At 45.0% G+C, this 288,358-nt stretch overlaps 1 protein-coding gene and 1 long non-coding RNA gene across 6 annotated transcripts; one reads left to right on the forward strand and one right to left on the reverse strand.

Moving 5' to 3' along the window:
- Positions 1 to 13,220: 13,220 nt before the first annotated feature.
- Vstm2b (V-set and transmembrane domain containing 2B) lies at positions 13,221 to 40,648 on the reverse strand. Of its 2 annotated transcripts, XM_046448170.2 has the most exons (6): positions 40,431 to 40,646; positions 39,396 to 40,010; positions 38,645 to 38,829; positions 37,602 to 37,631; positions 35,764 to 36,235; positions 13,223 to 13,889 (listed from the first exon to the last, which is right to left on the reverse strand). In XM_046448170.2, the coding sequence occupies exons 2-6, from the start codon at positions 39,475 to 39,477 to the stop codon at positions 13,801 to 13,803; spliced, it is 858 nt and encodes a 285-aa protein (XP_046304126.1). In that variant the 5' UTR covers positions 39,478 to 40,010; positions 40,431 to 40,646; the 3' UTR covers positions 13,223 to 13,800. The 2 variants fall into 2 exon arrangements, with proteins under 2 accessions (XP_058436431.1, XP_046304126.1); XM_058580448.1 differs by lacking the exon at positions 37,602 to 37,631 and having other exon boundaries at positions 13,221 to 13,889; positions 40,431 to 40,648.
- LOC124095069 (uncharacterized) lies at positions 38,892 to 193,193 on the forward strand. 4 transcript variants are annotated; one of them, XR_009227069.1, is made up of 4 exons: positions 43,415 to 44,065; positions 137,023 to 137,121; positions 191,541 to 191,686; positions 191,856 to 193,193. It is a non-coding gene; the product is annotated as an uncharacterized LOC124095069 (long non-coding RNA). The 4 variants fall into 4 exon arrangements; XR_009227070.1 differs by lacking the exons at positions 43,415 to 44,065; positions 137,023 to 137,121 and adding an exon at positions 38,892 to 39,441; XR_009227071.1 differs by lacking the exon at positions 137,023 to 137,121 and having other exon boundaries at positions 43,430 to 44,065.
- Positions 193,194 to 288,358: the final 95,165 nt, after the last annotated feature.

Below are 288,358 nucleotides of genomic sequence, written 5' to 3' on the forward strand. Positions count from 1 at the left end.
AAAATTCAGTCTTTCCTTCTCAGGGTGGCTTAGAGACCATGTTATTTATAAAATGTTTTGAAATTCTTGGTGAGAATAGTATCAAAGAGGAATAAAGTATCACTCTCCTAGCAGAGATTTCTAACTTTTAAAACCAAATGACTTTACTCAACAGTCTAACTACCAAAAATCTCTACTAATCATATTTTTGTCAAGGGCTTGATACAGTGGAAAATTATATACACCTAGGGAATTACAAGATTTTCAGATCACCTTAGAACCTTCATGACAATGTAGTTTAGTGTATTCGGTTTTTTGGAAATCGGTGTAGCAGATGTTGGCTCCCTGTTCATCTTCTCTCACCCTCCCCACTTTGATGAATATCTGTCCTATTTCCAATGGCCAACACCTGCATATCTTTGCCCAAGTGCTCTTTTGTTACTGGGCACAGCAAACCAGAAGTGCCTGGGAATCAGCAGCCCCAGAAAACAGCTTTCAACAATGGTAAGAGTTGGTGTGTAAATATCCCAGCTCCCTCATCCTTTTCCTACCGGAAAGCTCTGAGGTGGGTTTTGCGATCTCCCATGGGACTGGAGTTCCCCAGAAGATTTTCCAGTGGGAATACTTCCAATCTCCCCAGTGTTCCTCAATGGGATTAGTTCTGTGTTTGGGTTAGTTCCAGTCTTCCTCGATAGGAACTAGTCTGATAACACACCCTTGATTGGGTGCCTTCCCTTCCCTGTATCACTTTCTCTCTACCCTAGATATTTTTTTTAAATATTTTTTTAGGTGTGGAAGAGCCCAATATCTTTATTTATTTATTTTTATGTGGTACTGAGGATCAAACCCAGTGCCTCATGCGTGGGAGACAAGGGCTCTGCCACTGAGCTACAACCCCAGCGCCTACCCTACAGATACTTTATGACTTTCCAAACAAATTGGGTTTTGCTCAAATCCTTATCTCAGAATTTACAAGGGTTTCTCTTGTAAATTCCATTCCTGAAACAATGCAATGTGACCCTCTGTCCCTACTGTCCCCTGCATTTCTGTTTTGGAGGCTCTGAGGGAAGTTCAGTCAAGTTCATCCCTGCCATCTGGCAGCCTCACAGACAATTAGTGGAGTCTCCAATGAGACTGCATTGCTATCCTAAATGGGTACTTCCCCACACCCTGTGGGTGACTTGGACAGAGCCCTTGGCCGTCTGCTGACTGGTTAGTAAAAAGACAATGTCTGCAAAGGGCAAGACTGGCCACAGACAGGAAGAGCAGCTCAAGGAAAAGAGTCTGATACTGGTGGCAGTTGAGGCCATGGAGAGGACAGGATAGGATAGGGCAAAAGCAGAGGGAGAAGAGGGTGTGGGTGGGAAAGGCACAAGGGTGGTTCTCTGCAGACCAGAACCCGTGACAGGTGAAGACAAGAGATACCTGGGCTGTTCAGGGAGGAGGTTTACAGGAAGCTAGGGGCCCAGGATGGATAGCTGTAGGAACTCTGGGGACCGAACAAGGGGAACAGATGAAGCAGCCCACGTAGACTTGGCCAGTTGATGCAACTGAGCCGAAAGTGCTCTGTCAAGATGTAGAAACACTGATTTTAATTAATCAGTGGTGTCCCCATCACAGTCCCTGGCAGATGATGAAGTGAGGCTCAGGGCTGGGATCTGATTAGATCTGATTTGATCATTACTTGGTGAAAGTAATTACTTGGCTGAAAGTTTAATGGTTTGGTTTGTAGGCTATGTTAAATGTCCCTGTGTTAAAAGAAAAAAGAAAGCTCCATCAAAATGTCATTGACAACTCACTCCTTATCATATCTCAGCTAGAAAGAAGCTTCCTTTTAATCTTTTTGCTAAGGAAATAGGCTTTTCTTGTTGGGTGTGGGAGGGGATGGGCTTACTTAATGAGACTGAAGAGGGCATGAGTATGTCCCCCTTAGCTGATCCTGCAATGGCCTCCCATTCAGAGCATGGACCCTGCGCAGCCTCATCAGCACCTCCTGAGAGCTTGTTGGAAATGCAGGCTCTCGAGTCTTACCCCAGACCCAGTGGAGAAATATCTCCAGTTTATAAGATCCTCCCATGATCTGTATGCAAAGAGATGTTTGAGAAGCCCTGCTATAAGGGACATCATTATAGTATCTACCAGGTCATATTGGCACTCAGTTCTATCAGTAGCCACAGCGGGTAGGGCTGGAAGCCATATTAGATACACGACTCTCTTGCACATATATAAGAGAAAGGAAGAAAAAGAAGGGAGGAAGAGAGGCAGGTGGGGAGGGAGAGAGAGGAATATGTACACACTCTTTCTTTAGGCAGCTGGATGTATATAATATATATATATACTCAGGAGTGGGTCACTTTTTAAACAGCTGCAAGACCCTGAGCACAGGAAGCCAGTTGGTAGAGAAAGAAGATTGAAGCAGATGTATTGTGATGGTTTCTTGATCCACTTGAGCTGTTGCAACAAGATATCATAGACTGGGTGGCTTATGAACCACAGAAATTTATGTCTCACAATTCTGGAGGTTGGGAATTCCAAGAACAAGGTACCAGTAGATGTGGTATTTGATGAGGGCCCTCTTTCTAGCTCACTGATAGTGCCTTCCCATATTCTCCACATGTGGAACAAGTGGTGAGGATCTGAAGGGCACTAGTCCCAGGAGAACCCTCATGACTTAGTCTCCTCCAGAGACCCCCCCCTCCTCTTAATGCCATCACTTTGAGGGCTAGAATTTCAACACATGGATCTTGTGGGCATAAAACATTCAGATTGTAGCAGATGGCTTTTACGTTCTGGTTCTAGCCCTATCCTGAGGAACAAGCTGAAATTTTGTCCTTCAATTCCATGAATCTTGCCCGCATCCTGATAAAGATCCCAGGTAATTCTGTCCACTGGAATTCGTGGTGGCATGAAAAGAATCTGACTCTTATCTGCAGTTGGGGAGAACCTCTTGGTGAGGGTTCCATGGGAGGTAGAAGGCATTAAGGGAGCTAAGTGAACCAGGTCAAAGAGGCCACAGCCAGGACCACACAGGAAGGACAGCTGCTCATCACAAGCTACTGCCACCGGGGAATGGTTGCAAGGTGTTCTTCTCACCCCTATATCACTCCCTTCAGGAAGCCCCAGGGCCTTGAACCTTTGTCAGTGTTTGTCCCGGGGACTTCTCTGAGGGTGAGGAAGGGAGGGATCATTGATCACCTTGGCACCCACATGGATCTACCTCCCACAAAAGTGCACACACCCAAAGCCTGGTAATTCCCAGGCAAATGCCCAATTTAATGTCATGAGGAAGGAAGAATGGACAGCTAAAATGGCAGCTAAAAACAGCAAAGATCTGTGTCCTGGATCAAGGACTTCGGTGGCAGTGATTTATATGGGGGTGGTTCCAGAAAGCAGAAAGGAGGGAGGGAGCACAGAGAGTGCGCCTGGACAAAGAAAAAGAAAGAGCCAATAAAGGATGTGTGAAATAGGTGGCTGCTGTGAGAATTAGGAACCCAGCTGCACGTGGTGATGTAGGGATGATCCTCCTGAAGGTGGGGAGGCAGGACAGCCACCTTCCAGGATTCTTGGGCCGCTGCTCAGCCCTAACATGCTTCTGCTGTGCCCCTTCTTGTGCTGAACAGGCTTTGTGGCTTACAGGAAGCCCTGAGTGGAAAAGCAGAGAGACACAGGGCACACCCTTGAGAAATCTCTCTTCTACAGGTGCCTCAGTCATTAGTCTGGTAACTTCCACTCCAGAGTGGCTGAAGTCAGAGAGGGCTGAGGGAATGTCATACATGGCATAAAAAGTCACAGCATTCCTAAAGGTCACATCTCTGTATCCTCAGTGCCAAAGTAACCCAGACTGTGGGAACATAGTAGATGCCCCAAATTGGAATGCCTGAGTCATCATCTCAGAGTTATTTGCATATGGTCTCCCAGTAAAGTTCCCCTTTTCATTTTTAACAACAGAATGAATTGGGCATGAGAGAACTTTATTCATTGTAACAAGCAAGGACAAAATCTCTTAACTTTCTCTGTGGCTTCATACATTTTTTTCCCCCTGTGTTTTGTATTTTGTCAAAGAGTGTACACTGCAGCGTGGCAAACACCATACATCTCTTCAATAAAAACCAATTGTTAAAATATTTCCTGCTTGATAGATCCTTTTCTTAGTCCCTGTCTCATAAAAGTTGATGGTGGGGCAGGGGAATGGCACAATTCTCATTTATATGACTGCTTTTACTTTTCTACATGGTCAAGGAATGCATCCTGTGGACTTGGAGCTTCCTATTAATTTGCAAAACCTCCGCACAGCAGCCCTGATTCTGTTTTCTTGGGTGAGTCTCTGGACACAGAACAGCCTGACTCTGGTGAAGGTAAGAGACGACATTTCTTTAGTTTTCTTTGACTGGAGTTTTCCTTGTTATTTTTTTGATTTGTGGCATGCCTGCCTCACCCCCCACATCTGTCTCCCTCATGACAGGTGCCCTCTGATTCACGCAGTGCAGCGCCTTCTCTCCCAGCACTTGCTCAGCCCTCCACTCTCTGTGGCTGACTCAACGTTCAGCATATGCTGCATGTCACGGCCCTTGTCCAGAGGTTTATCTGTGTTCATGAGGGGTTCACAGGCTGCCTTTGGCTCAGGGAACCCAAGGCTCACTGGCTTTTGTTTCCATATCTCAGTACATCTCTGAAAGAGATCCAATAAGGCTGCCACTTCTGGTGACAGCTGCTTGTGAAAAAACACTGTTTTTTTTTTTTTTTCCCCAAGAGACAGTAGCTCTGTTCTTGGGGGAAATCCAGCTGTGTCCGTGTCTAATAGGATTCTCCAAGCATCAGGAAGAGGAGGGTGGCCTCTTAAGGCCCAGCTCAAATGCCTCTTCAGCTCAATTCCACCAATGTTTGATGAGCCCCTGCTATCTCCCCGACTCCCCAGGGACCCCATCACAATTAATTATGTCTCCTCCTAGGTACCTTTCTTTAACTCATGACTGTTTACCACAGCCCGGCTTGAATTCCAGTTAACTATGGATGTGTTCATTCCTCTTGATAGAGCTCCAGCTCCTTTATGGGGAGGGGAGGAGAGTCCATTGTCATCATTCATTTTTCCTCTTCGTATTTGCCTGTTTACAGAGTCATTATCAGTGCATATTTGTCAGATGAATACAGGAGATTTATGTCCAGGCTTTGCGAAATCTTGTGGATCCATGGTCCCTGTGATACTTCACATTTTTTCCCCTGTTCTTCATTTCCACCCCTCTAGTTCTTGGGCCATCTTTTGGGGGTGGAGGGACGTGGCAGGAGATCACCTGCCCCAGATGTGCCTCAAACTCCTCACCTAAGACATCTGCTCAGTGCCTCTCCCTCTCCCCTCCCCCAGGGAGCTGAGACTGAAGCCCACCATGTTCCTGGATAGTCTCTTTTCATAGAACATAGAACAGTTGGAAAGTTCCATTTTCACAAACTGAACCTTACATTTTTTTTCTTGGTAAAATAGTATTTTTTAAAGTAACGATTTGATTTTTAAAAGTCAAATTTTATTACAGAAGTAATAAATGCTCATTACAGAAAATAGGAGCTCATTCAGGTATTAAAGTCTATACAGTCCCCCCCTGCATGGAGATATAAATCTTTTTTAAATTTTAATAGATTTTGTACTCATACCTCATTCCTTAGTATGGACAAATAATATCTTCCATTGCAGAGATATACTATAATTTGTTTATCCCATTCATAAGATGGTGTACATTTGGGTTGTTTCTACTTTGTCTTTGGTTTGTGCTACTATAACATAGAACATGAGCCTGAGTAATTTATAAAGAAGAGAGATTTAGTCCTTACGAAAACTAGAAGTTCAAGATCAAGACACCAATATGTTTGGTGAGACTTAAACTTTTAACATAAGGCTGTTGGTATACAGCCTTCCAAATCTTTATTCATGTGTGTATGCTTCTCTTTCTTTGTATAATAAAATCAGCATTCAAATCCTATTTTAAACATGCTACGGAACTTGCTATTTAAAGGAATTCTAAAGTGAATCCTTTTGAGAGATGGATAAGTCCCTGGGGATTTATTTGTGCTATTGGCTCAGGTAAAATCCAGAAGTCATAAACTGTTTATGGTGTGTGTGTGTGTGTGTGTGTGTGTGTGTGTGGGTGTTTGACATTCTGAAATTTTCTATTTTTGTCTCTGACTCTATCCCCATCCATCCATCCATCCATCCATCCATCCTCTATTAGCCTATCATATATTTCCTAATTGAGTGTTGAGAGATTGACATAAAAAGACAGGCAGGAAAGCCAGACCTGGGTTGATTGAGTGCCCTCCACAGGGAGCCTCACGCACACGGTGCCACATATTTATGGCGCTCCCCAAGGACTGGATTACACGGCAAAAGATTAACATCCCTGCTGCACAAATTAAAAATGCTCTATTATTTGCAGCATGGAGGGGACTAGCTGAAGATCAGCATCTTCTCTTTGAACAACATAATTGAATGTCTCTCAGCCTGAACCCCTCACTGTATTGATTTGAATTAATTATTTGTGCATTTGTAATCTCCTGGCTTCCCCAGCGCAGGAGTGCTCCACATTGCAACACTGCATGGCTGTCTCCTCCCAAACCATCACCCTTAGTCTGGAAGCCTTTGACAGTTCTAAGGACAATAAATCAGTCAGATGGAATCAGTTTTCACTGATAAAAGAGAGGCTTGCCTGTAAAACTGACATCCCATTTTATGGGAATTAACGTTCTGAAAAGCGACTGTGGTCTACCTTAGTTAAAAGCACCAATTCATTAGTTTCTAGTTTGGAGAAGCTATTGTGGGGTAGTAGTGGGAAAGAGCAAAGTTTTACTGTTGCGGTTTTTAGGGCTGGGTCAGTGAAGGGGAGCTTGACCAATACAGACCAAGTCTTTTGATACTGAGGGAGCAGGAACATGTTTAGCTGCAAGTAGGAAATTAATTGGTTATGTAGATAAGAGTCTGTTAGCAGATTGTGTTGTAGAAACATTGCAGACTTTCTTCCAAAGAAGAAAATTTGTATACTGTAATTTACAATGACAACAAAAAAGCGTGCACGCGCGTGCGCACACACACACACACACACACACAATCAACGTTTTCAAGGAAAAGAAAACTCAGGTCATCTGCAATCCAATTTAACTTTGTCACTGCGTTCTTTAATCGAAAACTGGATTCATGTTATTTGAAAACATCAATGACCTGTTTCAGGAATGGGATTGTGATTAACCCTAAAACTTCTTTTGCTCCAGGCTTCTTTGAGGACTATTCTGAATGACTGCAAGGTCTTTTGGTGCTGTTAGGGTGACCACAGCTGGCAGAAGCTGCTGAGGACAAAGGCAGGAGACTGGCCACAAACCTTCTGAGTGCAAACTCTCCTGCCTGCAGGTGCTCAGAGTTTGTGTGCCAGAACGCAGCCATCCGGTGGGCAATGGAGAGCTCGGTATTCTGTCTCAGGGAGCAGTTATTGCTCAGTCCCCAGTGATTGTCAACAATAGGAATGTGGGCCCTGTATGGCCACATAGTCCATTTTTTTTTCAAGAAAAGTCAGAATGTGGGCCTGATATGCTTTGTCAACTGCCACTTGGCAACCTTCCACATGGGAGAAGGAGTTAGATGTAAATTTGTCTTGGAGGGGATGGTCAGAGAAAGTTGTTACTTTGTTTTCATTTTAATAATCCCTGATAGGAGTCTATCTTGTTTTTCTTCCTTTGTTTTTAGATCACCTGCACAGAATTCATTAATCACTGTTCTCGTCGATGATATTTGGTCATTGTTGTTCTGCAACGACATCATTCATTCACACATTTTTTTTTTTTTTTGTACTAGGAATTGAACTCAGGGCCTTGGGCATGCTAAGCAAGGGCTCTACTATGGAGCTACATCCACAGCCCATTCATGTATTCATTTTGGATAATATAGTAAGTACCCTTATCTACCACTTAGTTTGAAAACTAAGATCTTGATAATCATGGTCATTCATCTTGCATTCCACATTCACCCCATCCCTGTGCCTTCCCACACCATGTAACCAGGGTCCTAGATCTATTTTTATACTCACTTCTTTGCTTCCCTTTTTATAGCATTTTATCTCATTCATTTCTCATCTATGTATCTATCCATCCTTCTGTCCGTCCATCTTTATCCTTTCTTCTATCCATCCTCTATATATCTATTGGTTTTGGTTCAATTTTAATTTTTTATTAAAAAGGTATTATGCTTTATGTAGGTTTTTTAGTACAAAGGTATTAATTTTTTTGGGGGGGGTACTGGGGATGGAACTCAGGGGCACCCTGCCACTGAGCCACATCCCCAGCCCTATTTCATATTTTATTTGGAGATAGGGTTTCACTGAATTGCTTAGTGCCTCATTTTGCTGAGGCTGGCTTTCAGCTCATGATCCTCCTGCTTCAGCCTCCTGAGCTTCTGGGATTATAGGCATGTGCCACTGTGCCCAGTTTTATTTAGTCTTTTGAGATTTTCTTTTTTATACTGATAAACTCTCGATTTGATTACTTGTTGCTTATATTTACTCACTTTGGCTTTTGTGTAATATTCCACCATGAGAATGTTTTACAATGTATTTATTCACTTTCCTGTTCATGGGGACTTGTGTGTTTCTGGGCTATGCAAAGGAACGGCTGTGAGGTCTTCTTTACATGCTCTCTGGTGTGTGTAAGCAAGAGATTTTGCCACTGAGGAGTGGATTCTTTGGGCCACAGTGTTTATGAATGTCCAATTTTAAGAATTAGTGCCAAAGTGTTTTCTGATGAGATTGTACCAATTAACATTCCCACAATCAATACATGGAAGCAATCTTGTGGATCCATATCCTCTCCAACATTTGGCATTGTCAGATATTTAGATTTTTGGTAATTAAATAGGCATAATCATTGTGGTTTAGATTTGCATTTCATTATCTCTTGAGGCTTTTTATAAATTAACTGGTCATATTTTCTCTTCCATGACATGGTGGTCCATTACTTTTGTCTATTTCCCCCTTCTTTTGTTTGTGCTTTTCTTACTAATTCTTTGTGCATCCTTTTATTTATTTTTTGGTACTAGGGATTGAACCCAAGAGTGCTTAACCACTGTGCCACATCCCCAGCTCCCCCCACCAACCCACCTTTTTTTTTTTTTTTTAAACAGGGTCTTGCTGAGTTGCTTAGGGCTTTGCTAAGTTGTTGAGGCTGGCTTTGAACTTGTGATCCTCATACCTCAGCCTCCCAAGCTACTGGGATTAGAGGCATGTGCCACTGAGCCCAGCTCTTTATGCATCCTTGATACCAGTTCTTTGTTGGTTATATTTTGTGAATCTCTTTTCACTTTCTTTATGGTGGCTTTTGTCAACCAAATGCTCTTAGTTGTAATGCAGTCAGAGTTATTCATCTTTATAGTTAACACTTTGGGGGCTTCATTTAAGTAATTCTTTCTAATTTCAAATCTAACATATCATCTCTATTTTCTACTAAGACTCTACCTATCATTTTCTCTTTTGAAACAATCAAGCACAGGGAGCAAATCTGAACTTCTTTGGGTTTTTGCTAGTTGGTGGCAGATTAGACTTGGGGTGAAGTCATGTTTTCTATGACTTGAAATATATTTTTGGTGCTCCCTGGGTCTTTTTCATTTAAAAAGGGTCACCTCTGGTGGTGTATCTAGACTTTACCTCATGTTGTGTCTGCAGTCACAAAATGGGGTGGGTCCTTCATAAAGGTCATGGGTTTTCCTTGCATTTCCAGGGCTCCTGGGATGAGGTAAAGGGTATTATTTTTATGCCTATTGGGTTGTGCTGGTTCCTCTGGGCTGATGACAGCAGGGAGCCCTGAGGGGCAGCAGCTGTGCAAAGCATGGGTGTCCAGGTTGGCCGAAGTCTCCCCATATGCTGGGACATTCCTGCAGCTGTGTATCTCACTGGAAGCAAAGCAAAGCATTGTATTGTAAAGCAGCAGACTGCTGAGCATGTTAAAGTGCATGCACAGAGGAGAAGATACACCCAACCTGTTACTACATGTATCCAGGTAAAGCAGAGCTTGCACCCTCTGAAACACTGGTAAAGAGATGCCCCTGGTTGCTTAAGGTGGGGAGGGTTCCACAGAGAAGTGATATAAAAATAAGCAAGAGCTTTCTACCCATCAGCCTCAGAAGACCCTTAGCTGCAAGCTCAGCATCTTGCAAGTAGCTCAGTGTTGTATTCCCGTCAAGGGCAGTCTTGGATCAGTTAGATAGAGTTGCCCTGGCTTCTTTTTTTCTGGGTCTGAGCTGTAACTAGGAATGTGGGGTTGAGATAGAACTGAAGTTCACAATGCTACTGCCTGTGGTCATGTCACCTCCTATCAAACTAAGAATTACTCTCCTCCCCCCAAAGGCTATGCTTTTAAATGTTGGTGGCTGCCTGAAAGACACAAGTGGATTGGCCACAAGGGTGCTACAAACCAGGGGGCCTCCTCACTAGGACTGCAGAATGCAGGGGTACCCCCATGGGATATGGGGCATGGCTTGCTCCCTCCAGCATGCCTTCCACCTTTCCTGTTGCCCTCTGCCTTGTGGTTCAGCCTGTGGTTCCCCTCCCAACTCCTGGCCCTTATTTTGGTGTTTGTTGTGATGCCGACCCACAGCTCCACAGACTCTTCAAGTAGATCAGGTGGTCCTCACAGGCTGGGACCAGAGCTCCTCATCACCCACCGTGTATTCTTTCCAAATAGAAGAACCCATCTCATGTCTGTTCCAGGCTGAAACCAAAATTTGAAGGAAAATGCACTTTGGTTAGTGAGTCCAATGTCACATTTTCCATTTTTGGCAAGCCTTCACCTCTTCTGGTTTGTATGCACCTCATAAAATCCATTGCAGCCTGCCAATTCTTTGTCTTCATTTTTGCAGTGCTGGATGAGGGACCCCAGAGAGCCCACTATCTGCATTGTGAATTTGTAGGTGCTCACTTCACTTTGTCTTCCTGTGTCGAGGGCCTTGAACCAGCAGGGGTGCTGACAAGTGCCCCACAGGGGCCCAGGGCCAGGAAGATTTGCTTTGGCTTTCTCCATGGCCTCGCTCTCCATTTGAGTTCCATTTGCTTCTATTATTGGGGTCCAGGTGGGGAATGAAGCTCCCACTTTCAGGAACTTGCCCAGCCCCACCCACAGCTTCTTTCCTGGAAGTGCTCAGTCCCCAGGAAGCCAACTTGAGCACTCATTCCTTAGTGTTTGTCCCATTACTTTGAGCGGAACAAGGGGCGATCCAGGAGAGCAGTTTCTCCAGAGTCTCCCTTCTCTGAAGCCATCGTGCCAGGTCAGGAGATTCTGGTCAGGACCCTGACTGACTACACTTGAGCAGAGGGAACGGCTTTTGGCGATGGGAAGCAACTCTCCAGCTTTTGGCTCCTGGAGTGATCTGGCACAACATCCTCCTGTTTCTGACACATCCTCTGCATTCAACCTGGCATCTGGGAAGTGCCTTTTTCTTTTCAAGCACAGAGGGCCAGTATTTAACATGACATTAGCCTGCTGCAGTATTGAGTTAACCATAAAAAGAGATGATCTTTCTGGACAGAATCGCTATCCACCAGACAAAATGATTAAATTTACAGCTCAATTGGTGCTGATCAATATAAATGAAATGTGAAACAACTTAATGTTTCCTCCAGAAGCATCAGTCCTGAGGTTTTCTTCACACAGGCATCCCAAGACATCAGCTCCACACTAGGGAGTCTCTGTACTTGTGGGGTTATCTAAGTGCACCATTTCTCTTTCCTTTCAAACTGAATATTGAGTCAGGATCAACTGGGTTATGCAGCAATAACAAACAACCCCCAAGTTCAGTGGCTTGAATTGGCAAAAGTTGATTCCTCAATGTGCTGCCAACAGGAAGGCTCCCATCAGAGACACTCAGGAACTGAGCTGGCTGAACACTCACTATTTTGAATGTTGCTGGTCTTCATAATAGAGGAAAAGAGTACTTTGAAGGGCCTTGTGCTGGCAATCAAGTCTTGGACTAGCTGGTCATGGTAGTGTATGCTTGTAATCCCAGTGATTTGGTAGACTGAGGCAGGAGGATTGTAAGTTTGACGCTATCCTCAGAAACTTAGGGAGGACCTAAGCAATTTAGTGAGACCCTGCCTCAAAATAAAAAATGAAAAGGACTGGGGGTATAGTTCAGTGGCAGTTTGATCCCCAGTACCAAATAAATAAATAGATAGATAGATAGATAGATAGATAATCTCAGACTAGAAGTGGTGCATGTCCTTTGTGTTTACAACTCATGGGCCAAAGCTATGACTCCAACTGTCATAGGATGCCAGAAAGTACAGTCTTATCATGTGCCTGGTCAGTGGAGAATAGAGGTATTTGGTGAACAGTATCACTGGCAACCACATTTGTTTGAACTTCAGGTATAAAAATATGGCTAGATCTTAAACAAATCCATGGGATCTGGCTATTTAATGGCATCCTGTCATAGAATGAAGAATAATAGCTGAGTGTGCATTAACCCAACTCTGGAGGCTGGGGCAGGAGAAGCACAAGTTTGAACCCTGACAATTAAGCAAGATCCTGTCTCAAAATAAAAAATAAAAAAATAAAAAGGTCCGGGGATGTAGCTTGGTGGTAGAGTGCCCCTGGCTTCAATTCCCAGTAATGCAAAAACAAAAACAAACAAAAACCCCATAAAAAACCCCCAAACAACAATAACAACAACAACAACAAAAAAACCCCAGAAAACTCTCAGGGTATGTCAGTTTCTTTAAGATGTGTAACTTACCCCCAAACCCATAGATTTCTAAGACTCTAAGGAATCTCTAGATACATGAAGAAAGAGGGTAGAGGGCCCCAGCTTCTCTCAAAATTCTCTCTTCAAACTAGCTGCTGCAAAGCCAGTAATAGTAAGTGCACCTTGATGTATAATCTCCAAGTAGACAAATGCATTGTGCAATTAATTTAAAGCAAGAGGGAGAGCATAGTTCTTGTTTATACAACGACCACCTCTCTATCAGGATCCAGGCATCGGGCTCCTTTTACTCTTGCCACTGTGAAGTCCTTTGTCTGTAGGGGAGGCTGCGCAAGTGGTTTTCTCTGTTCACTGTGGACTCAGCCAGGTGCCCTGGGCTATCCTCCATGCTGGGAGACATCCAGTCAAGTGTACAGCTGGTGTCAGGGAGCAGGAGCCTTGGCATCCAGGCTGCAGTGGGCACCGAGGCTGAACACTCATACATGGCTGTAGAAAGGTTATTTCAAAGGTGTTTTTTATTCAACTGTTATTTAGCAATATACAATACAGTTTATAAACAAGTGTCTGGCCTTGTTTCCAATCTTTATTTAAAAATAAATATTATTGACAGTGAATTTTAATTATGATGTCTTTTTTTTAATCAAAATGTCTCAAAAGAAATAATTTAATAAAAAAGAAAAGCCCCCAAAGAAAAAGTAAATAAAAAAAAAATCCTAAACACAATAATCTACTAAAAATATTTTGCTTTGTCAGAAAGGCTTTAACCCAACATTTTTACATATTATCCTAAAGATAACTGCTCAACAGTTCGTGCAAAATGAAGACTTGGAGGGAAGGTGTAGAAAAGAAAAATATGTTGAAGTAGAGAAATCATTGATCCCATGCTCACTGCATGGTCCAAACTCCATCTTATTTGGAAACTAGATGCATTATTTTGGGTATTCTACATTTGTGTGACTTTCCCAAAAATACGATTTATTTATTTTCTGCGTGGACTTCTTCATGCTTTTCTCAGTCTCTCTGTGTCCATCTGTCGACGTGGTCCTCCCTAGGGGTGCAGGCAGGTGGTGTGTGCCTGCTGAGGTGTTCAGGTGCCACGTCTGTCAGTGCCCCAGGAGCAAGTGCAGGCACCTATGCAGAGCTAACAGGAGCAGGGACAGGAGCGGGTCTGTGGCGTAGCTGGGGCCGGTTCCTGCAGGGGATGAGAAAACAGGCTTGGTTAACCCTGGATTCACAGGAATCTGGCAACTCATAAGCAGACCAGGAGAGAGTGAGACTTCCAAGGCTTCTTGATCTTAGCTCCTGGCCGGAGGCTGCACATGTGGCTGCTTCAATTTCATGATAAAGCATTTTGTTGCTGCCACTGCTTGTTATTTATAGACCACACATTTCAGGAGCCTACTGTGGTCAGACACAAGGTGCCCCTGGCCTAAGGGGGATGTGCTAGATTATAGCTCTAAAGTCCAAGTCATTATCTTATTTTAATAGTTTGCTTTCTCTGCACTGAGTACTATCTATGCTGCAAAATGTCCTCAATAATGAAAACCTAGCTTCCCCTCCTCTTCCAGGAAGATGCCATGATTGCACACAATTCTACCCTTGCTGTGACTCCACTCTAGTTCCCTGCCTAAACTACACAGCTCAGTATTCCCAGAGGCCCTGCCATAGGCAACCTGAGTTTTCTGTGTGAATCTTCTTTCCACAACCACATTGTCAGTCCATCCCTCGAGCTGCAATGGGGAACTCAGAAATCACTGGATGGTGAAGGTGAGTGAGCTACCGTCCTTGAAAAACGACCCTAGCACTCTTAGCACTTCTACCTACTTCTCCAATGCAACCATTAACCTGGGTCCCTGGCCTGCCTCTGAGGCCTTAACACCACACCTTCATCCTGCCTCACCAGGGCCACTTGTCCAGCTCCCTATTAGTCCTCAGCGTCTCCAGCTGTTGCAAGGCCTCCTGTGAACCAGGGAAAGCCCACCCATGAACCTCAGGCTTCTCACCTAGGAAGTGGGATGCTCCCTCCAGGGTTGAGAGTAGCAAGAGTACAAAGCACCATACACACTGCTCTTTGGTGCTATCTAAACTGTAGGGAGCCTCACCAATAACTGACTCAGTGTCCAGCCCAATTAAGGGAAGCAGTTTCCTGCTCCGCCCTTCTCACCTGCGCCACCTGGAGGCCTTTCTCTTTCCTTCACCCGCTCAGCCAGAGGGGCTGGAGCTCTGTACTTAGGAGGGGGTGCAGAAGGCCCTTTTTTGTATAAACACCGTATGGTGCAGAGGGTGTCACCACCTTCACTCAGCTGCATGTGGAAGCTGCTACCAGGGTGGCCTGTCCCTCCAGTCTCACGCAGTGTGAATTTGTGGCTTCCCTAAAAAACCTGGCCCTGAATGTATGACTTTCTGTCTTCTGCAGGTAAAAGCACTACTGGTCTTTTCTATCCAACATGTTTCCTCTACTCTCTAATCGTTCTTGCTCTGCCCATGGCTGGCTGTGTCATGGAGTTCATGCCCTGGGCCTCTTGTCTCCCCTTTGTAAAAGGAGAGGGTTGGACAAATGTTCTAGCTTGAAATTCCAGGATTCTCTCTGTCCATTTTGGGAAGTAGGGGCTGTTTTCAAACCTCTGAATGAAAAGGGGGTAGGGGCTATCCACTTTGCACATGTCTCATCCAGAGCTAATTGCTTCTGTGCACAGCTCTGAGCTCCTGCTGAGAAGTGCAAGGACAGGACAGATCCAAATGTGCTAACCTTCCTCTTCAGATCTTAATTTTCCAGACAGTTGTCACTCCTGGCCCTCCTACAGCTTGGCTCAGGATGCCACTCTGCCTCTGGCCATCCGTCAGCAGAAAGAATCGCAGTGCGGTGGTCACTCCAAAGACTCTGATTCTGCTTTGCTGCTCCTCACTGTCACGCATCACTGGGGAAGGACGAGGTGATGGGCGAGTTGATGGATGGCCAGGTGCCTGGGTGGAATTCACCGAGGCTCAGGTGTACAGAAAACAGGGATCTGGCCAAAAAAGCAGAGCACTGCCTCCTGGGCACATAAGGCCTGTGAGATCAGACCAAGCCCAAGGGCCTCCCTGATCTTCTTCCTGGCTCAGATCTTTATGCCCCTGCAAAACCCTGACACTTGAGCAGGTGCAGGTGAGACAGAAAAAACTCATGTGAGGTATTTAAAGGTGGATGCTTATGCATAGCACTCTAGACTCTCAAGCAGCGGCAGGAAAATGGTGAGCCAGACAAGGTAAAGCTGGCTCGGTGGCCTGGTTGGAGTGATGGGCATAAGAAAGGCAATGAGACTTTCAAATTTGCCTCCAAGTACCACTGACTAGTCACTGCCACTATTACAGTCTCACCTATGCAAGTTTAAAAGTTTGAAAATTGTGCAAGACTTTCCAAAGACCTTAAACAACCAGCCTGCCACTCTGCTCTGAAATAAGAAGGAAGCAGCAGGGCCAGAAGCCCTGCAGTGGTGGCTCCAGAACCCCTGGGAAGGGACACTGGGATCTATGGGGTCTTTGCCATGTCTGCCACAGGATGGCCACAGTTTGGCTCCTGGATCGAACCTCATTCACTTCCTGGCCTAGTGTTGCCATGGGGGTTGGCAAGGGAGGTGGTATGGGGCAGTAGGCTTGTCCTGGGGAGAGGGACTTCTAAGCCTAGCCTTGTTGCCAGCTTGCTGTGTAATCCCAGGAAATTCTCTTCACCTCTCTGGTTCTAGTGTCACATCCATAAAATGAGGATGTGTATGGGCCAAGTGTCAGAATAAGCAATATTTTAGCAGTAAATTGCAAAATGACCACAAGAACCCCTCTGATAGTGCCCTCCTGTGCTCACTCTGGGTTTGACTATAGGATCTGCTTTAGCCAAAAAACTATGATCAAGTATGAAGCAAGCAAAAACTTGAAAAGTGCTTGTGCATTGGGACTCCCCTCTCACTTATAGCTCTTGAAACCCACTGCCATGAGATGAAGCCTGGATCAGCTGATAAAGGATAAGAGGCATCAAATGTCCTAGCTGAGGTCCCTCTAGACCAACCATCCCCCAGTTGACTCGATACCAATTGCATGGATGAACTCAATAAAGACCAGGGAACTCAGCCCAAATCACTGAACTTCAGCACTATGAGCTAAATAAATAGTTACAGTGTTGTGCTCAAGCCACTGAATTTTGGGGTTCTTTGTTACACAGCAAAAGCATGGAAGCAAAAGAGCCTCAAATAGAATAAAGAGCCACACCAATCAATGTTGCAGAAAAGGATGATATAGTTACTTCTCTGTAAAGGGTTGAAGAAAAACTAATTTTGGTGATGGCCATCTCTCAAGAGGAAACTTTATTCTAAGATAGAACAGGTAGGCAGACTATCTCCCCAATCACTAATTTTGAGACATCCCTGGTTCTCTGGTGAAAGACAGACCCTGGATGTGGAACCTTCTCCTACCTCATTCACCAGGCAAACAGACACTGTCTTTAAGTTTCCCCAAAGAACCAGGGAAAACAAGGAAAACTGGCTTTGGGGCCTCACTGAAGGAAGTGGGGTGTTGCTTCTTTCTTTGAGGGAGATTGACTGTTGTCTAGCACTTGGCTATGGGAGTCTCCTATGCATTTGGATCCTGATTCCAGGAATAGTGAATTTCCTGAAGGCAGCAATACTTGGGCTGAGGTCCCAGCTGAGGTCCCTCTGGGGCCAGCTGAGGTTTGGCTCAGCTGAAGTGGGGTCTCCTTTTTACCCCGTGGCCTCTTTTCCAATATGGCATGGAGACATCTGTGCTCCAGGGCATGAGGCTGAGCAGACTGGCTGCTGGTGGAGGCTGCTGTGTTGATTGGATGCTAACTTTCTCCTTATCTATTTCCTCCTTTCCCAAGGAGTGCCAGGAATAGCCAGGAATAGCGCTGGAGCAGGCAGAAGTTGGTCATGGTTAAGCTGGAAAATGAGGCTGCTTGGGAGGTGAGGGAAGTCCTCTGACAGAAAGAGTCGCTGATTCATTCTGTACATGAAACCAGTATCTCCGCTTTGCTAATCATTCTTACAGAAATCAAAGCCTCTTTGGCTTAAGATTAAGACATCAATCAAGATATTAATTTTTATCATTTAGATAGCGAGGATAAGAGACACACTGGAGCCATTTAAAAGAGAACCTGAAAGAACACAATGGGGGTATTTATTCCCCTCTTTTCCCTCCCTCTCAGTCCAAGAAGCTTCTGCCTGGGAAATTCTTTATTTCCATTTATCCAGTAATTTCAGAATTCCAAAGCCCTACAGAAAAGAATATGGAAGTTTTGAGGCTCTTTAATGCATTGAGATAAAAGTAAATGAGGAGACTCTGTTCAGGCCACACTGTCCAGGGGTCAACCATGAGTTAGGTTCCTGACTGGTGGTAGTAGGGTCTAGTCACCCACACTCTGGTCTGTCCTTTCTTGCACATGGGGCATCTGCTTTATTCTGTGGAAAAGAGTGTTGGGGGACCACCCACTGGGGTGGACTGAGGAGCCTCTGGGCCCAGCTGGCTCTACTTGGGAGCTTGGGTCAGCGATTTGCAGATAAACACCACTGAGAGTCCAGGGGTTTTTATAGAGTTGCTCACAGGCTACATTTTTTTTTTTTTTCAGGTTTGAAAAGAGTAAGTAGAATGAAGATATTTTAAGGTCAGCAGGCTGGTTTTGGCTCCTGCAGCCTGGCTAAGTTGGAAGCTCATTTCGTAGGCTGACACAGGAATGCTTTGCCTGTCTGTGACTTGCTCCCTCCAGAGTTGTGCAGAATATTCCCAAGCTGCAGCCCGAGAAGAACTAGTCCAAGGATAGATACTGAGGGGGCAAAGCCATTCTAACCATGAGCTCGGGTGTCTAAGCATCCATCCACGGAGGACTACCACGGGGGTCTTGAGGACAGGCCCCTCCTGTCTTGAGCAGATCAAGGCCACTCACATCTGCTCTGCATTTTGTGATGTCATAACACATCTTTGAACACGGGCTCTTTGGCTAGAAGACCTAGGGAACCAAGCCGAGTGGCGGGGATGGGGGCCTTTTGAGCACTGATGGTCAATTCTGTATCTTTTTTTTCTCTTTGCAGCCTTTTGAGAATGAGACAAGAGGGCTGCTCCTGAGAGGCACTGATGGCCTTAATGAACTGGACTTGAGCATTCATTCAGGGCTGGACAGCGGTCTGTCTTTCTGGGGCAGCTGAGAACAGGCTGGCTCTTACCCATTGCTCCCATCACCATCCCACCTCAGCAGCACTCTGAGCCCCACTCTGTGAGTGCAGCAGACGAACATCCCTCGATTATGAAGGAGAAGGTTCCCTTTCTGAGCTTCCAGGAGCCAGGGTGCAATGAGTTTCCCTGGGCTTACAGGGGCTTGTAGAATGAGAACAAAGAGAGGGCACTTATGAGTCATCCTGCCCACAGGCCAATAGCATCCCTTCCTCTGCATAAGTTCAAAAGCCCAGGCCAGTGCCAAGGATGGTATCAGAAGCATCATTGACCTACTCCTGGAGACTGGCCCCTCACTCTCCTTGACTATTTTCCTACCTTCCCAACTTCCTGCCTCAGAGGTTACAAAATGCCATCTTCTACAGAGACCAGGGCACAAACTGCCTGCCTAAGGGTTGAGCCTGGTTTGCACAAGGCTCTACTTGGGTGCCCTCAGAGTTTAAAAATAATAAATTCTAATCTGAATATAAAAATTGGGAGACAGCCACATGAAGGCATAGATTCTGGAAAGGCCCAAGAACCACTAACACTGCTCCTGCTTTTCCTGCTGGGGTGGACCCCTGGCTGGCTGGCTGCTCTTCTCGGCAGGAATCTCCCTTTCCCCACTCCCTTCTGACTCCCAACCCAGGCCCAGGGTGAGCTGCCAGTCCCTGCCCCCGACCTGTGCAGTTGGGACTCTGCACAGGTGTGTTACTCACCCATCACCCACACACTCCCCTTTGTTGGTGCCTGAGTTTTCAGCCTCTGAGTCATCCCTGGTGAAGATCTGGGAGGCTTGGCTTGCATCCCACCTGTCCCCATGCAGTATGTGCCAAGGAAACCCCTTTCCTGACATGCAGGACTGGTCCTGCCAGCGAGCCCAGCCCTCTGCTCTCCCTGGATGCTGATGGTCCAGCTTGCTACTGAGAGAAGATACCACCTGGCAGGGCTATTTCCCTTGTTGACATTTTAATTAAAGCCTCTTCCTAGATATTCATTCAAAGGGAGTTAGTGAGGAATAATTGAGCACTAACAGAATTTGTTTGGGTAGAATTAATTTCTTCCATAAAATTAACGTGTGCTGGTAACTGGGACAAAACTAGGAGTGACTAACATTGTCGGTGTTTAAAGGAAATGGCGATATTTTAAAGAAAAGTCCAGAGCAAAGGCCTGGGGAGCCATGGACAGTGGGTGAGATGTGGGACCATCTGTCTGTTCTCATTGTGCTCTGCTGATCTGTCCTACCCAGGCTTACAGTGCCTCCTGCTTCAGCCCAGTTTTTCTTGCTCCCTAACCCTGAGGAACTAGCTCCTGGTTTTGATATCAAATTGACCGATAGACATCACGTCTGCTGGGGATGATGTTCAGATGGCAGCTCAGTGTCCAGACAGTGGGAGGAGCCTGAGTGCTCTTGGGGTGGATGGAGGCAGAGGTGGTGTCAATGCCTATCCTAGCTATTCCTGGTCTCTCTCTGCCACAGCTCATTGAAAACAGTGGCCTATTAAAGCATTTTCCTGCCTTCATGACCACTGTGCCCTTCCTCCTCCTGCAGATGCAGAACTCCCTCCTGGAGAACTCTCCCTGATGGGTCCCTTCTGCTCACAAGAGAAAGAAACTGTCTCAGTGCCACTGTTGGGGATTATCCATGATCCTCTCCAGTCACCCCACTCTCACTGCTCCTTTGGCACCAGCTGTGTGCTTTGGTCCACTGCTACCTGCAAGCAACTGCAGGCTGACCCTGCGGAATGACTAGCCACCCTCTCCTTAGGTCTAGGGCCCACCTGCCCCCTTAAGTGTTGCACATGTGCTTTCTCCCCCAGGGAGCACGCCCTGTGCACTTGGGGACAGAATGCTTGACACAAACACCTGCTGCTCATGTGGCCTCTGTTCATGTGGCCCTTTCTGTTGGAAGTAGATGCCTTTGCACTAGAGGGTTGCAAGCAGCTCTCCCCACAGCCAGAACACCAGTCTTCTGACATTAGAGATGACTGACAACAGGAGTGAATGGCAGGCAGCAGGCATAGTGGAGCCCAGACGGACAGGGCTGAGCCCTTTCACTGTAACAGTGACAAAGGTGACTTGCACTTAGTAGACAGGGGTTGTGGCAAGTGTGTTACCCATGTTAAATCCAACCTTCCTAATGGAGGAGGTAATCATTTACTCCTGTTTTACAGATGAGGAAAATGAGATCCAGGGAGGTGAAGTGATTTGCCTAAGGCCTATTCAGACAGATAAAATACAACAGGATACCCAGTAAAATTTGTGTTTCAGGTCAATAATGGGTAGTGTTTAGTGCAAATATATCCCAAACACTGCAGGGATCATACTTATATTGAGGTGTCATTGTTTTTATTTTTCAATTTGAAATCCAAATTGCTAAATTGAGCAGTCCTGCGAAGTCCACTCTAGGATAAAAAGCAGGCCTGGGACTTGAACCAAGGCAGTCTGGTTTCTGTTCACATAGTGAACCCCCAAAGAACAAGGGCTGTCCTTCCCCACGTGCCTCAGCTGGACCCTGCGGAGAGGGATAGGGGAGGGAATTTTTTTCTTTGAATTTCAACTTTCAGAATTGCTTTTTAATGTGGCCAACTTTGTTGCTAGCTCCTTTCCAGCTTTCTATTTCTTTACAAGTGGGTTCTTGCACCAAAATATCCTTCCATAGTGTCACTTAAAGAAAATGGTAATCAGGCCCTGTCTCTGTGGTCAGGTGGCTGCTCTCAGTGGGGCCATGGGCAACGCTGACCACAGTGGGCATCAGGGTGCTCACCAGGTGGGGAGGGTGGGGCTGCCTCCCTCACTGTGGGGGCCCAGTCCTTACCTGGTAGCCCCTCACCCCCTGACCTATCTGGATTTGATAACCTTAGGGGCTGTAGGGTGCTAATAGACACCCTAAAGATTCTCAGTGCCAGGAGCTGTACTCAGCCTTTTGTCAGAATTCTATCCCTTAATATCCTCTCAGCTGCCTTAGGATACAGAAGCTATTTTCCCATTTCATAGGTAAGGTCCAGAGAGATTAAGTGACTTGCCTGAGGTTGCACAGCTGGTAGGTAGTAGAGGGTAATGTCAAGTGACTTCCTAGTACTTATGAAAGAAACCAGGCTCCCTAGCCAGGGGACACACAATTCTCTACCTGCCTCCACATACCTTTGAGTGCCTGAAGCTCTAGGCAAATTGGACTCCTGCATGGAGACTGTGTGCACTCAACTCTCCTGCCTCCAGGCCTTTCTTGGCACATGCTGTTCCCTTCACCAGAACATCCTTCCCTCTCTGTGTTAGCCCCTCCTTCCCACCCAAGTTCCTTCAGATGGAAGACCTCACATTTCTCACCCTGCCGCCCTACTTCACCTGACTAGCCCACCTTGCACCCCCACCCCTCCCTCTCAGCTTTATCTTCCAACTCCACTGCTGGTCTCTATGCCCTTCTGGCCACCCATCTGCGTCCTTCCACCCATGAGTCTCCTTCAGACACCAGGTCCACTGGCTTCCTTTGCCCCATGGACTCCAGAGCAAGTTCCCTTTCTTCTGGGCTGTATTTGGGCAACTTGGGTGTGTTTACCTTCTGACACCTGTCTCCTCTGCCAGAGGGTGGTTCAGGAGAGCAGAAACCACCGTGGTCTCAGCTGTGTATTTTCCCATCACCTGGTAAAGCCTGCACTGTGGGATTCTCACAAAATGTTTGTTGAATGAATAAATCAAGGTCTTTCTTAGACACTCCACCTGGTCCACGACATGCCAGCTATTTAGGTCAGATTCTTCATATGCAGCATTGCGTTTTTATCCTTCAAATACCAGCTGGGGTTGGGAAGTCTGTCTCGAGGATCCTCAGGGGAGCACGGGGCTATCACAGTGATCTGACCTTTCAATTGGCTGAGACTCAGCACACATCCTTTGGACTAACTTGATTTTTTTCTTTTCCTTTATATTTTTTCAGTGCCTCCTGCTTGCTAAGCAAACGTGTCTATCCCTAAGCTACAACCCAGCCCTTGACTAACATTTCCTTTAACTAATTTTATCATTTTACATTCATTTTCCTTTTATTCCAGTTTCTTTATAAATTTTTATTCTATTATGCTGCACACTGTTTTAAAAGCCACTTCAAATATCTCTTTTCGGTATTGCAAATACGTAACGTATTTGTAGATTTCGTATGTTTCATATAAATTATAAATTTGTGTGTGTGATTTGAACCATATAAATTATTTTAAAATATTTTAAAGCAGTAGAATCTCTTTATCAAGCTAATTGCTGCATGATCCCACATTGAATAAAGCCATTAGAGTCAGAACACTGGCCCAAACTGGGGGTGGGATGCTCAGGATTCCAAAGAACACAGTTTGAGAACCACTGATCCTGCCTCCAGGCCTTTCTTGGCACATGCTGTTGCCTTCACCAGAACACCCTTCCCTCTCTGTGTTAGCCCTTCCTTCCCACCCAAGTTCTTTCAGATGGAAGATCTCAGTCTTCTCACCCTGTGACTGGCCCTGCCCCACCTTGCTAGTCCACATTCAAATCTAAAACTCTCAGACTTGTGGGTTCTGGAGTGCTGGTATCCCCATTACACAGATTGGGGAATGGGGGAACACTGGGCTTTGAATAAGGGGACCCTGCTCCTCCTTGAAGTCATCTGTCCCAGTCTATTTAAATCCCAGTTGTCTGGGATCTTTGCCTTCCCTCTACAGTCTTCCTGCCCCAATTAGTCAGAGTGTGCCTCATACACACAGTGGGCTCTCAATGCCTGTTCAGTGAAGGCTGCTCAGCATGGGGTGCAGGTCATTGTCTCTTCTTCCAACTCATTGGAGTAGCCAAGCAAAATCAGGAATCAGGAACATGGTCCTTGGGTGGGGGAGGAGAGTGGAAGGTCCCTGAGGCCTGCGCATTTCAGACTCAACAGCAGTTCTTTCCTTTTACAACCTTCCTCTAGGTTCTGCCTCCGTGATGCTTGGATATTTCTTCCTGTTGCTCACTAAGGACTTTTCCTTAGAAGTACAATTTAACTGAAAAGGTTAACACATTTTGATTGCCCAGGGATAGTGCTCTGAAAATTCTATAACATGTGCTCATTAAATAAAATTAGCACAGAGGAGCTGCCCAGGATATGTCACGCATTAAAATATGACTCTGTAGAATAGAAAAAGCGTTATGAATTATTGCCTTGTGTATTTTTTTTGTTATATTAGTGTTTAATGTGAATACAGTTATTCATCTGCCCATCTGGAGATTTGATTTTTCTAAATGCCTGAAAAAAACATATCTCCATTAACTTTTACATGGGCAATAATCGGTAAATCTGGACCAGCTTGTATCTATCAGAGTGCCAAGAGTTCAGCAGGTGGAGGGGTCCCCTGCTCCTGTCCCAGTGGGGGAGCTGGAAGTTAGCTGGGGACTGGCTGTGTCTACTTGCTCTACTCATACCTTCAGTCTGTGTACAGTGGCTCAGGGATTACAGGCAGAACATGGGCTAGCATGAAATTCTGGGCCATCCCACTACCTGGGACCTTTTCTCTCTATGGCCTCCATGTCTAGAAGACATGGCCTGAATGTGCTGTGTTGGTGCCAGGGATTCCAAATGTAGGCATGTCCACAGATCTGACTGCACTCATCCTTCAAGGCTCAACCTGTGTCCCATATGCACTCTTGTTTTCATCCATGTATCCACTCAGCCTTCTTTCTATCCACCATCCGCCCCTCTATCCATCCTTCCACCCATCTATCAACTATTTTCCCATTTATTCCCATACTTCATCCTTCCATCCGTCCCGATCCATATCCACTTATCTTTCCTTCCACCCATCATTTATCTTCCCCTCCACCTAGTCACACATCCTTCCTTCTACCCATTCACCAACTACTTGCCCTCCCATTCCAATCCACCTATGCTCTCACCTATCCATTCAGCCTTCCTTCCTTCCTTCCATCCATCTATCCATCCATCCATCCACTCATCTTTCCTTCTACCTACCCATTCCATTCTTCCATCCATCTACCTGTCCACCCATCCTTCCTTTCACCCATGCCCCATCCTCTGTTCATTCATTCATACAGCCTTACCTCCACCCACCTACCAGCTACTTGTTTTTCCACTCATCCATCCCATCACTCATTCAGACACCCACGTACCCATCCATCTAATTAGTCCAAACCCATTATCTTTCGGCCTGGATCACTGCCTCTGAAGTGATGTTTCCTCATCTGCTCTATCCCTGCCTCTCTAATCTCCACATGGCAGCCAGTGTGGTCATTTCCAAAAGCATCACGCCCTGCCCCATCTTGGTTGCTCCTCACCCAACCAATCTTAGGATAAAGCCCAATGTTCCCCTATTCCCCAATCTGTTTAATGGGGATACCAGCACTCCAGAACCCACAAGAGATTTCAAAGTGGGCAAGCAAAGCCAAAGCTCCCTATCACCCTCACAAGGTCTTACAGTTTGATCCTGTTTGACCAGTGAATTCGTCTTGACTTAATTTGCTCCTTACTTCTCCTTCTTGCTTTCTCTGCCCCAGCCACAGTGACCTTTTGTCAGGCCTTTCAGTTTCTCCTGCTTCCATCCTACCATTTACATGTTATTCCCTCTTCTTGGAAGTTTCTCCCCTCTCTCTTTACATAGTCAACTCAGCTCTCTTCCAGAGGATTATGGCTCAAACATGACTTACTTGGGGTCCCCCTATTCTTAGATCCCTTAGCCTAGGGGTCTCCCCTTTGACACACCAGTTATGGCTGCAAATTTCACTTGTTATGTGTTGATGTGACTGATGTCTGTTTCTCCCTGTCAGATTCTCAGGGCCTTACTGCTCTTATTCATGTGGTGCCTTCCGTATCTAGAACAGTTCCTACTTATAAAATATGCCTGTTGGAGACTTCCTGAATAAATGAATGAACTAGTCCCAGGCGTAATGAATGTGGGGTACTGGAGATACAGAAATGAGACTGAACAAGGCTTGTCCTTCAGGGCCATCATCCTCAGTGGGGTATTAAACTAGGTACTGATTCCAGAACAGGGAAGGAAAAGCTGCAGACCCTCCAAAGCACAGCAAGGGACTTCGGGAAGCTCAGATTGGATGAGACCTCTTTGGTTTCAAGGTCATGGAAGCTGTTCTTCCAAATACCAGCCTACCTTAGCCCTGCCTTTCCCGAGCCCCTCTGTATTACAGCCACAGTTTATGTTCGTTCTCAGAGCACTTCCTGTCTGGTCTGGCCACCCATGGTTCAACCGTAAGCTCCTCCCTGAGGTTGCAGCTAAGCCCACGTGATGCTCTGAACAGTCCCCTGCTCCTTGGCCTTGGCCAGACTAGATGTAGTTAGCCAGAAACCCCATTCCCAGCTCAGATGGAGCCCTAGAGGACTTCAGTTCACCCTCCCTTAAGTCCCTCTGGACTAAGCAGCATTTGTATGAGAATCAATTGTCATAAAAGTTGTTATAAGAGGACTGACGTGACAGCTGGGCTGCCCTGGCTTAAAGAACGCCAAGGCTTCCTTCTTCTCCAGGAGAGCTGATGGGAGGGGCCAGGGATCAGCAGAGGGAAGGGCTCTCTTGTATTTGGAGCTATCCAGTTTTAGGTAGGGGACTGACCTTGGGGAGTCTGTAGTGGGCTCTCTGCTAGGTGGTGGTGGTGGGGTAGGTCCATATGGGACATGGAGCAGTAAGGCTGGGCAGGAGGCGTCCTGGCCTCCTAGACCTGCGTATAGCTTAGTGCCTCCCAGTGCCTCCTGGGGTGGTTTCTTTTTTTGTTGGTTGTGGTGTTTTGTTTTGTCTTTTGTGGTACAGGGGATTGAACCCAAGGGGGCTCTACCACTAAGCTATATCCCCAGTCCTTTTAATTTTTTAATTTTAGACAGAGTCTCACTAAGTGGCTGAGGCTGACTTTGAATTTGTGATCCTCCTACCTCAGCCTCCTGAATAGCTGGGATTACAGGTGTGTGCAACTGCACTCAATTTGGAGGTGGTGTATTTGTCTTGCATCCCTCTCACCAGTTACTAGGTGCCAAGTAGCAACCTTTAGTGGCAATCACCAGTTACAGCAGACACAGTAAAGAAAGGTGGGCAAGAAAAATGCAGGAACACAAAGGGAAGAGCTAGCACATGTCCGGAGCCTGTAGAGGTGGCTCCAAGCTCCGTCATCTCATATGCCCATCCCTGAGGGGCATGGTGTTTCCCAGCATAAGTGGCTTTCTTTTCTCTCTCTTGTGGTGAAAGTCCCATGCAAGGGAACTCTAGACACTCCTTGCCAGCCCAGGTCTTCCCTAGAGGCTCCTCAGCTACCTGACAACAGGAGGGAGCTTTCTTCTGTCTGCTCCCATCTCCCATGCAGTGCTGCAAAAATCTGCTCCTTTGCTGCTTGGGCTCCACCTCCTTGCATCACAGTGGACCCCCACTGATGGCAGCCTGCACGACAAAGCAGGACCAGGCACAGCACAGGCGTGGCTCTCCCAAGGAACCCAGTTGGCACAGCCAGGCCTACGGGGCACATGTGCAAACATGCTGATTTAATTTGTTGGTGGAACATCAGAAACTGTAATGAAGCTGTCCTTGCTCACCAAGGAGCTCCTGACTCATGGAAAATAGTCCCTGCTAGACGAAGATGAGGACATAGCACCAACCCCATTTCTTACCCCAGCCCCCAAAACGGCATGGAATGTACAAAAATAGCAAGTCACTGAGCCATTTGCAATCTCACAGCACTTTCTGTTCTGAAGCTCCATCGGCTTCCTGCTATCATCTTTAGCTCCACTGGTGACTGACGTCTCCAATCAGGGCACTCTATCCAGTTTATTTACTGATCCTGGACACTTAATGCCATTCCCATGAATAACACTGATGACAAGAGCCAACATCCGTTAAACATTTGCTAGGTGTCAGGCTCTGTGTTAAGCTAAGATACGATAAGGATCATCTCTGATCCTGTCAACCATGCTGTGGCATGAGAACTGGTATCAGTGAGATGACAAACAGAGGAGGGAACTTGCACATGGGAAGTGAAGGAGTCAGGATTCAAATCCAAGGGGTTGGACACATCTGGAAAATGGGCAGCCTGGTACTTATGAAGGACGAGGGCAAGAAAGATATGGTACATACTGAGATTTCTGGGTGGCTGGAGCGCTAAGGCCCAGAAATGAGAAGAATTTGTTGGCATTCAGACCCTGACTTACCTATAAGCATACCTGGCTAAACAGTGAGGAGTGTTTAAAATGTCAGGAGAGAAAGGGAAATGGCTGGAAATGGTGGCCACTGTAACTTCTTCTAAACTGTCCTGAGTGTCTTTTGGGTTTATGTTTTAGTGTGTCAACCAGAATGGGCCACTCTCCAAAAGAGTGACTTTTCTGGGTCATTTCCCCTGACTTCACTCCCTAATGTGGGTGTTCAGCTTTGTGTTCTTTGAAAGTGTCCAATCCACCTTCAAAGACTGTTGATGGTCTCCCTCATGGCATCTCTCTGGGCATTTTAGAATGAGCTACACAGATCAGGACCCATGAGCACGGAAGAGTAGGAGGGAAGAGGGGTAGGGAACAACTTCAAAAATGTCCACTTTTGATTTATATTTTGAGTCAATAGTAGTCCTCCAATAAACTCTGCTTAGAGAATCATAAAACCAGAGCCAACTCTATCCAATCCAAAGTATCTTTGAGATTTCAGTCTATAGAGCGGTGATGACGGTACTGAACAACTAATAATAGTTGGAAACAGTTTCCACCTAGGATTGGCAGCAGGGCCAGGCTTCACAAGGCTTGACTCTCAGGGGCCATCTCACAGAGGACATAGGCAGAAGAAGCTGCCCAACCATAGCCTGGGCTTCAGACTCCAGCATCCACTGAGGGCACCCCGTTGCCAGTCTAGCATCTCCTACCATTTCCTCCATCGCTTAGTGCTCAACAGCAGCTAAACCCTAGGCGGGAGGAGGCCAAATAGGGTAATCCATCTTAGTATTTATAGCACATCTTGCCTGAAAGCAACAAAGCCATGACAAGCAGGCTAATTTCCCCAGAAGCACCACCCCAGGGAAGGAGGCTTGCCATCCTTCATAACGAATAGGTAGGAACCAGGAGTTCCAGGGGCTGGGTCTTCAACTTTCCTGCAGCCCTTACATAAGACAAAGTGAAACTTCTCAACGGCTTGTTTCCAAGAGATGCCTGGTAAGAGTCAGCAAAGCATGGGGGAGTAGAAATACTTTTTAAAATTCCTCTGTGCTGCAGGAAAATGTCTTAAAACCATGCTGGCATCTCCCATAATGCTGAGGGGTTTAGACCACAGCCAAGCCCTTGCCACTGTCCACACGGAGCAGAACTAATCAATATCATATTACAAAAGCACTTGACCTCATTTATCCCCACCGATGCTTGGGGAATCCTTAATATGCACAGCTTTAAAAATGTGCGCCTGGCGTATTTAATGAGAAGCTCCGGGGTGGGTTTGGCTCCAGGTGGCATTTAGAAAGGCTGGCTTTCAGATCTTCTCTTGGGGGCTGCCACTCCAGCTGAAGAAAGGGTCTGGGCTCTGGCTACAAGCAGGGGAGGGGCTGTGTCTTCTGGGAATGCAGTCAGGCAGGCAGAATTAGGGAGAGCTGCAGAAAGGGGGAACCCTGCAAGAGGCGAGCGCAGCACATGATGCATGCTCACTAAAAGGCAAGTGTGATTATATATCATTATTATAATCCAAGAGCAGCTGTTTTATCCCTAGTTTGGGGCCTCTCTGATGCTGAGAGAGTAATTGTGTAGTGAGCTGATTGACCACTCAGTGATGGCTGTGATGGACAGAGGTCATTCCATTTGGTGTGACCTCCGTCCATGGGGCACTGGGAGTGGAGTGGAAGGGAGGCAACCAGGAGCTTTCCCAGAATTGACGGAAGCTGGGAGGATATCAGCCCTAGGTGATTCTTTCAAGCCTAAAACCCCACCCTGCCTACAGAGAGCCTCCTCAGGTTGTCTCAGCTGGATCAGGGCTATCCCCACTGGGGATGGCCTAGATATCTCTGTCCTGAAATTACCTGGGTGCCCTGACTTCCTTAATCATGAGTTCACCATTGCCACCTCCACTTCCCCTCAGCACCAGCATGAGGCTGAGCCAATAGGACCCCAGTGAGTGGCATTTAATGGAGAGGACGCCCTGTTGCTGATAATCACAGGCCTTTGCTGCCGTCAGGGATGAGGCAGTTATCTCTTGCCAGCTGCGAGGCTCAGCCATTTCCTTTATGAAATCCTTTAATTTTCTCCTTCAGGATGCTCAAAGAGCCTCACCCTCTTTTTTCTGGGATATCTTTTGCCACATTTATTTTCTACTTGATTATGAACCTCATGTCACATCAGAACTTGAAGTAAGACTGAATTGTTTATTTAAGGCAGCCATTTTTGGGGTCCTCCTGGGTCCAGGGTCCTTGGCCTTGCTGGTGTGTTTGGAGACTCTCTGTTGCGTTGTGATTCACCAAGGTCACACTGGTACCATTTCTCACAGTTTTGACATCTAGATGGGGCATGGGTTGAGACATAGTGAGTGTCTTCACCTTGTCCATAGCCCCCTTTGGTCATGGTTTATGGTTCCCACGGCAACATCCAAAGACACACCCCTTGATGACTCCCAACAGTAACTGCCTCTCAAAACCATGGCCATTGCTGCTTTCTCTTCATTATTAATTGAAATATTGACAGCCAGTTCTTTGTGTGGGCACCAGGCAGTAGTTTGCCACATCCAGTTGGCTCTCTGTGGGGGTCATGGTGCCTCTCCTTGTAGCCGAAACCCTGAGGTTAATTAGAGGTTCACACAATGTGATCTGATCCCAAGGTCCCTACAGAAGTGAAACTCTTGCCAACATGCAAGCCAATCAGTTGCAGACTCTTATCATTGGAGCCCTACTCTGCAGTGCCTTTTCAGGTGGGAAGTGTTTTGTCTGTAAGGTACTTTGTTTTGTTTCTTTCTGTCTCTGTCTCTTTCTCTCTCAATGGCAACCAGCAATGAAGTTTTCATGACAAATGGGCCAGTGTTCAGATTAATTAGGAGCCAGATTTATGAACATGGCTAAGAAGGGGCCCAGCCTTCTGTGCCTGTTCTGCTTTTCTAATTCAGTCCATGTTTATTTTTAAGCACAAATACCAAAATGTCTCCTGACAAATGAGATGTGAAATGAATGAGTTTTGCACATAAATTTTTAGTGCAAATATGTATTGGCTGTGCTAGGCATACATGGGCACGGGGAGGGTTTTCTTGCCTGACTGTGCAGTAGCTAAAGGATGAAGATTTGAGTGAGTCCCTTCTTCCTTTTTCCTGGCATTACCAAAGTAGCTCACTTAACAAAATAGAGACCTCTTTCTGTGTCCTTCTGGAAGTAACTGCTTAATGGAGACTGACTACAGAAGTGGGCTGGGAATACTCCTAAAGTCACCAATGGGAACCAGCCAGTGTCCATTCAACCAGGGCCTGGGATGGACCTTTTTGGTCTCCTGAATCCTCCTCTCATCCTTATGCATTCTGGGGCCGACCTCTATAGACTGTTTCACCCTACTGCCCTTGTCCTTGGCTTCTAGGAGGGTTTGGTCAATTGGAGGCCCTCAGAGGAAAATGGAGGCCAGAAGGAGAGTGAAGTCCTTGCTGGGTCACTGTGGGTTGGCTGCATCCCTTCCCTGATGCCAGACTCCTGTCAGGCAGCCCTGTCCATCTAGCTATCCTCCCTGACTTCTGCTATGTGCTCCTTTCCCCTGCTCTTTCAGCCTAGGGATGCTAATGACCCCCACTGCTGTTAGCCTTAAGGACCTGCAGACATCCCCTGTTGGGGGTCCTGAATCCCATTCACAACTTTGTAAACACTCCTTATCAACTCCCCTTGGTGACTTTGTGAATGTGCCATCTGCTACTGCCAGCATTTGTCTGATAAACACTCTGCAAACACTCTTGCCTGCTAACCAGGAGCTAACAGTCCTTTCTGGACCCTTCCCCACAAAGCTGCTGAGAACTTGAGCTGGATAGGCCAGGCCTGGGGACACCCTCCTTGAGCTCCTTCTCTGGCTCATGTTGCTGAGCCATCATCTGGCTGGCCACCTCCCAGGGAGGCTCAGCAGGACCTGGCACCAGCGGTCAAGCTCAGGGCACTGCTCAATGAGGCAGTTCTTTGGGAAGGTTTATTAATACCTGCGTAAGGTAGAATAGCAGTTCTCATGATTGGAAGTAGGAAAGAGAATGGTGAGTTATTGTTAAATGGGTATGAAGATTCAGTTGGGGAAGATGAAGAGGGTTCTGGAGATGGACTATGGTGATGGCTGCTGCACACCATGAATGGACACACCGCCAATGAACTGAACATCTACAAAGGTCTAAAGTGGTAAACTTCATGTTTGTGTATCTTACTGCAATAAAAAGTCAATCATAAAAATAGAAAGAATTAGTCTGCAGCTTTTACTCTCATTCACATGGAGGCCCATGGCCTAGGTGGCTTTGGGTGGCAGGGGAAAGATGGGACACAAACTGGCATGAGGGCTGAGGTTGTAGCTCAGTGGTAGAGTGCTTGCCTAGCATGTGCGAAACACTGGTTCGGATCTTCAGCACCACACAAACAAACAACAACAACGTCAACAACAATAAAAACAAAACTGGCACAGTTCTTTCCTTGGGATCAAGGCTGATCAGGTGTGTTTGTGGATTACAGGTCATATGACTCACTTTTCCATGCTCAGGTGATACACAGAGGTGTCTATAGCAAAACAACATCCTTAGAACTTCACAAGGAGTAAGGGATACAACTGTTTTGACCTTGAAGATGAAGATACACCTTCTAGAAGAGCTGAGGAGGAACTCAGGGTTCTTTCTGAGATATGTCTACCTGACTCCTCAAAGGGTTATTGATTAGGTGACAGAGATCTCAGGGGCCACCATAACTTATCCCAGTGGTAATGTCCTGCTGGGAGCCCAGCTGGCTGTACTTTCTGGATGGCAGTGAACCCTGCACCCGACCTCAGGAAACAGATAGAAGCCCTCAGCCTGGGCTGCTGCCCTGACCTACATAAGCATTACTGTATTGTTCTGTGGCTGGCAGATCCCCAAGGCCCCAACCCCTGGGCACTGAACCATCAGAACTGAGCTGATGCAATGACCCCATATCTTCTAGGAAGAAGGGAGCTCTCCATCCCACCTTCCACGGATGTGTTTTCTGTTGTGGGATGAAAGACCCTGGAACATTCCCACTCCCTTATTCAGGCCCTGTGGCCAGGACAGATTAGAGATCTGAATGGCTATGACAGGCTGTCAGATGGGTCTTGGGCTCAAGCATCAGACTCTGGCCAGGAGAAAATGGAGATTCTAATAGAAATGAGCTCATGACCTTCACCTCTTCCCCATCTTATGGGTGTTACTGAGTTCACCCTCATAGATCTCTTTCATTTGGCACTTCCTTGACCCAAACCTTCAACCAACCCTGTTGATTCCACTTGGCTTTTAAAGCCCTTTTTAGCTTGGCCTCCAACTACCAAGTACTTAGTTTATTTCTTCTATCCTCTCCTCTCTTACAGAGCAACTAATGACCATAGTGATAATAATGAACATATCTTTGCAGCAATGTCCATACCAAACTTCTTCTGTGGTCAGGGATTACCCTCTCCATTTTTATAGATGACTCAGAGGTGTTAAACCACTTGCTTAAAGTCATACAGTCAAGAAGTGGTAGAAGCACAACTCAAATCTAGGCTTTTGCCTTTCAAATCCTTTGCTTTGCTACTGTATTAATGGTCTGGGGAACAACCCAGAGGTTACCGAGGTTTCAGCCTGTGACACAAATGTTTACTTGCTGGGCCTGAGATGATAGGGCAGAAGAGTCTTTTTACCAATCAGTATCAGTTAAAGCACTGTATAAGTCAATAAACACTTTTCCAACATGTAATGTGCACAACATAAAGATGGTTAATTTCCCTAGATTCATGTTTCCCTTCCCCTGTGAAGAGATGAGGTTGAAAAGCAGTTGCCAAGCCATCAACTACATTTTCCAACATCTACACTGGACCATGTGATAGTCATTGGATAAGGAAGAAGTATTATTTACCACATCTAAGCCTGGTCCTTAAACACCCACCTTGCTATTTTCTACATCAGCTTTTCTCTGAGAGAATTAAGCACTACAAAATGGTTTGAGTGGCTGTTTTCTTGATTTCTCAAGAGTGATACATCCTTTGGGCAATTCTAAAAGCTTAGGAAAGAAGTTGATTCACTACATACAGTGTGACTTAAAGCCTAGAGCTCCGTTACCTTCAAACTGGTTTGAGATGGGCTGCTTCCATTTCTCTCCCCTCATCTGTTAGCCACATGTCAATCCTGAGTGACTTGGGGAACCACTTGCTGAAGATGGTAAAGTCTATGTCAGTATGGGTCCCTGAGTAACTGCATGGAATAGAACTATCATACTCCTCATTCCAGGGGGCAGGACTTGATGTGAACAAGAAATAATATATTTGAAATTTATCAAGCCCCTTTCACTTTGTGGTTTATATCAGCACCAAATGTTATCTTAAATTAATACAGGGGTAGAAAGTTCCAAGCCAGGTAGGAGAACTTGGAGTCTTTTGGGAGAAGTTCCAGCTGACTCACCTTCCCCATGGCCTGGGGAAAGTCTTGTGGGTCTCTTTGTGGAACTAAGAGGGATGGGCCTCCAGATTCAGGCAACAGCGTGAGACACAGTGGAAGCTCCCATGTGGGAATAGCTAAGCAAGAAACAGAATTTATTTGTAAGATGGACCAGCAGCTCCTAACTGTTCAAGGGTTTAACAATCAATCAAGGAGGTAGAATAATATGGTGATATGAGGCCTGTCACCTTGGATTCAGCAGCATGGTCCAGGAACCTTCATCCTTAGCTGGCAGTAGTGGAACTCACTTTGAGAACTGCCATGGTAGGGACATATGCTCCATTACACCTGGAAGTGTTTTACATGGAGCACACCTGGAAGGTTTTTTACACGTGACTGTCCCAGCCTCCCAATGCTTTAATTCTAGTAGAGAAGCTCTCAGCATCATACAAGACTGAAGGGTAGAATTCAGACAGGGAGTGACTTATTTAAAATCAGAGTTAAGCCCATCTCTGAGGCCCACCTTTGAGTAGGGGGAGGGAGTGGGGAGTGCCTTGGGGAAGGAGCACACTGGGCACTTGGCCTTTCTGCCCACTCTACTGCTAATCAGCCCTTCCTGGACTTGCCTGTCATGACCTTCAGTTCATTTTCCTGTCCTGTTCTCCAACACCCACTTCTCCGAATCCTGTCCTTTTCAGTCTCTCAGCTCTAGGAAAGCAGTCCTTAACTTCTGGGCCTCTTCCTAATAATGAGGAAGAGCTTGATCCTTAACACACTCTCCCCCACACCAAGGACCCAACGGGAACAAGAGGCAAAATTTCTAGCAGGGTGCAGATGCCTACACCCATCTTGCCCTTAGCCAAAGAGAATGGAGGTTACACAGGCCGGTCCACACTAAGACAATGTGTGTTTGTCCAATCAATCCAACCTGCATAAAAAGGAACAGGTCCTAAATTTTAACTGACTCCTCCCACTCTGCAACAGGGTATTAATATCCCACCTGAGAAATGCTCCTCCCTATGCTTAGTGCTCACTGAGTAAACTGACCCCCGCACCTCTCCAGGAGTGTAACTCTCTGGGCCCAGTCCTCCAAATTCGAGATGGCTCCCCACACTCCAGACTTGGTCCTGGTGGGGCAGCCCCCGATTCATAAATACACATTGTGAAAGCTCCAAAAGCCCAACAATAGAGATAGAGAACAGCGGAGAGAGTTGAGCTCAGGGCAACTTAGCTTGGCACAGTACGCACATGCAAATGATCCTGGTGCGGTGGCCACTCCAACTGAGCCCGCTGGGGCGTTCACGCCCCACCCCTCCAGTGTGCGCGTCCCCTCGCCACGCGATTTCTTACCGGAGCCATGCCTCTGGCGCAGAAGGACAGCCTGGCCCAGTGGTGGCGACGCTGACGAAGAAGCGGCAGCAGATGCGACGGTAGTGGTGGCTGTGTGGGCTGCGGAGGCGGCAGCGGATTCTGGAACTCCGGGTCCAGGAACTGCAGGGGGACTCCCGGGTGGCGAGCTCTTGTCGCCTCGGCCAGGTTCAGAAGTGGTGCGGCCCGTGGCGCCCGCGCTGTTGGTGTTGGCGGCGCTGGGGGATCCGTGGCGGCGTGGGCCGCTGCTCTGGATATGGGACACGGCCTCAGCAGCCTGCATGTTGGGCGGTGCGAAGCGCGAGAGCACGCGCAGCAGCGCCTGGGCCTTGTGCTCCTGCGTGTCGTCGTCGCTGTAGTCTGACACGCGGCACTCGTATACGCCCTCATCCTGCAGTCGCACGGCCGAGAGCCGAAGCCGGTGAGAGATGTCATTACCCTGGACACGCACGGTCTGCAAAAGAGTGGGGTTAGAGGCCTGTCTGGGGAAGTCCCAAACCTGCTCTTCTTACTGGTGCTGCCTTCGCGTCTCCTTGCCAGAGCACCCCAATATTTCCAATACTTCCTTGACCCTGGAATGCCCACCATCAGAGTCTGGCTTTCCTTTCAATCCATATCTCCCCAGTGGCATGGGGCTCCCAACTCCGTTTAGGGGGCCTTGTTGCTATGTCCATTGAGTCATCAGGCTCCCAGGTCCCCAACTCCTCTTCTTGAACCCCCTGCTCCGTCCCCACACACCTTGTCTTCCCCCTAGCTTTTGCTTCAGAATACCAATCATTCTCTCCTTCCTTCCTCCTGCACCTTCAAGAAAGAAGGCTGGGTCTCCTGATCGCTAACCGTCCACGTCTTTACTGCTGCAAGTGCTCCAACCAACCGCATCAGCTCTGAGGCATCGCCTTAAGTCTAGCCCACTACTCAGACCCGCATTCACGCTCCCTTTTATCTGGAGTTGGGAGGGCCTGGGTAGAGTCTTAGGGAAAGCCTCCGTGCCTACTGTGATCCCCGCCCGTCGCAGCTAACCCTGGCTCTCCCAAGGAGGTAGGAGACACTGAGGCTACTGCCTGACTCTCTGGACTCCAGGTACGAACCCGCCTTTCCGCGAGGACGCCTGAAGCTGGCGACAAAGCGCTCCTCCCTGCGGCCTGGTGGAGTCGTCGGGAAGGAACCGCTCAGAGGCACTCACCAAACACCCGGGGAACCCTCACCTCTGAACCGAGCCCACGGGGAGGCTCTCGCTGTCTTCAGGCCCAGCTACTTCCACGCTCCGACTGCGGAAGCTCGGGCGCTTCTCCCAGCTTTACGAACCCCAGGACCCCGACCCCGCGCAGCTTGGCAAGAATACCGCTCACCCCGCCCCCAACAATACTGCGCTCAGGCGGAGGGCAGGGCTGCAGCGTAGGGCGCTGCCGGGCTGCCGGGCCTGTGTGCTGGGCGGAGCAGAGAGGGGTGGGAAAAGGAGCACTGGTCCCGGCGAGGGCAGGCAGCCGCGGGGTCGCGGTGTTGGGAGAAATGACAGCAGAAGAAAAGCCAGCAGAGGCCCAAGAGGCCTAAGCGCGCGGTCCGGAGGAAGGAGAGTTTTACAGGTGAGAGCCTAGCCGACTTGGGAGACTCAGGCCTTGGACCCTTGATTTGCACAAAAGAGAACCGATCCTGCTACCAGCGACAGATGGCGCCCAGACACGCCAAGCGGCCGACAATGCAAAGCTGCGAGTGCGGTTGTACACCGCGCGGCTGCCTAGACTTTCTAAAGGGGAGGGAGCTGCGGGGCGCGAAGCGGCCAGAAGGGGTCTCCCGCGGCCCACGCTGGGCTCCACACTTACGCTGATTTTAGTTGCATCCTTATTTGTTACCTAAAATGCAAAGGGAGAGACACATTAGGCTGTTGGCATGCAGGCTCGGGAAACTCAGATCTGCCTTTGGCCGAGGGACCTTCCACGCTCAGGCTGCGACCGCAACTGCCTGGGGTATGGCGGGGGTTGAGGGCATGGAGGACGTCGGAATTTCCGGCAGTTTGACTGGAAGAAAGCTGGGTTTAGAGCTAACATGGTGCCTGTCAAGGAGTGGCTGTCCTAGCATACACCTGCCGGCTGAAGAGGGGAGAATGCATTGCTAGGAAGGCCTATGTCCCTCCTCCGGAGCATCCTCATTCCCTTCTCTCTTAATTTGGAACCGTGAAAAATTCAATGGAGGGGTTGGCCGGGCTGTCTGGACAGGACCCAGTGAGAGACATGAATAACTTTGGGAGGGAACCTGGGGAGAATGTAGGTATGTGTGTAAGGTGTGTGTGTATGTGTGTAAAGTGTGTGTGTGTGTGTGTGTGTGTTGAAGCGCTTTTAAGAGAGAGTGGGTTATGAGGCAGCCTGAGTCGGTTTGCAGCCACAGGAAGGCAATCCCTCTGATCCTGTGGAGGCTCTAGAGGTGACCTGCTGGCTTCCCCAAATACGGTTTTCTGTTGGCCTCTGGAACGCAGCCCGGAAGAGCTTAACTCATTGGCTCTGTGCCCTGGGGACCTCGGAGTGGCAGAGGGCAGGGAGAGCTTGGTGGAACCATAGTGGTCTTCCCTCACCAGCCAGCACCTATCAAATGCTCGACCCTCATCAAGAAGAGCAGGCCAACTGGACCAGGCGGGAGTGAATAGAATTCCAGGAGGTTGCAGGAAAAGGGAAATTATCAAAAGAATTGATAGGGTTTTGAGTTTACTGTTGACTTCGAAGATGCAGTGGGATGCCGAGGGTGGGAGATGGGTTGCGTGACAGGGCGGCACACTGAGTACATGAACCCTGTTGCCTTCTTCCAGGGGTTAACTCTCGCTGCCCTAGCCCTGAGACCCAGGAGCTCCATTGACGCGTGGGCGGCGGGGTACCTTGCTCCGGGAGCCTGGCACGCTCAGCGCTAGCTCGTGTAGCAGCTCCCGGGGAGGCTCTTTGAGATACCACCACTGAATTTCCAGCGAATACGATGTGGCTCCGCTGGCCCGGAACGCGCAGGGCATTTCGATGTCGTCTCCCTCCCGTACTGTCACATCTTTGGGGACTTCGGTGAATGTAGCTGGGGGCGGGGGAGAGAGAGGCGTGACCAGCTGTAGGGCGGGGGCTTGGGGTAACCCGAGGCGAGGCGGTAGGTTCCCCCGCTCGCTCACTGGCCTTGGGCTCCCCACCCCCCCAGTTACTTCGTGGCCCACGGCCGGAGGCGCTAGCAAAGTTCAGTCCAGCAGCTGCAGGGCGGCAGCAGGGACTGGCCGCCGGCCGCAGGCTGCTTCGCTCCAGATCCGGTGGGACAGCAGGGGCGATTCACGCTTCTCGCCAGCTCTGGGCCGCACCATCAGAGCCAGGCTGGGTGCGTTAACTCTCGCTCCCCGCAGGCCTCCTCTCAGTAGCCGGATCCCGGCCGGACTCGGAACGACTCCCGCGCGGACGCCGCGGCTGCCGCGACCCTTCGCTGCTTTCCTCCCCCTACCCCTCCGGGCCCGGACTGCACACAGGGATTACTGGAGACCGTGAATGCTTCCCCTTTTCTTCCTCTTTCTCCTTCATGGCAGCCGGGGAAGGCTGGCTCCGGTGGACCCAGCAAAGAATTCCCCGAGCCCACCGCGGCAGCGAAGTTCCCGCGCTCACCGTTGGCCACGAAGAGCAGCAGGGCGTGCAGCAGCAAAGGCGGCAGGTATCCGAGGGCACCGAGCCGGTTCCGCTGTTCCATCTCCCGCAGGGGGCGCGGCGGCGGCGGGGGCCCGGGCGCGGAGAGGCAGCGGTAGCAGCAGCGTGAGCTCGGCTCCGGCTTGGGCTAGGACGCCTCGGAGCCTGCCATGGCCCCGCACGGCGCTCCCTCCCCTGGCCGCCGGCGGCCGCCAATCAGCCCCTCTCCCTTGCCGGCTTGCCCAGCGCTGCTGCGGCTGGGGGCGCTGCGCGGGGTGGGCAGGAGGTGAGGTCCCGCCGCCGGAAGGCTACTGGCGATCTGTCAGTGTTTCTCTCTGTCGGAGGTCCACAGGATGATGGGGATGTGCGATTCAGTCTCTGCCCGGCTGGCCGGGCAGGGGCCGGGCTGCGCCAGTACCCATCCCTGGCCAAGGGAGTGCGCGCCTCAGAGCAGAGAGCTTCTGCCTCCGGGTCTCCTGGTTCAGCTCCGACTGCCACCTCCTCCAGCCCTCGCCCACTTCTCCCGCCGCCGCCCCCGCTGGTTTCTCCGCGACTCTTTCCGCAAGGCGAGTGGGCGCTCAGCCGTGGCGCGCAGACCTGGCGTCCGACCCAGCGCCGCGCGAGGAGAGCGGGTCCGGCGTGGCGGACCCGGAGCCGGAGAGAGGCGGGGAGAGGGGGGAGGGGAGGACAGGGAGGGGGCGGTCAGTGGCTGGGCGCCGAGCCGGAGCCGCCTCCACCGCTGCATCACCCCGCCCTCCCCTCCTCTGCCACAGCTCACACTGCCCCCCACCCCCCCCGCCCTGGAGCGCACCCTCTCCCTCATCGGGGGTCGCTCAGAGGGACCACCATCTCTCAGGTTGGAGCGCAGCCCCGCCCCACACCCGCTTTGCTTGGGGGTCCTCCCACCCAAACTCTCCCAGGTTTCTTCCCAGTCTCCATCCCTCGAGACGGTCGCTCATCCCTGTTTCCTATGTGTCCCTCGGCCCTTTCTGCAGCCCCCAGGCCTCAACTCCTTACCCCAGTTTGGGCAATGAGCTGCACCACTCTTTGGCCCAGGCCCGGGACATGGCGGGTGGGTGGGCGCCGGGGGCCTGGGAGAAGGGCGGAGCGCTGTGCCGGACAGGGGATGAGGCCGGGTGACGGCGGCGACGCCGAGAGTCTGCAGTGTGTGAGCGAGAGTGAGCGCACAGCGCCGGGCGAGCAGGTGCCTGTGGCGCGGAGAGCGCACCAGCGAGCCAGCAAGCAGCGGCCGTGAGTGACGGCAGAGGCGGCGGGGGTGGGGTGGGGTAGGGAGCGCCGGGCACGACTCAGGGCTCGGGAGGTTTCTGGGCGGGGGCGGGGTTCTTGTCCCTCGATAGCCTGTCCCTGCGTACCCGCACGTTCCTAGCCAGCGGTTACCCCCTCTTTACTCAGTGCAAAGGGAGATCCGGGCGACGGGAGGCAGAGGTCGAGTCCACAGCCGCTATCCGGGGGCCCATCCCCCGCTCTTGCAGCCCCTGCATCCCGGTCTCCCCCAGACTTCATCCGAGCCTGCCATCTCCTCAGACATCTGAGGGAGTGCGGTCTGGTCCCCGAAAGGAAATATAGGGCTGACATATGGTTGGGACCGGGTACATAGTCCCGGGTCTATGGGTCTATTCTCCTTCCTCTTGGGAGTCCCTAGCCAGTGGATTTCAGTTTCTGTGTCAATGCCCCAGCCCTGTCCTGCAGCCCTGACCCGAGGTTGGGGTGCAGCAACCTAGTGGATTCTGTATCTGCTTTTCCTACTCACTAGCCTCCGGGAGGCACCGCCAGAGGGTTCCCAGAGAGCCAAGGAGAAGGAAACCAGAGGGAAAATACTTCCAGCAGCCACCCTGGTCCTGGCTGTCAGGGGCACAGCCTCCAAGAGGAAGAAGCTGCAAGCTCTTTCTAAGCCTTGTCCTTGCCAGAGGGGTGCCCCTGGGCACCGCCCTGCCTCCTTCCTGGGCCTGGGTTTCAGTTTCCTCATCTATGGCCAAGGAGTCATTTCTATACCCCGGGTCACTGTTGCTCATCTATTAAGGCCTTGGTTACCAAAGTCCCTCCTAGGGTCTCCAAAGATGCAGTTGCTAGCTCCTTCTGTCACTGTGCCACTTACCAGCTTTCCCTTGGAAATTCCATTTGCCCCTAGAAACCACTATGGATTGATGAATGTTAGACCCTGCAGGGCCCATTGCTGTCCTCAGCTTCTGAAGGGAGGGGGCAGACTTGCACTGTGCCACACAGATTCAGGACCATAGTGGAATTCTAGGAAAGCAGATTTCATTTGGGGACTAATTACAAACAGGATTCCCATGGCAAGAGCTAGCCCACAGTGCGGTGGCTTGCCTGAAGGAGCAGCAGTCTCCTCTCCAGATCCAAGCAGGACCCCTCCAGGCAAGGACTGATGACCAGTGATCAGGGATGTGCAAGGGGAGAATTCCTGCAGCTAGAGGGAGTCACGTCTTGATTACCTTTAGGGTTTGTGGATCTTCTATGTCTGTATCACCTTGTGGGGTAAGTTGTTTCTTGCCCATGGCATGACGGGGTTATTTTTATTAGTAAGAGTAAGAGCCATATATTATCACATGGTTTTCATGTAGCAGACAACTGGCTACTCACTTTCCACGCTTCGGTTCTCAACAGGACAACTGATATCCTTCTCAAACAGAAATCACATTACTTTCCCATGCTCAAAACCCTTCAGTGGTTCCTATTTCACTTGGCATAAATACCAGTGGCTTGACAAGGTCAAGTGATTCACCTTTCCGATCCCTGCTTTCTCCTCTGCCTTCACCTCTTTGTGTTTTCTATCCTCTCTCTGGTTCACACTTCTCTCACCACATTGTCTTCCTTTCTGTAATGCAATATACTGGGTATGCTCCCACCCCAGGGTCTTTGCACCAGCTATACCATCTGGCTTGGATGCCCCTCCTCCAACCACCTGCTTGGCTAACCCCATTATGTTCTGTTTTTTTTTTTTTTTTCAGAAAGTCACCTTCTCAATGAGGCCCCACCTGGGCTACATATTTAATATTGCAATCTGTAGCTCCCTGCCCAGCAGTCCCAACTTCTCACCCACATCTCCCTCTTCACCTTCCAAAGTATTGTACATTCATTGTGTTTCTTGTTCAAGGTTTATAAAACTCTTTGCTTTGTTCCCTGATGCATCTCCAAGCCCCTACAACAGGGCCTGGCACAGAATAGATGCTCAGTAAATACTTGTGGAGTGCATGAATGGGGTTGTCATTTTATCCCAGTAACAACTCTATAGGGGAGACATTGTGATTTCACCTAATTTTATGGGTGATGCGGCTGAAGCTCAGAGAGCTTATGAAAATTCCCTGAGTTCACACAACTAGTAAGGGCCAAGTGAGACTTCCACCCAGGTCTGTTTTACTCTGAGCTCCTTGTTCTTAACCAAAAACACCCAGCTCTTCCCTACTGCAGGTAGGGCTCTGGTCCTCATACCTGGAGTTGGTGAAGAGAGCAGGCTTCCTGCCTTGGACTGAGGGCAGTCAGGGGCATCCTGATAGAGCCTTGCAGTCTCTTCCCTGACCATTCAGCTGTATGGAAAGGGGCTGTTTGCTCTTTTGTCCCCTCTTGTAACCTGTGCAGGCAGCTGTTGGATCTTCTTCTCTGTGTTCTTAACTCCTATCTGAGTCTGATCCATCTTTAGACCCAGTAAATGTTTAAACTAGGAGTACTGTTAGGGGTGTTGGGGAAGGGGCACTTTATCCCCTTTTGCTAGGGTTTCCTGTGGGCAGGGCAGGGATTTTGACTCAGTCCTTTCACCAGTTGGAGGATCAGGAAACTGAAACCAGGCCGTGGTTCCCATTGGACCTTGCCGGTGCCTGGCCACCCACTCCCTGGGAGGAGCTGGCTCCCTCTTCACACATCCTGGTGGTCTCTCAGCTGGAGGTTCTAGAAGGTGTCTGTGGTGGAGTGTTGCTTCTCCCAAAGGGATGCTTCTCTCTGGGGACAGAGCTATTCAGCCCTACCAACTGCAAATGTCCTTTGGACTCCCACAGAGATACCCTGTTTAGAGTGAATCTTGCTTTCCAGAAGTGAAGCGGGTTTTCTGCTGATAGACTTGTGAGCACAGTTCACAACTATCCTGTTTCCAGACCTGATTGCTCATCAGTGGGTGGTGACAAGCATTTATCCTCCTTCTCTCCCTCCAAGCACAGCTCTGAAATGCCTGTGGGATCACTGTGTAAAGGGACCTGGTAGTGAATACTCCTGTAATGTGACCAGTGGGGTATTTGTTTATCTGGCCCAGGTTTGGGCTTGCTCCTGTCATGCCCTGGTTTCCATGTGCCCAGTCTCAGTGCCCTGTCACTTTCCTGCCATCACCCACTGCTCTTGTTGGGCTTGGAGTTGGGATGCGTGGCGCTTGTCAATATCATTTTGTGGACGGTTTCGCAGGGCTCTCAGAGGTACCTCAAATAGCACTATTTAGAAAAAGCCTGCCCAGTCACTTGTGAAAGCGCCCTTAAATTACAGCCCTAAGTGAAGATGTCGTTCCTTGGAACTCACTTTCAAAATTTATTTATTTTAATGCTCAGGTCCTCTTGGAGTTGGGGTTTCGATATTCTTGTCTCGGCTGACCTTTCCCGTCCTCCCTGTACCACGTACAGCAACATTGATTTTGGGTAATGTATTTTGATTTTAAGATGCAGCCCATCCATAAACTTTTCTATCAATAATCCCAGCGCACTCTGTGTACCCGACAGCTTAAAGCAAAATATCAGATTTATAGGACTTTTATTTTTGGCCAATTTAGTCACTCACTTGCCATCAGTGTCAGGGGATAAAGGCCTGGAGTCTGGCAGCAGGAAGACTGCCCTCCAAGGGCACATGTCAGGTCAGTGAGGGATTGGGTGGGAGGGCAGGCCTTCTCGGTGCCCTGTAAAAACTGCTGGGGATTGATAAGGAAGAGATGGCAGAGTGCTCCTGAGTCGGGGGAGGGCAAGTGACAGGGCTCATATTGGGTTCCTTTTGCCTTCTTTGGTCCCACCTGTCACCAGCTTGGAGTGCCAAGCTGGGTTCTAGCCCCTGTATAGCAGAGACAGGAGAGGGCTCCTCTGTTCTCATCAGGGTTTAGGGCCTGGCCGTGTTTGTGTGCCCTCGGCAACGCGGGCCTGGCTCTCATCTCAGTCAGCCTGGGCTCAGCTGGCTCAGGGAGGAGACCCACAGCTGCCAGGCCCCAGGATCTGGCCTGTCGTCATTTTCATTGCCTTGTCAGTGTCCCCTCCCTGAGTCCCCAGAGCCTGGGGCTGTGTTTGCTTGTCAGAATCAGGATTGATTGGGCTTGGGAATTGTCTAGAGAAGGGAAATGAAGAGGGAGAAGCTCCAGGCAGAGCCTGTTTCACTTCAGACATTCATTCAAGCCAACGCGTCCTGAGCGCCTGATTCCTCATTGGCCAGCACATACCTATGGCCACCTACTCTATGGTGTACCCAGTGCTGGGGCTTTTGTAGTGAGCCAGGGAAATTTTCTGCTTGCCGAGAACCTGCATTAAGCCAGAGAAGGGGAAGAGAAAGACCCTCAAAGAGGAAACCAAAACAGCCTGATCATTTCATCCAGTGATGGGTAACATCACCCAGCCCCCCTCCCTCTGCACTTAGTGATCAGGGGGAGATCTGAGGGGGGTCAGCCAGGCAGAGACATGGGAGAAGAAGAGGGCTTAGCATCAGGTGCAGCAAGTGCCAAGGTTAGGGTAGAGAGTAAATGTGGTAGAACATACTGAGTTTCAGAGGCATGGTGAGGTGAGGCAGGGACAGTACATTGGGGCTGGGTGGCTAACATAAGGATTTCTGTGCCAAGAAGAGAGAGGCTCAGATTGAACAAGATATGGCCCTGGTCATGGTGCATGGAGCCTAGTGGGTGAGCAAATCCAGCACTCAATGATCCAGCCCCTAGCGAGAGACCTTCAGGGAGGAAAGAGGTAGATCCTATCCAGGAAGGTTGCCTGACTTCAAGCTGAGTCCTGAACACACAGGAGAAGGTGATTGGCTTAGCTGGGGTGGGGTCAGTGTGTGTCAGCATCTCAAATAAGCAGCTGATTGTACAATCCTGTGGAAGTAGGAGATCTGGGGTTGTGGCAGGGACAGAAAGAAAAGTCTAGGATGACAGGATCATCAGTGGAGTTGAGGGACAGGATAGGCTAAGACTTTGAACTCATTGCTGAGGAGGTCTTGATGATCTGCAGGGTGGGGTGAGTTTGGAAGCAAGGAAACTGGCCATCCCATCCAAGGTGCAAGACTGAGGCTAGGAGCCCAGAGCAGAGGCAAGGTGGTTGCCACAGACACCTCCTTATGTGGACCCTGCTCTGAGAAATGTCCTCACCTGTCACCTTTTTCCGTTCTCTGTTCTCTTTGACCTTGAGAGCTGGCACTCACAAATAGCAGCACACCCAGCACAATTTAAGTGTGAAGGTTTGGGGGTGAGCCCCATGGTGCCCAAGTTTGGCGGTGCTCAAGTCTTTGCCTTATCCTTCCTGGTTCCTCAAAATTCTGGATTTAGTTGGGAAAACATCAACAATGATTCTGATGAGTGTCATCTGAGCAAGGTCTTGTTTCCATGGCCTGGGTTGTCTGTGGCTCATGGGACAATTAAGTAAAAAGTAAAGTGAAACAAAGCAGAACAAGGTGGTGTCCAGAGCTCTAGAGTCGGATGGACCTGGTTTCAGATCCTGGCCTTGTCTTGGCCTTTCAGAGCCTCAGCTTTCACATCTGTAGGAAGGGTGTGCTAACATTGTTGAGTGCAAAGGGTGGACAGGAGGATCGACTTTGAGAGCAGCTTGATTAGCAGCTGGGGTGTAGTACTAGCAGCAGCAGCACACATTTTAAAGCACATGTGTTTGCTGCCTTTGGTGTTGTGAGGATGGAGGATGGGCATTTGGGGGCCCTTTCTGCCTGCCTTTGCACCTGGGTGCTGGGGAGGGAAGGTGCTATAGAGAGGAGAAGGGGAGTCAGAACTTGGAGGTGATCAATGGAGCTGTGCATCCCCTAATGGATTTTATTACTGTGTGTGTGTGTGTGTGTTATTTAATCATTTGCCAGAATAAATCTTACAGACCCATGGAGAGTTTATTTTATTTTTATTTTTAATATTCTCAATACACTCGGGGTTTTATTTCCCACTAGATCTATTAGTTTAATTTAGTAGAGGACAGTCTGTATACTTAACCAAAAATTGCTTTGACATTATGGAGAATTAAGAGGCTGGGGCCAGATGGATCTGAGCAGATCGATCTGTTTGAGATAAACTCTGTTATTTCCCCATGTGCTTTCTTCACCTTAATGGCAAGGACGGTGATTGGAAAACACAAAGCTGGCTATTAATGACTAGGGGTCAGCCAGAGGGTCAGGGCTCTTGCTCTCATGCTTTCTCCAGACCTCCTTCAGGACACTGTCTGATGATTCCGGTGGAGATGCTTTTGGGGGGGATAGAGGCATCTATGGTTCCCCTCGATCCTCGTGTTTACTCCTGCTGATCTTGGTCTCTCTGGGACTGACTGGCTTCCTGAAAATTCAGCCTCAATCCATCAAGGGACCAGTGTGAGCACAAGGTCTGGGGCATGGTGCTATGGAGGTAGCAGTGTGTGTGTGTGTGTGGGTGGGTGGTGGTGGGGGAAGTCCAAGCTTAGGGATGGGTGCTGCTATTGAGGGATCTTCACTGAGTCTCCACTATGCTGAACTCAGCTCCTCCTGTTGGAGGGCACCAGGACCTTACCTCCCAGGGCTGGTATGGGGTCAATGAGCTGATGTCCCGAAAGTGACTTTGTAAATCAACATGAGGTAGACTTATGTCAATGATTATGGTCTGGTGTCCCTTGCATTTCTGGATTCTAGAAGTGGCTCAGGAAATGCCAATCACATTGAGGATTCAGGACCTCAAGACTCTGGCATCCCTCTGTAACTTTGTGGGCCACCATGGTAGGTTTCTGACCAGAGCACCCTAACAGGATGACAGGCACTGTGGGACACAAGAGGCTCTGGGGCACTCGATAACTCATCTCCGTGCCCCAGTGGTGGCTCCAGAGGTGAAAGCAAAGTAGATAGATCCTTGGTCCCATCAGTACTGTCCTGGGCTGAGGAGCTCCTGCAGTTCCAGCAGAAGACTCATCTCTGGCTCCACCTAGGAGTTTCAAGGTTGGGTTCTGGAGTCTGTCTCTAGTCCCAGATGGTCCATCCTGTCAGGCCAGCCCTGGACAGATGGCCTGTTCACCCAGCACTGTGACTAACTCTGCCCAGCTGGAGTCTATTTTTCCTCTAGGAAATCTTCCACATGATCTCTTTCTCCCTCCACATTTGTCTGCCTTTTGTTGTTGTTATTGTTGGTGTTGTTCCCATACTCAGGGTGGCCCTCAGGTATGACTTTAAGCTCTTGTCCCAGGAGAGCTCAGTCTTACTTTCATTTCACAGTTCAACTTCCAGGAAGAGGTGGTGACTATGGGGACTCTGTGTTGGGTTCTCTGAGACCACATCAGGTGATTAGTGATGTCTGCCGTTGGCATGGGGCAGGGGTGAAGAGGAAAGTGGCAGGATTTGCCACCTCCACAGTGGCTTCCTGGGCCTCCTTGGGAACTGGACAGGGCTTCCACCTTCTAGGCTTCTCGTGCTTTCCTCTCAAGGCCAGCATAGGGCTAGCTCCGTATGCACAGGTAGATCTGTGCCTGGAGTTGGCAGACTTGAGGAGACTCTCACTGTTCACCTTCAGTGTAGAGGCGGGTGTTTGGGAGGGAGGACTGGCTCCTGGCAGTGCCTTATTTCAGCCCAACTCCCTGCTTCTGCCCAGGAGGGTTCACCTGGGGAAAAATGTGCACAGTCTGAATCTTTCCAGGACAGGAGCTATGCCCATGTTATCCTTGTACCTACCTGGACACCTTGTCTGGCATGTGGCAAATGCTCAATGGGTGCTGGGTGGCAGGAAGCCAAGGCAATTATACGACTTTCAGTGAATTCCCAGGTCCCAGCCATTCTCTAAAAGTAACCTTGGTCTTTCCTGGTCCTGTCCTGGGTGCTGGCTGTGGAGCTATAGTATGGGGTCAGAAGGTAGGGACGAGCTCCTGATTTAAGATCATCTTTAGCTTCAGAACCCCGTTAGGTCTGGGCCACCCTGAAGGTCAGTTCATTACCCCTGCTTCAATATAAATGTGCAAATGTGTAGACAGGGTACAAAATGGACAGGGTGTTCCTATGGGGACTCCCATCCCGGTCTGAGTAGGCTGAATTCTGCCATCTAAACTCTTGCTCCCCTTGGCTCTGATGCTGAGGTCTGGGAGTGGCTCTCTGGCACTACCATGACCTTCACGCCTGACTTGCCCCTTTAGAGTTCCTCCTGCCGATAGACTGGCAGCTGCCAGCGCTGCTAGGTTTGTGAAATGTCAGTGGTTTAATATCAATTCTGGAGGTTTTATTGCCTTCCCCCCCCGGTTTTCCGATGGGATTTTGATCCAATCAAGGCCAATCCAGAGTGATGGTAGATTTGTGTTCCTGTCCGAAGTTGACAAAAGGTCACCCTGCCTGAGGAACGGCCGGCTGCCACGGCCATGCACACATGGGATTTCTCTGCTGCCCCAGCTCTCTGGAGGCAGGCCCACTTTCTCCCAGGAGTGCAATGTCAGGTGGACACAGTGCTGCGCCCCGTGGGGCCTGTTGGCTGGGCCTAGGTGCCTGGAGGTTTAAACTCTGTAGTTGCTAGCCACAGAAGGACCTGGTTTTATTTGCAAAATGTCTTTGATGCTTCAGATCTAACTTATTTTTTTTTCACAATAATGTTTCAAAATATCATTTTTCCCCTCCTAGGGGAAAAAAAAAAGACCTATCAAATGAGATTCTCTGGGAAAGGCTTTGGTGCCAGACCATGCTGGCCTGTGCCCCTGTCCTTTCCCTGGCTTAGCCCCCTCTTCTGATCCTGGTGTACAACACACTGTCCTACTCCTTCCAGGACCAGGTGGTCAGCAATAGGGGAGAATAGGTATAAAAATTTTTGTCAAGTTTTGAGGTAGCCCCAGTGTAGTGAGCCTTTAGGGAGCACCTGCTGTATGAGTGGCCTGGGGTAGCTCAGGGCCCAGTTGTCCCAGTTATTGACAAAGGACCAGGTCCTGGTGGGCTCAGGACTCACTCTTGCTGGGGAAGGGTTGTCCCATGAGATTGCAGCAACAATATTGGCCTGCACTGTGGCAGTAGGGGTCAGGCATGCAGTGTGGCTTTCAGAGCCTCTCAGCTAGGGGTGGGCAGAGGGAGATCAGGGTGGCCTGATGGGCAGGGATGAGCCACAAACTGATGTGCATTTTGGGGTAAGGGAGAGTAGCAGAAGTGCCTCTGGAGTACACCTGCAGGCTTGTTAAGGGGTTGTAGCTTCTGCCCACACCTACCTAGGCAAGTTGGGGCTGAGAGTTCGACTGCCCTGGATTCCAGCTTCAAACGTCACCAACCTCCATTCTTTGCATATTCTCTCACCTGCATATTCTCCTCTCAAAGACAATCTGGTGCAGGCATGTTCTCCAGATGGGCTCCAGCCTTCCACCAACCTTCCTAGGGACCGGGGTCTGAGGGATGTACCCTCAGGACGTAGGTGGTGGGCATGCACTCAGACAGTGGGTATGCAGAGGAGGTATATGTGTGCACATGCACATGTGTGCAGTCACTATAACTGTGTGGATGACTTGCCCAGAGTGTGGGTGTAGTATGTTCAGATTGGTTACCTTCTGTGTGCCGCAGTCTGGCTGGGCACAAAATCACGAGCTACCACACACCTTGTAGATTCAAACAGCAACTCTTTATTCCCGAACTCACACCGGCACTCTACACACGTTCTGGGGAAATTCACGTTCTCTGCAAAATCCCAAATACTCTCTCAATCCCACGAGAACTCAACGGGAACTCAAGGAGCAGGCGCGCCTGAGGCAGCAGGATACGCCCTATTCCCAGCAGGGTACACCTTAAACCTGGAACCGCCCTAAACCCGGATTGTCCTAAACCAGGACACCCTAAACCCAATCCGCCCTAAACCCGGATCCGCCCTGGTCCTTGAGCAAGGTCACCTTACATGCAATGTCACTGCAAATGACCTGGGTCATGCCATGCGTCATTCTTACTTAGCAATGGCCCTCAGCATCTGTGTATCTATGTGTGTGCACAGGTAGCATTTGCTCACACAGACAGAGTGACAGCCGTGTGAACAGACAACACAGGTGCACACAATGCTGTGAGAATACCCAGACAGTGTGTGTGTGCAGGCCATGTGTGTGTGTGTGTGTGCGCGCACAGGTTGTGTGTGTACACACACATCACAGTGAGGCAGTTTTCAGCCTCGTGGCTTGCTCTCCCAAGAGTGTCCTCTGTGGGGTGTGGGGGTGCTGAAGGGGAAAAGGAAACTGGAGACAGCTCTAGGAAAAGGCCCTTTTCTCCCTGTCTTCCTCCATTTATATTTCTTCTTCCTCCTCCTCCTCCTCCCCTCTTCCTTCCTTCTCTGTTCCCTCTCCTGCCTTTCCTGTCCTCTCTTCCCATCTCTTTCTAATAGCTCACTTTTCTTCCTGGGACCACAAATTTAAGCCTGACTTCCCTCCCTGCCTCCTCCTCCAGGGCTGTCCTCCTTCCCCTGCTGACCTGCTCTTGGGGAAGAATGGTTGGTTTCTCTTCCCTTCCCCTCTGGACAGGCTCAGGTGACCTGAGGACCTGTACCCTAGCACAGTAGAGGGATCAATTTGTTTATGCAGCACATAACCCTTCCCCCTCCTGCTGTCTGGAAGGGTGTATCTGAGATCTCTGGAGCTCTGTGGAGCCCACCACTGGACTCCAGGCTCTTGCGGGCCAGGCAGACATATAAAGGGGGAAGGGAGAGATGCTGATGAGTGGCAGAGAAATCAGAGATGTTTGTCTGCATGTGCAGCCTGAGCCCTGGGGGAAAGCCCCCGAAGGACCCACCCTTCAGCACAAGAAGCATTTCTCCGAGAACTATTTATGGGGCTTCTTTTATATGGGAGGCCAGGGGCCATGATGTGGGGGACCGCTAGAAGGTGATGGAGGCCTCATTCCTGACCTGCAGCCCTATGCCCCACCTGGGGTGGGCACTGCTCAGTTTTGGGGCTTTTGCTGTCGTGTTGCATGCATATGGCAGCCACTTCAGGGAAGTGGTGGTGCTGGCCCCAGGGAATCATGTGCACATTGCTCTTGAGGGCTGGGTTGTGCAGTGGCTGCTGGCCAGGCTCCGTGCTCTCATTCCACCCTCAACAGCACCCTATGTCCAGAATTACTCCCCCCCCCTACCCCCACAGACAAGGAAACTGAGCTCAACAGAAGGAGAAACAAGCCTAGGTTGGCCTGCTCTGCTCTCAGGTTTCTGCCCTGGCCTACTTTGCTCCTGGCTCCTGGGCTTGAGGCTGGGGAGAACACAGCTGGTCTCATTCCAGGATCTTCCTACAGAGGCTGATAGAGGCGCCCACTTCTCTCCCTCTTCTCTTTCACAGCAAGGATGTCTTCTCTATGTCTGCTTTCACCTGCCCTTTAGTTTCTTAGCCTGGCTTCCACCTATTTCTTTACTGAAGTGACTCCTGGTAAGATACCTCAGTACTTCATTGTTCTCGAAGATTTAAAGAAAGAAATTTTTAAAAAATCTAATGAGCACAGAATTGTACATATTTATGGAGTGCGGCATGACATGTCAATGCATGTATACAATATATCCTGATCAGATCAGGGTAAGTCTCACATGTCCTGAGCTTGGCCTTCTAGAACATTCAGCACCATCGAGCATATTCTGCTCCCTGAAACGCTGGCTTCCCTTGACTTGTGACAGTCACTTTACTGACTCTAGCTGCTCTGGCTGCACACCCTGGTCCCCCTGTTATAATCACCATGTCTGCCAAACCACTGAGTGCCGGGGTTCCTTGCTGCTCAGCATAAGCCTTTTCTCTAGCTCTGTCTTTGTGGGCCTCAGCGCGTGTGTCTCAAGGGAACCTCGCAATGTCCACACCGGGCTCATGGTTTGTCTTCATGATCACAGCGCCCTGTGAAACCTGGCCCACTACCAACCTTCTCAGTCTTAGTGCTTTTCCTGACAGCCAGGAAGACCAGTGGGAGGAATCCTGACCCTTTCTCTCTCTCACCCTGAGGCCCATTGCCGTGACCTTTCTCTCAGTTGTGTCCTTTTCTCTTCACTGCCTCAGTCACCAACTCATCACTTCCTGGATGATGTCAAGGTCTCCCGGAGCCCTGGCACCTGGCTGTGGAGGAATGTTCCTTGTGCTGAAGGGCGGGTCCTCTGGTGCTTTCCCTCAGAATTTGGACTGTGTCTGGAGCCAGACCTCTCTGTCTCAGTGGCTGCTGTTGCCATTCAGTCCCAAGGTGCATTGTCACACAGGGCAAGGAGGCACTTACTGACCTCATCTCTTAGAATATCTGTGTGCTTTTACCTTCTCCTCCTCCTAAACTCCCTGTCATTTATTGAGCACCTATAGTATGCCTGACAGTGTAGGACTGTAATAAATATTTCATAAGTTAATCAACAATGAAGACATAAATGTATTAACTTACTCTACAAGAGACTTACTTTTATCATTCTCATCTTGTAGATAAAAAAAAAAAAAACTAAGTTCTGAAGACATTTAGTAATGAATCCAAGGGCACCAGTAATGGTACACAGTTGAATTGAAGCTAGCCCTGGTGGGGGCTACCAGTCAGAGCTGTCCAGATGCCACTCAGTGTGCATGGGGTCTCCTCTGTCCTCTTTCCCTATTGGAGCATTTCCTTAGCGTCTCAAGTTGGGGGCTGTATAGACGCAGCCACTGGGTTAGTCAGTGCAGACTCTGGTGAGCAACTGGGTAATTATTTCCAAAAATATTGACTTGTAATGTGAAGAAAGCTCTTCTCCATGCCACCCGTCAGCAGAAAATTGCCTTTGGTATTAACATTTCATCAACCGCATAATGTGAATTGATGTAAATGCATAATTAGAAATAATAGCCTGGGAAAATTCACTCTTATTTATAAAATTGGGCTTGTTAAATTAAAAAGGGAGCTAACGACTTCCATCTCACTGTTAAAACATGTCCGAGGCTTTGCCTGCTCGGCTTTGCAGAGGCCCTGCGTCACATCAGTGGGTGCCTGGGTTGCATCCACAGCTCTGTGGGGTGATCTTGGAGAGGGAACAAACTCTGAGGAGGCATGGACACCACCTGTCCTAAAGGTGGCTCCCTAGTAACACGAATGGGCCTCTCAGAAACATCTCAATCATAATGCAACAAATGGCAGTCCTTGAGGAAAGATGGGCGAGTTACAGTTTCCTTGTCCTTCATTCTTCTGTAGAATGGGGAAAACTCACCTGAATCCCAGGTATATGGTGGGACTTTCAACATGGAGATGATAAACCCTTCCTCCAACTGGTTTTTATTGGACAGTTGTGCCTAGTCCCATTCCCCAGCTTCAGAGGACTGGGAAATGTGACCCAGTCCTTGCTGATAAGGACACTCCTGTGCCTGAGCCCAGTAAAAGAGGTCCAGGGTGAGTGGAGTCTCATTGGACCTAACACATCATAACAAAGAGTCTGGTCTGGTTACCAGGAAAGTAGTGCTCCAGCAAGGCAGGCATTGAGAATGATGGCTAGAGCCATCTTTCACCATGTAGGGGAGGAGTCAGGACAGAGTCACAGAGAAAAGACTTCTATAATGTTTGGATATTGGTTGCCATCACACTTGGAGGAAATCTGAGGCCTCTGGCCCCCACCCCCTTTTTTCTTTAAACTCCAGTTGGAGTTACTACTAGAGAGGATCTGGCAGGATCTGTCCAGGTCTCTACCACCCCTGATTAAAAATTAAATAGCATGTCATTAATAGCAGACATTGATATTTTAAATAAGGCTGAGGTTAAATGAGTCTCTCCACACCTACTAGCCCTTACTGATCCACAGTGCCTTTATTATTGTCCAGCCCTGTCGGCATGCTGTCTGACCCTCTTTGAAGCCAAGACTTGGCCCTCCTGGGAAGGGAGTCCCAGGTGTTCTGCTCAGGGAGGTCCTGCCTTTATCTAGTTCTGGAGACTGAAGTGGAGTCAGTGGGGAGAGGTCCTGTTCCTGGGGGATGTGTATGTGAAGACTGGTGCAGAAATGGATTTCTTATTTCCAAAGAATAAGGTTATGATTGATGATAAAGTCCAGGGAACAGGACATATAAAAAAGAGACACTCCTTAGCTAGTTTTTAGTCCTGTACTCTTTCAGAGGAGGGTTTGAAGGAACTTCCCATAGTGACGATAGATTTAGGCTCCACTGGGCAGACTATCCTAACCCAGCCCCAGTACCTCCTCTTTGGGGCCTCGGAGAACAAACGTGGGAGACTGCCTGGAAGGGCACACTGGGGTCTGCCTTCCAAGCACACAGGGGGTCTGATGGCCCTGTCTGGGTCCTCATCCCTATCATGTCCAGGGTCATACTTCCTTTTTCTCCAGGGGTCCCTGACCTTTCTAGGAAATGGCCCCTCCTTCCTTGAAGCTGTTCCTCTGTAAGAACCACAGGGAAAATTCTCCAATGTCCACTTTTTCAGGGGAGAAGACTGAAACCACACGGGGGAAGGGGCTGGCCCAGGGTCCCACAAGGGTTTTCCGCAGAGGCCAGGCCTCGGATTCTGCCAGGGCTGAACTCTAAGTGGGCATCCAGAGGAGGCTGGGCAGTGTGCTCAGGAGTCAGAACTGCATCACCTTCCTGGCCCCACAGGCCCACTCCAGGGGACGGGGGCCCTTGAGGAGGGATATATATATATATATATATATATATATATATAACTGTTCCTGGGCCTTCTCTGGCCCTTCCCTCCTCCTCTTCTCCCTCTTCCAGGGGACACAGGTTCCCTTTTCATGTGGGAAGAAAGCTGTGCACTTGTCTCCAGGAACAGCTGGGCCTTGTCCCTTCAGCTGTGGCTCGTCGCCTGCCACAGGCCAGACAATTCCGGCTGTGTCCTGGGGACCCAGGGGCTGAAGGAAGCGGGTTGGCTGGAAACCAGGAGCTGCAGGGGGCGTGGAGCTTATGAAGCTGAGGCTGGGGCCCAGGAGGCTGAGGCTGAGGCCTGCAAGGAGCCCGTTTTCCTGGGGCCTCCGGCTTGCCGTCACGCTCCAAGGGCGTGAGTTCTGTTGGCAGGGAGGGCTGCTGCAGGCCCAGCCTGAAACCTTGGGCCTGGTTCCTTTCTCACTGGGCTCTCAGAGGATGTGAGCTGCAGATGAAAACCTCTGCCCACCTGCTGCCCCTCGAGCTGCCCTCCCCTGAGCTGTGTCCCCCAGTGGGCTGGAGGCTCTTCTGTGGGTACAAAAAGAGGAGAATGCTGGGAAACAACCCAGCCAGGAACAGCTTCCCTGTCTTGGCCTCCATGAGCTTGCTGGGCCCTGGGAAGCTCCAACCACTGTGCACTCACCAGGGCAGGAGCCTTGACATAACATTCAAGGCCACCCCTCCCCTGCCACCCAGCCTCCTCTCCCTCTATGGCCAGCCCTGGGCTCTGATCCCAGTTTCCCCCACTCAAAACTGTAGCTCATAGACAGAGCATTTGTTCTGAACCCACTAATATTCCACAGAGTGTGCAGGTATTACCTCACCCCGGCCATAAGCTATATGCTCTGACTGCACTCATTTTGCAAGTTGTTCAAGCCAAGAAGACTCAGGATGGTTAAGAAACTTGCCCAAGGCCACACAGCTGGCCAGCCTGCACCTGTTTCACTCCAAGTCTCGTGCTCAGATCCAGAAGTTTCCATAGCTTCTCTGTGCATCTTTACCCCAGCTGCTGTGTCTTTGGCTTGGGAAGCTTTCATCTTTTCTTTCTTTCTTCCTTTCTTTCTTTCTTTTTTTTTGTACTAGGGATTGAACCTAGAGATGCTTTACCACTGAGCCCTTTTGTATCCTAGCCATTTTGTGCTTAGAGACAGGGTCTTGCTAAGTTGCTGAGGTCTCTTTAAGTTGCCAAGGCTGTCCTTGAACTTGTGATCCTCCTGCCTCAGCCTCCTGAGTCACTGGGATTACAGGTGTGTGCCACCCTACCTGGCCTGGGAAACTATTTTCTTTATTCAGATGACAACCATTTATGGGATTCCTATCCTGTGGTTATTCATGCTTTTACATTCCAGAGGGTGACACAGCTCATACACATGTGAATAAAAAGGAAGAAAAAAAATTGCACAGTGCTAACTTCTCTGTTGAAAGGTTGTTCTGGAGTATGGCTAGGGGTGTGCTTTAGTAGTGAGGTCAGAGTAGGGCACCCTAAGGTCCTGGATGACAAGATAGGAATCAGCTTTGCAGAACTCAGGGTAGAGGCTACCAGGCAGAGGAAGGCTGAGCAAAGGTTCTGGGGTGAGCACAGAGACTAGAGGAATTATTGCCTATGTGGAACAGCAAGAAATGAGGGCAGGGGTGGTGGTGGAGGGGGACACACAAACACTTAGGCCACGCTGCTGCCAGGAATGTGTCTCCATGTGACTTTATGTCACTGGACTCAATTCTTTGTCTGAGCATTGGGTCCACAACAGCCCTGTTTCTCAGGTGCCAAAGCTGAGAAGGACCTGTGGGACAGAGAGACATCTCTTCCCACGCAGCTGAAGGTTTGTCATGAGAAAAAAAAAGGGTCACCCTGCTGCATATAGGCCCAGAGAGCAGAGTGAAACCTGTTGTCGGGAGGATTTAATTTTTTTTTTTTTGATACTGGGGATTGAACCCCTAGCTTCGTACATGCTAAACAAGTTCTCTATCACTGAGCCACATCCCCAGCCCTTGGCAGGCACACTCAGGAGAATTAAACAGTCACAGATATTCAGAGATGGGAAGAGTTACCGAGAGAATAGTGGATTCCGAGGGAGCTATGCATGGCGGCAGAATCTGGTAAAACAGCTGGCCCCTGGGGGCAGAGTAGAGGAGGCTGGGGTGCTGAGGGGTGTGCCAGCCTGACACTGGGCTCTCTCTCAGTGGTCTCTGTGCTGTCTGTGTGTGGAAGGACGTCAGCATTGGAGAAAGGGCATGTGCTCCCTGGGTCTCTGGGTGCCTGGGTGAGATTGCAGATTTGGCTTCAAAATTCTGGGCTGGGAATGTGCCTGGTGCTTGATAAATTTTGTCGCTTGATTGATTTCATCCTGGCCCTGGAGGAAAGTGAAAGGAAGATTTCTTGATTTGAGAAGACCAAATTAGGAACAGATGTCTTTTCTAGCTATTAATAGGCAGTTGGGGAACGAACAATGGGGCTTATTTTTAAAGGCGCCCATAGCTCGTCGGTTGCCGCTGACCATGGCGATGTTTTGTGAAGGGAGTGCTTCATTTTCTTGCTGGTGGAGAGTCATTTTCAGGAGATGGCCAGGTCTTCCTGATGCTCCACTCAGGTGGTGATTCAGCGGGTCACATTGAACCTCTTCCTCCAAATCGTTCCCGTTTCCCAGTAAGGGCTGCAGAAACACCCCATGATTCTGATAAATGGGTACATCACAGAAGGCTCTTCTGGATAAGAGGATGTGGAACACACATGATGTGTACTAATTGGCCCAAGTCATCTTTTTATTCTTCAATATAGAAGTCTGGAGTTGAGCATTTGGGGGAAATGAATATAAACCACCGTGGAAGCTATTAGTAGCATTAGCAGCATTATTCACAATCACAATTGTTGAAAATTATAATTGTCCATTACTCTGTGTGTGCGTATCTTCTCTCTCAATTGCAATTTAAAAGCTAACGCCACTTAGCTCATCAAAAATAATATGAGTGAGGAAAATGGCTTTTCTTTTTTTAAAATATCCCCAACATTTTGCCTTAATATCTCCCTTTGAAGAAAGTCAAGTTAATTATGATGCAGACAAGAGAGTTACTGACTTAATTTAACATGGTAGGTTGCACCAGTGGCCCCCTCCCTGTTGTCTGCACACACTTCGAGGAGAAGCCTACTCTGGGGCAAATGTTACCTCTGAGCAGCCTGCTAGGACATGCAGCTTTAGACACTCAGAGCAGGCAGGCAGGAGCCAGCAGGAGGCACCCAGCTTCCCTGGGTGACTTGTGACTTGGAATGAGGCTTGCTCTTCTCTATGAGATTAAAACCCTCTCTCCCTGTCACCTGGGGCTTGTCTCAGTCCCATAAAGGAGCCGCTTGGAACTGCAGCAAATGCCATGGGTGTGCCATTCCCCTCCCCCATTACTCACAGTTGCCCTGCACACAGTTGCTCTTTATCCTGGGTATGTGGCGCTCTCCTTGCAGACTCAGTAGCATGCAGCAGGGGCCTAGAGTTAGGGGGAGTCCATTTCCCCAGAAGCAGCCTTCAGCTGGTGATGAATGGGAGCTGATGGATTATTTAAATACCTGCTTCCTCCCTTCTTAGGTGGGACAGCTCCCAGGCCTTTTCTGCACCATGATCTAGTGGTGCCCCAGGAGGCTTGAGCTTACAGCAGTAACTTGCTCATGACCACATCCTGTATGTTTCCTTCCATCTCACTTTCCACTATGTTAATGGGCTATATCAGGATCTGCTCCTGTGGTTGGGGATGGGGTGATCACAATGGCAGAGAGGGAAGAGGGTGTCTTGTAGCATGGGAACAGGGGACTTGATGGCAGGTACCCTGGGTTGGCAGTGCCTGGGGACTTGAAGGATACTAAAAGGGCACATTACCTGCAGGCCGCTCTTTGGGCCCCACTTCTCATGGGTTCCTGGCATGCTCAGCCAGGTGACCACGTGCTGCTCCGAGGCTAAGGCTTGGAGGGCCTTGTTGCAGGGCACATCTGTGTAGAGTGGTACTCTGCCCACCATCCCCTCTACAGTGCTTTGCAGTTTAGGGTGAAGTCAAGAAGCCCCCACTCAGATATTAAAGCACCTGCAATCCCACACAAGGTGAGCCCTTTGCTGTAGAAGAGTCTGAAAGAAATGGCAGCTAAATGCACTTTGCAGAGGTCATGGCCCAGTCATGGGTGTCCTTCCCTTTGTTCCGTGCTGTCTGTCTCCTCTGCATCAGCAGCGTGCTTCTACTTTGGGAGAACTTCTTCCCTCACTCACCCTGCACTTCCTGGGGGGTGGTGGTCAGGCTGTGGCCAATGGGATCATGTGACTCAAATTCGAGGCAGAAAATCAGCAGGAATTTTTAATTTGGAATCAAGAGAAGACCCTCCCCCTTTGCTGTCTCTAAACCCTATGTCAGTTTGGGACTTGTAAACCTGGGGTTGTGGCTGCCACTGAACAGTTTCAGAGACAGCCTTGGGAAAAATGGTGAGGAGAGATGGAGACACCCCCGACATCCCCAGCCACCCATAGAGAATGCCTGTCTTTTCTGGGGTTGGAAACCACAAATCCTCCCTTTATGCCTGATCTGACTTGGTTTGTGTTTCTGTCACTTGTCACCAAGGGTCCTGACTGTCATACCCTCATTAAGATGTATTTGTTCAGACGCCGAGGCCCCTGGCTCATTGTAATCCTAATGACTGGCATAGAAGCCTGTCCTTTGGCATATCTGCTCCAATTCAAGCATTCACTGAATGTCACTTTCGCTAGAGCATCTAAAGGAGTATGCGATCAAATCAAGAGATGGAGATCAACGCGGTCCTCAGGGAAACCAGGTTGAGGAGGGAAGGAAAGGGATGAGAGCCGTGGCCCGTCAGCTGCAGTGGACACACACTGGTTAGAGGAAATGGTGCCAGAGTGAGCTGTCAGCACCCTCTCAGTGCCGTGGTGCCCATTCAGCATGTCTGGGAAGAGAGATGGTGGGTGGGGATGCCCCATGTACGTTGGCTCAGCTAACTTCACTGATGCCCAGGAAAGCTAAAGAGCACAGGGCTAGTTGCCTCTGGTGTGATGGGGGTGGTCCACAGCAGGGAGAAGAACCAGCCACGGGCCTGAGTTCTCCCAATTTCAATTCTGTCCTTTGTACTTCATTCACAGACATGTTCTTATCAGACCTTGGGTCCTGGGTTTGGGAAAGAGGGTGCCCATCTTGGTGCCAGGTAGCTTGAAGAGATGCTCACCCTTCATGGGGCTCAGAAGTATTTGGGGACTCCCTAATTGGAATGGCTCTGAGCTCCTGCCTGGGCTCTGCTGTGCGCTTCTGAGGGCTGATTTGGCGGTCACATGCACCATACTAAGGCCTGGATTTCTGAAGCTGCCTTGGCCAATTTCCCAAGCTCAGCTGGTTTTCTGCCTGGTGAGTCTGTGGGACATTGGTGTCCTTCCTCACAATCCTGAGTCCCCAGCTCCAGCTCCTGATGGTGAACCTGATGATCAACCTTCCAAGAATCTTTAGCCTCCGAGTACCTTTGGAGGCTATCTTATCCAGGCCTCTGCTTCTGGACAAGTGAATAGTTCTGAGGGACATTCACACAGACCAGCCTTACTGGTCGGCCTCTTCCAGAGCTCCAAACCTCTTATCAAGGAAGTCCCCCATGCTATCTGACCATATGCTACCTTGCTGCCAAGCCTGGATGATTGTATTCTAAATTTGTGTTTGGACTAAGGGTTTAAAAGAAGGAAGAATCAATCAGAAATGGCCCAATCTTACCAATTTTGTTTTTTTAAAAACAATCATAAAGAGATTTCTTTTGACTAGAAATGGATCTTTTCGCTTCCCATCTCTGTCTGCCTCTGTGGGGTCTATTGCTCCCAAATCTGCTTGCGTCAGGGCTCTCTGATGTCTGGAATCTCGAGTAGTTTCCTGGAGACAGATGGCATTGATTTTGCATTTGTTCCACTCTGCCTGTCTCTCACAAAATATTAACATCAGCTATTGACATGGAGCTTCTGAAGAATCAGAAACCATTTGATCTGCAGCTTTTAAAAAAATATTTGGTAACATATTAGGCATTGAGGGAATTTTAGAGAATGGATTGTTTTTCAAGCATTTGGAGAATTTTTGGTGAATCGCCCAATGGTTGCTCCTGTTTTGAATGTGATCTTATTTCTTACTTCTGACGTTTTTGACACTTTGGTTGGATGTCAGTAACCTCAGGATGAGGAGAACAGGTTTGCCAGCTTCTGTGTCCCATCGTAGAGGGGAAGAGTCATGGACCAGGAATCTGCAGAGGTGGCTCTGTGTCTTTGGGCAAGTCATTTCTCCTCTTTGCGCCTCAGTTTCTCAACTGGTAAAGTAGGGAGCGTGTTCTCTTTCCTCCATGCATCTCAGGATTGAGGGGGAGTGCCTGTGGCCTGGATGAATGACTTAATTGCTTTTTCTCTTTTTTGGTGGTGGGGATTGAACCTAGTGCCTCCTGCAGACTAAGCGTGTGCTCTACCATTGAGCTACACCTTCAGTTTTGCTTAACTGCTTTAAAAAAATTTTATTGGTGCATTCTAATTATACATCATGGTGAAATTCATTATGCCACATTGTACATGCACATGATTTGTTCCATCTTTTTCCCCAGTACCTACTTTATTCTGCCTTCCTTGTTCCTCTGATCTGCTTGCTATGTTCTAGTGATCTCACTACTACTACTACTACTACTACTACTACTACTACTACTACTACCACTACTACTTTAATTGACGTATTATTATTATATATACATAAGCAGGACTCACTGGGTATATTTGTACAGCATAATTTGGTAGATTTCATTCCCTAGAACCTTTTCCCTCTCTCCCTCTCAGTCCCCTTCTTCTCTATTGGTTTCCCTCCTATACTTAATTGCTTTCAGTGGGAGAGTCAGCCAGCACAGAATGTCACTTGGATTTATTTAACCTTGAGTACCTGAGTGTTCAAGGTACAAATAGACAAATGAGGGGGATCCCATTACCCTGCACAAGGAGTCCTTCAAGACCTCTGACCTCACAGAGCCCCAGGGATGGTGTCTGGGCAGGAGGGAACTTATTTTCATAAGACGCCCAGCCCTCAGGCCCTTGAGCTATGTATGCACCCAGGTCTGCATAACAAGGGGTTCTAGATTCCAACTGGTTGGTGATGTGACGACTGTGGGAAAATCACTGCAGAAGGGGGCAGCTGGGAAGGAGGCTGATGTCAGTCACTGTATCAATGGAAGAGAGGAGAGGGGTACCTCCTCTGTGGGGCTTCCCATCACTCAAGACTTCACCATGCTTCTCTGTGACAGTTCTGTTTGGGGAAATCTGAAAATGCTCTGCCTGGTGCAGACTCCTGAAGAAATCAGCCTGGATGGGAGATATTCAGTGCTAGTTAAAAGATCAGGCAGCTCTAACTGTCAAGGAGTGCTCGAGGCAGTCTGATGTTGCCGAATGGCCGGCTCTGCCAAGATGGCCTCTGCTTTCCCTGGTTAGAGGTACTGTTCAGAGGCACATGTGCTGAAGGAACATGCAGGCCACCGGAGCAAACATAGTGCCGGGGCATGGAAGCCGCTTCATTCATTCACTCGTGCATTTGTTCCTTCAGTTCTGAACCCTGGGCTGGGCTGGAGTTCAGAGGTGGGCTACCAGCTCCTGGCGGGTAGGAGACTGGGAGGCCAGGAGAAGCTGGAAGCTACAGGATGCCCAGTGTGAATGCCCAGGCTCACCAGTGCCTCTCACCCTTACCTTCACCTTGTTTCCTGGGGCCCTTAGGTACCTCAGGCTCCTTCTAACCCCTGTCCTCACCAACAGCAGCACTTGAGTCTGAGCATCCACAGCTTCTCCATGAGACCATCTCTTTGAGGAAGTCAGCAGGGTCCTCTATCAAGGTCCCCTGTAAACTGATGTTTAGCTCAGCCCCTTCTTATTTCCACCCAAGAATTTTCCTTCCAGGATATTAGGGGAGAGCCAAAGCCTTCCCTTCCAGACTTCTAAAGCAGAAGTAGGCCAGGGATGATAAGGGCAGCCTCTATCCCAAAGCCAGAGGTGACTTCTACAAAGGAAGAGGCTGGTGAATGGGTATGCAGGTATTTTGGTCCTGTGGGAAGTGGCCACATGCAACATTTGGTTTCCCCTAGATGTCAGCTCAGGAGGCCTCTGCTGTTTGCTAACTGCTTTACTTGATAATTCCCAAGACTCAATTCCCAACTAAAAGGATCTTTAGGGGCTGCTTCATTGGACTTCATGTAATGGCAGATGACAGAAAATCATCAGATACTTCATAAAACCAAGAGGGCAACTCACTCAGTAACCAAAAAGCTTAAGCTTTAGGCATGGCTGGACCCAGCGGTTCAATCTCTCTCTTTCTTTTTAAATATATCTTTTTGCTTTCCTTTTTGAGCTTAATCATCTTGCAGTCCCCGCCATGTGGATGCCCTCTGTCTACAGGCTATCTACAGGTTCCTTCCTTAGGGATTCTTGCAAAAGTCTTAGAAGTGAGTATCATCAATCAATTTGAGTCATGTTTCTTCACCTGAACCTCTGCCAGTGTCCAGAGATCTGGGTCCCATCAACTGGCCAGGTTTAGGCCATGCTTCTCTCAGAACCACTAGAACTTGAGGGTGAGGAAGTGTGCTGACCCAAAGAAACGTCACAGTGTTGTTTTGAGAAGTGAGATGCCTGAAAGAACTGGTATGCTCTGCAGGGGAAATGAACCTACCCTCCCCGATGGCAGGAATCCCTTCCATAGCCCCTTGACATTTGAGTGATGGGGCACCTCTCTGGGCCCTCCTCATTGTGTGCATGTCCTACGTGGTGCTGCCCTGACTTGGTTCCTTTCATTTGCCACTGTCCTGGCTGGACCTCAGGATCTTTACTTTCTAGGCCCTTCCTCATTGAAAGACTCTGGAGTGGAAAATGGAGACTTTCCTGACCTGCCTCCTCTCCAGCCTGCCAAGGCGGTCCCCTCTGTACTGTCATGGTCCCTGTCTTGGCCCTCTAAGTGTGTTCCAGCCTGTCCATATCCTTCCTTCAATCTCATCATCCTTTCCCTTTCTTACCCTGGACATATTGCCTCCTCCAAGTTCTTCCTGGGCAGCAGCAAGCTGCTTGGCTCTAGAGAGGGACTGGTCTTTCACCCTGTCCAAGGGCATAGACCTTGATGTGAAAAAGTCCAACCCTTGTGCTATTGCTCAAACTCAGCTCAGGGCCAGTGATATTGCAGGGAAGGATGACTGGGGAGTGATTGAGAGCAAGGCTTCAGGGTGCTGTGGCAAATGCCTGTAGTTGCAGCTACTTGGGAGACTGAAGCAGGAGGGTCCCTTAAGCCCCGGCGTTTGAAGTCAATCTGAGCAACACAGTGAGATCCGGTCTCAAAAATAAACAAACCTGTAATCCCAGGGGCCCAGGAGGCTGAGATAGGAGGATCACAAGTTCAAAGCCAGCCTCAGCAACTTAGCAAGATCCTGTCTGAAAATAAAAAGGGTTGTGAATGTGGCTCAGTGGTTAAGTGCCCATGGGATCAATCCCTGGTACCAAAACCAACCAACCAACCAACCAACCAACCAACCAACCACAAACACAAATGCCAGAGAGCCAGGCTTCAGAGCAAGGCAGAATAGGGCTTAAATTCTGGTTCTTACTCATTATTAGCTGGGTGCCCTTGGACTAATTACTGCAGCCATGTGAGCTTTTTCACAAATGTGAACATCAGAGATGGGAATATGACATGGGATTGTACCTGGAGATATCAGCCATGGGTCGCAATCCCAAACACCTAGCCTGGTACCTTCTGCCTGCTTTTATTCTGCCCTTGTTATTGAGAGTTCACTGTTCCCTAAAACCTCAGAGTGGGCAGATCTCTTGGAGAACCTCTCCTTACCCAGGGGGAAAAATGAGCCCCCAAGACTAGGACAGGCTTATCCAAGATCATATAGTGAGATTATGGAAGGCCTGGTCTTCTGCTCCCAGCCCAGGGTTCTGAGCACTGTGACCTCAGGAAGGGTCATTGGCATGTGCAAATTTTGCATTTGTTTCTGAAGGGAATGGAGAGCAATGGAAAAGAAACTGGGAGAGGAAATCTCAACCCTCTTGAGGGTAAAGTCAAAGCTCAATAGAGTCAGTTCTGCCAAATGTCCTTCTACCTCTGGAGGAGTGTTCATCAGTCAGAACAGCACGTGGCTGGGGCTGTCACCACACTGCTGCTTGGGAAGGTGGCCAGTGCTAGGGTAGGACACACTGATTTCCTTTGAGGGCGGTGGATGGGACCATAGGGTCTAATGGCTTTGAGGATTTTTCTTTTTTCCTTCCATGAGGGTGGAAAGGTGTGGTACTTTTTCTTACCCACCATAATGGGTCATGGCCCCCACTACCATAACAAAAGCTAGGTTAATAAGAGAAAATCTTAAATTCATTAAATCAAAGTTTTTGTGATATAAGAGCCTTTGGGAAAAAAAAAAAAAGACTCAAAGACCCAGGGAAAACTCTATTTTTATGCTTTTATTCCATGAAGAATAAATGTCCATGTAGAAATGATGGGACATAGGGTCTGAATTGATGGTAACAGACTAAGGGGACCCAGCAAGGCCTGTCTGTCCAGATTCTTCTTAGTTTCTTTCCTTCTGGGTCTGGGGCAGGTCTTTTAGGAATGAGGGTCCTTAAAAGACAATGGAAGAGAGAGTGATCTTTTGAGGTTTTATGGCTGGTTTTGAGAGAGAGAGAGAAGTTCTAGTTTCCATGACACACCCAGGGGAGAGAATTCTGGTTTCTACAACTCATTTTGGGGGAGAAAAGGGTGAGAAACAGAAGAGTAGGAGGAGGTCAGAGAGACTAGGATAACTCTGAGGCCTCAGTTCTCCTTCAGTTCAAAGTTCTCAGCAAGCCAAGGTGCCACCCTTTGGGCTGTCATCTTCTGACCCCAACTCACCCTCCTCCCTTCTTCCTTCCCTTCTTCTTTCTCCCCTCCCCCTTTTAATTGGTACCAGGTTTTGAGCCCAGGGGTACTTAACCACTGAACCACATTCCCAGTTCTTTATAACCACATTTTTATTTTGAGACAGAGCCTTGCTAAGTTGCTTAGGGCCTCACTAAGTTGCTGAGCCTGGCTTAAAACTTGCGTTCCTCTTGCTTCAGCGTCTGGAGCCGCTGGGATTATAGATGTGCACCTCTGGCTTGGCCTCCCCTTTTAAGAATAATGACTTCACTGATTTTATAAAACTAATACATCCTTGTAAATAATTCAAGTGAGAGATGTGGGAAAGTAAAAGAGAATACACAATCCAACATCTCACCATCCAGAATTCATTGTTAAAAGTAGGTGGTAGCCATTCCCATTGTCTCTCTAGGAATATGCACAGGTACACAAATTGGAACAGCTGAACATTTTACACGTGCTATTTTAAAATAAAATTGTTACGTTTTGTTTGATTTTCATAGCAGCAATGAAAACCTAAAGTGAAACTGAAACAATGGTTGAACTTCAGACCAATGTTTTATTGCCTCAAAAAGCATCCTTCTTAAAAGAGTCACTAAAATTATGAAAAAAAGGAGATTAGGAAAAACAGTATATTCTGGGTATCATTTTGATTAGGCATATTTCCAATTCTAGACAATTTTGACTAGCTCTGTACTGTGAAAGCTGAGGAATTTAGCAGGTTTTTTTTTTTTTTGAAGGTTCTCATCTGATTTTTTTTTTTCCTAGATGAGACTTACTTTGAGTTTAAACCATTTGGATTCTCTCTTGTGGGGTTTCCTCTGAGTCCACACATTGTTGTTTTTGCTGCTTCTTAATTTTTCCATGACCTTTGCATTTCAAGTTTTTTTTTCTATTTTGATGCTGTATTTTATTGTGTAATAGTTTTTTAAAAAATTTCCTTCTAAGAATCATGGGTGTTGTGTTGCCTGACTTTTTTTGTGCTAGAGAATATTTGCCTCTTGAGTTTTCTATTTTAAGAACAACTTGAAACATATATGGTGTTCCCTTTAATAATGTTCAACATCTCTAGAAATTAGAGAAATGCAAATCAAAACCACTCTAAGATTTCATCTCATTCCAATCAGAATGGAAATTATCAAGAATACAAACAACAATAAATGTTGGTGAGGATGTGGGGAAAAAGGTACACTCATACATTGCTGGTGGGACTGCAAATTGGAGCAACCATTATGGAAAGCAGTATGGAGATTACTCAGAAAACTTGGGATGGAACCACCATTTGACCCAGTTATCCCACTCCTCATTTTATACTAAAGGACTGAAAATCAGCATACTTCAGTGATGCAGCCACATCAATGTTTATAGCAGCTCAACTTACAATAGCTAAACTATGGAACCAACCTAGATGCCCTTCAACAGATGAATGGATTTTAAAAATGTGGTATATATACAATGGAATATTAGTCAACTTAAAAGAAGAATGAAATTATGGCATTTGCCAGTAAATGGATGGTGTTGGAGAATATCATGCTAAGCAAAATAAACCAATCCCAAAGAACCAAAGGATGAGGAATGTTTTCTCTGATATTCGAATGTTAATTCACAATAAAGGGTGGGGCTAGGGAAGAATAAAAGTACTTTGGATTAGGCAGAGGAGAGTGAAAGGCAGGGAGAGGGTATGGGAGTAGGCAGGGTATTAGAATGAATACACGAGTGGTGTGACTCTACATCATGTACAACAAGAATGAGAAGTTATACTCTATTTTATGTATGATGTGTCAAAGTGTATTCTATTAGCCGGGCTTGGTAATGCATGTCTGTAATCCCAGCAGCTCAGCCTCAGCAATGGCAAGGTGCTAAGCAACTCAGTGAGACCCTGTCTCTAAATAAAATTCAAAATAGGGCTGGGGATGTGGCTCAGTGGTTGAGTGCCCCTAAGTGCAATTCCCAGTACAAAAAAAAATGCATTCTACTGCCATGTATGACTAATTAGAACAAATTAAAAAAAAACAACCTTTTCGCATTGTGCTCTAGTATTGAGGATTTCCCCCTCTTTAGCCCTCCCCTTTCCTTATCCCTTCCCCAACTTCCCCCCTCCCCCTCACCTCTCCCCCAACTCTAATCATCTCCCCACCTCTCCTTCTTTACCCTAATTTCAGGGCTGCTCCAATTTCCTTTTCCTTTTGATATAATTTGCCTGGATTTAACTGTCAATGAGATTCCAAAGACGTGTTCGTGGCTGCTCTGTTCACTGAGTTCTTTCACATTCTTTGAGAATGTTTGCTTGTTGCTTTTTTGCTTAAATGACAAGGTGAATGGTCATAACATTTCAGGTCCATATTTTCCGGCTGGAAGCTGGCTGAGGAAGAATCTGAAAGCATTGTGCTTTCACGAGGCCTCCCTACCCTGGAAAATGCGTCTTTTCCCTCTGTGAGTGCATGAAGAATTATTTTCTTTATTTAACCATTATATTTCTTGATGACCGTCATTTTGAACACATTTTTTTCCTGAACATGTTGTGCTTTTTGGATGTAAAGATGAAGTCCTTCACCTTGAGGCAAGTTTTCCGTGTGACAACTTGGAATGCCTTTCTTCTTTCATTTTTCACTCATGTAGTCAGGCCAGGCAGGAAGGAAATAGGTGTGAAAAAAGTGGAAACATTCTCAAACTCATTTTACAATGCGAGCCTATTCCAGCACTAACACAAAAGTGGCAAAAGGAAACTGTGAATAAAACTCACTTAGGAACAAACGTTATCTATGAAATATTAGGATATCAAGTCAAGCATGAGGGCAGAAGAAACATACTATGTGTTCAAATGTGGCTTTTTTTTCCAGCACAAATGATGATTAAAAATATGAAAATATACTAATGTAATTTACTCCATTGGTAGATTAATCCTTGTGAGTCTCTTAATAGAGGCTGAGCAGCATTTGATGCAATTTAACACACATTATCATTAAAAAAGAAAAGATGATTGGCCACCTTAGCCAACATCATACTTATTGTCCATTTAGGAGGGAGACTTGAGATGCCAGGGTGGCTGAGAGAGCCATGGGGGAGGAGTCCAGTCTGCTTGGGTTGGAGGGTCTTCCTGGAATGTGGGACTTTCAGTGTTAAAACTTGCAAGCTGGGTTGTACGAAGGGTGTTGGTGGCAGCTCAGGCAATAGAAGATGGAAGAATGATTAAACTGTTATGCAGAAGAAAAAGAGATTTAAAAAATACTTTCCAGAGAGGGAAGGAGAACTAAAAGAAGAAGGGGGCAGAGATGATATGGTGAGAGGCAAGAGGGCATAAAGGTGAAGTTGATGTGGGCAAGGTGCACCCTGATATGTTGACCAAGGACATTTTAGGAACTGTGGTACCTGATGCTGAGTGTCATGGAAGTTTCTGAGCAACATTCCCCCTCCCCTGCTTTCTAAGGTGGTTACCTGGCTGCTGCTTCTCCCACTCCCAGGGCTACTAAGTGTTGGTTGTAGCCCTTCCCTCTCCCCTATCCCATCCCTATAGCCCATGACTGACTGATAAGGGGATTGCAAAGACTGGCTCTCTTCCTCAGCTAGGGACCCCTCCTGAGACTACCTCATTCATAGAGGTGTGTGTGTGTGTGTGTGTGTGTGTAGGTTGAGGATGGGGCTGGGTGTCCCATCTGAGTCCATGCAGTGAGGAACAGAGACATTGTGCAGGGAAGCAGGATTATAGGGCAGAGATGACTACGAGGACTTGCAGAGATCTAGGAGAGGGCATTGCACTCGCAGAGAATGTAGTGCAGTCTGGACCAATCTTATCTAGACTGCAGTGGGTGGGGAGATGCCAGCCTTCACCTGTATTAGAGAACAAGGAGAGGCTAGACCAACAAGGTCAAGTAACTTGTCCAAAATCTCCCAGGAAGAGGTGGAGCTGAGATCAGAACCCTGATCTGTGGGAGGCAAAGCTGGAGCATCTAGGTGATTAATCCAGGGTTAATTAATTGATTAATCACCAGGCTGAACATCTGGAGGTGTAAGCTTGGGCTGGTTCCTTCCCTTCTCTGCGTCTCAGTTTCCCCACAAATGCTATGGGGCCAGTGGATCTCCAGGAGCATTTCCATTTCTGATGTGAGTATTGGAGGAAGCGCTGTGGTTGCTAGAACGAGTGAGGGGCCTGAGTTCCATACTGTGTGGTAAGTTGGTTGGTTGATATCTAAAGTGGAGGGCGAGCTGGGGATCAGGACTCGCTAGCAGACGTGGCTTATTGTGCACCTTTTTCTTTAAGAACAACATCTGCTTCTAAGTAGGTTACACTCACTGTGGCTTGTTTGCATCCTTCTTTGCTTAGAAAGCAAACTCTTTCTTCAAAGCTAAGCTTCCCCCTAGGCCTACGGGATTAGCACATACTTCAGATTAATGGGGTCCAAATTAATGTGATTTATCGTCATGGCTTTCAAAAGCTGTGGGCTACTTATACAGCTACCTTTTTTTTTTCTGGTCCCAAATTTAGGGCAGTTGGGCTGACAAAAGATATTTTTCTCTCCATTGTGCATGTAAACATATGGAACATTGCACAAAGTTTCAGAAAGCACAGCACATTGAATAGATCGCTGATGTCTGATAGAGCAAAATGGTACGAGATCAGACCATCTCCGGAAGCTGAGTGTATGTATGTTGCCATGTTGATCTTAGGTGTGCGATAGGAACAATTCAGTATCTTTATCTGGAAAATGCTGGAAACTCTCCAAAATGTTGGGCGATACCCAGGCTTCAGGAGAGTAAAACAACAGACTGTATGCACTTTCCCAGCGTGGCGGGCTCACTGTGTTTGCACACACATATGTGCCACACAGACAGGATTTCTATGAAACAAACAAGAAGTTTGGATCCCAAACCCACCATCTCTTTCCTGGCGTGTTCCACGGGAGCCGGTTGAGAACTTCAGCTTGGGCTGTCTTTGGGCAGCTTCCACATTATCCATTCAGTTTTGGTCAACGGATGCCCAAGACAAATCCACTGAGGAATTAAGGGTCTTCATGTTCATCTTTAACTATTTCTGGGCTAAGCTGGAATCAGAAAGAGGACTTAGAATCCCCAGCTCCACAAGAGGTGCCTGGCACCTCCCCTCACCCGACTCCTCAGGAAACTGTGTCGTTTCACGGTGCCATTTAGCTCTAAATGATTATGTAATTACATTTGTGAATGTAATCTTGCAGGGCATTATTCTAATTATAGCCTGCAATCCTTTTCAGCAGCTTTCCCAGACATAATTTGTGCAATGAAATGGGGGCTCTTCAGGCTGCAGGAAGGTCCCACATCTGGGCACACGTAGTCAGCCCTGTCTCCTGGAATCCATTTGCCCTTGGCTCGCTCTTAGAAAGGGAAAAAAGGGAAGGTCCACTGGAGTCACTCCCTGGAAGGTCCAAATCTGTGCCTGTTGAAGTTACAGGTCCCCAAACAACTCTGTGGAGGTCCTTTTCTCCTGGTAACTGCTAAGCTCCTAATTGCTCATTATGCATTCTGTGAAATAGTTTTGAGTGAATTTGAGGTTTGTAAATTGCACCTCAATAAAGCTGTTTAAAAATAAAGTAGTTACTAAGTTAATTATAATCAAAGACAGAATCGTGTATGTCACATAGGTAATCACTGCTGTGGGCTAAGGGGAGGTTATGTGAGATCTGAGTAACCTGAAGAGTCTTGAGAAGGACACTGACTGATTCAAAAATTTAATTAGCAGATGTGTGGAAATTAAAGGACGGTAGGCATTTTTCTGTTCTGAGTTAAGCTGTTCCCTTTCCTCCCTCCTTTTTTCTTCCTTCCCTCTTTTCTTTCTTCCTTCCCACTTTCTCTCTTCTTTTTCCTTCTCCTTTCTTACACCCTCTCCATCCCTTATTTTAGGAATGCCTTCATGTTAGACCCAACGTAGCACTGGGCTTCCTGGAGGGTGCCATGAGCCCCGTGTTCTGGCCTCTGTTCCCTGAGTGTTCATGGGGTACCGGCAGAGGGGCCAATGTCACAAACACTGAAGTCGCTAGAGGGGACTCTGGAATTTTAGTTGTTCTACCTGGAGTCATAGGTGTTGTGTTAGTCGGCTTCTTCATTGCTGTGACCAAAAGACCCGACAAGGCAATTTTAGAGGAGGAAAAGTTTATTCGATACTCACAGTTTCAGAGTCTCAGTCCATAGACAGCTGACTCCGTTCCTCTGGGCACAAGATGAGACAGAACATTGTGGAGGAAGGGTGTGGAGAAGGAAAGCAGCTCGGGACATGGCAATCAGGAAGCAGAGCACCAGGGACAAAACATAAACCTGAAAGTCCCCAGTGGCTACCTCCCCCAGCCACACCCTACCAGCCTGCAGTTACCATCCAGTTAATCTACATCAGTGGATTCGTCCATTGATTAGGTTAAAACTTTCATAATCAGATCATTTCAGCTCTGAACGTTCTTGCAATGTCTCACACATGAGCTTTTTGGGGACACTTCATATCCAAACCATGACAGGTGTCCTAGCTGTGAGGGAATCATCTTGCCCTGCATTCCTGAGGATAGGACTAGAGTGTTGGGAGGCCAGCCCTCAGCTGGGGGCAGCTCTGGAGCTGGTGAGATCCTTTACCAAAATGAATGCATGTTCTCAAAGACACCCACTGTATATTTTCTGGAACCTGATTCAATTTTTTTGTTCTCATCATGATCTTTTCTACTCAGAGGCATTAAAAAAAACCCACTTTAGTATTTAACAATTATTAATTTTTAGTCAGAATTTGCCAGAGAGACAGAAGCACTATAATTAATGTACAGATATGAGAAACGAGCATTGGCTGAGTTGATGATGGAAGTTTGGTCCCACAACTGGCCAGGGATGTGGGGATCATGGCTCAGTTGAAGCCCAAAGACTTCAGCATCAGAGAAAACAATGGTGTAACTCTTAGCTGGAGGCAGAAGATGCGAGAATCTTGAGGGTCTCTTGTGTAAATCTTGGAGTCCAAACACTAGAGAATTTGAAGGACAGGAGCAGAGTATATCCCAGCTCTGGGAGAGAAGCCAACTCATCTTTCTTCTGTTTCTGTTCTTCCCAGCCCCTCTGTCAATTGGATGGTGCCCACCCATAGTAAGGGCCGTTCTTCCCCCCTTAGTTCACCCAGATTCACATGCTAATATCCTCGGGAAACACCTTCAGATACATCAAAAAATAATGCTTTACCAGTTGTGTAGGTATCCCTTTATCCAGGCAAGTTGGCTCCTAAAATTAGCTGTCACAAATTACTTGTGTGAGTTCACCTTAACATCATCATCATCAATTCACCTTACAAAATTATCTGTGTAGGTTTTAACAAGCCACGATGTGTGAATCTGGTAGCTGGACTTAAAAATGGGAAGATAGAGAGAGAGAGAGGGGGGGAGGGGAACAGAAAGAGATATGCTGTATGTATCCGGGTTTTCCCCACTGGCTGAATTTGCTCACAGTGGGTCATTCTAAATCCAGGCCGATGATGCTCATTCACAAGTTCTGTTGTGACTTTTGCATTGAAGTTGTACATAGAAAATGGTTTTACACAAGAAGTATTTTTATTTAAGAAAATATCCTACAGTGTTTATTTCAACAGAGTCTAGAAGTAAAACATTCTACAAGACTGTCAAGCGGGGCTGGGGTTGTAGCTCGTTGGCAGAGCGCTTGCCTAACATGTGTGAGGCACTGGGTTCTATCCTCAGCACCACATAAAAATAAACAAATGAAATAAAGGTCTAAGTCTACAACTACAAAATCTGTAAATCTACAACTACAAAAAAATTAACAACAACAACAAAAAGACTGACAAGCAACTTGACTGCCTTTTTTGTGCAAACTGTCCATGTGTAAATGAAGCAGGAACCTGGAAAATTCTCCTCCTATTGAGTTGACGACCGTTTTAGCCAGCTTTTATGCTGCTGTGACTAAAAGACCTGACAAGACCAACAGTTTTAAGACCAACAGTTTTAAGGATGACATGTTTATTTTAAAGCTCATGGTTTTAGAGGTGGCCATAGCTCTGAGCTGGACAGAGGCAGAACAACATGGCAGAGAGTATGTTGGAGGAAAATAGCTGAGAGCATGGCACTAGGAAGGGCGGGGGAGAGACTCCCCTCACTACAGACAAAATATATACCCCCAAAGCACACCCCCATTGACCCACCTTCTTCAGGCACACCCTACCTGCCACCACCTAGTTATCAGAGGATTTATGCACTGATTAGATTAAGGCTCTCATAACCCATTCATTTACCTCTAAGCTTTCCTGCATTGCCTCACACATGAGCATTTTGGGGGTCACCTAATGTCTAAACCATAACAATAACTTAGCTCATTTGATTTTATTCTTGTTTAGTAATGAGAGCAAAGAAAGTTATTCATTTTCCTTTGAACCTACTTTTGGAAGCTTTGCTGTAATATGAATGGATCATTGTTCTGTTCTTTTTTCTAATTTTCATGTTTTCAAAAAATTATTAGCATATATTAGTTGTACAGATTAATGGGTTTCATTGTGACATTTGTGTGCATGTATATGCTGTGTCTTTATTGGATTCCTTCTCCCTACTGCTCTCTCTTATCACCCTCTCCCCCACCTCCCTAGTCTCCTTCCCCTTCCCTAAAAATTCCCTTTCTATTTTCATGTCTTTTTTTTCAACTTTTAATGTCATTTTTTTTTTGATTTTTTTAGATTCCACGTATGAAAGAAAAAAATGCAAGACTTGTCTTTCTGAATTTGTCATATTCCAGTTAACTCACTGATCCCCAGTTTCATCCATTTTCTTGCAGATTACAGGATTTCATTCCTCCTTATGGCTGAATAGTACTCTATTGTGTATATATCTCATTTTCTTTGTGTTCTTCTCTTAAAGGCATGCAAATTTTATGCAATCCAATAGTTTTGTAAAAGACTTGTAAATTTTTAAAATTAAAAATCTTTATTAGGTTTTAAAAATTAAGTATTTATTATCACTTCTAGTTTTATTGTATTGTGATAAAAGAATGTGGTGCATATGATTTTATATAATTTTGGAAATTATGGAGGTTATTTTTGTTGTCAAAAATATATATATTTTTTAAACCTATGATGGGGTGCTGGAGAAGTATGTATATTTCCTCCAAGAAATCAAATTTATTAATTTCTAGTCAGGTTTTCCATATTTTTGTGCATTTTGTTTTTTGCTAACTCATTCTGCCAGCAGACCAGGTGGGTTTGGAGAGGGTTTTGGGTTCTGCAGGCCCATGGTGTTGGACTGACCAGAGCATGGGCCTGTCATCCTTCATTCCTTGCAGTCCTGTGTGGCAAAAGCATTCAGGAGATGTACGACACGGACTTGAACCCTGGCTCTAGCTGCCCTTTCACCATTGTGGCCATGTGTGAATTGGGAATAGGAGCGCAGACTTGACAGGATGCAGGGGGATTTAGGGAAGGCATGAATAAGGAAGAATGTCCCTACCCCATCCCAGTCTGAATGGTCCCTCTGCTCCCACACTATGCCTCTCTTGGGGCTGCTTCTTGCACCCTGCTAAGAATAGACATCACTGGAGGTGGGATGATACTGGACTCCTTCCCGAGAGGATGACTGGGGCTCTGACACCTACTGCATGCATTTTCAGGTACATCTGGGTGGTCACCAGGGCCCTTCTGGCAATGCCTTTCAGCTCTACCAGGCAGTCTTCTGATAGAGAATCGGTTTCTATAGAACCTGACTTTGTCTTAGTGGGTCCTGCCTAGGCCAGTCTGACTGGGCCAAGGCCTTCAATCTGCTCTGGAAAACCTGCTCTGAAGGTGGGAGTCAGGCACAAGTCCCAGCAGGATGCCTGGTCCAGCATTCACGACACTGGTAGAGGGTTTGTGGGTGTGGAAAGAGGACATAGCCAGCCAGTGGTCCTGGAGAAACAGGTCCCTGTGCCCAGGCCTATGGGCTGGGGCTGTCTTGCTTCTCCTAGTCCACTGCCCTCTCTGAACTCCTGGCCCCGTGGAGGGGAAAAGGTAGATGCTCAGTGGGTGAAGGTCCAGGAGAGGCCTTTGGACTCCTCCCTGCTCCCACTGTCTCGTGGAGTCAGCTGGCAGCCCCGTAAGGTCAGGAGCACAGCTAATATAATGGCATGCTGCAGTGGTACACACGAAGGCCAGAGAGGAGACGGGTGCTCCTGGAGCCCTCCTGGGCTCAGATCAGGCTTTTCCTTCCTCTTCTACCTGTAGCCTGGGGCTGTAAGAGGAAGACCTAATCTACTTTCTCTCTTACCAGGTCTCATGGGAATTCTCCCTACACCTCTTTTCTGCAAAGCCTCTCCATTTTCAGAGTTGGAGGGCCTGGTAATATCCGTTCTGCTGTGAGCCTTTGGCCAGTTAACGCTATCCTTGGCCTTAGCTTCATCATCTGCAAAGTGGGCCTGGAAAGATTGATTCTTCTTCTCAGGATCAAATGTGATAGTAGCTGAGATGGGACTTTGGAAAGTGGGGACATCCAGGGGCTCTGAGTAATGGCAGAGAAAGCCTCTTGGGCTTTGTGGGGGTGGGTTGCCTACATTCCTCGCCCGTGTATCCTTTCTGACATGGAGGCACCAATAGGCCCAAAGGAATGTGTCCCCATCCTGGGCCACCTTTGTTACTGCTAGGGGGTAGCCAGATACAGAATTTCAAATAATCAGTTTGGGATCAGATAGACCTGCTCCTGGAATCTTGAAAGAGCTCCTCACTTCTCTTAGCCTCAGTTTCCTCAGGGTCCTCCTTCAGAGCGTTGATGTGGGCCACACACAGGGTACCATGCAGAAAGGGCTTAGGACGGCAGGTAGTATACCAGAGGCTCTGCTGGTAGATGGCCCTTGGCGTCCGTTTCCCCAGCCCACTGCACTGATGGCCCTGGGGAGGTGGGGAGCCCACTGTAATTTCTCTTTCCCTAGATTTCATAATGACCTGTGGGACTGTTCCTGGGGGAACACAGAGGGGAAAGAAATGGGCTGTTGGGAATTATTTTAGTATATTTTTACTAGAGACTTTTTCCCCCCCCATTTCAAGCCATTTTCACAAATCTCCACTGCTGCTAGGCTGTCTCCACACCCTCTCCTGGTCACCTCCTACCCTCAGTTTATCATGGCCCTGTTGGGTCCTTCCTGGAACAGTAAATCGGGCTGCTGCAGCCTCAGTCAATGAAACACCCTGACATTTAATCGTTTCCCCTGTTCTCCTCCCGAAAGTCCCTGCAGCACCTCCAAGGTTTTTTCCCAGCCCAGGAAATAAATCAGGGTCTCTCCCACTCATATCGAGGTGCCGAACTTCTCCTGGGGGTTAACTCTGCAAACTGTAGGCAGAGTACAGCCAGGCTGGGTGTGCTGGGTGTTAAGCCCTGTGGGGGGCAGGGTGGCTTTGGAACAGCCATTCCTGAAGATGTCACCGATCCCTTGGAGACATCTGTACATTCTTACTTCCCTATAAGTACTTTTAAAGTCACTTTTTAATTTTGATTATAATTATAAATTGACAGGCAGCGACAGAGGTAGTAAGAGAGGTCCTGTAACGTCACCCAGTTGCCTCCATGGTTACATATCATGTATCTTCATCACTGTGTCAAAACCAGGAACTTGTCATTGGTACTATGAGTGTGTATCCTATGCCACTTTTTCACATTGTTCCTTCAGCTACTTTCTGATGCTCCTCCTTGGGTGGCCCTACCTTCTCCTGGGCCCCATGGAGGAGAATTCCAGGCTGGAGACCACCACGCCTGCATTTCTGGGCCTGTGAGAGGGGTCTGTGAAGTATGAGCTCTTTGTGACCCCAAGGAGCCCTTGACCCAGAGTCCTGTCTAGAGGTCATGGATGTTCCAGACAACTTCAGCAGGAAGGCCTGGGCTTTGTGCTCTTGTGGAATGGATGTGTGGACAGCAAGGTGCTGTCCAGGAGCACGTGGGATGCAGAGATGAAGGGTGTGGTGTCAGGAGACTGGACTCCAGGCCTGGCTTGCTCAGGCTCAAGTTCCTCACCAGCAAATGGGCACAGCACAGTGGCCCTGAGCAGTCAAGGGGCCTGCATCAGGGTGGATGTGAGTGGATGGATTTCCAATGACCCTTCCTTTTATCTGGACTCCAGGTGCTGTCCTTCCTCTACCATGACTAAGGTAATGAGGGAGGAAACCGTTTATTTATAATAGAGTTCCAGGCCAGAGGGAAACACATGGGATTTTAGTCCAAGTAACGAAGAGTGCTGGCTCCTGTGAGGGCCTTGGGCTCTTCCATATTTTCCCACATCCCTCCTGTTCCTCTGGTGGAAAAGTCAGACACAGCTGAAAAGGATGGCACCTCTGCTCCAGGGTCAGGATCCCAAAGGAGGTCAGATTTGGGGGAGGATTACAAGGGGACTAAAAGTTCTATGGGGCTACCGCAGGGGATGCTAAGGTAGGCAGAGGGTGAGGGTTGGGCTGGCTTCTCTCCTGAACTGAGGTCAGTGGCTACATTTGGGACCCTGAGGGCAGTGTACTGTGGTTGGCCACATGCCCGTGGCTGTGAAGAGACGCGCCTCCTGGCTCACCATCCCTGTGGGGAAAGAGTGTTGAGGTCATCTGCCACTCAGCACGTGGACCAGTGTGATTGGGAACAGCTCTACTTTGCTGCAGTTGTGTAAGGAGTGCGAGGATGGGGGCCCATGACTGTGACCTCCTCCTGTCCTCTGAGATGCTGAGCTTGGGGGATCTGTTCACTCTTAAAACCTCACTGAGGCCGCGAAGCTGGGTCTGTGTGAGAAGAGGCAGCCTCAGGGGCTGAGCAGGAACGACTTCTCCCTGAGGAGTATGGTTGCTTCATTCGCAGGCAGATGCCATGATTTTCCTGCTTTCATGTGGCCCCTAAATCTTCACAGCAGGAGCTGGAGCTGGGGTCCGTCAGTGGGTCCGTCTTGGGCATGGGTCAAGGAGTGGTTTGGTGAGCACTTGAAGACAAGCTCAGGGCTCATGCCTAGGACTTCTTGTTCTGAGGGACCCTGTTTCCTGGCGAAGCTGGTTTGTCCTTCCTGTGAGTCCCAGGACCCTTGGATGGGCTTCTCCTCACTGTCCCAGTGTGCAGGCATGATAAACTGAGAACTAGGAAAGGACCCTATGGGCTCAACACCCACAGAGGGTGACAGAGTCGATGCTGCAGCCAGACCCAGAGTCTTGGCCTGAGTCCACTCTCCTGGGAGAGGAGACCCCTACAAGGAGGAGGGGTCTGAGGCCCTGACCCCCAGTGCTGGCTGCATGTTGGAGAGGCAAACCTCACACATGTGACTTCTTTAGTACCAGGAACCTCCTGACTTCCTCCTGGTCCGCCCTGAGCATATCAGGTGGTGGATGGTCCCAAACTCCTCCCTCCCACTTGATAAAAAGGGTAATGCTCTGGGGCCTGGGAATGGCAGAACCCCTGGAACTCCTTCAACTTGTTTTTGTGCCTTCTGTTGATCTCAGACTCCTGGGGGTACTCAGGAGGGGTGGCTCCTCTCCACTTTTGCACTGGTAGAGGGAAGGGCTATTCTTAGCCTCTAGGGGGCACTCAAAGGCCCCTCAGCTGTGCTGACCCTTCCTGAGGGTAACTAAGGCAGTGTCCTGAGCTCATATTATTGAGGGTGGGGAGGGATGGTCTACTGGACTTTTCTTGGGACCATCTGTGGTATATCATGGAGCAACTTTGCCTGGTTCCAGGGTAGACACTTGTGTGTTTTGGGCAGGTGGTGACATTTGTGGCATACTTTCCCCTGGACTCATTGAGAGGTTCGGATCAGAGGGCAGTAACTGATCAGAATCTGGGAGGGACAGACTGGTTTCCCTAAGTAGGTGGCAGGGCACTGTTTAAGAGTAGGAAGTGAGGGTCAGCCAGTCCTTATTCCATTCCAGTCTGTCCCTTTATCAGCTGAGCAGCCCTGGGCCAGTTCTTTAACCTCTCTGTGCTTCTCTGCCCTTATCTGCAATCTGTCTGTTTTAATTTGGGATCCTCTGGAAGCAGAGGCTGACTAGAGAACTTGGGTGCAGGCAATTTAATGGGGAGGTGATGACTGTAGGCAGAAGTGAAAGCAGTGTTGGGTAGGATGGAGGAGGAGGAAAGGCAAGTAAACATGGCATTGTCAAGCGGGCATTGTTGAGGGCAACAGGGGCTCACTCTTCTGAGGTAGCAGACAGAATGTCTCCCAGAATTGTCCCTCTAAGGGGCACCATTTGAAGTATTTGTCCAGTGATACCTATCCTCTTTGGGCTGAGGGTTGCCACCAGGTGTCCCTGTTTCTGGGTGGGTGTCCTCCACCTGGGCCCAGCTCTCAGGTTGGAAGCATCCTCCATCCTTGGAAGGAAGGAATTCTAGTGGTTAGAGTGTGGAAGGTTAGGCAAGCCCTTAGGGTGGACTGCTGTCTGCACATATGGACCTGCCACCATAGTGGTTGCTGGTACCAGAATGGGCCAAGGGCATGAAAAATCACCTGCAACCCTATCTCATTGAGTTTGTTTAGCATAAGCTCATGTCAGTGGCTTTAGCAAGGGCTGTCCGGCATGCAGTAAGGGCATGATAAATAAGAGTTGTTTTCTATCATTGCAATCGTTGTGATTATTTTATTGTATCATTCAAACAAGCTGCTAGCCAGCCCATAGACCAAATGGTAGCCCAGAGGCCAAATACAACATACAGACTTGTATGATTTTCTCCAGAGAGTATTTAGAGTCTTTTAAAATTAATTGCAACTATTAAGAAATTTGGGCGTTTTTATATAGAAACAGGGAGTTCTATGTTTTTCTGGAAATTGCCCCATGGGGTAGGCGAAGAAGTTGCCAGGTGTGGGATCTGGGCTAAGGCTTGGGGTTGGTAATCCAGGGGTCCAGGGGAGAAAGTCAGGAGACTGGCCAGAAAGTTCCAGTCTTCCTCCTCTCCCTCCTGGGAGCTCAGAGGTTTGGTTGGTGTTCAGAAACCTGCAGGGCCTACCAGAGCCATTTCCCATTTTTTTTTGGGAATAGTTGCCCTATGGGTTGCCTCCTGCTTAGATCTTAAGAGGGCCCCTGCTGCTCTAAGTACTGTGTGTTTTTTCTGATGGTGGTAAAAAATGACTAGTCTGGAGCTTGACTGCAACAGATCCTGTCCAGGAAATAGAGTTAAGAGCAATCAGAAAGACTGATGGAAGAAAACACGGGGATTTTTCTCATTCCCATTCATTTAGCTCTTTCTTAGGTACTTAAACTTCTCATATATTAACATTAAGTGCTTGATAATTAAGCCTGGGAAATGGGAAGTGGGAGGATGGGGTGGCACAATGAATCTGGCAGCTTCTCTTACTTACAGGAACCCCCATCGCCTGAGCCGGATTGGAGAACTCTGTCAGAGCCCAGGATGCTGAATCTGCTCTCCAAATAGATCATTTCCCATGCCTACACTTGGGACTGCTCTCTTTGGGGAATGCTGTACTCTTACATCCAATATTATTTCTCTCCTTGGCCTAGCATTCACCTTGTGCCCTCTGAGGGGATTGACTCTACCCTGCATATTAGTTGGGAGGCCCTGTTCAAGTTAATTAACTTCTAATTTTTTTCACTGTGAAACGAAGACAAGACCCATAAGACTTCCCGGAGCTGTTTTAAGGAATAAATGTAGAAGCTGCTGGGGATGAGCTTTTTAAGTTATTGAGCAGGGTGCCCACACGAAGCACATAGAACCATGCTGATATATTAGGCATTTTAGGGAATTCCTGTTCACGTCTTCAAGGGCATCAAGGGGACTTGCCCTATGATAATCTGGCTATTGGGACAGTCACCCTGATTTTTCCAAGAACGACTTTCGGAGAGAACAATGCTGGATTTTATCTCTTGCTGCAGCCCTGTTGTCTGGGAGGCTGGCAGAGGGATGGAGTCTCCTGGAGCTCTCACCTCCTGAGGCCTGAGGTAGTGGTACTGATACTGAAATTTAAATTTACTCTTTCCCTTATCAGTTCCCCCAGAAACCTGTCTTGGACATGGTGCTCTGGGAGCCAGCCTGGATGTCCAAAATATCAACGTCTCTCCCACAATACAGGCTTTTAAATCACAACAGCTTAGCAGGGTGCTTTTAAAAAGAGCATTTATTGTTTTTGTTCAGCTTACAAAAATCGTCCTCCATGTTTACTCTGGATAATTTGGAGAATGTAAAAAAAATGTAAATAAAAGAATATGATCTTCTATAATGCCCTACCCTGAGGTAGTAGCTCTCATTATGGTGAATCTCTATTTAGACTTCTTCCTTCCCTCCTTCCTTCTTTCTCTCCTTCCTTTCTCCTTTTAAATATTTTTTTTGTTATAATTCAAACAAAAACAAAACAATATGTGGGAGAAAATATAGCAATAACTCATGTTCCCATCATCCATTCGTCTTTGGGTCTCTTTTCCTTCCCTCCCTTCCTCTCTCCTTCTCTCCTGTTCCTTTTTTTAAGGAAAATGGTTGCAGATAGTTTCGAAGCCCTTCTTACTACATCGTTACCAGGGCCACTCCCTGCAATGGAGCACATACTTCCTTATCAAGCTTTTATACTTTTTCCTCATGAATATGTATCCACGAGCAATTTATAAAATTGCTGTTTGTGATCCCACACTTTGTGGAAATGGTGTTATGTAATACATATGGATCTGTCACTTTATTGGATTTTAAAAAAATTTTAATTTCAATTTAAAGTTTTATTTCTTTTGCATAGATCTTTTCAGTTTATGGCAGGAAGGAGTTACTCTAGTCCAAGTTAAAAGTGAACCCCACATGGTTACATTATGCAAGCCGTGAGGTTTTTACACTTGTGACAAGGGACAGAAGGGAAAGTCAACTCATTGCAAGGAAATTCTCACTGACATTTCAGTGATCCATAGCACTTAGAACCTTCAGGTGATGGTCCTTAGCCAGTCCAATCTCTACCAGGAGCTGGCACATATTCTTGTGCTGGTCACCCTGTAGCTGAATTACTTCTCCATATTCTGGATGGTCAATTATATATTACCATTGCAGGCAAATTTATTTTTGAACACTTTCACTAGTTTCTTTCTTTCTTTTTGGTATTGGGGATTGAACCCAGAGGTGCTTAATCTCTCAGATACATCCCAGGCTCTTTTTATTTTTTATTTTGAGACAGAGTATCTTTAAGTTTCTTAGGGTCTCCCTAAATTGCTGGGGCTGGCTTTGAACTTGCGATCCTCCTGCCTCAGCCTCTGGAGCTGAGCTGCTGGGGATTACAGGCGTGCCAGGGTGAGCCACTGCACCCAGCACTAATTTCTTTTTATTGTAATAATAAGCGATCCCTTGGTCAGTAAGTAGTAAGGATCTTCCTGCCATTTGTTGAATTTTTTTTATATGGATATAATCCTCAGAGCTGGCAGGAAGCAAGTCAGCATCCTTACTTGCATCAGCAGAAGGGTTGAAAGAGTGGAAGTTCTATCACATTCCACCATCCTTGCTAATCCCCTGTCCCCTCCTTTTCTCTCCCACCCCTCTGCCCTATCTAGAATTCATCTATTCCTCCCATGCACCCCCTCCCTACCCCTCTTTGAGTCAGGTGGAATGTGATAGACATCATTACCCAAAGTACATGTATGAAGACACGAATTGGTGTCAATATATATATATATATATATATATATATATATATACTATATATAACCAGAGATATGAAAAATTGTGCTGTATACGTGTAATAAGAATTGTAATGCATTCTGCTGTCATTTGTTTATTTTTTTAAAAAATCAATAATAAAAAAAAAGAGAGTGGAAGTTCTGCATAGCGGATATAAGATATGATTCCTTTCCCTTGGTGAAAACAGCTGGCCGAAGTCTGCTGTGGGAGAATGCTGGCAGAGGAATGGAGCGTTCGGGAAGCTAGGAGGCTGCTGAGTCCTGGGTGGCTCAGTGACTGGGGCACTTTACTATTTTTTTTAAATGAAATGTTATATGTTTGGAATTTATCCCTCAAAGGGAGATGTTGAGATGTATACATTCAGGTTGTTCATTTTCCTGATGGGGTTGTATTCAATTTTATGTATAGAACACAGTAATTTATTTATTCCTTTTTAAATATATTTTATCTTGTAGTAATGTATGTCTTGATCAGGTCTTCTTGAATTTGTTTGCTATGTTCCTCTTCAATATACAGCCGGAAATTAAATTGCTGAAACATCAGGTGTGCCTACTTTCAACGTTAGTCTTGTTTGCCAAATTATTGTATCCATTTAAATCCCCACCAATAATTTATGAATGTTTTTATTTCTTGACAGTTACAAGTACAACCACCACTTGGTATTTCTAGATTTAAAATTTTTAACTAGTCTGGTGATATGCTCTGATGTGAACTGCTTCTCATTTTGATTAGCATTTTTTCTAAATATAAGTGAAACTTGGCAGTAATTAATATGCTTATGGTTCATTGCCGCAGTCTGGCTGGGCACAATCAGCTGGAAGTTTGCTGGCAGTTCATTAGGGGTTCAACTTTCGTGAATTTGACTATTAAACTATTTGTTTCCAACTGTTTTGTAGGAGTTCTTTACATAGTCTCAATACTAGCAAGATGTTGGTTACATGTTTCGGATGCACAGTTCTAAGTTATGACTTGTCTTTTAACTTTGTTAATGATATCTTTGGCTCATGGAAGTCTTACAACTTTAATGTAATTGCATTTATCATTTTATTCTTTTTGATAGTGGGTACACTTGCTGTTGTGTTAAAGATATTGTGATATGATACCCAAAGCACAGTCAACAGAAGCAAAAGTAAACAAGGAGAACTGCATGAAACCACAGCAAAGGAAATAATCAATAAAATGTAAAGGTGAATGGGAGAAAATATCTGCAATTCTTATACCCAAAATATAAAAGGAACTTATATAACTAAACAACAAAAGAAGCAAATAACTGATTTGTAAAAGGGCAAAGGACTTTGCGAATAGACTTTCTCAAGAGAAGACATACGAATGGCCAGTAGGTGTATGAAAAGATTCTCCAAATCACTAATGACCAAAGAAATGCAAATCAAAATCCCAATGAGATATCACCTGACATACGTTAAGATTACTGTTAACAGGAGAGGGGAAGGAAGATGGCTGCGAGGGGAGTGCATTGCCCCCGTGTGCTGCTTCACTGTGTGGGAGTATGACAAGTCAGGACGGCTAAAGGATATCTTGTTAGGAATTTCCAGCAATAGTGGGGTGCTCCGGAACCTGGAGGAAGGATTTCCATCGCACGAGGATCGGCTACGGGGACTCAAACACGAGAGGTTTGTCGCACGGAGGGTAACACTGCTTATTCAGCAAACCGCCCCACGGCTAGAGTCTGCAGCGCGCGCTGGGAAACGAGGAGATAGCGACGCAGGGATACAGCGCTGCAGTTTCTGCCAGCCGTGCAAGCACCGTACTCAGGGCTGAATTCTGGGTTCGAGACGGGGGAAGGAAGCGGTCCATCTCGGTTCTCCACACCGGTCAGACCACAGAGGAGGCCAGCAGCCACCATGTTGGAAAGCTGACGTCACCATCCCTGTTTTCGACGGACCGCAGCTCATTCAGCCATAGAACAGGTAATTTCAGGCTGCAATTCGCCTGCGGCTTGCAGACAGATTGCTAGGGTTCAGTGCCTGGGTGCTTCTTAGAACCTGATCTTATTGGAGCGAACACCGAGCGCGGGGCGGCCGAGTTCCGGCTCCCGGAACCGTCCCGGAACCGCCCTGGCCCAGGGCTGCGGAGCCTGCGGAGGCTGCTTCTTGGACCCTGCTCCTATCAGAGCATACACCAAGCACTAAGCGGCCGAATTCCGGCTCCCGGAACTGAGCCCGCGGGGACTGCTTCTTGGAGCCTACACTTATAGGAGCTTACACTGAGCACGGAGCGGCCGAGTTCCGGCTCCCGGAACTTCCCTGGCCCGGGGCTAGGAGCCCGCGGAAACTGCTTCTCGGTCCGGGTCCTGCTGAGGGCCGGTCAGGACTCACCCGTTGCTTTGGTTGCCCGGCAAGGGGAACGAAATGCTGCCATTCGCATAGGATACCAACATGGCAGAGATCTGATGTCATCAGAAAGCGGCGGAGGAGAGAACTTCATCAATACCAGCGGCGACATAAACAGTTGGTCTCCTGGTAGGGAGGGTGAGGCACAGACACCCGAGTCTCCTCAATTTGTCGTCGAGCCAGAGGGGAGGAGCCGGGCCGCCGCCAGCGCCCGGAGCAGGCCCAGCGGCTCGCCAGCGTGGTGACCGCGTGACCCCAAATGGAGAGGGGGCGGAGCTGAGCCGCCACCCGCACCCGCAAGGTGGGCAGACCCGCGACCCAGTGGTACATGGGCGTGGTAGGAGGGGCAGGGCAGAGCCGCCGTTCGCGCTTGCAAGGTAAACAGACCTGTGACAGCCTGGCGGGTCAGGCCCAGTGGCCTGCCAGTGCGGTACACACGTCACCCCAACTGGAGTAGGGGCAGAGCAGATCCTTCTCCCACGCCCGGATCAGGCCCTGCCGGTGTGGTGGTCACGTGACCCCAATTGGGGTGGGGGCGGAGCGGAACCGCCACCCGTGCCCGCAGGGTGAGCAGACCTGTGACCAACCTGCAGATCAGGCCCAGGGGTCCGCAGGCGTGGTAGGAGGGGCAGGGCAGATCCGCCGCCCGCGCCTCCAAGGTAGGCAGACCTGCAACAGACCGGCGGATCAGGCCCAGGAGCCTGCCGGCGTGGTACACACACCACCCTAATTGGAGTAGAGGCAGAGCAGAGTCGCCGCCCGAGCCAGGAACAGGCCCAGCGTCCTGCAGGCGGGGTAGTCACGACACCCCAATTGGAGTAGGGGCAGAGCAGAGCCTCCACCCGTGCCCGAAAGGTGGGCAGATCTGCGACCGACCAGCGGGACAGGCCCAGTGGCCTGCTGGTACGACAGACACGTCACCCCATTTGGAGTAGGGGCAGAGTAGAGCCGCCGCCCGCGCCTGCAGGGTAGGCAAACCTGCAACCAACCGGCGGATCAGGCCCAGTGGCCTGCCGGCGTGGTACACTCATCACCCCAATTGGAGTAGGGGCAGAACAGAGCTGCCACCAGCGCCCAGAACAGGCCCAGTGACCTGCCGGCGTGGTAGCCACGACACCCCAATTGGAATAAGGAGAGAGCAGAGCCGCCACCCGCGCCTGCAGGAAAGATACGCAAGCAGTATGAAAAGACAAGGAAAGAAAGGACCACAAGCAATGCGGGTCAACGCAACTTTAGAAGAGGTAACAGCTGCAGCAGATGGAATGTCAGATAAAGAATTCAGGATATACATGCTTCAGATGATCTGGAGTATCAAGGAAGACATTAAACAGCAAAACCAAACAATGAAAGATCACTTCGACAATGAATTATGCAAACAAATCCAGGAAGCAAAGGATCAACTATACAGGGAGATAGAGGTTATAAAAAACAAACAAACAGAAATCCTAGAAATGCAGGAAGCAATAAACCAACTTAAAAACTCAATGGAGAATACTACCAGCAGAGTAGAACACTTAGAAGATAGAACATCAGACAATGAAGACAAAGTATTTCAACTGGAAAAGAACATAGACAGCTCAGCAAGACTGTTAAGAAACCATGAGCAGAACATCCAAGAAATATGGGATAACATTAAGAGACCAAACTTAAGAGTCATTGGGATACAGGAAGGTACAGAGCTCCAAACCAAAGGAATGAGCAGTCTATTCAATGAAATAATACGAGAAAACTTCCCAGACTTGAAGAATGAGACAGAATCCCAAATTCTAGAAGCCTACAGGACGCCGAATGTGCAAAATCATAAGAGATCCACACCTAGACACATTATAATGAAGATGCCCAACATACAGAATAAGGAGAGAATTTTAAAAGCTACAAGAGAAAGGAAGCAGATTACATTTAGGGGTAAGCCAATCAGGATAACAGCTGATCTTTCAACACAGACTCTGAAAGCTAGAAGATCCTGGAATAACATATTTCAAACACTGAAAGAAAATGGGTTCCAACCAAGAATTGTGTATCCAGCAAAATTAAGCTTCAGGATGGAAGATGAAATTAAAACCTTCCACGATAAACAAAAGTTTAAAGAATTCGCAGCTAGAAAACCATCTCTTCAAAACATCCTCGCCAAAGCATTACAGGAAGAGGAAATGGAAAATAACAATGAAAACCAACAGTGGGAGGTAGGACAGTAAAGGGGGGGAAAATGATCAAAGAGGAAAACAAACCATGTTTAGTAACATAAATAAACAAATATGGCTGGAAGAACAACCCATATCTCAATAATAACCCTAAATGTTAATGGCTTAAACTCACCAATTAAGAGACACAGGCTAGTAGAATGGATCACAAAACAAGACCCAGCAATATGCTGCCTACAGGAGACGCATTTGATAGGAAAAGACATACATAGACTGAAGGTGAAAGGTTGGGAAAAATCATATCACTCATATGGACTTCGGAAACAAGCAGGAGTGTCCATACTCATATCAAATAAAATAGATTTCAAGCCAAAGTTAATCAAAAGGGAAAAAGAGGGACACTACATACTGCTTAAGGGAACCATACACCAACAAGACATAACAATCATAAATATTTATGCCCCAAACAATGGTGCAGCTATGTTCGTCAAACAAACTCTTCTCAAGTTCAAGAGTCTAATAGACCACCATACCATAATCATGGGAGACTTCAACACACCTCTCTCGCCACTGGACAGATCTTCCAAACAAAAGTTGAATAAGGAAACTATAGAACTCAATAACACTATTAATAACCTAGACCTAATTGACATATATAGAGTATACCACCCAACATCAAGCAGTTACACTTTTTTCTCAGCAGCACATGGATCCTTCTCAAAAATAGATCATATATTATGTCACAGGGCAACTCTTAGACAATATAAAGGAGTAGAGATAATACCATGCATCTTATCTGATCATAATGGAATGAAACTGAAAATCAACGATAAAAGAAGGAAGGAAAAAGCATACATCACTTGGAGAATGAACAATAGGTTACTGAATGATCAATGGGTTATAGAAGACATCAAGGAGGAAATTAAAAAATTCTTAGAGATAAATGAAAACACAGACACAACATATCGGAATCTATGGGACACATTGAAAGCAGTTCTAAGAGGAAAATTCATTGCTTGGAGTTCATTCCTTAAAAAAAGAAAAAACCAACAAATAAATGATCTCATACTTCATCTCAAAATCCTAGAAAAAGAAGAGCAAAACAACAGCAAAAGAAGTAGAAGGCAAGAAATAATTAAAATCAGAGCTGAAATTAATGAAATCGAAACAAAAGAAACAATTGAAAAAATTGACAAAACTAAAAGTTGGTTCTTTGAAAAAATAAACAAAATCGACAGACCCTTAGCGATGCTAGTGAAGAGAAGAAGAGAGAGAACTCAAATTACTAGCATACGGGATGAAAAAGGCAATATCACAACAGACACTTCAGAAATACAGAAGATAATCAAAAACTATTTTGAATCCTTATACTCCAATAAATTAGATGATAGTGAAGGCATAGATAAATTTCTTAAGTCATATGATCTGCCCAGATTGAGTCAGGAGGATATAGAAAACCTAAACAGACCAATATCAATTGAGGAAATAGAAGAAACCATCAAAAGACTACCAACTAAGAAAAGCCCAGGACCGGATGGGTATACAGCAGAATTTTACAAAACCTTTAAAGAAGAACTAATACCAATACTTTTCAAGCTACTTCAGGAAATAGAAAAGGAGGGAGAACTTCCAAATTCATTCTATGAGGCCAACATCACCCTGATACCTAAACCAGACAAAGACACTTCAAAGAAAGAAAACTACAGACCAATATCTCTAATGAACCTAGATGCAAAAATCCTCAATAAAATTCTGGCGAATCGGATACAAAAACATATCAAAAAAATTGTACACCATGATCAAGTAGGATTCATCCCTGGGATGCAAGGCTGGTTCAATATACGGAAATCAATAAATGTTATTCACCACATCAATAGACTTAAAAATAAGAACCATATGATCATCTCGATAGATGCGGAAAAAGCATTCGACAAAGTACAGCATCCCTTTATGTTCAAAACTCTAGAAAAACTAGGGATAACAGGAACATACCTCAATATTGTAAAAGCAATCTATGCTAAGCCTCAGGCTAGCATCATTCTGAATGGAGAAAAACTGAAGGCATTCCCTCTAAAATCTGGAACAAGACAGGGATGCCCTCTCTCTCCACCTCTGTTCAACATAGTTCTCGAAACACTGGCCAGAGCAATTAGACAGACGAAAGAAATTAAAGGCATAAAAATAGGAAAAGAAGAACTTAAATTATCACTATTTGCAGATGATATGATTCTATACCTAGCAGACCCAAAAGGCTCTACAAAGAAACTATTAGAGCTAATAAATGAATTCAGCAAAGTGGCAGGATATAAAATCAACACGCATAAATCAAAGGCATTCCTGTATATCAGCGACAAATCCTCTGAAATGGAAATGAGGACAACCACTCCATTCACAATATCCTCAAAAAAAAAAAAATACTTGGGAATCAACCTAACAAAAGAGGTGAAAGACTTATACGATGAAAACTACAGAACCCTAAAGAGAGAAATAGAATAAGATCTTAGAAGATGGAAAAATATACCCTGTTCATGGATAGGCAGAACTAACATCATCAAAATGGCGATATTACCAAAAGTTCTCTATAGGTTTAATGCAATGCCAATCAAAATCCCAACGGCATTTCTTGTAGAAATAGAGAAAGCAATCATGAAATTCATATGGAAAAATAAAAGACCCAGAATAGCAAAAACAATGCTAAGCAGGAAGTGTGAATCAGGCGGTATAGCGATACCAGATTTCAAACTATACTACAGAGCAATAGTAACAAAAAGAGCATGGTACTGGTACCAAAACAGGCGGGTGGACCAATGGTACAGAATAGAGGACACAGAAACCAATCCACAAAACTACAACTATCTTATATTTGATAAAGGGGCTAAAAGCATGAAATGGAGGAAGGATAGCATCTTCAACAAATGGTGCTGGGAAAACTGGAAATCCATATGCAACAAAATGAAACTGAATCCCTTTCTCTCGCCATGCACAAAAGTGAATTCAAAATGGATCAAGGAGCTTGATATCAAATCAGAGACGCGCCGTCTGATAGAAGAAAAAGTTGGCTACGATCTACAGTCGGTGGGGTCGGGCTCCAAATTCCTCAATAGGACACCCATAGCACAAAAGTTAATAACTAGAATCAACAAATGGGACTTACTCAAACTAAAAAGTTTTTTTCTCAGCAAAAGAAACAATAAGAGAGGTAAATAGGGAGCCTACACCCTGGGAACAAATCTTTACTCCTCACACTTCAGATAGAGCCCTAATATCCAGAGTATACAAAGAACTCAAAAAATTAGACAATAAGAGAACAAACAACCTAATCAACAAATGGGCCAAGGACCTGAACAGACACTTCTCAGAGGAGGACATACAGTCAATCAACAAGTACATGAAAAAATGCTCAACATCTCTAGCTGTCAGAGAAATGCAAATCAAAACCACCCTAAGATACCATCTCACTCCAGTAAGATTGGCAGCCAGTATGAAGTCAAACAACAACAAGTGCTGGCGAGGATGTGGGGAAAAGGGTACACTTGTACATTGCTGGTGGGACTGCAGATTGGTGCAGCCAATTTGGAAAGCAGTATGGAGATTTCTTGGAAAGCTGGGAATGGAGCCGCCATTTGACCCAGCTATTCCCCTTCTTGGTCTATTCCCTAAAGACCTAAAAAGAGCATGCTACAGGGACACTGCTACATCGATGTTCATAGCAGCACAGTTCACAATAGCAAGACTGTGGAACCAACCTAGATGCCCTTCAATAGACGAATGGATAAAAAAAATGTGGCATTTATACACAATGGAGTATTACTCTGCTTTCAGCGTCTGTGATGAAAAATACGTTGTTAACCTTATTGGTTTACCCCTGAGTGTAATCTGCCTCCTTTCTCTTGTAGCTTTTAATATTTTCTCTTTGTTCTGTATATTGGATATCTTCATAACAATGTGTCTTGGCGTTGGTCTACTGTGATTTTGTATGCTCGGTGTCCTGTATGCATCGACAATTTGTATATCCATTTCCTTTTTTATTTCTGGAAAGTTTTCTATAATTATTTCATTCAGCAGGTTGCTCATTCCCTTGGTTTGAACCTCTATACCTTCCTCTATCCCGATAACTCTTAAGTTTGGTTTTTTTATGTTATCCCATATCTCTTGGTTTTTTTTCTCGTGATTTTTTACCAGCCTTTCTGAGTTGGCTAGACTCTTTTCAAGATGATATATTTTGTCTTCATTATCTGATGTTCTGGCTTCTACTTGCTCCACTCTGTTAGTGATACTCTCATTTGAGTTTTTAATTTGGTTTATAGTTTCCTGCATTTCTAGAATTATTGTTTGATTTTTTTATAATCTCTATCTCCTGATAAAGATGCTTATTTGCTTCTTTTATCTGTTTATGTAATTCATTTTCAATGTGTTCTTTCACTGTTTGAATTTGCTGTCTCATATCCTCTTTAAGATTCCATTCCATCTGTCTAAGGTATTCCTTGATTTCTTTATTTGGCCATTTTTCTGATGCCTCCAGGTCCTCCTGAATATTTAGGCTGTCCTACATTGTTTGTACTCCTTTTCTTCCTTGCTTTTTCATGCTGCTCATGTTACTTCTTGTTCTGTTTGACTGCTGAGTTACTGTTTACTCCTATAAATTTATTTGATGCTTGGGAGGAAAGGTATTAGAAGGGAAGGGAAGAAGTCACTAAAGAGAATGAGAGTAAGCAGATAGAATTCAAGGAAGGGGGAATAAGGAAATTGAAAAGAAATGAAAAGACAAAAGAAAAAAATAGAAAATAAAAAAAGAAAAAAAATTTAAAAAAATAATCAAAAAAATTAAAATTAAAAAAATTAAAAAAATTTAAAAAAATTAAAATGAAAAAAAACCCCCAAAATTTAATAAATGCAATCTTAGAGTTTCATTAACTTCTCCTCCAGTAGGCTGAGCTGTGCCCACCGGGCCAAGCTTCTCCTCTCAATACGCGGGAACCAATCACTGTGCAGCAGCTCCTCCTCCCAGTCTGGGCGAGTCTCCAATCCTGAGTGCCTAGGGCCTTCTCTTGTGTCTAGTCACTTCCCCACTTTTCCTCAAGCCAGGACCCGCTCACCGGTGACGATCACCACAATACTGGCTACACGCCAGGTCTGCTGCTCCCAGGAGCCCTATTTTCTTGAATGACTGGGCACACTCTCCCCGTTTGCCATTCCCTCAGACCCTAGGTTTGTAGAGCTTGGGGCTGAGAACCCTCAGCAAAATTTTGCTTGCCCTCTGGTAGCCATGCCCCCGGTAGCTGGTGCAAGAGACCTCAGTTGTCAGCAGTGGTAGCCGGGGGTTCCACGCCGCGGGTCCCACGCCAATCCTGATTCCCTCGGTCTGACTATCGCGCTCACAGGAGAGCTGGGAGGGGCCCTTAAGGTTTCCCCGCTGTGTGGAGAGGGATGGCTAGGGGATTACACACCTGTCGCTGCTGGTTTCAATGAAGTTATCTCCTCTGCCGCATTCTTATGATGTCAGTTCTCTGCCATGGTGGTATCCCGTGCAAATGGCGACAGTTCATTCCCTTTGCCGGGTGACCAATGCAACATGTGGGTCCTGACTGGCTCTCCCAAACCCTGTCTCAATCCTGTGGCCCCTGCCTATGAAGGCTTGGTTGGTATTAACCTCCACAGGTTCAGAAGGGCCGACCAGTTGTTTCAGCGGGATCGTTTAGTGCTGAGTCACAGTGGTTTGTCTGCGAGATGCAGTCGAACGGGAGCTTGAATTCAGCTGATCTGGGCTCGGTGTGTGTTCTGAGAGGTCCAGACTGTTCGCCCCAGATCCACGTCAGCTCAGCATTGCCTAGTGATCCTGAGCAAACAGCATTTAGATGAAGAGGTCAGAGACTTGATCTCTCCGCGCCCGCTGCCATGTTGGATCTCCCTGATCTTTATTGATTTTGAATAAGGCTTTTTGACGGCACACACACACACACACACACACTTTTTAGTACTATCTTTATCTGAATTTAGTATTTAATTTAAAGTAGTCCCATAACATAAATTGGATAGTATTCTTTTTCCTGTTCACTGAAATAGGTTTTTGCTTCTTTATTTTTAATAATATGAGGTAGTTTAGAATCTATAAAATTTGGGGGCTTGCTGTCTATTTAGGAAGGAGATTTTTTTGGCTGGTAATATGCAATGTACACATTCTAGTTATGTGATTCAATATTGATAATTTATATTTCTCTTAAAAATTGTTGATGTCAATCATGTTTACAAATTAAGTAGCATGAAGTTATTCACATTTTCTATGGTTGAAAAAGACTCTACTGTATTTTCATTATCCTTCCTTAATTCCCAATTTTATTTTTTGAAATTATTTTTGTTTATTTATAATTTATATGCAGCAAAATCTTCCACTTTTGGTGTATTTTTGTTTATTTGTTTTTTGTTTTGTTTTGTACTGGGAATTGAACCCAGGGGTGATTAACTACTGAGCCACATCCAGAGTCCTTTTAAGATTTTTAAATTTTGACATGGTCTCACTAAGTTTCTTAGGGCCTCGCTAAATTGCTGAGTTTGGCTTTGAACTTTTAATCCTCCTGCCTCAGTCTCCTGAGTTTCTGGGATTACAGGTGTGTACTACTGGTTTTATGAGTTTTGACAAATGTACCCACTGTCACATTCAAGATATGTAGTAGAGATTCAATAGCCCCACCTTGCCCTGCCCCATCTTCCCTCATAATACCTTTTCCCTACCTTCACCTTCTGGCAACCATTTTTTTTTTTAGAAATGACATGTAAGTAGAATCTTACAGTATGTACTTCAGAAGGCATTACCTCAGTATACTGCATCTGAGGTTCATTCGTTCTGTATTTCTAATAGTTCACATTTTTTTTTCATTTGGTTGTGCAATATCCACTGAATACATACCATGATCTGTGTATCCATTAACAGTTGAAAACACTTTGTTTCCAGGTTTTTTGTTTGTGATTATGAATAGAGTTGCTATAAACATTTGTGTTTGGGATTTCTTGTGGGCATAGTGTTCATTTCTCTTGGTTAAATATCTAAGCCTGGGATTGCTGGTTCATATGACATGTTTAACTTTATAAGAAACTGCCAAATGGGTTTTTTTTCACAGTATCTCTATCATTTTCATCTCCATTAGCGATATTTGAAAATTCCTTTAGAAGTGAATCCCAGTAAAGAATTGGGACTATGAGCTTTTAAAAAATATTTTTTTTATTTCTTTTAATAGGTATGTATAAGTACCTCATTATGATTTTAATATGCATTTCCCTGAAGACCAATAATATCAAGTACCTTTAAATGTGTTCAAATGCCATGGGTATATGACCTTAGGCAAAGTGTCTTTTCAGATCATTTGTTCACTTTGAATTGGGTTGTTTATTTGCCTGTTGTTGAGTTTTGAGATAGATTGTTTATACATTTTGTCTTTTGTAAATAGGTGATGTGAAAATGTTTTCTACCAGTCTATGGCTTGTCACTTAATTTTATCAGCAATGTATTTCAGAGAGTAAATTTTTTGATTTTCATGAAGTTCGGTTTTACTTTTTTATCTATTACAGATAAATTATAGTGATGCATATAAGAATTCCTTTTCTAACCCAAAGTTAATAAAGATTTTCTTTTTTTTCCAGAAGGTTTATATTTCCCCTCCTTCCCTCCCTTCCTTCCTTCCCTTCTTTCTTTCTTTTTTTTTTCTGTTTCAAAATTATTTATTTATTTATTTTTGCATTACAATTCTTAATACACCCTTATACCACAGTCTATGATTGTACATAAGGTATGTTGACACCAAATTCACATCTTCATACATGTATTTTGTATAATGTTGAGGGTCTCCTTTCACCATCTATGCTATTCCCCTTCTCCTTCCCTTTCTCTCCTGTTGAGGTTTTTAGCCCTCGTTCCCTCCTGACCTGCAGGAGAGATGGGGAGAGCACAACCCGACCAGGATGAGTCAAGAAAGGAAAAGGCCAAGTGACCGCCCGCACCCAGCCCTCCCCCACCGGAGGACAATCAGACACGTCAGGGAGACCAGTCAAAGCAGGATCTCATTTATTGAGAAAACACACAGAGCTAATATAATGTACAGGAGCCAATCAGGATAAAGGTCAGCAGGGTGGGGCGAGTTCACATGTACACCCATCCTACAGGCCATAATGGGAGACACAAGCTGTCCACGAGGGCTGAAGGGTTCTGAGCCTATCCTAGAGGTGGTCCGATTCTTCATCACACCCACGGCAACACCTTCTGGCTGATCGCCAGGCACTATCTTAGCCACATGTGGCCCCAGGACCAAGAAGCGGGTAGCAGCCAGCAAGTTAGGTTTCCTCTTTTCTGATGCAACATATCCCATATGTTACATTGTGCCCTACACCCTCCCACCTCTATTCCCTATCTAGAGATAATCTTCCTCCCTTGCTCTCCCTCCCAACCCCATTTTGAGTCACCCCCACTTATAGCAGAGAAGACATTCGGCATTTGTTTTATTGGGATTGGCTAACTTCACTTAGCATAATCTGCTTTAATGCCATCCTTTTCCCTGCAAATGCCATGATCTTATTCTTTTTTATTGCTGAGTAATATTCCATTGTGTATAAATGCCACATTTTTTTATCCATTAATCCACTGAAGGACATCTAGGTTGGCTCCACAGTTTAGCTATTGTGAATTGTGCTGCTATAAACATTGATGTGGCTGTGTCCCTGTAGTATGCTGTTTTTAGGTCATTTGGGTATAGTCTGCGAAGAGGAATAGCTGGGTCAAATGGTGGTTCCATTCCCAGTTTTCCAAGGAATCTCCATAGTGCTTTCCAAATTGTATGTACCAATTTGCAGTCCCACCAGCAGTGTATGAGTGTACCTTTTCCCCTGCATCCTTGCCAGCACTTGTTTTGTTTGTCTTCATAATAGCTGCCATTCTGACTGGAGTAAGATGGTATCTTAGAGTGGTTTTAATTTGCATTTATTTCTCTGATTGCTAGAGATGATGAACATTTTTTCATGTATTTGTTGATTGGTTGTATATCCTCTTCTGAGAAGTGTCTGTTCAGGTCCTTGGCCCATTTATTGATTGGATTATTTGTTTTTTTGGTGCTTATCTTGTTGAGCTCTTTATATACCCTATAGATTAGAGCTCTATCTGATGTGTGAGGAGTAAAAATTTGTTCCCAGGATGTAGGCTCCCTGTTCACCTCACATATTATTTATTTTGCTGAGAAAAAACTTTTTAGTTTGAATCGATCCCATTTGTTGATTCTTGGTTTTAATTCTTGTGCTATAGGTGTCTTATTGAGGAAGTTGGGGCCAAGCCCCACGTGATGGAGATTAGGGCCTACTTTTTCTTCTATTAGACGCAGAGTCTCTGGTTTAATCCCTGGATCCTTGATCCATTTTGAGTTAACTTTTGTGCATGGTGAGAGATAGGGATTCAATTTCATTTTGTTGCATATGGAGTTCCAGTTCACCCAGCACCATTTGTTGAAGATGCTATCCTTTCTCCAGTGCATGCTTTTGGCACCTTTGTCTAATATAAGGTAGTTATAATTTTGTGGGTTAGTCTCTGTGTCCTCTATTCTGTACCATTGGCCTACTAGCCTGTTTTGGTGCCAGTACCATGCTGTTTTTGTTACTATTGCTCTGTAGTATAGTTTAAGGTCTGGTATAGCGATATCACCTATTTCACTCTTCCTACTTAGAATTGCTTTAGCTATTCTGGGTCTCTTATTTTTCCAGATGAATTTCACGATTGCTTTTTCTGTTTCTGTGAGGAATGCCATTGGGATTTTGATCACAATTTCATTGAACCTGTATAGTGCTTTTGGTAGTATGGTCATTTTAATAATATTAATTCTGCCTATCCATGAGCAGGATAGATCTTTCCATCTTCTAAGGTCTTATTCTATTTATCTCTTTAGCGTTATATAGTTTTCATTGTAAGATCTTTCACCTCTTTTGTTAGGTTGATTCCCAAGTATTTTATTTATTTTTTATTTTTGAGGATATTGTGAATGGGGTAGTTTTCCTCATTTCTTTTCAGAGGATTTGTCACTGATATACAGAAATGCCTTTGATTTATGGGTGTTGACTTTATATCCTGTCACTTTGCTGAATTCATTTACTAGTTCTAGAAGTTTCTTGGTAGAGTTTTTTTGGGTCTTCTAGGTATAGAATCATATCATCAGCAAATACTGCTAGTTTAAGTTATTCTTTTCCTATAGTTATTCCTTTAATTTCTTTCATGTGTCTAATTGCTCTGGCCAATGTTTCAAGAACTATGTTGAATATAAGTGGTGAGAGAGGGCATCCCTATTTTGTTCCAGATTTTAGAGGGAATGTCTTCAATTTTTCTCCATTTAGAATGATGCTGGCCTGAGGCTTAGTGTAGATAGCTTTTGCAATGTTGAGCTAAGTTCCTCATATCCCTGATTTTTCTAGTGTTTTGAACATAAAGGGGTGCTGTATTTTGTCAAATGCTTTTTCTGCATCTATCAAGATGATCTTATGGTTTTTATCTTTAAGTCTATTGATGTAATGAATTAGATTTATTGATTTCTGTATATTGAACCAACCTTGCATCCTGGGGATGAATCCCACTTGATCATGGTGCATGATCTTTTTGATATGTTTTTGTATCCAGTTTGCCAGAATTTTATTGAGGATTTTTGCATCTATATTCATTAGAGATATTGGTCTGAAGTTTTCTTTCTTTGGGGTGTCTTTATCTGGTTTTGGAATCAGGGTGATGTTGGCCTTGAAGAATGAATTTGGAAGTACTCCCTCTTTTTCTATTTCCTGAAATAGATTGTAGAGTATTGGAATTAGTTCTTCTTTAAAGGTCTTGTAAAACTCGGCTGTATATCTGTCTGATTCTGGGCTTTTCTTGGTTCGTAATCTTTTGATGGCTTCTTCCATTTCCTCACTTGATATTGGTCTGTTTAAATAGTGTATATGTTCCTGACTTAACCTGGGCAGATCATATGACTTAAGGAATTTATATAAGCCTTCACTTTTTTCTATTTTATTAGAGTATAAGTTTTCAAAATAATTTCTAATTATCTTCTGTATTTCTGTAGTGTCTGTTCTGATATTGCCTTTTTCATCCAGTATGCTAGTAATTTGGGTTCTCTCTCTTCTCTTCATTAGTATGGCTAAGGATCTGTCAATCTTATTTATTTTTTCAAAGAACCAACTTTTAGTTTTGTCAATTTTTTCTTTTGTTTTGATTCCATTGATTTCAGCTCTGATTTTAATTATTTCTTGCCTTCTACTGCATTTGCTGCTGATTTGTTCTTATTTTTCTAGGGCTTTAAGATGTAGTGTGAGGTCATTTATTTGTTGACTTTTTCTTCTTTTAAGGAATGAACTCCATGAAATGAATTTCCTCTTAGTACTGCTTTCATAGTGTCCCAGAGATTTTGATATGTTGTGTCTGAGTTTTCATTTACCTCTAAGAATTTTTAAATTTCCTCCTTGATGTCTTCTGTAACCCATTGTTCATTCAGTAGCATATTGTTCATTCTCCATGTGATGTAGGAATTTTTCCTTATTTTATGATTGAGTTCCAATTTCATTCCATTATGATCAGATAAAATGCATGGTAGTATCTCTACATCTCTGTATTCACTAAGAGTTGCCCTGTGACATAATATATGGTCTATTTTTGTGAAGGATCCAGGTGCTGCTGAGAAAAAAGTGTATCTGCTTGATGTTGGTTGATATATTCTATATATGTCAATTAAGTCTAAGTTATTCATTGTGTTATTTATTTCTATAGTTTTTTTATTCAACTTTTGTTTGGAAGATCTATCCAGTGGTGAGAGAGGTGTGTTAGAATCACCCATGATTATTGTGTTGTGGTCTATTTGACTCTTGAACTTGAGAAGAGTTTGTTTGATGAACATAGCTGCATCATTGTTTGGGGCATATATATTAATGATTGTTATGTCTTTTGGTGAATGGTTCCCTTTAGCAGTATGTATTGTCCTTTTTTATCCCTTTTGATTAACTTTGGCTTGAAGTCTATTTTATTTGATATGAGTATGGACACTCCTGCTTGCTTCTGAGGTCCATGTGAGTGGTATGATTTTTCCCAATATTTCAACTTCAGTCTGTGTATGTCTTTTCCTATCAGATGAGTCTCCTGTAGGCAGAATATTGTTGTACCTTTTTTTTTAATCCAGTCTACTAGCCTATGTCTTTTGATTGGTGAGTTTAAGCCATTAACATTTAGGGTTACTATTGAGATATGGTTTGTATTTCCAGCCATATTTGTTTATTTAACTTGATTTGTTTTTCCTCTTTGATTAGTTTTTCCTTTACTGTACTACCTCCCACTGTTGGTTTTCATTGTTCTTTTTCATTTCCTCATTGTGTAATGTTTTGCCAAGGATGTTTTGAAGTGCCAGTTTTCTAGCTGCAAATTCTTTTAACTTTTGTTTATTGTGGAAGGTTTTTATTTCATCTTCAAACCTGAAGCTTAATTTTGCTGGATACAGATTGTTGGTTGGAACCGATTATCTTTCAGTGTTTGAAATATGTTGTTCCAGGATCTTCTAGCTTTCAGAGTTTGTGTTGAAAAATCAGCCGTTAACCTAACTGGTTTACCCCTAAATATCATCTGCTTCCTTTCTCTTGTGGCTTTTAAAATTCTCTCCTTGTTCTGTATGTTGGGCATCTTCATTATAATGTGTCTTGGTGTGGATCTCTTGTGATTTTGCACATTCAGCATCCTGTAGGCTTCTAGAATTTTGATTTCTGTTTCATTCTTCATGTCTGGAAAGTTTTCTAATATTATTTCATTGAACAGATTGCTCATTCGTTTGGTTTGGACCTCCATACCTTCCTGTATCCCGATAACTCTTAAATTTGGTCTCTTTATGCCATCCCATATTTCTTGGATGTTTTGTTCGTGGTTTCTTATAAGTCTCGCTGTGCTGTCTACACTCTTTTTGAGATGATATACTTTGTCTTCATTGTCTGATGTTTTATCTTCTAAGTGGTCTACTCTACTGGTGACACTCTCATTGAGTTTTTAATTTGGTTTATTATTTCCTTCATTTCCAGGATTTCTGTTTGGGTTTTTTTTTTTTTTTTTTATACCTCTATCTCCCTGTAGAGTTGATCTTTTGCTTCTTGGATTTGTTTATGTAATTCATTGTCAAAGTGATCTTTCATTATCTGCATTTGGTGTCTAATGTCTTGTTTGAGACTCCAGGTCATTTGAACCATGTGTATCCTGAAATCTTTATCTGACATTCCTTCTGCTGTAGATGTTACCTCTTCTAGTGTTGACTTGTCCTGCATTGTTTGTGGTCCTTTCTTTCCTTTTCTTTTCATGCTGCTCACATTTCTTTCCAGCTCTGTGTGAATGTTCTGTTAATGTTTTCCCCCTGTATATTTATATTGCTCTTGTATAGTTCCAAAAAAAAATCTCTCTTTTGTGGAGAAAGACAATGTTAACAGGTCCCAATATCAATAATACATCATCTATGAGCAAGTTTTCATTATTAATACATTTATAGTTAGACACAATGTCTGAAGATGTTGGCTTCAATTATTATTTAGAACATAGTCATTAGTTTCATAAAATGCATACCATTTCTGGTGGCATATAGAGAACTGAGGGTCAGGTGTAGGATGTTATGTAAAGGGGGAATGGAGATAGGGTATGGGGTTAATCTAACTTAGCAACTTCGGAGGAGAACTCTAATGAATAGACAGGAGGTAATTTATGTAAGAATGAATAAATTCAAACTCCTCCCTGTATTTAGAAAATTATACTAAGTATAAATAGTAAAAGTTAGGAGGTTGAAAGTGGGATAGAGGGAGGAAGAAAAAAGAAAAAGAAAAAGAAAAAAGATAACAAGGAAAGAAAGAAACAAAAGAGAGAGGGAGAAAGAAAATAAGAAAAAAGGGGGGAAGTGGGGCCTATGCAATTCCTCTATATTATACTATTCTGGTGAATTTGTTCTTAAAGTCCTATTTCATGCAAAGTTCTTGGCTTCACATATGTTGAGGTTGTGAGGACCAGAGGGGGAAGGGTGGAGGAGAATGGATGAGAAGAGCGAGAAAAGAAAAGTAAGAAAGAAAAAAAAGTCTCTCAGAACTCTGTTTTCTTTTCTTGCAGTAGGTGGAGTTGTCTATTCCTAGCTTGAGTCTCTGCACTCAGGGTGGTGGAGGTAGACAGTTTGAGAGGGCTTGAGCTTCTACCTGGAGCCTCCCTACTCTTAGTCTCTGAGTTGGAAACCAGGTGCCTGTACAGTTGCTGTTCCATGTTGATAGCTATGCTCCCCAAAAGCTTATGAGAAAAATTTTGAGTTATCCCAGCTGTGGGTGGGGGAGTTGGAAACTGGGTACCTGATCAGCCGCAGAACTGCTCTGATAGCCATGCCCACCAATAGATGGCAGGTAAGGTTTTCCAAGATGGATTCCATCTGTTTCCCATGTAGGATGTTTGGTGAGGTGAGGGGTGCTGTGTCCAGGGCTTGGTCTGGTGACCCACAAGCAAAGCCTCTGCATTCTGTGCTGCTTCTGTCTGTGCCAAGAGCCACGCCCCTTCTTCCTTTCTTTACTGCAGATTGAACTCAGGGGTGCTTGACTCCTGAGCCACATCCCCAGCCCTCTTTTGTATTTTGTTTAGAAACAGGGTCTTACTGAGTTGCTTAGTGCCTTGCCATTGTTGAGGCTGGCTTTGAACTCCTACCTCAGCCTCCTCAGACACTGGGATTACAGGCATAGGCCATTGCGCCTGGCTCACATTTATTTCTATAATACATTTTGAGTTAATTTTTGCATAAAGTGTAAGGTATGGATGGATTTTTTTCTTTTGTTAATCCAATTATATGGTCACTATTTGTTGAAAACATTGCTTTTCTTTTCAGAAAGTTGGGCATTATTGTAAAAAATAGTCTGGGTCTGTTATGGTTTGGTTGTGAGGTGTCCTCGAGAAGCTTGTGTGAGACAATGCAAAAAGAGTCAGAGAAGAAATGGGTTATGAAAGCCATGAGCTAATCAGTGAATCAATCACCTGATGAGATTGAGTGGGGTGTCATTAGAGGAGGTGGGGCATTGTGGGGGTGGCTTTAAGGTACATATTTGTATCTGGCAAGTGGAGTCTATCTGTCTGTCTCTCTTTCTCTACCACCCCCTCCACCTGATCATTATGTGAGCCATTTTCCTCTGTCACATTCTTCCACCCTTATGTTCAGCCTTGCCTGGAGCCTGGGGAATGGAGCCTGCTGTCTATGGACTAAGACCTCCAGTACTGCGAGCCTCCAAATAAACTTTTCCTCCTTTTCACTTGTGCTGGTGGGGTCTTTTAGTCACAATGGAGAACATGCTGACTAAATCAGGTCTATTTCTAGACTCTGTTTTTTCCCATAGATTCCTATGTCTATCTTACCACCAATATCACACTGTCTTGATTACTGTATCTTTATGGTAAGTATAAAAATTAGTAAGGAATCAATACCGGCATCTATCTACACATGAGTTAATAAAGAAAATTTGGTTTACATACACAATGGAATGTGATTAGTCATAAAAAATAATATTCTGTCATTTGTAGCAACATGGATGGAATTGGAGGACATTGTGTTAAGTGTCATAAGACAGGAATAGAAAAACAAGTACCACACATTCGCATTTATATATAGGAGCTAAAAAGCTGATATCAAAGAAGTGGAGAACAGAATAGTAGTTACCAGACTTTGGAAAGAGTATGGGGCCAGGAGAGATGGAGAGAGGATGGTTAATTTAATAGGTATTAATGGTACATTTGGATAGGAGGAATAACTGATAATGCTCTGTGTAGCAGAATATTGACAACTATTGATTGAATATTTCCAAATAGCTAGAGGGAGGATTTGGAATGATACCAATAGAAATAAATGTCCTATCTGAGGTGATAATATGTCAGTTACCCTGATCTGATTATTACATATTGTATATATGTATCAAAATGTCACACTGTTTCCCATAAATATGTACAATTACTATGTTTCAATTAAAAATATATTTATGAACTCTAGAAAAATATTGGATAGTAAGAGTCTTCCAATTTTGTCCTTATATTTTATTTTATGTTTTGGTACCAGGGATTGAACTCAGGGACACTCAACCACTGAGCCACACCCTCAGCTTTAGTTTGTATTTTATTTAGAGACAGGGTCTCACTGAATTTCTTAGCTCCTTGCTTTTGCTGAGGCTGGCTTTGAACTCACAATCCTCCTGCCTCAGCCTCCTGAGCTGCTGGGATTACAGGCATGTACCACTAACATCAGGATGTCCTTATATATTTTTTTTTAAAAATTGTCTTCTATGTCCTTTGCCTTTCCCAGTAAACTTTAGACATATTTTGTTGATGTCTGCAAAAATTTCTGCTAAGATTTTGTAATTGAGTTGTTGTAATTGAGTTGACTCTATAGACAGTTTTAGGAAGAATTGAGAGCAATGCTGAATATCCAATCCATGAACACAAATTTATCCCTCTATTTAGTTAGGTCTTTTATTCTCTTTTATCAATGTTTTGTGGTTTTCAGGCTATAGGTCCTGTATGTACTTTGTCAGATTTATACATGTTTCTATTCTTTCTTTTTTGATAAATAGTGTATAAACATTTTGAAAATACATTTTTCATTTCTAGTATGTAGAAATATAATTTATTGGGGACTGGGGCTGTGGCTTAGCAGTAGTGCACTTGCCTGGCATGTGTGAGAGACTGGGTTCTATTCTCAGCACCACATATAAATAAATGAAATAAAGGTCTATCAACGATTAAAAAATAAAACTAAAAAATTTTTAAAAAAGAAATATTTTTTATATTGATCTTATAACCTGTGACCCTATTAAACTCATTTATTAGTTATAGGAGTTAATTTTTTTGTTTCTTGAATTTTCTACATAGGGATCATGTTGTCTCTGAGTAAAGGGATATTTATTTCTTCCTCATCACTCTGTATTCAGAATATTTCCTTTTCCCTTATTAGTTGGGATTTTCAGTTTTGATGTTGAATGAGACAAGGGTAGAGATCCTTGTCTTTTCCCATTTTAGGTGAAAAACACTTCATCTTTTGGTATTATATTAGACATTAGCTTTAAGATTTTTTAATAGTTGAGTTTCATAGGGTTAAAGAAATCCCCTTAAATTCTCAGCCTTCTGAAAAATTTTAAAAATCATGAGAGTTGACTTTCGTTGAATGCTTCTTTTGTATCTGTGAAGATGATCACTTGGTTTTTCTTCTTTTGTTTGTTAATACTGTGATTCACACTGATTGCAAAACTGAACTAACTTTGCATTCCAGGGATATACTTTATGGGATCATGACATATCATTCTTTGTAAATATTATTGAAATTGATTTGCTAATATTTTTTAGGATTTTAGTGCTTAAGAGAAATATTGGTCTACAGTTTTTTTAAGTTATTAATTTATCAGATTTTTGAATCAAGGCCTTATGAAATGAGTTGGGAAATATTATTTCCTTTTCTATAATGTGTAATATATTTGGTAGAGTTGTTATTATTTGTCCCTTAAGTGTTTGCTCAACTAATAGGTGTGCTTTTGAAAAATATCTAAATTGATAATCTGTCTTTTACTTGGTATGCTAGACCATTTACATTGAATACAGTTATTGATATATTTGGATTTAGGTCTATATGGTCTGGTGACTTCTCTACTTTTTCTCCTTTTCCGCCATCTTTTGGATTTGGGGAGGGTATATTTCTTTTGAAATAATCTATTGGCTTCTTCTTCTTCTTCTTTTTTAGTGCTTGCTCTGGAATTCTTAGCTTCTCAAAACCCTCGGGTAGTTGCTTTTTGTATTTTGTTCAGAAATGGGTGGGTGAGATAGGCCGTCTTGGCTGCTGTTCTTCTGCTGGTATAGAGATATATTTACTTAACTGTTCTATTCCAACAAGTGACTTTTGGATTCTTCTGGTCACTATCAGAAGACTTTGCATTCTATGGGTCAGCTCAGCATGTCCCCCCCATACACCTTCTGTTGACTTTGCTTTAAAGGTTTATACTTGAAATCTTCCAAGAACTACTGTTGGGCCTTGGAGCTACCTGTTGGTATGTAGAGCTGGAAGTGCTTGGGGTCTACATCCTTGCCATCTTCAGGCAGCCTGTAGCCAATAACTGTCTAGTTGGAAGTACATCTCTGCCATTTGCCCTTAGAAAGAACAACTCTTCTGTCTTTATTGTATGTCTCCATTTCCATAATGTCCCCCCACCTTGGGAGTACTTATTTAACTAGTGACTCATGTTCTAGTCCTTACTTAGGATTATTTTTTCTCCTTTTCCATTTTTGAGTTTAATCTTCTTGAGTTTATGACATTTATTTTCATGTCTTCAATTTTTATGTAAATATATTTATGTAGAACTCTATTGAATTTATCCCCCCTGCTTAGGCTGTGTAGAATTCTTGTTTACATTTAGCCCTACATATTTTAATTTTTTTGGTGATTTGCACTTTCGACTAATTTAGGAATCTCATTTTAAAATGTCCTATATTTTTCTCTTTTAATAGTTAGTTTTTAATTGCATTTAGGTCCAAAAATAATATTTGTTGATATTTGATTTTTGAAACTTGTTGTGACTTCTGTTGTGATCTACGGTGTAGTTGGTTATTTGTAAATCTTCCTTATTTTATTGAAAATAATGCACACTCTCTGTTGACTGCATTATTCTCTCTATATATCTATTAGATCAAGATTGCTGCAATATTCTACAGATTTCTGTGTCATAAGTAATTTTGTTTTTTTCTGCAGGAGCAGTTTCTAATACAGTGGGTTAGGATCTCCCATTCTGATTAGAGATTTATCAGTTTCTTCTTGTAATTCGGTCAGTTTTGCTTTGTGTATTTTTGAGGCTATGTTTCTGTGAGGTACATAAAATTCATGACTGTTATATCTGCTCAGTGAGTCCTTTCCTTTTATAACTACATAGAGTTCTTTATCTCCATAAATGCTTTTGGCCTTAAGTTTGATTTTTATCTGCTACTAAAATCGCTGTCCTGTTCTGTTTCTGTGTGTAGCTGTCTTGTGCTGTTGCGATTGTTGTGCCAGCAATATTCTTTTCCATTCCTCTATTTTCAGCCTTTCTGGGTTGTCTGTATCAGTGTGTCTGTTGGAGCAAGCAGCAAACCATTAGATTAAGAAGAATCCAATCTGTGAGATTCCATATTCTAATCTGCTACTTAAACCTGTTTACATTTATTATGAATATGAGATATTTACAATATGAGATTCATTCTATATGAGATAATATGAGAAACTTGAACTTTTTTATTGTCTTCTTTTATATGTTTACTGGCTTTCCTTTTCTCTCTTCAACTTCCTTTTTGTTTTACATTTGATTATTAGAGCTTTTTATGATGCTCCTCTGTCAATTTGGAAATTGGAGATTTTTATTTCTACTTTTATATGATTATCCTGATTTTTCTTCAATGTATTTTTGAATATTGTATTGCATAAAATTACAACAAAGCCCCCAAATCATCATAATTCTCACCACCAGAAATTAATCACTTGATAGTTTCACATTTGCTTCCGGAAAATCATTCTACTGTTTTTATAGAAATCAAACATGCCTGTTATAAAGGATTCAAACAAAGCACAATATTTAATTTAAAAAGGTTTTAAAAAAAGTCTCATAAGTCCCATTTCTTTAGGCAAACATATTCTAGACATTTTCTATACATCTATATAGATAGAAGGTAATAAAGATATTAATAGATATTCACCATTTAAAAATGTAACTATAAATGCAAAAAAGTAACATATGTATATTATTTCAAAATATAAAGTATTATATTTAATTTTATTAGAAAATTAGTACAAGAAATTAAATTTTCTAGAAATTAATAGAAGAAAATGGAACTGAACTTCATTTTTTTAAAAATATACAAAATAATATTTACTAGAAGACTCCTTAACAATAAAAAGATTATGAATAACATCAGGAGTTTATAGTCATTTTAGAAAAACTATTTCAAGTGTCATTTGTTTTAAAGTTTCAAATTCAGCCTATTGACTTCTTTTTTGAAAGCTGACTGGTGGACGCCCTGGTCTCCCTTCGGTGTTACTGTCCTTTCCCTTGAGAGCTGTTACTTACAGTATCACTTTACCTTGTTCAGGTTAGTTAATTTCATGCTTAGTTCTGTAATCATAATTCCTCTAGTTACTTAGTGTTTATCTACATTGAAATGAATTCTCAGCTCATTTCTAACTCTTTTACTCAATTCTTCAGTTTATGTTTATTATTATCTTGATTGTTCATCTGGTTAATTGGCTGGATTTAATTGTGAACAGTCCTCTTTTTTTTCCCCCTGAGAAGAGGCCCCATGTTCTATTTCTGGATGTATTTAATGATGGCAGAATGGATGCATCTTGCCTCTATGCATGAATGACCTGAGCTTGGTGCAATAGTCTTTGCTCACTTTTTTCTTTCCCTCTGAACACTAAGACATTAAAATTTTTTGTCTGACTCTGCATATTACTGTAGAGAAGTCAGAACTTGCCTCGAATTTCCTGTCATGTGTGATTTGAGATTTCTGCTTCGATATGTAAAAATTTCTCTTAACTTTGAAGTTTAATAACTTAATTGCATGGGAAGTGTCTTTGTATTGAGATTTCAGTATCAAATTTTCCTGAAACACTTTGAACTTCTTTGTGTTGCTTTTTTGTTTGTTTGTTTGTTTTTTGGTCAGATTCTCACTGTTTTTTTCAATATAGGGAAAATTTCTTGTGTTATATCTTTGAATACATATTTTATTCCATTTGTTGGGTTTTCTTCTTGGGAACACCAGTTGTTCTTAAGATAAACTGTCTTTGTCTTTTTTATAGTCAGTCTCTAATGGTTTTTAGTTTCTTTTTTACATGTATTTATTTTTATTATGTCCATTATATACTGTATAATTTTATCTATGTCGGTAATTAGATTATCTATAGTGTCTATTCTGTTTCTCTATAATAATGCTATTTGAGATCTAATTTTGTTTCCCAAGGTTTTTAATCTTTTTTTGCCATCTCATTCTGTGCTTTTATCATTTCATCTTTGAATTTTAATTATACTGAATTCATGTTTCTATTAAATTTTTCTCTCATTTTAAGCAATTATGGTGATTTTCTTGTGTTTCTTGAGTAATGTCTTTGTCAGTTTGGATTCTTTGTCTCTGTGCTGTTGTGTTCCCTTCTCTCTTCTTTCTCTTTGGTGCTTTCATAATTTCCTCATTGACACATTTCATCTTGCTCACCTGTGGCAACTCTGTCTGTGTACCCCTTTCTGCTCTCACTATTACACCTGGAGCCTCTTGGTGAGTCCTCTTAGCCACGATGTGATGGCTGCACTGTTTGCCTTCATCTGCTGTGTGAGGGACAGTATAAGGGAGGCTGAGATTGCTCTTGAGGGTGTGCAGGCTTGCATGCTCTCCTGAGATTTTATGGGGTTTAATGCACCTATGCGGGAATGTGGACCATTTACTCATGGCGGAGATACCCTGGCCTGTGGGTTATTTCCCCATTCAGTAGGTGGCCCTGGAGCCATCATTTCTATAGGAGTCTCAGCCCTGTTTGCTCTCCCAATCCTCCTCAAAAATATTTTTCCGTTCTTTTCAAGTAAGAAGGGGAGAAAAAAGTAGACAAAGATGGTTTTAGACAAGGTTTTTTTGAAAAGCCCCAGGATAAGGACAGGGATGCAGGTGATTTATTAAGGCAGCGCTTCTAGGGAGACTGGCTTGAAGGTGGGATGGGGAAGGGAGGAAGCCAGCAGGTGCAAACCCAGGCAGTGTCCCCAGACGGTGGCTCAGCTTACTCCACCAGGGAGCTCTGGAGTAGAAGCTATGCCTCAGTATTGTCTAGACTGGGGCCCAGGAGATGGGCCATCGGTGCCCAGAGAGTAGAGAGGGAGTGGAATCAGGTGTTAGCCGCACCACTCAGATCCTTTCACACCACTCCATACTGTTATGGATTTATTAAGAGAATAATAGGTTATGATTTCTGGGAAAAGACTTAAAAGAAGAGGATAAAGAGGAAAAACCATGATCTCCTATACTGCGGTTGGCTGTGAGGCCTTAATGGATACTCATAATCCCCATCCTCAGGTATTCATTCTAGATTACCCTATGGAGGTCTTGGTGGCTTACCTGGAGGAGTGGCCCTGACCTTCATCCCATGTGGGGTCTGAACATATCCTTTCAGGCCATATTTGCAACAGTTGTCATTCACAATGACCATGTGTAGGTGCCAAGAGGTATCCCGATGGATCTTCTATGTCCCAAGCCTACTTTTCCTTGTTTTCATTTTAGACTTTGAATCTTCTTTCTCTGATGGTCCCTGCCGATATGGCAACTCCTTTCCTTTCCTGATGGCCTAGTGGTATGGGCAGCCCCAAATGACCAAGTAGCAACTATACTTTTTAGTTTAGTGGGAGTCTTACCGTGTCTCCTGCAGGCAACTCTTCCCTTTCAGTGGAATAAGACCTCTAAAATAGAGGGACAGGGTGGGGGTCACCGGGAGTAACAAATAGCTGGCCATAGACATTTCAATGTGTTCTTTCTTGGATCCATATATTATCTATTGAAGACAAAACATCATAAAATGTCTGTTTTAGTCAGCTTTTTCGCTGCTGTGATTAAAGGACTGATCAGAAAAACTGTAAAGGAGGAAAGCTTTATTCAGGGACTCATGGTTTTAGAGGTCTTAGTGCATAGAGAGCTGGCTCCAGATGAGGCAAAACATCATGGTGGAAGAGTGTGGCAGAGCGAAGCAGCTCATAGGATGATCAGAGAGCAGAGAGCGAGTCTCCACTTGCCAGATACAAATATATACCCCAAAGCCACACCCCCGATTCCCACCTCCTCCACCCCAATTCCACACTCTACCACTTCATTTACCACTCAGTTAATACTTCTCAGGGGATTAATTCACTGATTTAATTTAATTGTGGGTTAAGACTCTCACAATTTGATCATTTCTCCTCTGAACCTTCTTGCATTTCCTTACATGTGAGCTTTTGGAGGATACCTCACATCCAAACCATAACAATGTCTTCTTAGTGTAGAGGTATATTCTGCGTCTGAAACTTATAGAATGTCACCTCCAAGCTAATGCCTCAAGCTGGCAACTCCTGGGTGATAGGGGACATGAGAGACCCAGTGGGCTCTGTATCTGCCTGACCTCACTTGTCACAAGTGAGTAACTTGATGCAAGGCAATGCTATGTGGAATTCGATGGCAATAAATCATACATTGTTTCCTTTGGATAGGGGTCCTGGCCAAGACATTATGGGCAAAACCATACCAGAGACATGTATTAATCCCTCATAGGATAAATCACTGCTTTTTCCAGGGTGGAAAGAGTTGGATAAAAGTAACTTACCACAAATTGCCTTGTTGTTCTCCTTGAGGGTGACACTTTATTGAAGGCCTCCGCCGACCAGCTGAATATTTACAGGGCAGGTATATTAAGGTGGTTGATGGTTGATGCTTTTGCTTGACACTTCCTGTGCAGGAGCTCCTGACTGGGGCTGTTCAGTACTTACCCTACAATGGCTGCTTATGGTGGGCATAAGGGAATGCAAAAATCCATACCCTTGGTTCCCATAGTTCTGTCCATATGACTCTTGCCAAGATCTCCCTGTTCCTTATTTTCCAATCTTGCTTTTATGAAACTGACCACAGCGAGAAAACCGACAATTCACACTACCCAGGAATATATGTATATCCTTACCTTGAGCTATTTCTCTCTCCATGCAAAGTAGATGACCAGAGACAGCCTGAACTTGGAGGGCCACCCTTAAATGCAGTGTAGTGCAGTTGTAGTGTAGTAGAAATTCACTCTCATCTTTCACCCCCATTATAAGTGGACCCTTCCTGGTTTTCCCTCCTCTGTCAGCTGGTTACAGAGATCACCTTCTCCCACCTCCAGTGAGGCCATTGGTGTGAGAAGGATATGCATTTCCATAACATAGGTGGGAGATATGAAGGTTGGAGTCACAATTTGTATGGCTTGCTTGTGTTTTTGGACTTGCATGTATTTGGTCCTGGGTTTATAGCCTCTGAAGATGATGGATTGTTGTGTCCAACCAATTTATGTCTTGTTGGTTCAGAGAGTACTCAGCTTGGTATGGGAAGCTCTGGTTGGAGTAACTTGATGTTCTATGGTCAGGAGTCCAACCTTTATGTAGTTTTTGTATTATAGAAGCGGATTCTTATATAGGAGATATTTTATTAATGCAGCAGATAGCATAGCTTGATTCAAAATCTTAGACACCTGGGCTGTAACTCTCCTCTTGTGGCTGTCCAGAGACTCCACAATGACCGTAACTTTGTCTTCCACAGGTATTTCTAGCACCATAAAACCTGCTGAATCATATGACTCAAGTGTCAGGTCTGCTTACACTATATCATGGACCTGCCACAGAGTCTTCTCTTACTCTAGACCCTACTCCAAATTTCTTGATAAATGAGTCAAGCAGTATTCTGAGTGAAGATTGTACTGTTTTTGGAACCTTAAAAGTCTTAACAAGCACTGTGCTCTTCCTTGGTGGTTGGAGGGGTAAGTGGCAAAAATGTGCCCAAGACTACTGGGCCAGTGTGACAGTCCTTAGAATCTTGGTAGAATATACCTTCCACACTCTATATGAGGAATGTGGACCTGTGTAATCTTCTGTGGAATGTCCAGATCTTTGAGGTCACTTTAGGCTGTATTTGATGGAAGAAAGAAGGGTGAATTAATTCTGGGAAAAGTCCATGGATGTGTACAGTCATCTATCCCATCTGAATAAAAACTGCCTCTGATTCTCCTTTCCTATGGAGATTTAAAAAAAAAATCACTAGATCAATAGCTTTAAACTATATAGCAGAGGCTCTGTTGGTCTGTTTTAGGCAAAGAGATCATATTTAGCAAGTAGCTGTGCTTAAGCTTTATAAACGTGGTTAACTCTGAGGCAGTTCACCATCGTCTACCATGATTCATGTGGATTTTGCAGGTTTCAAATGTGTAAATTAAATGGAGGAGCATAAATGAACCCCTTTACTAGTACATTCTTCAAGTCTTTGTGAATAACACTCATCTTTCTATATCTAGAATATGGTATTATTATTTTTTTTAAAGAGAGAGAGAGAGAGAGAGAGAGAGAGAGAGAGAGAGAATTTTAATATTTATTTTTTTTTTAGTTTTCGGCAGACACAACATCTTTGTTTGTATGCGGTGCTGAGGATTGAACCCGGGCTGCACGCATGCCAGGCGAGCGCGCTACCGCTTGAGCCACATCCCCAGCCCAAGAATATGGTATTATTTTTGATTGCTTGGGTCAAGGGATCTGGGGGAAATTTCAGGGCCTGGCCTTTCTTACTATGTTAGCTCATTAGTATGTACATACTAATATATATTGAGAACTGAAGAAGTGATCCACTTGGTGGGTCTGTGGACCTACTGAACTCCCTGAGAGAGATTCCATTAATTTCTTGCACCCATTCACCTTTATTCTTTAATGGAGGTGGGGGTGACTGTGCTTTGAATCCCCTGGTCAGATCTGATGCTGTATTTAACAGTATTTGAAAAATACAGGCTCCCCCCTTTCAGGAATGTACTATTACTCAGCACTGGGGTAATTGCTATTGTTTATGTTTCCTGTGGCTTTGCAGGATATTTTCCTCAAGAGAACTTCTCCTTTGATTGATGGCTCTGAGAATTGACATGACATGTAAACGCCCATTGGTGTGGTTAATCTCCATTTTATGCTCATTTTCATCCATTCTTAATCAATATCTTTGTCAGTCACACATATATCTTGCTCATAGATACACCATAGTGTGTTGGGTATTACCACCCATTCCTGTATGTCAATTTCTCCTGGTTGTCATCCTGACTTTAGTGTCTACCTTGCCTCTGATGATAAAGTGTTGCTCTCTGACTTCTGTTGTTTCAGAATCCTTCTGTCTTCAGGATTCTAGACAGCCTGGATCCATGACAAGATCAATTATCAGCAGAGAAAGCAGCCACCACGGAGCTTCTTAATGCTGCCCAACTCTCCTTGATCCCCAGTTCTTCTCACCTCCCCATTTCTTACCAACTCCTCAGTGAAGGAAGTTTCCTTTGGATTCTCTTGAGGAACAAGAGAACTCAGATCTTATGTGATAGATCCATTATGAGACATGCCCACTTCTCCAAAAATCAAAAGATCTGAATTCCTTATCTAACCCTCCAACCAGGCTGCTCTCATATCTCCAACTTTTCTTTATAGTAGGACATTCCCCCAACAAGGTTCTAGGAGCTATTTAGGAGTTATTAGGACTGGCCTCCAGTACCCCGACAAAGTTCTAATCCCTTATCTAGTTTTATATTCTGTTCGCTTTCTCACTCATCCTTGGTTCAACAACAGCAAGATCTGCTTCCAAGCAAACATTCCTGATTCCTATGGGTTCTTATTGATCAGGTCCCTTGGTGAATAACCCATCTCTTCCCTTAGAAGGGCCAGCATTTTCCCAGTTGGATCCTGCTGAGAATCAATCCTGGTTATTGTTCTAGTGGCCAGTAGGGAAGGTGAGAGCGGATTTCGAGAAGATATTGTCTTGTAAGAGATTTGTCACCATTTAAATCTCTTAATATACCTTAGGCAGAGCAGTCTACTCTATTCTAGAAAGGATTACTAGAATGCTTTTCTGTACTCTAGGCAGAGAGGGATCAGGGGAATCTGATGATTCAGTGTTTCCAGGTATACACTCAAATGTTTTTATTCCAAGTCTCAGGATCCCATTGTTTCCTCTCAAGACTTTGATTTTGGCATAGGAGACCTCAGTTTTCCCTGAAGTTTTGCTTCACTTATTATCAGATGCTAGGTCTCATCTTCAGCATGGTCTTCTCTCCTACTATATGAGGAATGATCACTTTAAACATTGCTAAGATCACCTTCTGACTATCAACCCTTCCTTAAATTAGTAGTTGGCTGACTTGTGTTGTCATTTCTGTCTTCAGTGCAGCCAGAGCATTCAACAGCATCCAATGAGTTATGTAGATTTTATAATTGCTACTTTATTCATATATCTCAAGTTCTAGATGTGTCCATCATCTAGTGCATCCCCTTTCACCTGCAACAGTTGGTCACATTTTTTCCTTAGCTACTCTTAATAAATTAGGGGCACAGTTTCAGTTCGTGGGTTCAAATAGTGGTTTTCAGTAATGACCCTAGCTCAATAAAAACACTCTTAGTCCCTACTACCCCTCACAAAGTGATTTCCAAGGGTTCAGACACTGGAGTTTTGCCACTTTTTTGGGGGGATGGTACCAGAACTTGAAACCAGGGGTGCTTAACCATTTAGCCACATCCCCAACCCTTTTTATTTTGGGACAGGTTCTTATTAAGTTACGTAAGATCTTGCTAAGTTCAGAGTTTGGCTTTGAACTTGTGGTCTTCCTGCCTCAGCCTTTCAAGATGCTGGGATTATAAGCATGTACCACCATGCCCAGCCTGCTACTTTTTTTTTTAACTCATCTTCTTTTCTTGTAATGTTTACCTTATTTTTGAAGGTAGTGATAAATTTTACAATTTTTAAAATTACATTTTACATATCATACTGGCATGTTCTTGAAGCAGGGGTGGAACTTATAAACCAATACTGAGTAGTCTCAGTCAGTCTTTTCTATATCTACTTTTTAAAATAGGGGATGCCTTGAAGGTATCTAATTCTTTTTTATTTGGTGGGGCGGGGGAACTGGGGAATTTAACTTAGGGGCACTCAACAACTGAGCCACATCCCCAGCCCTATTTTGTATTTTATTTAGAGACAGGGTCTCACTGAGTTGCTCGTCATTGCTGAGGCTGGCTTTGAGTGTGTGATTCTCCTGCCTTAGCCACCCGAGCCACTGGGATTACAGGTATGCATCACCATGTCCAGCTGAAGGTATCTAATTCTTAATTGTGCTTTTTTGATATGTAACTTTGTCATTATCATGGGGTGTTTTTTTTTTTTAATACTATTTTTTTGAGAACCTATAGGCCGGGCACTCTGTTGAGCATTTTACAAATATTATTTCGCTTAATTCTTTCTGCATCCACTTTCATGGATGAGAGAATGGAGACTCTGAAGGTAAGCCAGAACTTAATAGAAAGCAAATGAAAAGGATAGAACCCAAACATTTTGTGACTCTAAGTCTAGTGCTCTTCATACTCCTCTGTCTCTCAATTCCTTCACTCACTCATTTACTTACTTGCTGTCTTGAATATCAACAGTGTGCTAGCCTCTGTGTGTGGTATTTTCTAAGTGTGTTGGTGCTGAATCACTGTGGGTATAGTGGAATCCTTGAGTTTTTGAGAATGCCTGGATGGAGCCTGGGTTCTGGTAATTGGCAAGGGGTCAGGAGATGCTTTTTTGTTCCATGGACACTCATGCAAGTTAATTTAATGTTCCCTCTCTTGAGCCTGGGGCATGCCTTGGTGGAGTTCAGTATATTGTTTACATTGAATCATAATAAGGTCTGTATTTGATTTTCAGCAAATATTGACTGAGGTCCCACAGAGAGCTCTCAGAGCTAAATTGGGGGGGGGGCAACATCACTAATAATGGGATTTGTATACATAATTTCTCAAGTGAGACTCATGAAAATTTACCTGGAGCTATTGCTGATGGAGTGAGACTTCTCATACACAGGAAGGGAGATCATTCTCTGCAATTGTGTGGTGAGTACTCACTTGCCAAGTACCTTGCCTCATTGCCTGCAGATGGTGGAGTAGGCTGGAAGCACCCTCCATATAGTGAACCAAGGCAGCCTGTCTTCATGGTGGGAAGAGGATGGTAGGTGTGCACCAGGACAATGTTGGTGGCACAACTAGAAATCCAGCACTCCTAGACCTGGATGAAGAAGTAAGAAGGGTTGTAGTGGGTTGGTTAGTCTTGGGGAGGACTGTAAATACAATTTCATCTTTGGCTTCTTAACTAGAGTGTGGGGCCAAGGCAGATTTTGAGATTAATGGAAACATGGTCTTTAAAATTAAATAAAGCAGAAGATTCTTCAGCTGAATGGAACTCTGGGGAAGTGGCACAGGTGGTGCTTTGGTTGATGTCTAGATACCCAAGCCAGAGGAGGTCAGAAGAACTATAGGGACCAGGACCTCAGACCCACTCAGTGTCTGGGTGGGAATTTTTTCAGAATTGATGGAAGATGTTTCAAGGTTGCTTCAGAGGCATGTTCTAGCCCAGCATTTCACAGGCAGGCCTAGGCTGAGTCCTTTACTTCTCCAGGGCCTCCTAAGAAGGAGGACATACTGCCGGGCATGGCCTAGGTAAGGTAGTGGACCAAATGAATTTTTAAAATAGTATAAGCCTACTTAATTATTAACTCTGTGGTATCTAGAAAGTTCTTTAACTTTTCTGGGTGTCAATATCCTTGGCTATAACATGGAGACAAGTTTAGTGATAGTCTCATGGTGTAAATGAAAGGATTACTGAGATGCCAAGTGCAAAATTCTTAGCCTCCTGTCTGACGTAGAAGAAGTACCCAGTGAGCTCCAGTGGTTAGTTTCATTATTTTCACTTGTGTTTCCTACGGGGTTTTTATACCACATCATGACAATTGCATCGTTCCTCTTGTTTTCCTGAGAGGGGACATTGTCTCTCTATGGATCCTGCCACCTTCTTGCTGAGGACATCTGGGAAGGCTGGCTCTTGACACTGTACCTGGGGGAGTCACCACTGGTTTGGCCCTTCCCACTGCCATGGAGTAAAGCTCTTTGAATAAGCACTGACTCCTCAGGTCTGCTGACTGCATTATTTGTAGATGCCATTTTTTCCCATATTAGTTGGTATTACAAGATGCTTAAAGGAGGCGCGTGCTGGGAAGTGGGCAGATCATCAACTGATGGCTGGCTGTGTTCTCATTCCCTGCAATACCTTCTGCCTATGAATGTGTGTAACAATGACCAAGGCGTTTCAAAGATCATACAGGGAACAGACATAATGGCAGTTAAGGGTTTTTGCATCAAGCAGATTATATAGGAGTCCTCTATGGATAAGCCTGAAAATCAAAGGGCTTCTGAAGTTGGAGAGGCAGGGGGACTGAAGAAAGTATCAACACATTGTCAGTATCCTGTAGCTGTTGCTTCCTAGGGAAAGGAACCATGTCTAACAGGTCAGCGTACCCGGGACTTGACTCTGATATCCAGAGATGGCACATATCTGCATGGATCTCTGGTGCTAAGTCAAATAATGGCCATACCTTGACCAAGTGAAATATACTAAGTCTCTTCTGGTTACTTGTATTAAAATGCTTTCATGAGGCTGAGTTGGGTCTTGGAAGTGACCACATGGCCCAACATGCTGTGCACGACAGTCATGGTTCAGTCTCTCCAACAGGCTTCTGTTTGGAGAGATTGGGAATTGAGAGGATTGAGGAGGAAAGGGCCAGATGTGCCTGGTAACAGACCAGCCCAACCCTCCAGAAATTTCTGGGGAATTCATCTTTAGATGCTTGAAGGAAGCCAGAACCTTGAGGATTCAAGTTCAATAGCAATACAGTGTCCACAGTGGAGGGCTGGTTGCTGGTGATATCAGGATTGATACATGGGCTTGGTGCTGGAGCTATCTTTCGTTGGGTGTTACAATAAATGAATTCATTCTGTTTCAGGAGGTGGTCAACATAGGTGGTATTCTTTTTTATTGTGTGTTGGGGGGGTTGGTTACTGGGGATTGAACTCAGGGGCATTCAACCACTGAGCCACATCCCCAGTCCTATTTTTTATTTTATATAGAGACAGGGTATCAATGAGTTGCTGAGTGCCTCGCTTATGCTGAGGCTGGCTTTGAACTCTGGATCCTCCTGCCTTAGCCTGCTGCAGCACTGAGATTACAGATGTGCATCACTGTGCCGAGCTTGGCATTACTCTTGATTGAACCTTTTGAATACCGGAACAGGACCTGTCCATGTCCCACCTTTGGTCAGTGAATATGAGGGGATTCTGAAACACCAACTGGGAGTTGGAACCAGTATCCCAGAGCATGTAGACTAGGAGCATTAGCTGATTTGAGCATTACGCTCTGCAACCTGTTTCACCCGAGGCCCGAGAGGCTGAGAGAAGGAGAGAGGAAAAGAGGAAATAGAGATAGAGAAACAAAGAAAAGGGGGAGGGGAGAGGAGGGGAGGGGAGGGGAGGGGAAAAGAGAGGAGAGAAGATTCAGGGAGCAGGGAGAAAGGCTTCTGAGTCTTACTTTGGGACCCTGTGTACAGTGAGGGGCTAGGGTAGGACACTCTGTCCGTCATACCTCCTGGCCCAGGCCTGGGTTTTCATGGGTCCTGATTCCCAAGGTTAGATGCTCCTGAGACAGGGGAAGAAGTGCTGTCAATAGAGGTGGAGCTGTAGGGTGGGAGGATCCAGAGCTTCCATCCATTTTTGTGGTACTTTATAAAAAGAAATGGGGACAGAAGCCCAGAGGGCAGGGCTCCTGGGACTTGGTGCTCTGAAGGATGTACCAGGCAGTTTTTTCCAGGTGTCCAGAATACAGGTTCAGAGAATGTGTTCAGTGAAGCCAGAGAAGACTGGGTTGAGATCCGTAAAACGGAACAACTTCTCACCGTAGTTGTGAATTCTGAGGCTCTTGAGAAGACAAAAGGCATCCCTCCCTCTAGCAGGTGAACAGCTCTGCCAGTTCCCACTCCCACTCCATCTTCACCATCAGCTGGGGGAGTGACTCTGTTTTACATAAAGAATTCCGTTCTGATCACAAACATTGATTGAAAACAGTAGCTGCTCCACGATGCTTGCCGAATGGAAATTGAGTGCATGCATGAATGAATCCACGACAATTGGAGACTTGTCATTAGTTAATCCATTTCATTCCACATGCCTAGACTGATGACAGAAAAGCCCAGACCCCGTGCTGTGGGCAGGTCAGGGCATGATTCTCTGACATGGGCCTTGGTTCTTGGGTGAGTGTCTCTCAGTTTGGCAAAGTAATTGAGGAGCTCTCTGAAATCTAAAGAGCCTGCATGCCTTTATCCTATTGCCACCTTCCTGGGAAACGGCTATTTTATTATATTGGGTAAGGTTCATGGCTGAAATTACTGTCAGTAGGCAGCTGGAGCCATCAATGAAACAGAACCTGCACAAATAAGGACAGAGCCCCTGCCTGGGAAGGGATGGGATAGGAGTGTCGGGGAGAAGGATGGTCTGGCAGCTGGGAGCTGTAGGGGGGAGGATCCAGAGCTTTCATCCATTTTTCTGTGGTACTTTAGTAAAAAGCAATGGGGACAGAAGCCCAGAGGGTAGGGCTACTGGGACTTGGTGCTCAGAATTGTTTAGGTCTCCCAAAACTGGTGTGGAACTCGAGTGTGGATGCAAGTAGGCAGGTTGGGATCCTCCTGAAAGGAAAATTTGAACCCTTATTGGGACAACAGGCCGTCATTTAAAGCTGGAAAGTGACATGGAACCTCCTTCTACTTAAGAGCTAATAAATAAAATTGTTTACCACTTACTAAACCCTGACTGCATACCAGGTGAAGCAAGTCCCATGCATTATCTCACCTAATTCATCCAATGACCCTATGAAGCGTCTATTATTGTGATCCCCATTTTATAGATAAGGAAACTGAGACATAATGGAGGTTTGAGAGCGGCAGAGTTAGAGGCCTCCAACCCATGTCTGCTGACTCCAGAAACTGCAGAATCTGGACATTTGCTGTCCTTAGAGCTCCTCCCACCTTGCCACAAACACAGTGGAGGGAGGCAGGGATGGGAAGAACAAACAGAACTCCAGAACACTGGAAGTTGAAATCACATCCTTTGGAACATTTGTGTAGACAGAGATCTTGAAGAGACCCTCAGCCCACCTTCCACAAGTCTGCACACTTACTCAGCATGGGGCTTTATCCTGTGCCTTGCTCTCCAACTCTGCATCTCAGCAGAGTTCTTAAAGCCCAGTATGAGCAGAGCAGCAGGGGAGGGGGAGGCCAAGGTTAAATTTCTAGGGGAGCATCCGAGGAACTGGCCACTTCACCCAACTTCTCAGATGACTCCTTTGCCCATGAAAGTTGGAGGACGAACCTCAGGAACAACTGGTAGGTGATTTGCTCATAGAAGGGACACACTCAGTGCTGATAAATAAATAAATAAATTTCAGGTCACATCTTGTGAAAGGTAAAGATTCCCTTAAATAGGACATTGGAAGAACTAGCTGTAAGCAGAAAGATTGATAACCAACTTCCTTAAGATTAGGAACTTCTGTTCCTCAAAGGACACCAAAAAGAAATGGAACAGGCAATCCATAAATAGAAAATATTTTGAGTGCTGTACATACATTTGACAAAGGACTTTGGTGCCTGGAATACATGAAGATTGATTATAAGTCACGGATAGGACAACTCAAGAAAATGGGCAAAACATTTGAACAGGCACTTCACAAAATAATATGTACAAATGAGCAATAGTACATAAAAAGATCCTTGACATCATTCGTCATCAGGGAAATGCAAAGCAAGAACACGATATCTGGTAGATAACATCTACCAGAATAGCTAAAATTTAAAACCCTGAAAATAGTATCAGTGAGGATGTGGAGCAACTGGAACTCTCATGTGTTGTGAGTGGGGTTGTAGAATAGCACAACCACTTTGGAAAACTGGCATTTTCTCCTAGGCTGAACACATGTACACCGTATAACCCATCAATTGCATGCCTAGGTAGATACTAGGAAATACAAAAAACTATGTGCTCTAGAGACAAACAAAATGTTCATAGCAACTGTATTTGTAATAGTTCCAAACTGGAAAACCACCTGGATGCTTATCAGATGGTGGGTGGATAAACAAATGGGGTGCATCAGCACAGATAGATTTCAAAAATATCAAAGTGGGCAAAAAAACCAAACCAAACCATTTTTCCTTATTTTCTATTGGTGCATAATTGTGTCTAATGGTGGGATTTGTTGTTACATTTTCATACATGTACACATGTATGAAATATATAACAATATAATATATCATAATATAACAATATAATTTGGCCAGTATCATTTCCCAGTACTAACTCTTTCCCTTCCCTCTGTCCCCTTGGTCCCTGTCCTCTACTCTACTGATCTCCCTTTGATTTTCATGAAATTTCTCCCACACCATTCTTTTTCTTTTTTCCCTCTCTGTTTTCCACATGAGAGAAAACATACAGCCTTTGACTTTCTGAGTTTAGCTTATTTGCTTAACATAATGGTTCAAGTTCCATCCATTTTTTCCTGCAAATGATATAATTTCATTCTCCTTTATGGCTGAATAAAATCCATTGTGTATATATATATATATATATATATATATATATATATATATATATCACATTTTCTTTATTCATTCATCCATTGATGGATACCTGAACTGGTTTCATATATTGGCTGTTGTGAATTGTGCTGTGATAAACATGAGTACGTGTGAATGACTATGGTACACTAACTTTAATGCTTTAGGATAAATACTGGGAGAGGTGTAACTGGGTCATATGGTGGTTCCATGCCTAGTCTTTTGAGGAGCCTCCATACTATTTTCCATAGTGGTTATACTAATTTATAATCCCACCAACAGTGTAAAAGGTTCTTTTTTCCCACATCCTATCCAGTGTTTATTATTGTTTGTATCCTTGATGACTGCCATTCTAACTGGAGTGAGGTGAAATCTCAGTGTAGTTTTGATTTTCACTTCCTTAATTGCTAAATATGTTGAACGTTCGTTCGTATATTTTTTGGTCATTTGTATTTCTTCTTTTGAGAAGTGTCTGTAAGACAAAACAAAACAATTTAAATGAAGTTCAAAACCAGGTAAAACTAATCAATGGTGATAGAAGTTAGAATACTGGTTAGCTTGACGGGCAGTGGAGTCAGTGAATGGATAGGGTCAGGGTGGAACCTGGTAGTGCTGGAAATATTCTCTATCTTGATCTGAGTGGTGGTTACATGGGTTAAAGTTAGTTGGGCTGGACACTTGAAATACTTTACTGGATATACATATCTAAAACAACAACAACAATAACAACAACAAAATTCAAGTCACAGATGTGGTCCTGTGGCCTCTCCCCCACTGTACCCCTGGGGATGTTCCTGACCTCAGGCTAACCCCCTGGATCTCCTTTCTGAGCTCCTAGGAACATGCCAGATACCCCACTCCCTATTCCCCAGGCAGAACCCCTGGGAACCCCTCACTGCAGCCTCTATCGCAGCTATAGTCTAGCAACATGGCTCATGTCACCAGGTCCTGGAGGGATGAGAGGACTAGATCCTAACCACTGTCCTAGGAGCTCCAGGCCACTGGAGCTTCCAGCATGGAGAGCTCCCTAAGGCTAAGGTGGTGGCTGGAACAGTTTGCCTGCCTCCAGTTCCTTGCCATGCTATTCAGATGGGAGAGAGACTGAACCCCAAGCATTTATTCCCACTCTTCAGACCAGGTGAGTCCCTTGTTCCTCTGGGGTTATCCTCCACTCCCTCCAGGTGGGTAAGAGGCATTTGGCTAGGTCCTTGAGCCTTTCAGGTCCAGGCAGGGCTATCTCCTTCCTCAGATCCAGGTCACCACTGAGGACTCCATTTTTAGCTGTGAGTTCCCCTTGAGGGCCTGTCAGGATAGGAATAAGTGCACCCATTTTTAGAACTGGAAACTGAGGCCCAGAGAGGTAAAAAGCTGTGCCCAAGGTCTCACAGCTGCTTAGTAGCAGAGATGGGGTCAGGGCATGGTCCCCTGTCTCAGGTGGGCTCTTTGCTCCCTACCTCATCTACGGACTGAGGAATCTCTTCTCCTGTAGGATCATGACCCATAGGTCCCCTGCAGAGACAGGAGGGAAGGAAGGAAGCGCCCAGCAGCCAGCTCCCTTAGGGCCTTCCCACTTCATCATCGTATAGGGCCCTGTCACCGTTGATGCTCAATGGAAGGAGGCAGTGGAGACGAGTTAGCCCCTCTGCAGAACATTGGAGCATACTCGTGGGCTTTAGAAAGGAGAGGTCGGGGGCGGGGGGGGGAGGTAAACTTAGGAAAAAAAGGTCTAATCTCCTCCTTAGGAAATCTTGCAATTTTGGCCTGAAATGGACTCTGGCTGTAACCAAGGGTGACAGCTGGAAGCCCACAGAACCTGTCCACTGACTGCAGAGCAGAAGGAACAGGGCTTGATGGTGCTAGTGAGGGCACATTGCCCTAGAGGGTGCCCAAGGACCAAGCCCCGAGACCCTTCCCCTTCATTGGACCATTTCCACTACCAGTCTTGAATGACTGGAGCACTCCATGGCGATCATCTTACCACAGGTCTGTGGGATTACAGGATAACATCAGGAGGTCAGGATTCTTGTCGCCATTTTGTAGATGGGAAAAGTGAGGCCAGGAAAGGCCAAGGGACTCCTCCTAGCCTTACCCCCATGAGGATTTTGCTTAGGGTTAGCTGTTGTTTCCTATTAAGGCTGAAGCGGAGGGGACCATGACTTCTCTTCTACCATGCCAGAACCAGGGTGAAGGGAAGGATCGGCTAACTGCTCATTTATCTGCTCAGCCCCAATGTGTCCTGGGATCTTGCTTGTCTCCTGAGAACCGAGTTAGGCCCCCGTGTTGGCATTGGACGGGAGAGTGGAGCTGGCTCTTTTCTTCCGCTGTGGATGAAGGTTGGGGTGAGGGTCTGCCTTCTATGTGTGAGCCACATAGGGAAAGGTGACCCTGAGGGCAGTTTGTCTGCAGGGACCCAGGGTGACCTCAGGCCTGGCCCAAGCCCACAGAACCTGTCCACTGAGCAGAAAGACTTGCCCAAAGTCATTGCTGGTAGGTGGGGAAACTGAGACTTAGATCTGAGTCTTGTGATTTCCCAATTAAGACAGCAGCCACCACCCAGGCTGTGTGAGGGACCCGTTGCTCATGAGCACTGTCCTTTCTGTGTCTCTCCCAGCAAACATTCTGCCTCCTCCTCCTGGTCCCTTGCCTCCAGGCCAGTGGGCACCTGTGTTTCCCTGCATTACTACTTTGGGGCCACATCTTCCTTCTAGTTGCTGTGGTTTAAAAGTCTGGACCAACCTTATCCTCCCATCTCCATGTGGGCACAGGGATCTGGGTCAAGATCTGGCCAATCCGCACAGTTGATCCCCCTCCACCATCGTGATTGGTGCAGAGATGGGCATGTGACCTAGGGTGGAGGGGTCCAGTGAGGAGCAATCCTGGGGCTGCTGAGGAAAATGTAGATATACAGCTATTAGAAACCGCCACTTGGGGCGGGGGTTCTGGACCTGAGTGCAAGGGTAGAACTTTACTTTAGTATTATTGTTTACTTTCTATGTATTTTATTCTATACATATATATTTTAATTAAAATTAAAATGTATTTTATATTTTAATTGCATAAATCTTTGTATTTTATTTTCTCATATTCTAAAAAGCATACATAGGCTTTACCAGATTGACATAGAAGTTGATGGCACAAAAACGGTAGATGGCTTCTGGTTAAGGAGAACCTGGTTGAGAGGATAAAGCAGGACTGAGAAGTAAGGAGAGATGATGTCCTGATGACAGCACTGAGTCCTGGATCCAGCCATGCCTGAAACTACTCCTGGACATTTTAGTCTGTGACTCAATAAATTCCTTTTTTGGGTGGAGCTCATTTGAGTTAGGTCTTGTTTGTTAATCAAAAAGGTTCTTACTGGCATAATTAGTATGCACAAGATACCTTCAGTGAGCCCAGCTGGTTATGGGCCACTCTGAATGGGTTGCAGAGCATAGGATGGGTCCTCAGGGCCGTTTGGTACAGGCAAAGGCAATACTCCCTGTCATGGGCGGGGTGTACAGACTCCAGATATACAGGACCTGACTGTGGGGAGGAAGACACAGCGGGGACCATGTCTTGGCATGGAGGATAGGATTCAGAGAGGAAGTCAGAAGCTACCCCCAGAGACCTCCATCACCAGCTGAGCAGTGAAGGCTATGTGTGGGTCAGAAGCTTGGGCTACCTTGGGTTTTAGCCTCCACAATCAGGAAGGATTTAAACCAAATCCTTCCTGCCCCATGTGGCCTTTGGGGTCTACCTCTTTGCCTTGTCCAACACTACTCATGGGGCCCTGGGTACACATGGGAGAGAACAGACACTTTTCTTCCCTTATAGAGCCTATGTTGTAACAGGGAAGAGCATAAACAGGGTCAGCATACCTAATAAAATACCCAGATCTGAAGGGTATGCCATGAAGGAAGTAGTCATATGAGGGAGAATAGTGGTGGCCATGCTGTGGTGGGAGTGGGTCTAGTTTAGACGAAGAAGTCTGGACAGAATTTTAGAGATGGTGACATTTGACCTGAGACCTCATCACTGGAAAATACCAAGGGGAGGGAGTGTTCTAAGCTGCTGGAATATCACATGCAAAGGCCCTGGGGTAGAATTAAACAGTGACATTTTGTGGCACAGAAAGACCAGGATGGCTGAACCATATAAATGAGGGGAGAAGGGGAGATGAGATAGGGAGGCAGTGGGGATCAGACTGCCCCGGGTTTAGTAAGTCAGGAGGAGAGTAAATTTTATCCCCTTATAGAAACACAGAGAAAGGTTTTGAACAGGGGAGTGTCATGGTTTGATTTCACTTTATGAAATCTCCCTCTGGCTGCTTTGTGGAGAATGTACTGGAGGGACAGCTGGTGCCTGGATTATTACAATAATATCTCCTCCGGTTGCAGTGGTTCTAGTGGAGGGCAAGGGTGACATGGAGCCTGGGATGACAGTGGTACTCTCAGAAGAAAACAGATTCTTGTCCTCCTTCTTAGCATCTTTCCTGTCTCCTTCCCACCTCTCCACCTCTTCCAGTCCTCTGCCTCCCTTCTCTGCACAGTCCTTGAGAATCTTCTTCAGGCCAGGGCCTGGGTCAGATGTTGGAGCCTGGACCTCAGTCAGAGCCTGGTTCTGTCATGGGAGCCCTGCCTAGAGTGTGAGTGTCAGGATCACGGGCTGTACCAGGCAACAGACTTCTTCAGCTCAACTCTGCCACTAGTTGTACACCACGTCTGAGGGAGACACTGTTGAAATCACAATGGTGAAGCGCAGTAATAGCCTCCTCAATCAGTAATCAAGGTCTTGGGCTCAATTTGGGTAGCAGCTTTATGTGGTAGTTTAATTCATTGTACACCAATTTCAGTTGTGCATTAATTACAGGCAGCTGAATAGTAATTAACTAATCACCATGTCACTCCTTCGCCGTTAGGAACAACCTCATTAATTCCAGTCTGCAGGGCTGCTGGTGTCTTTTACCACCTCCCCCCCTTTCTTTTTTGGCTGCTCCTGACTTATAATCAAATATGAAAGTCATGCATTTTTTAATAAGTTTTCGACTGTTTTTGCCACTGAAAAATTCATGTCATTACACAATCCCTTTAAATAATGTTTATTCATTATACATTTCTGGTCTTCACGTTTGGGGTTGTCTTCTCTTACCAACAAGCTAGTGGCGCTGTTTTGGAGAGTTCGGGGAGCCAGTCGGGGGCCATCTTGGGTAATGAAAGAGACTTTTCCCAGGAGATGATTGTGATTTTGTGCGATCATGGTGCCTTGCCACGGCCAGTCTAGACCATGTGCTCTGTTTTCCGCCTCTGGGTATTTGCATGAGATATGCCCTCCTCTGGTGGTGTTATCTTTCATTTCTTCTTACTGTGAGATGGGCCTCGAGGCCCAGATTAAAAGACAGTCCTTCCAAAATGGCCTCCCCACCCATGATTCAAACTCTGTCTTCTTCCTGTGGGTCGTGTGAGGTGGTGCCAAAGCACATTTTGCTTTCCGACCTCCATGTAGAATTTCAATCCAGTGCACAGTCCCACCATCCCAGGTCCTGGGGAGAGCTCCTTCAGGTGGCTTAGAATTAATGAAATATCCATGGCTGCTGCTTTACTTGGTCCTCATGACCCTGCTCCGAGTGAGCCCACCCAGGGTTTCTATTCCATTTCAGAGGTGAGAACACAGAGAGGAGAGAGGTTAGTTCAGAGTCACAACCAGAACGTGGTCAGGCCCAGCTACCCTGAGTACCTGATAACAGGAAAAGAATCATGCAGTGTCCGTGGATGGTCCTTCCTCCTGAGACATGGGACCCCTGTGAAGTCCATTCAGTTTATCAGTCTTGTCCACTCTGACTCCAAAATACTCCAAAATTGAATGTCTACTTCTCATTTCCCCACCTCTGCCAGGCACTCCATTTGTGGCATCTCCTGCCCAACTTCTTGTTTAGTTGTCTCCAAGTCTTCATTTAAACTCAGCTTAAATGCTACCTCCTCTGAGAGGACCTCCCTGAACACCCTGGCTAAAAGGCTCTCAAATCACTCTGTCTCACATCACCAAGGTTTATTTTTTTATGGTCCTGTCATCATTTGGATTTTTTTTTTTATGGTACTGGAGATTGAACCCAGTATCACATTACCACTGAGCTACATCTACAACCCTTTTTATTATTTAGAATCAACCTACCCAGCTTTGGTTTGGATCTCACATATCTCTCAATTGCCCATATGATAAAGGCCTTGTCACCAGACCATGGTGCTATTAGGAGGTGGTACAAACTTACAGAAGTGTTGCCTATTATAAGGAAGTTAGGTCACCGAGACATGACCTTGAAGGGGATATTGGGACACCAACCCCATTCTCTCTCTCTTTTTGCTTCCCGTTCCTATAAGGTAAACAGCTTTACACTACCACCTGCTTCCTGCATGATATTCTGCCTCACCATAGGCCTGAAAGCAATGGAGCCAACCAACCATGGACTGAAACCGCTGAAATGATTAGCCAAAATAAATCTTTCCTCCCTTTAAGTGGATTATCTTGGGTATTTTGTTACAGTCATGGAAAGCTGACTAACACAGGTCTGTAAACCATGATCTGACAATGCCTTGCTCATTTACTTGTTTAGTTGCTTGTGATCTTACTTCCCTATCAGAACATTAGCTATAAAGGAAGGAACCCCGCTTTCCTTCTTGATGACTGTACCCCTAGGAGCTGCAAGAGTCTGTGTCCCAGATGCCGTTCAGTGGCTTACAGCTGGCTGCAGACCAAATTCCTTGTGAGACCCACAGGGTATGTACTGTCTCGTCTTGCTATGGGCTCTGGAGTCATTTTTTACCATATCTGTGCAGAGCTTTCTAGCACATTGCTAAGCACTAGAAATATATTACCAGTTGCATGTGGGATTTAAAAATTTCTGGCAGAGAGAGGAAGATGGCGGCGAAGGGAGTGCATCAGCCCCGTGTACCGCATCACTGTGCGGGAGAATGACGAGTTAGAACGGCTAAAAGCTGTCTTGTTAGGAATTTCCAGCAAAATTGGGGTGCTCCAAAACCTAGAGGAAGGATTTCCATCGCACGAGGATCAGCTATGGGGGCTCAAACGCGAGAGATTTGTCCGCACGGAGGGTCACGCTGCTTATTCAGCAAATCGCCCCATGGCTAGAGTCTGCGGCACGCGCTGGGAAACGACGAGATAGCAACGCAAAGATACAGCGCTGCGGATTCTGCGGGCTCCTGACAGCTGTGCAATCACCGTGCTCAGTGCTGAATTCTGGGTTTGAGACGGGGGAAGGAAGCGGTCCAATTCAGTTCTCCACACAGGTCAGACCACAGAGGAAGCCAGCGGCCACCATCTTGGAGAGCTGACGTCACCATCCTTGTTTTCGACTGATCGCAGCTCATTCAGCCATAGAACAGGTAATTTCAGGCTGCCATTCGCCTGTGTCTTGCAGACAAATTACTCAGGCTCAGTACTAAAGAACCTGTGGAAACTGCTTCTTGGAGCCTGCTCCTATCAGAACATACACCGAGCCCGGAGTGGCCGAATTCCGGCTCCCGGAACTGCTCTGGCCCAGGGCTAAAGAACCCACCCCGCGGAAACTGCTTCTCGGTCCGGGTCCTGCTGAATACTGTGGAGGTAAATACCAACCGAGCCTTCATAGGCAGTGGCAACAGGATTGAGACGGGGCTTGTGAGGGCCGGTCAGGACTCACCCGTTGCTTTGGTCACCCGGCAAAGGGAACGAAATGCTGCCATTCGCATGGGATACCAACATGGCAGAGATCTGATGTCATCAAAAAGCGGCGGAGGAGAGAACTTCATCGATACCAGCGGCGACAGAAACAGTTGGTCTCCTGGTAAAGAAAGTGAGTCACAAACACCCGAGTCTCTCTCACTTTGTCATCAAGCCAGAGGGGCAGAGCAGAGCCGCCGCCCGCGCTCGGAACAGGCCTAGCGGCCCGCTGGCGTGGTAGTCACATCACCCCAATTGGAGGAGGGGCAGAGCAGAGCGGCCACCCGCACCCAAAAGGTAGGCAGACCTGCAACCGACTGGTGGTTCAGGCCCAGAGGCCTGCCGGAGTGGTAGACACGTCACCCCAATTGGAGTAGGGGCAGAGCAGAGGCGCCACCCGCGCCCGCAAGGTAGGCAGACCTGCGACCGACCGGCAGAACAGGCCCAGTGGCCCGCGGGTGTGGTAGACACGTCACCCCAATTGGGCGAAGGCTCTGCTCTGTCCCTACTCCAATTGGCTGGTATCGATGAAGAGCAATAGTAACAAAAAGAGCATGGTACTGGTACCAAAACAGGCGGGTGGACCAATGGTACAGAATAGAGGACACAGAAACCAATCCACAAAACTACAACTATCTTATATTTGATAAAGGGGCTAAAAGCATGAAATGGAGGAAGGATAGCATCTTCAACAAATGGTGCTGGGAAAACTGGAAATCCATATGCAACAAAATGAAACTGAATCCCTTTCTCTCGCCATGCACAAAAGTTAACTCAAAATGGATCAAGGAGCTTGATGTCAAATCAGAGACACGGCATCTGATACAAGAAAAAGTTGGCTACGATCTACAGTCGGTGGGGTCGGGCTCCAAATTCCTCAATAGGACACCCATAGAACAAGAGTTAATAACTAGTATCAACAAATGGGATTTACTCAAACTAAAATTTTTTTTCTCGGCAAAAGAAACAATAAGAGAGGTAAATAGGGAGCCTACATCCTGGGAACAAATCTTTACTCCTCACACTTCAGATAGAGCCCTAATATCCAGAGTATACAAAGAACTCAAAAAATTAGACAATAAGAGAACAAATAACCCAATCAACAAATGGGCCAAGGACCTGAACAGACACTTCTCAGAGGAGGACATATAATCAATCAAGAAGTACATGAAAAAATGTTCACCATCTCTAGCAGTCAGAGAAATGCAAATCAAAACCACCCTAAGATACCATCTCACTCCAGTAAGTTTAGCAGCCTTTATGAAGTCAAACAGCAACAAGTGCTGGCGAGGATGTGGGGAAAAGGGTACACTTGTACATTGCTGGTGGGACTGCAAATTGGTGCAGCCAATTTGGAAAGCAGTATGGAGATTTCTTGGAAAGCTGGGAATGGAACCACCATTTGACCCAGCTATTCCCCTTCTTGGTCTATTCCCTAAAGACCTAAAAAGAGCATGCTACAGGGACACTGCTACATTGATGTTCATAGCAGCACAATTCACAATAGCAAGACTGTGGAACCAACCTAGATGCCCTTCAATAGACGAATGGATAAAAAAATGTGGCATTTATACACAATGGAGTATTACTCTGCATTAAAAAATGACAAAATCATAGAATTTGCAGGGAAATGGATGGCATTAGAGCAGATTATGCTAAGTGAAGCTAGCCAATCCCTAAAAAACAAATGCCAAATATCTTCTTTGATATAAGGAGAGTAACTAAGAACAGAGTAGGGAGGAAGAGCTTGAGAAGAAGATTAACATTAAACAGGGATGAGAGGTGGGAGGGAAAGGGAGAGAGAAGGGAAATTGCATGGAAATGGAAGGAGACCCTCAGGGTTATACAAAAGTACATACAAGAGGAAGTGAGGGGAAAGGGAAAAATAATACAAGTGGGAGAAATGAATGACAGTAGAGGGGGTAGAGAGAGAAGATGAGAGGGGAGGGGAGGGGAGGGGGGATAGTAGAGGATAGGAAAGGCAGCAGAATACAACAGACACTAGTATGGCAACACGTAAATCAATGGATGTGTAACTGATGTGATTCTGCAATCTGTATACGGGGTAAAAATGGGAGTTCATAACCCACTTGAATCAAAGTGTGAAATATGATATATCAAGAACTATGTAATGTTTTGAACAACCAACAATAAAAATTAAAAAAATAATAATAAAAAAAATAAAAATTTCTGGCAGCTATATTTGGAAAAAAAGAAGAAAGAAACAGGTGAAATTAATTTTCATAATATGTTTTCCTTATCTCAATACAGTAAAAATGTTATCATTTAATCATATAATCATCACAAAAAATTAATAAGGAGATATTTTACATTCTTTTATCTATCCTAAGTTCTTTAAATCTGTTGATTTCATATGTGCAGTGAATCTCGATTCATACTGATCACATTTCAACTACTCACTGGCCGCATGTGGCTTATGATTCCCTGTTGAGCAGGTTGGGGTGGTGGAACTATTACCTAGCATGTGTGTAGCCCTGGGTTCTATCCCAAACACTGAAAAAACAAGAAAACAAACAAAATTTTAAAAACCCAGTGAGGAATAACTAGGAATTTATTGGGTGAGAAAGATCCAACCAGACCATTTAGAGCAATCAAGGGTGTAGAGGTGAGGAATGGCACCAAGAATTCAAGGGTCAAGTACTGGGTGATGGCAGAGAATAGGCTTATGGCAAAGAGAGGCCTGGGCTGACACTCAGGTTGCATCTGGCCTCAGTCTCACCTGGTGGAAATGGGAGCAGCATGTGTAGGTGTCAGATCAATGACGGCGAGTCATCCTCTAACTCTGCAATGTTGTGGGGCTTGGGTGGCGCTAGGAACTTACTAGGGTAGAAGTAGGAGTTACAAGTCACAACCTTTAAAGATCCCCAAGGTCATTGCTTCTTGACATGGCTCAAATGTGGGATGAGAGTATGACTGATCAGTGGAGCTCTCCTAGGACAACGGCAGGAGCCAGGGCTGAGCATGGCTTGGAAAAGGGCGGAGTGAGAACTTAGGCCCAGCCTGAGCCTCAAGGAAAGAGCCAGAGCCACCCCTCAGGCATCAGCTCACATACTGGTGAGGGAGGCTGCTCAGAAGAGATCAGAAAGGGGACTCACCCTTGTGAGCCATCTTATGGGCCTGGTACTTTCCAATGCCATCCTATTTTCCAGCTATGAAGTCCAGAAGTATGCATTATGTCCATTTTACAGACAATGCAACTGAGGTTCAGGGTTAGGGGGATTGCCCAAGGTCACATAGCTGAATGGGAGAATTCACAATTAGGATTATCCAACCTCAAAGCCAACCATAATCCTTATCCATCCCCTTACAAAATGACCACCAGGGTCTGGTATGAGCCAAAATTTGAGAAGACTTTCTTTGTGACTCTGGATCCACCTAAGTTGGGAAAAAATGAATGGGAAGTCCTATAGCCGGGAACACTGAAGGCAAGAAAACAAACAAACAAACAAAAATAGCAGAATCCTGAGATTATTGGGTAACGGAGACAGAAAGCCCGTAGCCAGTAACAGGAAGGACATGGCTCTAAGGTTTGTAAAGCATTGAGCTCACTTATGCCCAGAAGGACTTCAAGGAACTGGCTGGAGTGGGCTGCTGGACATAGGTCATATGGGCCCAGAGGATTCAGTGACTGCTGTGATACTTCCCAGGGTCTGAATTGTGCGAAGTGGGAGTTAGCCATTGGAGTGAAGTGGCAGCATATTACAGGTCCTGTGCTCTCCAGAAGAATAAGGGTCTTGGTCTTGCACCAGGAATTCAAGAGTAATGTACTGGATATTCTCAGAGGGTGATGCTTGGCCAGGGTTCATGGTCTGTGGCTGTGGATTGGGGCAGGAGCAGCTTGAGGCTCCCCTGCAGAGAGGTGGTTACAGGGCTACTCGGCCAGTGAGCTGGGGCCTCCTGTGCTCTGTGCAACTTCTCAGCTTTGCTCCTTGCCATGACCTCTCTTTGCAGGCCCGGAGAGAAGAGAGAAACCTATATCCCTGGCCCCACCTGAGAGTCTCAAAGTCTTGTAGCTTGAGGCATTTGGCCTTACACTCAGCTCCCCCTGCCAGCCCCTTGTCAGGAGGTATCTGGCTTCCCTCGTGGCAGAGAGATCTTTCTTCTCTCTAGAGAAGATGGGGGCACTCTGACCTGGCTCAGGAGCATAATGTGGCTGCCTGCAAGGCCTTAGACTCTCCTTTCGGCTGGAATGTGGAGTTCTCAGAATTCCACCATCCAGTTCACCTGTCCCTGAGCCCAGCATGACTTCTTCAGCATGAGTGGGTGCTGTTTGTCAGAATATCTAGAATGGCTTTTAAGGCCAGTCTGCCCCTGGGGAATGGGAGCTGGTTCAGCATTTTCCAAAGTGGGTTTCATCGAATCCTGGTTTGAAAACATGCTCTAAGGAAAGATGTTCCAAGGTCATTTAAGTTTGGGAAACACCACATGTGATGAATCTCCATGATGACTGATAGAATCATGTGGTGAGGGCTCAAGAGGCCCTGTGCTAGACCCTTGTTCAACTAGATTCCATCCCCTCCCTCACGTTTTCTTGATGACATACTCACACATAATCATATAATCACATTTGAGGATGAAGAAGAGTTTTGTTCTCTTCCTGTTGGTATGCCCTAATGCTCCTGAGCAAGATCCCACCCATTTCTGAGCCTTTTTTTCTCCTCTATCCCTTAGAAATAATGAACTTGTCTGAAAAACCCATAATATGGATAAAATTAAATACTAGACACCAGATATGAAAAATTTTGAAAATGGTAATGTATCTTGTACATACGAGTGATAGAAGCAGGCTGGTAAATGTGGCTGTGGGCTGGTAAATTCCCTGCTTATTTTCCACAAATATTTGGGTGAGATTCTACACTTGGGTTTTGAAGGGACCAAATATAGACACTTTTGTCGGATCACAAGAGGCAAAATAGTGTCTGGTTCTGATCTGAAAATTTGCGACCCTGAATGAGAGATTAAAACACCCCCAGCAGATTTGTGTGGACAGTGCTGCATTGAGAGGGAATCTCTACGTACATTCCTCAATTTGCAAGGACATATACTTGTGAGACCTATGCTCATCAAGACAAAATGCTGTGATGACACACAGTTTAGCAGTGTCCCTGGGGAGTGCTGGGGTGACAGTTACAGGCTGTTTATGGTGACACCACTAGACAAGCAGGCATATATCACCAGCACTTAATTTGTGAGAAATGTACCTACTATAGAGAATGTAAACCCAGCATGCTCCTGGAAGAATGATTATGTGAGGATAACATTTTATTGGAGATGAGATGAGCCATTAGACAACTGTGCACACCAAAAAGCAAAAAGGAAGAAAAAAAAATCCTTTAAAACAAATTTTTATAATGGCGGGAATAGAAAGGAAACAATTAAGATTCTGCTGCAGTTTTTGTAATAAGATGTTCTACCCAGTTAATGACAAGAGATGTTTACTGCTGGCGATCTTCGACATAAATATGTATCCAGGGTTATATGGATCTCACTCTCAGCCACAGTAGTCTCTTAATTATGGACACACTATATTTTGAAAAGTCTGAGGACCCGTTCAACATAGCAACACACAAGTCTCTGGTGTATCTAGGAAGTTAAACTGATTTATTCAAGCATCTGACTTTGCTAGCTTAGCTTTTTCATTTCATTTCCTGATAGGGTTGAGGGTGGGAGGTGATAGGCGAGTGTGAGCCACAGTTGGGGAGGTGGGTGCTGTTTGTCAGAATATCTAGAATGGGTTTTAAGGCCAGCCTGCCCCTGGGGAATGGGAGTTGGTGTAGCATTTTCCAAAGTGGGTTTCATTGAATCCTGGTTTGAAAACATGCTCTAAGGAAAGGTGTTCCAAGGTCATTTAAGTTTGGGAAACACCACATGTGATGGATCTCTATGATGACTGATAGAATCATGTGGTGAGGGCTCAAGAGGTCCTGTGCTTGACCCTTGTTCAACTGGATTCAATCCCCTCTCTCATATTTTCTTGATGACATAATCACACCAACACCTCCTGCCCATCTTGGGCATGTATGAGAATCTTCTGCAGAGGTTGGAGCTCTAAGGTAGAGATGTTGAGAAAGACTTTCCCAGGTTTCCTGTTACCAGGCAGGGCCTAGTGATGCAAACAGTGGTAATCTCTGAGGGCCTACAGTACCCTGTTCTATGCATGATGACATGGGACATCTGGCAAGTATCCCCCATAAACCTCCAGGGAGCTCATACTCCATGGGCTTCTTTATTCCAACCTGGGAAATAGAAACATTGGAGCCAGAGGTAGGTGGTTGTGTCAGTCAGCTTGCTGTACTATAATAAATACCCTGAGACAACTAACTTGTAAAGAAAAATTTTATCTAAGTTTATAGTTTTGGAGGTTCCAGTTCTTGATTGATTTGCCCTGTTGCCTTTGAGCCTGTGAAGAAGCAGCATATCATGGTGGGAACATGTGGTAGAACAAAACTACTCACCTCATGGCTAGGGAGCAAAAGAGTGAGTGGGGCCTGAGGTGCCACAACCCTCTTCAAGAGCATGCCCTCAGTGTCTTAAAGAACTCCCACTCTGCCTCATCTTTTACAGGCTGAATGCTTCCCAACAGCACCTCCCTGGAGAGCAAGACTTTTTAACATATGAACTTTTGTGGGACATTTATCCAAATTATAGGAAGGATGTGGGAGCCCCTCACAATGAATCTGGATGGAGTAGGGAAGCCATGCAGTCTTTTGGGGTAGGGTGAGCTATACCATGGGGTAATAGGGTGAAATTCCTATGGCCCTGCCCCTGTGGGTGGCCTTTGTCCCCTGCTGACTCCTTCCTGTGCTCAGCACCATCTCAGTCCCAGCCTTCATGCTCACATACGTCCAGAATGCCCCCTGAATAATGCTTTGCTGACTCACATCTACCCTCTCACTGCAGGCTACCACGAACATCTGCTATACACCATCTCACGCTCTCCTGCCAACACCCTCATTTTCTTCTTGGGAACTACCTCTACTCTGAGCCAGTGTGATTCAGGTGGGTGTAACCTCTCCATCTGGGTCCAGAGTGGACCCAGGATCCAGCTCTCACCAGTCAGTGTTCTACTTCTCTAGCCACCATGATTGGCTCAAAAATGAGCATGTTGCCCGAAATGGGCCAATGAGAGAGGCTGTTTCCAGCTATGTTCCCCAAGAAGACCCAGAGGGGAAAATCTCAACGCAAGGAATTGACTTTGGAGTTGATCTCAAGATGCAGTGTCAGGGAAGAGGAAGAGTGAAACAGCGATGGGAAAGAAGCTGGTAAGGAGATGACGACACTGGGCAGCGGAGGCTCTGCCTGGCTGAGCCCCTCTGGGAGCTGCTGCAGAATGCAACTCAGAGAGGCTGCAGGGCCAGGAAGCTGGGTATTTGTCCACTGACTTCTGTTCATTGTTGGTTGAGGACTGCACCTAGAGAAATGAATGCTAGTGCCCTTCTGTATTGTTCTCTGAGCACTGGTCTAGTTTGTTCCTATAATCAGAAACAGCTTTTTGGAAGATATGCATTGGCTAGATGGTGAACGCTGGCTGAGTGAGGGATAGGGGCCGGGCCGCACCAGTGTCCCAGGTTTCTGCTGACCTCTCATGCTTTTCTACCCTGATGCTCTTGGCACAATACCTGTCTTTCCAGCATCTGCCATACATGGTCTGCTTGACTGTCCTTATTTTCTGCAATGCTATGACTTTGTCTCCCTTCTGTATTTTCAGGGTGCATTCTGGATTTCTCTCTCCCACCTCCTCTACCAAGTTAAATTTCTATGTTTCACTGTCCCTGAAGATTGTGCACCACATGAGAAGTGTGTCTTTAACAGTGGGGTTCAGGGGTAGAGTGGGGGCTTGCTTTGGGCCCCAGATCCCCCTGGTGGGTGGTGGTCTTCAGCACATCCTGGAAGATGTCAATAGGTAGACTTCCTTTCTTGCTTCCTTGAGTCAGGGGACATGCATCACTGAGTAAGAGTAAATGGAGATAATGGAGCTGTTTACACAGTAAGTGATATTGTTGTTTTATTTTGTGCTGCATTTTGCCCTAACTCTAGAAAACACAGTGCTGAAAAAATAGAAATTACAGTCTCCCTTGCGTCTTGGATTTTTGCTAAAGATTAAAAATGTTACTTCTCTAATCTGCTTCTGAAATTGCTTTGGAAATGCCATCATCAAGACCAAAATGCACCAGGCAGTAGTTAGAAAAGCAAATAATACTCACTCCTCATTTGCCTAAAACCGTCACTCGATTGTGCAATCTGTGAATAGCACCCAGTCTATCCCCTGAGTCCTGTGTGCATTTGGGAAATTAATTATGACTCTCTTATAAGCATCATAAAAGTGATGCACACGGCCATCAGTTTGCTCCATTTCTGCAGGCTGGAGCTATTAAGGCTGTGAGAGGCTTTGTAAGCAGTGACCTGGCTTTGTATGCTGTGAGGGGGAGGGGTGGGCACAGGCAGAGGAAACTCGGGTGGGCTGGGGGCTTTGAAAGGATCCCAGGAGGCAGGACAGAGGGAGGTGATGGACTGTCCTGTGAGCACCTGCTCTGTAGCCTGAGAGCACAGGGCAAGTGTCCTGGCTAGCTGTACAGTAGATATGCGACTTGGGGCAAGTTTCTTTGCCTTCCTGAGTCTCAGTTTCTTCGTCTGTAAGGCAGACATGGTTACAGCACCTTCATCATCAAGCTGTTCTGAGGGTTCAAAGGGCAGGTTCAGCAGAACACTTGCAGGTAATGAGTGTGGCTGCTGTGACTGTTACTGAAGGCAGAAACCACTGGTAAATCAGGGAGGGGCAATAGGATCTCATGGGGTGCCATAGACAATCAGGCCTTGGCCCCAGAGAGCCTCATTGCTGACAGTTCTTTCAGAACAGGCCATTGTTACTGTCTTGGAGAGCCTGAGCCTGTGTCTCCCACTCAGATGCATCCACATGTGGACTTTCCCATCTCAGAACCCTTGCCCACACTGGCTCTGCTCTCTGGATTGTATCTTTTTTTTTTTTTTTCTGGCAGACTGGGCTCCGTGTCAAAAATCTTACCCATCTGCATTAGTCAGCTTTCAGTCACTATGATGAAATACTTGAGCTAATTAACTTATTAAGGAAAAAGGTTTATTTTGGCTCACAGTTTCAGTGATTTCAGTTCATAGTCACTTGGCCCCATTACCTTGGACCCATGGTATCCCAGTCCATCATGGCAGGAGTGTGGGGTAGAGAAGGCCTATTTACATCTGATGCTAAGAAGCAAAAAGACAGAGGGGGAAGAGACCAGTGTTCCAATATCTCCCAATAACATAACTTCCCCCACTAGGTCCCATTTCCAAAGGTTTCACTACTTCCTAATTGAGTTGCAGGCTGGGGACCAAGCCTTCAACTCAAGGACCTCTGTGCAACATGCAAGATCCATACTATAGCCCCATCATTCAAGACCATGTGCAGATGTTACCTTCTAAGAAGCACTGAGCTTGGAAGTTAGTATCCTGGGATCTGGAGCCAGAATGCCTAGCTTCCAATCCAGGTCCTATCACTTACTGACTGTGTGACCTTGGACAAGCCACTTAGCCTCTGTGTGCTTCTGCTTTTTTTAGTTTTAAAATAAGGATAATAATAATAACAACCACTTTGTAAGGTTGTGTAAGATAGAATAAGCTAACACATGTACTTAAGTCAGTGTCTGGCACTGAGACACTTTATAGTACTAATGTGACAATATATCTCTTAGAAAATGTCTTTCTAAGTGTCCACGTGTGCCTGGTCCAACCTCCGGCCTCCCCTTGCTGGCTCCTATCCCCCTGTGCAGGGGACACCACTTCCTGTTCCATCAGACACAGCTCAGAGGCAGCTACAGCAGCTGCCCCTGGGAAGCCTTCCCTGCCCCCCAGTCCTCAGTGCCACCTGCTGTGCTGGGAGTGGTGTGGCAAGGGGATGCCTGCTAAGGGGCCAAGAGGATGAGCGGGGCTAGACAGGGGGTCTGCGGGGACCTGAACAGCAGCTTGGGCCTAGGGTTTCTTGACCTTCTGGACTGGACAATTCTTCATTGTGGGTGTGGTCTTGAATGTTGTAAGACACTTACCAGCCTCCCTGATCTCACCCACTAGATGCCAGGAATATTCCCCTAGTTGTGACAACAAAAATGTCTCCAGACATTGCCAAATGTCCCCTGGCTGAGAGCCATGAGCAAACAGAGGGACAGGAAGGCTCAGGGGTGGGGGAGCAGGTGTTCCAGGCAAGAGAGCCTCTGGCTCTCAGAAGAGCCCCAAGAAGGGCCAGTGTGGCTGGAAAGAGTGAAGTGGGTATAGTGTGAGGCACAACAGTGACTGGGCAGGGATCTGGGTCTACAGTGGCCCAAGTGCCCTGAGGCCCCACCAGCAGCTCCTGGCAGCTGTTCTGGAAGATAAAGGAGAGTCTCCTGTAAGCTTCAAAGCATTTCCTTGGGAATCAGGGCTGGGAGTAATGGGTGAGGGGAGGCAGGAGGTGGGCCAACTACTCAGACTGAACTGGGAAGGCTAGTCCTTGGTCTTCAGGGGCTGCCAAGGATGGGTGAGAGTTATGGTTTGAATAAGAGTTATGGTATGTCATGGTTTGAACAAAAGTTCCTGTAGGAATGCAGGAATATTCGGAAGTGCAAAGGTTAGATTACGAGCACTGTGACCTAATCAGTCCATCCTAGTTTGAATGGACAGAGTGGTGACTGTAGGCAGATGGAACATGGCTAGAGGAGGTGGGCCACTGGGGTGTGCCCTGAATGGGTTCATCTTCCCTGCCTTCCCTGCCCCTCTCTGCTTCCTGGCTGCCAGAAGTGAGCAGCACTCCTCCTCCACACACATCTGCCATGATGTTCTGCCTCACCTTGGGCCCAGAGCAATGAAGTCAGCTGACCACGGACTAAATCTCTGAAACTACAAGCAAAATAAACTTTCCTTCTCTAAGTTGTATTGGTCACAATGACAAAAAGCTCACTAACACAGTAGAGGAAGAAGAGGCCTGATGGTGTTTGTGGGGAGCTGGGCAGGGGGTATTCTAAAGGCTGTAAACACCAGAGTCCAAGGGCACATTGCAGGAATCTGGACAGACCAGTGACTCTTTGTTCCCTCCTTGAGGGTGCTATGGGCTGATGTTTGTGCCCCCCTCAAAACTGCATGTTGAAATTCTAACCCCCTCGGTGATAGATTTAGGTGGTGGGGCCCTTTGAGAGGTGACTGGATTATGTGGGTGGGGCTCTTATGAAGGGGACCATGCCCTTACAAGAGATCTCTGAACTGTCTCAGCTCTTCAGCCATGTAAAGACTTAGAAAATGGCCCTCTATGAGCCCACCTCAGCTTTCACACACAAGGGGCCTGGAGGCTGCACTGGCCACTCTGTGTTGGGTGTTCCCCCAAGTGTGATTAGTAAAGTAACAGGAGACAGCAATGCTTCATGTTGAAGAGTGACTGCGGTGGGTTGGGAGATGTCAGAGCAGGAGGCCTCCCAGCTGCACCTGCCCACTCTCCAAGGTTGCAGTCTGGCCAGAGGTGGTGGGAGAAACATCAGCCCTTTTGACCAGGTGTGACCTCTCGGGGATGATGATGGCTCTGTTTTCAGAACATGGGAAGTCCAGTTGCAGGTAAAGTACCCGGGCAAGGCCTGGCCAGGGTAGGGGCTAGGTGGGCGTTGGTGGTGTTGCTGGTGAGGATTAGAGGCTGGCTTCTAGTTAGCTGAGTTGGAGGAGCAAAGTGGCAGGAGCCAGAAACGAAGCATGAGCAAGCAGGGAGTGGAGGCCTCAGGACACAGGGCTGTGAGCTAGCACTCAGATCTGGGTTCAGATCCTGGCTCTGTCATCTCCTCCTTCATGAGTTTGGGTCAGGGGTATATCCTCTGATCTCAAAAATGGCAGTCAGTGTCCTTTGCAGCATCTGTCTTATGTGTCATCAGGAGACTGAGATAGTGTTAAAAAGTAAGCTGGTTATAGGGCCTGTCTGCCAGTTAGCAGAGAGGAGGGAGCAGGGAGGCCTTCAAAGGCTGCCTGGGAGAGAGGCTATGCAGAAGCAGGCTCAGGATGTGATGGCTCAGGATGTGATGGCAGGTGCTCCAGGCAGGAGGCTGAGCGAGGTGAGAGGTGAGTGCATAGTGTGTATCTATGGGGGTGTGGGCATGACTGTGCCCATGAAGAAAAGTTGAAGTGTAGAGTGCACACTCAATTTCAGGGGAGGGAAGGAAGAGCCCTTCCTTTGCTGGCTCTTGGGTAGGAGAGTGGAAGTTCTGGGTAGTCCCAGGGATGTGTCCATGGGATGCTGGGTACACGCCACCTTCACTGGACTGGGAGGGCTCATGATATAAACCTCTACATTGGGCTCTTCCAGTGGTTCAAGAGAAAGTCTAGTGTGTGTGTAAAAATTTAATTCTGAAGATGAATTCCAATAATTAAAAATAAACATACAGGACAAAAGTCATGCTTTTTCAGGCTGAATCTGGCTCTTTGCTGCCTGATAGTTTACAAGGATGTGGGGCTGGTCATGGCCAGGGCAGCAGGGGCTTGAGTGCAGCCTTCTGTCTGAAAAAGGCTTTCTTGTGGGGTGTCTTCCTTGCCTGCAGCTTGGTGGTTGGTGCATGTTCTAGGGACAGGCCACTAGGTTGGCCTGGGGTGTGGGACTCTCCATGAGGTGGTCATTTCTGGCTCTAGCCAGCCAAGATCATAGGTTTCAACTTCTTCTCTCCAGTGAGGGGCTGGGGCCAACATACCCTGATTGAGGAGGGAACCTCCATGAGCGGCATGGTGCTTCTGAGCCGGCACCCCACAGTCCCCATTGTCTTGACCTCACACTGCTCAGGGATCGCACCCCAACCTAAGCTTAGCGACTGCCCAGCTCATTGCCAGTAAGATGTCAGAACTTCCAGCCTGTGCCTTCTCTGGAACTTTAAAAATAAGGTCAAGAGAGCGGCCATGCCACAGAATACCTCTCTGGTGGTTCCTTATCATGCCTCCATCCTTCAAATTATGGCCTCTACTTGTCCTAAGGTGCTCTGGCTCCAGGATTAGCCAGCTTCCTCCCCGGCCCACATCAGAGGGAAGCACCCTGAGCACTGCTCTCCTGAGGTCCCAGACCTGGGAGGCAGCTGCTCAGCCACACCACCACTAAGGCTCTCCCTTGCTCTGACAGTGTGTTCCTGGGCACTAGATCAATATTTGCGGGGGACCAGGGAACCCCACCTTTCTTTCATAGTGGGGCAGAGGCTTTCTGCTTCCAACTTCTTAATGAATCTAGCGTTTCTGCAGGCATCAGGAGGAATAATGAGTTTGAGGATTTATAAAGGAGTGACGAAAAACAACAACAACAACAACAAATGGTGCGGGTGCCCCCCACTTCCCCCATGATGGAGGAAGCCAGCTACTGCAGCTCCTTTCCTGCTTTTGGAGAGCACAGCAGAAAACCAAATCCATACATTATGGATGGAAATACCATTAATTTGAGAGGAAATTGAGACCAGATATTAGAAGAATATATGATGGTTTTTATATGAGGGATAGAAAATCATTAGGGCTGACATTCATAATTCCCCTAATGCCGCGTGTCCTATGAGTTACGAGCTGGCTGGAGCCCTAGCCCTCTGCCTCCGCTCCAGCCGCCTGCTGCATGGCCTGCCTGCCGGCCACTGCTCAGGGTGTATCTGCACTTCCACCATCAACCTCCATTATCGGAGGTTTATAACTCGGTCATTAAATCTGGCTCCAGGGCTGGGACTTGGCATCTGAGGTCTCAATCTGATGATGTCCAATGTCCTTCCATCTAGGGACTTAAAAAGTGGATTTATTGACTGAAAAGACACCAAATATGTTCTGAGGGGCAGAGAGGTCCACATATTCTTGAGTCTATGTGAGGGTGTGAGTGTGCATTAAATGTCAGTGTGTATATGCATGTATCATTGTGTACATGTGTGATCATGTGTGTATGTATTCACTTTAGAGAATTGTGGTATATGTGCGTGTGTGTGAGCAGGTGGGTGTGTCTGTGTGTGTGAATGTGTGCACATGTGTGAAAGAGTATGCATGTGAGTTGCATCTGTGCAAGCATACAAATATGTAAGTGTGCGTGTGATCTTCTGTGTGGGTGTTCATATATAAGCATGTGTGTGTGAGAGACCATGTACATGTATGTGGATTGTGCATGTGTGTGAGCAAATGAGTGGGTGAGCATAGGTGTGTGAGTGTGTGTGTGTGTGATATGCTCATGCATGTTACAGTGGTTGTCACTGGGGATAGATTTTTAATATTCTCATGGCTATTTCGGTGAAAAGGCAGTGCACCGGTTCCAGGAGTCTTTCTTTATTCGGGAAAGAGGATGCCCCCGGACTTTGGGAGCTGCCAGCTCCTGGTGGAGGTCTTAGAATCACAGCTCATGCTGTGCTAAACATGCTGGACTCATTCTGTCCTTGAACTCCAAGGTTAGGACTCTGAGCCCATCAGATCCCCTATTATCTGAAGTTTGAAGGAAAGGAAGCCAAAATTCGGAGAGGTCAAGCCATTTACTCATGGCCCCACAGCAGTGCAGCGTGGGAGCCAGGGTTGCATAGGCTCAGCACCCATGCCATGGACCATGCTCTACAGCATTCTGAGTTTGAAAGGCCCCCAGTGCCTTATGACCATCTTGTGAATGGGAAAACTGCACCTGATGGAAGATCCTGGGCTGGTGAAGTTTCTTGGTGAGATTGGCGTCACCTGCCTCCTCTGTCCCTTTCCCGGCTGTGCTGGTGGGTGGAAACAGGAAGTCAAGGGTATTAGAGGGAACACCTGGGCTCCCCAACAGCAGCAGAGCCCAGACATACAAGCAGAGCTGCATGATCCGGGGACTTCTGAGCCCCAGGGACAGCTGGGACCAGGTTTGGGGTGGTCTTAGGCCTCAAGTTCCCTGCTTGCTCCTCTTCCTTCCCCCTCTTCCTCACCTATCCCTCCTCTGAGAGCTTTTGATGACATAGTTCAGAAGGGTCACATGGCTTCTCTTCCCTAGTTTCAGTGAGAACAACTTTAGGAAAGAAGTCTAATTGGTCTGATTCAGGTCACGTGGCTTCAAGGGTCGATGATGGGAAGCCCTAAAATGAACCCTTCATTTGGAGGGATCAAGATGGGGGATGTGAGCAGATCAAATGGAAATGGCAGCCCCGGGGCATGCATGTTCCTTCAGAGCAAATGCAGGCCTGTAAGACTACACATGTAGCTTCAGGCACACATGGCCACAGTTGCAGGATCCTGCCTGTCCCACCCTGCAAGCAGGGAACCTGGACTTTCTCAGTTTTTCAATCAGTTGTCTAGGGAGGGAAGGCCGGACATAGGAAAGGAGGAGGGACAGAGCGGGGAAGGTGCTGGGAAGAGAGGGTCCCTAATGTAGAGGGACTGGACAATTTTTTATGGAAAGAGAAGTGAGGCCTGGATTTGTGAGTCATGGGACAAGAGAAAGGAGGCCTGCACAGGCCAGGGTTGATGGGCTGCCACCCGCAAGCTATAGTGTCCCCACAATGGTGTGGTATCTTCTGGGAACATGCTTGAATGTCTGTTGGGTTTTTCCTCATGGAATTGGCTTTTGGTGATAGAGAAATGACTGGGAAGGCTACCAATCTGATGCTGGCTGTCCTTGTATCCCAGGGATGGTGGGGGAGGCCCAGAGACAATTAAGATTGGGCTGAGGTCACTCAGTGGTGAATACTCCAGTGGGTTCAGAAAGAGGATATTCTGACTCCAGCCTGTGCCCCTGCCCTCCATGGTGGCTCAGAGCTTCCCCTGGCTCTGGCTGTCCTGAACGAAGATCCCAGGTTTTGCTCAGCACCTGTTCTGCTGCTCACCAGGGCAGGACAGGGATGTCACCATGGGATGCCATTGACTCTTGCAGATGGGTCTCTCCTTCTTTGGGTCACATTGGCTAGGACTTTTACAATCAAAGATATCTAGAAAAGTTGCTCACCATATAGCTTCTTTGGAAAGCTACAGAGTATGAGGATCCTGAGAATTCCTGCAAATCAAGGTTTTGTTAGAGCTTGGACCCAGGAAGCCAGGCATGCGGCCCTCCTGCCCTGCCACAGGTGGAGGTTTCTGTGGCCCAGAGCTGGGGTCTTCTGCCAGAGATGAGAGCTGGGCCTGCCACAGAAACCCAACATGTGCAAACATGCATGTGTGTGGGAGAGAGAGAGAGGGGGAGGATAAAAGGCGATTTGTTGGATTAGAAACCGAAATGCCAAATGTAAGCTTATAGGGGTTTAGCTACCTTTTAATGTAATTGTGAGACAAGAAATTAAATGTTTGCTGTTCGCAGGCTGGGCCAGGAGTGAAAACCTAATCCAATACAAATGTCTGTTTCCTCTGCTCTGGGTTCTCTTTCTGTGAGAGTGGCCAGCAGATCCACCTGGGGCTGCGTTCTGAGGCAGAACCTGGCCACATTCAGAGGATCAGCGTACCTGTACCGAGCTCCTACTGTGTACAAGACCCTGCTGGTCCGTGAGTGTAGGGGGCTCAGTGGAGAGCAAGGCACTTCCCTTTGACCATCACCAACACCTAACAAGATTCTGTGGGGAACTCACTCCCTGGGGAGTGTCTCACGCTCTCCACCATTGCCTTGTCCATCTTGGTGTATGGTTGTGGTGTGTGTGGAGGCCTTTGGTCCCCTTTCTTTGTAAGATCTTGCTCTCCATGAGCCAGTGAATCAGGGAAGGCTGCAGGGTCAGGAGGATTTGTTGAGGAGAAGGGATGCTCCAGCAGCCCTCAGCAGGGATGCCCAGGGAGGAAGAAACTGATCGTGTGCGAGCTGAAGTCATGTGCTCCTTCACAGGTGGTTTACTGAGAGTTCTTGGCCCGGCCCAGTGTTCTGTAAGGCTCACTGTCCTGCAGAGATTTTGAAGAGTTCATGGACAATTTTGTCACTGCCTGACATGAGCCAAGAGCCAGGGGATACTGGCACCTGGACTGGAAGGTGAGCCTTGAAGCTATCCCACCCCATGAATTAATTAGAAGGTTGGGGACTCTCATTCACTGGAACATTTTGGGGCAATGTAGGTACCTGTCCTGAAGGCTTAGGGCCAAGGGGCAAGAACTCTGAGGACGGGAAGAGTGGACAATCCCACTCACTGATACATCTCCACTAGTCTCCTCTCCAAGTGTTCAGGGAGTGGAGTAGAGTGGAGTGGAGGCTTGGCAAGGCCCACTGTGGAATTCTCAGTCAGGACTAATGAGGCATTGCCTCTAGCCGGAACGACCTGAGCCCAGCCAACAGGTTGTGACAGTTGGGATGACTTTGGATTAAGGGTGGAGGTTAGCCCAAGTCTTAGCTACCTTGTTTTCTGGTGCCCTCGAGGGATCATGGACAATCTCAGGGGTTTCTCTTTTGGTCCTGCCTCAGAGGCACTTCTAGCTCTTCCCTGTCCTGGGCAGTCTGTATACAGCCCACTTGGTGACCCAAGCTGCATGCCAGCCTTCACTTGCTCCTGGACAGCCTTGAATTGCGTGGGTGTGCCTTTTGTCCTCTGGGAGAGCACAGGCTCACACATATCTTTCTGAGAAGCACCAGTCCTGAGAGGTACTCTTGGGGCAAAAAGAATTTTACAATCGAAGAAGTTTAGGAAAAACTGCTTACCATATCTAGTGGGTTGAATTGTGTCTCCACAAGAGATACAGAAGTCCTGATTCCCAGTACCCACGAGTGGGAACATTTTTGGAAATGGTCTTTGCAGACAACATTGAGCTAAGGAGTTCAAGATGAGATCATTCTGGAGTTAGGATTGGTCCTAAATTCAACAACTGGTGTCATAAGAGAAAGCAGAAAGAGATTTGACATACCTAGAGAAGGTGGCAGTGTGAAGATGGAGGCAGAGATTGGGGTGATGCTACCCTGAGCCCAGGCCTGCCTGCAGCCATCAGAAGCAGAAGAGGCAGGAAGGGTCCTGCTTTTTAAAGCACTCCCAGAAGGAGTGCAGCCTGGCAAACACCTTATTTTGTACTTCTGGCCTCCAGAATCATGAGAGGATAAATTTCTATTGTTTCAAGTGACCCCATGTGAGGTACTTTGTCTCTGCAGCTCCAGGAAACTGATTTACCATACATCTTCTTTTCAGATGTAGAGTAATAAATATACTAAAGATCAGACAAGTGCTGTCATAAGGGTGGGACTGTCTAAGCCAAGTGTCCGAGATTTACATCTCCCCAGAAAGCAGAGCCCTAGACAATGGCTTGTGTGCAGGTGATCGATTTGAGGGATGTGGTACCAGGAACAGGAGTGTGCTACTATGAAAGGTGAAGAGGGGAGGAGGGAAATAGTTGTGGTCACTCAGGGCTCTTTTTCCTGTGGACTCTCTAGGCGCTGAATAGAATGCAAATCAGAATTGGTCACCTGAGACAGGAAAAGAGGAAAGAATTTATCTGCTCTTTGCTAGGTGCTCATTGTCCATCAATCAGGAGTTGCTTGGGGTGTTAAATCCCTTGAAGCTCCAAAGATGAACATGCATGAGAATGGCCAGGAGGCGTCCTTTCCTGGGCAGAAGTAGAGGGTTCCATAGCAGAGAAGTAGTGATGAGGAGGACTGTGGAGGGAGGAAGGTACTGCCAGCAACTCCTGCCTGCAGCTGGTTTCTTTTCCAACAGTAGAACAAAAAGACCAGCTGTGACTGGCAAAGGATAATGTCCACCCCAGTAAGGTTGCTTCCACCTCTTGGAGCCTGGACATCTTTTTTTCTTGTTAATATACATTGAAACCCTAAGGCATGTGGGGTCAACAGAAAATGCCACTGGGACCTCAGGGAAACTGCATAAAATCAAAAACATGGTCTTTTTTTGTGGCATCTATAACACCTCATTCACTCATTCACTCAGGCATTTGTTAATTCAGCAAATTTTCTTCTAGTGACTTCTATGGGCCAGACTCCAGGCCAGTGCAGCAGGACTGAGGCAAACAGCACGCTTCTTTGGTCTATTCTTGGAGAGGTTCATAGTCTGGGAAAATGCCCCCCCCCATTTTTCTGCAAAGGAAAAGACATTTAATATTTCTAGCACAGTGGGTCATATAGTCTCCACTGGTATAGCCTGGAAGCAGCCACAGACCATGTATAAATGAATGGGAGTGGTTGTATTCCAATAAACTTTATTTACCAAACAAGGGACAGGCCAGATTTGGTCCTTGAGCCATAGCTTGCAGATCTGTGACATATCGACCAGTTTTTGAAGGAATAATAGGAATTTGCTGGTTGGAAAAGTAGGTGAAAGTCATTCCAGACAGGTAACTGCCTGAGTAAGCACCTGGCATGAGTGATTCAGAAGAAAAGTTTACATAAATTGTGGAGGAAGGAAAGTTGAATGTTCCTAGAAGAAAGTAACATCCACCACTAATGAAATTCAAGGCAAGATTTTTCAGAAAATAATTTCAGATGAGAAAAACAGGCAATTTTAAAAGAAGATAGCGCCTTCTTTTTGTGTTGGGAATCTCCTCCCTAGAGCCCTTAGATGGTCTAGATGACCTGCCCAGGGCTGGTGTGGGCAGGACTCTCAGAACTCCGCCTCTGCCTCATAGAACCCACCCTGTTGCCCAGCTCAATCTCCTGCATGATGGGTCATAGCTATTCAGGCTGGTATTAGCCAGAGCCCTGCTGGGCCCCTGGAACTGGGATGGTCCAGATTCTATGCCACAATTCTGGACATGTGGGGCCAGTTGGGGGAGCATTTCCTAGAGAGCATCAGCCTTGTTGGAAGGGGGAAAGCTGCAGGGTCTCCAGCCCATGCCTCATGCCCACTGAGCATGCTTCCTTCACACGTAGGAGCTTGGCACCAGACCAGCAGTTAAGGGCCAGGAGCTCTCCACTGACCCCATGAAGAATATGGTTAGCATTTCCACCATTCATCAGGGAACGAGCTCTGCTAGCCAAGAGGTTTCAGATGCCTGGTTCCCTGCCCTTAGCTATGTGCTGGCACCATGGTCTGTGGGGTAGGGAGCTCCTTGTCTTTGAATCGACAGTTCCTGAGTTTTGAATTACAGTCCTCACCATCTACCAAGACCTTCCCCTCTCTACTCTCCGCACAGCAAAGAAGTTGGATCAGAGTATGTTCAGGGACAAAATATCTTTGTTTTTCCTCTGTTCTCACACCACAACCAACACCAACACCAACACTAGATGTGTGTAGGATTTTCCCCAAATAACAAAGAAAACAATCAATTCTACAGCAGACACCAACACTGTTTACCTGCAGATAGTGTCCACTTCCAGTCAGGGCTCAGATCCTAAGATTGGTCCCCTCTACTTCAGATGCCAGCTGCAGGCCCCGGGTTATTTTTACCTATGTGTTTGATGGACTTTGATTTCTAAAACCCCTTTCTTAGGCTTGATTGATTTGCTTGAGTGGCTCACAGAACTCAGGGAAACACTTACTTACATTTACCAGTTTATTAAAAGGGGTATTACAAAAGATATAGATGAAGAGCTATATAAGGTGAGGAATGGGGGAAGGGATGCATACTTGTGTGTCCTCTCTGGATGATGCACCATCCTGCAACAACCTGCACATGTTCAGCTGTCTGGAAGTTCATTGCACCCTGTCCTTTTGGATCTTCATGGATTCTTCATTGAATAGACATGATTGTTAATAGGCTGGGGTGGGAAAACTCAGCAAGGGCTATCTGTCCAGAAAACTTCTTGGTCTTGCCATGCAGCATGGGTACAAGACAAGATCCTCTGGGAATGAAGTGGGTAATATGATCTACTGTCAGATAAAGGGAGGCCAGAGAATGTCTTCATGGCCAACTACTAGATCTACTGTCAGATAAAGGGAGAACAGAGAATGTCTTTATGGCCAAGCTGGAAGAAGATTAGAATTTCTATGATCTGTCTTAGGGAAGAGAAATTCTAGTTTCTATGGCCTTCCTTCAGGAGAGAGTTATGAACTAGGAACTGTGGATAAAAAAAAGGTATATATATCTAAAATCATAGAGGATGAGAATAATGAAAGGGGAAGGTCAGTGTTAATTGCCACAAAAAAGTCTTGAAGGCAAGCAAACACCAAACCTCTGTAGCAAGCAACTGTAAACATGTATTTCTGCCCATGAGTGGGTTAGCTGGTAGCTCTGCTGACCTGAACCTGGCTTGGCAAGACTCACGTGCATGTGATCACTTGCAGGTTGATTAGTGGTTTCAATGACCGTCTTTCATGTCTGGGCCTGCAGCTAGACCTATGGGACCAACCGGACTCTGCTCCATGTGACTCCTCCTCCAGTAGCTGGGCCAGCCTTGTTCTGCTGGTAAAGAAAGAAGAGCCAATGGGAATGACAACCTGGCCTCAGAAGGACACATCTTTATTTCCATTGCATTCTGCTGGTCAGTGTAGATCACAAGGTCAGGCTAGAGAGGTAGACACCATTTCTTCATAGGAGTCACTGTGCAGTCACTATGCAAGAGGTCTGGAGGCAGAGAAAATTGTGGACAATTTTGCAGTCAGTATACCACAGTGGGCTTCCCAGCATGGAGCAGAACCCGAGGACATAAGGCTCTATGGGCAGGATGGACAGAATCTTCCCTTTGTCCTCATTCTTCCCAATAGACCTTCCTGCTAGGCCTGTCTGCAAAACCCATCAAAGCACATTCTTGGCAGGCCCCAGCCTGATGTCAGATTCCTCCTAGGAAGCCTTCGTATCTCTTCCCCCGATCAGACCCAAGAGTCTTCTGGAAAAGAGAAGCTGGTGGGAGGTTCAGTCCACTTCCTCACTCTCTCTCCATTCCCTTCCCTGAGGGGTCAACCCCTGGAAGTTTTTTTGATGCCTTAGCTTCCCATCCAGACTGCAGTAAGTTTTATAAGGCAAATAAGGCTCTGCCACACCTGCCCGAAGAGTCAACCGTTCATGGAGCACTTACTTTGTACTAGGCACGGATGAGTGCTCTATGTACAGTATTTACACTGCACCCTGGGAAGTCCTCCTCATGATCCCCTTGCTCAAAGGAAATAGGTGAAGCAATATGCTAACATCCCCCAGCTAATAAGTGGCAGAATCCAGGACTGAACCCACGTTGTTCTGACCATTGAACATGACATAACTTCTTAGCCCCATCCTGCAGATTGGAAGACCAAAACCCTTCTAGTCAAGTGACAAACTCCCTCTTCTCCAGCCTGGGAGTGGTCTGGCAGATGAATGTTAAAGCATTTTTATTTTTTAAAATTTTTCCCTTCAAGTTTCCATCTGTTCACGCAGCAACCAAATTTATGCATGTTCAGGCACCATCTGCGACTACAACCCCGTTTCCAAATCCGAAAGCATTTTTCCTTTTTGTACTTAACATGCACGATGGTGTGGTGGTCCAGAATAAATAACTCATCTTGGATTGCCAGAGTTCCAGGGGCCTCCACAGGAATTTTTCTCAGAGGAAGGGGGAAGGAGGAAAGGATTTTGCTAAACTGGAATTTTGTTTTTCAGACGTGGGCTATTTCTTCTGGCTGACATTTCAGTGGGCTCCCATCTGCTGGCTGCATTTCATGCTGTCTCTTTGTTGTCTCAATTGATAGCAGACGATGCCCACCACTGCGAAGCTTCTGTGTGTGTGTGTGTGTGTGTGTGTATACACGTACGCACAGGCGTTAACGCATGCCCACAAGACCATACTTCATAACTTTGAAAGCTCTTCTCATTGCTCTTCGCCTTGAGGACCACTGTGATCACAGTCACACAACTTGGTACATAGGAGAGGGTTTCTCTGGCTTGAAAGATGGGAGAAGTGGTGGCTCTGTGGGTTTTGAAACTTCCTGAGTTTTCAGAGTTCTGAGAGGCCGGAGTGAGGTCTTGACTTTCTTTGATTCAGGACTCAGAGAATCAGTTGTATTTTTGCGTCCAAGAACTGAATTTAAGAGCCTCTTTCTCTTTCCAGTCCTTTCCTGAGTTGTATGTTTTCTGACTATACCGTGACTGCGTTAATTTTTCCTCATTTTTTTTGCTCTTTTCATGTCAATTTCATGGATAATATCTGTCAGCAGTGTGACATTCACAGATGGTCTCCTCTAGTTCCTGCAGCTGAACTGCTGGGTTTGTGTGTACCACACTTCTCAGTGGTGTGTTCTCCTCATCCTCTCTAGCTTTTTACACCCCACCTATCCCTGTCCAATAGGCCACCCTTATCTATACCCCATCTCCGAGAGACAGCACCGTGGCATTCCTTGAGAGTCAGTGTGACTCTGTGTCTTCCTCACAAGTTGAATCTCCTGCTCCATCATCTGAGTGGTCGAAGAAGAGGGAGTTTGTCACTTTACTCGAAGGGTTTGGTCTTCCAATCTGCAGGATGGGGCTAAGAAGTTATGCCATGTTCAATGGTCAGAACAACGTGGGTTCAGTCCTGGATTCTGCCACTGATATTTAGAGGATCCTGTGATAGAGTCCAGTATGTGTGAGGCTTGTCAAACTCACCTTTCTCAGCAATGCTCAGGGAAGGTGTCATGGGGGTGACCCCATTGGTAAGGTGGGACCAGGTGATACCTTTACTCAGAGGATATGAGAAGATTAGATATCACGGTCTGTACAAAGAGCTCCACCCAGGGACCAGCACCCTGTGATCCTCTATCCTGCATTCATCCTCTGTGTTTTCTGGACTGGGGACCAACAGGTGAGAACAGGATGTGAAAAAAGTTAGGTGGATTGTGAAAGTTTAGTATTATGACCTCCTGCAGGGATCAGTCCTAGAGAGGACCTGGGACTCCTGTAGTTAACCAAGGGGCAGGAGTTTTTTCTCAGGTGTTTTTTCTTGTTGACAAACTCAATTATTCAAAATCAGAGCTTTTGGATGATAATAATTATTTACATCATGTTCTAAGACTTTCTAAAAATTATTTAAAAATCTTAATGATATACACAGTGTGGACAAAAGAGAATGGAGAGAAGTTCCCCTAAGTCCCCTTGCTTCATAAAACTGCTCTGCCAATTTGATGCTCCTTCCCACATTCTGTGGTTACTGTGCCTCCTTGTGGTACATGAGCCGCTTTATAGGGTGGGGCCCTTCAGGGAACCGCTGGTGTGTACTGAGTGCCACACTCTGGGCCACATGATCATGTCATCAAGTTTCTATCATACTGCCAGGATGTAGCTCTGGAGGTATTTAGAATGATAGAACTAAGACTTTGTGAGGCATGGGGCTTACCCAGGGGCACATAACAGGCACAGGGCCTCTCAGAGACTCCAGCCTGAGCATTTGGCCTCAGCGGTTACTCAGCTTCCCAGGTGGCAGGGCAGGGGACGCCCAACTCAGATTCAGAAAAGTGAGGTGACTTTCCCTGTAACCAATTGGTCTGCAAAATTTTGGAGATTCCACCTTAGACATGTCTCCCAAATCTCCCCCTTTATCCAAAATATTCTTGGCAGGGCTTTCCACAAATGCATGACTCACCTCCTAAAATCCATATGTTAAAATTCTAATTCCCCCAGGTGATGGCTTTAGGGAGAGAGGCCTTGGGGCCATGATTAGGTCTTGGGGGGAGGAGTCTCATGAATGTGATTTATACGCTAATAACAGAGGCTCAAGAGAGAGCTTTTGCCCTTTCTGCCACCATTGGTTAGAGTGAAGAGAGTTGTCTTGACCAATGGGCCTTTATTTGGTACAGAACCTGCTGGCACCCTGATCTCATACCTCTCCAGCTCCAGAACTGTAAGAAACAAATTTCTGATGTTTCTAAGTCATCCTGTCCATGCTGTGCTATTTATAGCAGCCTGAATGGATCAAGACACCGTCTGAATGTGCCCCCTTTCCTGAGTCACCTCTGAGTCCTGGCACGGCATTCAGGCTCCTCACACATTGAATAGCAGGGCACACTGTCTAAGGGTACCAGCTTTGCAAGCAGAGAGACTGGGCTCTGAAGGGCTCCTAGCTCTGTGACTCTGGGCAGGGCTGTTGTTTTTTGGTCTGAAATATTTCTCTCTTATTCTACCCTTGGAGGCAAAATCCTACTCATCTTTTAAGACCCAGATGTCAGGAGTCACCTCTTTTATGAAGCCTTCCAGTTCCCTTGGCATTGTATCCTGTGTGCTACGGGCCAAACGCATGGACAACTCAGGTTACTGTGGACTAGTTCTCTTCCCCCACGTGCTTCCAAGGTTGGAGGCTATGTCTTTGCCCTCTGGAGGGTCCCCAGGGCTGGAAGCAGTCAATTTTGGATGAATGAACTGACCATCATCTTGTAGCAACAGGAGCTTCCCAATGTCCACCCATTTGTCCACATGTTTCTGCAGAGCCCAGCATACTTTCTACTACCTGTCAGCACAGTGGCCTCCTAGCCCTCTGGCCAGACAGCTCCTCCTGTAGCAGTGGACCCACAAGCATCTTGATGTTCAAACCACCAGCCCAGGCTGTAGGGGGTACAGCTCAGGGAGGAAGGTCAAGACATACATTTTCTCTTAATTAGAAACTAATGAGCCATGGTCCCCCAGCTGGTCAGTGTTGTCAGGGCCATGTCCTGGCAGCTGGAGGCTCAGCCTGTGGCTGTCTGTGCAGAGCTTCTGGGGGAGGTGAGGCATGCCGGCTGAGTGCCTGTCTAGCCTCCACTCTCTGTGAAGGCCCATCTCCAAGTTCCCCAGCATAGCCATCTGGTGGGGTCTCTGCAACCTGAGAAGAGCAGAGCAAAGTCCTAGGGTGGGACACAGGCTGCTCTGCTTTCCCTTGACTGTTTCTCACTCCCTCTGGGCAGGAGATCAAAACCTGGGGCCCTCTTCCTTTAAGTCTCTATATAGTCAGGTCTTTGTAATGAGGGTTCAATTATGTCCTTTAGTGTGGTGGCCTCCCTACAGGATCCTCAGTGCTTGGGCAGGTGACAGTGCTCAGAAGGCCATCTTTTGGCCAAACTTCCATCCTTTCTGAACCATGGCAATGGATATAGTTCCTGATGACTCTCCCCGCTACTAGAATAAAGAGGGAGAATTATTTTCACTCAACTCAAGGTCAGGCACGTACTTCGTCATCTGCAGGGACCCATCTCTTTAAGAGTGAGCATGCCCAAACTCCTTAGAGCTGTGACAGCATAGATGATGTCTTGGCCTGCCTACCTTTGCTTCGATGTGTCATCTTTCATCTCGGAGTCTCTGTTTTCCCATTCACAAACTAGGGACAATAACAACACCACCTAAGTTGTTGTAGGAAAGAAACCACAAAGCCATAATGCAAAATGGAGAAAAGCTGCATGAGCTGTAGAGCACTGTTCTAGCAGTGAGTGGTCAGTTGGCACTAAGGATGTGCTGCACTGGAGCAGGGGTGAGGTAGTACTGACTGCTTTTGCTGGTGGGATTGATGTAGTGGGGGAGGGGACAGATGCTCAACAAATGGACCCAGACACATTTAAACAAGTCAGTCTATGCCCAAATGGAGTTTTGAGGGTCCTGAGAACTAATGCTTGGGCATTTCAATCTGTCCCACGGAAGCAGAGGGCACAGGGGAGTAGGGAGCAGGAAGTGAGCTCTCTTTAGGTGTTCTCTAGGTGCTACCAGATTTTAAACAAGTTTTTGTTATCTTCCTAGTGAATGCCATCTGGATTATTAAGGGCTGGGGTAGGGGGACAATGATAAGTTATAGACATTGCTGGGCATGGAGATAGGGACCTGACTGCCGTTCCATTGCCTGACAGGAATGTCAGAGAGGGGTCTCTGGACAGGGACCTTCATCTTCTCCCACTCTGCCATCATCTCACAGGTGAGGGATATAGACACAGAATCCTAGACAAGAGAATTCTTACAAGTTTGTCCTACAAGACCCCTAAGAAAACTAGGTCTACCTCTGTCAAGGTTATTGAGAAGGAAATGCCAAGAGATTTGGATTTTAGATCTGGGGAACTTGGACTGATCCCTTCTCCTTATTAGGGCCTCAGTTTCCCCTGAGGAGGATGAGAGAGTTGAGCCACATGGTTGCTAAGAGCTCTTTCATCTGGGGCATGCTTATGTTCATAAAAAATCACCATTTAAAAAAAGAAGAAACACGATAAACCCTCATCAGTCATCATTTTCCAAGTTTTCTGTGTATTTTTTCATCAGAAGACAAAATGTGATTAGACCATATGTTGGGCTAATTGTTCCCCAAAGAGAATTTAAACATTTGAATATGCTTGCAAAGTGAAGGAGCAGTGGGGTGTGTGTGTGTGTGTGGGGGGGAATTTTTCCCTAGAGACATGCTGGGAGGGCATCCCTTTGCCTCTGGTGCCACAGGCTCTGCCTTGGGCAGCAGGAGGCCCAGCATGGGGGCAAGTTTTCCCTGGAGTCGAAATGTATGAAAGGTGGAGGTTGGTGGGGCGCGTGGTTCCAGCACCCATTCAATCCCTCATTCACTCTGCAGATATTAATGCAGCACTTAGCCCAAGGCTGGCCCAGAACTGGGTGCTGGGGACCCAGTGGTCAGGAGATTAGCTGAAGTCCTTGCCTTTGCAGAACCTGTGGGCCAGCCGGAGAGCTGGGCCAGACAGTCGGGAATAGAAGTTCCATTTGACAAGAGTTGAGGTGGGAGGGGTCAATGGGAGACTGGGGGAAGCCAGCCAGAATCAGGGAAAGCTGACACCCCTGCAGAGTCCTAGGGTCAGGGAAAAAACCACAAAGCCATAATGCAAAATGGAGAAAGGCTGCATGAGCTGTCCAGCACTGTTCTAGCAGTGAGTGGTCAGTTGGCACCCATATCATGAAGCACCAAGGATGTGCTGCACTGGAGCCGGGGTGAGGTGGTGCTCTTCTCATTGTCTGAGGGACGACAGGCATTGAGGAAGAGGGAGCAAACATTTCTGGAAAAGGGGTAGCATGCTCCAGGGCAGGAGCAGCATGACCCATGGGGGGGGGGGGGTCCTGCAGGAGATCATCGTATCCTGCTGAGAGAGCACCAGGAAGAATTATAAAGTGGGGAAGGAAGGATAGGTGTGGGTCTGGCCACCAGTGGCCTAGGTAAACATGTTGTCTTGGTCCTGTAAGCATCCAGGAATGACTGAGAAGTATGGTGCAGGGTGGTGACATGATAGGGCTTTGTGCCCTCCCCTGATGAGTTGTCAGATCACCTGAGGATGTAGACCCCTCCATGTCAGTCCCAGGGAGGGCTTTCAGCTGGTTTCCTCAGGCCAGGGCACACTTCAGACCCTCTGGTTGTATAAATAGAGACCAGATTATGGCAGGAGCTGACAGGTGCTCTTGAGGGGCACCTGGCCCCTGAAGACCAAGCTACAGTCTTAGATCATCTAACTCTCTGGGCAAACTCAGGCATAGAGAGGAGTTAAGGGTGGAGAATTGTTGCCCTTACCTGGTGAGGTAGCAGCATAGGTGGGATCAAACTCATGCACATGGGCCCTGGTTTACTCTGTCCACCCTCCTCCAAGCACTGATCAGTGACCAGCACCTCTGATGTGTTGTGGCTGCTGTGAGCAGCTGTAAGGGAGGGTCCTGAGAAAGGAGAGCACTTCCATTCCTGGTCCAGAATAAAGAAAACAGACATAGGTGACAGGGACTTGCCCAACAAGGCGGGAAGTGGCAGAGACAAGAGGCAGGCAAATACCCAGTCTAGCTGACCACAGCATGGGTGGGGGCCAGCGAGTCCAGGAGGAAGGGGCTCCAGGTGATGTAAGACCCTGGAGAAAAAGAGATCAAATAGTACAGTCAGCGTAACTCAGAAATAAGGAGAGGTTGGGGACGGCTCAGGGGCCTGCCTGCCAGCCTGGGCTGTCTCCCTCCCACCCTCCCTCTGTTAATGCTGTCCCACTACCCCTCGGCGGCTGAGATGAAGGAGGGCTGACAGATGCACTCAAATATGGTTTGGTTCAAAGAATGAGCTTAATTAGGCATTTAAGCCTGTGGTTGTGAGTCCAAAGTTTTCTCTCTTCTTGGCATCTGATACAGGAATGTTATTGAGGATGGTGTAGAGAGGGATATTCAGATAGTTGGAAAGTGATAAAGCAGATGGTCCCATTGTTAAATGTGACCTTTCCCTCCCACCTTGTGGATAGGGGCAGAGGGTCCATTCTTTGGGCCCTGGTAGGGCTCACGCAGGTGCCTCTTTGTGCAGAGTATGGGGCTGCAGCCAGCCCTGGACTCAAGGCAGAGGGATCAACCAGGCTTTCCAGAAGGGTCTGTGCCACTGTGTGATGGGGCGTCTGGATCTATGATCAGGCAGTGGAGAGCCCTTCAGTGGCCAGCGCATCATAGACTGTAGCATCCTGACCTGTTCCTTGCATAGGCAAGAGGCTGTGACCAGATCCATCTTCTGGCTACTGCTTAGGACCCGGAGGAGGACTGGGCAGCTTGTTATGCTCAGAAATGGGGGGCTCACAGCAGGGCATTTGCTCCTGGACTTATGGCTGAGCTCCCTAGGATTCTCAGAGAATTCCCAGGGAGGACAGTGGGCACCATTCATTGGGGCTCCTGTTGGGATTTGTGTGACACTGGCTCCCCTTTTGCTTTGGGCCTCCGTTGTTTCCTTCTCTTCCTGCCACTGTGCTGGCCCCTTCCTGTCTCTCTTCCTGGTTTTTCTGTCTTCACTTCCATCACTCCTGGCCGTGTCATTGCCTCCACTCTCTCTGCCCTCCCCATGTCTCCTGCCTTGTCTGCCTCTCTGCTCTTCTCCAGTGGGAGTGTCAGGCCTATCTCTCCTTCCTCAGGCCTGGGGTCCAGGCGTCCCCTCCTCTTCCCTCCCCCACTCATTCCCTCCTGCCCCCCCCCCCCATGGCCCCTTGCACTCCTATCTGGCAGCAGGTGTGTCCACAGGTCTCCAACCACTGTTCCCATGTCTGCTTCCAGCCCTGGGCTCACTTAGAATGCCCTCCCACCCCTCTGCCTGTCCAAATCTGTGCGTCCTGAGGCCCTACTTCTTGCTTCCTGGTATCCATCTGGTGGGGTCATTGTCAAGGGCTGCTCAGGGTGGGGTGGGCTGCACCTTCCCAGTGGCTCCTGCCTCACCTTCCATGTGCAGAGCAGACACAGATGATCCAAGACAGTTCCTACACAAAGTCAGTTCTTCCCAAAGAAGCACTTGGGTGCCATGGTTGAACTCATACCCCTCCCTCATGCACAAACCAACCCCAGTGGGCCCCAGGAAGCAAGAATTAAACACTGCGGGACCCCAGAGCTGGAGGTACTCCCACGGAACTGCTGGTGATCAGTTCCCTGCCTCCACTGAAAGGGACCACGTCAGGAGTGAGCCTTGTTCCCCCAGGTGTGGATCCCTCATGTGTAGCTACCTGACTTACCCCGTCCTGCTCAGGGGAGTCACACATCACTGACAAGTTGCTCCTGCTGCTGCAGCCTACGAGGGAGAGCTGCACAGGCAGAGGAAGCCTCAGCCTGTCCCTGGACCCTTTGACTGGGGCTCGCGACTGAAATCACCTTAGCTTTTCTGCACTTTTTCTGTGGGGTCTTTGCACGAATGGTGTGACACTCTTGAGTTTCAGCTGCTTGAAAAAGGGCAGCTGTCTCTCTCTGAGGCACCTACAAGGGCCCTCGCAGGGTGGTGTGGGCAGCACGGAGCACCCCGGCTGCTGTGAGTGGGAGTGCCATGATGTGCTTGCTCTCTGATCTAAATAAGACTCATCTAGCTGTCTTGTAACACAGTGGCGACAGACAGGAGATCTGTTTATTTACACAGCCTCTCCAAGATGGTAGAATGCTGCTGTTGGTGTGGCTGAACTTTGCCAAGATCCCTGTTGGCCTTGCTGACATGGGGCTGCTGCTCCAGAGAAGGGGAAACAGATCCAAGGAAGCTGGCTTGGGCTGGAAGAGTCTCCCCAGCCTGCAGCTTGGGGCAGAGGGACTGCCCAAGTGTCCCCAGGCTGTGTTCTCTCATCAGGACAACTCACATCCCCAGTGCCACCTACCTGTGCCTGCTGTGGCCTGGTGCCCCACAGAGCCTTGGCATAAATTGGAATGTTTGGCTCACTGGCTGCTTCTTGGGGATAGTGGGCCTGGACAGGAAGGTGACGCTGCCACTTACCTGCCAGCTCTGCCATGAACTGGAGCTCTGACCTTCATCACATGACAGAAGGACTCTGGCCTGGAGTGGGCAGGGGTCAGGCCCGCAGGCTTGGAGAGCTGGGTTGGATAGGGTGGTGACGGCTGTGCCGGGGTGCATCCTCTTTTTCTGGAATTTGGCTGAGGAGTAGCTAGGAGCGCAGGGCAGTTCAGAGGAAGAGTAGGCAGGGCTGCAGTTCCTCAGTCTGTCACTGCAAAACAGTCCTCCCTTGGATGTCACTGGGCTTTTGAGGGGTCTCTGAGGGGGTCACTGCATGGGCAGAAGAAGAAGGGGAGCAGTCCATCATGGGTAGTGGGTGGAGACTCATTTGGTGCATCCTAATACCCAAAGCTGAGGACCCTGTAGATGGGGCAGGTGTCCAACTGGCAAGGGGGCGGTGGGGGAGGGGGCTGCTCTGCATCCTGCCTCTGTGCTCACCCCCTGTTGGGCCTTGGCCAACTTTCTTAACTGCCCTGGCCTCCTTATGACCCAGGGGAAGCCAATAATCACATCGTAAGTGAAATCCTTCACTTAGCCCGGCGCCTGGGTACAGGAAACCCTCAGTGAACGGCGGCTGCCATTTCTGTTATTCATATTCTCACTGACAGGTCTCCTTGGGCAGAGTGGCAGCTGTGACTGGTCCACAGCAGCTCTCATTCGGAGACCGGACGTCTGCTCCAGTCCATCTCTGCTCTTGGCAGGAAAGTACGGAGGCTGTCTTTCAGCTTAATCGGCGTAGGTGAGGTCCATGAAGACTTCCTGATGGATGGTGGTTCTCTGTGGAAGATCTCTCTGGAGGTCTTTGGAGGCAAAAGTGATGGTGGTGGGAAGAAAGGCCAGGATGACCAAGGTGCCCCCACCCCCTGCCAACACCAAGCGTCCCTACAGGTCCTCCCGGAGTGGGGAGGTGAGTGAGGCTCAGGTTGTGGATTGGCAGCTCCCTGGAGAACCCTCTCCCTCGGCGGAGGCAGGAGGATGTTTGAGGAAGGCGGACTCCTGTTTGGCCCTGGCTGAATGTGCCTTCATGCTTTAGTTGCTGGCCGAGCTGGTGGGTGGGGGGAGGGTTTTGGAGGCTCTGTCTCTGTCAGGAGGAGGAGGACAAGGAGGAGGAGGGCAGGGCTGATGAGTCGGGAGACCCACACAATGTGTCTTCTGCAATCAGGAGAGCTGAGTCAGCCTGTGGGGACAGGCGCCCCGCCAGCAGGGATCTGTATTCTGGCCACACAGCCCTTAGACACTTCATCCGAGGATTTTTGATTTAATCTATTTTATCATGCAGGATGGGAGGGATAATGCAAGGAGAGCCTGTTAACGCTGGGCCCTGCAGAAGGCTTGGACAGCTCCCTTGAGCTCTGTGCTCAGGATAATCAGTGACATGGCTGGAAGCCCCTCAGGATGAGTCAGCACAGAGCGGGCAGGGAATGGCTCAGTTGCCATGTGACCAAAGTACAGCATGGGCTCCAGTTTGCTCTGCTGCCTCCCGTTCTGGGCCATCTGGGAGCTTAATGGGCATGGGGCTTTTCCTTGGGAAAATCCAACCAGAGTGGTTGAGTGACCAGTGCAAGGTCACACAGCCTTAGGCAGAGGAGAGATACCAACCTAAAGAGACCTGGAGCTGCTCCCTTTGTCTCTTCCAGGGTTCTCTGTGTGTGTGATGAATATGAATCATCGAAGAGACTCAGAAAGAGCAGCACCCTGCCTCCTGTTTCTGTCTCCCAATGTGAGAAGCACGTTTCTCCACCTACTCTCTGTCATCCCCAGAGACAGGGTTTGGTGTGTGGGAGGTGCTAGGATGTGGACTCTGTGGCATGGCTTTGCTGTTATTGTCTCCTGCTGGTGACAGCAGCCCAGGCCAGAAGATATGGATTCCTGCCCGCTCCTGTGTCCAGAGGCCAGGCTGACTGCCAGGGACTGTTTTAAGGGGTAATGTTGCTGTTGTGGGGAAGGCAAGGGAGGCTCTGGTCCATCCCCTGCTGAACCCTTGTGCCAACTGGGAGCTCCTTGAGGGCAGAGATGTGTGGCTCATCTTAATCCTACGGCCGAGCAGTCAGCACCCAGCAGACCCTATCCCCACCGGGCCATCTGCTTGGCATCTACCTTTCCCATGACCACTGTGGTCCTCTCTCCTAAGGGCCTTCTCTGGGACAGGAGCAGAGTGGGCTTGGCTGGAGTCAGTGCACCTAGGAGCCAGGGCTGGGTTGTGGATCATGCCCAGTCTGCTCACTGCCTGAAGCCTATTCTACCTCATCTCTGTTACATCCTCAGTGGCAACCTCCTCATTGTCACACAGTTCTGGATGCTGGCCCTTTTCTGGCAGCTGTCCCCTGCCTGAGTGAATGCTTCCCAGGATCACCTGGCAAGCAACATGCTTGCATCCAGGTCCTTTCATCAGGGTCTGGGGAGCTGGCTGAATGCAGGGGGCAGGGGTGAAAATTGGACTCCATTATGAAAGGCATTATGAAAGCCCTGCCCTCTGGGGTCATTGGCCATGTCCCCCTGAATGTTGGATCGTCCTCAGCCTTGTAGGCCCTCACTTATGTGGGACATGATCTGATGACAGTTCAGCACAAATGCATTGCAATTTTCTTGGCCATTCCCAGAAACTCTGGTGCTTGGCTTCAACTCATCCCTCCTTTCCTCTCTTTCTGTTTTTTTTTTTTTTTGTGGTATTGTGGATTGAACTGAGGGATGCTTTGCCATTGAGGTTCAACCCCAGCCCTTTTTAAATTTTGAGACAGGGTCTTGCTAAGTTGCCAAAGGTCTTGCTAAATTTCTGAGGCTGGCCTCAAACTTGCAATCGTCCTGAGTTGCTGGGATAACAGGAATGTGCTACCACACTTGGTCCACTAGTGCTTTTTGAGGGTTCTAGAAACCCAGTGTATTTGGGGAAGAACACAAGAACTTTTTTTTTTTCTTAGAAGACTCCCCAAGGATTCTCCCATGACTGTGAATCTCATTGTGCTGCCTCAATCTGGTAGAATTCCGAGGGGTGAGTCATATCACTATTGGCAGGTGACATACCAGCCATTTCATTGTCCTGACGGATGGGCTCTGATACAATAAAGAAGCGGTACCTCAGGCCTAGAGATCAATAGTCGAGGAAAAGCAATTCTTAAAAACAAAACAGTGATTGCAAATGCACTTTCAATTAGGTTGACTAAGCAGATGTCAATACCCATGTGGGGAGAGGGATTGTACATCTTGGTGTCTTCCAGCAAGAGCTCTTCCACGGGAGGCCTGCCCTGTCCTCAGCCTCTGGGACCAGCTTGGAAGACAGCCACAAGCCCTGGGGAGCTGGACAAGGCCAAAGCTCAGCTTCCTAAATATAGAATTATTAGTGTCATCTTCAAAAAACAATAGGACCCAGCAAAGGGTTCACCTTTCTTGCCTTTTTTTCCTTCTCACATTCTTTCTTTCCCTTCTTTTTAAGAATAAAGAAATAAAGGATCATAACACTAATTCTTGGGAAGGTTGGGACTTTGGTGTCACATGATGGAGTTCTGTCTGGGCAGTGGGCTTGGGGTCTTCCTTCTGAAGGGTTCGCTGGGCTCTTCAGTGCTTCATCTCACCCAGCGGCTTGGCTGATTGTCATGGATTCATGCATGTTATGGATGAGTCTTCTCCTTTAGAGAGACTCTATGTCTGGCAGTTCTCCTGGATGTGAACCTTAGGAAGCTATCTTGGACAAAGAGCCAAATTTCTGCTGTCTGACACCCAGGTACTGGGGCCAGTAGCACTCAGATGAATGTAGACAGGTGGTGCACAGGACTGGGGGAGAAGGGGTCCTCTTTGACAGAGAGTGCACAGGCCTCTGAAGCCTGCCTCTGTTTCTCCTCTTCCCCCAGATCCCTGCCTGCTCCCATGTTCATGTCCGGGTCTGCCCACCAAGACATTGCTGGAAACCTCATGGCCAGAGGTTTTGGCAAACAAGTGTTCACTTGTTCACGTGTATCTTGTACCTGGCACAGTGTCTTGTCTATAGGAAGTGATCAGTAAATACTGTTGAGTTAGGAAACCAGGCAGGTGGACACTTCCTACGCTCTTCTTGGATATGCCAAATGTTATTCCTGTAGTTTCTCCATGTTTTAGTCAGCTTTTTCACTGCTGTGACTAAAAGGACCCAGCCAGAACGGCCGTAGAGGAGGAAAAATTTACTTGGGGGGGGGGGGGCTCATGGTTTCAGAGTTCTCAACCCATAGACAGCAGACTCTCTTCCTCGGGGCTCAAGCTGAGGCAGGACATCATAGCGGAAGAGTATGGCAGAGAGAAGCAGCTCCCGTGGTGATCAGGAAGCAGAGAGAGAGGTCTCCACTTGCCAGATACAAGTATACACCCCAAAGCCATGCCTCAATTCCCACCTCCTCCAGTTGCACCCTACCACTTCAGTTACCACTCAGTAGTTATTCACTGATTGGGTTAAGACTCTCACAACCCAATCATTTCTCCTCTGAAACTTCTTGATTGTCTCACACATGAGCTCTTGGGGGACACCTCACGTCCTAACCATAGCACTTCATTTCCCTATTTATTAAGAGAGTTTTCCTCCTCTGAGCAAAAGTGCAATCTCAACAAATGGCCTAGAGGTCTGCATGGGACATATATAAGGATACAGCCTGCTGAGGGTCAGCAGCCAGTGTAGATCTTCCTGAGCCTGTCAAGGAAAGCGGTGCATAATTAAATATCATTAAATGGACTCAGACACATCCAACTTCATTACCATAAGCGCTTGTTGAACTTGAGTAATTGCTGGGACTTGGCAAGAGAAGGCATTCCCAGGGGAGAAGAGAGGAGGGGGTACCCTGGGGGGCCTGTTGTTCTGCCCTGGCCAGGTTGGACTGCATGCCCTCCTTGTGGATAGCAGAGGGCTCTAAACAGGTCCTAAGCAAGGCTGGTGCCTGCACATGTGCTTTATCCCAGTGGTCCAGCAGCAGGTGGGGATTCCTGCTAAAGGGCAGATAGCTGAGGAAGGATTTGAACTCAGGCCTCGCAGACTCCTAAGCCCTCCACCTTACAAGACTGCCATGGCTCTCAGATGGAGAGGGCCAGAAGAGTGGCTGAGATAGCAGCAGAGCGCAGTAGTGTACCAACACCTAGCTTTGCAGACAGTGTGAGTTTGGCCGGGCCACTCTGGAGGGTGAAAGCAGGGGACCCTGCTGTCCTGAGGGAAATGGCTGGACCCCAGGCTACCACATGGGGCCAGGGCCAGGCAGTGAGTGCAGGGAGGATGGCAAGGAGAGGCAGTCTAGTGGACAGGCCTTGCATTGATGGAGCAGGCAGCATGTTGCTGTTTGATAAGGCATGAGTGGGAAACTGGATTTAAACTCATGAATATCTCCCTCACTGAGGCCTCCAATTGGAGGTTTGAGATTCAACCCTGGGGTGAAGCAAGTTCTTGCTCGGATTTCTCTTAAAATGCAGATCTTCCAGGGTGTCTGTGGAATGTCTGTCTTATCTCTCACTCCAGAGTCTGTCCCCAGGACTGACACTGGCCTTTCATCTCTGCACCAGGGTGCCCAGGGCCTAGCTGCTCCAGGATGTTTGTTGAATGAATGAGTGATTGGCACATTCTGGGCAGGTAAGACCGGGTTCCTGGGGTCCAGGAAGGAGGAGGGTGCTGATAGCAGACTCCCTGCCTTCACCACACTCCTTTGGGCTGATAGAGTCCAGCTTTTAGCCCTCACCCCTCTGAAGGAGAGAAAAGGTGTGTTGAAATGACAAATGCCTCTGTATGTGGTGTCTTCTTCAACTCCCTGGTGGTTTTAGATAATTTTCATTCCTTCCTCATCTCTAGGAGAAATGAGCAGAGGAATGCCAGGTCCCCTCCAGGGAAGGGCACACACTCATGCAGACAGGCTGGCACAGAGCAGAGATATAGCTAGGGTAGGTCAGCTTGCAGCAGCATTAAGGTAAAATGCTGATAGTCAAGGGCAAAGAAATAAGTTTACAAGTTGCATGAAATATGGAATCACAGTTTTAGTGGTCAGACTGTGAGATACAAGGAGATATAGCCATGGGGTCAAAGGTCACCCTTCCTGGCCTCACTTCCCCATCTGCCGACTGTTCAGCCCACCCCAGACCTGCTTCCCTGTCCCTAGGGGGAAGAAAGGAGGAAGGGCCAGACTAGGGGCCCTCTGGCTGTGCTGTAGGTTTTGCTGGTTTCTGGCCAGTCCTTGCCCCTCTGGCTGTCCTGGTCAGGCTCCTCCTTGTAGGGCCTCCCTGATGTGGGCCAGGAATTTCCTGATCTCTCATCAGCTTCAGGTGGATGCAACACTTACCCACTTCGGTACCTAGTGTGCTCAGACTCCTGAGCGCAGCTTCTTACTGGCACTTGCCTGTTTACTGCATTGAGGTGGCTGGAAATTAATGAGTTTGTGAAATCTTGCAGAAAGGCTGAGAGAAAGGTAGGGAGAGAAGCCAAGGAGACAGAGTCCTGTGGACTAAGGGAATACTTACCCTCCTGGGCTGTTCCAGAAATCCCTGCAGCCCAGCCTAGGAGCTGTGCTAGCTCTCAGTAGATTCTCCCCTTGCTCTTGCTAGGACAGGGGCTGGCTCCCTAGATGCCACCCTGGTGGCTGGAATCTAGAGGGCTCAAGGTTCCAGCTGCAGGGACAAAGAGGTTAAGGGGCAGAGTGCACTTCTTCCAAGTCTGAGGCAGGGGCCTGTGTGGGTGGGGAGGGAGGTGGAAGACATGCAAATTGGGTCCAAGAAAGTTCTTCTGGCTTCTGAAAAGGCTGCTTCTCCAGGAGGGTCTCTCCAAGGGTCTACACATTTTATACTGGGGTTTGGGATTTATGTGTGTGTATGTGTGTGTGTGTGTGTGTGTGTGTGTGAGAGAGAGAGAGAGAGAGAGAGGGCGACTCACAGTGAGCACATGTGTGTGTGTCCCTGTATGTGTCTGTGCATGTGTTCTTACGCCTGTGTCTCTGGGCATGCTCACACCCTTGTGTAAGCACGTGTATTCTCACATCTGTGAGCATCTATATGCATGCAAGCCTACCTGTGTGGTTTTTGTATATTCCTGTGTGTGCGCATTCCTGTGGAAGCCCTTTCTTTTTGAAGTGCTGGAGATTGAACCCAGGACCTCTCTTTCTACCATTTACTCAAATCCCTAGCCTCTGTGTGCATCCTTATGTGTGTTTATGCCTGTGTGTTTTTCTGTGAATCCTGTTCCCTGAAATCTGAACACAGCTGCCCTCTCTTCAGGAAGTTGTCTTTCCTGCACCCTCCTCCCCTTGCTAATTTATCTTTTCCCCACCAACTGTATCCAATATGGGAATGCATTTTCTGTCTTCATGGGAAGCTGACTTTGCCCGAAGAAGCAAGTCTTGTTTGTTGTAAGAAAGGTCTGAAAGGCCAGAGGGGGAGGGGGAGGGGAGAAGCATCTTTGCTTCCTGGATTTCCAGGTCCAAGTCAGTCTCTCAACCCACTCCACCTTTCTGATCTTTTGTTTTGTCATCTATAAAAATGGGGATTCAGGTATCCTTGTAATCAGATTCATATGCTGATGAGGAAGGTAGTAGAGTTAAGCTGTAGCACCTTGTTAAACACAGGGCAGAGTTTCTGGAAATTTTTCTTTTGATTCCTTCTGCTGCAGCACACTGAATGTGAGTTCTGGTAGGAGTGCTGGGAGGAATAAATTTTGAGTTGCATTTTCTAGTTGCACCTGAAGTCCGAGACAAAAGTAGGAATAGACTCACATTCTGGGGGAAGAACATGCCACATGACGTTGTTTTATTATCTGTATGAACAGCAGATAATACTCACAACAGCTGCAACAGCAGCTAACATAGTGCCTCCTGTGTGTCAGCCTCTGAGTTATTTGCATTACTGTAATCCATGATTTCTCATCGTCCTGGTAACAACCCCGTGAGTTTGGCTGTTACTACTCCATTTTATAAATGAGAAAACGGAGCTATATGTCTGTTCGTATGATTACATCATTTATAAGATGAAATCAAGAACGAGTGTGTGGCTTGTCAGGAGAGCAGGGGATTGCAGTCTTAATTTTCAGGGTAGTATTTGTGAAATACAGGCAGGTCATTTTCTTGAATTCTCGCCAGGTGCTGTTGTATTTTTTTTTTTTTTTTTTAGCCCAGGTATTTTCCAGGTCTCTGCAGTGCCCCACAAAGCATTCTCTTTTTTTTTGCCCAGGTTCTGGATTGCCCACACCCACCAGGCAGACCCAGACTCCAGGGAAAGGGCCATTGTTCTGCCTAGCAGGGGGGCTCCATTAATCCAGTTTAGCTGCTTGCCAGGCAGGGCAGCTCGCAGACCACCGGGGAAGCCCATTATGGCTGGAGACTCCATTCATTCATCACCGCTTCTTCCCTCCTAGACCCAGATTAGTGACATTGCCTCTGACAGCTCCAAACACGCTAATGTCATTACTGCCAAGCCCAGGAGTGCCCCTAGAGTTAAGGAGCTGCTGGTGCTTTGATTATAAGCACAGGTTTTTTTTTTTTTTTTTTTTTTCTTCAGAGGGTGTATAATGTTGCCATTTGAAATCACATTAGGTTGCAACTTGAGAGAGAGGTTGTCAGCCTGGCTGGATTTGGTAATAAAGGTGGGAATGGAATTTCTGATTTGTCCCAAGCTTTTCTCAGGAGCTTTTTATGGGATGAGGGGGTCAGGTCATGGGTAGAACCCGACCCAGTTTCCTGTGGATGGAGGGTCCCAGAGTTCCTAGGGCTGGGGAGCCTATGAAATCTGTTCATTTTCTTGTGCACACTCAACCCACAGGCTGCCCCAGGGCTTCTGGGTTTTCACCCCTGGGTCATTTTCTAAATTGGGCTGCTGCTCCCTCTGCTCAGGGGATGACTTCTGGGAGGTAGGCAAGGTGTTTGTTTTTGACCTGAGATGGCTTCAGAAGGCCGCCCGGTGAGCTGGTGCTTCATAATTAGACCAGGAACACTGTGTTTGAATTCCATTCTAATTGCATTTTGTGGCCAGACTCTCCCTTTCCTCTTTCTCACTGAGTCTCTTTCTCCTATTTTCCTTGAGACATTGGTTTCCCCTCCTCCCCTGTCAGGTCTGGCCACCTGAGTTCATCTGTCTGCTCTCTCTGTCCTACCCTGTCCCCATGTGATCTCCCACCTTTCCCTCTCATTTCCTGTCTTTCCTCCTGCCCCATGCTCTTCCATTTGTATTATTCGTTTAAGGAACACTCACACAGCTCTAATATTAACCCATGTCATTAAAAAAACAAAACAAAACCAAAAACAGCAGAAAGCGGAGATTGTCTTTATTTTGCAGTCGAGAAAACTGAGACAAAGAAAGGTAAGTGACTTCCTTCAGGTCATGCAGGAAGTGAGTGGCAAAGCTGGGATTTGAAAATCTAAGCTCTCTTCCTTTGTATCTCTCAGAAGAAAGGAAGGAAGGAAGGAAGGAAGGAAGGAAGGGAGGGAGGGAGGAAGGAAAGAAGGAAACAGGAAAAACTCAATAAAATCAAAGGAAAGTCTGACCATCTAGATTCTTAGTCACTGATCCTTTCTGCTGGTACTTGTCCCTGGGGACTTGCAGTGAGGGTCGCAGGACTCTGCCAGTCCCCTCCATGCTCTCAGAGGTCCTCTCAATACCAAGTTAGGCTTGAGCATCAGAATCTGAGGTTCAAAGTTCCCTTTGTAATTTTGGGTGGTTTTGGGGGCCAGGAGCAGGTGGCAAGCTGAGAAGCCTCTTTTTCCTGCCAGCTTCTAGTAAATCCTCTGGGAAAGTTGAAGATCCTGCCTACCTTCCAGTGTAGATCTTCCCAGGCCCCACCCAATGAGGGACATGTCTATCACCTTTCCCCTAGCAGAGTAAGACTCAGGAAGACTTAATCCTTGTCACACCATGTTGCTGACATTGGACGTCATTAAAGTCACTCCTAAACTTCTGGACTGAAAGGGTAAACTTTCCAGGGCTCAGCAAAATGTTCTACCCTGTTCAGTAATAAGGGTAGGAACTATGGATTCTATTTAAAAATTTTAAAAAAACTAAGACCTAGAAAGTTACAGCAATTTGTTCAAAGAAATCTTGCTGTATAGTGCTGGGGCCATTTTAATCTAGGCTTGTCTGACTCCAATTCTCTATGTGTTTCACTTAGCCACCTATCAAGTGTGACTGTGACATTGGCTAATAGTAGATTAACTGCTATAACAAATAATTTCCAAATTCCTGAGGCTTAAAATAAGTTTGCTTCGACTAACCTGACTATTACTGGTCAAGTGGCTTTCCCAGATGGCTGTCATTCAAGCAGTGACTTAGGGACCCAGGTTCCTTCTACTTTGTGGCTCTGCAATCACCTTGGGCCTCAGGTTTGTTTGGTGGATTCTGTATATCTCCCCAGAAGACCTGGAAAGAGTGGAGGGTATTAATGAACTGGAGGCTGTCAGTTCTACCATATTCCATTGGCTGGAATTCAGACAGTAATGGCAAATTAATTTTGTGTTCAGGAGGGTAAGAGCAATAGTTTGGTAAATAACCAAATAGTCTCTCTCATACAAGATTCCAGTGGGTTCTGCAGCTTCATGCCATATGACTTCTTCGTGCTCACCATCTGTTAAGAAGATTATATTATTTGTTCACAATCTTTCCTTCCCTCCCCACACTTGCCAAGGGTCATTAGGGGCACCGAATTCCTTCCTGCCTCCCTAACTTTGGTCTCAGCTAGGTGACTTGCCATAGCTAATGGAATGTGAGCAGATATAAGGCATAGCATATCCAATCTGAGGCTTCCAAGGTATACTCTTGAACAATTGCCTTGGACTTTGAGAAAAGTATTTTCTAGGTAGCAGCTGTTCCTTTTTTTTAATATTTATTTTTTAGGTGTACATGGACACAACACAATGTCTTTATTTTTATGTGGTGCTGAGGATTGAACCCGGATCCCACTCGTGCTAGGCTAAGCCACAATCCCAGCCTGAGCAGCTACTCCTTCAACCTGAGTCCTGGAAGAAAAGACATGTAAATAGATTGTTGACCTTGATCAACAGTCTAGAGTGGAGATGCACTGGTCAATCAGCAAAACTGTTAGAGAGACATAAATGCCTGCTGTTATAGCTGCTGCTACTTTGGAGTTGTTCGTCACACAGCATTATGGTGGCACTAGCTAACCTAGATAACCTACCTCCATGATAGAGTTATGACCACAGATACTTGGTATACACTGCTCTTTCATGTTTCCATCTGTCATTGCCCCTTGTTAAAAGCCTTTTTTTTAATGACATCTTCAGAGCCAGGCTAAGAGTACACCTTTCACAGAACTATTCTTAATGCTCAGAAGAGGCAGAGGCTGCTAGTACTTCAGTTCTAATTGGATCCACATTTTGCCTTAATGACCCTGCATCGCTCCACTTACTAGATAGTGCAGCTTTTGAAAGCAGATGCTGCGTTTACTTCCTCTTTCTTCTAGCTACTATTCCTGTTTCCCACATGCAGTAGATGGTCAGACAATGTTTGCTAAACTGGATTGACTTGAATATCTGTCCTCTTATAATGGGAGGCCCATAAGGGCACATCAAGAGCTGGCAGACATCCCTGGCAGTGCTGTACTCCATGCTTAGTGCTTAGATGATGGATCTGTCATTGCCCATGAGGATGAGAGACTGGGCTGCCTCCAGCACTCTTGGCTGGAGGCCTGGGCTCAACACAAATGTGATCCCTCTCACTCTCCCCCAGCTCTTGGCATCCAGAGCTCATGTCAGGAGGGAATGATGCTGCCTCACACACACCTTGGCCCAGATATGCCCTAGGGAAGCCAGGAGGTTGCATTAGCAATAGCCCCTGGCTGCCAGTATAATCCTCTTGCTGTGGTCCTCAGAGCATAAGCCATAGATTGGGTCCTGACCCTGCAGTAGAGGGAAATATTTTTTTGCAATAAGATGCTTAGGGCCGATTCAATGTTGGTATTTGTGTACCTGGTGACAGGGAAATCTCTGGGCTCAGTCATGTTCTGTCCATAGTGGATGGTAACCACGAGTCCTAGACAAGCCCTACACAACGGTGGCTACCTAGTCCCCATAAGACCTTATTTAGCTAAAGGCTGTGAATGTGTGTTAATGTACCTGGCTATGTGGACCAAAGCTAATTCAGTGCACTGGCAAAATAATACAGTTTTTAAGCATTATCTACACAACATCCTATCAAAGTCAACTCTGCAACCATAAAAGGACTCTTGTTTTCTTTTCTTTTGTACTGGGGATGAATTCAGAGTGGCTCAACTATTAAGCCACATACATCCCTAGGTCATTTTTAAATTTTGAGACAAGATCTTGCTAAGTTGCTTGGGGCCTCCTAATTTGCTAAGGCTGGCTTTGAACTTGCGATTCTCCTGCCTCAGCCTCACGAGCTGCTGAGATTACAGGCATGCAGCACTGTGCCCGATAGGACTCTTTTGTTTTCAAGGTGCAAATAAAGAGATGTGTAACACAAACTTAACTGCAATGGAGGATTCGGTTTGTATTAATTATCTCTTGCTGCATGACCTATGACCCCAAAGTTAATGGCTTAAAACAACTGTCAACATTTATTATCCTTGGAGTTTCTGAGTCAGAAGTTTCTGGCTCAAGAATTTGGTATACTTAGCCAGATGGTTATGATTCAAGGTCTTTCATGAATTGAGGCTCAGGGTTTCTTATGAACTGAGGCTGCAAGATGCACTTCCAAGGTGTCTCACTCCCAGAACAAGTTGGTTTGGGGTGTTAGTTGGAGAACCTCAGTTCCTCCAGTTCCTTTTCTCATGGCTGTAGCTCTGTAGGATCCTTGATGTGTCCTGGCTTCCTTCAGGGGAAGCAATCTGGGATAGATACAGAGATCGAGATAAAGATAAAGATAGAGATACAGATAGAGATAGAGATTCAAACAGAAGCTAGATTTTTTTATGACTGGGCTTTAGAAATCATTACAGCAGTACTTCCACCATATTTTATTTGTTAGAAGTGTCATTAAGTATAGCTTACATTTAGGGGGAAGAGGGTTAGACTTCATATTTTGAAGGAAGGTTGTTAAAAGTATTTGTGGGTATATTTAAAAGCCACTATATAGATAAACAAAACAAAACAGCACTCTTTTACACATTCTCTTTTTATGACTCCAATCTGGAAGAAAGAAGCCCTTAGGTGGCAAAGGACAGCCCACTTGAACCACCTAAGGCAGGAAAATGACATCAACACATGAGAGAGTTTCAACAGCAGGGTGGCTGCACCATAGAGTTGAGGAATCCAGAGAGGCAGTCCCTAGGCTGGGAGGCTTGTCTATACTTCTGAACCAGGTATTGACCGGAGAGTGTCTACAGTGAAGGTGATTTGACAGAAAAAAAACACCTGCCCTGGCTTTGCCCACCCTTGTGGAGCTGTGGGAGTTCAAGGAGGCAGCCACATGGCTCATCAGGCCTTCAGGAACCTGGAGGTGCTTTGGCCAGTGCCTTCATCCAATAAATCAGGAAACTGAGGCTCAGAGAAAGAAGGGATGTGCATCAGGTCACACAGTGAGTTACAGGGGATGGGAATGTCCAGAGTTTCCTCCTGTGCATTGTTCCTTTTCCAAGGGGGTGCCTACCAGAAGCTACTCCTGGTAAAAAAAAAGAAAAGGAAAGACTGCCAGTGGAACCAGAGGGGACCCAGGCTGGCAGCAGAGAAGAGGAATCACAATGTGGCTGGATTGTGATGAGCAGGATGAGTTTCTCTTGCAATAAGAGGATGAATGGCAAATACTCACAGAGCAGCAGAGGCAGGGTGGGGGAGTGGAAGTTGGTCGACATTAAGTAGATCAACACAAGGCAAATTGATGAGCTGATTTTTTTTTTAAGCTAAAAACAAAAACCAAACCAAACCAAAACAGTAAATACAAAAGAAATACTGGTCCAAGAAATAAACCATGCCTGTTTATTGGACTAGAGCACACACAGATGTGCTCTGTAAATGGCAATGAAATATGCTAATAGCTAAGTCCAGCGTTAATCAAGGAGCCAATGGCACAGGCAGAGGAAGCATTTTCTTGAGCATCTCACATTCTAGGCAGGCAGAGAGCTGGGTCTCATTCCCCCAGCCTTGGACTGGGCCCATCCCAAGTGGTGCTAAACTTGGGGTCTTTGAGGAGGCAGCATATGAAAAAAGATTGCGGAATTACTTAAAGTGGTAGTAGATGCTCATTCCTGTCTTGGATATTTCCAGGTAACTGGTGAGGGCTGTGGAAATAGTTGGGATTTATCTTCAGAATATTTAGGGCAGAGGACAAAAAATGGCTAGGATTATTTCACCCAGGAAGGTCTCTGGGGTAGCCTGGGATCCCTAGGGACCTGGGCACACAGCTGGCTTCACTAGATGGGACTCAGCAAAGCAGCTGCTGTCTCCATCCTTCCTTCTCTCTTCCCTCTGCTTCTAGTTTTCATCTCTCACTGCAGTCTGACCTTCTCTGCTCTACCTTTCCAAAGTGGAAAATGGATGCATCAGCCCTTCATGCCTCTTTGGTCAAGTACAAGAAAGACTGATCAGGGATTCCAGCCTCAAGTTCTCCTAATGGGGACTTGTAGAACAGAAATGGATTATCTCCTCTTTGAATTCCCTCATGTCCTATAATCTTGAGAGACCAGTTAGGTATGACCAGTGGATGTACTTTTACATCCTGGGCTTTCCCAGGTCTCATCTCTGCATGTACCCTGCTCTCAGGCAATGGGACCCATAAAGGATCTGCCTCATGTGTTGAAAAAATTCTCCAAGCTTGCTTCCCCAGTGAATCAAGGCAGTTTTCCTGTCCTGTGTTCTGGATTCCTTGAGTACTGGGTGGGCCCATCAAGAAGGCTTTGCTGGAGAGGGCAAGGGGACACACCTGAGGCCACATGTTTAGGGTTCTCCTGTTGAAGAGAGTCTGTTTTTCCTGAGCTACTTCTCTTGTAATTCAGGTCCATTTAAAGAACATTTTATCAGCATCAACCACACGCAGTGAGTTTTTAAAAAGAGAGGTTTTGTCTTGACTCTCAGGATGGCACATGGTTGGAAGCAGAAGCAGGGTTTTCTTGGGGCTTTGGAAAATATCACCTTATAGGGCAGTGCAGGTGAACAGATCCCAGAGAGAGAGCTCAGGTAGAGCAGAGGCACATGCGGTTCTTCCTCCACTCCTATGTAATCAGCCCCGTCCTTATTATTTTCCCCAGAATTCTGAGAGATAATGGGAAATTTCTGCTTCTTGGACCAGGCAGAGTGACTACTCACCTTATATAGGACAGAGTGCTTGAAAACTCTAATTAGTGGTAAAGGATTATACATCTGTAATTGTTTCTTAAGTCAAAACTTTAAAAATATTCTCTGAGATTGGCCTAGGTGTTCATGTAAAGATCCTGCTGATTTTAGAGGAAGTTAAAAGGGAGGTTCACCTCCCCACCCCAATCAGAGAGGATATAAGTCATGGAGGGGGCTGAGGATGCTGCCTGGGAACCTGTGCTGTGTTGACTGTGGCCAGAGGCAGTGAATGGCCTTGAAAGGCAGCCTAAGAAAATTGGATTTTATCCAGTTGGCAGCAGGTATGTGGAAAACAGTAGTTTAGGAGGCAGAATAACCCACACAGTACTGGAGTTCCAACAGGTTCTCTCAAGGCTCTGATTTAACTTTCAAAACACTGTGTGGTGGTCCCAATGGATATGATATGTAAATTGGGTTGTCTGGGTGTTCCTCTAGGTACCTGCTGGGTTTGATGGTCCTTTTCCTCCCTCCTGCCCTCCTTCAGGGTTATAATCCCTGATGATCAGGGTGCCATGGGCAAGCTACTCTGGCAGTGTACTAGTGGTCTTTGCACAAAAGCCCTTAGGTAGGCTGACTCTCATCCCTGTGAACTCCTTCCTCCAAGTGACATCCCCCTCCCTGCACACCCCCATCCAACTCCTTGGCTCAGGACTACATTTTGCTGCCAGAACCTAAGTTTTGAGACCCATTTCCGGCCCCTCCAGTGCCTCTGTTCACCTGGACCCCTTCCCCAGCACTGGGACTTCTGCATTCAATCATTAAGAAACATCAGATCCCTGTTTTGTCCAGGGTGACAACTTCCACCCCAGAGTCCTCTTTGGTGGAGCCCTGCCTCCACAGTGGCCCTTTGTGCTGGGCTAGACACTCAAGAGTCCTGCCCCTCCCACCAGAGAAGGGCTTTAAGCCCTCATAACCAGTCCAGTAGCCATCAGAGACTAGAAATAGTAACAAATGCCATTTATTCAGCCCTTATTTTATGTTGGTACTGAATTAACTGCCGCATATGCATCATTTTGTTGAATCTTCAGAATAAACTTATTAGTTTGGGGTTATTATTATTCCCATTGTTCAGAGGCACAGAGAATTTAATTCTCTTTCTGAGTTTCCAGACTTCCTGCATTACAGGGTAAGGATTCAAATGCAGATCTATCAAACTGCAGGACTCTGAACTCTTAACTACTCTCCTAGGAAAAGTATATTTGGGTTAGAGATTTGGAGGATGCTTGAGTTGAAAGAAAGAAAAATACATTTATTGTAGAGGCTGTGCCTTATAATTAATCCCCCAGCCTCTCACAGGGACAAACCTCTACATGGGTTATTCACATTATTTGCTAACGGCTAAGCTGATTTTTTTCCTCCCTGCAAGGCTGGGAGTTACTCAAATAAAGTTGGCATGTCTTATTTGTAGTCATTCAGAACTGAGCACGGTGTCTAGAACCTACTAAGTGTCAAAAACACCAGAGATGGTACCCTATCCAAAGCAAGCCAACTGAAGTTAGTAGTATAGCTGCGTTGGTTCAGCTGGAGACAAAACCCGAGACTGCCTTTTTTTTTGTCCCTCAACCATGAGGAAGGGACAAGTCTTCTTGAGAAGGAAGACAATCAAGAGGAAGTTCAAAGACAGAAAATATAGATTCCCAGTGATGTCATCTGGTCTTTCAATCTAGCTTACCTGAAGCTTAGATCAACCTCTTTTTGTTTGCAAACATCAATATAGTTCCATTATTACTTGATCCAGTTGGAGGTAAGCTTCTGTCACTTTCCACCAGAACATCCTGGCTAATTCAGGGATCTTTGGTAAGTGCTTTGGCTGGATGGAAACATAGCTGGATCCTGAAGAGAGCAACCCTACATCCCTTCCCAGTTGCTGGAAACCAGATCTGCACCTGCTCATTCTTCTTTTAGACTACAGAGTCTGAAGTTACCTTCCTGCAGTACTAGCCCAAGCCTGGCCAGAGAAGAAGGCAGAAGGTCGAACTTGGAAGCAATTATCATAGGGCTAACAGGGCTTTTTGTCTCCACTCTGTCATCTACTCGGCAGCTGTGGGACAATTGTTGCCATGAAAGATGGGTCTGGAGCCATCATTAAATTACATACATGTCCATTGCGCCTGGTTATTAAGTCTTTGACAGATCATTTCTTTATGGCCGTTTAATCAAGAGCAAATAAACAAGAAGGAGCTTAGGGATATTTTACAAAGAAGGCTCCATCTACTGTTCATGGAGGAGGCTGTGGGGGCCTCCAGTTCAAAGATTCTAGGAGGCTGGCAGCCTCAGATCACAGCAGCAGCAGCAGCCTGGGCTTTCAGAGCGGGTAGAGGAGAGGAGAGAAAACAGAGCATCTTTATCCCATAGCTAACCCATCTCAGGAAGGATGGAGCTATGAGTTTGGCATATGGGGAGAGGGGAGCAGGTGACACCAGGTAAACACTGGACAAAGGAAAACTCGATTCTGCTATTTTATTTGTGGATTGTGGACAGATGCTCATGGCTGGACACCATCTTCCTCCTTGCCAGAGGGGAGCTCCTTGGTTATGGCCACCAGACAGGACTCCTACCTCCAAATTCTATGGTAACACTGTTCTTTGGTGTTCATGGGCAAATGCTGTTTCGTGCTGACTTTTGCCCTGACCTTCAAAGTAAAGAAAACTGACACGCATGATATTTTGTATGATTATACAGATTTAATTTAAAGGGTTTTTAAAAATTCTGAAATTATATGTTTTCCGTGCCTTCAGTCTTACATCTCACCTTCTGTTGTGAAATAATAGTGATTATAAATAGTTGTTGACTTGACAAAATAAAAAGCTTTCAATGATTTGGTCCATCCCCTTAACCTTCTAAAATCCTGACATCCATATGTCACTGTTGGCAGGACACAGTTCTTCTTGGATCAGGCAGACTTCCCCAGGTCTCCTCTTGCCTGTGGAATGGGATACAGGACATCCCTCTCCAGTCCCTAAGGGGTGTGTTGGGGGAGGAGGAGACCTCCCAGCTGGGTAGGTCTTCTTCCTCTTTTTTTTTTCTCTTCTGCAAGTTTACAATATTTATTCCTGATTCTGAGATAGTGAATAGGGAAGGAACTAAGTTCCTAGTCTTATAAATGGAGGAGTAAAGGTCTGAGAGGTGAAGCCTCATACCTAGAGTTTTTTTGGTGAAGACAAAGGGAGGACAAGAATCTAGTGTCTAAGTCTGCAGAACTCAGGGGACAGAGTCCTGCAGTTGAGAGAAAAGGACCTTGTCAAACCACTAGTACTGAGGTTCTGGTTCTTATATTTGTCCACTCAAGATCCTAGCTGAGCAACTCCCTCTCTGGGCATGTTTCTTCTCCTGCCATGTGGATAATAATGATGGAATTAAAATTTCTGGGTACGGTGTGCCTTATAAGTTTATCTTTTGTTATCTTTCTTTCCAGTTTTTCCAGTGTAGATAGTAATGCAGCAAGGGTGGTGACTTGTGCTGTATGCCCAAATTCCTGCTCCTTGGACAGTGGGTAGGCTGTACTTCCAGCCTCTATAAATGGTGGGTGGGGCCAGGTGACGGATTATTGTCCACAGTTCTATAGGAAAGCAATATGCATTACCTTGGTAGAATTTCAAAGCCATTGAATGTTTTGCTGCATCGTGCCTTTATGTTGGGATAGAGTATCCATGAGACTGAGCCCCTGAGTGTAAGAAGGACCAGAGTCCTCTGACTGACCCACTTGGGACACAGGAAAAGAGGAATAACCTTCATTACATTAAGACATACTGAAGATGTTGGGGATGTTTGTTACTGAGTTTGACTCAGCCTACTCTGATGGATACGACAGTTGCCAATTTGGAAGCAGAAGATCTTGGCTCTGTGCTTAGAATCCTCAAACAGTGAAGAGTGCTTGGTAATGAGGCTCACCATGATAATTGCACTTCCTTCTGAGTAACCCCATGGTTACGTGAACAGTGTTTACAGGGACTACAAACTCATGTAGGAATTATAGGGGTGACTTTTCCTACAGCTTCAAGTCAGGGGCCAACTCCTTCCCAGGAGTTCAATGACAACAGGATATAAGAAACCACACAAATAGTCATCAGTGGAAAGTTCTGATTTTAAGGTTATAAAACTACATGATAGGATAAAGAGAGATATGCGTGGAGAGAGTGTTTATAGGTCAGTATCCTGGGAAGGCTTCTCTAAGAGGGAGATATTGAGTTGGAATTTGCAGGATCAGAAGAGCCCATGGGGGAAACCATGCTAGGCATAAATGCCAAGGTAAACATTGTGTTGCATTGAGGTACTTTAACAGTTAGTAAGTGAGCACCTACTGTGTGCTAGGCTCTCTGCCAGTGCTAGGGAGACATTGATGAACAGGGGACAGATCTATGGCTCTCAAGGAGTCCAGTGATCAGGGACAGCACAAACATAGACCCAACCACCTGTAACCATCTTGGGTGACCTGTCAAACACCAGGCATGCCTTATGTAGCTAAGTCAGAGCCCCAGCAAGTGATCTCATCTTTGACTCCATTATAGGAGAGTGAACGGAATGCCAAAGGGGCTAGGTAACCTGCTCAAGCACTCAAAGGAGTAATATATTGAGTTATGGGTCATACCTCAGCCATGAGGGTAGAGGTCCCAGGGTACCTTTGGTGTAAGCCAAGCTATGGGATTCCCAAATGGCATTTCTGCAGAAAGCAGATCAGATAGACTCACACTCATAGGTTGCTCCTAGAAGTGCTTCCAGAGTCCAATTTGCAGCAGGGGGACTGCCCAGGGCTACTTGTGCAGGTGATGTTGATGCACTCAAGAATCAGGTCTTTATTTTCTAGGGGATAATGACAAGAGGGTCAAGTGAAAGAAAGCACAGAAAAGGGACCGAGAGTCATGGAGGTTCCAATGACTGACTAGATTTAACTCTGCCTCACCGTTCCTGTTGGTGTCCTAAACCAAATCTTCTTCCAACCTACTATGACACCTCAGCTTATCTTAGCTGCTCTCACAGGCACTGGACAAATCATTATATCACATGAATCATGTAGAGTCAAAAATTGCCTTAATGCTCTACATGAATAGCCATATTGGTAAAGTTTAATTTCTGCAAAGATACAACTATAGGTTTTTCATGTTTCCGGAGAGTATAAGGGACTGAATATCCCCCTGGGTTTTTATTCTTGGGAGAGAGGCCTGGGTGGGTTACATCTGGCCACCTGCTTTTGGCTTCTTTGCTTTTTTCTAGAAGGAAGTGGGTGCTCAGTGTGTGTCCATGCTAGAGCCACCCCTCCCTCTCAGAGGAGCAGAGCCAGGAGACAGTGGAAATGAAAACTGGGGCCTGAGAGACACTGTCTACCTCATGCATCACCTTTCAGTAACAGACTTGGAACCCACTGCAGGCAGCCTAGAAACGGGAGGTGAGCTGAGGAGGAGAGAGGCAGGAACAAAGAGAAAATAGCACCGTGACATGGGAAGGGCAGAAGATGGGAGCCCTGTAGATATAGGTAGAGGATATGCCAATTAGAGGCTGAATCAGAGAAAAAGGGACAACCCTGCCTGGAAACTGGCTCCATGCACAGGCTCAGAAACACCTCCTGCAAAGGGGCCTATCTTCAGTTTGAGGTCACCTTTCTTCTTACAATATCTTCCTGTAGCCCTTGAGGCCAGAGCTCATTACTGCATCTGTTTTTATTCCTCAGAGTGGGCAAAACCTAGGGAATGAGCTCTCAGGAGTCAGAGCTACATAAGCATGGAGGAAGCTCAGGGCAATGAATGGGATGTGGCCACTGTCAACACCATGATGACCACCTTTGTCTTGTCTGGATGCTTTCCATAGCCAACAGGACTGACATCATCTCACCTGATGCTTACATGGTTCTGCTGACACTCTCCATTTAACACATGAGGAACAAACTGAGGCAGAAGGAATCTTTGGGGGGTTCAAATCCATGGGCCCAGAAAGGTGCAAGCCCTCCTCCATTTCCATCACATTTTTTTTTTCCCCTCATACCCAGGCCTCTCACAAACTCTACCAGAGAGTCTGGGGCTGGGTGATCTGTTTTATATTTAATTGTCAGGTGCTACTCTAGGGTAAATGAATAAGATTGTTTGCAGGAGACCTTAGCCCGAATGAAGGAGCTCATGGTGCTTTTAAGGATGTAATGTGTCGGTGTTCATTTCTGCAGCATTTGGTTTTCTGGCATTAGAGCTGAGCAAATGATATGAAATGCAATAAAGCTGCATCCAAACACACCAAGGGAACCTAAAAACAGCTCGGCTTGCAAATGTGCTGAAGACACCAGCCTCCTCCAAGCTTTCCCAAACTCTTTGGAATTAATCAGATTTTCAAGAACATCTGTTTTGGCGTATTGTCCATTTTACATTTAAATTTTGTATCATGGCAGCTGTTGGGAAATCAAAAATATCTGTGGTGCTGCAAGTCTGTGGAAATTACACTCGGGCATCAACTCTATGTTAAGCCAGACTGTCTGCCAAAGGAGACGTTGAGCTAATCCTTGCTGAAGATTTCATTAGGTGGAGCACTGTCTGTTGCTGGTCAGCTGGGGAATTTATCTAGCTATCCTTCTGAGCCCTTGTGTTTGATGTTCTGAAATTCATACAACTTTATTTTTATTCCAAGGATTAAAAAGTAACATTCTTAAGCATTTGAGCAAATGCTTAAGAAGGACAGGGATAGAAGTGGTGGGTCCACAATTTTCAGGGCAAAGAGGGTGTGCTCTGACAGCATCTAGAGAGGGAAGAAAGGTGGTCTGAGTCTTGGAGAGGACCAGGCATGCAGGCCTGACCTCCAACCTCACCTGTGGGTCTTGGCCTGAGGGATCTCTAACTTCTTCTCCAGCCATCTTCCTCTCCAATCACGTGTGCCCTCTTGCTCTCCTGGCTGCTATGTGTCTGGACCATGGCAGGTCCCCTGTTTCTTTTTGTGTCTGTTGTTCTTCTACCTGGATTATACCTGCCCTGCCTTTGGCGTAATTTTCTACTTCCTCAGAGAGACCCTCCCCTTGCCAGGTTGTCTAAAAGAGCTCCCACTCCTCTAGCCTTTTACCCTGTCTACTTTTCCTCCCCTGCAGTTATCATTATCTACAATTACACCTCTATTACTTACTTGCTTGTTGTACACTACTTCTGTTAGCATGGTAGGCTCGTCTGCCTCCCAGTAGGCATGTGTCCCATGAGAGGTGTATACAAGGCTGTCATTACCTGGAAGTTGGGCTAGGACCCCTGGAATCAGGAGGAAGCAACCCTGCAGTGTCAAGAGAGCAGAGCATGGGAGCAGGCTTGGGCCACAGTGACCCTTTTTTTTTTTTTTTGTCTGATAAAACCTAAAAGGAATGATCTGCTTGAGGACACTGGGTGTTTTCACATTCACCCAGTATGTGACCTGGCATTTCCCAAGGGGACTCAAGTGGAACATGAAAGAAGGAAAATATTTTGAGAGTTAATCATTTTTATTTTATTAAGTAGAAATACATCAACTCACAGATTAATTCTCTAGCTTTATCAAGCTAAAAGATTTGAGATTTTTTTTTGATGAGGAAGCATTTGTTGTGAAAATTATTATACTTGTCAGTATTTTTTCTTTTGTATTAGTGTATTATACTTATATATAATAATGGAATTATTACATATTTATACATGCACACGATATAGCAATATAATTTGGTTCACTTTGTTCCCCAGTACTGAATATTTTCTTTTTTAAAAAGCATGCCTAATTCAAGAAAAAGTCTAAAGCAGGAATATAACCCACTGCCTGGTTTGTTACATAAAAATTTATTGGGATGAAATCATGCTCATTAGTTTTCATATTAACTGTGGTTATATAGTTTGGAGGCTATAATGGCAGAGCTAAATAGTTGTGCTAGTGATACATTGCCTGCAAAGACTAAAATATTTACTTCTGGCCCTTATAGGAAGAACATATAGAAGATAATTGACAAAAATCATTGAAATTTGCAGGCTTAGTTTGGTGAAGATCTAGACCACACCCTTCAGTACTTGACCTCTGTGCTCCATCTCCTTGGAGACAGCCTTTTGCCTTGGGCCATGGCTGGCTTGTTGGATCCACGTTTTGCCCTACCTGCATGGTTCAAAGTCTCCCTGTTAGAGGCCAAGTTAGAAACAGGGCTAGTACCTCCAACCTGAAGGAGGGGAGATTGATTAGGTGGTTCAAGATAGAGCTAGTATCTATTGAAAGGAAAGGCTGAGTGGCAGAATTTCTGTGGTCTTTGGGAGAGTGAATCTCATGCTATGGCTGGACCAAGGGCTCATAACTAAGGACAGGGCACACCACAGGGCAACTTGTCTTTTATAAAGAAACCTGCAGCTTAATAAATAGCTCAGAGATACAAAACAAAACAACAACAAAATAACTTATCAGACATCCAGAGATAGCACCTCTCTGAAAGAAAGTTCCTGATCCCTAGTAAAGGAGTCTGGATGGGCCAAGAGTGAGACTGGAGGGGAAGGAGGAGGCCACTTAATTAAGGCAAGGTGGCTGCGATTAGCCCACAGCCTTTCATGTGAATGGTAATTATACTTGGAGCAAAGGGCTGGTTGAAAGAATGACATAATAAAGCTCCCAAACTGGTCGGTATAATTTCCCCTGACACCCTCTGTGCATGAATAACACACACAGTCAAACAGAAGAGTAATCAGATTTGAAATATTCCTTTAATAATATGTTTGCCAGATCAAATATTAAAAATAGAAGATGGAGAAAAGGAGCAACCATCCCCCGTGGTATCAGTTCCATAAATATTGCTTCATTAAGCTGTCTGCATCCGTTCAAAGAGATGGATATTCAAACATGGCCAAGGTTCCAGACTGCTTGTTGTGATGAGGCGGAAGACTCCGGGCTGCCAGCATCACTTCACCTCCCTGTGCTGCACCCGCTGCTGTGGTGAGGGGCCATCAGTTACCAGCCAGAGCTGGCCTGACATCTGCCCAAAGGACATGTGTTTATTTATTTGGAGTCAAGCCTCTCCCATCGGTGTACCAGTGGCTTCCATCCCAGCCAAACAGCAGGGAATTAATAATGATGGCATTTGACTTTCCTAAGACCTTCCCTTGGCAAAGCTTACATTCATCCTACTGGTATAACTCTGAGGTCAGGGGTAGGACATAGAAGGTAGATGCTCTGTTGCTAACCAAGGTCCTTGGTCAGTAAGGAGGCCTTCAGGCCCCAGACTTTGACAAAGTGGTATATAAAGGGAACAAGGAGCCCTTAATTCTTTGATGAGAGTCAGCAAAGCATTGAGAGGATTAAACCATATCTCAATTTAAGGTCCCCCAAATTTACTGTTGGATCCAAGTCTCCAGGCTAAATAGTGAGAAGACTAATTACTCAATTAGTCAATGCTCAGAAATGATCCTTTGATCCTGTCAAGATGAGCAAGATGAACTGTCTGGACAGGCTATCTCTGCCTGTCAAGAACTATGAATGTGCTGAATTTCTTTAAGAATGTTTGGAGTTTATGTCAGTAATACAGGACTAGTCAACTCTCAAAGATGCAGAGTTGATTGGTGGTGAATGTCCATCACCCATATGTAGAAAACCTTGATTCCTGAGTTCATGGTATCTTTCCTCTCTACTTCATCATCTGGACATTGCCAAAATATTGACTTTAGGAAACAGAGCTCACCTAGGTTTCAACTGAAAAGAAAGAAAAAACAGGGCCTCGTAAACTCAGAACACCATGGGCTGGGGGTTGAACCAAATGAAGGTACAGTTTTCATTTCTAAGGGCAGAGGTTTTGTCTCTTCAACACACTGTGGCCCCAAGACCCAGCAGTCCCTGCTAGACAGGGTGTGTTCTAACAGTTTGATTGTGATGATGGAAACAGTTAAGGGACTACAGTGAGGAAGGAACCTCAGTGGAAAGATTCTGTCCCTTGTCCCTGACTTAGGCCCATGTTCAGGGAGGCAGGGGGGCCAGGCCTCTTAGGAGAGGGCACTATTTTTTACTGACACTCTGGTCACCTTCTTTCCACTGAGTCTTGTCTGAGCAGCACATAGAGCCAAGAGTTTCAGCCACTTGGGGGTTTTTCTGTCTCCTTTGCATTTCAGCAGGTACATGTGGATCCAGGTATTGGAGTCTGGGCTGACCTGACTCCTGGGGCCTTGTGCCAAAATCTGGGAGAGTGTAGAAGAACATATCTCAGCTTTTCTCATCACCTTCTCAGAGGGAAAACTCATATCTTTCCTAAACATAATCAAGCCATCACCATGCAGGGAATCTGCCATGTGGATGGGTGTGATTTCTGTACTGGTAACTGGGATTATTTGAAACGAGTCCAAAAACCCAACAATGGTTCTTCTGGTTTCCCCCCAAACCCCCTTCCTGACAATGGCTCAGTGGAGGTGGCCCTCTAGCAGATTATAGTCATCCCCTTTGCTTTTACCCCTCCCATTCCTCACCAGCACTTCCTGATTCTGGGTCAGAGTTTTCAAGGAAAGGTCCAGGGTCAGAACTCATGATTTTTCATCAGATAGATAATTCCCAGAGCTCAGTAACTTCAGAGTTTACCACTCTGTCCTATTAGCTCAGTGATTTACTTAGTAAGTTTCTTAAGTGGACTTAATCTCTCTTTCTCTCTCTCATTTAGCAAGTGCTAAAGAGCTGCTAAGGACTCACTAGCACCCAGCTGAGATCCTTGATGCAGCTATAAGAACTTCAAAAGGGGAGAAACTTTCTCCATCTGATGATTTATGTTATTTAAAGTTTTTTTTTATTGACCCAAATTTTCTCCATCTCTACCTCAATTATCTCAGACCCCAAGAGGGATTTCTACATTTTCCCCTCTTTAGGAAATCTTCCCGCTTCAAAGTGGCTCAGAGTCATTGGTAGAAATTACCATGAACTGAACTTGAGTTGGGAGTTGGGTGCTTGGTCCTCTGGAGTCACCCTTGGTGGGGGCCACAATTGAAGCTAGAATGTTCTGCACTTTCTGCCTTTCTTGGTGATCCAGCCTGTGCTCCCTGGGGTTGAGAGAATCCTGATTTTCACAGAAATCCAGCCATGAGGAACTCATTGTGGATGGAGTGTGAGGAGCAAGACTCACACACTCCTCAGGCTGTAATTACTGAGAATGCACCCCTGCAATCTCACTTGGGAGAACTAACAGCCAGAAAAAAGTGAGGCCACCCCTCCAAGAAACTCCTCTACTGGGCCAGTGGAACTGGGCGGGTGGCCAGCTCCAGGCCCTTTCCTCTGCCCACCCTGACCTTGCTGTGTTTATCAGGGGGATTTAGAATTCTACAGAGATCTGGATAGAGAATGAGAATGTCAGTGCAGTCAGATGTCTTACCTTGGGGGGCAGGTCTTCCCAGGAGCCCAGTGCCTCTCACTAGAATTATCTTGGTAGCTTTGCTTAATCTAGTATCAGGTTCCTTTTTTCCAATTGTGGGGACTGCAGGTTGGGGGGTGTGTGTGTGGCAATGCTGTCCTCCGGTCTGGATTGAATAGAAAAATTGTTCCCTAGGTTCATATGGGAGGAAGGCCCCAGGTCAAGTTTGTACTGCTTGTACTCATAAAAGGGAGGAGCACTTCTCCCCAGAGCAAGGGGTGCCAACTGGTAGGTAACAGACAGATGTGAGCAGTGGAAACATGAGGTTAAGGGAATAGTTCTATAAACTGGATTCATTTGCTGACTCTCCACCCACATGCTTTCTTCTAAAAATTTCCTGTAGGTAGTCAACAAGAAGTTTCCTCAGCAAACTACCTGTTATCTGCAGGAGAAATTTAGGCCCAAAATGCTGATAAGAAGAAAACAGGTTACTCTGAAGGGGAAATCTTTTTTAACTCTTACATAGCACAGATCTCAGAACTCAGGGAGATAAGAATAATTCCCCCTAACCATAAAATCTGTAAGAACAGGTTCCAATTAGAGCCAGTCAGCATGGACCAAAATGACCTAGAGTTGTTATGCACAATGGGGACTTTAAAGTCTGATGTCATCCTGCTGTCAGTCAAAAATCAAAAAGAGGACCTGGGAAGGACTACCTGGAAACTTCCCTTGGACCTCCAATAGAACTGGAGAATAGGAGAGGATGGTCAAGCCATCCTCTCTCTGAGAGAACCCACTCTCTCTCTCTTAAGAATAGTGCCCTTTCCCTTTTCTTATCCCTTTTAATAAACTCATGCCTGCTACTCTGAGTGACATGTTAAAATATTTCTTATATGATTTCAAGAACCCACGAGATGGCTACCTCAGCTTCCTGGCATGCCCTTGCCCAGTGACATACCATATGACTCCAAGGGAGCACTTACCCCTGGACCATCCCGTAGTGGTGTCAAACTCCATAGATGGATTCAGGCTGCTGTCCTGGAGACCAATGGCCCTGGCATCTGCAGTCCAGAGAGGGATTGCCCATTTGTTGACTACCTAAGGGATGGTCCCCAGGATCCATGAGGTCAGCATGTCCCCAGTGCATGATGAACATCTCTAAGGCTTCACTGGGACACATCCTACACTAAAAGACAACATGTCTAACTTCACAGTGTAGGTGGAGGGTTTATCATACAGAACTGTCCATTAGATCTAAACCATTACAAAAAACATCCTGGATAATAAATCATCATTTCACATTGAATGTAAAGGCAGCCCCCTTTCTCAGTATGGCTGTTCCCTTGTAATCATGATAAATGGAAAATCCTGGACAGGTGAATTTTAATAGGCATACAAATGCACTCAGATTAATTAGAGATACATTTTTTAAAAACTTTTCTCTTTTGCTCCATAAATCTAAATGGGGGCCTCTAAAAGATAATAGCCATCCGCACACTAAAATGCATTATGACATAATAAAAGATTATTGATGCACATATGCAGTTAGACATTATGTTGGATGCAGCAGAATGGCATACAAATGCAGCAGGAGCTATTCCGAAGCATATTTTTGCCGACTGTGGTTAATGGGACTCCCTGGCCTAAAGGTACCGGATGAGTGGACTAAACAAAGTCAGTGCCTATTTCTGCTTCTGACTTCTGAACCGGTACTCTTAGGTCAACAGTATTTCCTTCCTCAGTTCTTTAGAAAGCAGGGGCATTAGATAGAGGTACACTATGCCTGCCCTGGTCATACCTTCTGGCTGAGAAATAAAGAATACTGTTTGACAGCTAGAGAGGGAAGGGCAGCAGCACCAGATGAGCCTTGAGATTGAGGAGTCACAGCGGCCACTTTTAAACCCCACTTTCCTTTTCTACATCTGACCCCGAGTTCCTTATGATTTCTAAGATGAGCAAAGAAATGGTCAACCGGGAGGAAAACATACAATGAATGGCCTTTATGAAAAAGTTTAACATTTAGAAACAGCTAAAAGGCAGACAAAGACCACGAGGAAAGAGAGGAGTAATTAAGAGTTCTTTATCATGATCACGATCTCTTACAGTCAAGTGTATGGACACTGTACTGAGGTGAGGTAATCTTAGTTGATCCTCAGTCACCCTTTGAGAAAGGCATTGCTATCCACTTGGAAATAAAGGAGGAAATTGAAGTATAGGGAGGAAAAATATTTGCCAGATATAGCAAATAAAATATAGGGCACCCAGATCAGTTTGAATTTCAGAAAAAAAAATTGGATTATTTCTTACTACCTGATATATGTTAAAAAAAAATGTTGTTTACCTGCAGTTCGCGTTGAACTGGATGTTCTGTATTTTACTTGGCAACTCTAGCCCAAGGTCACAACCAGACGAATATTAATTGGCAGTGTCAGGACTTAAATCTGCTCTGATGTTGTTGTTTTGCTGGTTTTGTGCTGAATTTCCTGCTCAATTGGTCACTGAACTACACCTCAGGGTGACTCCTCCTTGTCAAACTGGGGCTGTGGTATCAAAAATACCAATTTGTCATTCTTGTTAACTGAGAACATGGTGGGAATATAGAAATGAGGTCTCAGACCTCAACATGGTGTAGAGCCACCCATTAAAAGCTGTTGGAAATTTGGTGGAGGAGAAGTGACCTGCATGTATTTCTGGACCACCCATGAGAGCACATCCTGCTGCTGGGAGCTTCAAGGAGGAGTCTCTTCGACACAGGCCTCTGGGCACGATGTGTCAGCCATGGGAAAAATGGTGTCTGTCACCGCTGGGGTAACCGGAGTCTGTGTTCCACTGACTGTGCTGTTTCTGACTAACCCCGTTTGAGTCACCTCTCCCTTACCAGCTTGCACATCCTGCCCGAGTGCATAAACCTATTTATTCCTTTGCTATCTTTTCTTTCAAACCACTCCAAACACCGACAAATAAACTGTGTGTCAGTTTGGAGCACAAACAACATTTGTTTCTCCTTGTCTTGGTGGTCTCACCTCTTGCAGTTTTGATAGCATCTGCAAAAGATAAAATTCATACTCAAGCATCTTTAGAGCTTCTCTTGCATTCTCTCTGATCTGGGGCTCCTTGCAGCTTAGGGAATTACACCCCACTGTTCACATTTTCAACCAGTTAAGCAGGAGTTTTCCTCTGAAAGCCTGGACCCAGTAAGTGACTGTGTATATTTAAAGATCTTAATTAAGGAGCTATCAATCAGAATGCCTGGCTTTGATGCTCTTGATTTTGACTCTTTAGTTCACAACATGTTTTGAAATATGACATTTGGATGCATGGCTCTCAAAGACTTTTACTTGTAAAAAAATAAGTTGGGGGAGGTGGTGGAATTAATATTAAGGCAATAAACAGAGATGAATTCCAAACTTAATGACATGCAGACATTGGAGAAAACAGACCTCCCTTTTGATTAAAGCAGAAGGAGGAGGTAGGGAGTGAGGAAAAAGGGGAAGATTTTGGTTTCTTTGCTTGGGTATACTATTGGGAGAAAGGAAACATTCAAGGAGGTAAGGTAAACCCCACACACCCTAAAAATAACTTGCTTTCATTAATTCAGCCACCACATATGTACCTTTGAGAAATGGATTTGTAAAAAAATTTGGAAAACATAGAGTAGGGTTCCATTCATTTTACAAAAATTTGAGAAAAATACAAATTCCTGTTTAATTCCATTAGGCATTAGGTTGCATAATTTCTACAATTCCAAGGTAATGCAAAACAGTTCAGGCTGCAAATTTAGTTTTTACTAACCTAATTATCTAAAAATGAAATGAACTCACTTTTAAATGTGATGTTTACCTAGGGAAGTGTTATTAATTTTTTATTTAAGCCAGAAATTTTGATAGTTCATTTCAGTTTGAGCTGGAGGTGCCTATTTACCTCCACAATTTGTTCTTTTCTTTTCTTTTCTCTTTTGGTACTGGGGATTGGACCCAGCGCACTTAACCACTCACTGTATCCCTTTTATTTTTTATTTTGACACAAGGTCTCACCAAGTTGCTGAGGTTGGCTTTGAACTTGTTAATCCTCCTGCTTCAGACTCCTGAGTTGCTGGGATTACAGGCTTGCAGCACCATGCCCGGCTCGCTCCTTTCTTTCTTGATCTTGAGACCTACAACATGCAAGACGGTGGTAGGTCCTTTTCTTTTTCCATCTCCCAGAGCACTGTTGACAAATAACAAGGCTTCTTTTTTTTTTCCTTATTTTACTAATGAATAATGCACGACTTGTTATCAGTCTCCTTGTTTTAAAGCACTTTTAATAAGTGAATCTGTTTAATTGATTCTACTTGATTCCACAGTCACTGAGCTGGAAATGGGACAAAAGGAGTGAATTCATGATAAACCCAACTGCATGGATGAATCTTTGAGATGTTCTGCTGAGCAAATGAAGACAGATAGGAAACAGTGTGTTCTGCCTTAGCCCAATGACATGAAGTTTGACAACAGCCAACACTGTGCTGTCAGAAGGACTGCTGGTTGCCTCAGGTGGGCATGAGGATATTGACTGCAAGGAGCACAATGCGGCTTTCTGGGGTGATACCATGATGACAGTTGTGGTATGAGTATAACACAATGGAACTAAGTGCCATCTGGGCCCAGGAGGAGACTAACTAATCAGTGTTGCTTTAAATGGTGGGAAGTCAAGAAGAGCTACTGTGAAACATGAGCTGGACTGTGCACCGAAGGGTAATTTAGATGGAGGAACAGCCTGGGTGTGTTCCATGATCAGACGTTTATCCCGTATTTACTGTGTCCCAAGCCCTGAGGATAGAGACACTAATAGAGAGGAGCAGCCACTGGTCAGAAGGAGTTTACCACCCAATGGAGGAGAAGATCTGCATAATGTCACAGAATGAGCAAAGGAATGGAGGAATGGACATCCTCAGTGTTCAAAGGCAGAGAGTGATGGGGAGGGTGGTGACCAGGGGAGGGTGGGGCGGCCAAGTCTTGAAGGAGTTTATGTGCTGGACCCATAGGACAAGACTCCATCTGAAAGCCAGGGAGGAGGGCAATGTCCTCACTGGGGAGAAGATAGAGGAGTGACATGCTCAAAACCTTATCTTAGAAAAATTATCTCAAACTTTCCAACCTGGGCCATATGATTGGTTGCATTCACATCCCCTGTCAGCAGGAGGTAGGGAGGATTGAACAGGAGGACCAGCCAGGAGACTGATACAGGATGACAAATTGGTTACTTAGGCTGAGCGATGTGGGTATTCTATGTGTGGTGACTTGATAAACAAAATATGATGTGACCATTTGACAGAATATTATTTAACAACTGTGTCATAAAAGGTGAATTTTTGATACATACTACAACATGGATGAACTTTGAAAACACCATGCGAATGAAAGGAGCCAGTTACAAATGACCGTTTATTGTACAATTCTGTTTACATGAAATGTTCAGTATTGGAAAATCTATAGACAGAATGCACAATAGTGGTTGTCTAGGCTGGATGAGGGGAGGGAGAATGAGGTGGTGACTGCTAATGGGCACATGATTTCTTATTGGGATGATGTAAATGTTTTAAAATTTGATCACGGTGATGGTTTCCCAACTGTATTTTATAATGTAAATAAATGAATGATATGGAATCTAAACCATATCTCAATAAAGGTATTTAAAAAGCAAATTGGATCTTTTTGTAGCACTTAAAATTGTATTTCACAAAGAAAATCTGGATACTCAGCTTATCTTGAAGGAAGAGAGTCTTAATCTATTTTGTATTGTATCTCAGAATACTCGAGACTCAATAATTTATAAAGAATGGAGATTTATTTGGCTCATGGTTCTGAAGGCTGGGAATTCCAAAAGTATGGCCCTGGCATCTGGTGAGGGCCTTTGGACCACATTATCCCATGGTAGAAGCTGGAAGGAGTAAAGAGGGTGAAAGTGAGAGAGGGCTAATCTAGCCTTTTAAACAAATCCACTTTCTTGATACCTAACACACTTCTGTGATAATGACTAACCCATGCACAGCCATTGTGACCTAATATTAGGGCCATCTCCCAACACTGTTGCCTGGGGATTAACTTTCTGTGAACTTTGGGGGACACCTTCAAACCACAGTGGAATAAGGAAAAGGAGGGAGGGGACAAAGAGGGAGGTATCTAGCAACTCTGGCAACTGTACATGAAGACCCCTACTGGAATACCATCAGTGGAGCTGGGTGATGGCCCAATTCATGACAATCTCCTCCCCACACATCACGACTGGTCCTTGAGGTTGTTTGAATTTGTGATTCCCTAATTTAGGCAAGCATAGAAAACAAAATGTTCAAATCCACATTTTTGTCCTTCTATGGACACCTAGGACAGCTGCTTTGAACAAAACAAACACCATCCTTGAGCTTACAGACAAAGTAAAATAAAACCAGAATTGATGGAAGTTTATTTTTGTAAAAAAGTTCCTGACTTAGCTATTTGAACAGCTATTCTACATTCCAAGAACTGGAGCTATTATCTTGCGGCTTACTGGTCTCTTCATGCACCAGCCTGCCTGTTTTAACCCTGACAAGGTACATCTGAGTGAGGATTTGGAATGCACAGAGGATTTGCTCCACCTTCTTCTCAGGAGGAAATAGAGATAAGGAAGTAGTTCTTAACTGCAGTTCTGTGAATACACAGGAACCCCATTATCAGCCCCCTATGGGTAGGGAATAAAAGGAAAGTGGCCTTAGCTAAGAAAAGAAGTCGGAGAAGATTGCTCACTAAGTCCTTCCTTCAACAGAACTTTCCTGAATCTCTACTATGTGCTAGTGGTGACTTTTAGACCCAATTTGGAGCCTCACCATGATAAGTAGTAAGTTTGTCTTCCTGCTACCCAGGAGCACACAAATCTCTCTCCTGCCCTCCTCCCTCCCTCCCTCCCTTCCTTCCTTCCTTCCCTCTTTCCCAAGTAGAACTAAATGAAATGTCATGTGAACTTATCTATTAATTTATTTATATTTTACTGTTATTTATTTTTCAATTGACAATACATATGTATGGAATAATGTTTAGATATATGTATACATTGTAGGATGATGAAATCAAGCTAATTAACTGTCATCTCCATACTTATCACCTTGTTTCTGTAACAGAACATTCAAGATCTGCTCTCGGTAGTTTTTGAGTATACATACTATAATCACCATAGATCTCCTGAATGTTTCCCTCCTGTCTAGATTAAATTTTGTGTCCTTTGATTAACATCTATCCCAAATCCCTATCTCCTACCTTTCTCCACCCCACATCAGCCCTTGGTAATCACCATTCTACTCTCTGCTTCCAGTAGTTCCACTGTTTTTTTTTTTTTGATTCCACATATAACTGATTATTTCTGTGCCTGGCTTATATCCCTTAGCCTATGACCTCCAGGTTCAATCATGTTGTCACAAGTGACAGGATTTTCTTCTTTCATTTTATAAGGTAAAAATAGTATTCCATGGTGTATACATACCACATTTTCATTATCTGTGTATTCATTGATGAACACTTAGGTGGATTCCATACCTTGGCTCATATGAATAATGCTTCGATGAATATAACAACACAGATATCTCCTGGACACTACTTTCATTTTCTTTGGCTCTACCTACAAGTGTAATTGTTGGATCATAAGGCAATTTTAATTGCAATTTTTAAGAGAAACTCCACAAAGTTTTTCATGATGTCTATACTAATTTATATTCCCACCAACAGTGTTTCCTTTTCTCCACATCATCTACAACATTTGTTACCTCTTACAATTTTTCCACAATTTTATTGATGCATTAAACTTATATATAATTGTGGGATTTGTTGTTACATATCAGTCCATGCACACAATAGAACAATATAATTTGGCCAATTTGGCTTACCTCTTGCATTTTTGATAATAGTCATTTTAACAGATGATATCTCATTGTGGACTTAACTTGCATTTCTCTGATGATTAGTGATGTTGACCACCTTTTCACATACTTGTTGGCCATGTATACCGTGTCTGTTGAGGAATGACTTTTTGGGTTCTTTGTCCATTTTTAAATCAAACTATTTGTTTCCTTGCTGTTGATTTATTTGAACTTCTTACATTTTATGGATTTGAACCCATTATTGGACAGATGACTTAAAAATATTTTCTTGAGGGAAAGGGGAAATACTGGGGAATGATATTGGCCACATTATACTGTTATATTATGTGCATTGTACCAAAATGTAGCAACAAATCCTACCATTATGTACAACTATAATTCATCAATAAAAATATGAAAAAAGAAAATATTTTCTCCTATTCTGTAGGATGTCTTTTCATTCTAAAGATTATTTACTTTGCTGTGTACAAGCTTTTTATTTTGATGAATGCCGTTTGCTTGCTTTTGCTTTTGTTGTATTTACTTTGGGGATCAAACTCAAATAATCTTTGCTAAGACAGATGTCAAAGAACTTGTTCTCTATGTTTACATCTAAGAGTTTCATAGTTTAGATCTTACATGTGAGTCTTTCATTGATTCTGAATTGATCTTTAAAAATTTTAAAAACAAATTTAACATTTTAAAAATTATTATTATACACTGACTTAACATAATGGCTCCAATTCTATTCATTATTCCAAATGACAAATACTCTTCTTTTTAAAGGTTGAATAGTATTCTACTGCATGAAAGACCTCCTTTTGTTTATCCATGCATCTGTTGATGGACACTTATGTTGTTTTCACAGCTTGGTGACTGAATAGTGATGCAATAAACAGAGGAGACCAGATATCTTTTTCACAGACTGATTTCAAATCTTTGGGATAAATACCCAGAAGGGAGATTGCTGAATAATATGGTAGCTCTCTTTTAAGTTTTTAAGGAACTGCCTTACAGTTTTCTATAATAGTGGTACTAATTTATAGTCCCATAAATAGTGAATAAGGTTCTCTTTCCTCTATATCCTCACCAAAACTTTCCTCTATATCCTTACAACTAATCTTTGTTTCTTGGGGGGGTGGGTACAAGGGATTGAACTCAGAGGCACTTGACCATTGAGCCACATCCCCATCCCTTTTTAAAATGTTTTATTTAGAGACAGGGTCTCACTGAGTTGTGGAGCACCTACCTCTCTTTTGCTGAGGCTGGCTTTGAACTCATGATCCTACTGCCTCAGCCTCCTGAGCTGCTGGGATTACAGGTTTGCACCACCACAACTCAGCTATAACTCTTCTTTGATAATAGTCATTCTTAAAGATGTGAAATGATGATTTTTGGTTTCAATTTGCATTTCTGTAATGACTAACAATGTTGATAATTTTTTTTCCAAATATCTGTTAACAATTTATATGTCTTCTATTGAGAAATGTCTATTCAGGTCCCTTGTCTACTTTTAAATTGGGTTATTTACTTTCTTGTTTTGAGTTGAGTTCCTTATATATTTTGAATATAACCCCGTTGTTGGATATGTAACCTAGAAGCATTTTCTCTCAATCTTAGTAAGTCTCTTTACACCATTGTTACTTTGTTGTGCATAATCTTTTCAGTTTTATGCAATCCCATTTACCATTTACTTACTTTTGCCTATTTTACCTATGCTTTTGGGGTCAGATTAAAAAAAAAGAAATCATTGCCCCAACACCAATGACATGTAGTTTTTTTCTATTAAATTTTCTTTTATAGTTGCATAGTTTCAGGTCTTAAATATTTAATATATATTGAGTGGAGTTTTGTATATGGTGTGAGATAGGGTTCAATTTCATTCTTCTGCATGTAAATACTCAGTTTTCCCAACACCATTTGTTAGAGAGACTATCCCTTAATAGGGTTGAAGGGATTATCCTTTAATCTACTATCCTTGAAGAGACTATCCTTTTGAAAAGATTTTTGTCAAACTCTTTTTTCTGCATCAAATCAGATGATTGTATGGTTTTTGTTCCTTTTTTTGTTAATATGATGGATTACATGGATTAATTTGCATATGTTGAACCATCCATGCATTGCAGGGATAAATTCTACTTGCTCATAGTGGATGACCCTTTTATTGTGTTGTTGAATTTGGTTACTAGTGTTTTGTTGAGGATTTTTGCATCTTTGTTCAATAATATTAGCTTATAATTTTCTTTTCTTCTTATGTCCTTGTTTGGACTTGGTTTCAAGGTTATGGAAGTATACCTTTTCAATTTTTTGGGAGAAGTTTGAGGATATTAGTTTTTTATGTTTGGTAAAATTCAAACATGAAGTTATCAGATCCTGGGCTTTTCTTTGATGGGTGACCTTATTACAAACTCCTTATTCATTGGTTTGTTCAGATTTTCTATTTCTTCATGATTCTATTTTGGTAGATTGTCTGTGTCTAAGAATCTGTTTCTTCTAGGTTATTCAATTTGTTGGCATATTTCAAAGTAGTCTCCTATGATGTTTTGTATTCTTTTGGTATCAGTTGTAATATCTTTCATTATTGATTTTATTTGGGCCTTCTATTTTTCTTAGTCAAGCTAAAGGTTTATCAGTTTTGTTTGTCTTATCATAAGGCCAACTCTTAGTTTTATTTCTCTTTTGTATTTTTTTTTAGTCTCTATATCATGTTTTTCCTGTGATTTTTGTTAAGTTCTTCCAACTGCTAACTTTGGGCTTAGTATTTTCTTCTACTACCCTAAAGAGTAATGTTAAGTTGTTTATATGAAATTATGAATTCTTTTCTGGCGTAGGCATTTATTGCTATAAATGTTTCTCTTAGAACTGCTTTTTCTATAACCAATAAATTTTGGCATGTTTTGTTTCCATTTTAATGTATCTGAAGATATTTTCTAATTTCCCTTTTTATTTGTTCATTGACCCCGTTGACTGTTCAGGAGCATGTGGTTTAGTTTTCAACTTTTTATGAATTTTCCAAAATTTCACTTGTTATTGATTTCTGGTTCCATACCACAGTGATTAGAAAAGATACTTGGTATGACTTCAGTTCTCTTTTAAACTTTCTAAGGCTTGTTTCATGCACCAACAGGTAGTCTGTCCTGGAGAATGTTCTGTGTGTCCTTGAGAAGAACATGTATTCTGTTGCTTTTGGGTGGAATGGTCTCTGTATATCTATTAAATGCATTTGGTTTAAAGTGTTGTTCAAATCCAATGTTTCCTCTTTAATTATGAATCTGGGTAATCTGTCCATTGTTGAAAGTGGGGTATTGAACTCCCTTACTATTATTGTATTGCTCTTTTGCGCTCTCTCTCAAGATTTTTCAATATTTGTTTTATATATTTAGGTGCACATGTATTTACAATTTTTGTATCTTCTTGATGAATTGACCCCTTTATCATTTATACACTGTCCTTACCTCTTTTAAAAGTATTTGACCTAAAATTGATTTTGTCTGATATCAATGTACCACCTCTGATGGTCTTTGGTTTCCATTTATGTAGAATACCTTTTTAAAATCCCTTCTCTTTAGTCTATCTATGTCCTTAAAAGTGAGGTGAATCTCTAAAAGGCAATACAGACTTAGGTCTCATTTTTTATCCACTCAGACACCCTGTCTTCTTAATGAAGAACTAATCAATTTACATTTAAGGTAATTATCAATAGGCAAGGACTTATTGCTGCCATTTTGTCAATTGTTGGTTGTTTTGTAGATGCTTTGTTTATTCCTTCCTTTATTGGGTCTTCCGCTGTGGTTTGATGGTTTATGTAGTGGTATGCTTTAAATCATTTCTATTTTTGTTTTGTGCATCTGCTAAAGATTTTTGCCTTGTGATTACTGTGAGACTTATATGGAACATCCTTTACTTACTTTATTTCAGGCTTAAAAACTTAACTTTGCTTGCACACAACTCAACACTTACTTTCCCCTATGTTTTAAATTTCTGATGTTGGAAGTTGCATTAATTTTTAATGTATATCCCTTGACAATTATTATAGCTGTAGTTATTAATAGTTTTGTCTTTTAACCACTGTAGGGATAAAGGGAGCTTTACACACCATCATTACAGTCGTAGCATTTTCTGAGTATGAGTCAGTTTTACTTATTCTTTATTAAGTTTTGTGCCTTCCTGTGTATTATGTTATTAATTAGCAGGGTTCAGCTTAAAGAACTCCCTTTAGCAATTCCTGGGAGGCAAGTCAACTCCCTTAGCACTTGTTTGTTGGGGAAGTTTTTATTTCTCCTTCATTTTTGAAGGGCAGCTTTGCTATGCAAAGTATTCTTCATTGACAGTTTTTTCCTTCAGCCCTTTGAATGTATCATTCCACCTTCTCCCGACCTGCAGAATTTCTGCTGAGAAATCCACTGATGGTCACATTGGCACTCTTTGTTTCTGATGTATTTCTTATCTCTTGCTACTTTGAGAATTTTTTTCTTTGTCTATGATTTTTGGTAGTTTGATTATTATGTGTCTTGGTGAACTCCTCTTTTGGTTGATTTTATTGGAGTCCTCTGCACTTTCTATACTTGGATTTTAGAATGTATCCCCAGATTTTAGCCATGACTTTTAAAAATACCTTTTCCAGTCTTTTTTTCCTCCCTTCTCCTTCCTATTATGCAAATGTTTGATCTCTTGATAGTGTCTCATAATTCCTGTAGGTTTTTGTTGGTATTTTCTTGTTTTAACATGTTGATACATCAGCCTGCTGTCTTTTGGGTTTCAAAGTTTCTGATGCCTTTGGCCTTCAGCAGTTGGATTATAATGTGGCTTGATTGAGAGTCACTTTTGAGTTCATTTTATTTGGAGTTTGTTGAGATTATTTGGAAGTTGTAAGACTTCAATAGGCTCCAGAGTTCCAAAATTGTTGCTTCAGACAGATTCTGTCAATGCAATTGCTGTCCAAGTGGGAAGACGTATTTCTGGTGCTTTCTACTTTAGCAATTATAGAATCCTTCTATATGGTTCTTTTTGTGTGCTACAGAATTTTACATACCAGAATTTTGTTGAGGTTTTTGCATCTCTATTCATAAGAAATTTCAGTCTATAGTTTTCTTGTTATGTCTTTGTCTAGTTTTTGTACAAGAGTAATACTGTTTTCATAGAAAAAAATCAGAAGTGTTCCTGATCCTTCTCCCTTTTTGGGAGAGTTTGTGAAAAATTGGTATTATTATTTTTTTAATGTTTGACAGAAATCACCTCTAAATCTACGGGTCCTATGCTTTCTTTAGTGGCAAGTTTATGTATTTATTTATTACTTGAATATCTTGGCTTGTTAGAGGCATACTAGATTTTCTATTCTCTCTCAAGTCAATTTTGGTAGTTTGAGTATTTCTAAAAAATTGTCAATTTCATCCAAGTTACCTAATTCATTTGCATATAGCTGTTTTAGGTATGTCTTAATTTCTCCTTCCTGTTGAAGGATAATTTTGGTGGATATAGAATTCTCAACTGGCAGGTTTTTTCCCCCCTTACTTTGAACCTGTCGTCTTGTGGCCTTCTGATGAAAACTCAGCTGTCAACTATATTGAGAATCCTTTGTACAACATGAGTCACTTTTCTTTTGCTATTTTCAAAATTTTTTCTTTATCTTTGTCTTTTGACAAGTGCCTTATGATGTGCTTAGGATCTGATCTATCTGAGTTCATTCTATTTGGAGTTCATTGAGCTTCTCATATGTATACATTTATGTTTTCTATCAAATTTAGGAAGATGTTGTTCATATTTTTCAGTTATCTCTTCTGTCCCTTTATCTCTTTCCACTCTGAGATTCCCATTATGGGTAAGATGGTATTCCTGTTAGTATCCCTCAGGCTCTTTGGCTGTTTGTATTTCATTTTTTCCCCCTTTCTTTTCCTCAGATTAGGTAATCTCTATTGAAGGCTGACTTTTCTTTAGCATTCTTAATTCTGTCTTACATTTCAGTTATTGTACTTTTTTCCTAAATAGCTCTAAATTGTATCTTTGTTATTTATGCACATATTATCAAAAATAATAAAGGAAGAAATAGATTTCTGTTAAGTAGCAAAAATCCTACCTAACAGATTATTAAAAAATTAATTTTATGTTTTTGATTAACACACACATTTGTATATATTTATGAAATATAATGTGATGCTTTCATTTTTGTGTACATTGGATAATAATCAACTCAGGGTAATTAACATATTGTTTTAAACTTTTGTCATTTCTTTAGGGTAAATACATTCAAAATCTTTTCTTTAACTGTTTTGAGATGTACACAGTATTACTGTTAACTATATTCACCCTACTATGCCATAAAACACTAGAGCCTATTCTTCCTATCTAACTGTACCATTGTACCATTGACCAACCTTTCCCCATTTCCTTTCCCTCTACTCTCCCAAGTCTCTGGTAATCACTGTCCTACTTTCAACTCCTATAGCATTAACTCCTTTAGATTTCACATATGAGTGAGCTCATGCAGTATTTGTCTTTCTGTTCCTGAATTACTTTAGAAAACAATGACCTCCAGGTCCATCTATGTTGTTGCAAATTATAAGATTCCACGCTTTTTATTTCTGAATAATATTCTGTTGTTATCTACATCACACTTTCTTTATTCCTTCGTCTATTGATGGTCATTTAGGTTGATTCCATATTCTGGCTACTATGACTAAAGCTGCAATAAACATGGGAGTGCAGGTGTCTCTTTAGCATGTTGATTTTATTTCATCTGGTATATATCCAGGAATGGGATTGCTTGACCACATAGTAGTTATTTTTAGCTTTTTTTTTTTTAAAGAACCTCCATGTTGTTTTCCATAATGGCTATAGTAATTTGCCTTCCTACATGTGAGTTCCCTTCTCTCTGCATTCTTGCCAGTACTTGTTATTTTTTGTCTTTGTGCTTTTAAATATTATATTTGATTAATTTTATCATTTCTATCTCCTTATTTATTTTATATATTTTTAAGACATCATTCTCAGACTTTCCTTTGTGTTTAAACATAGTTTTATTTAACTACTCTGAATATTTAACATAGCTGACTTAAAATATTTGTCTTAAGTCCTATATCTAGTTCCTCAGGGATAGTTTCTTTTGATTACCTTTTTTTTCTGTATATTGGCCAACTTTCTTACTTCTTTGTATGTATCATAATTTTTTCCTTGAATACTAAGTAATATAATATATACTATGTATATTGTATTATATAAATATACGTATTATATATATTATACATATTATGAATATATATATATACTATAATAATACAATATATCTTATATTTTGTAAATAAGATTCTCTACTTTCCAAGATTTGTTGTTGTTGCTGTTTGTTGAAGTTGTTGCTTTTTTTAGTGAATTTTTCTGCCTGAAATCTGAAGAGTCGTATTCTCACTGTGTGTCGCTTCTGAAGTCTCTGCCCACTTAGTTTTGTGATCCGAAAATGACCCTTAAACTTCTGAGACCAGTAAAACTTCCAGTCTGTGCCAAGGAACTCTGTGTGTGTTGGTGTATGTCCTCAGCACTCAGCCAGGCAAATGACAAGTGTTCCTTCACTTCCTGCTTCTGCAAAGCCTCATGATTGGCTAGAAGTAAGAGCCCCTCTCAAGTCCTTCTTGAGAACATGCACGTGTGTTTTTCAGGAATATGTCAGAGTTTTTCAGATCCCCTAGGACCATCTCACTCCCCTCTCCTCACATGCTGTTTTAAGCTTTATGATTAATCTGTCTTTTGCCCTAATTCTTATCCATCACTTCAGAGAGCTGCAAAACACGTGTCTCTAAATTGTTTTCAACAAATATCCCCAGGGGGTAAGTCTTTTTCATACTGAGCAAGCTTCAAGTCGGGTCAAATGCAGACAGCTGCGCAAGTGGATACTTTCCGTGAACCTTCACACAGGTCAAACATTGACTACATGAGGGAATGAGGCTTTGAAAGAGTTCCAGTTCTCTTTTTCTTCCTCCTGCTAGGCTGCACTGGGTACGTGGGCTATGATTTTTTTCCCAGGTTACCACTGAGCTGGAGAGTAGGGCATGGGAATAAGGTAAGTAAAAAAATGCCATAGAGTTTGCTATTCTTGCTGAGATTCTGCCAGTTTTCATGAATAAATACTCCCTAGGTTCCTGCAACTTCTTGGTTAATTTCCAGAGCTCTGAACAAGTTGACTTGGATTTTTTCACTCTTTTTATAGAGGAGAAAATTCTTGGAGGTTTTTACTCTACCGTTGTCGATGACATCATTTTGGCAATGGGTTTTAAGGAGAAAAATGAGGTAAGGAAAAGCGATGGAGTGTGTCAAGGGGTATTTTATTTTATTTTTTTATAGAGAAGAAATATTTGAAAAAGACCTGAAGGTTGCTGAAGTTATGAGCCAAGCAGATACGTCTGGGAAAGTGGTTTAGATGCATGTGCCAAGACCCCAAGGAAAGGCCCTGTCTGAGATGTCAGAAGGACAAATGAGGAGGCCAGTGAATGTGATGTGCTTTATTGCTTGCTCTTTCTGGCCCTTAACTCTGGGCCTGATATCTTGTGGGCATCTGTGGAATATGTGGACTCTGAGAAGTAAGACTCAGTCACAAGAATTGGCCAATGCCAGCTTGGATATAAATGACTCAGAAATCTGCAGAGCAAGCCTAGGATGGGCCAAAGAAAGAAACCGGGGGCTTCCTGGAGGAGGTGAGGGTATAAACCTGAAGGCTGTTCTCTAAATCATTCCTGCTTCTGCAAAGCCTCATGATGGCTAGAAGTAAGAGTTAGCCCCTCTCAAGTCCTTCTTAAGAACATGCACAGCCCTGGCATGTGTGTGGCCTTCAGTTTTCCATGAATATGTCAGAGCTTTTCAAATCCCCTAAGACCATCTCACTCAGCATATATATTAGGGGAAGAAAAAATACCCATTTTTTTATTGGTATGTTCTAGCATAGACTGATAAAATACCTCTTCCAACCCTTAATTTTGAAGAACTATCTACTGATCAAATATTTGGTCTTCTTGCTGACCTCCGGGAGTCCAAAGTCTCCTCAGAAAGGTCACGAGGTTTACCTTCCTGCCCCCCTGTGCTTGCTTACATCCCGTTTTCAATTTTCTTATTATACACTGGGTGAACGTCCTGGTACTAAACTCACACTAACTGACAAGGTCTTTCCTGAAGAGTTCACATTGGTTGGAGCTGCACAAGGTAAAATAATTCTCCGTGGCTAAGGCAATAATAGGGCATGAAACCGTGGCACAAGTCAGGTAGGCTTGCCAAGCCATATGGTAGCTCAGGATAAATTTCAGCTTGAACTTGGGTCTTCTAGCTTGCAAAGATGTGCTCTCTTTGCCCTAGAGGGATAATCTTCAAAGATGAATTTATTTCAGGAAAAATTAATCCCCAAACTGCAAGCATCCCGAGATTTGTAATGACTTTCAAACATGCAACCACATCACAGGGTTCAGTCCTGAAGGGCAGTGTGGGTTGGACTTTCCTTCTCAGACACTGCAGCTACCTTGTGGCCTCAAGACCCAACCCCAGGGCTTCATTTGATCTTGATGGCAGCTCTTCTCCTTCTCCCTCTTTTCCTCTGTCCTTCTTCCCTTCCTCATCTTCCTTCCTCTTCATTCCTTCTTCCTGATCCTCTTCTTTCTCCTCATCTTGCTCTTTCTTCTCTTGATGGAGGCTTGGTCTTTGGAGAACAGGATGGAGGGGCTCTCTGACCCTGTATCAGATCATGGTGCTTCTCCCATCAATGCAACCCTATCTGTAGAAGGTGCTGTAAAGAAGAAGAAGAAGAAGAAGAAGAAGAAGAAGAAGAAGAAGAAGAAGAAGAAGAAGAAGAAGAAGAAGAAGAAGAAGAAGAAGAAGAAGGGGGAGGGGGAGGGGGAGGGGGAGAGGGAGAAGAAGAAGAAAATTCCCTTCTCTTTGGTATTGAGTAGTCATATAGGGCAGTTTCACATGTGTACTTCACTCACACTTGGAGTGGGTGGGTGGGAGGGGAAAGGGAGGGAGAGAAGCCATAAGGTGAGCAGGGTAAAGAGAGTTAGGGGTTTCCCTTGCAGCTATGCTCAGCCTGGGCAGACCCCAGAGTGGGCAGGGGATGGAATGAAACCTCCCATCCCCTCCTCCCAGCCCTCTCACTGTGTGATCCCCTGGCTGAGCAGAGGGTGACTCTCACATTTGAATCTTTGTGTTTTCTGTGTAAAGTGACTTCTGAATACCAACCAACATTCTGGTGCTTCACAGAAGTACCCTGTATTTCAACATCTGCCGGAAGTTTTCAAAGGTCATGGTGACATCAATTTTCACCTTCTGGGATGACTTTAGCATCTAACTGCCATTTAAGGTATAGCTCTATGGAAATTATTTGACTCAATCTTGGGCCCTGAGCGCCTGCCCTCTTATTATCCATGTGAACAAAGAAATAACCTATACCATGTCTAAAATAATAGTGGAGGAGAGGGAGGAGAGAGAGAGAAAAGAAGAACGAAGAGTAGGAGGAGGAGAAGGTGGGGGAGCAGGAGGAGGCAGCTAATTTATCCACATCTTCCCCACCTCCATGCTCTCCTTTGCTTTTTTTCCCTCCCTAGAGGCAAATAAAGCTGAACATAATGCACGAATGATTGCCAATTGGTAGTATTATTTAAATTTAAGAAATTTTTTGGTCATTAATCCTGTAAATGTGTCTATTCTTAGATGGCTGCAATTACCAATTTGCTGCTTGTCATAATAGTCATTAGGAGCAGAAAATATTATCTAATCACTTACGGGGAAGAAAATAATCTGGGAACTTTAATGCTTTTCCCTATAGTGTTAGGACCAAGTGTGGTCTGAGCTCAAGTGCCTAACAGGATCTGAGGTGGCTCAGGGCTCTGTGGGGGAGCCACGAAGGGACTAGCAGTAAATACTTACAAGAATTAAACTCATTTAAAAATTTTTTTTTCAAATTATTTATTTATTTATTTATTATTAGTTGTTCAAAACATTACAAAGCTCTTGACATATCATATTTCATACATTTGATTCAAACGGATTATGAACCCCCATTTTTACCCCGTATACATATTGCAGATTCACATCGGTTACACATCCACTTTTTTACATACTGCCATACTAGTGTATGTTGTATTCTGCTGTGACGTGGCTTCTTCATGGGCAGAATTAGAGGGTGAGATGGGATCAGAACTTTCCAAATAAGGAAAACAAGAACAAGTAGAGCTTACACTTGTAAAGCTAAATTTGCTATAAAGAACTTTCCTTTATGTCAAGATAATATTCTGGTGGTGAGTGATAATAGATAGCAACTTAAAAAAATATTGGATTAGCAGAGTAGAAGTAGTGAGCAACTTGATGCCAGTCCATAATTTACTTCGGTGCTCTCTGGCCACTCTTTTCCCCGATGTGGGTCCTAGGCAAACATTTCCGTAGTACTCTTGAACTTTCATGTATTTAAAAGTGATTTGTTTGCTGGGGGCATGACTTTATTCCATGTTGTCCTTCAAGGGGATTTGTATTCACCCTTCAAGACTCAGACAGAGGTCACTTTCTTCAAGAAGCCTGTCCTGGAACTTTACCCAGATTCATTCCTACCATGGTATCTGTTTCTTCTATGTTGTTGTGGCTCTGACTGCATATTTATCGTGTCACCTGGGATCTTGTGCTGTAATTTTATTTTGCATTTCTGTTTCTCCCATAAGATAAGGGTATCTTGAACAGGGTCGGGTGACAATCTTTTTATTTCTCTTCATTGTATCCCCAGGTACTAGCCCTGGGCCTGATATATAAGAGTCCTGTCAATCAGGGCTCAGCTGAAGACACTTGGAACACTCAAATCTGGGTGATATGAAGAGATTTTAATAGGGATTGTTTGCAAAGGTGCAGGGAAACCACAGCAATAGGGTAAGGACCTGCATCTAGAAAGAACAGTTCTCCATAATCATCAGCTCCACATCTGGAGTGGGGGCAGGGAGGATGGTGTGGAGAGAGCAGCTGGCAGGAACTGAGACCCTCAAGGGATTCAGCCAGATGATGAGCAGGGAGACAATCAGGGATTTCCCTTCCTCACTCTAGTCTACAGCAGGGACTTCCCCCTGGTTGGAACACAGTCCTTGAGGTATCTGGGAAAGAATAAAGCAAAGTTTTCAATTTCTATCAGCCCTGTGCTTCTTCAAAATGCAACGTTTTTTCAGACCTGGGCCATATGAGTCATTGCATTACACTAATCAGTTAATTCCATTTTACAGATGAAAAATCAGAGACTCAGACATGTTAAGAAACTTGCCCAAGATTTCACGTTTTGTGGTAAAACAAACCAAGCTGGCTTGTGTAGAAATAAAAATGTATATGCTTTGATGACATGAAAAAGAAATTTCAAAAACATCATAAGAGTTCAATTACAAAGTGAAAAGTATTAACATTTTAAATTCTGATAGTGCCAAACAGATCTTCCTGTCAGTCAAGATAAGACAAATAATGTGGCCATGAGCACCCCAAATCATCTCCCTGTTTTAAAAGAACAAAGCCAGCTTACTTTCTCCCTCCCTCCCTCCCTTCCTTCTTTTCTTTCTTCTTCCTCTCTCTCTCTCTCTCTTTCTCTCTTTCTTTTTTGGCACAGATAAATTTATTTAGGAAAGGAAACACATTCAAGGGAGAATGTGGGAAACAGCAAGATCAAGAAACAACCACAAAGAATTATTCCTTGATTTGCTTCATGTCCATCATGGATTCTGGGGATTCTGTTCTACATTGTCCTCTGTTATCCAGGAGGACAATTCACCCACAATAGAGAGCAATTATGCTCACCACAGCACAGAGATCATAAAAGAAAATGTGTTGAATCACACACTGGTCCTTAAACTTTCTGCCCAGAGGTGATACCTTCATATTTGATTGCTCTAAGCAAGCGACATGGGGGCAGATGGGTGCAATCATTCCATGTGCGCAGAAGAGAAAGCATCTCTAGTGATTACTGTTTTCTGCAGCGACCACGACAATTCACCTGGACCCTAAATTTATGCCTAATCTGCAGAGACAGGTGGGCTAGATGTGGTGCTCTCAGAAACCCTCCTCTCTCCGATGAAGTATTCATTTCTTTGATGTGCGACTGCGTTTCTGCTGACCCAGGGCAGGGAACTAGACTGTACTGGGTGCTGAGGACCCAGGTGCTGCTGAGGCACATGTTTGATGCTGGTCTCAGAGATCTGCCAACTAGCGTCATGAACTTTGCTAACAGTCTGATGCTAAGAGTCTTTGCTTCAGTCATTCTGCATCCTGCTGTTTGAAATGGTATTAAGGTTCTGATCTATTTTATAATTTTTTTTCTTTCTAAGGACAATTTGTTGTTTTTGCTGACATTTAAAGAAAGGAGTAAAAATTTTTATCTGGGAAATCCTCTTATAAACATGTCCCTGGATCTGAACATTTGCCCAAAGGGGGCTTCCCTTCTCTCTAGAGATGCTGCAGGAGTAGGATTTGGGGCTACAGTTCAGCAGTGGGACCAGGAAAAAGGGATCCATTCACCTGAAGGCAGGTTTGATAGTAGTGACAGAGTCAAGGCAGGATGCATTGATTTGTTTGTGTCCATGCAGGGACTTGAGGACAAACAGTGCATGTGGTTTCGATTAATATTTTTTTGTCCCCAGTGGCGTATTGAGGTCCAGGAGTTCTGGCTTCCTTGTCACAGAACAAGGCAGGCAGCAATGGTATATTCTGCCCTTAATTTGCAGAGCTTGTAAAATTCAGGAAACAAGAATTGACCACAACATCCAATATTACCTCGGGACAGCATGTAAATTATATCCCAGTGTTCCTCTTCATCTCCAAAGATCTTTGTTGGAAGGACTAGGTGATTCAGCAGAGCTGGCTGGGGACAGAGAGTTGCAGGAACAATGCAGCCAACTGTGGTTACTGGCCTGGAAATTAGCAGAAGTCACTGCCGCTCCAGGTGGCTAATGGTGTGCAGGTGTAGGGTGACAGGAGAAGCCCCTGTTCAAATTGGGAGCACTTATTGGGTTATTTGTTTTTATTTTTGGCTCAAAATCAGCATGACCTATAAACTTTCAAAAAGGCATCAAAGCAGGAAAAATGCAATATTGCTACACAGAGTTAGGTGAACTGTGGGTGAAACCCAGCTTGCAGAGACAGTGTTTTGGTGCTCACAAAGTGTTTCTTTTAAACAGTGGCTGTCAAACAAACAAAACAAAACAAAACAAAAAATAATCCATCAGAGATTTCACATAAAAATCAGCACTCCTTTTTCCTACTAAAAGTATTAATTTCTTTGTCAATATTGAGCCTTAGTTCCACATGGCAGCCTTCTCATAGAGCTCAGTGGCCATTCACCCCCCAGATGAGGTGTACATATGTACTCAAACATTTGCCTCAGTCTTCACTCCTCCGTATTGCTTCACACCTTGCCATCTCCACTCATTTATGGGACCACCTAATCCTGTAGGCATTTGAATATTTGTCCTCTATCATAAGCAGTGGTATAAATTTAAGATAATTTGGGGAAAAAAACTTCATGAGATTAATTAATTGCAGTCATTTGGCACAAAGCCCAAAGGAGACCACAAAACCTCATGAATAAGAATCTCACTACTTGACTGAACCTTGATTTTTCTGGTAGTGGTCTAGGGTCAAGGCTTAGAAATCATTTCATAGCTCTTCTGGCAACATAGTGCCTAGCTCATTCTATTAGTTCAGAAATGGGTGGGGAAGCTGCATTATTTTTGCTTTACAGATAAAGAAACTAAGGCTCAGAGGTTAAGTTACTCATTCCAGGCCACTCAGCAAGGAAATGAGAATTGTTTGTGGATCTCTGGGTCCAGGCTTCTCTTTCCATCATAATCAGTCCAAATCTGTGCTGATCTTTATTTAAGAATTTTTCTTTAAAATTGAATATACACACAAAGGAATTGGTTTGTATTCCATTATAATGGAAACTTGCATAATTGGTGGTGAATTGGTAACTTTAAATGTATTGAATGTATTGGTATACAGGATCCTCTAACCTTTTATTGTCTCTTTCCTCTTCTTCCCTACTCCAAGAAGAGAAAGGGGAGGGGGAAGGAGAGAGAGAGAGAGAGAGAGAGAGAGAGAGAGAGAGAGAGAGAGAGAGAGAGAGAGAGAGAGAATGTGAATATACTAGTAGCTGGCAAAGCCCTCTGGGGGAAACACAGCTTATTATAGATGGAAGGTAAGTTATTTCCTGCATGTTTGGAGTCAGTCTTTGAAGGAGTCTTTCTCTACAGGTCTTCAGATATGCCCTCTTATTCCACAAGTAAAGAGAGATAAAGTGGGATGTCACTATGTATCATGCTTACCTGCCAACTTCTCCTTTGAGTACATTGTAGGTATGAAGGAAAGGCCAGGTGGTCTGGAGAGAGTTTCGTTCACTATAAAGAGCTTATATTCTGTGATCTTCACCTACTATCTCTGGGTTGGGGGCAGGGAGAGAGAGAGAATGAGAGAAAGGTGGAAGTTTGGAAGGAAGCACGATTTTAAGTCATGTGTGCTTAACTGCTATGACAGACATTGGACTGGACTGGGTGCTGTCGTCAAGGTAGAGAAGGGAGATATGGGGTCTCAGACGGGGGAACAAGATGCACAGAGGAAGACTCAGACTTTCTGGTAGCAGGTCAGAGAATAGAGAAGCTGGAAAGTAGGCTGTGGAAGTAATAGGATCTATGTATCCTAGAAATTTAGAGTAGAACAAACCAACAACAACAGGAGCAAATGCCTGAAAAGGGTCTTTCTCAAAATATTTTTTCTGCATTTGATAGAAACCAAGCTTGAGACAGTGCAATCAAACCAGGAGAGTTCATCGGTTCACATTCTTGGAAAGCCCAGTACGTATGGCATTGGGGAAGCTGGGTGCGAAAACTGAAGCAGAGCCACCAGGATTGCCTATTGGTTCTGCTTTCATTCATGTTCTCGGCTATCATGGTGTCCTTCAGCAAGCAGTCTCACAGGAAATGTGCTTCCTCTTCTAATGTCTCCAAAACTCTGAGAGCTGAAGCCTACTGCCTCTTACAGCAGTGGGTCATCTGTATTCCAATAATTAATAATTTCAACAATTATCCCAATAAACCAAGTTCATTGTGTGCCAACCTCCCCTTTCCTTTTCGGTGTAAAAATGAAAATGACCAAGTATTTAATTGTACCCTGGAAAGAATATTATCCTTTATTGAGTCTTTGCAATGGCATCCTAAGGCTATGGCTGCTGTGCTCAGATGGGATAAAAGTTTTCTCTTACTGCTAACGTTGGAAATGTTTCTTTCCCATGATTTCCAAAAACTCTATTTGAGGTAGGTCTATGCGCCACCTTGAGGGAGTAGGACAGGAAAGATTCTATACCCCCTTTCCCTGCCAATAATCTTTGGATAGGTCTGTGGAACCTCTTTCTTTGCAGTGTGACTTTAGATATGTCCCTTAATCACTCTGAGCTTTGGTCTCCTTGTTTGTGAAATGAGAATAACCATGATGTCTAACTTATAGGGTTGTAGCAATAGTTAGAACAATGCTCAGCCTGTAGTTAGGGCTTGGCAAGTGATAATCATGCTTATTCGGCCATTAAAAAAATATGGGGCCAGGCATGGTGGCATATGCCTGTAAACCTAGCGGCTTTCGAGGCTGAGGTAGGAGGATCGCAGGTTCAAAGCCAGCCTCAGCAACTTAGCAAGGCTCTAAGTAACTCAGTGAAACCCTGTCTCAAAATAAAAAATAAAAAGGGCTGGAGATGTGGCTCAATTGTTAAAGCACCCTGGTTGTGTAAATATATATATATATATATATATATATATATATATATATATATATATATATATACACACACACACACACACACACATACATACATATACATACACAAACATATATACATACTCGGTGGAGGGATGTTCCAGCTGAGTGATGCTTAGACTTAGAAAAAGGAACCCAGCTGAGCCTAGAAGTTCCTTTCCTGTTTCTTGTACTCTTAATTAAGATATGCCCCTTCCAGTTTGGCTCCAGTTTCCCAGAGACCTCTTGGATTAAGCGTGATTTCACACTCTGGCACCCTCACTCCCTCTAGCCCATGGACAGAGCTGTCTTGGGTGCTGAAGCAGGCAATCCTCTGGAGTGCAGGACACAAACGTGAGCCAAGCATTTGCCTTCTTTGGGACATTTTGCTAGGAGCTGGGCTTTACTGTGAGCCCAGCTGAGTGACCCTGCTGTGCTAAGTCAGCAGAAAAGTACAACATGCCTGCCAGGCTCTTAGCCACGAAGGCTTGACTCTCAGAGGAAGCTGAGAGAACGGTGTCTACTCCTCCTGAACATGAGGTCTGTGGCTCTGGGGTCCATGGTCTCCACCTGGAGTAATGTTATTTATCCCTGTGCTTGGGGCTGAGGCTAAGGTTAAACTCTCCCAGACTTAGTGGTGCACAGGTTCCTTAGATAACTGCAGAAATCCCAGGAGGAGCCTGAGTAAATGTGAATTTTCTCTGCTTTTTATTTCCCCATTGCTGAGTCCTGGAGCTAGTCTGCCTCATTTTTTTTTTTCAATTTTGCACCATCCTCCCATCCTCTGTCCTCTGAGATGCACCCTACAGTGTCTGCTCCCTGCAATGAATGATGACTCCTCAGGATGACAAAGGATCCCTCTGTGGATGCTCTCCCAGCTTCCCTGTGCCCCTGGCCCCAGCCCCCAAAGACTGAACTTCAGGTGGTGCCTCCCGAGTGATTCCCTGAGGACCCCTCCCTGGGAGCTCTTCCTTTTTGATCTCTTACTGTATGGAGTTCAGCTGTGGGACAGGCACCGTGGAGGGAGCTGCAAGGAGGAGGGCCCGTCCTGCCATCCAAGCACTGCCAGGCTCACCAGCTACCAGCAGTGAGTGAGGAAGTTCACCAGTGAATTTGCATTGAATTTGAATATGTATTTGCATCTATTTTGCCAAGTCTGTGAAGTTGAATCCCTAGGCAGTTTTCAAACTCTACATTTCAGGGCTGTCACCCTTAAGATCGCAATTTCCTTTTTCTCTTTGCCTTCTCACACACTGATGTTGACTCTGAGATTACCATCATGAAAACTAAGCAGGGAAGGGAGAGGAAGGGAGACTGCCAAGAGGGCGTGGGAGGGAGGAGAAAGAGGGTCATAGTTGTGACTACCCAGATTGGGGTTCAGCTTGGGGAAACCACTCCATTCCCTTAGGACCAAGGCCTTGGAGCTTCATGGTACCATTATATATGAGTATTTACTGTGTGCTGAGCCCTGTCCTGGGGAAAGAAGTACAAACAGCCTTCAGGCTGCTGATGGTCTGGCGGGAGGAACACACTTTTGACTGGATGAAGCTGGCTGGATCTGTATTGGACCCAGCAGAGTACAAAGGTGGAAGGAAGTGATTAGTTTCCCCTGGCTGGGAGGTGGAGAGAGTAAAAAGTCTTCCTAGAGGAGTTGATGCTTGATGTGTGCCCTGATATTCGAGAGGGTGTCCTCTAGGCATGTAGTCAAGGGAAGAGAATAGGCAAAATCCTCAGTGGAGTGAGTACCTTTTGTATGAGGTGGAATGCGTAAGAATGAGGTTAAGGAAAAAGCAATGACAGACAAGGCCAGACCTTGAAAAGCCTAGAAGAGGCCCTCTGAAGAGTTGTAGATTTAAATAAGACATGAGGAGCCATTGAAAGGGTTAAGTAGGTGTTATGGTTTAGATGTGGAGTCCCCTAAAAGTTCACATATGAGACAATGCAAGAAGGTTCAGAGGAGAAATGATTGGGTTATAGCCTGAACTTAATCAGTGAATTAGTCCCTGATGGGATTAACTAAGTCCTAACTGGAGGCAGGTGGGGTGAGGCTGGAGGAAGTGGTTTGTAGGGGGATGGCTAGGGGTATATATTTATATCTGATAGTGAAGTCTCTCTCTCTCTGCTTTCTGCCCATCATGTGAGCTGCTTCCTTCCACGTCACTATTCTGCTATGATGTCCTGCCTCACTCTAGCTCTAAGGAATGGAGCCTGCTGTCTGTGGATTGAGACCTCTAAAACCACGAGCTCCCAGATAAACTCTTCCTCCTTTACAGTTGGTCTTTTAGTTACAACAGTGAAAAAGCTGACTAAAACAGAGGTAGGTATGTGCTGGGTTTCGGTTGCTTTGTTGTGTGGCTCTATGGGGCGTCACCTCCTTTCCACTGACCAGACTTGAGTTTCTCTGGAAGGGAAGAAGCTGTGCACTTTATGTGAGACTCCTCTGCAAAACCCTTGCCTGCCAGTGACCTAAGGGTAAAGGCACAGCATATACATTTAGCACAGTGCATGTCAAGGGTTACTACTCCAGATGCAAAGAGCTGGCCAAACCAGAGCCAGCATTTGTGCTGCTCAGAGCTGGAAAGTAGACTTTCTGCAGAAGGAGTATGGAGGGGGGTGGGGTTTCTTGAGCCAAGACATCCTAACAAAGAAAGTGGGGAAGAAAGAGGGGGTGGAGATGCTTGATATGCAAATCAACCCTGAGGCCCAGAGGACTGCAGGAAAGGGGGTGGGGGCAGAAATCACAGTGGTGACCACATAGTAATTCTGAGTCACAGGAGCCAAAATAGTGTGGGCCTGGGGCCCTTCAGCGGGGCAGGGCTCTGGAGGGGAAGGGGGGGCGGGAGTTAATGGGGCAGTCCTTGCTTCACCCACCCTCACAGAGCTGAGCGTTGGGTTTCCTACCTCCTCCCCCAATTCCCTCTTTAGTCATAAATAAGCCAAGAGAGGAGAAATCTGGGAAGTGAGTGCCCTCCGTGTGCATGGGGGCCTCCTGGGGAGGCAGAATAAAGCAGAGAGGCTTGACAGCTCTTTAACAATGCTGGCATTCTACATACAAATATTACCCACCATCCCTGGTGGAAGAGTACTATTTTTCATTATGTTCATCTATCACTGTAAATTGCCTGCCATTATTGCTTAAAATTTGTTTTTGTAGTTCAGGGATGTTGGGCTTTATTTAAAAGGATGGAAGAAAATAAGCAATAAGCAGAATTATTAGTGGACTTCACTTTACAAAAAAAAATAAAAACAAAAACAAATACAAAAACTTGAACTGACCTAATAAATCAAAGAGGCCTAGCAAAGAAAAGAGGGTCTTCTCTTAGAAAGTACAATTGTCCCAAGAGGTGCCTTCTAAATTACACATTCTCCCTATACATTCTCCCTGTATGGAGAGAGTAATGGAGTAATGGAGCTTGGAGATAAGAGGAAGATGGGAATTCATTTTAAAGCAGGACTTCCTAAGCTCTAATTCTGTTGTGGAGTATGTTAGGGACACAGGACCTCTGTCCTGCCCTTGTATCCCTGTGCACCCTTCGGGATGCTCCACCCTTTTGGGGTTGTTAATTTTGGCTCCTAAACCTTTCAGCTGCCACTTCAGACAATGAGTCCAACTTTAGAGGTGTCACATGCTATTCTGGGGACTAAAGAAATCTGGGGGAGTCCAGCAGTCTGGTGAGATGGTGGGAATGGGCCCTTCTAGGATCTGTTCAAAGTACTGCCTAGTAGTGAACCTGCTTGGGGGTAGCAACTTTTTATATTTATGTTGTCATGCTCTGCTCTTGCTATCCTGTAATTCTTAATTTTTGAACATGGGGTACTGTGTTTTCATTTGGCACCAGAGTCCACAAATTACAAAGCTAATTCGGAGCACACTGAGGGATCTGAGAGGTCAAAACGCACTTAATTTTGCTCAACACACCATTTCCCAAAGTCTTCTGAATTTTGTCTTAGTCCGTTTGTGCTGCTATTATAAGGTAACAGAGACTCAGTGGCCTAAGTAGCTAACATTTATTTCTCATGGTTTCGGAGGCTACAATGTCCAAGATCAAGACATCAAGTAAGGCACCAGTCAGAATGACAGTCATCAAGAATAGAAATAATATTAAATGTTGGATAGGATGTGGAGAAAAAGGAACATTTTTACATGGTTGGTGGGATTGTAAATTAGCACAACCACTGTGGAAATCAGTAGGGAGGTTCCTCAAAGGACTAGGCAAGGTACCACCATATGACCCAGCTATGCTACTCCTCCATATTTATCCTAAAGAATTAAAGTCATACTACAGTGACTTATGCATACCCATGTTTATAGAAGCACAACTCACAATAGCCAAACTGTGGAACCTAGGTGTCCATCAACAGATGAATGGATAAAGAAAATGTGGAATATATATGTACAATGGAATTTTATTCAGCCTTAAAGAAAAATGGAAGTATGTCATTTGCAGGAAAATTGATGTAACTAGAGACCCTCATGTTAAGTGAAATAAATCAAACTCAGAAGGTCATGTGTTTTCTCTCATATGAGGAAGATAGAGAGGAAAAATGGAAAGAAAGGTAGGAGTGGATCTCGTGAAAATCAAAGGGAGATCAGTAGTGGAAAGGGACCAGGTGGGGAAGAGGTGGAGAGTGATATTGGCCAAATCATATTGTCATGTAGTTATATTGTGTGCATGTACGAATGTATAACAACAAATCCCATCATTGTTTACAAGTGTAATACACCAATAAAAAATGTAGAGAAAAAAATAAAGAGATCTGGTAAGGGCTTACTTACTGGTTTGTTGATGGCCGTCTTCTTTGTGTGTCCTCATATATCAGAACAGAGAGAAGAAGCAACCTCTCTGGTGTCTCTTCTTATAACCTCACTGATCTCATTATGGGAGCTCCACCCTCATGATCTCATCACCTCCCAAAGAACTCACTGTCTAACAGCATCACAAAGTGGTTAGGATTTCAACATATGATTTGTTCTGGAGGACTCAAACATTCAGTACAAAGGAAATTTGAGTCATTATTTTCAAGGAATAACTATTTAATCACCTTTTAAAAATTTTTTTTCCACTTAGAAGACACTTTTTTTTTTTTAATAAAAGGCCTCCCTCCTTAAGTAAGAACTAGGCTATTGAAATGAAAGCAGCTGGAAATGGGCATGTGTGAATACAGGAAGATTTAATTTGAAGTTCCTAAAGTCATCCTTCAGTTCTCTGAGGAATGCATGCAGCAGAAGTCAGGAGGGGTATGCGGATTCAGGCAGTCAGAAAAGCTGGCCTTGGACTCAGACCCAGAGCTGCATTTCCATCACTGGCACACATGGAGTCCGGCCGCTCCAAAACACGGTCACTTTATTTAAATGGAGAGAGAGAAAAGCCAGAACAGTCATTTGATGTCATATAGGCAAGTGGTTGATTTGCTTCTAAAAGTCTATTCTTCTTCTTCTTCTTTTTTTTTTTTAAACTCTTAAACCCTTTTTAGGGTTATTTATTCTGGCCTCCTGGACCTTCAGGTACTCCCTTAGACAAGGAAGACAATTCTAATCCCAAGACTAGCAAGTGGCACAACTGAAGAGTTATGGGGGAGCCCAGGAGGCTGGTGGCATGGTGGGATGTGTCCTTCTGGACCTGTTCCAACTACCACCCACACACCCACTTGGGGACTGCAGGAAACAGCTTTTTATTCACAATTTATGATTCTACAGCCATGAACTTGGCAAGATCTGGGCATAATTGCCATCTGTATGGATATTTTGTGAGTGCCCAGCCTGGAGACAGGGATACCTAGGACAAAGAACACCAACAATATTTTATTGCATGTCCCCAAATGTACATTTGAATGGCAACAATCTAGGGCTCTCACTCACATTTCTCAGAAAACCTTTGTGCTTATCTCTCATTCAATATCTTCTTGCTTCCTCATCTGCCTCCCCCAAATCACATCATCACCATCATTTACAAAATGTAGTCCACACACCGCAGTGGGACATTTGCGCCCACGGATGATTCAAGATCTGCCTTATTTTTCCAGTCCCATTTTCCATGATTCATCATGGCAGCCGATGATCTGGCCAAATTGATTCTTACCTTTCCTTTGCTGCTGTGTGCCTTCCCTCTGCAGCTCATGTTGGGCCTCCACTGGGAATGTCTCTCTCCACTTTTCCACAAAGACTTCTGCAGGGCAGATGTCTCCTGGTCCTTCAAGCCTTTCCTGATCCCTTAGTTCATAATCTAGTTCTACTTACACTCCTCTGGCAGTGTGGGCTCCCCAGAAAGCAGATGCTGAAATAAAGTCCTGGAAGCACATGGTTTATTTTGGAGGTGATCCCAGGGAGCAGAAATGGGGAAGAGGAGAAAGTGAGATGGGGAAGGGAGAAGAGTGTTAAGGAGCAAGTGGCCACTGTGGGCACCTAGGGACCAACTTTCTGGGCCATCTGAGGAACAACCATGCAGAATGTGCCTCAGGATGATCCCACCAGGAGACCAAAAGGGTGATGCTGTATTCCTAGTGGCTGAAATTATTTCTTGACATTGATTACCCTCTATTTTCTTGGGAGTTCCATGCACAGATGAGCAGCCCTTTGTAGATTTGGAGAAGCTGTACTTCATACTTGATATAGAGCGCTGTCAGGCATAGTTCTAAAATCCAGTGAACAAAGGAATGCATGGTACATTGAGGCAATGGCTATCAGCTTTCTTTGTGAAGGACATTTTTCTTCTACTGGGCTTCTGGGGAATGGAAACCTGGCTTGACTCTTCCCTGGACTCCCGCAGCCCCATAATGCAGGTCCTCAGTAGATAACACCTCAGTGGATGAATCACATCAATGGTGCTTTCATCCTCTTTATCTCACATGCTCATCTCCCCCAAGATGCCTCACTGCCTGCATCCTGCCTCATCCCTTCCTCTAAGTGCCACCCAGCTCTAGAGCAGGGACCACCAGCTTTTCTTCTGGCATGTTCCTGGACATCATTGCTGCTCCAATTCTTCTTCCCTTTGCTTTTTTGTTTTCCTAAAAGAATTGAGTCCAGCTTGTAATATTTGTATAAACATGCAAGAGTCACTTGTCAGAAATACAGGTTAAAAATCAATCAGGAGAAGGCAAGGGATACCTACAGCCAACTCTTGAGCTGAATCGTGAGCTGCAGTCAGCACAATCCCATGAGGGTCTCGGCTTCCTGTGGCCAAGGTCAAGGGAGAAATAGGTGAAGTGAGAGCAAACAAGCTCTTCTAAAATTACTGATTTGATTTGTATTACCAGTGAGCAGGAAGAATTGAGAGCCTGGGGCCAAAGGGAAGAGATAAGGATAGTCAAGTCCTTGGATTGCAGCTTTACAAAAGACAGTTGTGATTTCTTAGTTTTTGTTTATTGAGGACATTCAACAAATTAAAACACTGAATTATAACTGGTTAGAGGCATTTCTGTTGGAACCTAAGTTAACACAGGCTAGCCACCTTGCATTTATGGTCATTTAGCTCAGGCAGCAAAAATAATAAATAAATAATAAATAAATAAAATTCCCATAGAAGTTGAGCTGGGAAAGCAAGAGAATGAAAGAGTTAGCTATACTACAAAAGGGAGCAGTGGGAACTGTGGCAAACTAAAGAGCTACAAGGGGCTACTGCCACCCACCCATGGCTGATAATTGTCATGTGAGATGCAGGCTCAGCATAGCTAGCTGACTTTTCCAAAGAAGTTGGAAATCTTTGAATTTGTGTGACATCTTCCAATTTTTGAACATTGAGAGTCAACTTAAAACATTACTGAGTGGGTCAAACCACTTTCCTGTGAACCACCAGAGTGTATTAACTGAACTACAAGAATGAAGAGATGTGGAAGGCAGATGAGAGGTCTCTTAGGTTTTCTGAATTTTCCAATCACCTTTGGGTAATTGCCCATCTCTTACAGAAAATGGGATTTATTTATGAAGGGCTTATTTTCCCAACCTGGATTAGAGATGTGCACCATTGACTTGGTTCTCTTGGGACACCATTTGAATTCCAGCATGACAACATCACACTCCTGGGGCTTGTCTCTTCCAACCTGTGTTGTTCTTTTCTCCCCTGGGATATATTTCAAGCTCATGACAGCAGAGATGCTGCCCACTTCACCATGTGACATATAATAGATGCTCAATAAATATTTGCTGACCATAAGGAGGAAGAGTCTCTGTCCACCACAGTGTGCAGGGCACGGGGACTTTTCTGCAATCTGTGCTCTATGATGGGGTGAATTGAATTAGTGGAGGAAATTTTATCTGTATAAGCAAAAGCATCTTCTCAGAGATCCATGAGAAGCAGTCCTAGGATGGAGAAATCTTCCAGAGGCATCATAAAATCCACAGATCTTTGCAAAAAGATCCCATGCAGGTTTCTCTGGCAGTAATCCCTCTGCATCCTGCAGTGGCAGTGATGCCTCTACCTAATGGGCTTTGGTGTTATTATAGCCATTCCTGCTATTTAGTCTAATTTCTCTGGCTCCTCATCACACTGCCTACCCCTAGCACATACACCTGTAGTAGCTGCCGAGCACTGTCTCCTCTGGGCCTCTTGATTAATTCTTTGCAGGTATAAATCGACAATTATTATGCCTCCCATTAGTCATCTCTCCTCTGGGCTGTACAAATTTAGTTCTCCTGATAGCAATGAATCATGGGACAAAGTGTTCATTTGCATTACGTGCCAGCTCTTTCAATCAAATTCTGTTTTTATAACACCTCATTACAAGTCTCCTTAACATCTCTCTGTTCCGAGTGTTAAATTCAAAGCTCTAATGACATGGAGGCTGTCATCTCCACTGTCTCTCTCCTTCCTAAGATGTGAAGTCTTAGGCACCTGGTGTGGAAGGTGGGTCTGGACACTCCCGTTCATCTCATGCTGGCACCTGAGCCAAAGTGGGGAAGCAGATCAAGACTTACTCTAGAGCTGACAAAAATTGATAATAATGAGCCAATTTACATGGAAGAGACTCATTACCAAGCTAGTTACCAATACATTGGGTTGCTGGATTTCTGCCAATAAATTGGATCTCCTGCAGTGAGTGATTTTTCAGCAGCTTTTAGGAACTCTTTCCAGCTTAAAAATACTTTGGGGGAAATCATCTTTGTAATAAAAAGAGAAGAGCGAGTCTATAGTTGTGTGTGTGTATGTATGTGGGGTAGGGATTGCATTTTTGGGGGTACTGAAGACATCACATAGAGACATTTTTGCTACATCCTATTTTTTTTTTTTTTTGGTTTCTTTTAGAGCTAAGATATGGTTGTGACTACTTTTCAGAGGTTTCCCCAGATGACTGCTTAATTTTCAATACAACTATCCCAGGCAATACGATTGTAACTGAATGGAAGTAAAACGCTCCTGACTTGCAGTCTGTGATGCAATCAAGGCCCAGTCCTTGGAATTCAAAAAGAACACGTTGCAGGATCTAATTATGGGAAACTGGGCAGGGAGCAGGAGGCAAAGGAATTCATTTTGAACTGAACGGAGAAAATCCTCACTGCTAACTTTTGGCTTTTATTATTTGAAAATTTCCATCAGAGGGTTGTGTGTGTTGGCTGCAGATACCTGCAGGTGAGATGTTCCATTCAACTCTCCACTTTGTCTTGTGTTTGTGGACATTATTTCAAGGAGACAGAATCAAACTGCTGTGATCCGGCCCTGGGAGCAAGTTCAGAAAACAGAGCTGCCTTTTCACCCCATCCCTATGTGCCTCACCAAACATTTTTCCCATAGAGTCGTGTCTTTGAAATGTATTAGAGAAAAATAGGTCTGCATAGACTGGAATAGGGTCACTTCATGAGCTGAAGCAAATTCAGGTCATATGTAAAGTGTCATGGCTCATGGATTGTCTATATATAGGCCCATTAAGTTGACTCTAGCTTTCTTTTGGGAATGAGATTCATGCTGGCATCTAGCTTTCTCTCCTGTGATGGTGGTGGGAATAGAGCTTATGTAACCAGTGTTGATCTGGACTGAGGACAAGGTTGGTTTGCTGATGGTGGATATCATGGTCTTCCAGTCATGATTGGGACCTCTAGGAATGTCCACGTGGGAAGTTGAGGACACACATCAGCTGTTCTCCAGTGAGGACTCAGTAACACCTTGTCTGTGATATGGGTTCTTGTTTGTGTTGTCTTCTCATTTAAGCTGGCAGCTCCTAAGGGATGGTGCTGTTTCTGGTGTTTGTCTGCAATCCATCTGCACACGACTGGCACAGAGTCAGTGTTCAAAATACACCTGGTGCCTTGAAGCTAGATACATTTGGAGGTCCCCGTGTTTACTTCCAGCTTCTCCTCTCTCTTTGCAGCATCTGGGGAAAATTATCTAACTTCTCTATTTTTTTTGGTATCTTTGCCCATAAACTAAAACCAATCCTGCCTGCCTTCCAGGGTTTGTGAAAATAATAGGAGGTGGCAGGTGATAAGACTGAGCACAGGGCTGGCCACTAAGCCAGCACTAGATGTCTTAGTTTTCATTTTGTTGGATTGTCCCTAATCTTCTCCAAGCTCGAGGAGAGAGACAGAATTTCCTTCTGGGGAATCTGGCAAAGGAGCCTGTTTGGACATCCTCTATGTGCATTAATCATTGAGAAATATTTGATTAAAAAGATGCTTGGGATGTGCTGAGAGCCAAGGCAGAGTCTGTATGGCCCCTGGCATTTTGCCAACAGTATTGATTGACAGGCGAGGCATTACTATCCGCCTCTGCCGCAACTTTTGAGTTCTCGCATTATTTTGGAGTTCTCGTGGGGATTTCCGGGGATTCCCTGAGAGTTCCCATTGGTTGGGGAAGTGCAGGAGGAGGGATTTCCGGGAGAGATATTTCCGGCTGGGGGTTCCTGGACGAGCCGCGTGGCGTTCGGGAGGATTCCCCGGGAGCTGTGTGAAGTGTTTTCCTGCAGTTCAAAAATAAAGTTTGTTCCTGCTTCAGTGGCTCGTGATTTGTGCCCAGCAGGGATGGTTGGGTTGTCATCAGTGGGAAAATAGAAGTTCCACCAAGAACAAAAGGGTTGTCTTGGGTTAAACAATATCCAGGATCCTCAGCACCCCCAGAGAAGAACAGAAGATAGGAACTTACCTGGGGAATTGTAGCAGAATCAACAACCCAGACTCTTGGGCTTTAGTGGGGTAGGGCAGGCCAATGACTTAGCAGCTTGACCTGATGGGTGGGTCTGAAGGGGAAAGTTACCAACTGATTACTGGGTCCTCTAACATCCAGGATGGCATTGCTGTGGGGACATGACTAAGGCACAACTGGTACCTCAAGGTGATGGGTAAGCCTGGATCTGGCTTCAGGGCATGTGCCACCTCAAGAAAATACCTGAACTTTCTTGGGCTCAATGCCTCATTTTAAAAATAGGGATAATAACTGCTGCCTTGAAGGGTCCTATCAGACTAAATGCCCTGGGCTAGAAGAGACTGCCAATAGGCACCCAACCCTAGCTCTGCCAGTGCTGGCTGCCTGCCCTTGGGCCATTCTCTAATTTCTCTGCTTTAGTTTTCTCATCAGTCACCTGGAGATACTCGGAGGGTTATAAAATTAACAGTGTAAAGCACTTGAATAGTACTCGGTTCACAGTAAGTGCACAATAAAGATGCTTCTTTTATTGCTATTATAACTATTTTATTTAAAATTACCCATTCTTGTTGCTGAAGTATTAGAAAAATCAAGCTGGGGGTCCCTCAGGTCAAGCTCTCTATACACAGGCACCATCCTTTAGAATTGGAAGCTGGGTGCTCTGACTTGGAATTAAAGGCTGAAACCCTTGCAGAATGGAACCAAAGGGCTTTGGGATATCAGGATATGATGCAGCTTAAGACCTTGCAAAGTAGGTTGTTCTGTACTCGAAGGTGGATAGACTGAGGGTCTAAGCAGGGCCTCTGGATTCACAGGGTCATATGTTGCATTAGAGGCAGAGTTAAGGTTGTAACCTGGTTCTCTGAGCTCACAGCTGACTTTTGTGATATGCTTGTCCAGATTCCTGAAGCAAGAGTTCTTTCTCCTTGGCTGAATAGGGTGTTTGCTGATATCACGCTCAGATTTCCAGGAAAGGGTTGGTGTCTCTCAATCTAAACTTGGAAGCACAGTGAGACTCTTACATGTGCCTTCCAGGGTTTGGGTCTCAAGTCTGCACAAGACTTAACCACCTTATCTTCCCTGCAAGATGCAGAATTAGGCCCATCATCACCAAGTTGAACTGCTCTGCAGATGCATAAAATATAAATCACTGTTCATCAGCGCTCACCTGACCTAGCAGCCATACCCTGGGAGTGGGTATACTTCCCCACAAAAACGCAGACAGTAGTACTCTAGTCCAGTGTTGTCAGGTGCATAACCAGTTGCTACATGTACAATTTTGTCTCATCCTCCATAGCCTCTCTACTCGTTACTGGTTAGAAACCACTTATTGGCATCTGAACTGAGGTTGGTGTTTGGATTTTAAGAGGGTTTTTTTTTTTTTTTTTTAAAATAGCAGCTTGGGGGGTCTAGTTTATGTTTTTATGTTTAGCAGGAATGCTGAAAATTGTGTTAAATCCAGATAGATCCTCTAAGTATCTTAACATTAAACAGGTTGTAGGGAATGTGTTTAGCAGATAAACGCTCTTAATTTTTCCTCTTAAAATGTTATCTCCTCCACTCCTTCTGATACTTTCTGTTTATTCTGAGCTGGGAAAAAGCCTCCTCACTATATCATTTCTAACTATAGGTGAGGGTCTGAGTTTCTATAGTCAGCACTTTTCAACATCTGCTGCCCAAGAGGGGTTGGGCTTAGAATTTGCTTGCTGCAGAGATGAAGGAAATCACAGTTTGAGCAAGAAATAAATCAAAACTACTGAGGACTCTTCAGAAGGTAACTTCTCTTTGGAAAGGAAACGCTGAAGCAGGTGGTACACAGAGAGGTGGGTATGTTCTTTCCTCTGAGCTGTGACAATCTTAGGCTCAATCCGGAATCTTCCTCCTGATCTCTTTTGAGACTCCTTTCCCTTCTCAGGACCTGGTCTTTCCATTGGAATAGTGAGTGTTAGGACATAAGCCATCTCAATCCAAGCAGGTAGCTTTGTTGACCACAGTCTTCCTGACTTTGGACACTCATTTGGGACCTGTTGGGGAGTCAAAGTGGTGAATCCCTATAAGCCCAGTCTTGTGGGACAGGACACGGAATAGAGGAGAGATGGGAACAAACAGAAGACTTCCTTCCAAATGCCCTGGGGTGAAAATATTAGAGTGCTTAGATACTTCCTGTAGGTCAGGTCCTCTAAACAGCTACCTTAGTCCATTTGGACTGCCGTAACCAAATATCTCAGGTTGTATAAATTATAAATAGTAGGTATTTATTTCTCATAGTTCTAGAATCTAAGTCAAAGGTACCAGCAGATTTCATGTCTGGGGAGAGCCAGTTTCTCATAAATTGTACTGTATAGGTGTCCTCACCTGATAGAAGGGACCTCTTTTATAGGCCCATTCACAAGGCCTCTGCCCTCATGATAACATCATTTCCCCTCTTAATACCAACACATTGGGAATTAAGTTTCAGTGCATCGACTGTGGAGGGACACAAACATTCAGACCATAGCACCATCTAAATATTAAAGAGGCTCCGGGGAATGTGTAGCAGATAATGTACTTAATTTCCCTTTCCAAGAGAGAGCCACGAGCCCCTCCTGTCAGCCTCTTCCTAGTTTCTTGGGCTCTGGAAAGACACAGAGAGGTATGTCTCCAGGAACCAGGAACTCTGTCATTTACCTAAATTAATGGTTCCATGTCTCTGTCATTCTGAGCCTTTCAGCTGAGGCGCACATTTATCAGACTTAAAGGATGAGAAAATGAGAGTAAGAGCTGCTAAGAAAAGTAGTTTGGACACACAAATGTAAGAAAATTGGCACTTTTCATCCTAAAATCTACTCACACTGAGGCTATAGACAGTGCGTATTTAGTTAATTAACCAGAAAAGTGTTGATGGTGTCACCTCGCAGCTGTCTATACTGCTGTCACAGGAGGGTAGGCATGGCCCAGAGGTACAGGCCATTGGACAGACATCTGTGGCAATATTCCAGCCCTTGCCTTCTGCAGAGAAGAGTCCCCTTCAACTGTCCTGAGACTCTTTGGGACAAACAGGGCTTTCCTGGTCTCCGAGATTTTCCCAGGGGAGGTAAAAAGTTCCCTTTGGAAACTGGAGCAGGTGGCACCTCCCTGTGCAGAGAATGGGGCCTGAGTCCCCTTAATATTTGCTCCAACCACCAGCGGATGGAAGGGCCTTGCCTTTGCTGCCTCTGGGAGTAATTTCCCTGTGTTTACTGCAGACATCTGTCACTCCCAGGGAGACTATTTAAATACAATATGTCACCTTTAACTGTTTGCTAATTGAGCCAGTGCTGTGGGATTTCTTGATGATCAATGCCACGTGCAATTACTTATTAGAGAGAGAGAGACACCCAAATAGAGACATCTCCTAGGAAGTTTAGTTCTAGTCACTGTCTCTGGAATCTGAGTAGTTACCTCTACAGGGAAAATGCATTGGCTGGGAAATGGTGGGGGAAAAATAATCTTCATCAAATCAGTAAAAAGCAGGAAGGAGGTGTTGTTAATGGAAAACTGTTTTTCTTCATCTAATTCTTACAATGGAGAGGTCCCTGAGTCCCGGCACACTGTCATCTCAGCTGCCTCCCAAGTTCTGTTAAAAAGCTGTTCTTCTAAGTTGAGACATCAGCTTTGTAAGGTCCAAGGGTTCAGCAGGGTGCGTGCAACTCCTGCTTTGAACATGACCTTAGGCTCCAGCCTCTAGCTCATCATTCTGTCTCTGAGGACTCACATTCTGCCAGAGGTGACCAGATGAGGTGGTGATGGAGACACATATGGGGCAGTCCTGAAATGACATCTGCACTGGTTCAAGAGAGAATCTATTGATGGCTGCAGAGGGAGGTGTGTTTTTAGGTGTATATTGATGCCCAGAGGAGGGGTGGAGCTGCTGGCCCCTGGAGCTCTGCTGTGCCCATACACGTGAACCGTGGGGACCAGGATGCAGCTGGCCAGGACCCAGCCTCCTCCACCCACTCTACCACGTGAGGCATCAAGTTAACTGGAGTTCCGAGCAAGGAGTGAAGTGCTCAGGAGACACTCCTCAAGCTGATCATTCTGAAAGTTGTTTGCTGGGGGAAATTTGGTCATTGACAGAGGAAGGGAGAAAGCATTTTAGAAGGCTTAGGCTTAGAGTCCATGCAAAGTCTGCTCCAGCAGGATCTGGCAGGGCTGTCTCAGGTGGGTTTGTACCAGAAAGTTTCTGGAGATTGGTAAAAAACAGTGGGGTTTACGAATCTCAATGACATCATCCTCTGTACCCTGGGATGCTACCAGGCATCAGAGGACAGGGCATTGGCCCGAGTAAAGCTGAATGCTTTGGGTGGTTATTTATTTCATTCGGGAGAAATCTGAGGACTACTACACCATCAGCAAACAGCAGGGGAGGTGAGTTATGGTAGCAAGGGCTCAGGCCAGCCTCCCAAGAGCCTCTCTGCATTCCTCAGTAGTTCCTGCCACAACCTGGCCTCATCCCTGTCCCAGAAGGGGATGCAAATCTTCAAATCCAGTTGTCCTTGAATTTAACATACTTCCCTGTTGGAAGACAGTGTTTTTCACTTTCTACTTGACTCCTAACCTTGAGCTAGTTACTTTCTCTTGCTGGGCCTCAAATTTCCCCCTTGGACTTGGGAATGATAACACCTCCTTTGTGGATGTAGGATAAATGCAAGAGTCCTGTGCAGTGTAAGGCACAGAGCAGGTGCTTGATGAATACCAGATCCTTCTTACCTGGTCCTTTCAAACCAAGACTTTTCGTTTTTATTTTATTTTATAACTTTAACAGACTTAGCATATCACTCAAAAATACTTCACTTGAATTAGAACAACAACAAAAAGACAAAGGTTATTTAATCACTAGCCTAAGTGGTTGCATTAGCCTGTTATTCTGTCATCTTTTTTTTCAACAAACAAATTGTCTTCCTCTCTCTTTCCTTTCTGTGGACGGATCTGGAGGATTTGCAATGTGCAAAGCAGGTGGATTGATCGATTATTGATCAAGAGTGAATTATGAGCCCTTCAGGTAAAAAGCTTCCCATAAACACAATTTAGTAGCTGCTGCCGCCAGCCTCAGCAGCCTAAGATGACCATCTCAGGACTCCTGCAGTGAGATAATCGATACTTCATATTAGTATTAGCAGCACAGATTGCTTTATCTGGTAAGCTCATCAGGAGTTTTGAGGTGGCCTCCTACGCTTGCATCCTGTGGGGAGAAGAGTCATCCACTGGGCTTCAGTTGCTGCTTCACAGAGGCTAAGAGGTTTGGTGGCCCTAGTTTGGTCTGGATTGGCCCTTGTTACTCTTGTCCCCTTGGTCTCAGTTTTTCCTTAAAATGAAATTTCTGCTCTTTATTCTGCTTCACTCTTAGCACTTTGGTATCATTGGGATTTAGGATGGGTATGAAAGCATTTTTGGAACGCTGAGGCCATATTAAAATGTGCTTCTTTTGCCTTCCTTTCTCTAGCACTTTGGATGCTCTCAGCCAGACCTTATTTCTCCTGTACTTTGAAACAGCTTCCAAAAACAGCTCTTTTCAAACAGCCAATGCTTTCTCCTAGTGCTCCCCTTCCCCACTCCCTGACACACAGAGAAACACTCAGAGACATACATGCCCCTCCATTCTGTAAGTCAATGTCAGAGTTACGATCCAGCTCTTCTCTAAGTGTTCCTGTCCTCCATTTCTCCCTCCCAGTTCTGGGTCCTCCGAGATAAAAAACTCTGTTTCATGTCTTTGCAGCTCTGTCTCCTAAAAGCCACCCCCATTACCTCTGTCCACTGCCTTACACTGCACAGTACACATAGCTGCTGAATTAAATCAAATCTATTTGATTTGAAAGTAGGGTTTCCTTCTGTGTGTATCAACTGAAGTAAAGACGTTCAAACAGTAAGTTCTATCATAGGAAAATTTGTGGCTTGGCAGCTGGGGTGATGGGTGATTTCAGAAAGATTAGACCTGATTGGAACAAAACTGTCCCATGGCCAACTGGAAGCTGATGGAGCTGGTCCAGGATGCCCTGAGATTCCACTCCTGCCTCTTTACACATGCCTCCAGGCAGCCCTCACTGAGTGCCCAGCAGTGGGCATCTCATCTCCTCCCTGAGCAGAAGTTTCTGCTTTCACTCTCAGTATTTTTTTCTTTGAGAGTCACACCTTTCTCACGCTCCACATATGTAGCTGGGAGGACCTGGCATCTCTCCTTTGCCTTGACCCCATTCTAGCTACCAAAATGCTCGATTCCCTGATGCAGTGAGCAACTGTGGGATGGTTATGTAGTTTAAATTGGGCCAATGAGAGTCTTGGATTGAAGTGTCTGAAAGGGGAGTGTCCCTTTCTGTTCATAAGACCTGAGCCTGCACATCTTTTCTACCAAGGAAAAAGGAACTTTCAGGGAAGAAATTCAATCAGAACAAACTGTACAATGTCTGAACCCTTAAACCTTGGCCATGTCCATATCGACTCCTGTACTTACAGTTTTGTTTGCTGGAAGATCCCACTCCACTGACCTTGCCCTTTCTACAAGCTATAGAGTGTTGTGTTGATTTCAGATGTAGCAGCAAGTGCCCTGGTGCTGTATTTCTCTCTGTAGGTGCCACACTCTGAGAAACCCAGGAAGAGAGATTTTCCCCCAATCCACTGTCAGATCAGGGATGAAATAGACCTCCCATCAGGTCCTCTGGCTCCCAGGCCAGCGTCATGCTAAACTAAGCGAGGTGTTGCCTTGTCAAAGCTTCTCTTGCAAAGAGATGACTCACTTAATGTTGCAATTCTAGGCCTCTGAGGGTGGTGGTGGGAGACTCCTACTGTCCTCAGCCACGTGGTCCTGTGCCTCTCTAGGAGAACATCTCTATTCCCAGGAGTTTGTGGGGACTGTCTGTCCCAAGCCAGTGCAGCTGTGGTGTTTGCCATGGACAGAGCTTTGACTAAGAGTCTTTGCTTTGGGAGATGAGGCCTTCATATCCCTCTGTCAAGAACTATTTATTTCCCTTGAAAACAGCTTTTTTCCACCTCTTACAAAATCCCTGGGACAATTGTCTTACAATATCCCCCAGTAGAAATGGTTCTCTTGTAAATGCTGGCCAAATGATTGAGCCCTGTTCTTGGATGCCTTGATCCCAGCAGTTGGGGGAGGACATTCATTATTAGACCTGCAGGTGCCATGTGGGGAATTTCATTGTCTTTGTTAGTAAATGAGATTCATTAGGGCGCACTGCAGGGCAATGGGGAAGCGTGGGTTTGAGTCGGGATGCTGATGCTGGATGCACTCTCATTTCTGCAGCACAGACTTGATCAAAAGGAAAGAGCAGCAGGTCTCTGACATTCGGTTTTGAAACCCCCAATCAGCAGGATACCTCAGTGTTCAAGCCGGTGAACACCTGCTTACTGTAAACCCTCAACTTTAGTCTAGGATGGTAATCAGGGAAAGGTCTCTTCTGGAGGGGGGGTCTTTAACTTGGGGTGAAGAAGGAAGAAAACCAGCACAGGCTAGTGCCTCTCAGGAGCGCAACTATATCTTAATTTTGAAGTATTTATAGTTAAAAAAAAAGTAATTTCATCAATTTCTATTTTTATTTCTTGACCCTCATTCCTAACCTTGGTGTATGTTATTGAAGGGGCTAAAGGAGATGCCACATGGATGTGTTCTGTGCCCTTTATATCTTTGTATTACAGATGCATTCTGTGGCTTTTGTATTTTTTGAATTTTTGTATCATCACATTTGAGTGAGGTGTGATAAGTCGGACTCCAGACTGTGTACCATTTGAGGAGAGAGAATAAAGCTGACTCTCTCACAAAATATTCCTGTGAGCTCCCATGTGTGCCAGGTATAGTGTTTTTGGACTAATTTAATCATGTGCCTGGCTGAGTGGTCGGGTTCTCTAGAAGCAGGCCCTGAGACAGGAAGCCGTATGCAGGTGTTTTATTGGGGGAGTGACCTTAGAAAGAAACCTGAAGGAGAGTGAGGGAAGCAGGGCAGGGCAGGTGGAAGGTGGGCCAAGATGAGGGCTCTGCTGAAGTCTCCTCTCTGCTCTGCCTGATCTCACCACAGGGAACTCAGGAGCGAGCGTGGCACTTACAGTTTTCTCCATCTTGAGGCATGGCGCCTGGACTTTCGTGTCCCTGTCAGTCAGTCCTTAGCTGCAAGTACCTTGGAGGGTGGTCCATAATCTCCCAGGTGTCTTTGGGCAGCTTGGATTCTTGGAAAAGGGGTAACTATGAGCTGTTAGCAGCCCACTCATGGCAGAAGGAGGGAGGTGCTGTGGTCCAGGAAAGAGGATGTGGGTGGAGTCCCAATAGCATCTACTATAGTTGGCTTTGGAGCCAGACTAAATTTAAACCCTCCACTTCCAAGTAGCTTAACTTTAATTTCTTTCTATCTCAGTTTCCACATCTGTAAAAATGGGCATAATAAAAATGCCTCCCATAGAGTTGCTGTGAGGATTGAAGGAAGAAAGATGTGCAAAGGGCTTAGGGCAGTGTCTGGCACTTGGTCAGGTTGCCTTGATTGGTGCATTTAATGGGCTAGAGCTTCCCTAGAACTTCAGGGTGCTCCCTGTCCTCCTCCCATACCTCCACGGGGCCCTCCACAGGTCTGAACACAACGGCTTGCATAAGACAAGGTTCTGGGCAAGAGCCCTCTCTCCTGGGTTTAGCAGCCTCCAGGACAAGGGAGAGGGCACAGAGAGCAGACTGAGTTCTGGGAGGGAGAGGAAGGAGCAGAGGAGCTTAGATTTCAGGTAGTCCCTTCATGCCTCTGCCTGAGGCTCTCCAGAGAGAGAGGCTCCTGCGACAACTGGATTTTTCATGCTCTTCCAAACGAGCCTATAAAAATTCAGCCCATTTGGTTTGCAGACAGAAACTTTGCTTTTAAAGTCTTTGAGTTATTTCCTTCTTTCTCCCCTTTCAGGGCCAAAGTTATTTCAAAGGAATAGGGTGCAGAGAGAGGGTGTGTGTGTGTGTGTGGGGGTGCATTTGTCAGTGTTATTTCCCTACGGGTTTGTAACCGTGGGGGACTTTACTTAAACCCCCATGACATTTGTCACTTTGCTATTGCTTTCTTACCCAGAGGGGCTCTGTCCTCAGCGGCACATTTTCCTTTTTATCTGTCTGAGAGGGATATATGAGCAGAAGGAGGGGAGGAAGGGAGGCCACATTTGCATTTTTATGCCTGCCTTCTTTTCACACAGGCAGACATTACCTTCAGTTCTCTGTCAGCTCCATTCTGCTCAGTCAGGGGCAAGAGGGATGGGGTGTTCAGCAGAGGCACAGAGAAGGGAAGAAATGGGAGGGAGCGTGTGCATCTAAGACACAGGACAAGACACCTGCCCCTCTGTGCCCCATCTCTGTTCTTGATGATCACTACATTGGTCCTTTCATTCAAGTATGGAACCCATTCTGATTAGTGCCTGCTAGCCTCTTGGACCTGAGCTATACTTGTACTTATGGAGACCATTCTCTTGTGGGTGATAGACACAGCACGTGGGAGGTGGTATGGAGAGCAGGGGGAGCCTGATGATGGAGCTAGGTCAAGGGAGGGGGCTCTTAAAGATAATGTGCCGGGTGAGTCTTGAATAGAAATTATCTTTGGGAGATACATAAAGAGAAAAGTGTGTGTGTGTGTGTGTGTGTGTGTGTGTGTGTGTGTGTGTTTGCATACAGGTACTTTCCAGGTGGGCAGCCTCACTGAAGTATGAGAAAGGTCAGGGCACTCAAGGACCTTCTGGTGTTGGACAACTAGGGCATCAGGTGCCTTTGGAGGTTGATGAGTGGGGATGGTAGGGTGGAAGATAGAAACTAGATGAAAAAGGTCTTGAAAGTCATGTTAAGGAGGTTGAACTTTGTCTGATGCAAAGGTCTAACAAGACCCTCCAGATTAATAGAACAGAACAAAACAACTCTGTGTGTACCCAGTGGGCACAAGCAATCATTTGTTGCATGTGTAAATGCATGTACATGAGAGGGATGGCACTTCCTACCACAGCTAATCTGGATATTCAGTATGATTCCAAACAAAAAAAAATTCCATTGTAAGATTTTAAGGAATTTATCCAAATCATTTCTAAAATTTACTTGAAATATTTAGGTTCAAGAACAATCATAATTTGAAAAAGTGAAAAGGAAATGGATAGTACTTTTTCTATTAGGTATTGAGATATATTATGAAGTTATAATAAGTGCAAAAAGTTTATTATTATCTCAAATATATTAACAGAACATTTGCTTATGTGTTACTTTTACCCCAAAATGCAGAGTTGAGTCTTTGTGATTAAGGTCATCTTACTGGCAAAGCTTAAAATTTTTACTATTTGGTTCTTTGTAGGAAGTGTTTGCCAATCCTTTCTGTGGAAAGAGACCCCAGCATTTACAGGAATTGGTATAGGATGGAGATGGTATTACAAATTACAAATTAGTGGACAGGAAGGAATTGCCAATAAAGTTAAACTTAGATTCTTACCTCATTTTTTAAACAATAATAACAACAACAACAACAATGAAAATCCTAGGTGGATTAAAGATCCAAATGCAAAAAACAGAACTTCATAACCTTGTAAAGGTACCAGAGGATCAGTGTTAATCATTTCCGGTAGAGAGAGCCTTTGTAGACAAGGCAAAAAAATGTACAGTTCCAAAAGGAAAAGATTATTATGTGACTACTGGTACTACAACTATTCCTACAGCTACTACTACAACACACACATAACATACACACTCACACATGCACATACACAATCTATATGGGAAAAGACACTGTAAACCAAGTTAACTTAAAAGACCAGAATAGAAGAAGACAATTGCCATGCAGATGAGGGAAGAAGTCCTATATGTGCATTTTTTTTTTTTTTGGCAGAGGACAAATAATCCAAAAGAAAAGTAGGGAGAAGGTAAAGACTTGGTGTTTCAGAGAAAAGGAAAGCATCAGTGGACTAAAATAAAGGAAAATTGCAAAGCCACATTACTTATCAAAGGAAAACAAAGCAAAACAAAAGTGCTATATTGCTTCACACCCATTCAATGGGCAAAAACTCAGAGAGTCAGACAATTCATCCTCAGTGTGGAGAAGAGAAGAAGCAGGAAAACTCCTACTTGGCTGTCAAGAGGGTAAATGTGCACAGGCGTGGCCAGCAGCACTGTAGCAATAGCTGATAAAATTGAAGACGTGTGTCCTCTATGACTCAGATATTTGCTTTTGATTATGTGCCTCAGCATGTCTCGGAGATGTGCACAAGGGCAATCCTTGCAGTATTGTTTGGTTCAGTAAAAAAATAAAAAACCATTTAATGGCCCTGAATAGAAGAATGGCCCAAGAAACTTGTGGTCTATTCAAGTTTTGGTCTATTCTGTAGCAACTATGCCAGCATGAATCCATCTCAAAAAATTAATCCTGAGGGAAGAATCAAGTTGAGAAATAAGCTATGATAGCCTTTATGTAAATTAGGAGACCCATATAGCAATGTATTTGTTGTATGTCTGTCAGCTATCTATCTATTCATCCATCTAAAATTAGGACAAGTATCTCTCTTCACCAAAGTAAAATTAAAATGTTTATAAAAAGAGAAGGATGGTTGCAGGGTGGGGTGGCATTTTTAATGAAATCTGTAGATTTCTATTTCTTTCACCAAAAGTGTGTGTTAGCAAAGTTGAGGACATATTTTCATTTGTTAATCATGGATGGCAGACACATGGTTATTGTTTTCTTTATCTCAATAAATTTCAAATTTCTAAAATTAAAAGAAGAGAGCCACAAAGAAGGAGGGGCCCCATGGCGGGGCCTGAACTCCCACCTCTCAGTCTTGCTGTCTTTAGAGTGCGGGAGAGTCCAGAGCTTGGACATCTCCTGTGACTATGGAATCCCTTTCAATCTCTCAAACACACCACATTGTACCTAGCCTAAGGAAGTTCATAGAAAATTCTGGGAGACCAGGCTGACACCAGGAAACGTGGAGGAAACCAGGCAGGAGTGTCTTTAGGAACAAGGTGTCCAGTCCAGCCCATCCAGGAGAAGGGCCATCTAAGGGATTGTGCTCCCTGTGTGCCTATGTCCTGTGCCTCTCCCCATGCCTACTCTCCAAACTTCCATATATCCTTAAATGTCAGTGTCACTTCCTCCAGAAGCCTTCCCTGACTCCCGGTCTGGATGACAGTGGCCTCCTCTACCCTGCATGTACCCTTAGCACAAGTCTAGTTCTACCTCTGGCACTCCTTCTATTTGTCTTTTTGTGGCTATATTGAGCTTCCTTAAAGTTGAGGTTGATGAAAGCTGAGCATCCCTCAAACCTCACACCATGTTAGACTCATAACACCTGTCCTGTGCTTGCTTTTGGTGATGAGAGTAGAGAGAAAGGTAGAGGAGTTAGGTGGATTGAGGGATCTGTACAGTGGAAGGTGTAAGAGTCAATATGATCAGCAAGCAGTCTGTAGCAGGATCCGTCAGTTCTCCTTCATATTCATGGCTTAGAAAACTCAACTGATGCATTTGAGAAACTTTATCAGGTCACTAATTTTGAAAGTCCATTTAGCTCTAGGTTCATCTAGGTAAGGGCTCAATTAATGTTAGGTGGTCTGGACCAGGCATGTCTCTCTCTCTCTCCCCCTTTCTGAATCTCTTATCTACTCTCCTGTCTCCCTTCCTTCATCTCTACATTTCATTTCCGCTGAATGGGAACCATTCTCTGTTGCTATCCTGGATGGATGGAAAAGATGGCTGTCACAGATGCAGACACCTCCTGTCTTTCTAGGTGCAGCAGGACAAAACAAGGTCCTTTCTCTCCTGGATGCTCCAGTGAGGCACCAGAATAAGTACTGGGTGGCTTTATCAGATCCTGTGCTGATCATGATGATCTCAGTCAATCATCATTGTGATGAGGAGTGATGCCCCCATCCCAAACAAGCCATTGAAGAGTCAGGAGAGTGTTTCTCCAGGAAAACTTTCAGGTGATGGATTTGGGGAGAGAAAGCCAATGGCTGTCTGGTGCAGGGAGAGGAAGCTGACCTATATCTGGAATGGAGGAACATGGCATGTTACTCTCAGAGTTCTTGACATTGGTTTCTCCCCTTCAGAGGTTCTGAGTTGAAGAGTGGGATGAGGAAAGACTGGGATGCTGGAAACTTCTCCCCTGCTGTGCACAGCAGGAAGCTGATTCTGAGTCAGCCGCCAGTCATCAGCTTTTCTTCCACGCTGGGATCTACGGGGCAGCATTCCTGGCTTCTGTCCCAGGAGCTATGGGAAAAATGTATGAAGGAGTCATAAACTAAACACTGAATTTTCAGAATTCAGAAGTGGTTCTTGACCCTGTTGGAAAGGTGCGGTTGTCCAACTATTAAGCTGTGGGTTTTGCATCACAGACAGGACGCAGCTGCATTTTACATTTGGTTATAAATCTGAGACATTTGCTGATCTCCATGGGCCTCCGCTCGACATTAAGAAAAAGAAACCGGATGGATAAACCAACCTCCGCTCAGCTGAGAGGAGTGGTATGAGGTTTTACATGAGGGCTTCTATAATTCTTTGAGTTATGGCTCAGGATTAAACTATTAATAGAGTTGGTAAAAATGGACATTTAAATGCTCACACCACCAGCTTCTGAAAACTTGAGGCTGCTTTGGGGAATGCACAGGACTCTGGATGACTCAACCTGTGGCTTCCAACATTGGGTTTAAAGAGATGGTGATCAGGGCAGTAGTAACAATTACAAGAAAAACAAAGGGTCCACCTGCCGAAGCCCTGGTGTGCCCTGCATTGTGCTGTGTTAATTCTCACAACAGCTTCTGAGAAAACTATATCCTTGTTAGTTTATGGCTGTGGAAACCAAAGCTTAGGGAGAAACCAAGGGGTCAGCTCAAGGACATGGAACTAGTAAATGACAGAAGTGGGGTTCAAAGCCAGGCTGACTCCTCTAATTCTGGAACTCAAGTATCACACTTCTCTGTGGAGACTGAATTGGAGGATGACTGGCTGAAATGAATGCTATATTTTTTATATAAATATTAAACTTCTACTAAATATGTACTTCTGCAAACAGATCCTTTTTTTAAAAAAATCAAATCTGTTTGACATCTACTATGGGAAGTCACTAGATAATATGGGGAAATGCCTTTTGTTAAGTGAGCACCATCTTAAAAAATACATTGCTTTGACGAATCAAAAGACGTTCTTATTAATCAGAACTTGAACAGTTATTCATTTAGTCCCGATGTGATGTCAGGCACCATACTAATACACTGATGCTAGCATATACTTTCTAGTGCTCAATGGTTCCATGAGTTGATGTGGCAGGGGCTGGCTCCTGGTTACTAGACCTCTTTCTGCTTTTTCCCAGGCATAGGGGACTATAACACATCTCACAGCTTTCCTTGCAGTTACACATGACCATAGGACTAAATTATGTCCAATGGATTGTGGGTGACAGTGACAGATGTCACATCCAAGACTGGCATGTGAAAATCCTCTCTTCATGATCCTATATCTTTCCCCCTCATTAGAGGGCAGGGAAGTCATGTGATGAAGATAGTGGTGCCATAGGATAGATGGAACCTGGCTCCCTGAGTTGCCTACCATTTAGGAACTCTTGGGTTTTGCCTGAGCAAGAGGCAAAGTCTGATGTGTGAATCCACTGAGACAGGAACAATTTGCAACATTAGCGGCTTAGCCAGCAGCTTAGCATTTTCTTAATTTGTATAGCTAGATATTACCATATCTTCATGAATAAATAGTACACGTTTTTTCCACTTTTGAACATTTCTGAAATTATTGGGCTGGGTTGTAGAGTCCCCAGCATCTTCTACTTGCTGCTGGCCTCAGTTGAAGTCTAATTTTAAGAGAATTAATTTGCATTTTTCCTCCATTACTTGAGGCCGCTGCCCACTTGAGGTCTCTTTAAATGAAATTCTCTGGTTCAAGTGTTTTGGACAACACTGGGTAGTATGAATGAGATTACAAACCTGTCTGAGGACCAGTTTTTGGTTCAAACTCTCAGGGGAGAATTTTTTCCCCTCCCTTTATCTGGTGCCAAGGTTGAGACAAGCTAGTTTCTTTATCACATTTTCTAGGAGATGGTCTTGTGTCTCATTTACGCGTATATATACTCATGGTCTTCTGGCTTTATGTGGGAACTCCTATCAGATACACCTATTGTGTATTTTTTATTGGTATGTAAAACAATATTGTATTTTACAATAGATGGTGTCTCGAATTCAACAACATCTTGTGTTATTATCTTCATTTTATAGAGGAAAATGAAAACATCTGAGGCACAGAGATTAAGGATCCCACTAGTTAAGTATGAGAGTCTGACTTTAGAGTCGGGGCTCTTCACTACCAAGCCACTACAATGGTGGCCCTGTGATTAAGCTCAGCTACCTAATAGAAGACAGGTGGAGCATTGGCTTAGAATTGAAACGAGCTCTGTCATCATTAGGAGTTTGAATTTAGGTGTCACCCTAAACCTGAGGTTCCCCGTCTTCATTGAAAATAATAAGAATCTTGCTGCTTTATAGAATTGCAATGAAGGTTAAATGAGGTTGCAATGTAAACCATTTGGCATGGTGCCAGGCACATAGACCATACTCAAGATGATCAGGTGCTGTTAATTTTTCACCACTATACTATTATTACACATCCAATAGTAAAACATGGAGTACGTATGTATTACCTGTTATATTCCAGTCCTACTATTTCATTTAGGCCATTGAGAAACTATTATCCTCATTTCATAGATGAAAAACTGGGCTCAGAGATGTCAAGAAATTGCCCAGGTTATACAAGTAGCCAGAGACAGAGGCAGGATTCAAATTCAGGCCTGCATGGCTCCAGAGACTGAGCTCTATCTTCTCTTCCTTGCATTCCTAACTCTCCTTGCCTCCAGAACATGATATTTCATAGTAACAAAAGTCCTGGGAACGACTCTTGACCTTTGGGAAGACTTTTCCTTGAATTGGCAGAACTGTTCTCCCTGTAAACAGTAATTCTTTCTCTGGCGCTGGCTGGCTAACTGAGCTTGCTTGCTCTGGGGAGATGAGAACCAGCCTACCATAGGCTAGAGCAGAATCTAAACCAAGGTGCACTGTGTGTTTTAGGTGATCATCCTAATGTCCCAATGACTAAAGTTATAAGGGCCCTCCATGCCTGATGAGGACTTCCTAGTCAGGGAAAGCTTCCTGGAGGAAGGGGCATGGTAGCCATGTCTAGAAAAATGGGAGATCTTGTGTAATAGGTAGAAAGTGAGTGGAGGGCTCTTGAGGATAGGGATCCAGTGTGAACACAGGGGTGGAGGGAAGGATGCAGACATGGTGCTATAGGAGAACATGAGAGATTGGGCCAGAGCACAGAGGGATGATTCTTCCTGTGCCATTCTCTCGGTTCCTGCCTGGGAGTCCAGTGAAACCCTGGACTCACACCTGTGGTCCCAGCCAGCCAGGGATTGGGGCTGTGGCTTCACTTACTTTCTCCAAGCCTCAATCCCTAGGCATCTTTTTAGTGCCAGGCTCAATACCTGGTACCAGGATGTCCTGGTTTTCCCAGCTCATGGCACCCAGTCTGCTTCAGCATGGGCCTGTTTTACACTGCATTGAGTGGAAGGACTATTGGGGTATTAGGAGCCAAAGAAAGGAATATGTTGGCACATGTCACCAAAGTTCTACCAGGTGTGGCTGACTTCAGGGACTCAAAAAACTGTCTGACTCAGTACTTTTCTTCTTTTGGTTCTTCTTCCTTCCGTGTTAGCTTCCCATGCAGGTGGGTCCCTCCATGTGGTAAACACTGGCTACCCCAGCCTGAACAGCCACCTGCAAGGGATTCTAGTTAACTCTTTCCTAAGTAGCAGCTGCTAGTCTGCACACCTGAGCACATGCTCCTTCCTGTCTTCTAAGTGTTTGGCCAAAGGATGAATTGTTCTGTTGGCCTGTCTTGGGACCTGGGTCCATCCCAGGAAAGGAGTTGGGATAGCGTGTTAGGGCAAGGTATCCAAACCTCAGGGCAGGATGGCAGGGGAGAGAGGTTCCCAAATGAAAGCTAGGTGCTGCTTTTAAGAACAGAAAAGTGAGAACTAGGATGCTGGTATGCACAAACATGTCTGGGGGTTGACCCCCAATGCCTATTCCCAGTTCCCTGTGCTCCGAATTCAGGCTGCTGCCTGCCTGCTATTATTCTCTGTTTCTCTGGGTGCAGGAATGGAAAACAGACTGAAGTCTACCCTGAGCTCTGGGAACGGTGCTCCCTGCTTGCCCTACTGATGGTACATGACCCTGTTGGCATTGGAGATGAGTTGCCCCAGGGGAGCTGAGTCCTGGGAATGCCAGCTGGCCTGAGGCCTTTGCAGTGTCTCTAGCTCCTTCTAACCCAGCACATGGAGCATGCATAAGCTTCTGTGGAAGTCCCCCTTCCTGCCAGGAGCCTGGCGTTGATTGTGTGAGTGGGGCTGGCAGCAGGCCGGCATTGCTCTTGTGACCATGGCAGCTGCCTTGCATCTGCGGTGTGGAGAGGACCTGAGAAATCCCCCGGAGCTTCTCTGGGGATATTTCTGAGTGAACACATGGTTTGTATACTCAAAAATATCCTAAATGCCAAAGGTTGCTGCACTGACAGATGGGGTGTTCAACTTGACGCATTTTTTTTTCTCCTCTGATCACCATGAGGATTAGACTAAGTGAAAGGTGAAATTTAATTTTGACCTCAATTTCCAAATCCAAAATTTCTCCATCAGTGAGTCTGTGATCTTGAGATAGAAACAGTTCTCAGAACAAGAGGCAAGTATTCAGAATTAAACAGGGATGTGAGTCCCAAGAGGAAACAGGGACAGTTACCTGACTTGGCAGAAGGGCTGTCAAGACCCTCTTTTCATGCCAGAGAGGCCACTAGGGGCTGCCACCCACCACATTGCTTTCTAGTAGTTGGGCAGGGTGGTGGGTGAGACCACCATGTGACAAAATCCTCTCTGGCTAGGATGATGAATGTGAATGCAGCTGGGACAGTGTGCTCTGCAGACTGTGAGGAAGACACCACAATCTACCTTAATGTTTTTGTGCAGCCAGCTCACCCAGGAGGTGATGTTTTAGCTGAGATCCTAATGATGGGAAGGAACCAGCCATGCTCAATGATACAGCCATGAGTGTGATGAATCCCCATGAGAAAAACGGGCCACTGTGTGTGGAGATGGGTCCAGAGCCCCTGTGGCTGGAGCAACAGGCTGAGCAGCAGCAGCGTCAAGGACTTAGGTTGTATGGGCCAGGCAGAACATGGCAAGGAGTTCAGACTTGAGGACTGAGAAGTTGGCCCAGGGATTTAAACAGGGACTGGCATGGTCCAGTTTGCATTTTAAAGGAAAACCTGGGTGCTTCTGCAAGATGGATTTGACAAAGCTCTTGTGAGAGAAGGGAGATCCTAGGCAGCTGTTAGTGTTCCAAGGCCAGAATGTTGGAGATAAAACAAGCATAGCAATTCAAAATCTATTTTGATGTATTTGGAGGTTGGCTTGACCAGATAGACGGATGGTTTATACTTGGGGCTGAGCAAAAGGGAGTTATCCACCAGTGTCTCATCTAGATTTCTAACAGAAATGAGACAATATTGACTCAGAGAGGTCTCTTAAGAACAGACACCTGTCCTGGGGTCTGTGTTTAAGATGGATTATCATATAGTTGGTATGTAAAGCTATAACTCTGATATTTAGAGGGAAAGCAGACAGAGGGAAAGGAGGACCAAGACCTGTCCTGAGAAAACACCAACATTTAGAGTGGCATCCTAGAAGCTGAGAGCAGGATAGGTTTGCAAGGGTGGTGTTTAAAGTTGTTTGGGATTGATGTTGCTCACAGATTTGGTAAAATGAGAATTAACATTGACTTTTGGAATAAGGATGTTGGTTGGTATGAGTGGTAGAGACTAACCCAGATTGGAGCAATTAAAGATTGAATGGGAAGTAAATAATGTGTCGAATCTGAACTAAGACAGTGAAAACCCCTAGATTACCTTCTTACTTCCCACTTGTGCAGAGGGAGGCTGCTCATTGCTATAAGATGGTGGAGCCTCCATAAGCCTGGATCCTGAGTGAGCATGTGGATGAAGCACAGCCTCCTTCCTCCTTTCCTGAAACTGACAGGTGCACGGATCTCTTCCTCTCCATGTCCATGTTTCCCCTGCCTTCGTCTCCATGACTTTAGTGACTAGATGGAGTAGGAGCCAGAAGGCAGTCAGAATGACCTCTGTGGTTTTTCTGTTTGCCCCTCTCTGGCTCTTTCAGGAGTGAGAGGAGAAAGGGGACAAACAAGATAATTATACTCTTCTTCTCTTTTTATAGTCCTGGGTTGATGCCCCTGTGTTTCTTCCAGGCTGTCCTCATCCATCAGCAGCCAGACATCTCTCAAATCAAATATCTTGCAAGCCTTCCAAGTAACATACCCCTGCCACACAGCAAGTGCTGCTGGTTCTCCATCATGGGGATCCTCATCCATCAGTTGGCTGAGAAGCTGTTATTAATAATGGGTGGGAAAATATCTACTTGGCTGCTCCGTCATTGTTATTGCCTTTAACTATTACTTAAAGAAGAAACATAGTCAATACACGTAATCTATGGTTTTCTCTGAACATTTTGGTAACAATTCATTTTAAGTGGTAGGCAATATCCAAGACTGGCTACAGTAAATCTGCAGTTTAATGCAGCCAGGTCTCCAATCTGAAGAGCTAAATAGAAATACACATATTCCCTTTTTATCTTATTGCCCAACATGCAGAAGGGAGACAATTATGGGGAGGGTGCTATACCATTCCAGGTTGTACCAGTCTGGGATTTATTTGGTCCCATTAGTAAATTGGTGGCTGTTTGTCCTTCTGATCCCAGGCAGCAGTGGGCTCTTGGCCTCCAGTGTCTAAATGCTGCTGGTTCTCACTGCTGAGTCAGCAAATCTCCTTCATCATTCACACACTTTTAAGTTCTCAACTTTTGTCAGAACTGCCTTCACGCACCAGTTATTCTTGGAGGCAGTCTCCAACTCTGCAGTCAGTCAGTAGTGCTCCCCAAGGTCATCGACTCTATAGCTCTGTCTTACCTGTCCCAGGTAGAAGACAAGTATGCAGAATGAAATCAGCACAAAGGGACTGTGGGACCAGAATCCAGTGGGTTAACTGTCATCCTACTTCTTTGTTAAACTACATGTTTTTTTTTTGAGCAAATCCCCCTTTTTAATGCAGAGCACAGAAGCAACTTTGGCCTGGTTTGGGAAGAATTCTCACACATTTTGGCCTTTGTGGACATCATCAGTGTTTAGAAATTCAAGAAGTGACTTTATAGTTCAGAAATGTCCTGCCAAGTCATTCTTTTTTAATTCAGCAAATATTTGAGTGAATCTTGTGTGCATTTTTGAGTGACTTCTTGAATAAGATTGTGTTATAACAAAATACTTCTGGTACCTCTTTGAGTGATGGTGATGGGTGGGGTGGAATGGGAAGACTTTCCACAAGCTCTACAATGCAGTAGATTCTTTTGCAGTCGGAGAGGTCAGGGAATCCTGGCATTAAAGTGACCTTTTGATGATGCAGACCAAAAAGTCACATACATATGTTTTTGGTCCTTCATAGAAGTTTCACATTTGATGTCTATAATCATCCCATGAGGTAGATAAGGCAGAAATTGTAGATCTTTGTTTAGTGGAGGAGAAAATTGATGCCCAGTGTTAAATCCTTGCCCAAGTTCCCTCCCTAATAAGTTTTATGGTGGTGTGAAACTGTGGCCTCTTAGCACCTTTTAAATGGCTACAGAAATAAACCTAGCAGAACAAACCCAGCTTCCAGGCCACCAGGGTGACAGGCCTCAGAGTTGACACTCTTTGGAGCCTCCTGCCTCCTTCCCTGGGTTTATTCTTCTGAGTTCTGTGCACCCACCCTCCAGCAGCTGGGGGCATTGCTTCAAAGGAGAGCACCTCCAGCCTCCTAAGGATTCCCCAAGGGCTCCTGGAGGCACTTCAGTTGCAAGCAAAAAAGTACCTCAAGTATCCAGTGATTTCCATACCTTCCTTCCCAGGTCTGTGGCCAACTGACTGCTGCAGGGCTAGAAAGTTTAGCTATTTGGCTTCAAGGAGGCACAAACTGTGAAGGGCAATTTATGCTCCACAGCTCCCCATGGGATCAGGCTAAGACTGGGACTCTACCCAAACTGGCCTCTCACTTGGTTTCTTCCCTGTCGCTGTCCTGTTGGCCCACTGTTTTCTCTCTCGTGAGAGTTCACAAATTGTCACCTCAGAGTCAGTTCTGGGTCAACTTGACCTTACCGTAAGACTTGTGTGCTTTCTCTGGGTGCCATATAGCCTCCCAGGTTGCTGACGGGATGGTTTCCTTAAGGGCACCCCCAGTCGGACTCTGATACAATTTTCAGTTGACTTTAAAGCTTTACTATTGGCTTCTAAAATTCTAGGCTGCTTGTAATCTGTGCAAGTCACATATACATTTTCTCTTCATAATCCTAGTTTTCTGTCTAAGAACACAGGCTGAGATTCTTTTTGGTTCCCCTGAGCAATACGGTCTCCTGCAGGAGTCAGACAAAGGGTGTCACAGCATGTGCAAGCCAATACAATCTTCCCAGAATCTAAAACTGTGCTGATCACCTCCTGAAAAGCAGGATGGGTCTTCAGTGCTGGAGACCAGCTCCTGTTGAATAACTTGGAGAGGAGTGAGCTGGATTTTCTCTGTAAGCCCCTCCTGCTCATACTTCTGCTACAGTCCAGGTCTTAAGACTGCATTGACTGGCTCACATGGCCTCCACTTCCTGTTTGGGTTTGGTCAGTGGACAGCACTGACAGGATAGAAGAGAGAGATCAGGGGCTTCCTTTAGGCTGAATGAAATCTCCAGCTTCTAGTAGCCTCTTCCCCAGTGGTACATCTTCTGCCCTTGTACCCTGGGGTTAGGCAGTAGAAATTGGCACAGTTGCTGGCCTTGGTTGTTACCCAAATCTCTTTGCTTTTCCTTACCTTATGTGAGCAGTCCTTTCATTAAACTTTTCTCAAGAACTATTTGAGCCTCATTTTCCTCCCAGGCCCATGACCGGTTCAGAAAGTTCTCGGGGAGCTGCTCTGGAAATACATGCCCTTAAGTCCTGAGCAAGAGATACTGAACAATTATCGCATCCCACAAGAACTTGGGCTTTACCTCCACTTGGATAATGAGGTGTGGCTTCAGGAGTAGGTGTCACCCAATGGAGCTGAGTTACACTCACCTGTTCCTTTGTAATCCTACCCCTTTGCCCTTTTGGGGATAGAATGTTTCATAAAACCTTCCCTTGTGTGTCCCCTATATAAGAATGAAGAATTCCAGTGGCTCTCTCTCTTTTCATGGACCCCTAAGGTCAGAGAGCCATTCCAGATTTTGAAAAGGTACTTCTGAGTGTTTGTGTGCTTTCTTTGCCATTTTCTGAAGTTATTGGAATAGTCAGATTTAAGAACCCAGCATAGGTCGCCAGCTAGGATAGATGGCGATAGAAGGTGACATCGGTGTGTCATTAGTGGACTAGAGAAAACCACATAAGGGAATTTACATTCCAGATGGTGTTCTCTTTCTTTTGTCCACACAAATTGTCACCTCAGAGAAAATCATTCTCTGCCTATCAATATTTCTTCTTGTCATTCATCCAAAGACCCTTTTTCTAGAGGTCTTCCATGATCATTCTACTCTACTGAGCCTCCCTCCTGGCCTCCATAGTGACTTACTGACCATGTTAGGTGCTGACATTAGCACCCCAGTAACCTAAGGGTAGTGGCAAAACAGGCGCCCTCTGAACTCTCACCATTAGGCGTGAGTCTGACTTGGCCGGGTGTTCAGTAGTAGTACTTGTGGTGCAAAGTGATGTGAATCATATCTTAAGAAGTCTTGTTTTCTTCACGCTTACAGGGTCATGATTTTATTCAACTTCAAACAAGAATATTCAAGCCCCTATTCCCTATAATATGAGATATCAGTTGTTGTTACAACTTCTCCAAGGATTCTTAGGGGAACCCACAATTGCAGGGTACTTGGCCCTGCTGAGTTCTTACTGCCCACTCTAGCTCTTCCCATATCCATAGTCTTCTTTCTGCAATAGATCACTCTAAATGTTCTTTGTTCCCCAAAGTACTGCTAACAAGAGGCTGAGATGTCTCACACTGACAGTTTAGGAATACTAGATAGTTAATGTCAGCATATCACAGAATGAGTATCAACTTGAAATGGGTCTTTCATTAGCTATCATGGCCCTGTAGTTTCCTGTTCATCTTCTCAACAGGGACCATTTACCTGGCTGTCTTCCTTCTGAAATCTGACCCATCCCTGCCAGCTGGGTGCAGTCATCCTTTACCTCCCAAGCTCCTCATCCTCTCCTCTCCTGTTCTCTATTCTTCCCATCCCAAGGTCCTTTCAAACAAAGAAGACAAAAATCGCAATGAATATAGAGCTTAGTTCTCTCTTTCTCTCTCCTTCCTGCTGTGCCTCAGGCCTATATTTTCACACACACAAAAAGATCCTCTGAAGTATTTTTCTAAACAAAAAGGCCACCCACCCCTAAGAAGAATTGGCCTCTTCCTAAGAGTGTTTTAGACATTGCATTCAATTTTTGTTTTAAAAAATAGCATTTTCTTTTCTTGTTACTCAGTTCTAACTTGGGCTATGATCTAGGGCCCCGAGGGTTACTTGTCTATTCCAAACTGTCCTAAAAGTTGGTCAAACTGTGGGATTTTTTTTTTCAAATTTTATTTTTCATTTTTTAAACTATCCTCTGCCCTCGTTTAGTGCTCAACACATCATGGGACACATATACTGTTGCAGATGATTCTTGTGCCCAGTGCCACATTTCCAGGCCCAGTTTGCCATGTCAGGTACTTCCCCAGGATCCCACTTCAGGGAGGCATCATGGAACATTTGCTTTTCTAACTATGAATCTTATCAGCCACGCTCAGATACAGTCTGGCAGTGCAGGAGGGTTGACACTCAGGGATGACCCTCTACCAAGAAGGGACAGTGTGAGGGATAAATACCCCATTCCTCAGAGGGGCATTTCTGAGGTCCATCCTACCCAGTTCTCCCGAAGTCCCCAACAGGATCTGGTCCTCACTTCTCCCAATGGTGAACAGTTCCATCATATCATCCATATTCTTCTGCTTCCTCACTCCTTTTCCCTAGGGTCACATCCCAGATCAACCACCTACCCCGACGGGTTGTCCGAGTTATGAGTCAGTCTCAGGGACAGCTTTTGAAGGGGACCCAAACTACTATGGGTACTCAGTGGTCATGTGTTTAGCTACCTTTAATAATAACTCCAGCTGCTGAGCTCGGCTCTGCCGGCTGCCCATTGGTTTAAAGCCATTCTGCAGAACTTCACTGACCATTTCCTACCTTTCTGGCTCCTGTTTCTGTGGCGACAAGTGGCGAGTGTGATGGATCTGCCCATATATCTTCTCTCTCATCTGAAGCGTGATGTTAAACACCTCAACTCTGGAAGCTTGATTCATCCGGGGAAAGTCTTTTACTAGCTTGAAAACCCATAAAGTTCTCCTGGTGTGACAAGGAGCAAATGACTTCAGTGTCACATTACTGCCCCCAAACTCGAATAGAATCAGGATCTGAGGTGTCTAATCTTTTCCCACTGAGGTGTTAAGAGATGCATTACTCATTGGTATTGCCCAGTTCTTGCCCTGTTAGGAGGCACATAGGAAAGTCAATGTTTTGACAAGCAAACTAAGGCCCAGAGCCAGAATGACTGTAAAACTCTGCCAATGTGTGCCTGAAGAATTCTACAACACTGCATTTGACACTTAATTTCCCCCAGAATGAGATGCCTGTCCCAGTCAGGGACCTCCTGGACTCATAAATTCTACCAGGGAAGTGGCTCTGTATCTGTACATCTGGATTCTTTTAAAACAGTGAACGTCCTGTTTGCTGAGTCTTCAGAGATTCTTATGGCAATCAAATTCTCTACTGGAACTCTCACATCTGCAAAACTTCTCCTATTTTTTTTTCATCCCCAATACCCTAGGATAACCATGGCTGAGAAGTCTGAGAGCTCTCCACATCTGACCACAAAGCCGAGGCAGAACCTTGCAGTTAGCAAATACTCTTCAATACAGTGTGTGCATTAAATCTAATCCTAATGCCAAGTCCTATGAGATGGGAATTGCTAGGTCTAATTTATAGTTAAAGAAAATGAGAGAGAAGGTGATTTATTAGTCTGAGGTCACACAGCTAATACATGGTAAAGCTCAAAGGCAGTCCCAGTTCTCTGAGTCCTCATGAGTGTCTTCTCCAGCAGAATATATTTCCTTGGAGGCAATGCTGTTTGCAGTGGTTGATAAGAAAGGAGGTTGGGTGATGTGAATTTGTATGTGTGTGTGAAGTCCAAGGGTAGGAATTCCATATATCCACTCAAGATGTGAAACTTCACTGGGGAATAGACTCTTACCCATTTGGAACTAACTAAAATCTGTGAGACTGCCAGTCTCTTGGCCTTGCCCTGGGCTACCTGGCAACTTCTAATCCCCACATGGTTTCCTAGCTATCCCTAGGGTAGGTGGGGTTGTCCTGCCCATGAGACAAAAGAATTCTGGTTTTAGTCATCCTCTAGGGTTGACCCTGGGAGAGTTAAACAGTTGGCATCTAGCACCTGATAGCTGAAGGATTTCACCAAACATGAGGACCCCTGAGGTGAGGACCATAGTTTGGCCTAGTCAGAGTGACCCCAACAGGAGTGGACTCCCTTTTCCTTGCCTCTGTGGCCTTGTCTAGGCAGCCATCAGCCTCCTGATGTCCCTTTGGAAGCAGCCCCCTAGGCAACAACAGGTGTGGATTTCCTCATCTGTAACATACACCCAGACCAGCCTTTCCTCTGCCATATGGAAGCAGGTGTTCCCTGATGTTGGGGAAAGACACATGTTGTATCCAAGCAGAGCCTTTCCCTCTTCCTTTTCCATGACAGTCATTCAGAAACAAATCCCAGATTGGAGGCCTCATTGAACAAGTCACATCAGGGCCAATGTCTCTTCCTATCAAGAGAGAGCGACCATATGTCTGGTCACAGGCATATTTTTCATATTACTTCAAATTAAAGCAATCCAAGCTCCATGTCAGCACTTTTAAGGCTGCATACAACTGGACAACTAACTGGTCCTCTGGCACAATACCCTCTGGCCACATTGACCTCTGTGTCATTGCCCTATCTGCCAGGCTATTCAGTTCCTAAGAGGCTTTGCATATACTCCTTTCAGGCCTTTCTTGGTTCCCAGGGCCACACACAGCTGCCTGCTTCTTTGTACTCTGACCCCCCACCCCCAACCACACACACACACACACACACACACAGTGGCCTCCCAATTCCCTGAACAAAGTTTCTTTCCCCTCCTGATTCTATCATAGGTCTGTGCTTTTTCCTTCCAGCACAACAAGGTCTGAAATTGTATTATTTGTTTATTTACTTGTCTATTGTTTGCTTCACCTTATTAGAATGCACACTGTTGTTTTCAGGGGTGTACCTGCATCCCCTAGAACAGTGCCCTGTCCCATAGAGCATTTGTTACACAAATGAATTCCTAACAAGAAAAATGGCTGCAGCTTCCAGAAACTCCATCTGGAATTCACAGTAAGTTGATAATGACTTTAAATGATCACTTCTCTATTGTCTTACAGCTGGTCTCTCCCTCCTCGCTGTCCCCCTCCTTTCCCTGTGATCTTCCTTCTTCCCGTGCCCCCTCTCCTTTGCCCCTCCCTCTTTCTTCTCTTCTTCCCTTCCTGTGTGCTTTCTGGGAAGCAGCTAACCCAGCAGGCAGACGGGGAGAGGAAGAGACCTGCCTCCTTTCCCCACCACAGACATCATCATGATTAAGAAAAGTCTTTTCACTCCATCATGGACAGACTAGTAGAAATGGAGTCCACTCAAGGCACCCCAGGACAGGCCTGGGACTCTGTACAGTCTGATGCTCCAAATGAGCCTGTCGCTTCTGAGATTCATCATTACTGTAGCTTGGAGTGGTCATGGGTGAGTTTCAGGCCTGGTACTGAAGATGGACAGTTAAACTCACAGCAGACCTAAAATAAAACCAACAAACCCAAATAGATTAACCCCTTTTACTTTAATAGGACAAATGAAATTTATTTTTTGGTATTGGAGATTTAAACTAGGGATGCTTAACCACTGAGCCCCATCCCCAGTTTTTTTTTTTTTTTTTTAATTTTTATTTTGAGACAGGGTGTCACTAGGTGGCTTAGAGCCTCACTAAGTTGTCAAGTCTGATTTCACAACCTGTGATCCTCCTGCCTCAGCTTCCTGAGTTGCTGGGATTACAGATGTGTGCCACCACCCCCAGCTGTATTTAGAAATGTTTAATGCTTCTCTGATTCTTAGGAGAGGCGTCTGAAATAAGCGAGAATGCCGCTTCCCAAATCTTGCTGAACGATAATGTTCTAAGGAGACCAGCACTTGAAACCAAAAAGTGACTTCTCTTTTGTCCTAATCTTAAATCCCATCATCTTGTCTGAAACTGCTGCATGCTGGTAATGAGTGTTGAGAGGCAATCTGAGGACGGTAATTAGGCATTAAACCTGGACAGGTACCAACCCAGAGGTGTGTGGCCCCTTCATTCAGCACCACAAAAGTGGATCTCTCCCAGCAAGCTTATCTGGCCCTTGGTAGGGGGACTGAGCTGCACTGTGGCAAAGTGAGATGTAATTTTAATGATTCCAAGCACATGGTTTCTGCCTCCAGCAGACTAGATTTGTAGACTGGCATTTTTTTTTCCCTTGGGTAGATTCCAGATGTTGTATAACTTGTGCATTTCTAAGCTACAGAATGGTAGACAGGGGCTTGTCTTTTAGTTATGAGCATGGACAATGTGGGTAGTGGTTGAGCACTGACTGTCAAACGGCTTCCTGAAAGATGAATCTGTGTGGAATAAATTATTGGAAAAGGAGGCTGAGGTTTCAGTAATTCTGAAGTAATTAGGAGTTATGGATCAGGGCTCTGTATTTCTGGGTAATCCTTACCCCAAACACCACCCCCATCCCCACATCACACAGATGCATGTGTTTACCAGTATATGCACACATGCACATACACACACACACACACACGCACACATATTGGACTCCTTTTTAATTTTATTCTCTTAGGTCCATGCAATAAGGCCTTTTTATAAATATAGTTTCTTGTGCCTCTATTTGAGACCTATCAAAATATAAATTAATAAGCTCCCTAAATAGAGTTGACAGTTAAAATTCATGCAGTAAAATGTCAATTTAGATAAAAAAATAATTTTTAGTATGTTATGTACATTATTTGAGTCATACTTAAATATAATTTAACTGAAATTCAAATTTTTATTTGTATTTTCATTTGCTTAATCTGGCAACTCTAGTCCTGTGGTGTGGTAAATTGAGGGTGTATTAGTCAGGGTTCAAGGGGTTTACTTTGTAAAGGAACAGAATCAACAGAAAGTATGATTATAAAAAGGGAGATTTTATTAGATTGGCTTACATGACCAGAAGCTAGAGAGCCCATAAAGGCTGTCTGCAGGCTGGAGAGCTGGAGGAACTAGTAGCTGTATAGGTCAAGAGGCTGAAGCCTCAGAACAAGAGGGATCAATGGTACTACCCCAGTCGGAGACCGAAGGCTTCTGGAAACTCCCTTGAGAATCACTGGCAGAGTCCACTTTGGGAGAGTGAAGGAGGCAGAGTCTGATAGCCTCAGAATATCACCAGCAGCAATCAAGAACTTTCAGGAAGAATCGAGCTTCCATCTACTGTTGCTTCCTTGTACTTCTGACTTTTATTGCATCCTCTTGGATGGTGTTGCTCACACTTAGGTAGGGTCTCCACTTCAGTTTGATATCTCACATGCCAGTCATTCCTAGACACACCCAGAAGCCTCTTAACCTTCTACATCTCTTAATCCAATTCAAATTAACCATTTGACATTTGGATTTGACAATTCAAATTAACCATTACAGAAGGAAACTACCCAATTGTGTGCAGACCAAAACCACTCTCTGAAATTTGAAATGCTCACTGGCATTTAATGTCTCTAAATCTTGCAAAAAAACCCCAAACCTTTTTTTAAAATTAAAAATGTTAATCGTTTATCTGAAAGTTTAATTTCACTAGGCATCTATGTTTTGTCTGGCAACCCTACACAGGACCCCCTTTTTTGAGGACTACTTCAAGGTGTTTACTGGATTTTAAAGTGATTATAACTCCTGAGGAGGTGCAACTAGATATGCAAAAGGGGGGAGAAGAGAGGTGCAAACTCCCCCAGCAGAAAGCCAAAGGGGAGCCGTGTGCAAAGAAAGGCTGGTGAGTTGGTACATTTTGCTGGTGGCCACTGTCTCTATGGTGGTGCGCCACACTGGAGTGGTCCTATCCAGAGCTGGTATTGGAGGAGCACTTGTCAGCCAGTTGCAGAAGCATGTAGCGTGGGCATATCCCAAACACACTTCTACTAGGAAGTTGACCTTTGTGGGCAAGAAGCATCAGCCTCCAGATGTGCAAGACTTTTTGGAATATTCTGGAATCAACTAGTGGGAGCAATTGTTTCTTTTTCCCTGTCCTTATTTGCCTCTTCCATCCCTCTCACTCTTCCTCCTCTTTCTCTCTTTCTTCTTCCTTTAAAAAAATTATTATCAATTTATAAAGAATAGACATTTATTTGGCTTACAGTTCTGGAAGCTGGGAGTCCAAAATATAGGCCCTGGCACCTGCTGAGGACCTCACTGCATCAAAACATGGCCCTGGCACCATAACGTGAGACAGAGCAAGTGACTGTAATTATTTTTTAAATAACAGATTTATTGAGATATGACTCACATGGTACAAAATTCACTCTTTTAAAGGTTACAGTTCACTAGTTTTTAGTAGAATCATAAGGTGGAACTACTGTTATCACTAATTGTAGAGCATTTAAGCACCCACCCAAGAAACCATATCTATCAGCAATCACTCTCATTTTCTCCTTCCACTAGCCCTGGGTGACTACTAACCTACTTTCTATCTCTGGATTTATCTTGTCTGGATATTTCATGTGAATTGAATGCTACAATATGGGACCTTTCATGTCTGCCTTCTTTCAATTAGCATCATGTTTTCAAGATTCACCTATGGTGTAACCTGCATGCACTGTATCCTTTTAGGGCTGAATCAAAGTTATAGACATCATATTTTGTTTGTCCACTCATCAAAGCATTTGATGAGCATTTGAGTCGCTCCCCCTTTGTCTATTATGAATACCACTATGAATATTTGTTTATTGTTTTTTTTGTGTGTGTTCATGTTGTTAATTCTTGCTTTTGGAGAAAACCTATGTTTACTTGGAATTAAATCTATGTTAAACTTTTTGAGGGTCCACCAAGCTGTTTTCTGAGTGACTGTCCCATTCTACATTCCTATGAGCAATGCCTGGGAGTTCTGATTTCTTCACATGTTTATCATACTACCTTTTGTCTTTCTTTTTAATTTTAGTCCTCCTTCTGGGTATGAAGTAGAATCTCATTGTGATTTTGATTTGTACTTCCCTGATGACTAAGGATGTAGATTATCTTTTCCTGGGCTTATTATGGTCATTCTCTTTGGAGAAATATTCACTCAAATCTTTTGCCCATTTTTAAATTGGGTTGTCTTTTTAGTGTTGAATTGTAAGAATTCCTTATAGATTCTGGACATAAAACCTTTGTTACAATACATGATTTGCAAATATTTCTCCCATTTTGTTGATTATTGTTTAATTTTCTTGATGATATCTTTAAAATAATTTTAAAAACTTTACATTTTAATTTATCTAGCCTCAGTTTCTCTATTTCACTTCATTATTTGGAAATTGGCTTAACCCCCTAAAAATATTTACAATATTTAGAATATTTTTTTCCTTGAAATCAAGGGGTATGAAGATCCTCATGTTTAACATTACAATTTTATATTTCTCAAATTAAAAAGAAATACCAGGTGGTTTACTAATTGAAGTAATAAAAATATAGCTTTGCAAAATCTGTAGTTTGTGGAGGAAACTAAAGATATTATGATCTACCTGAGATACACCCTCCAGAAGACAGGGTGTGAAATGGAATTTGTGCTATCAAAAGCAGTCATAAGTGCCAATATAGTGATTAATTTTTCAATAGAAGAACTTTGCTGTTCCCATCTCAGAAGATGCAGGGAAAATCTGTATTTTTCATTATTTGTTCATATTCAGGACTAATACATTATTTTTGTTGATTGATGTGTGGCAATTTGTGTACATGTGTATATAAACTAGTTTCCCATCCTGCAACATGAAATAATATATTTTGGGTTGGCATATATAAGCTTCCATCATTGGGGGAGAAGATTCTTCCTGTTCTTAGGGCTAAGTTGTAAACTTTGACTTAAATAGAAGTTTAACTTCTAAGTGTTTGAACTCTCATTTTGAAAGATGATGGGCCATACTTTGTGATCTTTCTTAATTCTCATTGGGTTCAGACAGAAAGGAACGAATCAAGGGGAGGTTTAGCTGAATGCTTCTTGGCTGCATGTTGGTTCTTCTCTGGGAAAAGCGAGAGGCAAAGTAGGACTAGCTCAAGCCAGATTGAGGCTGAAGGAGTCCCCTACTAGGCACCAGCAGTCTGGGTATACACAGATGTGTGACTACTTTTTATGTTCTACTTTACTCTTAGGTATACCCTTCTTTGATGTAAGTTAAGATTCTGCTACTAAACTACCATGTGGCTTTAATCAATGTCTTTCACCCTCTAGGCAAGTGTCAGGAAAGATCACCTCTCAGGTCTCTTTTGTCTCATATTTTTCAATTTCCATAACAGGGTGTGTGTAGGGAATATGTCTAAATGATATTCTCTCAGCAGTTGGTGAGAGAATGTGGTGGTTTGGACAAGTTCTAATGACTGTCTGTAGGTGAACCCCACAATGCTCTGTTCTCCCCCTTGCTCAGTTAGTGCCATGAGGGCTGCATTTGTAGGATAAAAGCTTGTGTTACAAGCTCCAGAGATGGAATGCTTAGGGAAGGGAGGCCCATCCTGAGCCATGTTGACAAAATGTCTGGAAACCCTGGGGTTTTTCTGGTTGTGAGAAATAGAATCTGACTCTGGTTTACTCAGATGTAAATGGGACTTATCAGAAGAACATAGGAGAATGCAAGAATTTGGGAGGATGAGCAGCACCAGGGAGCTCCAACAGCTGGAGATGTTCTGGAAAATGGTCCAGGCACCTACCACTATGGAACAAATGGATTCCAAAGAGAGGTTTTCTTTTGGAATTCTTCTGCTGTTCACAATTCAAAATGCAGAGAGGAAGTGTGGCAGTCAGGAGTTAGTATTATTGACCAAATGTTGTTTTCTACTGCCATGGGTGATTTTAAGAGTATGTACTTCCTTTTATTTGTTGTGGTACTGGTATTGATCTCAGGGGTGCTTAGCTACTGAAAAAAATCCCCTGCCCTTTTATATATTTTGTTTAAAGACAGGGTCTCTCTGAGCTGCTCAGGTTCTTGCTTTGAACTCGAGATCCTCCTGCCTCAGCCTCCTGAGCTGCTGGGATTACAGGCGTCCACCACGACACCTGGCTTGTGCTTCATGATCTTTTGTGTTTGATTGGTACTCTCTATATTGTTCTGTCCAGTGAATTTACAGCAGAAATGACCTGTGAACACTGGGGGCATTCATGCTGAGCTAAGACCCTGCAGAGTTTTCTTTCTGTTGCCTTGGCCCTCATGAGAACATGTATTAAAATGCAACCTGCATCAAACTGGACTAAGAGACTACAATTAACAAAGCCCCATTTTAACTCAGGATGGATATGTGATATGAGAAAGAAATAAACTGTTACTTTAAGCCACTGAGAATTGGGAGTTGCTTATATTATCAAACCAAATAAGACAGATACAGGAGGCCACTCACTGCCTGGTTTGGGTCATATGTTCACCCCTAGAGGAGAGCAGAATGTCTATAGTCCCACTAAGCTCTATGCAATGGAAGGCATTTAATTATGTCGTAAAAAATGGATGTTCGCTGGGCACAGTGGCACACACCTGTAATCCCAGTGACTTGGGAGGCTAAGGCAGGAAGATTACAAATTCAAAGCCAGGCTCAGCAACTTAGTGAGGCCCTGTCTCAAAGTAAATAAATAACAAAATGAAAAGGGCTGGGGATATAGGTCAGTGGTTAAGTGCTCTGGGTTCAATCCCTGGAACAGCAACAACAACAACAACAAAAACTCCCAGATATACTATTACCAAAAGAACAAAGAATGTATACTTCACAACCAAAAGACAGATGTTCACAGGATCTATCCAGAAACCCGGCGCATGATCTTGACCTCACAAATATCTGATTTGCTTAAACAGATGAGCTTCTCTAATCAGCTCACTTCTAAAATAATAGGCACATGACCCCCTACTCCACAACGATTTCAACACCAAACACAGACCGGCTTCTGATTTCTGGTTTTTGTAAAAAAGCTCAACCTGCCTCTAGGGATGCTGAGAAGGACTCATTTGTCACCTACTGTATTTAATTTAGTTTAAAACCACAAAATCTTTCCTGAAAAAGTTCAAAATTCACAGATTATATTAAATATTAAAATACACTTTATTGCATAGCATTAGCAGCCTGTATTAAAATACTCAATAAATCATGTTGTGTTTGTGCCATGGTTATAACATGAATAATACATTGAGAAAGTTTTGTGCATTTAATGGGATGAAAAAAATCTTATGGCATTTCTAGACTTTGCTTCTCTCCACTCTGGCAGGTTGGTGCATTTTGTCATCATCTGACACATTTAACCATCATTTGAATCACCATGCTACCTCCAACTATACTGCTGGGTAATTAAAAAGAACAAGAACAAGTATATATAATAAATTCACAAGGCTTGCTAATTATGTGCATATTGTACTATATTAATACTGCTAATAATTCAAAGGACAACTAACATAAAAAAATCATCTAATTTGCCATACTCTCTCAGACCCACATTTTATAACATCGCCATAGGGAGGGATATGGATTAAGTTATTTTTCTTGCTTTAATCTGCAAAAGCCACTGGAGAGCAGAAAAAAGCAATAGGTCTTCACATTGTTTAGATGTCAGGCATCTCAATATTCTGTGGTGCTGTTTCTGTGAATGGGGAGAAACAGATGACCAATAGAGAAGATGGGGTTTATTTATTGCACAAGGATGGAAATTTTGTGCTGGTTTAGATTCTGCAGAAGGGTGGCTCGTTGATGAGGTGACTAGATTAGTCCATATGTTCAAGGTTACTTCTTGTAGTAATGTTGGTAATAGGAAACATCTGGAAACAACCTCCAAGTCCATCAGTAGGGAGCAGATTGAATAAGTTGTGAACAGACATGCAATGGAATCTTCTTTTGCTGTATCTAAAAGAAAGAGGGAAATACTTCATCATATATATATCTCCCACATCTCCATCCCCCCCTTTTTTTTCAAATTTAATTTTGAAAAGGAATCTCTCTAAGTTACTTAGGGCTTCACTAAATTTCTGAGGCTGGCTTTGAACTTGTGATTCTCCTGCCTCAGCCTCCTAACATCATGCCCAGCAACTTGTGTGTTTTCTGTAATTGTGGAAAGGGATGCAGCAAGCTACCATTTGAGTGAAAGATGAAGGAAAGGCTGCATTGCTTTTTTTATGTATGTAAATTTAAAAATCTCTAGAAGGATACAGGAAAAACTAGTAACTATATATTTATTTTCTAGGGAAGCAGGTCCTGAGTGGTGGTAGAAAGGATGGGAGAAAGAAAATACTCTGAATAACTTTAAATAATTTTATAACTTTTACTATTTTATCTTATATATTTTTTCATATTGATAGGATTTGTAGTTGCATATTTGTATATGCACACAATATAACAATTTAAGTTGGCCGACATCACTCCCTAGCATTTCTCCTCTCCCTCCTGCCTCCCACCCTTTGGTCCCTTTTCTCTGCTGATCTCCCTTTGATTTTTAAGGAGATACACCCCCACCTTTGTTTTCCTCTCTAGCTTCTGCAAATGACAGGACCCTTAACCTTTGGAGTTTGACTTATTTTGCTTAACATGATGTTATCTGGTCTCATCCATTTTCCTGAAAATGCATCAATTTATTGAGCTTTCAATCAGGTGAACATATTACTTAGTCAATAACTGAATAATCTGACATGAATCCCACCCCCAAATGTTGGGCAAGATGACCAGAGATTTTCAGAAAAGTGAAGTCTCTCTCCCAGTCCTGGGGGAACATGTAGGGCTCTTGGCTACAGTAGAACACAAAGTGACTGGGCCAGAGAGGAACACAAGCCATTCTGGAGTGAGGGACATTCACAGGGAGCAGGAATTTATTGTATTTCTTCTGAGAGAGAGAGAGAGAGAGAGAGAGAGAGAGAGAGAGAGAGAGAGAGAGAGAGATCTCATCATTCCATTTTGCGTTAACTATTTCTAAAAATTAGTCTTAGAAATACTCAAGTAAAATGATTATGAAGAGAACAGGCCCCAACATATTGGTCAGATGGGTATTAGGACATGGGTAAAGAAATGGGTCGAGAAAATAAGGGTGTGCAGGTCCCTCTCAAGGACAGCTGCTGTCAGTGCCCTGCTGGTAACGCTCAGGAAATGCCATAGCTGGGGGTTTCTGAGTATCACTGTTGCCTAGGGAGAGATGGCAGTCTGGATTTCTATGTGGAATATCCTGAATTTCATGGAAATATGCTCACTAGCTTTGTCTTGTTCCACAAGCAAACCTCAAAGTGAATGTGACTTGAATCTGTTTCTTAAAATGTGCACAACATAGGTGCAAGGACATGAGTGTGTGTGTGTTCGTGTGTGTTTGTATGTGTGTCACTGGAGATTCAACCCATGGCCCCACACATGTTAGGCAAGAGCTTGACCACTGAGCTCCATCCCCAGCCCTTTTAATTTTGTTTTGAGACAGGTTATCTAGGCTGGCCTTGAACCTGTGATCATCCTTGCCTCATTCTCCCGAGTAGCTGGGATTACAGATGTGTGCCACATGCCCAGTGAAAGTAGCTTTCTTAAAATGTGGAAATTGGAAAGAATTTGCCTGTTCTTCAACAAGGAACTCTTACTGTAAGATCCAGAATATCCCATTAGGAGATCATGATCATCCTAGAGATAGGCTAGCCTGTATCAAGGGAAACATTAAGCTGAAGAGCAATAAATTTGTTATGACCCCTTTTTTTGTAAAAGCAAGAAAAGCATGTATATGTACTCACAAATTTTAATCATACACATGGCTACATATATCATATATACATTTTATATGCTATATATATTTTTACAAATTCTCTAAAGAAACTTTATGTGCTTACATCCTCTTAAAGACAATCAGACTTGGTCTAACATGCTTTTAACATATTTGAACTTTGTGGAATACCCCTCCCTTTCTTCCTTGTTTTAGTTCCGTCTTTTGTTAATTTAGGGAAAACAGATGTTTTAATCAGTAGGTGATAAATAAAAAAATTACTTTGACTATTATTTTTACCTTCCTCTACTTTCTTCTGGATTCATGTTTCTGTAGGCTGGGGTATATTGGTTAGCAGATTTTATTGGTTTCATTTGTTTTTAGCAATAGTACTTGAGTAGTAAACTTTTTTATGTCGGAAGAGTTTAGTTGGTCAAAGAATTCTAATTTGATTTTAGATTTTCTCTTGGTTCTCTGAAATACTATCGCTTTGTTTGTGGTGATTATTCCTGATGAATCAGAATTCGTGCTATTCACCCAGTCAATGGTCAATCTGTGGTTAATTGTTCCCCTTCACGTGGCTTCTGGCTTTCACTGTGAGGTGTTGGGTTGGCTTCATTCTCATTCAATACTGCCTTAGTGTTTCTTCAGGATGCATTATCAGACTGAAGACCCAAATCTTCAATTTTGGAAATTTCTCTTCAGTTGAATATTGTTCAATTCAAAACCATCCATTTTTGCCTTTTTATGTGTAATTCGGAGACTCGCACACATGTGCACACACACACGTACACATAAAGACAAATGTACACACACATTTAAATCATATACTAATGATATCACTTTTGCAAGGTCTAAAACCATGCAGACATTGTATGGGGAGTGAAAACTTTTGTAGGAGGAATATGCATGGATTTCAACTGTATTTAGAAAGATGATTTCCTTAAAAAAACTGTTCTGAAGTAAAGAAGAAAAGTAGGGGGAAATTTAAATCATGGCTTTTCATTTTTGGTGTTTCTGATGCTTTGACAGTTTGGGGCCTTGCAGACCCTGGAGGGACTGCTCCTCCTAGGGCTGGACATTCCCTGGAGATGGTGAACAATTCACCTGCAGAGTACTCTTTGCACATACGGACTGACCAATCCTTATCCCACATTGCAGCCACCTCCTTTTGCTGCAGTCCGGCTGCAGCAAAATAACCGGGGGATGACGAGCAACTTGTGTACATTGATACAGCAGGAGTGGGAGCCGTTTATTGTAGGACAGGAGGGGTATATATACATTCCACACAGCTTATCTTAATTAACATAAACTAGATACAGCAGTCAACCAATAAGGAATCTCCACACTTAATGGCTCGCTGGCGTTACTTCACAAACCACTCCCTCTGGCAAAATGCCAGGCGCCATCTTGACTTGTTTACAGACCCTAACATCCTTTATTGGTCTGTCACTTCTCTTGCAGCAATTCTAGCCATTAGTCACTCCAGCCACTCCAGACCAGGCACCAGTCAACCAGAGATACCCCTGTACCCCAGAGTCTGCTAAGATTCTTCAAACAAGTCAATCTGCATCCTGCTTACCCTGCTGTGCCTATTCCTTCCTACAGAAACCATAATAAAGGCCCTCGTCCCGCTTTGCCCTTGCTCTCTCTGACTCCTGGCCAACACAGGCACATCCCTATGTGGCCCTGCATGGCACGATATATCCTTTCTTGGGAACTGTGAGTGACAAGCTATCTTTCTAATGGCAATTATCTCCTGATCTCATCAGATGTAAATAATGGTAAAATCTACATTTTAAAACAAAGGAAGGAAGAAAAAAGGTGGGAGTAGAAAGGAAAAAAAGGGAGGGAGAAAGGAAGGAAGGAAAGACAGAGGAAGAGGAAATGCATGGAGGGGATGAGTTGGACAAGCCAATGAGAAAGTCACTGGAGTATTCCAGTGAGAGGACTTGTGTCCAGTAAGCTGGACTTGTGTGATGGCAGGGAAAAGAAGAAGTGTCAGAACCTGAGGCATTTTGAAAGAAGGAGACCAAGGATGGCTCCTAAGTGTCAGGCTTGATGGGAATGGGTCACAGGTGGTACCACTTCCCAAAAGGTTTGGGGCTCCTGGCTTAGTAACCACTTGTTCCTCAAGTGACATAATTAGCACAGTAAGGATGATCATAGAAGCTACTTCCTAAGGTAGGAAGGGGCAATAAAATATGTATGAAAGTGCCTGGTATGTGGTGAGAACTCAGTTAGCATTAGCCTTGATGAAAACAGCTGCAGCATGACCCAGAAGATGTGGGATTGGAGGGGAGGATGGCTGGAGAGTTAGGTGAGAGTTAGATGAGAGCTGACCGTGGAGGGCCTGTAAGCCAGGCAAGCTGTGGTGGTCTTATCAAGGGAGAGGCCCAGTAGATGTGCATTTAAAAACCCCACTGTGGCTGCCATATGCAGAATAGGTTGAAGGAGAAAGAGAATATGGGAAGACCAGCTCAGTGACAATAGCAGATTTCCTGCTGGACTACAGATGGCTTCAGAGGAAGATATAACTGGTTAGAGAGGTAGGAGTTATAAAATACAGTTCACAACCACAGACATGAAATAATATTACAATTCTTAATTTTCTTTTAGTCCACTGAAACTTCACCCCAAAAGTTCCACTTCCACCTTCTTGCTGGGGGAAAAGGCAACCTCAAATATTAACTTTGTCCTCCTTATTTCCCACTTATTCTGCAGAATTATGCAGAAGTCCTTGGATCTCATGTGGCATCAAGGCTCCAGAGTTCACCATGGTTACCTCTATGATGCATTTTCTTGACTTATGAGGTCCCTTCATGCCTGGAGTCTATCTATGTCACTATTTAAAAAAGGAAACAGGTAGGGCAGGGAGGTCCAGGGTCCAGTCTTTCTCCCAAATTACCTCTGGGGACCAGGGTCTCCAACCTCTATCCAACCTGAGAGAAGCTCTCCTTCTCTCCTCAAGGGGAAGCAAAAAGTGGTAGATTAGTGAGGTACGATACCAAGTGAGGGGCATTTGCTAAAGGCAAACACTCTGTCATCAGATGGTGCAGGTACTACTGGATAAGGCATTCACAGGGTCTCTTATCATAGCATGATGGGCATACAGCCACCAGGGCACAGCTGGCTTGTGCTCTGGAGTAGCAGTGTGCTCTTCCTTCTCCCCGAGCTACTCTACCTTTAATAGAGAGCAATAGGAGATTTTGCAAATGCAAGTGGGGAAAGCAATCTGAGCTCATCGAAGCTTGCATGCTGGCTGTTCAGGGGTACTGTGCACTAGCACTGGGAATACTCATTGCCCAAGGGAGCCACATCCTAGCAAGAGTAGAGGCCTTCAGGGACAACCAGCTTTATCTCACATTTGACAGACAGCACCAACGCAGCTAGCATTCATTGTGCATATAACTCTGAGTCAGTCTCCATGGTAAGCATGTTACATACTCGACCTTATTGAATTCTCTCAACCACCTAGGAGGTATAAGCTATTATCATCATCCTTGAGATAAATATGAAAGAGAGGCAGAGAAAGGTCCAGTAACTTGACTGAGATCTGATTCCAGAGACTGCTCCTAGCTGCTCCCTTCCTGCCTCACAGACAATTCAATATGACATTACCCTACCCAACCTACCCATAGGGCCTGGGGTTGTCAGGGTCTGGAAGTGTTCTTTGGTCCTCAGGGAGCAGGGAAGGTGCAGGTCTTCAGGTGTCCTTTGGGTCACTTTTTGAGAGTGATAATAAACTAAGATGTTTCTTTCTTCCTTTCCCCTACTTATCCCTTCCTCTGACCTTGATCTTTCTTTCCTTCTCCTTCCTCCTCATCTTCATTAAGGTTCCAAGCAGAGTAAGAAAACACCATGATGTTGCTGTGCTTTCTTTCATCTCCCAATCCTGGGTCTGAATAAAAACTTTGTGCTGATTAAAGAAGACCCCTTCTGCCCTAGATCATCTCCCATCCTCTCCATTGCTAAAATTCTGCAAAGGAGAGGCTCAACTCTAGTCAATGGTCTTCTTGTTCAAGTTTCTGGCTGATCAGAGTGATGTAGTCTTCATTTTGGTTGCTAATTTTGCTAAACAAACAGCAACAAAAAACTAAGCAAACTTGCCAATGCAGGGCATCCAACCCAGTCAGGCATTAAATTTTAGTAATTTAGTAACAGCAGCCCCTTGGCTATGTCTTTGCTGTTCTGAGGCCTCTGTTTGTGCTCAAGTTCTATAATTGGACCATATTGAGGGGATTGAATGGGCAAAGCCAATAGCTGTAGCTGTGGAGATTGGCTGTGGGGTGGGATTGGATGCAGCAGATCTACTTGGGAGTGTTCTCTGCAGGGAGGCTGTTGTATCTTATGTTACCTACCCATTAAGCCATTGCATCACCATGACCAACATGACACCAGAGCCCACTTCTTGAGCTGCCAATTTCTCAAATGATTCTTTTATTTGCAGATCATATTTCTCTTTGGAGCAAGATGAAAACGTTTCTACTTTTGTAGAGTGAAGAGTGGCTACTTGGATTTCCTGCTCAACTCCATGGGTTTGGCTTATCTCCTCCTCCACCTTGATGGAAGGTGGTCACCTCTGAGGACTGAGGGAAGAGGACAAATTGTGATGACTACTGCAGTAGGAGTCCAGAGGCCATTGTGCAGCTTCTCCAACCTGGCTCTGGGCAAGTGACATGCATCTTTGATGTACTAATATTGACACTTGCCTGGCTGTACTATGACTCCAGTTAAATAAGGAGCAAGAAACTCAGAGCCTGCAGTAGCCAGACAAGAAGCATAAATATTCATAGACAGATATGAGTTAGAATACAGATGCTCAACAGCTTATATTGTAAGACTCACAAGCTGTACCTGGTAATTGTCTTTTAAGACGCTGCATGAGCAAATAAAATGATTAAATAAACACTCCAAGGTGGATAGGGCCAGAGGTCATAAGGTTGTGTGACCCATGAAAATAACACTTTATTCCTATTTAGAATTGCTTATCATTCTTAGAGGGCCCAAAGCCTCTGATGTCACTCACCACTGGAAATACCTGTGTGAATAATAGTAAGGGAAAATAAAGTTGAGAGCCGTGTTGGGTGGTCCTTGCACTCCCACTGGAGCATGTTATGCAGAAGGGTGACTCAGCCTAGCAGACACATCTGATTGATGTACTACATCCTAGTCGATGGACAGGAGGACCTCGCCCAGGAAGGCAGCTGAGCCTCTGGTGAGCCTCCAGCCTGCGGCAGCTTTGCCCAGAGGGCAGCTTTCACTGATGAAGCTATTCATTAATACGTGTTCGTCAGCGTCCCCAGACAGCTCGCAGCCATTTGTTTGCTTGTCAAGCTGGGTGTTGCTCTCTGCTGGGCTGCAAGAAGCTGACATTAATATTTTTATCAGCCTGACTTTGGGAGGTCAGATGGGATTATTACAGATGACATCTCCCTGATCTTAGCAAATAAAATTGATTAAAATGTGCTGAATCAGAAACTCTGGCTGAACAGTTAAAAGCTACAATACATTATGGTCTGAGATCATGTCCGATTGCCTCAAATGGGGACCATTGTCTCAGATCGGAAGACTCAAGAACTATGGTAATTCAAGAGAATAGAGGAAGGTTCTTGGGGAGGGTGTTATAAAGGGTTTAATGGTGGTCTTTCACATCAGGGATTGCCCTCTTATCAAGTGTTGGCTCCATGAATGTGACTGAATGCATTCTCTTGTTTTTGAATCTTTAAAAAGTAGTACCTTTTGTGTACACAAATGTATATAACATATGTGAGATGGTTCATTTTTATGTGCCAACTTGACCGGCCCATGGAGTGCCCAGATATTTGGTTAAGCATTATTTCTGTGTGTTTCTATGGGAGTGTCTCTGGATGAGATTAACACCTGAATCAGTAGACCAAAGCAAGCAGATTGTCTCCTCCAAGGGGGTGGGTCTCACCTAATCTGTTGAAAACAAAAATAGAATAAAAGGCTAAAAAAGAAAGAATTATTTTTGTCTGTCTTCAAGCCAAGACACTTATCTTTTCCTGTCTTTGGACTTATATTTAAACTGGAACTGACACCATCAGCTCACCTGGATCATGTCTCTCAGCCTCCATAATTGCATGAGCCAATTCTTTGTGATAAACCTCTTTCTGTATATGTACATACACCCTTTTGGTTCTGCTTCTTTGGAGAACCTAATGTGTATGTACAAAATATGTAGGCAGATTATTAAACAAACAAGAACTAAAGAAAGTTCTGGAAGCTCTCCACATGGGCTAGTGCAGTTTTATCAATACATGTGCTCTTAGGGACAATCTAATCCAATCTTCATTTTGCAAATGATAAAACTGAGGTCCAGATAATGGAAGGGACTTGAATGCCAGGTCCAGGGAATGCCAGGTACAAGTGTCTTCTTAATGACTGAACTTGGATTGGGGCCTCCTGAGTCTGGGCCTTGTGTCCTTCCTTCTACACATGCACACATGCAATTGCGCATGTACACACCCTTATACACAGGCATATACACACACATGAGACAAATGCATGCGCTCGTGACCACATTCTGCACTCCTGTACATACACATATACATGAGAACACACATAAATGTGGTGTGCGCACACACATGCCCCTCAAGACCTCCCTGGAAATGTGATAGATAACATCAACATATCACAAGTGTCAGTTGCTGACTGTGTACCAGACCCTGTGCTGAGTGTTTTAAGTGGATCAGAACATTCAGTCTTCACAATGGTTCTACAGAGTACTCTTGTCTCTGTTTTATGAGAAAACTGGGCCCAGAGAAGCTAAGCAACTTGCTCAAAGCTACATAGGCAACAAGAACCTCAGCTGTTTGACCTCAGAGCCTCTTTCCCTAGTAATGAAAAAGGGTGGGGGACTCAGTGGTCCACCTTGGGAGAACTTTGACTTTCAGAGTTTCAAGGAAAAACCAGTTAACTGAGAGGTCATCAAATACCACGAGTTGGGTGGACAAAATGCCTTTTCTTCTAATTTCTTTCACTGACAAGATGACTAGAGGAAGTTTCTTTGTCTCTATGTTCTGTCAGTGACTTCCTGGCTGGTATGTGCCAAGGGCCACTCAGGGCCCAGGCCCACCACCTTGAAAGACTCTGGGGCTCTTGAAGTGGTGTCTTTATCTCCCTTTGCTGGCTCAGCAGCAGAGCTGAAGCTTCAGTTGTACATAATGTCTGGTTTCTGTCTGGATGTGGTGCTCCTAGAAAGCCCCCAGGAGAAGTGTAGGCCGGCGTCCTCACGACTTACCCAAGCGTCTATTTGGACAGGTCACCAGAGCTGGTAGAATCCTAGCCAGGGTCCTGCCGGTCTTTGCGTGGCCTAGGAATTCTAAACTCACCCCTGGAAGAGGAGTTGTAGTGCCAGCAAGAGCAAGGGGTTCTAGTGACTCAAATTGGACCTATATTTTTAAATTTATGAAGCTCCCACACATGTGCTTTGCCCCATTCATGAGCATGATCTTGTGGGAATCTGGACTCCCAGGATCCCAGGCCCGTGAGCCCAAACATTTTCCGGGTCAGCTGTTGAATTAACACTCTTCCTTCTCTCAAAAGGGTTAGTTCTCCATCTTTGTTGTAGTTTTTCTTTGGCGCTTTCTGCTGAAGCGCTTATGTGTAGGGTCTTTGTGAAGTCCTGCGGCAGTTTTTAAACTTGCAACCTTAAAACTCTGCTCCTGGCACAGGCATGAGAGAAACAGTGCCCACCCCTCCCAGCAGTAAGTACTGGGCATTTGCCCCTCTGTGACTGTCCTTTGGTGCCTTTTTAAGAATTGCATAGTATCTAAAATAAGGACCCAGCAGCCTATGTCCAATGAGCTGACAGTGACCGTAGAAGGTGATAGGAGAGGTGAAGGACAGAGTCCCCCACTCACCTGCCACACAGGGAGGTGCTGGAGGGAAAGTCCTGCACCACACACTTGCCACTGTAAGGTTTGGTTTCGACAAACTCCTTTATTTGTTCTGTGCTGGCTTCTGGCCTGTCTCCCCCATCTCTATTCTACCTGGCCACAGACTAAAATCTCACCTGGAGAGGTTCCTTTCTGGACATGGGACCCCCACATGAGACCCTACCTCCTCCTCTGGATTTGGAGAGGAAGGTGCCCACCATCTCCAACGAATGGGAATTCTGGGGTGAGGTTACCCCTTGGTTTTAGAAATTATAATCAGGGTATTGCCCAGTCACACTCCAGTTCCTGGAAATGTCCTCTGAAAGAGCCACCCAACCCCCTACCCCTGCTTCCCTGCTGCTCCTTAACCCCCAGAGGTCAACCTGGTATCATCAAATGTGGGTTTTGGGAAATTGTGGTCAAAGGTCCCATCGCAGAGCCTGTGAGTGGCCAGTCCTTCTGTGTGGGGTGGCTTTGCTCCGTCCCATGGTGAGGGCTGATCATCTCACCATGTGGGTCTCAGCTTCCTGCCCACTCAGCCACAGAACTCTCCTGCCTCTCCCCACAGCCTCCGTCACAGGGCCTTTTTGTTGTTGTTGTTTTCAGGCACTTGTCTTGTTTGTTCCCTTTCTCTCCCGTGATTGTGGGCAGAGACTCTTTTTTTTTTTTAAGAATTTTTTTTAATATTTATTTTTTAGTTTTTGGCGGACACAACATCTTTGTATGTGGTGCTGAGGATCGAACATGGGCCGCACACATGCCTGGTGAGCGTGCTACCGCTTGAGCCACATCCCCAGCCCATGGGCAGAGACTCTTGCTAGCACTGTGTCCCTGGTCTTTCCCAGTCCAGGCTTAGCACCAGGACATGCCCAGTGGGTCCCTGTTGGAGGAAGGTAGTGGGGCCGTTTCCTTGTGGCATCTGGCTTCCAGTGATGAGCTCCTCACCTGGCAAAGCAGTTTTCCCAGCCTTCACATGGGCTGAATCAGCCTGTGACCTTCAGAGAAAGCCCAGAGCTTCCTCCGCTCTAGGGAAATGTCCTGCGGGGCCAGGAGTCTGCTTCCCAGTGTCAGGATCCCTGGGTCTTTCAGTTTCCTCTCCAGTGCTTTGGGAGGATGCCTGCAGTGTCACCATGGCCACAACCCTTCCTCCCCTTTCCCCACCGAGCACGGAACCCAGCGGGCTATATCTGGACCGGGAGAATTGGGAGTGAGGGAGCTGGGTGGGGCCGCGAAGAGGGAGAAGGAGTTTCCATCTGGTCTCCGGGCCCTTATGCTGTGCCCTCAGCTCACACAGAGCTGCCATATCGCCACTTTCCATTTCCCTCTATAATGTAACAGTATATTCTGTAAATATTGTCGCTGCTGACAAGACCATCAATTCATGTTTTTAAAGACTATTCAACATTCTAGCAATGCATAGAAAACAGGAGCATGCGACTACCACGGGCTTGCGTTGGGGCCCTCGCTGAGAGCTTCCCTCCTGGCAGTAAGAAGAAGTGAGGGAGGCAATTGCTTTCTAAAAAAAAATTGTTTTCTAAAAACACAGGGAAAAACCGTCTACCGGGGTCCCGTGGCTTGTTGCTGCCTGCCCCACCTGGAAGCTTCATGCTGGAGAGCTCTATTCTCTGGTTTTGGTCAGAGAGTAACTGACCTGGTGATGGGGTGGAAATCACCTCCCTGTAGGCAGATCCCGCGTTAGGAAGAGCTGCCTCATTCACCCGCTGCTCAGACTAGTCACACCAGAGTCCCCCTAATTTCTCTCTTGCCCTTACTTTTCATGGCCTCCATATTAGTCTGTCCAATGGGCCACATTCTGTCCATCTCTATAGCTGGAGGCCCAGCCACCACTCCTTTCTCCAAGACGGCCACCACAGTGTCTTAAATGACCACTCTCCTACATTTCCATACCTGCCACCCTCACAGTGGTCAACAGGAATCTCTGTACTTTCTGTGTCAGGTCCTGTCCTTCACTTCCTACACTGTAGCCCAGGGATCTTTGTACATCCTGGATCAGATAGTATGTCTCTGCTAACCACGTTCAGCCTAAAATTGAGATTCCTTTAGTGGTTCACAGGCCTGAATATTCCAGCCTTTGCCATCCTCTTCCTGTTGTACACTGGGCTCTGGCTGCTCATCTTCTCTCTGTTCCTGGACTGTGACAATCTGCTTCCTGCCTCAGGGCCTTTGCCCATGTTGTTCTTTCTGGCTGGATCACAATAATTGAGACCTTCTCTCAGCGAATTTGCCTTCATCAATCTGACCAAACTGGGATGTCTCCTCTTCAGGATGCTTGTCTATGAGTACCCAGCCACTCTAGGTGTTCTTCATAGCACTTTTTACCATCTGAGATGTGCTAGGTTGTTATTTGGCTAGAGCTTCTTAGTGCCTTGATGTATATATGCTGATATATGCATCACTTACCCCCAAAGAATATTTGGCACATGACGTGGACCTATAGCCCTGTGACCTCATAATGCAGAGAGGGCTGCAGGTTAGGGCCCCCTTTGGATTCCAGAACTGCAGGCTCTGCTTTGTGGACCTCCCCTGCTATGGATGAAACCTCAATCTACAGACAGGCTGCTTCTCTCAGCACAGCACTGGGTACATTTTTACACTAAAACAGGGAACTGAGTTGTTTCCTGGAAACTCACAGGGCTGGATTTTCTTGAAGATGAGTCCTGGGGCTTCTGCTGCCAGATGCAGACCACATTCCAAGTCAGCTGGGATATGAGGCCAGAGGAGGAACCGCCTGTCTGACAGTGACAAATTCTCTGCCAGGGTGGTTTCGAGGGACACTGTGAGCTCCTAGCTTAGAATGGAACAGCCATTGGGATGTGTATTAATCACACTGGGCAGGAAATGGAATGGGTCCCTGAAGAGGTACAGAGTTTGCCTTGAGGACGACCTTTTGAACAGGATGGCCCATCTTTGAGGATGGAGGTTGAGTTCAGGAAAGTTTAAGTGAAGAATCTCAGTGTTTATTCAACATTTTGAGCACTGGCTGTGGACCCTCACTTGAGCTGGATCTGTTCGTGGGACCCTAGAGGAGACATCCCCAAAGGCCCTGCCCCAGGAAGTGCACAGTCTGGATAGGGGTCCTAAGTCGGGTCCTAACTACAACTTACTTTGCTGTATAAGTGGCCGTGTGTTGGAGTCTTACCAAAAAGTGCATCAGGCAGGCAGAACACCAAGGTGACAGGGACCATCCTTTGTACAGAGGCCAAAGTGGGAGACAAAATATAGGAGTCTCAGATGCACAAAGGTGAGAGCAAACTCTTTCCAACACCTCAGTCTGGGAGGAATGGATTCCCTTTAGAGAGGTGGACCCTCAGGAGACAGGAAGACTATGTCTCTACCCAGCTGAAGAGGGGGTAAGAAGGGAAGGACATAGAACAGGGATTTTCCTTCCTTCCGAGTCCCGAGTGTGGACATATTCAGAAGCACAACCTACAAGATGTGATGTGGTCTGTTCTCCCTGACAGGGGCTGAGGCCTTCTTTTCTTCCTTTGGGACTCTGTGCCTCTTCCAAAAAGCAGTGAGACCACTGACAGCAGGAACACCTTGTGGGCTAATGGGAGTTGGTGGCCATCATGTGTCACCATTGCACTGGATTGGCGACACAGACAAAGCACATCCACCCCGGGCTTGTGTGAATGATTAGATTAGATTGTGTGATTGATTACACCTTGTGTGTAATGTCAACAGCATTTACTGTTGTCACTGTCTATGACATCACACGCGTGACCTCACTCTCAGGAGCTGAAGGGAGCTAGCTCTATGATACAAGAAGACAACACCCATGTTTGGCAACATGAGCAGACTCTCAGTCAGTGAGAATCGAAGTCCCGGTGGGAGGCCGGGTGGCCTGGCTGCAGGATTGGTGCACAGGGCCATGCAGCAGCCTGCAGCTGGAAAGAGCTGGGCCTCATGGGTGACATCAGAAGGCTGCTTTAATGATAGCTGAGAGTGATTCACAATATCTATAGCTTCATCATTTAATTAGCCCTTGAAAACAATCTATTCTCTTAACTAGTTTAAATCTGTCACACCCTGTAGACACACAAGGACTATTAAAGAGCTCTTTCTTTATAGATAGGGAAAAGGCAAATGCTAGCCTAACCTTATCCATATCCTCTCACAATTGAGGTTTAGGGGATGCCAATTAAAAACTGCTCGCTCACTGGCAAGAAAGCAAGCCACTGCTGCATTTCCCTGACGGTGCTAATCCCAGCCTTCTCTCCACTCCCCAAAGTGCCTCCTGTTTGTCCTAATCACTCAGCACTTGATGGCAAACCCACCGGCATCTATTCTGCCCCTACTGTCAAGGTTCTCTACGTTTCCTAATTGAGTAGACTTCTTTTTCAAGCCCTGCAGGATAGATGCATATTTATTTTTCCTATGGTCCAGGGGTTAAGAATGGGAGCATGCAATAATTTTTCACCTGTGTGATGTGTTTCTTCGATGTTTTATGGTGAGTGTGTCTTTATCTTCTTCTCTGCCCTAGACTGACTTGGGGACCTTTGGTATCAATTATATTCATCCACTTGCCATAGTGCTAGCCCAGCCTAGTTACCTAATGTGCTGAATGAATGAATGAATGATACTTCTAAGATTTTGGCCACACTGAGTTCTCCATTCTTAAGAGTGATTCCATTTTAAGACCAAAATCTAGCAAAAAAAAAAAAAGTCATCATATCACTTGTTTAAATTAGCTTATTTTGGAGAACAGAATTGACTGTTATAGTAATGCATGTAGACACAGCCAGCGTTAAAAGAATGATTAATTAATACAGGCGGAGGCACAAAGGCAGAAATTCCCTGGCTCGGAAGTCTAGATGTGCAGTTGCTGCATCCCTGAGGAATTCCTTTGTGGAAAGCTAGGAGGGAGCTGACCTTATGCCATGTATCAGTGAGCTAATGAGTGATCGCATCACCACGCCTGCAGAAGAAGAGCAGCATCTTGGGTATGCAGCATGCCTCTGCCAAAAGATTCTCCCTCCAGAGAGAAACTTCCAAGGGAATACAAATGGTGTATTTACTGAAACAAAAGGGAGCATTGGGAGGTTAGGATGTAGAGCATCTAAGCAGTTAGGCAGTACCGTGGAACAAGAGAGAGATTTGGAAGGGTTGGCTTGGGCACAACAACTACAGTAGTGTCTTGGGCCAATTATTTACCTCTGTTTTCTTATCTGCAAAATGGGGATAATGAATGACCACGAGGGTTGATGAGTCCTTTTAGACTACAACTGGACCAAGAAACTGAAGTTACTTTCAGCCAGCAGGACAAAGTCTGGCCCTGACTTTCACAACTAGAGCTCTTCAAAGGATGTTTGCTGAAACTGATTCCATAGCTTCCAGGCCTGGGATTGGCATTCAAGATGACATCTGCCCCATCTTTCACCCTGGAGGGGTTTGGAATGATGCTGTGGTTGCTGCTCTTATCACCAGCAAGCAGGAAGTAGCCAAGTGTGGAGTTGGCTAGGTTCCAGACAGTGTCAAAGGAAAAGGAAAGCCATCATTTGGTGGCAACTGCAACCTTGCCATGAGTGGCAGAGGAGTGTATTAGAAACTGTATGCCAATTTCTAACCAGGTAGGCTAAAAACTGGTGTTTATACTGGTTACCTCTCAATCTACTCATAAAGAACTAACCCCAGTCCCAACTGGCTGGAATGTGTCCCATAGACATGAGAATATACACCTAAGCCAGGAAGATACCCATAGACAGAGTTCCACATGCGTGGAGGAGGGAGATCCAGGACAGAAAATGAACCATTAGCTCTTCTTGTATTTACCCAGGAAGCCTCTCCATTCCCTCTAATTGTGAAATTAAAATCATTTTGCTGGGTGACGGGGAGACTTAGACATTCATCCTCCAGGGCACAGGGCAGGGGACTGGAGCTTTGTAACTTTCCAGCTGTCAGGAGCAGCCTTTCCTGAGCAAGCCCTCTGACATCTGCACAGCACTCTGTCCTTGCAAAAGTGTTGACATGCATAGGTTCTTCTGGCTTTTGATGGTTCTGAGGGCTAAGGGGTCATGTTAGTCCTACTCCATAGTTGAGCAACTTGAGTCCAAGGGCATAAATGGTCCAAGGGAGGAGGTTTTTTGAATCACTCTTACCCATCTTATAATTCAACTTCTCACTTTTCTCGCTCTGTGACCTTGGGAAAGTTTTTGAGGTCTTCATCCTCTTGTGTCCTGATCAGTAATCTCAGGCAAAGAAACAAAATGTAGTGAATGAATGAATATTGCCTACCACAGTATTTAGCACTAGGAAATTGGAGGAATGAATATTTTCCATTCATTTTACCCTTACATTAGAAAACACACACACACACACACACACACACACACACACACCATCTTTGAGAACTTTTTGCAATAAAAAAGCAAGGGAGCCACCACAGTGGTGAATGCTTACAATCCCAGCAGTTTAGGAGGCCAAGGCGGGAGGATTGTGAGTTCAAAGCCAGACTCAGCAAATTAGCAAGACCCTAAGCAATTTAGCGAGACTCTGTCTCAAAATAATTTTTTTAAAAGGCTGGAGATGTGATTCAGTGTTAAAGTGCCCCTGGGTTCAATCTCAGATTCCAAAAAGAAAAAAAGCATGCACCTCTGAACCTTAATTCCTAATGTGGAAACTGGGAATTATGGTTGAAACAACAACAATAATAATAAGAGTGCTACCCTCTCAGGACCAGTTCTGATATGTAAATGAGGGTGATGTACATGAAAGTACTTAGTAAAGTCCATAAATGTTAGCTAATGTACTCTGCATTCAGTGTGGATTATATCATTTGATCTCATCCCATTCTTTATCCCTGTTTCTGTTAGACACACATTCAGGTGCACATGTACAAGGGCCTCCACACACATCCTGGCTTAAATTTTTATTTCTTACTTTTTCTCAAATAATTGTATTCTCTGACGACCTAGATGAGATTTTCTCAAGGGTAAAGAATCTCTCAAAGTGTTTTTGCTTGTTTTTTTTTTTTTCTTTTAGATTTGTCTGGATGAATGGCCAACACATGCACTCTACAAGTTCTTTGCTTCTCCAAGTTTCTTCTATTAAACACATATAACTTGACAATCTCTAGAGCCTGCCACCCCTGAAGTGTTTTTGAAAACATGATAGAGAGTGACATTGCTTGTCAGGTGCAAGTGCTGTCATTGCCTGTTGCTTATTGATCAGTTGCCTCTTCAGCTCTGTGGGAGCAGGAAGGAGAGAAAGTCTCTAACCAGGTATGCTAAAAACTGGTGTTTATACTGGTTGCCTCCCAATCTATTCATAAAATGGGAATCTCAACCTGAGATCAAGCTCCTGATCAGACAGATAGTGTTGGGATGCTTAGTTTGTGAGGGTTTGGAATCATCCAGAGCCCCCAACTCATGAGGGTTTTGGTTAGATCACATTCAGATAGGAACAGTCCTTCATGTGGGCTATTGCATTAAAATCATGACTACTAAAATGGGCTCTACAAGGATATTATACCATTTGATCAATCAGTTAAAAATTCTCAGAATATTGTGCCTGAATAGAGAGTGCATGAACACTAAAAATAGAAACAACAACAAAACCCTAAAAATTTAGTAGCAGCTAATATTTGTGGGCAATTACTACTCACAGATACCTTGTTGACATTGCTTTGGTCACTGTAGTTCTATGAATCGTATTATTATCCTGAATTTTTGAGTGAGGGTTCAGAGCCTTAGAGAAAGAAGACTCAAAGCAGTAGGACTTATCCACATTATGCAGCCAGCAGCTGATCAGCTGGGATCCAACCCCTGAGGTTGTGATTTCAGAGACTAACAGCTTTCGTTTTGCAATTGGAAATAAGCTGACAATGACTGAACCAATTAGGCATCATAAATATCTAAGAGTTTTTGAATGAATGAATGAATGAATGAATGAGTCTTCTAGTGGGCAGAGATTTTGTCAGTGTATCTGACAGCAGATCTCCATGCTCAGCCCTCCCTCAACTCCCAGAGGGGTCACCACTGGTTTCCTGAGTGCCTTCTGCTTCTCCCGCACAGAGGAGACCTGTCTGGGCCGGACAAGAGGGCTGGTTCTGCTCCTGTGGCCACTTGGATTGTGTGACAGCCCGCTTGATGCTGAGTGGGGCAAAGGGCACACAGTTGCAAAAGCCAGATGGTTGTTTCTGAATCCAATTCCCTCCTGCTGCCAACCTGCTCTGAAATACAATCCATCACTCACCATGATAGATGTCTTTGAACTTGGGAACTCAGCTCTTGAGAAGTGGAGGAAGGAAATTGAATACCAACCGTTCCTGTTCCCAAGAGAGGTTCTGTTGTGGCCTGAGGTGGTGACAGCTTAGAAAATGGTGTCACAGCTCAAATTAGTGCTGAGCAGGCATGGGGCACTGATGTCTTCAGGGCTGGCTGCTCTGATGCATGGTTGAGATGACCCAGGACAGTCACCCACATCTCCATCAGCAACCCCATTTTGAACTCTGACTTTGGTTAGCAAATCTGAAGTTCCCAAGAGCCTCCTGGACCAGGAAGTCTGCCAGAAGGGTAGTGATGCAGTGAGTCTGGGTTGTACAAAGAGAAGAGAACAAGAGATAGAACCTGGAAATCCAGAATAGTCAGATAGAATCTGCAAGAGAACCTCTACGTTCTGGTTATAACTGTGTGTATTCATATTGAAAATCTTTGTATGTAAATTGAATTCTTACAGTGCTATTTTTTTCTATTATTACAGTAATACAGCTTTGATTAGTTACGATCCTTCTTGTACCAAATAATAGAAACACTCAAGTGAACCCAAGCAATAAAGAAAACAAACAAAACAAAGCAAGCAAAACAGAATAAATGGTTTCCAAGGAAAGGAATTTTAGTGTGAGAATGTGTTGGAGTCCAAGAAGTCCTGGAACAGGAAAGTACAGTGGTCTAACTCTGTTCTCAATATTTGCTCTCCTGCCTCCCTCTGGTGCAACCCAGCCAAACTTTCTAAATACCTTCTTCCTCCTCTAAAAGGAGAGAGCTGACTTCCCACCTTAGCAGTCTAGCCACCTGCAGAGGATCTGGCTGGTCCAGGTAGGCTCAGGTGTCTGCCATGCTTCCTATGTGACCAGGAAGGCAGGGCCGTGGGTATAATAATGTTGCCTGAGATTCCTCTTTGTAAATCTTCCTGGGGAAGGGAAAGGCAGCTCACTGACTGCACAGATATGCCCAAAAGAGTTCATGACAATTTTTGCTCTTTGCAAAAACTTATCAAAAATACCAGGGTCAGAGGAAGAGGAAATATGAAGCATTGGGTTTCCTTCATTGCCTATTGTAGCATTTTAGAATTTATTCAGCCTTTCCATAATTTTTCTTCAGTGGCTCAGTGTTGAATCTTTTACTTTCCGCTACTCTGTCAGGTTATCTCAGGTTATCTCCTCCCCACCATCAGATTTGATGGAGTACTTACTATGTCCTAGGCACCAGTTTGGATGACCGTGTACTGCAGTGAACAAGACAGACAGGTCGACAAAGCTTCTGCTCTCTGAGAGTTTTTAAAAGAAGGAGAGAGAAAATCAACAAGTATTGAAGCAGTGAAGATTATTTCACAAAGTGTTAAACACTGTGAAAAAAGTAAAGCAGAATGACGGAGAGAGGGGCTTGGAGGTGGTGGGTGACCACAGACGGAGAGGTCAGGGGAGGCCGTGCTGAGGAAGGTGCTCTGAACATCAGAAATCATGTGATCCTGTGCAGTGAAGAGAAGAGCATCGCAGGCAGGGGGACAGCATGCAGCCTGAGCCAGGTGGGCTGCCGGGAGCATGAGGGAACAGGGGCAAGAGAGGAGTAAGAAGCACAGTGAGAGAGAGACGGGATGTGCGGAGAAAAGTCTGTAAAAGGGACACATGGATACAGATTTTAGTGGGCGAGTGACATACTCTGACTATCCTTTCCAAAATTTAAGTCCATCCCTTACCTGGGTCTTACCCTGGAAGCCCTGGGGAAGTGTTATGAAAGATAACAATGCCAGGGCTCCTCCTGTTTTAATTTATTAATTGTATTTTTTTCAAATTTGAATGAACTTTATTGCACATTTGGCTAATTATTGACAAATACACACCCCCTTGTGGCCACTTTGCCCTAGTGAGATGGAGTGGATTTTCATCACCTCACAACATTCCAACCTGCCTTTGCAGACAATCCCACCTTCCGCTCCTGGCTCCGAGCAGCTGCTGATACATGTGTGTCACTGTAGGATAGTATGCCTGTTCTAGAATTTGGGGTGAATGGATTCGATGACTGTGCATTCTTTAGGTCTGGCTTTTTTTTTCACTCAGCATAATGCTTTTGAGACTCTTCCATACAATTGCCAATATTTCCCTTTTTATTGCCGAATGTTATGGTATAGATACGAGGTATCCCCAAAAGCTCATGCGTGAGACAATGCAAAAAGGTTTAGAGCAGAAATGATTGAGTTATGAGAGCCCCAATCCAATCGGTGAATTACTCTCCTGATAGGGATTAACTGGGTGGTAGATGTAGGTAGGCAGGGTGTGGCTAGAGGAGGTGGGTCATGGGGGGGTATGCCTTTGGGGTATATATTTGTTCAGCAGAGCTCAGTGTCTCTCTGCTTCCTGGTTGATATCTTAAGCTGCTTCCCTCCACCACACTCTTCCACCATGATGTCCTTCAGGCCCCAAGGAATGGAGTTGACCATCACCTCGGAAACAGTGAGCCTCAAAATAAAATTTTCCTCCTCTAATTGTTCTTGTCAGGTTTTTCTTTTTGGTCACAGCAACAAAAAAGATGACTAAAACACCAAGTAACATTCCATTATGTGGATATGCCACAATTTGTTTACTGACCATTTATTGATGGGGGATTACAGGGGTTCCAGTTTGGGGCTCATAGGAACATTTGTGTGGACATATGTTTTTATTTCTGTTGGATAAATACTCAGGAGTGGAATTATTGGGTTATGCAGTATGTTTCACTTCTTAAGAAACTGTCCAACTGCTTTCCAAAGTGATTGTACCATTTTGTGCTCTCCCTGGGAGGTGTGAGAGTTCCAGTTGCTCCATATTCTTGCCAATAGTTTGCATTTTTAAATGTTAGCTATTCTGATAAGTATAAAGTGCTTACTTTGTGAATAATATTGATCTTTCTTTGAAAATATCTTTGCTTGGTTATGAAACCAGGTTGGTTTCACAAAGCTGAGCAAGAATGCTCCAAAGAAGTTCCCTCCTTGTGTTTTCTAGAAGAGCGTGTGCAAGGTATAGATCTGGCATTTGTTATTTATTTTTATTATTTTTTCATTGATAATTTATTTTAATTAGGTAAATGTGATAGCAGAATGCATTTTGATCCATTGTATACAATTGCAGGCATTTGTTCTTTACATGTTTGATACAATGCACAGGTGGAGATACCTGGGTCTGACCTCATCTCTGCCGTGATTACTGTTAGCTGGTTCTTCTCCACAGCCATTCACACGCCTGTTGTCGAGCATCTACTCCTTGTGAGGCAGGGGCTGACCTGGGTGCCTGGGACCCTAATCCAGCTTCTCAAAGGGGGCCCTTGCTTGAGTTGCTCCATGCACCCCCACTCCCAAGGTCAGGAGGGAATGGGGCTGATCACATAGGCTGTTTTCACTGGTTGGTGGTTGGTTTTTGTTGATTTGTCATTTTCATTCCTCAGGAAGGCAGCAGGGCATTGTGGGTCTCCTCCAAGGAGATGAATTGATTGCAAAGCTAATGAAGCGTCAGGCCCTCTTGTCTGCAGGGAGCCTGGGACTTGAGCAACACTCTGGGTTGGGGGCACAGAGCATTTCCGGCAAATCGCCTAAAGAAATATGAAAAGGGACCTGAATTTCTAAACCTTTAGTATTTGTCGTGCTTCATGTTCTTTTTATGATTATTCATTTAAACACAGTTTTGGTTTTGTAAAATTATTTTTTTCTTAGAGAGTGGATTTCTAGAATGTCTAAGGTTCATGCCTCACAAACCTGGATTTCCTTGCCCCTGACTTGACTCAGTTCATCTGTAATAAATGAGGGAGTCCCCAGGATGCTCCCCACCCTGCCTGTCTCACAGAGCCCTCTTCCCTTAGTCCTGCTCTTGGCACACATTAAGCTCAGTGTGTTGAGTACTGTGCATGGTAGATGCCCCTTTTAGCCTTAACAGATGTTTGTCCTGAACATCTCCATGCACCATACAGAGGAAGAAAGGTGTAGAGCCTGGCTTACCCTGAGGAGCTGGCAGGATGATGGCAAGGTGACAGGTCTGGGCTGTGGCAGGGAAAGCCCTCTTTGATGAAGACCTTCTGGAGAGAGAGTAGAGAGGGCTGAGAGTGGTCAGGGAAGACTGCCCAGAGGAGGCAGAGCTGGAGTTGAGGCTGAGGGAGAGCAGGACTTGCATTGGAAGGGAGAAGGGAACAGGCATCATATGGACAGAGGAAGAGCTCTGAGTAGGTTCTGGCCCAGAAAGAAGGCAGGGTTCCTGAAGACACCAGCCCAACATATATGAGGAAGGTGTTGTGTGTGCTGGAGGGGGCTGGGTGAGGAGGTAACAATTCCAGATCTTTTTTCCCCTTCTGGTTAAGCTGTTTTTCCACGTTGTTTTCACTTTTTTTTTTCCTTTTTAGTCCATGCATATATAAGGATATATTCAAACAGCACAGGAGAGTTGACAACAGAACGTCGGTCTCTTTCCCACCCCAGAGGCAAATGCTGTCCAACTTTCTGGAGCTGAGGTGTGCAGATGTGTCTGTGCTCCCTCATACAACAGGAACCTTTGCCCTGTGTCCTGAACAACCGATCAAGACTGTTCCCTATCAGTGTGAGAGTGTTCTCAAGTCTTCTTGTCCCTGGGATGCCTTGGCAGAGGCCCCGTGGCGGAATGCTTTGCTTTGCTTTAGAATCTGGCAGAGCTGGGTTCCATCCTGTGCCAGCTGTAGGATCTGGGCAAGCTGTTTGGTCTCTGAGCTTTGGTTTCCTCAGCTACAAAACCAGGAGGATGAGAGCCCCCTCCTCTGGGACTGTTGTGAAGATTAGCAGAGGAAATGTGGGTAAAACCCAGGTACACAGCCAGGCACGAGAACACCCCATCCATGGCAGTTGCTAGTGATTGCTCACAGAAATTGGAGACCAAGAGGGACAGAGACCTCCGGCTCTTCTTCCCCACCACATGCACCTGCACTCTTGCAACCCGCCCTGCACCCTGGTCCCTTGTCTCTGGGGAGTTTTCTGCTGTTGCTGCCCAAGAGCTGCCTCAGGAGGGAGCGAATGCCAGCTAAATGTCATCCAGGCCGAAGGGCCACCTTTCTGTTTATTTAGACTCTTAGATTAGACTCTCTGTTCCAGCAAGAGACTGTCCAGGGAGACAGGAAGGCATCTGGGGCTCTGCCCAAGCGGGTTCCCCTCCCACCCTTCCGCTGGCCACGCGACCGTCATCGTTGTGCGGAAACAGCACCACGCTGGGATCTCATGTGGAGATGAAAATTAAGGGATAAATATACAGGTTTAATAATATTCTGTCATTTTGACAATCTCTGCTGCTTGCCTGTGATATTTTAATCCACTTTGCATGCTTTCGACATTAGAACTTCTGACGAAGTTTCACTGCAAAGATAATATCTTTATATAATGGCCTTGTACTGTGTCTGTGATTCTAAACACAAATTTATTTGCTTTTATCACTTTGGACTAAAGAGAAAGAAAATGAACCATTAGAAAAAAGGCTTCTATTACCCCTCCACCCACCCCGCTCCATGCTTGCTTTAATTCTCCTGTGGAAGCAGAGGCTCCTTTCTCTTTTATCTTGCCGCTCGGCACTCGCAGGCACAGCTCCATTATCTGTTCCAGCGCTGCCTTTGAGGTTAATATTTCAATTCAGTCCTTCCGTTAGCCGTGGAGATGAATTAAATTAGTGCCAGCAGGAGGAGTGAATTAAATAAACTGTAAAATAATGCGAACTTTCCCCCCTTTTCCCTCTGCCATTCTTGTACCCCAGTTAAATTTTTTAATGGAGTCTATAGGGATTCACAAATAGTTGCCTTTAACTACTGATAAACAGAAGCTCAGACTGTTCAGATTGTTTTCAAACCGTGTTCCTTTGTTCAGTCATCATTTGGTACCCACCACGGGGCCGGCATGACTCTAGCTATGGGGATAGAGCGTGGGGTAGGGCACCGTCCCTGGTCCTCGCTAAGGTGGTGACAGCCACCCCATCTGCCACAGGGCAGGAGAATGGCTGAAATGAAATCCCATGGAGAGAAAGAGGAAACTTCACTAAAAAGGTCTTTCAGGGCCTCCGCAAAGAGTTTGGATTTCATCCCTATTAAATAGGAAGCCACTGGCAGATTTTAGGCAGGGTAAGTGGGTGCTGGAGCCCCACAGGAAGGAAAAAAAAAGGAGCAACTAAGAATGAAGGGCTGGGGCTGGGGGTGGGCTGAGGGCCAGGGAGGCAGAGAGGAATGGACAGATTTGGGGTGTATACAGAAGCAAAATGCCACAGAGGCAGTGTGGTGGCCCAATCTCTTTTTCTTTCCCTCTTCTTTCCTGTCTCTCTTTCACAAGAGAGAAATGGATTCCATTTTGACCTGAACGGGGCCTGCTTACATGGATGACCACCCCCGCACCCCCCACCCTGCCAACTCACATACGGAATGGTATGTTCTACCAGGGAGCTACATCCCCAGCCCTTTTTATTTATTTTTATTTTGCTGAATTGCTTTAACCTGGCCTCCAACTTCAATCCTCCTGCCTCGGCCTCCCTGCAGGCATGGGATTACAGATACATGCCACCACACGTAGCCACATTCTGTTTTAAAACACAAAAGGAATCCAGATTCGCCTCTGAAACACTGGGGAAACTTTCCTGTCTTCAGAAGGCAAGAAAAAGAAAGTGGAAGAGCGGTTTTCAAAAGTGAATGTGGAAGAAATATAAAGAGCTGCGGCTATGTTCAAAATGCCTATTTTTGCAGTAATTGAAGAATAGTATATATCAAGGCAATGTCAGCAACAGCCTATCTTATAAATGCTAACTCTTTTGGCTTCTAGTAAGAGGCTGGTCTCCCCACTCTGAGAACTTGATTTTTAGGGGAGTCCCTTACCCCCAGGTGAAAACCACCCTGAAGAGCAGGTGCCTTATCTGGATTCCTCCAGCCCACCCTAAGGCAGGGAAATGGGAAAGGTGGAGAGTAAAAGAAACTGCCTCTTCATCTTTAGTTACTTGTCCTTTGGACATTCTAGGTCCTGTGTCTGAAATTCTTCAGTTTTAGGCACAGAAACAGGGTCTGAGGAAGCTCACCCCTCTCTAATCTCCACTAGCTGGGCTACTCGGTTCACCCCAGCTTCTCCTGCAGTGCCCCTGAACATCAAACTCAGCTTCCTTTCCTGTAAAGTGGGCAATGACTCCACCCATGTACCTCCCAGGTCTGCTGTGGCCCTCTTTTGACTCTTCTTTCTGTATGATTCGGTTCACAGGAGGAGCTAGCTGAGTGAATGGCACTTTAAGTTGAGGGGTACATGTTAATCTCTAGCAGACTTACACCAGGGATTGCAAACTCAGCTGACCACGGCAACCAGGCTGACTGTGGAGACTAGCCGAGGCAGGGTCAGGGCATGTCCCTCTGGCCAGAGGTCCAATTTTCCCAAGGAAACTAGGAGCTTCAATGGGTATGTGAGCCCTGCTGATATTTAATATTAACAATGAATTCACACTCAGACACTGATATAGACCAAACACAGCCCATATGAAGAGGGTGAATTTGGCCTCCTCTGGGCCTCCATTGTGAGGTCACTGCTTCAAGTTACATTTCCTTGTTCTTCAGGACTGGAATATAGATTACTTGGTGGAAATTTGTTCTGGCTGACTTACTCCTGAACAACCCACCCTTTCTTCCTTCTGAGGGATTCATGAGTGGAGGCAGCAACAACACTCACAGGAAGTTGGACACTGTCATTGCTTAAGAAATGAGCATGTGACCCACTCTCCAGGAGCCAGTTAGATACGATGAGGTTTTTTCAGGGCACCCTGATACGTGAAATTCACTCTAAATGAGCTTAGATGGGAGGTGAGAGTTTCTTGCAACTTTTAGAGGACAGCTTCTCTGAGAATTGAAGAAGGGGGAAAAAAGCCAAATTCTAAAGACATTGGTCTAACTTTTGAATCCAGCTATGCCTGAAGTCCCACCCTCAGATATAGGAGTGATTAAGTCCCCTTTTGGTTTATTTGAGCTTTATTTATTTGAGCTTTCTATCTCTTGGAATTCAAAATAATCTGGCAGATATGGAATGTTACGGTTTAGGTACTAGGTGTCCTTCAAAAGCTCATGTGTGAAACAATGCAAGAACTTTAGAGGTAAAGAAAAGTTTATATGGAGAGTGGCCCCAGTGGGGCAGGAGAGATCCCAACAATAGTGACACTAAACACCTTTGTTGTTTTTCAGCAGTACTATGGATTGAACCCAGGGGTGTTCTACATTTTTTTTTGTAGAAAAAAAAGGAAAAATAATAGAAAAAATAATAGAAAATTTAGAGATGAAATGATTAGATTATAAGATCCTTGACTAATTCTTGTGAATTAATCCCCTATTAGGAATTAACTGGGTGGTAACTGTAGGCAGGTAGAATGTGGTTGGAGGAGGTGGGTAATTGGGGGTTTATATTGTCTTTGGGGTTTATATTTTGATCTTGGCGAGGGTGCCCCCCCCCCTTCTCTCTGATTCCTGGTGTCATGTCCTGAGCTGCTTTCCTCTACCATGATGTTCTTTCTGCCTCACCTTGGGCCCCAAGGAAGGGAGTCAGCCGTCTATGGACTAAGACCTCTGAAACTGTGTACCTCAAAGTAAACTTTTCTCCTCCAATTGTTCTTGTCATGTCTTTTGGTCACAGAAGTGAAAAATCAAGAATTGGATGAAGGTAGATTCAGAAGGGCAACAGGCATTATTATTATTTTTTTTTTAAGATGGGGGTGGGGGCCTTGCTGTGTTGCTCAGGCTGGCCTTGAACTTATGATCCTCCTCCATCAGCCTCCCGAATTGCTGGAATTACAGGTGTTTGCCATCCCACCCAGCTCAGGCCACAGGCGTTTGTGTAGCTAAAAGCAATGAGCACAGACAGCAAGGACCCTTCTACCGCTGATGGAGAAAGTAGCCAGCACTGGAGGACAATTCATGAGAGGCAACCCGGACTACCAGGAGGGACAATGAGCAGGGAATTCACACACTGGCTCTGCCACCAACTTATGTGTGACTTCCATAAAAAGTCACCTTCTCCCTCCTCTGGACCTTAGTCTCTGAGTCTGTTAGAGTATGACATCAAGTTACATTTATTGACTGCTTATTACATGCTAGGCACTAGCGATGCATTCACACACACCTGTCCACTACCTCACAAGGGGCCCCATAACAAAGGAACAGAATCAAGACTGACCCTCAAATGTGCATCTGAGGGTCTGTGGTGGCTGAAGCAGGAGGTCAGGGTCCCCTCCGAGGGCTGGTGAGAGCAGGGTGACATGGCTGGTAGAGCTCTTCTGTGGGCTCTGAACCACAAAGCCATTTATTAAAGCTGTGCTCTGACAGCATCACACTGGTGGGATTCTGTGTGTTTTTTGGTTGGGGGGAGGATTTTTCGAGCTGTCACTGAATTGAGAAGTACAAAGATGTGGGGGAACTTCACACCATTAAATATTAATGTATTTTCTTTGTTTTAATTAGATTCTTTCCCCTATAGGCAGGTAGAAGGACAGAGCCTTCAGAGGCCTCTTTGTTGTATTTAAAAACCTCTCACGCAATCAGTACAATAATTAAGAAGCACTATTTTTTCCTAGCAAAGGGAACTAATTATTTCAGCCTTGTGCTGATTGATCCATTTTTATGAGCAGTTTTAAATTCTTGAAATTGCATTTTGTGAATCATTTCAAATAAGGCCAGGGTGAACCGTGCTTATCAATTGTGGACAGTCCCAACCATGGCCAGGAGCACAGGCTGGGCCTGGATATTCCCCAAATGGAGATCCTGGAAATCGGATTCCAGAGTCATAACTTTGCCCCTGACCCTTCTGACATCAACCAAGAGGAGTCCTGGTAAGTCCCTGGAGGAAGTTCCAGAGAATTTAATAAGCTTTGGGCCCATGGCTCACTGTCTCTTTCCTGTGTCTGTGTCCTCAAAATGCTGTCTCTCTGAAGGGGCAGGCCCCTCATTTCAACCCATCTGCACCTGTGCAGATCTATCAGTCCTTCAGAACCCAGTCAAATGACATCTTCTGTCATGAAGCATTCTTTGATACCCAGGTGTTCTTTCTCCTCTGCGATCTTGAAGCACTTTGAGTTTGTGTAGGACCGTGACTGGATGTCCCTCCTGCCTGCTGGACTGAGGAAGACCAGGTACTTATAGAGACACTGACCTGGGATCCACTCCTACTTGATGCTTGGTAAGGGCCACATTGGGAAGGAAGGAGGACAGGGGGAACATAAGAGAAAGAAAAGAGAGAAGAAATAAAACCCTTTATTGATTGATATTTTTAAAAATAGAGATATAACTGGGCATGGTGTACACATCTATAATCCCAGCCACTCAGGAGGAGCCTGAGAAAAAATTTTCCTTAGAGTGTTTTAAAAATGTATGCTTGAAATTACAAACATACAATATTCTCTATTCAAGGCTAGTCTCAGCAACTTAGTGAGACTCCATTTCAAAATGAAAAATAAAAAAAAAATTAAAAGGGCTGGGGATGTGGCTCAGTGGTAAAGCACCCCTGGTTTCAATCCCCAGTACTGCAGAGAAGTGGGGGAGGGAAGACAAGGAAATTTTATTAAGTGTAATCTCTCCCTTCCTGTCCAAGGAAGGTGGGTCTAGGTGGCAGAGTGGGTGTTGTTTGCTGAGTTGGGTAAAGGGCATAAAGATGTGAAAGAAGGTGAAGGAGCTTCAAATGTTCATCATACTTCAAAGAGGAGTGGGGTCAGGGGATGAGGGAATTGGGGAAAAAAAGGAGATCTTGAGAGAGGATGAAGACACAGGTGGGAGAGAAGATTGAAGGAAACAGGAACCGAGGCGGGAAGCTGGAGAGGCGTTTAAAGATTTGACCAATTTTAAAATTAACTCGATAAAATTGTTTCCATTATGTGCAATGCAAATTCTATCTACTCTTTTGCCACAAAATGTTCAATGAACTATTAATATTTTTTAATGCATCGTGAAGGTTTCTGGTCTATGGAGATAGGGAAGGCTGCTCAAATAATTGAATTCGACTTAGAGATGGTCCAGGCCAGATGTCTCATGGCGCTATTCCCAGGAGACAGACTGCATCTCTCTCCCATGGCTCATTCTTTGGCTTCTTGGGGCCACTCTAGTCTCCAAGCAGGCTGACTTAAGGTCCATACTCCCGAATCTTAGTTACGTAACTCGTGAACATTTACTTAACCTCAGGGACCTCAGCTTTCTCATCTGCAAAGTAGGGCTAAAAATAATTCTTTACCACAAAGGTCAACATGAGACTTAAATTAAGTACTGATGCATAAAGTGTTTAAAATGGAGCATGCTGTGAAATAAAATGTTGGATAGTATTCTCTCATTGCCCCTCCTTTCAAACCTGCAGGCACTGGAAATCTGTACGGAAACCTTTAAGCTATTCCTACTAGGGTTGCCAGATAAAAACGCAGAGTTCCCAGTTAAATTTGAATTTCAGATAACAACAAATAATTTGAAATTAAAATTTAAATGAACATCCTGCCTTTTTAGCTGCTAAATTTGGCAACCCAATTCCTGGCCTTTGACTCAGAGATTTCAGTTCTGGAAATAAATTCTGAGATAATCGTTTATGCAGAGAAATTTTATGCAAGGAAATTTTCCTTAGAGTGTTTTAAAAATGTATGCTTGAAATTACAAACACACAATATTCTCAATGTTAGGGAAATGATTAAATTAGGGTATATCTACTTGATTGAATATTATAGTCATAAAAACAATCTTTCTCAGGAATATATTATAACATGGGGAATTGTTATAATACTTATAAGAAAAATAAACTGGAAAATAAGATTACATAAACAGAGGGTTAAAACTCTGTAAAAATCCTTAAATTAAAAAAAATCTGACAAGGAAATGGGTAAAATATTGAATGGTTGTATCTGGATGGTAAAATCATGGCTTTTATTTTTTCTTACTTTTCATGCACATCCAAAATTTTCTGTAACAAGCAGAGCTCCTTGGGCTGGGTGTAGTGGATGCATGCCTGTAATCTCAGTGACTTGGGAGGCTGTGGCAGAAGGATTGCAAATTTAAGGCCAGCCTGGGCCATGTAGCAAGAGCCTGTGCCTACATAAATAAATGTGTAGGTAATAAGAAAGGGCTGGGGAGGCAACTCTATGATAAAGTTTCCCTGGGTTCAACCCCCAGTACCAAAACAAACAAACAAATGAAAACCCAAACCAAAAGAGGTACTTTAGTTATAAAAGCTGCTTCTAAATAATTACAACTTGCAGAAAGGAAAAGAGTGGGTGGGCACCAGGACTCTTGGATTATGCTGGCATACACTGGTTGGTTGCCCCAGGAGAGTCACTTCATTTGATGGGACCTCAGTTTTCTCATCTATAAAACGAGAAAATTGGACATACTAGTCTGTATAGCCCACTACTATTTTGTGCTCCTCTTATTATTCTGACTATTATTATTATTTTTTTAAGAGAGAAAGAGAATTTTTTAATATTTATTTTTTAGTTTTCGGTGGACACAACATCTTTATTTTTATGTGGTGCTGAGGATCGAATCCAGCGCCCCACGCATGCCAGGTGAGCGCGCTACCACTTGAGCCACATCCCCAGCCCCTATATTATTATTATTATTATTATTATTATTTTCTGCCTCTTATCTTTTTAATCTGCTTTCTTCTTTCTTAATCCTTCTCCCTTCCTTTCTCTCTTCTTTTCTTTGTCTTTCCCATTATTTGATCTGACTTGGTGCCATAATTCTTAATGTGCACATTCCACCCAGTTTGTCTATAAAACAAACTAAAGAATCATAGCTTCTGGAATGGCATGATCAGGGTGCTCTATTTCCCTTCTCTTTGGTCCCTTTTCTGTGTAGGCTTTATCCCTGGGCTAACCTTCCTTCTTACAGACAGAGTAAATTCTCGG

The sequence above is a fragment of the Marmota monax genome, unplaced genomic scaffold (genome assembly GCF_021218885.2).
Source record: "Marmota monax isolate L192 unplaced genomic scaffold, Marmota_monax_Labrador192_F-V1.1 WCK01_AAM20220418_F8-fsc00101, whole genome shotgun sequence".
Classification (NCBI taxonomy): Eukaryota; Metazoa; Chordata; class Mammalia; order Rodentia; family Sciuridae; genus Marmota; species Marmota monax.

Excerpts from the sequence above, each read along its gene's own strand:
- Vstm2b (XM_046448170.2), bottom strand. The coding sequence starts at position 39,477 with ATGGAACAGCGGAACCGGCTCGGTGCCCTCGGATACCTGCCGCCTTTG. Across the intron at positions 37,632-38,644 it reads TGCCAGGCTCCCGGAGCAAG|GTAACAAATAAGGATGCAAC; the intron begins GTACCCCGCCGC and ends TTTGCATTTTAG. Across the intron at positions 13,890-35,763 it reads GCGCCAGAGGCATGGCTCCG|GAACCGGCCCCAGCTACGCC; the intron begins GTAAGAAATCGC and ends CATCCCCTGCAG.